Here is a 288358-nt window from a genome sequence, read left to right as displayed (position 1 = left end):
AAATTATACAGAACTGTTGAGAAGGAAACTGCAATACAGTGCTTCTGCTCTGCAAACTAATAACATCTGAGAGGCAGCATGATCAGTTGGACAGCATGATCCTCTTCTTGCTTCCTCCTTTTTCTTCTGATTTCAGTGGTTAAGTCACAGCCTTCAGAAGTGACTTTTACAGAAACAGTCACTGATAAGATCAGCTTTAGCAGGAGGAAGATGATAAACTTTATTATATTTGTGCTGTCAACTTCCAGGAGAATGAAGAACTATTTAAATAGATGCTCTGACTCCATGTAAGGAATCACTGGCCCTGGGATGTGAATACCAGAATGACAGCAATGATGTATTCCAGGATGGAGACTAATCAGGAGATGAATATGTGTTTGTCCAGTTCCATGTTAGTCTTGTTAGTTAAGCTGTCTAGTGAGAGATACAGATGGGAGCAGAGGGAGGATTTGTTATCTGCTATAACAAATCAGTCTATAAATAAAAATGCTATGGAATGAGCACCATAAAATGGGGAAACTGGTTTTTTGTTTGTTTGGTTGTTTTTTTTTTTTATTTATTATTATTATTTTTAGAGAGATGAGGATGTTCTTTTATTCCACCCAAAACCGGAGGCACTCAAGCTAATGAGTGGGAGATGATTGTGAGAGATCAGAAGCAGGAATCACAGTCAGTAATAATCTTTTTTGCTCTGCTTCTTGCTTGCAAGTAGGATGGTTTTTCATAGAACTCACTGATAAAATGTGAGTTGGCCCTGGTAAGGGATGTTAAGGGTAGATCTGGCAGCATCATGGGATGAGCCTTAAACATAATTTGGGGGTGGAAGGGAGCTGTAAGTGAAATATAATTATGGCTTGCCTGGCTGATAATGCTGCCTTGAAGTTGCTCTCCTTCCTGTATTGTGAAGACAGTTTCAGTGCAGCTAGTAATGCTGTTGCTAACCAACACATGAATGTGAACAGTAAGAATATAAAACCACTGGCATTTTTAAAGAGAAAATGTGAAGGGTCTTCATCTGGAATATATTTGTACTTGGTAATAGCCTCTAACAGTGATAAATTTATGCGTAATATCATTTCACAAATGAGAGGTTGAAAATTCAAAAAGATTCCTCCGTGTACCCTACGTGTTTTTAGGGTTCCTGACATTGAGGAGGTCTAGCCCAGGCTGCCATCTAAAGATGGACTTGTTCATTTCCATGCAGATCTTTCTCTTCAACCTGGTTAGTAGTGAGCAAAATAATAACAAATATGGGAAGTGCTTATATTTCAGGAGACTAGATCTTGCTTATAAACAGAGGAATTGCAGCACTAGTCATAATGATGCATCCAGTCAATCATCTTTAATAAGCTCCTGATGCTCTGCTCCATTTGTGCCAGACAGCAGCCCAGCACAAGCATGGGAGATGAAAGTTGCCCTTCAAAGCTGGGTCCGTGACAACTTGCATTTCACCTGCATGCTCTGCCAAGCTGTAGTGCTGCACAGGGCCTGTCTCCACAGCAGAACCAAATTTGTGCTACCCTGCTAGTTCTGGGCACCGCCTCTCCCCTTGTGACTTAGGAAAACTCATTCTGTGTTACCAAAAGAGGAACACAGACAGAGATTATTGCAGTATATGAATGCCTAAAGAGCAACTGCAGAGGGATGTGTTCCATATTTAAGTGTTGTTTTCAAATCCACGTTCTTTTAAGAAGAGTCAGAAAATCTTGACGTTTCCCCAAATCATCCTTGAAATCATTCAAACATGTTTTTCTGAGACTGAGAATTAACTAGGATTGAACTATGTTTGACGTGAAGTAAATTCTTCACATCAGTAAATACTAACTTGTTCCTAGTCATTCAGAATAACTTCTTTTTGAATATGTTCCCTTGCATGAGGCACAGCAATGTACATGTAAAAGCAACCAGAACCTAGATAAATGTATTCCTATAACAGCAATACAATCCTGTTTCCTGTTAGGTGCATTTCTGATGTACATTTTATGTTTAATCTCCAATCGTTATACTTGGAGCCAAGTCCAAGCTAGACATGAGAGACTTCCGAGGAAGTGCAGCCTCCCCTGGAGTCACCACTTCCCTCCAAATGCCAACTCCATCACCACGAGTTGTCTACAGGACCAGGTAACATCCAATTAGCCACGGGGAAAGGGTCTGTGGATGGCTGACCCCTTTTCTGCCTTTTCTCTTCCTTTGGCCCTTTGGCTTTACTGGCAGTCATGTGTTGAGGCCAATGGCCAACCCCATGTCAAGTCGATGCAGCTTGTACCACCCTTCTGCTTCCATGCTCACTCTGCTCATCTCTGCTATATGTTCTTCTCTCAGCTGGCAAAATTTAACATCCCCATCTCTGCTCATTAGGACTTCTTAATTCTCTGCCTTGTTTCTCTTAGGCTCTTACACCATTCAAGGGCATTTTAAAGCACCTGTCTCAAGCAGATCTGCCATCTGATGGTTTTAAAAACTTAGTATATATATATATTTTTTTTTTTCTTTTGGGGAGCAATCTCTTCTGTTTGGGGTGAAAACAAGCTGTGCTCAAGCATTACTTCATGTCTCTAAAAATAAAAGTTGGCTTTCAAAGTGCACACATGCTCCCTCTCCCTCTGCTTCTCTGCCCCCCCTCTCCTTCCCTCTCTCCACTTGCTTCTTTCTGCTGGAGAGACGGGGGGACTTGGCAGCTACTGAAGATGGATCCTAAGTGGTGCACAAGTGCACACATAGCAATTTGGCACACAGCAGGGGCTGGGGGCGGGAGGCATTTTGGATTTGTCAGCTCATCAGCACAGCTAGGTTCTTGTCAAACAGCAGAAGTTGCACAAGTCCCTGGTGGCTGAGATACAATTGGCAAAGCTGAATCAGTCTGGAAAAGCAAAGATGCGAGGCCATAGGATCATTTCTTCCCCCATGCTGCATCACAATTCACAAACAGGGTTGCAGCCTGGTGTTACCTCCTCAACACCCACCCTCTTTCTTGCGTAGTGGGCCCCAGATTTTATGTCATTTTTGATATCTGTTCTTTGTCTGTGTATCTTCATCTCCCTGCATTCATTTATCAGCAGTTGTATTAATTGTGATTCTGTGGTAATAACTGCTTAGGAAATGCCTCACAATTAAGGCATTCTGCCAAGTTAAAGTCCAATTGCCAAAATACGTGAATATATACATATTCACATACAGACATACATGTACATGTACATACAGACTAGCTGGAAACTTGAGTATTGATTTTGCGTTGTTCACAAGAATTTATTTTATATATTCTACCAAAATAGCAACAGTTTGCAAACATCTACCTCAGAGTGTGCTGTTGCTGTAGTGTGGTGTGCAGGGCTTTTTGTTGGGTTCAATTACCTTCAGACAGTGAAGGAAAATTAACCCCCCCACCAACCCCTTCCTTCCTCCCCCTCCCCCCGTGTACTAATCACCAGGTGGTTTGGCAAAAGAAAGAAGAGAGACATAAGATGTAGTGTAGATTGGCCTCATCTTCAATATAAATTATTTACTTACCTGTTTAGTGCTACTAGGATGAAGTGCAACTGAGTATACCAAATTACAGGTATTTGGACACTTGTAGCAAAAACCTGGGGTACCTCCACAATGAGACAGAAACCAAGTGTGGCTTATGAGTGCTGGGCTGACCACATCACAGGAGACCATACATGCCCTAGAGAAGTTGTGATACCATTAAAAATATATTAATAATAATAGTAAAATCAAAATATATGTGAGAAAACTCAATGATAGTGTAAAATATCTTGGGAGATTTACATGCAGGTACATCTACAGGAGCAGGTCCAACTTTAGCCTGATGCCAGAGCCCAAGTAGCTTGTTTCATAGTGTGAGTGCTTGCACGTTATTGAGTAATAATACCAGCTGTGCTCATGTTCTCAAATTGCAGTGAGATGGTGACTGTAAGGGGACAGACAGTGCCTGCAGGAATGTTTGGCTTGCTGCTAGACCCAAGAGCTGAGGGCTAGAAACAGAGTTGAAACAGGAAGTAGTTTCTTGAATCTATTATTTATTAGACCTCTCTTGGAGAATATGGCTTTATGTCATTTCTTTTGTTCTGACATGTTTACCTTCTTAGGACATGCATTGGCATATTGCCCCATATACACTACAAGCCCAAAGCAGACAGCTAAATCCCAGTGCACCCAGAGGTGCGATAGTGTCTTACCATCACTCAAGCTTTGCGACTAGATTCTGTCTTCACTTGGTCTTAAGCCGTTGGCAATGGGAAGCCTAGCTAAGGACATGCTAAAGTATTTCCTGAAATGGATATGCTACCCGTGCCTCAGCAAAAAACATCCTTCATTAAATTGATGTTTGATGCTTTTTTCTTTTAAGGAAAGCTATAATTTTCTTCCTCAGTCAGCTTAATGCCTTTGAAAGAAAGTGAACAAAACAAAATCAAAACAAAAATCACAACAAAAATCAAAACAAAATTAAAGATAATTGTTTATATAGGTGGCTGCCTGTGGTTACTTAACAGCTTTTGGCACATCACGACAAACCAGGCTTCCCATGTTCCAATTTGGTATGTACTATAAGGGTTGCAAGAAGTCATTTTGAATCCACATTCCTTAAGAGAAATGCTCATTCTCTAGAAAGTTGGGTTATGTAGCTCTCATCACTTGACATCTTTTCTCTAAAAGGCTGTAAAATGCAAAGAGAATTGTCAAACTTACCTAATGCTATTTGAAAGCTTTAAATGCTAATTATGTTGTGACGATTTAGTCTTTAGTCTAAAGATAGATATTCTGGCAAAATGATATATATCTTTTTAATGGAATGATTTGAATGTTTAGTCAGGGTAGAGACTATTTGGCTATTGTAGTCTGGTGAGAACATCTTGACTCAGTTGGGTAAACAAACAACAGCTTTAAAGGAAAAAGAGAACCCGCCCAAATCTTGGCCCGATCTCTATGCTGCTATCAAAGGAGATTTGGCTGTGAAAATTAATCAAGTTCTTTTTTCCCTAGGGATCAAAGGGGTTACTCAGAGGATGCAAGGGGAATGTAGGGATTCAGCTATGTCACATTTTCTAATTTAGCTGTCTAGGGAGCCTCCCACGTTTTACAGAAGTGGAAACATCCAGTTTAATTTCATCTTTCTCAGACTGTGGCAACACTCTTCTGAAGAAGATGAAGTTTCTCGGTGTTTACTTTTGGTGTTTGTCCCTTTAATTCTCCTACAGTTTCACAAGCGCTTCTGGTATATTTTTTAATTTTAGCTTGCAATCACATTTTTCGAAGAGGTACCATCTGTTTCCTGACATGGTTTAAAATAACAATCCAACCAACACGAACCCCACAGCAACACTTTGCACCTTTCCCAAACTAGTATGATGGTTTCCCCACCTATATTTCTCCACAAATACTGCCACCATTGGATCTCATCCCATCTGATAGGCCTCGCAGAAAGAGGGGGTCTTGCAGCTCTTTTATCCTGAACGGAGTCATTTTAGGCAAGCAAAATGGATGCATCAAGAAAAGCTCACAGCAAGGACTATGGAAGATCTGCTGTGAACTGCTCAGTGAATTTGGAGCTAGAGCTCACGTTCATATTTAAGCTGCCCTCTGGTGCTTATTGATGCAGCAGTACATGCTGTTATTGCTGCCCCCAGTGCTTGGAGCCCCCTGTGATGCCTGGGGAGCAGAGGAAATCAAGTGCTGCAAAAATTCCTTTAAAAAAGAGAAGTGACCCAACACTGTGGGTGTTTTATTTCAGGTAGGACATTAACATGCTATGTTAACACTGCAGGTTATGCCGTGTGAGAAAGTTTTCTTGATTTTGGCTTTTATGCTCCACTTAGAGCACTGGTTTGTTGTACCTTCTCACTGCATGCAACAGCACTGTGCGTCCCTGTACTTTCCCTGTAAGAGCCTGCCATCAGGTAGCGAGATGGTGTGGGGCCCAGGTTTGCCTGCAGGTCCTGAGGACCAGAGATCTCAGTGCTGAGGCAGGAGAGGCAGCAAAATGCAAATGCTCCCAAATCTATCTGTGGCTGGCAATTTTGAAAGGGGGAAAATTTGGCTGAGGTGATGAACTGGAAAGGACCACTCATGGTTCTTGGGCTTCCACCCAGATTCCCCAGCTGGTGGCACCACCCACACTTTACTTGTTTGTGTTTTCCCTTTAATTAAAGGCAGAGAGGGACAGTTATTTCCCCACGAGCTGCTTTGTGGTTGGATCACACTCCTGCCCTGGCTAATATTAGCTGCACAGCTGATTGTCATGGTTTGAGCACCACAACAGGTGCAGGAGGGCCACAGCGCTGGAATCCAGCCCGGCCCAGTGCCGACGCTGGCACTGGCCTTCCCATTATATCAGGAAGGGCCGCGTCCCCTTGCCACCATGCCACAGCCCACTCAGCTTGCCTCAGCTGTCCATGGGGCTTGGAGCGGGGTAGCAGGCACCCTGGAAGCAGCAGACCCGTCAGCCTTGCAGTGGGGAAAGCCCAGAGAGTCTGGATGCAACTGCTGCTGCTCAGTGGACAGGGTAAGGAGAAGGCCTTAACACAGTTCCAGCTGCTCTCAGAGGAGGGAGACAGGGAAAAAAAAGAAAAAAGAAAAACAAACAAACAAACAAAAAAACTATCAGTAGTGCTGATGAGCAGATATGGGCTGTGTTTGCTCATGTGTTGGCCCTGTTTTCTTTCCAGCGTGGCAAAACATGAGCACTTTGTTGGTGTTGGTGTTGTTTTTTGCATTAATTTTAATTGATGTTCTCTATGTTTAAAATGCTTCTGTGCAAAATTACTTTCAATTCCAATGGCGATTAGATAGCAGTGACGTGTTTTAATAATAAACATGGGAGAGATATAGAAAAAGAAATCAAATGTGCTGACTGTACTTGCGGGGAGGGAAGAAGCACTGCTGCTCTGCTCTGAAAGTATCCGATCTACCTGCTCAGGGATAGGGTCTCAAGTCTACTGTCTTCTGATGGTTTTCTTTTCTTTCTGAGAGAGTAACATTAGCTTCTTGTGGTAAAAACCGCACAATGTCAAGGTGGCGTTTACTTAGAGAAGAGGGGGGAGCTGAAAGGCTTGTAGTGCTTCACAGGACCATTTCTGGTACCTGTTGCTGCTATGTGACTCTCTCCTCTTGACTGCGTGATGTGAAGCAGGGCCAGCAGGCAGACCAGAAGAGATCAATGTGCTGCTGCATGGCTCCCCCCAAAGAGCCTGCACACATGCATGCACTTGCATGGCACCTAAATGCATGCTCATGTGTGGCATGATGCAGGTTTGCTTGTGGAGTTGAGCAGGCTCTGTGTGCAGTGTGATAGCCTGCTGCATGCTGGAAGTCAGATACTGCTGCTTCTTTTAAATTAAAACAAAAAACATTAAAAAAAGTCACCTCTGAAAACCAATGAGTTCTGCTCTGAGTAGGTGCATGGCCAACAACAGAAGGTCAACTCCAGCAGTGTTCCTAGAGAGCTAGATCGATGTAAGACCCACTGAAAACAGTGGCAATTTCTCCTTTGACTTGGAAGGCTTTGGTTCAGTGTTCTCCTCACCAGTTCCATACATGGGTAGTGGTGAAACAATTTGTTGGGAAGTTGTGGAAAAATAAGTAAGCGCTATCTGGGCCTAAGAAACAAAATGTGGAGCTGATGAGGAAGGTACTAACTCCACATGTGGCAGGTGCCTCTAGGCACAGTCTAGGAAATTTATTTCCATGAGAGGTTTCTGTCTGAAGTTGTTAAAATTTTAACATTGTCTTGACCAGACAAAGAGAAACTGCCTCAGTGCTGCTTGTGACAATTGTGTGGTGGGTCATGTCTGAAAGCCCACCTGAATCTCCCTGCTGCAGGAACCACAGGGTCTGTGGTATCCTTCCTGAGCTAGGACCTCTGACTGAGGACACTGTGCTACTGTAATAATATTACTGTCCTGCTGCTCATGACCTCTCCACAGCCAGCACTGTGCTGGGGACTTGACGTGGTGGTTTGGCAATGAGGACGCTATGTAAACTATGGTAATCCCATACATCTCTTACGCCTTGGCTCATGCTTCCAGCCAAGCCTTTCTCCAGCTCCCTCGCTGCTTCCCACTGCCCACCCACCCTGGTTTCTGTTGCCCATATTTTAATATGTGAAGAAGAACTTGCTGTACCCTAAACTAGTCTTCAGAAATGGCAGGAGCTGCTGGGCAGGATTGGGCCAGTGCTGAGTGCTGGTATATTGCTGATGGGAGGCTTGTCAATGGCAAAGAGAGAATACATGGCCATCTCCCTTTGAAAGTCATTTATTTGCAACTTTGAAAGCATCTCTCCAAGCAGCTCAAAGACAGGCCATTTGCAAATTTGATGCCATTTTTTAGATGCAAGTGTATTTCACTGCCAGTATACTCCCGCAGGATAGTAGCAGTCTGTGAGAGCCAGCTCTATTGCCTTACAAAGTATCTTCCATCCAGCTAGGAAAGAACAAGTAATGTGAATCTCCAGTGGTGCTGGGGACACAGTAGATCAGAAAATCCAGGATACAGAGCAGCACATTTAATTGTTTATGTTTTTACCATAATGATTAAAAACAAAATGAAACAACAAAAAAAAAATAATCAGAATTGCAGAAGTTTGAGAAGATTTAAAATGCTTCTCCTATTTTGCACAATCATTGCTTTTCTTGGATAGAAGCTAGAGGGCATATCCAAATAAGTTTTACAATTAACCTTTCATAACCAAGCAGGTCATGCAGTCATTGCTGTATCTGCACGATTCTTTTTTTTTATTATTTTATTAAAATTATGTATCAGTTTCATAGGAAACTGACATTATGGGTTTATGGGCTCCTGTATTACATGATGTAGTACATTACACTCATAATTTACCCTGCCATCATAATCTAGTAATTTCTTGGGTATTTAGCTTGTAATATCACCACAACATTATGAGAAAATCCAATTACATTTCTGAGCAGCATAGGAATCCCCTCTGGTACTGTAAACACATCACCTGGTCAAATTATTTTAACTCGGTGATAAGGAAATAGAAGAATATACTATAATAATATACACATTGAGGTACTGAGGAAGATGATCCCTTTTGCTTCATCAACTGTTAGAAACATCTATATATATATATTCTAGGGCATAAGAGTATGTACGTGTGTGCATTTAAGAGTGTGACTTGTATAACCTACAAAAGCATGGGCTAGCAACTCTTCAACCTTCTTAGGATCCTGATGAGGATCAACACCACTGTTGATGAGGCTGATGATAGCCAAGCATGCAAGCAAGGTATCCCTTGGTTATATGTTAACAGTCCTGCATTTCTGTGGATTTGTAAAGGAGCATTTCTTTCCCTTTCTGTCACAGAAAATCTGATGTCTGCTCCTCACCAAGGTCTAGAGATAAAAAGAAAAAGGCTGTTTGGCACAGAGACTGGGAAGAGAAGACTGGGACAGATTTTCCACCAGGTGCTCCCCAGAGTGAAGGCAATTTCCAGACAAGTTTATTTGCAGTTACAGTTGTGTTTTGTTTACAGACTCACACCTCCTAAAAAAACAGAAGAGGAAGGGGAAATTACTGGAAACAAGAATAAGAATGCATGAACGATCTTAATGGAAGCTGTAGAGGCACTCAAGTAGATTACATGACTCATCCTTTGGGGAGGTTTGAGGGGGATGAGCCCACCTGGAGGTGAATCTGTTTCTGTCTAGGTGCCTCCTGTTCTTGTCTCACTTGTTATGAGCAACCTTCACTAGCAAACTAGGACAATGATAGCATGCTCTCAGTATGACTGATTCCCTTTAAATAGCTTGTCTTGAATACAGTCAGATCTACCTATTGCTGGACTTTCCTTGTTATTTTCTTAGCAAATCCAGACATCTCTCCCTTGCTGCTACAGTAGCAACTGAACCTTTTCTTACACTCCCAACTCCTCCCCACAGCAGTTAAGAAAGGTTAGATAAAAATCTATGCAACCCACCCCTCAGGTCAAAGGTGTTAGTAGGTATGTGTGGAGGGGAGGTCATGAAGGTAGCATGGCTCTTACCAGAGAAGGAAAAATCCATCTGTTACATACATTTCTTTTTAAGGGAAGGAGAAAGTGATTTGTTTACAAAACAGGCAGGTTCATGCTTCCTACATTAAAGGGATGGTGGTGGCAAGGCTCATAAGGAAGGTGCCCCTTTGAACCTTTTAACCACACTCATGCACCTCCAGGCAGGCCAAGTGGTAATGGCAGAGTGACAAGATGGAAAATAGCAGCAGGCCCCCAGCATCCTCAACTGCATATCCCTGCGCAGTACAAACGCCTAGAGCAGGAGCACGGTAGGTGACTACCAGTAATGGATGAAGTTGAGACCTCACAAAGAAATGATATAATAAATGGTTGGTCTGACACAGTAGAAAATGTTTGGTTAGAAGTGATGGGTAATAAATAAGCTCATGTTGCTACAGATTCTCCAGGCAGTGCTGCAGCAAAAATGCTTTCTGATTTTCTTTCTCTGATGGTAAAGAGGTAGGGAGGCAGTGGCTCGTAATAACCAGGTATGAATAAAACTGTTTGCTGCATGCAGTTGGTGTAATCTAAGGCTGATCCAGACCCAAGTCAAGTATTCCTTCAGCTGTAGGTTCTCAGTTGTCATAGCTAAGGTTACAAAACAACTTCCCTTGCAGCTTGTTTAATGTCACTGTCTAGAGCTGAGGCCCTTCTGTTGTATTTGTGGTCATAACACCTTTTTTTCTTACACTTATTATCAGAGCTGCCAGAAAGATGGGGACAATCAGACAGTTTGCCCCAGGCATAGGCTCATTATATGTGATACATGTTAATAAATCGAGGGCCACAGACTCGACTTTTGCCCTTGAGTTTCCAAGTGTTCCTGTTTATCATTTTCTATAGTGTTTTTTTTTTTTTTCTTTTTCATTTTTGTATGATTTTTTCTCACCTGCTCATTTTTATCTGAATACAGGTAAACAGACCTCTATTGCTACTGCTTTAGCAGTTAGTTGGGTAGGCGTTCCAAGTTAGTTTTTGGTAGATAAATAAATATTATCTGGATGCATCATTACAAAATTAATAAAGACTTTGATTAAGAAATCTATTAATTGATTTAGCAATTTAAACGAGATTTCTCAAGAAATAAATGAGCACCTCTTGGTTAAAAAAAAAAAAAAAAAAGGAGTGGGGAGAATACACAGGCTATATTTCTAACATTTTGAGGTAGCTTCAAAGAAGCTAAGTCTTACCAACAGACCCCTGAAATAAGTGAAAAAATATCCACTTTGTATTTTCATTATAAGCACCTAAGCAATGCATAAGAAATTTCATAGTGATTAAAAAAAATACATCTGAGGGTTAGTGAGCAGTCAGGAAATGAGATTGCTAAAATTAACTGCATAGCTTGAATGTTTAAGTGCAATGTGTTTTAAAATATTTTCTGCAGGGTTTCTAACTCACTCCATGAAATGACAGCTATCCAGTATTAATGCATAAAGGAGGGGCCAGAGGAGTATTTCATGTCCGCTCCCAGATGGGGTGCTAGTGTCTGAAATGGGACTAATAGGACTGTCTGAGACAGTTAGCATTTATAAAATCACCACTGAAGTTAAATGAAATAGTTCATGTGCTATCATACATTTGTATCAGAGTTTTAGAAGCTAAGATTTTAGAAACTTTGTAATTTCACTGCTTTCTTGTGCACCTGATTTCATTTCTCCTATTTTCTTAGCCATGATAAGGGTTTCTGGGACTTGGTAGGCACAGAAGATTATTTTGGAATAGGCATGTAGTGACCTATGATTTGATTTATGATACTAGGCAAAGGCCCAGCAGTTGCTATACAGACCCACTAAGTTCTAGCATTTAGAAAGCGAGGGCTGCAAAACAACAACAAAAAACTATTTTTTTCCTGAATATGCCCCAAAACTATGGTAGCTCAGTGTGACTGGATAGATTCTTGGTATTTCCTGTGCTTCTGCAGTACGCTAAGCCTATGCTAACTGGATTTTAGGATTACTTGCTGTTCAGTGCAGTCTTGGTGTCATAGGATTATAATACAGGATTTTCCAACTACTGGTATATATGATGTTAAATCCTGCAATGTAGTTTCCATACATTATGTTCCCTCTTCATTAATCTGTTGGCTCCTAAGCTCCATATTTTTAATGATCAGTGAACTGCTTTGTTACAGATAACTCGAATAGGGTTAAGTCTGGTTGGTAAGCAAGCCTACCAACTGTTACTTAGGAGAATAAAAGGGGCTGGAAGAAGTGTGTGGTGGGGAAGTAGATGATTACATATGTAATATATTAGTTCCAACATCATGTTTATCTTAATTTGAGAATCTGTTAAGAGGTAAAGAAACTTTCCCTAGAAGACAGCTAACTAATAGCAGTGGTTTGATCTGTTTTGCCATTGTTCTTTTTATTTGTAGATTTTACATGCTTTACAAAGTGGTTGTGAATATGGTTATCCCTACTTTATAGGTGAGTAATCCTCAGTGAAGCATTTTGTTGGAGATCAGAGAAAAACTTAGAGGGGAGCTATAGATATGCTGTCACTCACACTGCGTCCTCTTTGACTTTTCAAAGAACTGTGTGTACAGCCACCCATCAGTGGCTGCGAAAGGGAGGTAATTATGGAGAGACTAGGAAAAAATTGCTCCCCACTGCAGGCTCCAAATGGCACGTACATATCTAGTGTAGAATTTCAACCCTACTGCTCTTCTTTTGCTGACAGTGCAGTAATGAGCTGAAACAACACCACACTATTCCCAGAGCTGCGTAGACATTGCTAAGGCCAGTGAATAAATAAAGCTTACTTGTTGTGACATGGTATACTTGTATGTTATTCATATACTTGTACATATACCAGGTCCAATGCTGTTAAATAAGAAAATCTCTCCCGATTCTCATTTCACTCAAGAAGAAATTATAAAGCAGGGAAAAAAGTCAATATTTTCAAACTGGGAATGTATGTTTATCAGATTTCTGAGAGAGATTGGCTAAATACAAAGCCTCGTTTAACAATTCAGCTTGAAGAATTTTGCCATGAAATTAAAATCTTTTTTTTCCATTTTCACACTTCTAGGCACCAGGGATATAAGAACAGTGTCAAGCCAAGTAGTTGGGGAAAGTTGGGATTGGGCAGAGCTGGTTATTACTCTCCCAGTGGTGTGTCAGGCCATCACCAACACCCTGAATTTAAGTCCCTGTCAGCTGTGTGAGGAGAAGAAGATGTGAGGGGGGGCAAGAGCAGTTGCTTTGGCTAGCACCAGTTGTTTGTGATGGTGGCATCAGCAGCACACAGCACTGAGAGCTTTGGGCCCCAGCTTGGTAAGGCAAATGAGCAGATGTGAAGAGTTTTGTTGTCTTCAGCACAGCTCGAGTGGTACAATCAGTGTCCCAATGTTCATTAAGCCTGACTGCCAAAAGCATGGAATTGTAGCGAAGGTAATTTGTTTAGAGTTTGTATCTGAAGAAGTCTGTCAGGAAGTAGTAGAAGTCTGTCAGGAAAGCTTGGGCTTACTCTGTGGGGGTTTGGGCAGGTTCCCTAGCTGTGTTTGGTTACAGGAGAGAGGAGCTCTTGACATGGGCCCTCCCTCTCTGACTTGCCCTGTCTCCTCATAAAATCTTCTGCATTACAAGGACACTTCACAGAATGTCACAGCAGAGATAGGGATGGTTGGATGGTTTTGGTGGCAAGTTACAAGACAAAATTTTCCAGCCAGAGCTTTCAATGAGCAACACTAGCCACAGTAAACATCCTCACATCTGGCCCCTGGAAAGGGAGAACAATCAGTCTTAAATAACCAATTTTATTGACAGATAACTCAGTCTGTGATGTGTGAAAGATCTGGTGCTTTTCACTGAGTCAAAACTGATCGGTACCATAGTAACCAGGTGGTTTACCAAGTGGCAAAAAACAGAAATCAGAAAATGCCTTGTGACAACTGGTCAAATGCAGCACAGGTCCTGTCTGTTTTGCTCCAGGTCATCAACTGAGGTCAGAAGAATCTCTGCACAGTTCAGATTCAGAGCCATCAGCTCCACTGTCCATCCCAAATTTTTGCGTTTTTTTTTTTCATGCAGAGTGAGGAGGTTCATCTAGCTTAGGTTCTTGACAAACAGTAGGGACTCAGGGAAAAAGATGGGGCACATACAAAAAAGTCCTCTCCATGCTACAGCTCCTCACCTTTGGGCATTGAGGGGCTTAGGAGCTTCCTGAGAGGTGTGGCATCCCAACCATCATGTTTGTTAGACGTGACCCTCTTGAATTTGCTTATGCTTTTAGGTTTATTTTACACTTTTGGCCTCTACAACACCCTGTGGCAGTGAGTCACAATTTAATCACACCTTGTACGAGTAGGTTCAATGCCTCACTGGAATCAACAATTAGTACTTGCAGTGGCAATGCAAAGAGACATTTTCAGTGTGAAAAGTACTTTTCATCAGCGCTACCCCATGAGGGGAGCTGCTTGTTGAAGCTTGTAGCAGATAACAATTTTGAGGGGGAAGGGGCCAGCACCAGCTATAAAGTTGCTGATGAGCAGCACTGCAGCAAGAGAAGATACTTAGGCACTGTCAGCGTGGTAGCACAAAGTGAGTGGCACCTGGCACTGGAACAATTAAAAAATCCATGTCGCTTGCTGAACCCCAGCTGCTTATTTGGTTCATTGTGGCCATGGAAACACCTGACCTATTTACACCTTAAGCGGAGTGAGTGGCAGTTGCTGGAAGCAGGGTGGGAAAGAAAAGAACACTTTGAATTTGGATTTTGGAAATGTTTAATTAAGACAATGTATGTGAATGTGTGCTCATGAGGGACAGTGAGAGGAAAATGGTCTGAGCAGGCCATGGGTTCCTGTCTCCATTCAGCTGCAGCTTCAGGCACTCCTTGAGCAAAAATGATTTGCCAGGAGCCTGTGTTCTGCATATGTAAAATAACATTTACCTTCTCGTCCACCATTTTGTTTCATGGTGACTTTCTCAGGTCTTATGGGAATTCATCCTTCTGTCACTTTGACACAGTGTACTACTTCATATTTGCCCTGCAGCATTCATCCCTAAAAAAGTTCCTAACGTAGAAATTAGATTGTTCTGTCCAGGAAGGAACTGAAAAGTCTCATCCTGCACATGCGTTGCCCACATACCTCATGACTCTCACATGCTCCTTGTTCATCTCTCAGAACAAGCAGGAAGATGGGAATGTGCAACATAAAGTCATTTGGTCACACTGCTTAGAGCAGGAGATTTCATTTAATTGCAGCTCGGGCATTACTTACAATGCAGGTTCCCATTGCAGGGTAACACTGTGTAAGTTATCAGAGCATGGGCAAAGCAGATGTCAGGCTGGGTTTTGAAATTCCTGGCCTTCCCCAGGCCAGTAGAGAACATAACTGATTTTCTGAGGGCAAGTATTAATATAAAGGAGTAAATTATGTAATGACAGTTACCTGAAAGGGAGCCCCAGCTGAAGGAAGAAGAGATCTGCTGGAGAGGAAGATATTAAAGTCTAGGTATAAAGAACTCTGCAGATACAAGATAATCAAGGTGCATATTAAGAATGAAAGGAGCTCTAAGACTTTAAAGATCTGTTGGGAAATCTTCAGGGAAAAAAAAAAAAAAAAAGGACGATTGCATTCAGTATTAGTGTGAGAGAGAGCCTTTAATATCCCCAAAGCATTTGATTAATAACCATACCATCAGACCTCAGGAATGCAAATTTGGTAGCTCTTTAAGATGAAAGCTCCCCCTTCTCCCCCCTCCTCCCCCCCTCCTTTTTTTTTTTTTTCTTCCCGTATTTCAGAACCATTCATATTCTGGCAGGTAAGAGTTTTATCCTGAAAGTAAGGGTTGACTGAGGAACAAACTGTGCAAATTCTGTTCTCAAACACCAAAATTAGAGAGAAAATACCATCTGTCTCCTCTCCAGCCTACTCTCCCTGGTCCCTGTAATGCCTTCTAGTGGAAAAACAGTTAAGTTAGTCATGAAGACACAAACATGGCCAAGAGCAATGCATCGTAATGTAGTGTGCGTGTGTGCGTGTGTGTGCGTGTGTGTGCGTGTGTGTGCGTGTGTGTATTCAGAGGGTCTGCTTTGCTTCTCCTCTCTCAAGGAGGCTGACGGAAGTCCTGATCCCAGCTGGATGGGGAGAATACTCCCACTGCAGTGCTGGGCTTCTGCCTGGGCTCAGTGGAACACCTCTGCCACAGCAAAGGCTTTCAGGTGACATTCCTGAGAGCTTTCCCCTTGCCCTGCTCTAGCAATCAAACTGATGGAGCTTTGACAGCAGCTGTGACTCATTTCAGGAAGAAATCCACTTGAGTGCTCATTATCACTTCAGCATCATTTACATTTTTCCCGGTCGGGGTGAATATTTTGTCGTGACAGTGCACAGGCTGTTTCTTTTGCCCTGGGAAGCCCATACAAATATAGTCTGTACCTGAAAGCTCATGCCAGAAGCTTTGCAGCTGGTTGACTTCTATTTCTTCTTTATTTCCTCCTCCTTGTCCTAAATGTCTGTCTGGGTTTTGGAGGCTGGTTACACAACACTGTTTTCTCCCTCCTCCAGAACTGCTGAGCAAATTTCAAGGTCATGGAAGAGGGGGAGGATGGACTGATGTGCTGAGCCACCTTTGCCCATCCTCTTTATGACTGGGGTGTAATAGGTACAGTTGATTTGACACTGCCAAGAATTTGCTGCCAAATTGAATTTTTCATAAACTGATTAATGCAAAGTGTTCTTGGCTGTGGAAAGTTTAACACCTTTCTAACAAGCTCAGCACAGCTAGTAAGAAGGTTACTGTAAGTAATCCTCCTCTGGATCCTTGGCCAGGATTTGGATTTACTGAGAAAGTGTTTCCACCCCCACCCCCTTGCCCCTGAGTAAGCCCACTTAAGGTTTTTAAGCAGTTATTATTGGTGTGTGCATAGGAAGACTTCTCTCTGGTGTAAAGCAGCCTACTTTCACTGATTTCGCTGCACCGAGTTGCTTTAGTACTGTGTGGATGATCATATGATTTGGACATGGTCGATTGGCACAGACACATTGGTGGCAATCTGCACCCAATAACTTACTCTTAGCATTTTCATTCAAAGATAGTTATGGAGCCAGGGAAAGGAGCTGGCTGAACTACTCAATTTATCACACAATTCCTGCTTTGTGTTTTGCTCTTGCAAAATAATCACCTCAAAAATTTTTGCATTTGTAATGTGCTCATTCTTAATTTCTTGACAGTGTGTTATCAGATAGGTAGGTAAACTTCGCTACTTAAGATATGATGTCTTTGTTACCTAACTGTACATGATGTACATAAATGTGCATAAATGACTGTAACCCTACAAGCAGGGACATTCCTCAAGACGTAGGACAAATTCCTGCCTGCAGGTGAGTACCTTTGTTGGACAGAGTCCTCAGACTATGCTTAAATTGCATGAGTGTCTGCAGAAGGATAAATAGAAAACAGATTGCAGTTGAATCAGAGCTGCTATTTGCAATTAGCCCAAATCATATTTAGAGCTCAAAAAATAACTCACCAAGAGCATTACCTTGGACAAAGCATTCAGTTTATCTACTCAAGACTGTGCCCATTCAGACACTGTGGAGAACCTGGTTCATGGTGGCGTCTTGATGGGAAATCCAGCTCGATGTCCCAGGGGTTGAACAGGGGTCGCATAGTGTAGGTGCATCTGCTTGGCAAACCTGGCAGAACAGATGCCAGTTCTGAGCGAAACTTAAAAAACAAACAAACAAAAAATGAACAGGATTTTATAACCTATGTCCCTTAGATCACCTTTCTAGCTCCTACTTTCAAGTAAATAGTACCTTAACAACAGCAACAGGGGGAGAGCATGTCCTTATTTATTATTCGATTTTCTTTGCCTTTTCTTAATATTTATATAATTTAAAATATGTCAGGGCTTCATGCGTGTCAGTGACATAGATGCAACAGAAAGCCCATGCTCCTCCAAAAGGGAGATGTTTAAGACAGCGCCAAGGAGCAGAACAAAGGCACAACGTGCCGCTCACTGCCAGCAAGCACTTGTATGGAATAATCAGTATGCTGTATGGGACACATGTGGACAACACGGACACAATTTAAAACTAAGCCATCTGTTTGGGAAAACTGAATGTTTTTGATCTGTCACCAAAATGAAAACAGAAGTAGGAGTATGCTGGGGCTTGGATGGTGCAAAAAAGCAAGACATTTCCAAATGTCCAAGCATACCCTTTTCTGCCAGGGAGAGGGCGGCAGTGCTGTTCTGTGGAGCAGGGAGTGGAACGGTTTCCATGCTTGCAAGAATTGTGAATTAGTTCAAGCAGTGTGGATATTTATAATTAAAATGTTTCCACTCTGATTTGTTACTGAGATTGAGCAATTAGAATGTTCTTGTGGGTGTAAAATCTAGAAAAGCTGGGAGGGGGGGAGGGGAAGAAGGCATGGGGTCAAGTCAGGAATTTTTCTTTTCATTTTACTCTAGGAACGTGCCTTTTTGCTGTCTTCTAGCATCCATTTTGAAATGAAAAACATTTTGATTTGAAAAATGAACCTTTGTAATTAAATGAGAATTTCTGTAAGACATTTTAATTCACTGAACATGACCTAAAACCAATGCCAAATCCTCTCAAGAAATGCTTCCATGAGTACTTTCAGACAGCTCTTCTCACTGCATAGACATTATCTACAGCAGTAGGAGTTCTGCCCTAAAAACACAAGGTGCAGATCATGAAAACCTGTTGTTTCATTCAGATAATTCATAAATATTAAGGATAGTTGTTTGACATGGTAAATGATACTGAAAAACACTATGTGGTAGGAGAATGAAAATGGCAGCTGTGAGTCTACTAAGTTTCCAAAGCCTTTGGCAGTAAGAATTCTTATAGTAATTGTTTTTAACAAAATAAATTATGTTTTGTTCTGTTTTTTATTTGTTTGTTTGTTTTCGTTTTTAACATTTTAGACATTGAATAATATGCCAGTAAAGATGGGTGAATTTAGGTTTTCTTTTCTGATAATAAAATAAAATAAATCAAAAGCAAGCACGGTAGGTTCCACCTGTAATGAAAAGTCTTTTCCCCAACTTTATTCAAATAAAATAGCTCCACACCAAGTTCTTGTTGGTTTATGTTTTTACAAAAACACGATTTTTTTTTTTCTTTTCCCAGAGAACAGTTTTGGATTTTCTTCCTGATTTTCCCTTTAATCAACTAAGAGAAGGAGGAGAGGGAAAAGTTGCCATTGCAAAGTTTGACCATTTCATTAAAAAAGAAATTAAAAAGCTCTTTCATTTCTTCAAAAAATGTAAACTACTCCTCAACAGCAGTATATGAAGGTGGCCAAAAATAACCAAGCCTTCTGTTGCTTCATTGCAACAAAAATGTGTATCTGCAGTGTAGCACTAGAGAGATGGATCTGTACATCCGCCTCTGTGAATTAGGAGTCTTCTCTTGGTGGGAGCTGGGCAAGGAAGATTATGGCATGTTTTACTGCATGCCATATGTCCCTCCCAACCACTACATCCATATATATAAAACACATTTTGAATTGACCTCTAGACGGCAGGCAGCCTTTAGGATGCCCATCTGCCCTCCCTTGTACCTCCACACCAAGTGGGTTTCACTCAGAAGGAGAGGGCAACATCAAAGACTGAGATGCTCTTTCTCTTCATCTGCAGAACTCCTTACAATGAGTTTATGGCTGGAGCAGATGTGAAGAAGATTGTGAAAGGGCGTGCAGCTGTAGTGGTCTCCATAACCAGTTGCTCATCCTCAGGGAATCGGGAGTGCAGCACCTGTGTGTCCAGCCCGCTGGTTCAGGGCATGCTTTGCAGGAGGCTCATTTCTCAAGCTTGAATTGAGCTCTGTTTGACAGCAGCTTTTGGGGAATAGCACCAGAAGTGTCTCCTTCCATTTCATTGTAGCTGAACGCCGCTTTCACGGAAAGTGAAGGCAGCTCTTGAGCTAACTAAACTGTCTGCAAATGCCACCTAGCTGAGGCAAGAGACAAGTTTAGCACCAGCATGTGCCAGCGGGGTGGTGGGAGGAAGCGCAGACAGCATGGGGACCAGCCAAACACTAGCAGAGCTTCTTCCCTTTCCCACCACTGGGAATTGACAGGACTGGGGATATGGTACCAGTCCGGAGTCACCCAGACACAGCTCAGATGAATCAGGAACCACAATGTTTCAGGTTTCCCCGCTCTGCCTCCACTGGCGGTGGGAGAGAAGAGAGACAGTGCTTTGGTTCTGCAGGTCCTTTCTGTTTTTCTCGCCTTTGTTAACACAGATATCAAATTTTGGGGGAAAAAAGCTCCACATTTATTTCAGAGAAAAAAGCTGAAGTGCTGTTTTCATTCTGAATTAGGAACAAAAATGCTCTTGACTTTCTCAAGGAACAGAATTCTAAAAATTCACTTAGCATCCTATTTTACTGGCTTTTCAGTTCTGAATTTATTTTCTGTATTCTTCTCTGGTATGTCAATAACACACAGTACTAGTTTTGGTCTTTTTTTTTTTTTTTTTTTTTTTCAATAGCTGAAATACTTATTTTAATCAATTCTTTTTTTAAACCTTAGGAGCAGCTGTTACTTGGTGTTGACTAGCACATTTTAACACTGCTTGCAGATCAGAGTTTCTTTTTTACATTATAGCTGAAAGTGTTTTCTACTTAGCTTAATCTTTTCTATAGGTGTCTATTTAGTTACCATTCATTATGATGTATGAAAAAAATGAAATAGGGCCTCTGTTTCAATTTGCGCGGCATTATTCTGTTAGACCATATAATCCAGCATCACACATTTCTTTAGCCATATGCCTTGTGTACTTTCATTCAAAGCATTCCTCTGCTTGGAGGCATCAGGCAGACCCTTTGGGCAATTTGTTTCCAGTCGAGAGATATTAATGTTCCTATGTGATAAAGTGCTGTTGTTTTCTTCAGTTTCATCTTTCTGTGGCACTGAGATTGTGAACGCAATAAGTGTTGATGAACGAGGCACTTGCAGAGCCAAGCAGCAAACCCACATCAGTGAAAACAGAGTGGCCTGATGTAGAAACAGGAGTCATCTTTTGATCCATTAATGCTTTGTGTGTACTTATAGGTTGCTCTAAAGTGCAGTCTTATTTACTAGATGGCTATATGATAAATGTAGTGCCTGTGTCATTTCTGACATTTGCCTATAGAAAATGAGCTTTTAAAGCCATGGCCTTTTATATATATTGTCCAGCTAGCAGCCAGAGGATGTCGCATATATGTATGGTATCATCAACTGATAAACAAATTGTTCTTGCAGTTTGTCCAGCATCATTAGTTAATTAGACCCTGGCTGTTTAGGCACCTGGAACAAGCAGTGCAAATATAAATTCTTCTGATAAAAGGATTTATTTATAACGAGTCTCACCACATAATGAGTTCCAACCGGGGGAGACTGACCATTAGTGGATGACTCACAGCATTGCCGTCAAGATCAGAGTCACATATTCAGTGTTACAAGACTTACATACACTGGGTGAGAGCACAAATTCTAGAAACAAATCTTTTGACTCTTTTTTTTTTTTTTTTTTTTTTTTTTTTCTGTGTTACATTTCATACAGTCCTCTTATGTCTGAGAGTAAACACATAGGACACAGCAGACTATTTATTTTATTTCACTCTTTTATTGCTCTTCCTCTCTCTGCAGTTTCAAGAGGAAAAGAAGCTGAGTATTTAATATTGTGAGAATGCTCAGCCCTTTTCAGCTGGGAGATGTCAGAAGCAGCTGCAGACCTAAATGAAAGGAGCTCATCTCTGGAAATTTGCTATGCTGTAATAAATTTAGGGTTCTGCTGGTGAGCTGCTGATGGTCCTTTAATGTCTTTATACTGCAGCAGTACTCAAAGGTACTGCATTTCCTCCCTCTCCCTCCCAGGCCCCAGCAGCTCCCTGCCCCCTCCTTTCTGACCCAGGCTTAGGATTTGATCATGTGAAGGTAAGAACTCACCACAAAATTCAATGACTAGGCTGAGTTTGAAGAAGTGGGCTGTGCCTGTTTTTGTCATGCAGCCAGCAGCTTCCCTTCTGCTCAGATTGATATTCTTGTTTACTGGCATATTTACTCTAAACATTTGGCTCCCTGAGTCACCATCCTATACCACGTGTCATTGTTGTGCAATATGGGGGTTGTTATCTATTTGTTTTATTTAGGTAGCACATGCTATGCAAGGCAGAATACATTTGCTCAATATCCTAGTGCAGTATTTCCCCAATTAGTGGGACTGCATGTCAAAATGAAAACTGAGGATTACCTTCCAGCCTCCAGGTCTCTGCTCTTTTTCTGCTAAGCTGGGAGCATCGGCATCTACCAGCCTGGAGACTGGCAAAGTGTTAAGAGCTTGACAGGTTTCCCAAAGACACATTTACAGCTGGGGAGGTGAGGACAGCATGTGCAGATCTTGGTAAAATGATCTCAGAGTCTGAAGGAGGCTCTGGGAAACCATCTGGATGAAGTGGTTTAGAAGCCTTAGAAAGCATTTTCTCCTTTAAGTAGTAGAGATGCTGAGTCCGGTCATGTTGGGATCCATCACGGGGTACGTGAGTATTGCGGGCTGGCAGGTGAGACCCCAAGGACAAAAGGGGAGTGAGAATGACAGGAACACAAGACACTGCCTGGAGCAGCACTAGGTAATGTAGAAGAGCTTGGGCTACAAAAATCTTGTAATGGGCAAAGGAATCATTCTGGGGTTAGCATGCATGTGCAGATGGATGGTAAAACTGCAGGATAGTTTGGATTATTTGGAGATTATCACAGCTGAAAGGCAAGAGTAGGGTTCACTGCTGGATAGCAATGGGAATAAACACAGCATAAAACTTAAAATCTCTCTGACAGAGGAGGAAAGAAACAGATAGTTGGGATCCTTCTCAGCATAACAGAACACAGGGATGTTTCTGTGCACTAATGAAAATATGGTTAGAAAAAAGAGCCATATGTGGTTTACGAGACTGTAACGAACACGACACTTAGAGCCCTGTGGGAGGCACTGAAACTGGCAGTGCTGTGGTTGTGAGCTGTCACCTCATTTGCTGAAGCGTGGCAGTAAGATGCAAGAGTCGCAGTTGTAGTGCAATACTGGTTGTTTGCAAATGTCCTGGTTTCAGGGACAGCAAAGGATATGTTACCAAAAGCTCTGCTTTTAACAGATTTACAGCAGTCTCCATCAGTTGACCTGACTCAGGAGGGCAGGTGCACAAGCAACATGGGAATCCAGCTGATGATGACCTTCAGGATGGAGGAGATGTGAAACCCATGTGAAAGGCCTGCAGGCCACAGTAAAAAGGAGACATCAGATGACCTGACAGTGATTAAAAACTACTTTCCTAAGGCATGTAACATTCTGGAAACCTCTATGGGTCAGCCAATGCCTTCATGTGAGACCAAGCACCCATCCCTGCAGAACAAGGTAGTCTCTGGAACTTGGAGGTAAGGATGTGTGTGGTGGGATAGGAGAGGAGAACGGCCTGCATGCCCATGGTCAGCAGATATAAGGCAGTTACTACCTCATGGAAAAAGTTTTCTTGGTAAAAAGCTCATTTTGTTTCATAAGCACAGAGCCCTCACCTGAGCTTATCCAGCACTCAGTTGGCAGGTGTAGTGTAATAAAGAAAAAAATTGGCAATCATCATTGTAATGAAACTTCAGTTTTTTCATAGTTTGGAATATTGCAGTAAAATACCACCAAAAAGTGACTTGCTCCGACTGACATGATAAGTATTAACATCGGGAAATAATTTTCTGTCTTAAATCTCCCTCCTTTTTATTTATTTATTTATTTTTGTTAATTTTGGATGCTGTTTTTACATGTTTGATTTTTTTTTCAGACATAAATAGTCCCTTACATACAACTTTAGCTGCCCATTTTCTTCTGAAGTTGCTCATTTGTACTTCTATTGTAGAAAACCTGTTGGTAGCGAGAATGTGCCAAGAAAATACAACAGACCTTTTGCTCCTTTTTCCCAGCATGCTACCCATCTGTCCCAAAGTCTCATTGCTCTTTAATATCGAAGACTTTGCAGCAGAGAAAGAGAAATAGAAAGAGACTAAAAGTACCTTTATATGGGGCAATTTGCCATTTGGCACAAGCCTCTGACTGAGTCAATGTTTAATTGTATTTGCTGATCATAGTTCTGGCCTGACTATTTTTAAATAGATGCTATCTATTAAAAAAGAAAATAGGAAAAGCACAGCAAATTCACACTGCTAGGTGCCTGAATGCTTTTAAAATTTTATTTTTCCTTTTAAAATCAAGAGCCTGGGAAATTGAAAACATCCACATTATACCATATGGAAGTAGAGACTTTGAAGCACCAATTTACTAAATATGTGCAAAATCCGTGTGTAATTCATCCCTGATGTTGCAGCCGAGATGTATTTATTCCAAGATCTATACAAAATCCTTTAATTCCCTGGTCTGACAAAGGCCAGCAAAAAGACAGGTTGTACTGCCAGGCATCATAGGCTGTGTTTCCTTTTTGCCTAAAATGTCCTCAGTGACCTCATTGTTGTGAAGTATTTTCTACGGTATTGTATGCATGATCAGTCAATGTGGTTCATTCATCTATAATATCATTGCAATCAGCTAATGGTGACATGTTTTCAGATATACATATATATATTTTAACTTTCTTTGCCTGTGATTCTGCACCATGAAATTCCTCTGCTAACCATGCTATGAGAATGGGGTATTGCTCTGCAAATAGGAAGCTGAGCTACAAAACCAGAAATCATTCTTTCTATGGCTTAGTGAAGGAATGTTGCAGTGTCACTCAACCTGTATGCAAAGCAGCCTGCAAATGAAGAAGAAGCGCAGTGAAGCCGGAGTAGAGGCGGGATTTAAGGTTGATGCTCCCACCTTCTAGCTGCCTAGAGAGCAGGCACAAATCTCCTGAAAATCTGGTAGGAGAAGCATGTCTCCCAGCAGCCTGAAGTTTCTTGCTGGAACAGTTTATCCGCTCCACCATCAGGGTCCCATGCAGGTGTGCCTTGCATGAGATCTCTCTTGAAGAACAAGAATCCATTTCTTTTTGGCAAAACTGTTTCCAGGTGCAGGCGTCGAGCTCTGCACTTGGCTCCTAAAGTTCCACGTTCCCAAAAGCAGCATGCCGCAGCTGTGACAACACTGCCAAAAAATAACATTAAAAAAAAAAAAAAAAAAAAAGTAAAAGCTGTCCATTTCCCATAGCTCATTTTCTCTTAGAGTTAATGGCAGTTGTAAAAAAGCCAAAATAAAATCTGACCACCCCTGGGAATTTGATGTGGGGTTTGGCATGGCTGAGGGCAAGGAGAGGAGCAGAGTATCGGGCTGCATGTCACGTGCATGGAGGTGATAGGACAGCTTTTCCCCATGAGAGTGATTCCTGGCCAAGTTTTCTAATTTTCTGACTTGGTCTCCAAAGGAAGTACGAGAAATAAGAACAGATCACGTATAAAATACCCAGGTGGAGTATCGCTGCTTTAGGTCTTTCATCCTTAAATTGACAAGGGTGTTGGGAGTTTCATAAAACCTGAAGGATGCATCTCTTTTTCTCTGGCAGCACAATAATAAAATCAGCAAAGGCCAATGTTACTGCATGGATACATTGCTCACAATAAACATTTGAAAGGCATCACATCTCCCCAGTAAATGAGGCAGTCAAAAAAGGCCACTTTCAACAAATCATACTAAATTATGGCATGTGAAAAGTATTGCAGATTAGCTACTCTTATTTCATTCTGCACTTCTGTGAATAGCAGGCAAGAAGAGGGAAGCTGGTAGTATTCAGCCTTGTATTAGCTATGTAAATACAGGGGAGGTGTCATGAACCCCATTCATGAATCCAGCACCTTTGAGATGTAAGGGGGCTTCACTGCGTCTCCAAGGAGATTGGCAGCCAGTGCCGGAGCAGACTGACTGTGGCTGTGGCACGTTGTGCCCTCTTTGTGGAGACATGTTGAGTATTTTTCATGTCCCTGATCTCATTGAAGCCATTCAGGCTGAAAATGTGTTTTGCTCTTTGTGTATCGGTGTGACAACCAGTATAAATGTCTTGTCACTCTCGGCATTAGCAGCTGACTAGCAACCACCCAGCCGTCCGTTCTTGCCTGTATTCCCTGCCAGATCTGCCACCAGCTCTCTGCAGCCTTGGTCAAGTCATCTCCCCCTGTACAAGTTAGAATCATAGAATATCATAGAACATCCCGAGTTGGAAGGGACCCATAAGGATCATCAAGTCCAACTCCTGGCACCACACAGGTCTACCCAAAAGTTTAGACCATGTGACTAAGTGCACAGTCCAATCGCTTCTTAAATTCAGACAGGCTTGGTGCAGTGACTACCTCACTGGGGAGCCTGTTCCAGTGTGCAACCACCCTCTCGGTGAAGAACCTCTTCCTGATGTCCAGCCTAAACTTCCCCTGCCTCAGCTTAACACTGTTCCCACAGGTCCTATCACTGGTGTTTACAGAGAATAGTTCACCTGCCTCTCCACTCCCCCTCATGAGGAAGTTGTAGACCGTGATGAGGTCCCCCCTCAGCCTCCTCTTCTCCAGGCTGAACAGGCCCAGTGCCCTCAGCTGCTCCTCATATGTCTTCCCCTCTAGGCCCTTCACCATCTTCGTCGCCCTCCTCTGGACACTCTCCAACAGTTTAATGTCCTTTCTGTACTGTGGTGCCCAGATCTGAACACAGTACTCGAGGTGAGGGAGCACCAGCACAGAGTAGAGCAGGACAATCCCTTCCCTCGACTGACTAGCAATGCCATGCTTGATGCATCCCAGGATACGTTTGACCCTCCTGGCTGCCAGGACACACTGCTGGCTCATATTCAACTTGCTGTCAACCACAACCCCCAGATCCCTCTCTGCAGGGCTGCTCTCCAGTGTCTCGTTGCCCAGTCTTTACCAATAGCCAGGGTTGCCCCATCCCAGGTGTAGGACCCAGCATTTGCTTTTGTTAAACTTCATGCAGTTGGTGATTGCCCAGCTCTTCAATATGTCTAGATATGTCTGCGATTTTGCATGAATCTAGGAGAAATGAAACATCATTTGATCTCTGGAGTAAGCACTTAACTGTACACATGTGCATTTACCATTTAGATAAAGCTTGGGTGCAACATAACTGAAATTCTGCTCTCTTCTTGACTTGGGCACCTTTTCTCCAACCACTCATAAGTCCTACTATGCACATATCCTCCAAGTAAGGTCCCAGACAAGTGGTGATCTCACAGGAAATAGAGAAACACAGCTGATACATATAACGTCTTCCCTGCATGTTATATGGAGACTTAAATGGGGAATCCTCAAAGCATGTCATCAGGATCAAGCTCATAAGAGACCTGGAAGGATAAGGCACCAGACTGGTCAGCTCTAGAGAACCCAAGTGCACGTGAGGAGATGCACGTCTAGGCATACAGGCACCTGTCAAGTTACTCTGAATGCTCCTGAGAGAAAGTAAATTTCAGTTGTTGGGCTTTGTTTGTTGAATGCTTTGCTTCTTCTGTGGTGTAAGTCACCTGCTGAATGTTAAGCATATGAGCTATATAGAAACTTATCTTATTTCTCCATTTCTCCACTAATAGGTGGCTGTTTCTATTAATTAGCTGGCTGTTTAGACACTGTCATGCGATAAGCTGATCAAAAGAGTTTACATGCAATTGATTACTGAACAAAATATTTTTTAGTTGTTCTTTTTATTTCATTTCTGAGAAAAAGTTTCACCTAAAATTTAATTTTGTAAGCCTGATGAACTAAGACACTTTTTGCAAGGACAGTATATCCCAAACACACAGTTTGAATGTGAAGCATATTTTATTTTAGCAAGTATTTTTTCTTCACATGTTTTTTGTTAGGCTGGATACCTGAAATTGGTACTAAAACCTAGTAAGGACCCAGTGATGACAACAGGGCAATTTTCAAAGAGCCTATATTTTTCTGTATTGTCCCGTAGAGATGTATGTTTGCAAGAATCTAGCTGAAGATGACCATGGACATTAATTTCCTATGAGATGTGAATGACCATTCTTCTGTTTCTGTATACTTCTAAAGACAGCAAGAGCCAGTCTTGAGGATCGTATCCTCCTTAAATAGGTTGTATTGCTGCAAAAGCTGGCAGAAGAATTCCTGAACAGCTTCGCACTGTTGGCGTTAGCAGTTAACACCCATCTTGTATGTGACAGCGCATGTGAAAAAGGCACATGGACACCTAAGCTCACTGCAAAAATCAGAGGAAAATAGTACAGAGCTGTCAGTACTACAAGAATTATATTTGTTCCTTTCTGTTATGTCCTGCACATACTCCGCAAACTCTTAGCTGTTGGCACCCGGATTTTAATTTTCAGGCTAAGTCCCTTGATGCTTTCAGTGCCCTCATGTCAATGGTAGAACTGTTCCTGCAAAGCATAGCTTAATGGAGAGTCTGTAGCTGCAGAGTTAGTCTGAATGTTAATGGGACATGGAATTGGTATAGATGGGAAGGGGGAGGAGATTTTTCTTTCCAACCAGACATGCCTCTAGCCAGTGAAATTGGTGTGAGCCCACCAGTCTTCTGCTTGTTGAAAGGCTTCTGCTGGGGCTGGTAGAAACAGTGACGTGGCCTCTGTCTTGGAGCAAGGGGCACACACGTGCATGCTGTGTATCCAGCCAGACTTTGCTGCGGAGGCCAGAAAGCCTTTAGCCTTTTTCTCCTACCTCTCCCTGTTCTACTTCCTTGCCTCCCACCTACAAGTCTACATCTGGATGTAACTGCTATTGTTTATTTTGAAGTCATTTGGGAAACAATAAAGCAATAAAGAGGCTAACATATCACTATTTTGTATCACTCTCGATTTCTCCATTTATCTGTAAAGATACCGTTTAAAAGAGTAGCCAAGTTTTAGGATGCGCCCCTCAGACTATAAGCAAAACCTTCTCAGATATCCTCATCACCTTCCCTCCTACCTCCCCTCCTACCCAGTGATTCAAAAAAAAAAAAAAAAAAAAAAAAGAGAGAGAGAGGCTTCTTTGAGGGGAGTGCTTACCTGTGCTTAATTAGACATTAAATGATAGCCTTAAATGCTTTTACAAATAGGAACCATCCAGTGAATCACAGCTTTGTGAAAATCCCTGGCAAGGAAACATGGGTTCTGGGACTTCCAGATGGTTAACCATGCCCTTGTTTAGAGCTTTACTGAAGATTGCATGGAAAGATTCACAGCTAGAAATACTAGTTCTTGCCTTTATGTATTTATTTATTTTATTTTGGCAATCCTCCTGTGCCTGCAGGTTTGTCATACTCTCAAAATGAGGTTAGTGAATAGTGAAATAATTGTTGCTTCAATGTGTTTATAAGGTAATACAGTTTTCTAAGGTGTGGAATGGAAGTCCTGGAGGTCCCTCTCACTTATTGTTGCTGAAGGGAAGAGTGGAAAGGCAGAAAGAAGAGAGTGAAAGATAGGAAGGAAAAAAAATAAAAAAAAATTAAGAAGCTAATAACAGAGAAAGCTCACTGCCCAGGCTATGTCTCTTGCTGCGTTCAAATGATTTTTCTTTGTAGACAGCTTTGCACAGCCCTATTTTTAGAATCTCTTTAATAATTGAATTGTAGCGATTGTGCTCAGCAGTTAGAACAGGCAGGGCGAATAACATCTCAAAGGAACTGTGCACCAGGGTAATAATTTAAATCAAACTGCATTATACTGTGTTGCCTTTTCCCCCCTCCCCTGGAAAGGTGAAATGTTGCAGAACCCTGAACACGGGGGAAAAATGAAAATTGGGCAAGTTTACAGCATGTAGTAAAATCCATCAAGAGAGTTTATGTTTTAAAGGTGGAGCACAGGAAGAGGAGATCTGGTCAGCTGTTAACAAATTACTATTACTAGGTGCTTTATAATGGTGGTACCTTGACTTCCCACCATCAGCAGTGAATTGGGAGAGAGCAGCCTGGCTCTACATTGCAGTGAGACTATTGCCACTGAGAAAAACATTTGTCAAACCATGCTGAAATGAACACAAAGTCTAGTGAGATCCATACTTTAGGTGTTAGCTGTGTTTGGCTATTGCCTGACTGTACAATAAAGTCAACACAGTCCAGCATGGAGCTCCTACCGACTGTATTGTGCAGCTGGGACAAGCAAAATTCAGCTTGCCCATATTGATTGCAATGTCTTGACCCTAGCGTCTCCTTGTGAGCAGCAAACCTGGGGCTGTCACAGGGAAGTGTCTGAGGTTTGGGAAGTAAATCCAGGATAAATGGATCAATGTCTAACAGCAAATGCAGGACAACAGCTACAGTGGTAATTTATAGATTATTACACCCTGTTTTCATTTTTAGTGAATTCTATCCAGCCAACCACTTAGCAGCATTTGAAAAGGTTAGCAATTGAAATTTTCGCATCTTAGTGCTACTACCATATAATACTGTTATTTCGAAAATAATTTGATAATATTTTTTTCATTATTCTATGATATTATTTTTGTTACTGATATGCCTAAGCCTGGTGGCGTGATTAAATCCACTTTAAGATTTTTAAGCGATTTGCTTTGCAGTTCCAAATTGGTTGCCTTGTCTTATGTTAATATGCTTCATTACTATACAGAAAGAAAATACTCTGAAACAGAAGAATTGTATAAAGTATTATGATTAGCACTAAGTAGTGGTGGGCTTTAAAAATATAAACATTGGAAATTTTCTGTTATCATCACATAATGTAATATTACAGCACGGTAATAATTAGAATTCATCTCTGCACAAAACCATGGGAACTTGTAAAAAATCAGAATTTCAAAAAGGAGAATCATTGAGCTCCCATTCCCTAGAATTTTCTTTTAACATAAAACTCTCTTAAGCAAAGAGATAGAGTATTTCTTATCAGTAAAAGAATCCAGGTGTTGAAGTGTCTGCTTGGGATGTTTGAAAACTGGGTGTAAGCTTGAAAAAACGCAACAATCCACTGGATTTTCAGAGTAGGACCTTTCTAGGTGATGACCATAAAGAAGCTGTCTATTGTCTATTAGAAAGTTTGATCATCCAGCCACCATACTGAAGATCTGCTTCAGCATTCCTTTATTCAAACTTTTTACTATTACTAGAGTTTATTCATCAGTATTTAAACTCAGATTCTTGTCTTATAACACCTTTTCCTTCCAATTGTATGACAGTTTGCATAAAATAATAATATTGACATTGTGATATGAGATATATTCCTATGATAAGAAGCTGATGTCAGAGTCTGGGAAGCTTATGGCTTCCCTTCAGACTTCAACAACTTGACTGTCAGGTGAAAAGGCTTTTTTTGAAAAACTATTATGTTAGTCTAGGTCACAAATGTCCACAAAAAGTACTGGAACTGTAATTATATAGCATCAGACTTATCTTCTGTTCTGACCTAATTTGAAAAGGAGTCCCTTCTTTAAAATTTAAGAAGAATATTAAAGTGAATTCATTTCTATATTTTGTCTTAGTTGTTTGGAATTAAAAAACAAACAATCAAACAAACAAAAAAAACAACTTTAAAGGAAAGTGTTTGTTTGTTTTTCTTTTGTTTTTAATTGTGGGCACTGTTTTTGTATCTACTCAGACTAATTTTAACAGATATTGGCATTGTAACTAAATTTTAAGCTCCCATTTTTTTCAACCAATTTGGAGTTTTTGTATCCTAGCTCATGAATTGTATGTTGACCTGGTTCCTAGAATATTTAGTTTAATTTTGGAACTGTCAAGCAAAACAAAATGTACGGTAGAATATGTCGCAGGATAAGTAGTTCCTCAGTAAACATGGAGATAGCATCCAAATTGTTATCCCTGAAGTGTCTACTGCCTGTCTGCAGGTGAACTAGTTTGAAAATTAAAATAAGACTGCCACATTCATAAATAATAAAGCAATCCTAGCAGGTTTATGTCATGGATTGTCTCAAGAACTGGTATTTTTGAGACCAGGCTAGAACTGTGATCTTGATACAACTCCTATAGGTTTGCCTGGGCTATCACAAAGCAGTAGGAGCTGCTGAGGTGAGACCAATGCATACTTTAAGGCAGCTTGCTTATTTTTCAGAAATCTTTGAGGTTGCTTTGAGACCGAGATGTAGCCAAGACACTCTTTACTAAGCCTGACAACCATATCACAGAATCACAGAATCACAGAATCACAGAATTTCTAGGTTGGAAGAGACCTCAAGATCATCGAGTCCAACCTCTGACCTAACGCTAACAGTCCCCACTAAACCATATCCCTAAGATACTTTCCTGACATGTTATCATGGGTGGATTAGATTGAGAAACCCTAATTCCTGCAGCTTGGTGGCTTCTGGAGACAGGATGTTAACAAGACCTGGTGCAGAAAGCATCAAAGATGTGTCTGTTACAGTATAGAGAATCCACAAAGAAAAAGGGCATGAAGGGTGTGGGCTGTACACAATACATATCGCAAAGACCTAGGCTCTGGGCCAAGACCCATGGTCACTGACTGTGCAGCCATGGTTTTATGGTATCAGGGAAAGGTACAAGTGCATTGGGCCTGCAGTCTGATCTCCATACCAGAAAGAGATTGGGATTAGACTATACCACGTCCTGCTCTAGCAAAATGTGGAGTCATTTCTGATATATACATGTATATATATAGATATATATAAAATTTAAAAGTACTCAATGCTTTTCAACAGCACCTGTGCTTACTCAGAAATAGGAAGTTTGAGCCTAAAGTCTTCAGTATTAGAGTAAATTTATTAGGTCCTGAAGAGCTGAACAGCTTTGCTCTGTATTTCTTCTTTTATCCTCTGTCCATTCACCTCATCCTCACTTTGCCCTCCCTGTCTTCTCTGGTCTTCCCACCAGCTAAGGAAGAGACATGTCTGGGGCTAGGCAGAGGCACTGCATGCATGGTGCAGCTGCTTGGCCACTACTTGAAAAAACAGGTAACAGTTGAATTTTACCTGTGTTGTCATCAATGGGAGCAGTGGCTTGAGTTCCACCTACCTGCCATTGTCTCTGAAACTTATAGGATCCTCAGGGTTGGGGAGCTTTGTCCCACTGGCTAGGAGGAATCTATAATTTCCATGGGGAGCTGATGAAGGAAAGGCAATGACATGAAGCAGCACACAGGCACTGCGATCTGATCACATGATCAATTTGGTCTCAAAAGTACACTGAAAGAAAATTTGGCCTTCAGTTGTAAAAGAAAAACTTTTATGACTTGTTAATGTCATATACAGCAGACTATTTATAGCTCTCTCTAAATGTTAAGCAGAGGGAAATATCACTGCTAGACAGTGGGCTTTTATATGAATGAAAATATGTTTCACGTTTCTTTAGTTGATAAGAAAAAGTTATTAGATGTAGTAACTGAGGGCTAGAGAGGTATGAATAGGTAATAAAAAAATTAATTGTATTGTTTTTATTTCAGCATCATATTTGATTTTATGCTTACTGAATATTGGCTTCTATTTATTGTGGTGCCTAAGTGCTAGAGTTATATTTAAATATAAAATATGTATTTAAAAAAAAAACAGTAGTGTGAATTCCTTGGCACAAAAATTCATTGTTTATGGTTTACGGGTTGGCTGATATGCAAAGAATATGTGTGAGTAACATCTCTCTGCAGAAAGATAGAAATATACATATATCATTATACTTGCAGGCATTCAGCAGAATGGCAATTTTCAACTTCACAGGCTTTCCTAAAGCTCAGCTGCATGAGCCAATTGGACCCATGAAACTGAAAAAGAGCTCAGATCAGTTTAGAGGGATTAGGGCTACAAAGAGCATGCCAGAATGGCAAACTTGGCCTCTCTGAATAACTAGAATCCAACCTTAGAAATTATAGTTGGAAACTTCATTTGATGGAATTTATGGTGTGCTGGAGAGTCAGCAGACCTGTGGTCTCAGAGACAGCTTTGTGGCTTAAATGTTGTGAGCTCTCAGCTCAAGTCTGACTCTCCAAAGCTTGAACAGATCTGTTTAGTATTTGGGGCATTTAGGTGGATTATATGTCAGCCAGAAAGCCTACAAGTCCTAGCTGCTTGTGTAAGCTTGTTCATCTTGTGTAAGCTACTTCTGTTCATCTCAACCTTCCTTTTCTGAATTATGAGTGATGGGAATTGGCATTTAATTTATTAATTTTGTTTTCTTTTTCAGTGGAGGGAGAAAAGGAGGAACCTAACATTTAATTTATCCTTTTTTTTTTTCATTTTTCTTTTTTTTTTTTTCTTTAGAAAGAAAGAAAGAAAGAAACTGAGCCTACAGTCAAAAATCTGGATAATCTTTCAGGTGTGACCTCGTTAGCATCTCCAGTGTTCTCTGTGTAAATACGAAGTCTCCATCCACCACAGATCCCTAAACTGATACCAGTAATTCCTGTTTTTGCTACATCCCAGTGTCCCAGCTTCATAGGAATGTGAAAAAATATCTTTAGTAAGACATAGGGTGGCTGAAATACCTACATCTTGGTGACAAATAAAAGCATCCTGCTGTTGGGAAGGTGCCTCTTGCCTTTTACAGCATATGCTATTCTCTTCAAAGTTCAGCCATTAAGGGTTAATTAATGTCTTAATACCCATTTGTTTACAGAGTTGGCTGTAATCATTTAATCTGGTTTTCAGTGTATGTTTCAGACACAGTAGTTTTCAAAAGTGAAATCCTACCGTTCTTCCTCCTGAGATCTTTTCTTGTTGCAACCTGTAGAGAGAGGAAAAAAAAAAAAAAAAAAAAAAAGTTTTACTGATTTTAGGATCACTTGATACATCACTTTTTTAATCGTGACTGTAAGCAATTGTATCAAAGCAGAACTCTAGTCATGCCCTTGTTGCACTATCTGTGCATACGGTCAAAGACATTCATTTAAGGATATGCTAAAAGGGAGATAGGTAAGAAATTCAAGTCTCCTATTAGTGTCCTAATTCATGGACACTAAACTGCTGTGCAGTGCTCTAATGGCTTTGTAACTAAATTCTAAATAAAATCTTGTTGTAAATAAGTTTTATTTTTAGGACAAATATTAAGAATGAAAAACAAAATATACAATAACCATTTGAATATATGGTTGAGTATCTACCCACAGAGGCCAAAGTTCTTCACACACACACACACACACACACACCCCGGGAAGCTTGAGAGAAGCTGTTGTTCTCATAAGAGCATCTTTTACATTTTTCACATCTTTTCACATTTTTAGGTGAACATGCAGTTATTATCCTCACTTAAGACACACATTGTAAAATGACCTGCTTTCTGTGTCAATGTAGAGAGAGAGAAATTACTATTACTCTGGTGTTTAGTAGTCTCATACTGAAAAATAAACCTTCAGAAATGAAGAGTAACTGAAAGAAAATGATCATTTCATCCTAGCCAGGTAGACATAGCAAAAGGTATCTGAATATTAATTATATAGGAAGTATGAAGTTGATTCATTGTTATGTTATCAAAATCACTTGGGATGAGGCAGCAGGCTATTGTAACATGCTAAGATTACTGAAGGGTCCATTTTAAATTATATCCTGATTTAAAAACTAATTAAGCAATTTGCTTGTAAACACATGGAAATATTGATTCCGTTCTGAAACTGTAAGTGTTAGTGCAGTGTTCTTCCTACATGGCAATGTAGTTAAATCCAGCTTGAAGTGCAAAAACTACTTCAGACTTCTCACAGGGAGATGTATGTATATATTTGAAGAATATATACAAATGGGTATTCTGGTGCTGTATTTGTAGTCATTCCTCTATTCAAAAATGTTTCTTTGAAATAAGAGGGTTTTACCAGCTTTGGAAGTAATTTAAGACTTTGTATTATATTTAGGCTAATATGTACTGCTTGCTAATTTATTGCCATTAGATACTCTAATGTAGAAATACACTTACAGAAAACCTGCATGGCTCTCAGGAAGCAAAAATTGCCTCATGTTGAAGAAATCGTATAGCGATTTTATGGTACCATTAAGGCTGACCCTAGATAACTGGTTGGGGAAATTTTATGTCATCACTGCACCATTCATTCTAAAGTGTTAACCCAGCATTGTTACAGCTTCTTAAGTGAAATGGAGCTCCTGATAGGTCTTAGCAGTTATTTTTCATTAATATGAAAGCAGTTGTTATTCATTAATATGTAATGGTCAGATCTTGTATGCTTTACTATTGTTTCTTCAAGCAGGAACAAAAATAAGGGATTTAAGAGCACCATAGTTATCCAGTTCTGACATATTACGGAGCTAATTCATTGTGAGCCAAATTTTCAAAAGGTGACATTCAGGCTAAGTTCTCAAATGAATCAGAACCCAGTTCTGCATTTCAGTTAGCAAAGCTGCAGGAGAATATCTAGCTTCAGTGATTATTTTGGGGAGGAACCTAGTTTGACTGGAGCCAGCATCCTGCCCTGGTGCAGTGACCACTGATGCAGAAGCCACCAAGCCTGAGGAGGCAGGGGAAACGAATGGTTGTGGAGGTTGCATCTATTCCTTCATTCTGCTGAAATTAAAAGTACCTGCTTACACCTTCAAGGTTTAAGAGCAAGACTAGATTATTAGGTATTAAATATAGTATTAAGGATCAATTACTTGCTAATTCAGCAAATTCAGGAAGTTTGCAGAGACATGAGGCTTCAGACCTAACTGACTTTGGTGACAAATCTATCTTTAGACAGTGGTTGATGTGGATCTGTATATAGATGCAGGTCATGAACACAGCAGGGTGGAAACAAGGTTTGTACTCCTGGGCCCCAACACTAGATTGTCTACACATGTATTCATGGAATAGGAAGGATGCATGTGCTTGTATCTCCATCAGCTTTCTCTGTTGGCTAGCAGACAAAGAAAGCAGAGAGCAAACTTGTGACATCTGCAACACTTTCTCTAGTACAACTCTCAAAACTTGCCTAAAACTGTCAGCATTTCTCCAGAAACTGTATTTCTTGTAGCAGGAGGAAGACAACCCTGAAAGCTGATGAGAAAACCACTGCCATATCCACTCAGGTGCTGCTGTTGGTGGAGCAGGTAGCACAGCCAGACACTTCCATTTTAAAGAACAAACAAACAAACAAAACCTTCTCTTTGTTTATTTATCAGTAGTTATGTCTAATTCCACTCTCTGGATAGGTACTTTGCAAAGTGTATGCTTTGTGCTAAATTTCATTGTAATTTCATGCATTGCCATCCAGCTGCTTCTAAGAGCAAAGCTATGCAAAACACTGGATGTTTTTCCATTACTAAAACCAAGCAAATGGAAGAACCATTCTGATAAAATTTCCTGAAAAGCCCTATTTCCCGAAAGACCCGAATCAGATTTTTGAAAAGACCAGTTATTTTGGAGATGTGCATTTTTGCTCTTCCCATGAGCATCCACTAAAATTACAACTTTTATAACTAGTGCTCAGACATGTGCAGTAGAGATTTAAAAACAAATAAACAAAAACAAAAACTAGTAGCTAATTTTCCTCATGCTTCTGCAACATTTTATAAGCTAAATTCTCTAAATAATTTAACTGCCCAAGGCTGCAGCTATAGAGTGAGTTTAAGCAGCCAGTCTTGACACTGCTGGGGATATCTTAAAGAAATAACAGTGGACTATTGATTTTCTGCCCCTTTCAGTCTTTGGGTCATATTACACCGCACAGAGGTTTTGGCTGACATGGTTAATATTTGAAACTGTTTGACATGCACAGATCAGATACGCCACATTTCTCATAAAGGTTTTTCACAAGTTCTGGCTTTCTCAAGAATGTATGATACGTGTGTTTTATCAGCTCTATAGCATGTGTTGCTGCCTATAACATGTTTAATTAGGTGCACAGATTTTCTGTTGGTCTTCAGTTACTTGAAATGGTTGATCAGTCAAGGCACTGACAACTGAACAGCTGTGTTTACTTCTGTTGGTACTTTGTTTGACCAATATGTTTTGATCCCACTAACAAAGAAAAAGCCATTTTGATTCTCTTTTTGGCTCAGAAAAAGTGACTTTGGTGTACACAGGCCCATGTCCTAACTAGAGCTCAGCCCTGCATGCATTTTTCAGATGAGGAAGGTGGAGCTCAGTCCCTATCCCACTAAAAAGGGTATTAGGGGAGTTGAATGGGACTTGCTGGATTGCCAGCAGTGAAAGAAGGGGAGTGAATGGGGTAGACTTTGGGTGCTAGAAAGCAGGCTGCAGGAAAAGCTGAAAATGAAATCTGGAGAGAAACAGAAAAGACTAGGATTAACTATACAAATAACACTCGTCTGTGTACTATGAGGAGTTTCAGGATAAACTCCCTACATTTGGTATTGATGAAGAGTAGGTTATTAGGGAAGAGGAATGGATCTGTGCTAAAAGTCCTCGGTTTAGAGGCTGTGATTGCTATGGAGGGAGAATGGTTGTGGGACAAGGAGTCAGGCTGGAGGAGAAGCAAGTCAAGGTCACAATCAGGGGTTTTGAACAAAGCATCACACTAGAATCCATGCAGATGCACTATTTCTAGAACCTGAATTGGTTCTTCAAGGACCTTGAAGAGAAGCTTTGCTTGTAGAAATTTCTGTGAAGCCCATTCCCTGGCAAAGCATGTGCTACTTTTTAGTGTTGTTACACCTGAATAACACTAACCTACTAGACTCCACTAGGAAATGACAGAATTAGCTTTGCCTGTGTCACTTTAATTCGCCCCTCCCAGCACTTCACATAAATAATTTACTCTGTGCAAAACAGACTTTAACTGTATGATCAATTTTTTCCCTCTGGACTCATGCCTCATTCATTTCAAATAACAGATCTGATACAGCAACAAATACAAACTGTGCAGCAAAGGGTGCTCTTTATCTAAAGAGCTCCTGTCCTATCTGCTGTAGAAATTAGGGATTGTATAGTGAAAATGGAGAAAGAAAATTATCATAGTGAAATGATTTCCTGAAGGCTTTTTTTTTTCTTGCTTCCACCATGTTGTTCTGATGCAATTTTAATTAAAATAAGACAAAGGCAAAGAAGCTTTTACAAGTCCCATCGTAGTAGTTGCACTTTGAACAGAAAATGTCCCCTTAACTGAGATTCAGTCACTGACCCTGTGATAGTTATGCTTTCACTGGCTGGTAAATTGATCCAGCTAGTCTTTTTTTACAAGACACTGAATAGGGGCTACAGTGCCCCTGTAGCCACCCACTCTTTCTCAGATGAACCCATAGTAACTTCCATGTAAACTGCTGTAACTGGGAGTTAAGAGGCACATCAGAAAGACTTTCAAATTCAACAGCAACAGCAGTTCACTGAAACGCAACTGTTGGCAGTGAAATGTCTTCATTTTTACAGAAACATGAGGGGCTTATCTCTATGAGCATTCGAGGACTCACAGCATCAAGTGAAATCGGTGGGAGATGTACTTTGGATATAAAAGATGCCATTGAATACTAAGTACACATCAACTCTCTAAGAAAGTTGAATGCCTCTTTGGAATCTTTTTCTTTTAAATAACAAAACAAAAAAGTTGAGCTTCTGAGGCTCAATTCCCATTATTTAAAATTGTTAGTACCACCTTCTAATCCCACAGACATTGAAAAGAAATACAAGTGTTTCCAAAATTGCTTGAATGCTATAGCAGTACATGCCAAAGAAAAGTTTGTAAGAAAATGATTTTATTCAGAGCAAGGAGTTTAAGTATGAAGCCAAACCATTAACACTCATTGATGAGAAACAAAATATTGAATAGGTTCACACAAGGTGAGCACCATCTATCCAGCGTGTTGTATGGTGCAAGGAATCTGCAGAGCAGTAGTATGCGGCCATTTGACTAACAACTCTAGTGCATTCTCACAAAGGGAGTTACACAGGTTTTTGAAGCTGCTTAAGAAAACAGGAGGTTAGGAGGAGTCTTGAGAGTGACAACATCAGTAAGGTGCAGGTGAGTATGCTATTAATAATAATTCTCTGAAGTTTATCACGTGATTGTCATCATTGCACATGCAGTCTTGTGTGTAATTGTAGAAAACTTATCTGTAAGATCAAGTTTCTTTCTAAGAACGGTCATGAGCTGTCATTTACTGTTTGTTGCTAATTGCAACTTTCTATGAAAAGCTTTTAATATGTGCCTCCTCTCAACATCACTCAAAATATGAAAAAAAATGCTAAATGAAATTCACTTTTTTTTTTTTTTTTTTTTTTTTGTGTCTTGTAAATAGTAGTCCAAATTTACCCTTTATTCTAAGGACCTGCTCCATCTCTGCCATAGGCTTATTTGTAATAAACCGTTTTTAATTACAAGTAGTGATGGCCAGGAGACAATTTCATACTCATGCTGCGTTGCAAGCTGCAATTGATACCCCAATCTTTTTGTTTCCCTGACTTTTTCATTCCCTGAACCACACTTTTGGCAAACACCATATACTTACATTTAGTCACATAGATGTGCTGAGCAGCTGGCGCTAATCATTAGAAATAGTTAAGTGTTTTGTCCAGGTTTGCTCATGTGATTTCAGAGTTCAGTTTGTGGGGTAACAAAAAGAAACCTGAGTTACCTTAGGGGAAAGAAAATCTCATGACATCAAGTAAAAGTATAAAAAGGAGCAGATATGCAAATGTGGATCTTTTCCCTTACCTCCTGTGTCAAGTCAGAGTTAAGGAGAAAGTCTTGAATGGTTTGTTACTGGTTGGAACACAGCAGAAAAGATTAATAAATTTATGAAGGCTTGCTTCCCAATCTAAGTTCAAAACTTGTTTAGCTCCTTTGAACTACGAAGAACCTTCTACTTTTATTAAGCAACAGAAAACATAGTGGTACTCAGAATGTTGGGTTCTTATAACCACGTGTCAAGATTACTCAATTTACTGAGTAATCTAAAGCTTTTGGTTTTCAAGGAGACAATTCAAATACAATATAAAACAGCAAACAGAAATATTCAGCATTTTTCATAGCTTCTGAAATGTCACTTTCTTTAATGCAGCTCTGATTTATTTTGTGAGCTTGTGTGATAACTTAAAAAAAAGGCTAAGAGCACCACAGTGGTATCTGTGACTTAGGGAAATGAGCAAAGCAGTTGATAATGTCAGGAATAATAATGTTATATGCCTTTTAGTCAAAAAAATTAGCCTTGAGTAATGCTGTAAGTGAGATATGCATTGGTGTTAATGTCCAGTCAGAATCACCTGGGTATTTTCTTCCACTGTGTCTCATGATGACAGGGAGAAATAAATTAAGCAACAAGAGAGAGCGGGTGGTATATGGTTATCATTGCTACACCAAAGTTTCCTCTAGATGTTTGTTTGTTTTTCCCTAATAACTGTCTTTTGTACTGATGCAGAAAGTCATCTTTGGTCCTGTGAAGAATATTTGAGAAGCAAAGTTGAAGAAACAGGGAGCTGGGGTTTTATAATGAAATTTGGTGACAAACAGAAACATCTAGGAGGCAAAAAAGGTCTGACATGGAATGTAAAACAAAAAGTACCTTTATTTTTCTGAAAAAAGTTGGTTTATATTCCGTTCGTACCTATTCCGTCAAACTATTATCTTGCATAAGACCTCATGAAAGGTCATTTATTATCTGATGTGCTCTCTAAAGGTCTAGTATTTCCTACCGTACAATTGTTCATTAATATGGTTGCATTTAATTTTGTTTTAGGAATTAACTGTACTATGCAATTACCTTAAGACCAAAGAAGAACACACAGAGAAAAGTAGAAGTGACCAGTTTACAAGATATACTGTGATACATGTTATTGAGTTTCTGTATGGCTTCCTTTGACGTTCCAGATTTTATTTATTTAGTCAGTGATGGTCCACAATGATTGGGTCCATTTTAGATCCCGAATGTATGCAAAATCACCTTTCATCCTTTATTTTGTCACATTTTAGGTAATCTGTAAATCTCCTGGGCACCCTCTGACATTTGGCAATGAAATTCATGCCTAGTGGACCTTTTTTTCCTCTTTTCTTCTGGAACAACATTCAAGGAGGCAGTTCTGTCAGAGAGCATCACTAGGGCTTCCTGTCATCAGGTATCAATGCTCCTTTCCAATAGAGCTTACTTCTGTTGGCAAGAATCATGAGCCACATCAAGTAACCTTCAGATCACCATTCAAGGCACATCATTTGCTGTTCCTGTCTTTTACTTTGGGGTTTTGCAAACAGCATACATAATTCATGTAGCAGGTGCAATTTCCTGTTGTCATTGTACTACAGTATGCTGTGTAGTAGTAATCAGTAAATTATTATTATTATTATTATTATTATTATTATTATGATTATTATTATTATTATTATTAATAATAATAATAATAATAAAAGGAAGTGAAGAGACCATGGTGGGAAATCAAGATATTTGGATATTCTTAGAAGGTAAGCTGGAAGTGAAATGCTGCAGTTGTATACTACTACTGCTGTTCACAGTATTCTCTCTACTTTATTTATCCTGCATGTCATGCATTAAGGTCCACCTCCATCAGTTAGGAGTTTAATTGGAATTGGAAGGATCATGTAATAGAGCAGCAGGTTTAAGTTAACCACAAATGTAGAGACACATGCTCAAAAGTAAAAACAAACAAAAAAAAAGTAAAAATGGAGCACAGCTTAAGATGCTTTTCAGTTGTTCAGGGAGGCAAAACATTTTTGCATTATTAATTAACATTTTAGGGCATGCTATATCTAAATAGCAGGAGACTGTGTTTTGTGTGTGTATGTGTGCATGGGAGGCATCATTTCACAGTAGAAATAAATAAATAAATAAAAAGCGATCATTTTCTGAAAAGTCAGAATTTACTCATGGTACAACAAAAAGGTGAAAAGCATGTTTTTACTATCAGATGAAGAATGTGGATATTTTGGCAAATGGCATTAGGAAAGTGAGTCAGTAAAATAGTTTGAGGAAGAACAATAGTATACATGCATGTCACTCCCTGTTTCTGCTTTAATTGCCTGTCCTTGTCTCTGGCAACCAAGCTGTCCCTCCTCCATTTCACATGTAATGCAGACACCAAGAAAAGTGGCCCAGTCCTTTCCTCCTCACTCCACAGGTACAAACACTGAAGCCCACAGAGGGGTTCCTCTTTTGGTACAGCAACCTTAGGATATGCCCGGAAGTCTTCCTGACCATGCAGGTCTTTATTGTCCCATTCACAGCATTTCACCCCATTCTTCATGCATTGCTCCCTCCCATCCCATCTGCGTGGCCTAGGATGCCAACCTCAGCTCCTTCATGCTGAACATTGTCTTTCCAGTTTTGCCCCCGTCACATAGCATCTACCAAAAAGCAGGGTTCATGGGACTGCTCCCCTCTCTGCTCCTACCTCTTCCTTGTATCTTGCTTCATAGTCTCTGCCAGATGCAACATCTTTTTTCTAGAAAGGTGGCAGGTAGATGAATGTGCATATCAGTGACTGAAAAATGCCATGAAATCTTCAAAATACTTGACTACTGTCTCGTGTACAGTTACTGTCTTGTTGCTCATGTTTGCGTGTATCTCTGTGTGCGTGTGTGTGTGTGTGTGTGCACGTGTGCACTTTTGGGCCCTGAACCTGTGTTTCACTATGCCAGTATAGTGATTTACAAAAACTGTATATTTTTTGAGGAGTTCACAATGGAGGGTGTTGATATTTTAGCATCTGTCCATTGTAATGATCCTGCTTAGGCATATAAAAGGGATTTGGAAAGCAGTTGATTGTAAACACCAGGAAAGAAATCTGCCTTGCTGGAAAAAGAAAAAAAACAACTAACTTTTCAAGGGGACTTAGGTAAATAGTAGAGCTAAATAGTGGACAGAATCAACACTAAATAAAATGCCTGAAGAGAAATCTTGTTATCAACAGCAATTACACATTCTAATATATCATTTATAAGATAATGAGATTGGGGCAGGTGTCCAATTAAATATTCTATTTATAATTAAGCCGTTATCTGATATCATTTTAAAACCAGTCAATACCAGAAACTGAAGAATAAAGCAGCAGGTTTTTGTAAAGTCTATCCTTCATGAATCTCTGTGGCCAGCTGTGTATTGATGTCTACAGTTCTGTTGTTAAAGAAATCATCTATCAGTCATTATGGTACGATGCTGGATGTACTTTGGCTTTACATTCTAAGTACTGCAGGCCAAATCATTGATATGATTTATTTTCTAAGGTTGTGTGTTATAAAAGTTAACCAACAATTCAATAACTCAGCAGCCTCCTTGAATATAGCTTCTTTATATTGTTTTGCTCTCATGAAGCAAAATGGAAGGCAAAAAGCCCAGCTGAGATACACAGTTCCAGCTTCTCTGGATTTTTCAGGAAATATCCCAGTGAAGCATGTTAGAAAGTTAAATGATAGAAAATCTCATCAACTCACACGCTTAGCTCTACCATTGTTTCTGGCAGATTTAGGTAGAAAGTGAATTTTACAGCTTCTCGCAGTTTTGATAAAGAAGAAAAATATACTTTTAATTTAATGGAAAACATATGCATACACCTATCTATTTTGCATCGCAGATTACATGAAACACAGAAGTTTCAAGTCAGATTGCATGTTTTGAATTCAGATCCCGGAGCACGTTTTATTTCTGAAAAGTACAAGAAATGTATTTCAGCAAGGGTTGTTTAAAGACAAAACAGTAAAAGCTGTGAAATTTTGTTATAATTATCTTTAAAATTTCTGATATGTTGAAGTTCTTGAGACTGATGAGAGATAAAACTCTTGTAAAGCTTTGACAAATGGCGATTTTTTTCTTTTAAATATAATAATAATAAAAGAGGTGGCTATTTAAAATCAGGTCGAGGCATGCATCCCAACAGTGACTCATGCTTGTAATGCTTTCTTTCTGTTGAAAGAGGAAATAAGAATTTTACAGCAGGAGCCGGGAGAGCAGACTTCTGCGATGTGTATGGTGAGACCTCCAGCTGATAGCATTAGCAAAGATTTACCAAGAGTTTAGGAGGACTGCTGCAGGCCCGCTAGCCCCACTAGGCACGGTGCGTTTCTTGCCTTTGAGCCCACGTTGCACAGCCATGCACGAGGAGCACTGGGCATGAACAGTAACCCCTGTTCCGTGCTTCCTGTGCTGAGGGACCCACAGAACTGGGGCTTCTTTCTGGGTGGAAAAGATAACTTAGTGAGGCAGTGGTGCCACAATGCCAAACAATCTAATTAGGCCTGAAATTATATGATTAAGAAAAGTGTGTGTGTGTGTGTGGGGGGGGAGGGGGGGGGGGAGGATGGGACACACATTTCTAGCTTGTACGTGTTTGTGTATATATATTCACATGTGAATGTATACGCAAGCCTTTAAATGCTCCCCTGTGCCAAAAGGTTTGACAATCCCAAAGTAAACAAGATGCCTTCTTTATCTAAAACATCTTGAGGTTGTTTGAAATACTCTCTGCACATCTCTTTAGGGGGTACTGCAACCTTCAGATATATCCATAAGCATTCCACTGAGTTGCTACTAGTATTACTAACTGCATTTGGTGAAGAAAATGTTTTATTAAATCATAAAAATGATAAAATAAAAGAGTGTAAATTCATGTCATTTTTTTTCCAAAACTATTTCACATGTTCCTCCTACCTTAAATGAAGGTTGCATAATACATGTACCATGATTATACACACAAGATTTTAAAATATCATTCAGCAATAATCAGTTTTCATGAAACAAATGAAAGCTAGCAGAGTTTTCTCAATAACTCTCTCAGGAGCCAATCAACTGCTTCACTAGAGCTCAGTCTTTACTGTGAGTTCATTTTGCTTTCATCTTTTGTCTCACAGAATTAAACAAAAAAAAAAAAAAAAAAGGAAAAATATAGGAAATTGTAATGTGAAAAAGTAACAAAGTGAAGAACACTTAGCATACAATCAGATTATACAAAAGGGTATTTGTTTTATGTTGTTAAGAATTTCACTGATTTCTAATTGCCCCAAATAAACTGTCTCAACAAAAGGCCATTTTGAATGTTTCTCTTAAAACTCTTTTGTATGAAGGTTAAATTTAAATCCTACTGCATTATCAACTTAACTATGTTCGGTATTAACACATATATATGGATATATGGACAAATAAAGCATTGGCTCCAAATATTTGGGCTGAAATTATAATATAAGCCACATAATGAAGTAGTAGAAAGTCTGAGGTTCTTAAAACTGTTCTTGAGAAAAGAAAATTGCATCTCAACTATCTATTAGTCTTTATCACAGAAGAGAGAGAAGGAAGTACGATGGCTTGCCTTCTTTCAGGCTGAGCTGCTGGTGGCTTCACAGCCACTGGGAGACTGGGAAGAGCGTAGAGAGAGCATTCAAGCTTTTGTTTGTGTGTGGCTTATGCACCCTTTCTCCCATAGTTCTTCCTGCAATATTTCAGAGCCTTGTTTTGAAGTGGACTGTTGAAATCTTGGCTATCTTTTAAAAAAGGTATTTTGTTTACTAGGCAGCCCTTACGGGATTTTTGTATTACCAGTATTAAGATGGGAAAATGGACATCTAACTTCAGGCGTATTGGCAATGTGCATTTGTGGTTATCAATTAGGAAAGTGATTAATTAGGGTTCATTAGGAGTGTGACTGAGAACAGTAAATGTAAATGTTGACATGACATTATAGGCTCAGAAATACACTTTAACCTGGAATAACCTGTATAGAACAGGTCACTGTTTTAGAGAGGATTCTGTGGGATTAGCAGATGTATTGGGAAGGAATGACAACAATGAATAAAGGCATAGGAAAGCTCTAGTAGGAAGTGAAAAATCTCTTTACCTTAGAAATAACAAGGCTCAGAGGAGATATAGAAGTATATAAAGCAATTAAAAGTTGTAAACGGTAGAAGAACTTCTGTATAGCAGTGCTGGTGGAATATATAATTGAGGATGTTTAGAATTAGAAAAGAAATGCTATGGACTATTAGCAAAATTCATGCACATGGATCCTTTTCATTCATATGGATAAGGAAAAATATTGTAAGTTAGTGCTAGAAAAGAGCTTGGGAAGAGTTATTTGAGTATTTAGTTCACTTCAAAATCAGAGGTAAGATTCTGGTAGGGACAGATCAACTATGGCAATTTCTACATCTGTGTGTGTGTGTGTGTGTGTGCATCTCACAAATGTCCCTTCCTTTACAGTAAATATAACTGCAGTAAAAACAAGAAAGGAAAATCCCTAACCCTGGCACAGTACACCCCAGGAGACACTTTAATATTTGTAAGATTTACCTAAAGGGAGAAGAAATTTCTCACTTGGAATTTTTCATGAAACTAGGAGATAGTTAGGCTATGCTATAGGAACTAGGAGATAGATAGTCATGCTGTAGGAACTGAAGTTATTTGCTGGCCATAGAAGAGGCTGAACAAGAAGACCAGTATAACTTCTTCCACTTATGCAGTCCTTTAATCTTCTTGAGCTGGTAGACCTTGTGAGCATAACTGATGGCATCTATATAACCCAGAACTTGGTTCAAATCCTAACAGACTTTCTATGGCACCTCTGTAGCAGAATGTACTACTATTTTATTTTATTTTATTTTAGGTAGAAGGGATCACTTCAAATATCTAAAATAATGATTTGGCTAAATTACAACTAACCAGAGAGCTGATTTTATGGCTTGATTCTGTGTACGTGAAGTGAGCCCTGGCATGTGGCATGATGGCACAATGAGTCTAGAGCACAATAACTGCTGAGATAGTTGTGGAGCCTTTCACCACCTAGATTCAGTGCACTATGGGTTCATATACTGTGGAGCAGGCATGGGTCCTGTCAAAGACAACAGCAAACACCAGGTGCACTTACTCTGAAAACAGGGTCAGGAAAATTATGGGAAGTGCAGTGGTTACAGCAAATGGATAGTGAGCCTTCCCTCCGATAATGTGTTAATTCTGTCCCTGTGACTTGGCTCGTGTGATAGAGTCATAGGTAAAAAATGGACTTAGCTTCATATACTGAGCTGTCATTACAAGGTGAGTAATGACTTACAATGCTTTTGTCTGGGCAACTCTTTCTTCTTCTCTGCTGCTGTTCAGCCTGTAGGAAAAGGCAACTCATTCCAGAATTGCTTCAGCCAGGCAAGGCTTGCTTTTGCTTCTCTCATTCCAGAATGGCCAGGAGAGGTTTCCTTTCTTCCAGCCCAGCAGAGAAGGCTCTCCTAGTTTAGTGGTAGAAATAGAGTATTTCCTTTTTTAGAAATAGAATATTTCCTTTTTTACTGGTAGAAATATTCTATTTCTACCAGGAAAAGAAAAGAAAAGAAAAGAAAAGAAAAGAAAAGAAAAGAAAAGAAAAGAAAAGAAAAGAAAAGAAAAGAAAAGAAAAGAAAAGAAAAGAAAAGAAAAGAAAAGAAAAGAAAAGAAAAAAAAGAAAAAAGAGAGATGAAAGCTCACAGCAGACAGTTTGCAAAAATGAACATATGAAAGGTCAGGGAACTTTTATATGGCAACAGATTATCAAATAATAGCAACAAACACATACAGAAAGGCCTGAGATGGATGAGGAAAATAAACCCATTTGCTGTCTCAGTGATAAGTTACAGTCTGTATTATATCTCATGAATATTATGATCCTCTTAGAATAAGAGAAGGGGAGACCTGGGACAAAAGTAACTAAATGTCTCTTTTTATAAGGAATTACATAGAAAACCTTAGAAATTCCCACAAACTGCAACAAAAGAAAAAATATCAATTTGTTTTCTTCTTTGGTGTATTAATTGCGGTGATTGCATTTATACTGTATGCATGACATTCCAGTATGTTGTTGTTCTTCTTTATTATCAGATAAATTGGTTTGTTTTCTCAGCAAAACTTGGCTAGCTAACAGTGACTTGTCATTCATTTGAAAGTCCTTTCTAATGTCATGACTGATCTTGTCTGCCTTTGATTAAATTATGTTTTAAAGCATACTTTCACTTGGACTTCTGTAATTTTTCCAGCTGCTGTTTCTCATTTCACCAGCTTGCTGAGCTGATTTCAAATGTTTTTACTGGAAAATAATTCTCTTGAGACATATCACATAACTAAAAAAGCAAAACAAAAGAGAATCTAATTTACCTGAGGGAATAATCCTAGAAAAACACCTACTGCTGAGTATCAAATAACAGTTTAGTTATTAACAGAACAACAAATAAATCTATTCTTGAAGTCTTGGGACTTCAATCTGCTGGACGTCACTGGGAGATCTGGAAACTGAAGTTTTTGATTCCATCAGTAATTGTTTTGTTTGTTTGTTTGTTTGTTTTTAAACATATAGTTCCTCCATTGCTCAAAACAACATCACTTTCTGTTCCAGCTGCAATAAAAGCAGCCGAGTACTGAACTGAAAAAATGGTTATTGCGCCCCAGCAGTGTGCTGCTATAAACATAGTTTTTACCTCATAGCCCACCTTCATACACACAGTGTTTTACTGTTGGAATCAAACAATTGTTTTGGCCTGTAATCCATTGCTTTCTTTCTTTTATTTTTCCTTCCAGTTCTCAAAGAGGCCAGCAGTAACATCTATTAAAGTTACGATACACTGCAATGACTTTTCTGATGCTGGAGCCCTGTAGCACATTGGCTATGCAGTAGGAAGGAGATAGGCTTTTCTGTCTACATGATCTATAACACTGTGCTTCTAATTCAAGATGAGTGAACTATTTTTAGAGGTTACCAAATGACTCAGAATAAAGAAGCAATTGTATAACAGATGTGAAACTGAACATTCAGATTATCTGGCTGCTAAAAACCTGGAAGAAATCAACTGGAAGAATTTCAGTTCAGCTGGAGGGAGTAGGCTTCTTTAACAGCAAGTTAATTTACAGCATGTTCCTAAATGTAGAACCTTTGCTATCATGAGCTATGGATGTTTTAAAGACAAACAAACAACCCTTTCCCCTCTTCTGATGGCAAATAGGAATTTTACTGTGAGAGATTTATGCCCATGTTTGATGTTGATTGCATTGCACCTCGAGTTCTAAATCCCATTAGAAACTGCTTATCTTATTGAGGAGTTGAATAATATGCTTGAATAGTCCACAGTCAAACCAAGATGAGTTGTGCTTTCACATAGTAGGAAAAATGATAAATAAGATGATGTCTGAGTACGTGCTGAATGTCAGGATCATGGGCTTGAGATTTATGCTTTAATATAATATTTCTCAACCCTTATTGATTGCTGCTACTTAAAATTTGCAGGTTCTTCTCATAATGTTTTGGGAATATTGGAAATTTCACTACAAACTCAACACCTGGAAAGTTTTGCATTTGAGTTAAGAGAAAAATAATATAAAATGACTATAGTGTTTACTCTTCAAAATGGAGACGACTTAATAACCTTAATATTTCAGCAGTTTCCTACAGCAGTTTATTAGGTGCACTGCATGAGGCTAAGATAGAAGTTTTTCATTACATACCATGAAATGAGCAATTTTTAAACCTTAACCATTGTTGTATAACACTCTTGTAAGGATGGACAGTAAAAATTAAGTCTCAGCTGAAATCAGTGGCATAAATTCACCAGTGCTCTGATTTCACCCCCAGCTGCTAAAATTCTGCCTTCTTCTACAAGTTGCTGGCTTTGGAGCAAATACTGGTGATGAAGTGACTTCTACTTTATTGTAAGATAAGGCAAGCTGATGAGAACATGCTAGGATGGAACAACAGGATGGAGTCAGGATGGTAACCTTTGCGTACCCAGCTTTGGGGAAAAAACAAACAAACAAACAAAAACAACATACAAAATGAACAAGAAAAACTGGCAGATGGAAGGAGGCAATACCCTATTGTGGCTGAGATAAGGGCTGACAGCAAATTCTCACTGGTTCAGTAGACAGGTGAAAATTTTCCTGCTGTGTTGGATTTTTCAGTTTAATATGGTGGAGCTCCTTACTGCTCCTGTACTGGGGGCTAGGTACTAGAGAAGCTAAAGCCTGCAGGGCTGTGGGGAAGCAGCAGACCTGTGGCAGTTACTAGCACTACATGTAGTTTTGGTATGTGTTCCATCTATTTGTGATACCCAAATACAGAGAAAACTCTGCTAGTCAAAGGGAAACAAATCCAGTTTCACTGCTTTTTTTTTTTTTTTTTTGCTAGTTGCATTTCCAAATCCAATGAATGAAAACTCATCTGGAGAAATACTAATTGGGTTTGACACCACAAACACAGCAGTAATGGAAGCAGATTTCTCAGCTGGGCAATCTGATGATCTAACAAGCTGTCTCAATAAGATTAGCAAGCTGAAGGTCTTGTGACATTATTCATTAGTTTTTTAACACACTAATCTTTACAGTACACTTCCCAATTTGATGTTATACCTCCTTCTCTAGCTATATGCTCTGTTCTTTTATACACAAGATAACGCTGCTTGTTAATTCATTGATACTCAGCAGTAAAAAACCTGACACTCCCTAGCACTTCACCCCTCTCACAACAGCTCTGAGGATGTTTGTTTCACATTGATGTCATTTTTTCTTCAGTGGCAAGGGGATGAGTTGATCAAGAGGGCAAGTAGTTATAAATTGATACCTGGGAAATTTGTCAGTGCCAGAATTAGTTTTGTGCAAGAGAACTTGTAGAATTTTGTCTTCAGGAATGGTCAAAGTGCAGGAATGTAACAGTTGATTACCAGAGGAAGTATCAGCAGTCTCTGATTAGCAAGTTCTTTGTTCATGACAGTGCAGGAATTTGAAAAAGGCAAGAGTCAGAATGTCTGCAGTTCCATACAATATGAATGAGTATGTGTAGTAGGTTTATGTGGCAAAGTTTTGGTGGCAGAGGGCCATAGGGGTGGCTTCTCCAAGAAGAATCCTGAAGCTTCCCCATATTAGACAAGGGCCGTGTTGCTGACCAGAGCCGAGCCAACAAGCGATGTTTGCACCTCTGTGAGAGCATATTTAAGAGAGGGGAAAAACAAAACAAAACAAACAAAAAACCACATACAAACAAACAAACACAGCAATGCTACCACACAACAACTGGGAGAGAGAGAGGAGTGAGAAACAGCTTTGCAGGCACTAAGGTCAATGATGAAGGAGGGGGAGAGGTGCTCCTGGCACTGGAGCAGAAGTCCCCTGTGGCCTGTGGTGAGGACCATGGTGAAGCAGGCTGTCCCCCTGCAGCCAGTGGAGTACCATGGTAGAGCAGGGTTCCACGCTGCAGCCTGTGGAGGAGACCACAGTGGAGCAGGTGGACCTGCACTGAAGGAGGCTGTGGCCTGTGGAGGACCCCTGCTGGAGCAGATTCTGAGCCAGATCTGTAGCCTGTGGAGAGGAGACCACAAAGAAGCAGGTGACCTGGCAGGAGCTGCTGCCCATGGGGGACCCATGCTGGAGCAGTCTGCTCGTGAGGGATGGACCCCATGGTATGGACCCATATCTGGAGCAGTTCTTGAAGAGCTGCTGCCTATGGAAAGCCCACGCTGGATCAGTTTGGGAAGGACTGTGTCCTGTAGGAGGGACCCCACAGCACAGGGGAAAACAATGACCGAGAAGGAGCAGTGGAGATGAAGCACTATAGACTGACCACAAACTCCATTCCCCTGTTCCCCTGTGCCACTTGGGTGGAGGAGGTAGAAGAAGGCAGGATGGGGGGAAGGCATTTTTGGTTTCTTTCCTTTGTTCCTCACTTCTCTAGCTTGTTAGTAATGGGCAATAAATCGTACTGTCTCCCTACTCTGAGTCTGTTTTGCACATCATTATAATTGTTGAGCCATCTCCCTGTTCTTATCTCAGCCCTTGAGCCCTTTTCAAGGTATTTTCTCCCCCTTTCCCTTTGAGGAGGGGGAGTGAGACAGTAGCCATGGTGGAACTCAGCTGTGCACCCAAATAAAACCACCACAGTGTGGCAAGAAAACAATAACAGTACTCATGTAGCTGTCTGTCAATAACGCTGGCCATATTTAGACATCATTAGGATTACAGCAAAGCATTGTCTGTACACTGTCAGATTTTAAAATCATCTACAGGTCTCTTTGCGATCACTGGTAGTGATTACTTTTTGTAATAATTCCTTATCATTGTCAAAACAAATGTTAGCATTCAAAATCTGTATGTCGTTTTCAGGTCAGCCTAAGAGAAAACTAGGTTGTTATCATAGAATAACTGCATGTAACCAAAAGGACAAATATTAGGTTCAGTTACAGGGACAGAGGATTTGCAGAGGAAATATGCTGTGTTACTCCTTTTGTCAACAAAAAATTGTAATGTGGAATCAAAAAATGTTTAGTATGCATAAACAAAAATCCACAAACAAAATATATCTAACAGTATTTGTTTGTCTTGGCAGTTTCACACATTTCTTTATAATGAATCATAGTATGAATGTAAATATCAATTGCCATCTCTCAAGAATTAGGAAGGTTCATCCACTTTTTTTTTGTTTATTTGTTATTCATTGTGCAGATGAACATTTTGAGTATTATAAGGAAAAGCTGCTCACAAATGGAGCATTTTTCAGTTCAGAAATATGATGGCCTATATCATTTTATTTAGCCTATACCTATAAACAGAAATCAGCTGCCTGAAATGAATTTACTATGATAAACTAAACTGTTTTATTTTGCTACCCTGCTAATCCTGGTAAGGCTAAAAAATAGTTAATAGGCAATCTGTAAGATCTGATAGGATGACATTTGGAAATCCTGCAGTCATATTAGTCATTAGCCATGGCAATATTCTGCCATAAGGCAATGAGTCAGGCAATTGATGAGAGAACCTCATCATGATATATCCTCCGGCATGAATATGGAGAAAGGAAGGAAAAGGAATCACAGAATCACAGAATCGTCTAGGTTGGAAGAGACCTCCAAGATCACCTAGTCCAGCCTCTGACCTAACACTAACCAGTCCTCCACTAAACCATGAGAGAGAAAAGAGTGCATAAGGAGAAAGAGTGCATGGGACATAGGACAGGAACATGGAGGAACAGAAGGGTAAACATAATCTGAAAGACCTGCTTTTAAAAATTTCTTTCCTTCTTTTTTTTTTTTTTTTTTTTTTTTTGGTAAGATATAAAGTGTAATGGGAGTGATGATGGAGAAGAAACAGACAGTATAAAACATGAATCTTGAGGACCTACAATGTATGCTGCCCTCATCCATGATGAGTCAAGTCCAACATCACTAGAAAATCTAACTTTTCTTGCTTTTTAAGCAGGTCATCTTCTAGAGAAGTGTAATTGTGGCAGCTGTTGGCTGCCTTCCTTACAGGTGTTATATAAAAGTCACAGAGAAGACTTGAATTGAAACACTGTTTAATTCTGCTCATTTTCTCAAATGGCTATGTGGATATGTATGGTTTTAACAGCTATTGTCATGTTTGCAGAGGAGCATCACCAAAAGGACTGGGAGGGCACAGAAGGCCTACAGGGGACACTGGAGAAATGCTCATCTTTGAAAAATATTGCTGGGCACAGCAGTTAAAAGGAAAGAGCTCAGTTATTTAGGGGTTTGTGATGCTTTTACTGGTGGGCATGTTATGACTCCCCTGCTGATGTTTTGGAAATGAGCACACTGATTTTGGCTGTGATGCTCAGGTATGCAAAGCTGGGTTCCTGCCCCATCCCTGCAGTCGATCTTAAAAGCTGCCAGCTCCTGGTAGGAGAAAGGCAGGACATGGAAAATGTAAGTATTGTACTAGTAGTAAGAATGGTACACACAAGAAGAAATTACTTGTACAGCTAAGATTTTAGTGCAGCACCTTTGTTGTTTGTTTTTTTGTTTGTTTTCAAAATTCATCTCTTTAATGCGCGCTTTTCTCTATAGCAGGGTATAGTGACTTAAGCACCTTATTTGCAGTATTTCCAAGTGTCCCTGTCTATCTTGATTGGTCCTGAATCAAATTCAGCAAGGTCCTCAAGTGATGCACAGTTCTATCAAAAATTGGTGAGCTTTGTAATTTTACTCCTGCGGATTTAGTACCACTTGTCCAATTTACTTGTATTAGAAACAGTCAGGGGCACTACTGCCTTTATTGCAAGGAAGCTATTAGTAAGATGCTTTCCTTGAAGGTATTTTCTTTAATGGGATTCACTGGCTTTCTTAGTCTGCAAGGCTCATCTCTTTTCTTAGGCATTTCAGGAAAGAGATTCCCAGTTTGGTTTATGTGTGTAGGAAAGCGATTACAGTTATAATGCAGGGAAAATCTGATCTGGTTTATTTTGGCTTATTTTCTGAAGTATTCTGATTTGTGTAGAAGTGCTCCACCTGTGATAAACACTATAACTAGTTTATAAATCAAAATGAATAATTTATTGTTTGTGCTTTTAAAAACTGTGTTAATCAATACCAACATTTCAGAAGAATACATACAGATGATATTATTGGCAAACAAGATTGCTGCTGAGATCAATGTAAAAATCTCATCATCTTCAATGAGACTGTTTTCAGAGTAGGATGTAGGATGTCACATTTTTGCAGACTGCCATTATGTAAACTCACATTGATGGATAGTCCTTTACCTGGAATTACAATAGCCATAGGAAAGATCAGAAGAAACAGGTGTGAAAGATAAACAGTGGCAGATCAGAAGAAACAGGTGTGAAAGTTAAACAGTGGCATCAGGTGATGGACTGAATAGCTCAAAATCAGACATTAAATAAAAAGTAGAAACAGGACCAGAGCCTTGATGCTTGAAGTCAAGACCTGACTCCTGCTTAATGATATTGCTTCACATGCAGCTTTCTCAGGTGATGCATAGCTCATCTTTCTTGGGCTGTGGAGATCTCGTAGTGTGTAACACCAAAATCAATTGTAAGAACAAGCTTCAGCAGATTACTCCCCACCGCCACTAATTGCTTGCATAATGGTATCTCACCTTTCTCTCTGCCCTATCCTCATGGCCCTGTAATACAGTCACAGATACGAACCAAGGCTGGTGTTCACCATGCCTATCTTACTTTCAAATAGTTTAATATATTTCTTCTTCTTCACGAGGAATCTCAGAGGACTTGTGCTGAGTTTATTTTCAGGAGAATGTTGTGATATAAACACAATTATCTTAAACAACTAGAATTTTCAATCACAAATATTACAATAAACAAAATTATTATTGAAAGCTACATAGCATTAGGATAATGTCATGTAGGATTCTTTTTTCTTTCTTTTTTTTTTTTTAAGTTGTCATTTTATATGGACATTTCACAAGGTTTCTCTGCATTAGGAATAAGCCATAGAATTATGAATTAGAATAACCTCAAACCCTTGTACCACTTGCTAATCTGTGACTAACTTTCCCTATTCTGACATTATTATCAGCCTTCTCTAGTCGTTTTGATATCTTTGTATAAAGATCAGCTCAACTGTTTTAGTACATTTGTATCTTGCTCTATGATGTCTCATTTCTTCTGTGTAAGTGCCGTTACTAATAGTCAAGTACATGAAGAAGTCCAAGGACTCTATAGTTTTCTTTAGACTACAGTTATTCCTAGATAATATCAGAAAATGCATGGGCTTTCCAGATTAATGTGTCTAAGCATAAAAATGATTTTACATGAAGACAATCAAGATTAACAGCAACTGATCTTCCTGTTTCTAGGTATTTCCATGCATGGTTTCAGTGATATGCTGCTCATACCTGGCTAGACAGATTCAGTTGTGACAGTATGTGCTTCAGTCCCTTTTGGAACAATATCCCTATTTGGATTATGTGTATATTTGCATAGATATTGGCTTCCTGCTTTACTAACAGGGAGAGGCATAAAAGGCAACTCCCCCTGGGTTGACAAGAAATAACTTTTTTATGTGGTTCCCCATAATCTTAACATCAAAGTTACTAGCTAGCAAATGGAGTAAGAGAAGCCACACTTTACTTAACCCATTCTTTCCCCCATGGTTGTCAATAAATTTAAATTTGGCTGCAAGAATCCAATTGCTGTTGTCAGTGGAGGCGCTGAGACATGCAGATCTTCTGCAGCCTCTGGTACAAGCTTCAGTCTAAATACTGAGTTCTGAATTTCATTGCTAGCCTGCTCAGTGCACTCACAGTGTCTTCTGTAGGCTCTGGCTTATTGTATTACTTTTGTCAGTCCAAAGTGCAGTAATTTATATTTGTCACAACTGCCCTTCATCTGGTGTGGAGCAACCTTCTTGTTTTTTGTTGTTGTTGTTGTTTGTTTGTTTGTCTTGTCTTTTTTATCAGTGAAGGAGTCCGGTATTTTAGTATTTTGAATAATTAAAAACACGTAAGTAGTTGATCTTGGTGACACAGCATATAACGCTGAGATGTCTTATATAAAAGCCATATGTTTTTACTTCTACCGTCTCATTTGCTTGAAGTAGATTAAAAAACTGTTTTCATGAAAAATTAAAGGTGATAATAATAGGTATTATTATCCTGTTTACTACACATTGTTAATATAGAGAGATTTAGATTTCTCCTGAGGAATGGTTTGATGTGTATTTGTTTTCAATTAAATTTGCATATGCTACTTTAAAGAGAAAGCAACTCTATTTATCTCTCTATTTTCTTTCACTGAGGAGAGAATAAAAGTTCCCTACTTCTCCCACTTTACTACATCGCTGCAGGAGAGGCCTGTATTGTACATCATAAAAAGATCGGGAAGCTGGGTAATTAATCATGAGCTTTTATGCAATAGAAAGTTTAAAATTCATTAGCTTTATATCAGGGTGAGTGTTATGAGGGAGAACATGTTGTGAATGAGAGGGAGAGCCTTATAATTAAGGAAGTGTGTAAATAATAATGAAAGTCATTAGTGCCATTCAGTTTGTAAGAATGTCATAATGTAATTGGAGCATTAAAGTGAAATTTGTGATGACAAACATTAACGATACAAAAGAGAGAAAATGTGGTTATCTTTAGTTTGACAGATAATGTCAGCTTTCTTGCAAGGCCCAGATGGTACACAGGAAAATGTTATGAACGGCTTTATTTTAATATTTTTTTATGATGTGATATTTGAGAATACAATGTCACAAACACATGAGGAGGTTTGTATTTGTGAACCAGTAGTGCCTTGCAGAGTACAGAGCCCAACGCTGAGTGACTGAAGCAATAGACAGGGAGTTCTGTCATTGATGCAATATTGTTGTTGCAATAAATGTAAGGTGCGATGTAGTGTGGTATTATGACACTGTTAAGTTTTCTGTCCATCTCCCTCTCTCCCTCTGTATGTGCACTTTGAATCTTTCTTTCCTTTTGGTTAAGAAAAAAAAAAAAAAAAAAAAAAAAGAGGGGAGGGAGAAAAGAAATAAAATGATTTAACATTACAAGGGAAATTATATGATGCTAAAATTTTACCATGTTCTGCTCTTTCAATGAAGGGACTTTATACAGTATTGCACATTGCAAAAGCTATAATTACAGGGTATAAAAAAATGTAGATTCCAAACAATGGAAAATTTAAATATGTCTAGTGGATAAGGCAAGGCGAAACAAAGAGAAGGCAGCTGGAGAAAATCTGGGGGAACTGTATTAATTTAAGGGCAATGACTGAGAAATAACTATACCTAAGACTCCAGTCCAAGACCTCAAAGTAGTGGAAACTTAAGTGTCTGTCTTAGCATTCAGTCTGTGACCTGCATCATGATGGGATTTCATAATGCCCCTGCTCACTTTGTACTGAATGAACCTAATTTTTGTATCAGCAGCCATCCATTCCTTACTGTCTCTTTTCTGCAGCAGACTTTCTGATGTAAAAGTTGATTCCAAAGTGTTCAAGAGAAACACTGCAAATTGCTAAATTGATGATAATCAAACTCATTCTATAAGATTCTTTGGAAATGAGCAGTGGTCCCGGATGAGCAAAGCTGGAGAGGTGAGGGTGTGCTGGAAAGCAATATACTCTGCTCCCAGGGACAGGACTCATGCTAAGGCTGCAACGGCAGTCAGATAGAGGAATAAAGAGCCCACTGGGGAATGTAGCAATTCCCAAACCTTATCAAACAGATTCAAAAAATCCTCAGTACAGTTTTAACCCAAAGCTCCTTGAAAAGCCTCTGAGAGTCCCCAGTTGTGTGACAAAGGCCCCATTTTTGCTGGTTTTATCACCACTGACAGAACTCGAGAGGGTGTTAAAATGACACAGAGCAGGAATTCTTCTGTTTACTGTAGGGCTGCTGCTTCTGTTGGAGATTGTAGATATGACAATCCAAAGTAGAGTCATGCCGACTATGAACATTATAGTTTCATCTGAGCCTTTCTTGGTAATTTTTATCAAGCATAAACAAAACTAATATGGCGGTATACATGAGGTATTAAAAAAAAAAAAAAAAAAAGAAAAAGAAAAGAAACTGTCTTACATTGTTTCCAATACTTTGTGAAGTGCTAATTTTGGAATGAATGATTTAGAACAGAGTGGGCTTTTTACTTGTTTGCTTGTTGTTTTCTAAATGTCAGGTCGTTTCTGTTCTTTGGCACATACTCTTAACTTCCTCTGTTGTGGAGAGTCTCTTCGTCTCCTCTTGTGCAGAGTTCATGACCAAAATTTGAACTCCCCTGCCTGTTGTTTGCTGCTCCTCTAACAGAGCAGGTTAATAAAGCTGTGATAGGGAGGGGTAAGTGTAGACAGTCATAATTTTGCAGAACTAGCCCTTTTCCCCCTTATGCTATGTGCAATTCCAACCTTTATATTAATTTGTGTACAGATTCTGAGATATAGTTTGTGATCTAGCAGGTTCATCCCTGTTTATGTAAGATGTATTACTAGGAGACTTCTCTTTTAATTATTACTGGTACAATAATGTTTAAGATGTGACTACCCACAATACCAGTGGCTGTGATGGGAGAAGTTAAACATTATTCTTAGAATAAAACATTGTAAAGGAAATCCCCCAAATGGTATTTAGTTGCAGAATATCAACGTGCCAGTTTGGTATTAAGTCATGTGTGAAAATCTCTGCAAGATAGGCCTGGGCCTAGTGTCAGTGGGAGCCTTTTCTTAAGTTGTTGCATTTCAGAGAAGCCTAGATGTTTCTAGAAGCAGAAGTTAAGAGGACAACATGTTCAGGGGGATTTCAAATGGAGAAATTGGTAGTTATTAAGTACTCTGGGATCCAGGGGCCAATCAGCACAGCAATTCATCTTTTCTTCACCTCCAGATAATTTGCTAGCTTTAGTCTCCAAGTTTTCCCGTTGTATCTGATCTACACTATCTACTACTGCTTATATAACAGACAGTACATTGGGTTGCATTTGTGTGCCCTGACCAAAACACAGAACAGAGAACTGGTAAATGTTACCAAAACCCACACTCCTCACAGCATGAAATAAATAGCTGAAAAGAAATACCTCACAGTCTGTATGATTGTTCTTTGTCTACTTAGGGCCGTTAAGTTTATCTCTAAAACATACTGATGTTGCTTTTGAGTGTTAAACCAGACCTACAATCCCATAACCATGGTTTACTGCTATACTTAATATTGCTGTGGCAGGATTTCTAGAGGGTAAATGGGTATTCTTTTCGAAATTGCTTTTTTCCTCCTCTTTATTGTTTCTGTATCCACTTTCTCACCCAGGAAGCCCCCTAGTCCCTCAGCTTCTGCCAGGATAGTTTAAGGACAGATGATGTAGGTTTAATGATGATTCAGCAGAGAGAGAGATAGACCATGTAGATAGACCATGTAGTTTTGAATGTTTGTATTGTCCATGTGTTATTATAGTAGCTGAAAATTGTTCAGGGGAAAAATAAATAAATAAATAAAAGTGTCTGCTTTCTAGGTGTGCTGGAAGGAAAGCTTTCCTTTTACACTTAGCTTTAGACAAAGGGCTGCAATAACAACTTTTCTTAGTGAAATCTTGAAGGGAAACTGCTTTGTGCTAGAGAAGTTGCAATACTTATGGCTCTTATGCTGAGGACTGTAAGTACTCCCCTGGAGATGCTGTATTTGTCGTGTCTCCTTTGATCCACTCATATTTGTGATCCAAACTATTCCTGGGCTCTTAGGTGACCCTGAGCCATTATTAAAGCTCATAAATTGTGTCAAAAGACTTAGGAATTTCCTCAGCTTGATTTCTCCCCTACAATACTCTAATGTACGTGGGTAGTGTGCATTCCCTGCAGTGAGTCACAGATCTCAAGATAACCAGCTCACTGCATTCCCTGCCTGGGTCTCTCCTCCTCCTCTTCTTTTTCTCACCATTATCTCTCTGGCCCATCCTAACACCAAAGCATTCATTGGCTGACTCTCTCCTCTTACTTCTTTTGCTCACTCACCACTGCACATCTCATCTCTTTGCTCTAACATCCATGTTGCATATACATATAATAAAACAAACCCCCAAAAATACTGTGATGCTAAGTTATCAGAGACGGGCTTCTGCTCAGAGCAACTGAGAACTACCCACCGCCTGAATTGTTTAACCTGCCAAAGATCTTTGAATGTATGGAGGATACCAGGCTGAGCCCTTTCACTTAAAGTGTGGCCTTTGACTTACTGTTGAATATCCTTTGTAAGATGCCAGCCCCCCTTTAATCCATAAAATCCATTTAACCCACTGTCCCTCCAACACTGTGACTTGAAAGTCCTCAGTCCTTGTGCCTATAAGCATAAATTAAGCAAGAAGCTTATACAGGAGAGACCATTTGCACGAATGCTAGCTCTCAAGGCTAGAGTTCAAATTCCTGCTCATTTTCTTTTGCGAGTCACAGCTGAACAGGGACTGCAGTTTCTGGTCTTAGAAGGGATCAGAAGACCAGAGTTTGTTTGTTTATTTATTTATTTATTTTGGTGGGATGAGGAACTCCACATTGGAATATCATTTTCAAGATACATAGATACTGTACATCAAACACTTTGCAATTTCTAAAAGAAACTAAGAGAGGATTTGAAATGTCAAACACAAAGAAATGGTGTGTTCCTTTTAGTGGGAGAAAAAATATCTTCCTCAGCCCCTGTAGCAACAGATTATATTTTTAAAGGGTTGTTCATTGATCTTCCTCCAAAGAGAGTCTTAGATTTAGGTACCTGTTCTTAATCCTAATGAAGTCCATTGCAAAATTCTCAGTGACTTCAGTGAGCATAATGCTTCCTTCTTCTTCCTTCTTCTTCCTTCTTCTTCAATCTGGACTGTTATACAAGCTGTACACAAATCACTTGGTTAATTTTCCTTTACTTGTGATGTTGTAGCTGAAATAAATATTTCAGCTCTTCCTGAAAAGTGTCTGAGACTAGAGCAGTTTAGCTATATTTACATAGTGTAAAGAGCCATTTTAAATATAAGTGCAGTATTTTTAAGTCCATCTGCAAATTATGCGTGATTAATTTTTTTGTAACACGTAGTACAAAAATGGGAAAAAAATACACTTTAAAATAAACTACTAACACTGATCTCTTTTGCAGAGGATAATGATAAAATACATCAACAGGTTATTATACTGCAATGCCTTAATCTGAATCATTCCGTAACTCCAAAACAGACTAGCTTTGTTTCACTGAAAAATAACTAGAGGCAGAAGAAATGTGCAACCAGTCATGCAAGCTTTTATTAAGAAACACTGCATGCCTTCTATTACAGGAATCTCCTGTGGTTGTAGAACTGCACGAATCTCTGTATGTTTGTCCAACATCATATCCTTCCAATCTGATTCTGTTTCCATAAGCTTACTAATGTTTTCTTGATTTCTTAGTGAAATTGAGTGAGCATAGTTGCAAAGCATGCCCACAGTGAAAAAGTAATACAATCTGACGTCATGCTTCAAAAACACCTCAAGTTGATGCTGCCTGTTGGAATTTTGTGCATGTATGGTGCATGTATGCCTCACTGTCATATGGGGGTCCTGTTGCACAAAGGCACTTGACAAGACCAGAGTTTTTGAAAGCATGTGCTGCAAGTTAACTGGCTGCTTTATTCCAAAAAGTACTTGGAGAACCAAGTCTCATGTCTCTCTCTCTCTTTTTTTTTTTTTTTTTTTTTTTTTTCCAAGTCTGGCTACACAACAGACAGGAGAAGTTATCAGGGACCTTAGGAGTTTATCACATTCTGCCCTGCTTAAACACACAGCTCCTGCTGACTTCCATGAAGCTTAAATGAACAATTATCCCTGTGCATGCCTACAGATCAGTACAGACAACAGCAAACCATTGCCATGGTTTCCCACCTCTCAGATGCTGTGATTGTGACTGTGCAGTGATTGTGATTTTATGTCTGTTTTATTTTTTTCTGCAAAGAAAAGTCCAGAAAAAGCAAGGTGCATACTCCATTAGATTCATATCTAACTCTTGGATGATCTGACATGATTTCTCCACAAAAGGAGAAATTTCTCCACCTCCTTGCCCATGCTGTTTTTGATGCTGTTCACCATTCTGAGCTGAGACAGTAGCTAGGATGATGATTTTTATTTATTTTGCGTATTTTCTTTGTTGTTACTGTAGCTGGCAACTTTTAGCATTTGGTAACTTGCCCCAAACACATTCTGCCACACAGGAGAGTGGACTGAACTGTGAGGACTACAGCTTGGATGAATTTTTATCTACTTCCAGATCTGATGTACAGCTTCAGCGCTTCCCATTCTGAGGACACCCCAGTATCCAAACTGTGAGAAAGAAGCTGTTGACACGTGGCTGTTTTACACGTTCATTGTATCTAGTGACTGGGGCAAGGTTTTGAAGGAGCCCCCTCACACCTACTCACCTACTTTACAAGCAGGTGAGTTATGAGCCATCTAGTGAAGTCACTGAGTGAGTACCCCTTTCACGTCTTGATGCAGCCTGAGGTCCCTCCCTCCCCTTAGCTGGGTAGCCTGCTTAGGAGGTAAGGGATGATGTGCAGAAGCCAGGCAAAGTCTTCTGCATTTCAATGCATGCTCAAAGCATATTTTTTTGCATATATTTGCTCAAGGCATATATTTTGATATCCATAAACCTTGGTCTGCAATGGAGATGGCTGGAAAACAAAACAAAACAAAACAAAAAAGAAAAAGAAAAAACATCAACAAAAAACAAACAAACAAACAAAAAACAACCCACTTCAAAAGCAAAGAATGGACTTTACCCCAGTCACCAGCTCTTGCACACTTCAGTGTAGTGCCATATATAGCCTTTCTGCCACTCTTCTTACTTTCAGGAGCAACTTGTAGTGGATACCGTGGGGATATGTTAAATAACAAAATCAAAAGTAGATGGAGCCACACTCAACTATCATAGGAGGAAGCCACACCAGGAGGTGCATTAGCAGCACCGGTTTTGGTGTGCATGGCTGAATGCGTCTGATCACTTGAGGCATGCACCAGGACTCTGCTAATGCTCACCCTGGTGTGGTTCATTGCTTGCTGTATTCTTCAAGTCTGGCTCCATTCAGCAGTCCCCAGTAAAAGCAGGTGTTCACTGCTAAGGGGAAAAGAGGGATTCCAGGGGTGCCAGGATAATGCCTAATAAAGCAATCATTTTCCTCCCTCCATCGTCTGTATATTTGTCTGCATTCAACTGGTACATGAGTTCTTCTACAGTCACTAATTGCGGAAAACTCTATTTTGAAACAAGGACTTTTTGAAATTACATAATGAAAAGAGTGCATTTTTCACTGTATATTTTAAATAAGAATTGCCTGTCTGTGGGAGTTGGGCTCTTTGTATCACTGTAGACAGAAACAATCACTATGTTTCGTAGTATCTTGCTACTTTATATTTATTGACTGTTTATTTTTCATCTATAGGATTACTAATTGCAGCTAGTACCAGACGCTTCTGTCTCCTTTCAGGTTATTGTAGTAGAGGGCTTTGTACCAGATGCATGACTATTCACAGAGCATGTGTTTCCAGCAGCTGAATTGCTGGATCTGCTCTAAATGATCTATGGCAATTACATTTGGCGTTGTACAGCTATAATTTTACTGCATATTAATAGCCACCTAGCAAAAAGGTAAATGCCCTTTTCTCTGCTGGAAGTAGGATGAATGCCTGGATGTATTCAATTGGGTAAAACGAGGCTTCCCCCCCCCCCCCCCCCCCCCCAACGGATAGCAGAGGTTTTATGTGTTGGAAATGTGTGTGCTGGTGAAATGTCTGTTTCCCTCTGCCTCGATGGTGTGCAGCGAGGCTCTTGGAGAAATATCAAATAAGGTCCTAGATGGAAACAACGCTGGGAAGGGAGGAAGAGGGGGATCATGTGCCCCATTTTAAGTGGCTTATCTGCTCCCACCCAAAATCTGCTGCAGTCTTCACCCCCTCCCCTCCCTCTCCCTCCCGCCGCCCCCTTTCAGCAGCTTGGCTCAGCAGTGCGGACGCTGTCAGCTTTCACCAGCAAAAATAATAATTAAAACCACCCTCCCCACACCTTCACCAAAGCTGTTCTCAGGGGGTCGGAGATCGCTTTTTTCCCCCGTGATTTTGGGTCGGGGGGAGATGGGGAGCGCGTAACGAGGAGTCGGAGGGTTATGAACGAGCCTCCTCCTCATTAGTGCCGGCCGGCTGCTTTGTCTCTCTGCTCCTGGTTGGGGACGGGGGGTGGGTAGAGGCGGTGGTGCGATGGAGGAACATGATGCCGCACAGCCCGACAGGCAGGGACAAACAGACAGCCGCGGTACCTCTGAGGAGAGGGACGGGCAGGGAGGAGAGGGGACGAGGCAGGGCGAGTGGGCGCAATGGCGGTGGGGTGCGGGGCCGCTCCGAGGTGGCCGCTTGCGCGGCCGAGGCAGGGCGAGCCGGAGCGGCGGTGGTGGCGCTGAGAGGAGCCGGCGAGAAGCGACACGAGAGGCGCCGCCGTCTGCGGGCCGGGGCGCACCACACTGCGTGGGCGGGGAGAGAGAGAAAGAGAGAGAGAGAAAGAGAGAGGGAGAGACTCGCAGGCAGGCAGTACGGCGGGGCAGCGCGGCGCATAAAGGACGGGGGACAGGCAGAGCAGCGGGCGACCGGTAGGGACTCCAGTCAGGCACGAAGGGACCGGGACAGGGATAGGCAGGGCGAGGCAAGCCGGCCCGGCCCGGCTCCGGTCGGACAGCAGCAGCAGCAGCAGTAGTACCAGCAGGAGCATCGCGGCGGATCTCCTCCCGCGGCGGAGGCGGAGGCAGAGACCATGTCTTGCAGGAAGACAGGCGCTGCGCTGTAGCAGCAGCGTGCCCTCCGCCACATAAACAAACCGGCCAGCAGCCGCCCCATATAAAAAACAAACAAACAAATAACCCGACCCGCCAAGACGCTGGGGGCACAGCCCGTTTTCAGGCAAGGTAACAAAAGGAAAAAAAAAAAAAAAAAAAGGAGAAAAAAGCGCAAAGCAATCTGTAGACATTTGTGTGGCGTGCTGTTCTTTGTTGTTGCGATTTTATATTATATTTTTATTATTATTTTTCCTTGTAGCATGTGTTTCGTGTCATTTCGTCGTCCGTTCTCTTCCTCCCCTCCCCCCCCGTGCTCTGTTTTAATTGTGGAGGTCAGGGAAGTTGGGGGGGAGGGCTGTGCATGGGGGGCAGCATCCCAGCTCCGAGCTGTGGCGTCTGGAGGAGGAGGAGGAGGGAGGGGAAAAACCCCGCTAATTAAAAAAATAAACCCTGCATCTCAGTGATACAGCGGGGGAAGATGAGCTCGGGGCCGAAGCTGGAGCCAGATTTCTCAGCGGCGGGGTAGGTGGTGCGGGTGCCCGGGGAACTGAGGGGGGTCAAGGGGAGCCAGGGGGACCCCTGTTGCCCCCAGGTTTTGGGCACCCAGGGCTCGGCCGGTGCCATCGCCCCCCGGCTGGAGACGGGTGGTGGTGAAAGGGGGGGGACACGGCCGCAGGAGGGGGATCGCTGCCTTCCAGAGGGGTATTTTGGTCGAAACGATTCCAAGTGTCAAAGGGAACGTAACAAAAGGCAAACTTTTCCTCGCCGGTTTGTGAACGACGTCGAGGAATCGGCTCCGAGACCTTTGCGAGAGGGGCAGAGGGAGACTGGCATGTTCTGCTTGCATTGTTCTTGTGGGTGGTGATTTGAGGGTAAAGGGTTTACTTAGTGCTTCGGTGGCATCTATCTTCTTGTTCTCACATGCAGTGAAGGAGAGGTACAGTCACGTTGTTAGACAGCCCAGTAGTCTGTATTAATTAAATATAACGCTACTCTGTCTAGTGTGATTTTACGTCCTTGTATGTGCATTTCAGCCGTATCGCTTGTGGAGCTAATGACATGTTCATCCAGCACAGCCATTGTGCAGTCCAGTTTAATTATTGTTATTTTCCTGCATTCATTTACCACCTCAGCCAGCGGGGGGAACATACTCACATTCAGGGATCGTTTTTGTGTGCTAGGTGTGTCTTAGCACCACTGCTCATCCTCCCATCTTTGCGCTTCCAGGTGTGTGCAGTTCTGTTTCAGTTCATTCCACTATTGTTGTGTCATATTCAGGTAAATGTGCTGAGAAATGAAACAAAGGAATTAGCGAGCAGCACAGGTGTTCATGGCTCACCTGTTTGAATTCTCCACCACAGCAATTAGCTAGATATGTGTATGTCTGGTGTGTTTTCTTCTTAACCTTCCCCAAAATGGCATATCTAAGTTTTAGGCAAGTACAGAGCATTGAAACTGAAAGTTACAGGGAGGGGAAAATTCCTGTAAAGTGACCTGTAACTTTTCAGTCACATAATCTTAACTGCACGCTGGCTTCTTGCTTTAGCAGTCTTCATCATGAATTGAGGCAAGTCTGTGTGCACAATTAGGCTTGTAAATTGCTAATCTCGCACGGGCTTTGCCTCTCAGTTCCCAGCTGGGCATGGTTACCTTGAGATTTGAGGTATCAGCACTGTTGGAGCATGCTCTGGCAGGGAGATTGTGTGTGTTCTATTTTTAATACTATTTAATGAAGGTGCTTCTCACTGCAATATACCAAGCATAATGGAATGGCAGAGCGATGATTGGTTATGGATACTGGAAAGGGAAAAATGCAAAGGTAAAAATGGAAATTTAATGGAAGAAAATGTTGTGTGGAAAGCTAAGTGGTTAGCTCTTTTTAAGTCAAACTGTTTTGGGGTGTCTGAAATTATCTTAATTTCTCTAAGAAGCTGTATGGAACAAACTGTAGGTAGAAAATGACTGCTGTTTTTTGTTGTTGATGAATCTGATTGTATTAGGATAAATGTAAGTTGAATTCTGTTTTACTTCCATTTTGATGTTGAAATGTCTTACAATAGAGTAGCATTAAGGAACATTTTCAAAAAATTTTTTTTCCTTTTCTTATGATGATAGTGCTAACCCATTTTAATGTTTACTATGTATATTCTTATTGGTAACTTTCTGAAGCAGGTGTTCAGAGTTTTCATTCTTGTATGTAATACTCACAGAATGCAAGCAGCTGTAAACCACTTGTGATAGATGTGTAAGAGCAAATACCTCTAGATAACTACAGTGTATACCATTACACAAGATGTGTGTAGACAGCTCTCAAAAACTGCCTTGTTTAGTTTCACAAATCTGTAGTCAGAAATATGTTTACTAGCCGTTAGCAATAATCCTTGCATGCAGAATCATATACCGAAACTTGCCATGATTAAAGATACTGTCTACGAAAGAACGGTATTTTCTCTCTACTGCCTATATTTTTGCAGGATGGTGGTCTAAGAAATGTTTCAGTACCCCTCCTGCAAAATCCTTCTTTGGGCAATTGTTTCTTCTTACTGTTTGTTAGCCCTTCTGACTGTCTTTGGGACTAAGTGTGCAAGTGAAGGTTGCTCAATTGAGTGTTTACTACACCATATTTTTGGAGGAAAAATTGCATGAGAGGGATACAAGAAACAGTTAGAATTTTAATGTGGGTGTAATGATAGCTCATGGAGAGATGTAAGGACAGCCACTTTGAAACTTTATCTAGCTGGGGTAACACTGTGGGCCAAATAATGTTTTCTTGATGGTGCCGCTTTTCCTGTGTGCTTTATTGGAGTTTTTTCAATTATTACAGCAAACTGGGCTTGGCGTAATAAATCACTGTTACCAAGTAGAATTTCTGGGAGTAGGTAAAAGAAATCAAAGAAATTTCAAAATCGATTGTGCCCTTGATTTCCTCACAGGTTATGATTTTAAAAACTAACTTAAAACTTAGAATAAACATAGGGTGGGAAGTATGCTATTTCTAGGACTTGTTTACAGTCTTTCCTTCCTCCTTTAGGCATCACTCTTGCTATAGTTGGTGGGAGCTTTAAATTTGGAAGTGTGTCCAGAGTTTGGTTCAATGGTTTTTATCAGTGCTAAAGAAAGACCTAGGAATAAATCTTCAGCAGCTGTAAATTGATGTAGTTCCATTGGATTTAAGAACAGTATAGATTTACACCAGCTGATGATATGTCTCTCTACTTATAACATACAGGATCCATAACGGGCATTGAGTAGTATCATCAATTTTGATGGCATTAATTTCAGAGTAGGAAAATGATTTTGACAGACTGGTGAAACCCTGTTTACAGGGACTACTCAGAAATGAATGTCTTGATCCATTGAGTGCTTCCAGCTCAATTTATTTGCTCAGTTGTAAAGAGAAATGGTAACCTACACAATTATTTAAAGGGAATGCTATTTTTGTTAAGTAATCTCTTTTTCAAAAACATCATTAAGGATTGGTCAGTTGAGAAGTAATGTAACTACAGCACAATAAACTTGCAAAACCCGTTTGTCCCCTGCTCGTTCATTTATAAGATTTGAAGGTCTATTAATGTTCTCAGCAGGTAGTAAGTCACGCAAATTGACACTTTTTCTTCTAGAAGACTGAAATCTTCATTAAATGAGTAGTTAAGGAATACGTGGCAAAAACTGTGTACATTTCAGTGGAAAAGATTTGCTTCTGAAGACTTAAAAGTGCTGTGTATGAACGTCTTTGTATCTATATGGAAACATGTGTTTTTAGGGCACGTGCTGTTTTGATGACAAACTGCAATCCAGGTAAGTAGAATTTTCCCCATTTTAAGGCTGGGTAAATGGAATTGCAGAGAGATTATGCAGACCATGTGAGGTCACTCATCTAGCTTTTTACAGTGCATGTAAATGAGACCCTTTCCAGTCCCTAGTCTTATGCCAGTCTTATCTCTGGAGAATAAGACTTCTGTTTAGTTGTTGGGTTTACTTGGGAATTTTTGGGTCTTATACATGAAATGGTGACTTTCAGGAAACATTAAGCATTTAAATTTATTTATATCTAATGTTTAATACAAATACTACACTTTAACATAATTCAGTGATAAGCCCTTTTAGCAAGGAAATACCTTTAGGACAAGTGAAAGGACTGTCTCATGCTTTGTCATGATTTCTTTTTGAATTACTGAGCATGCCTATAAACTCAGGTGGACATACTGCTTACTGTTAATGGACCAGATACGTTTTCTGGGGGATACTTATTTAAGGGGACTTAGAATCCACCGTAATAATAGCCACTGTAGCTTGTGTGAGTATGCCAGTGTGTTTACACACAATTCATTAGAGAAAAAAAAAAAGAGTATTATCAAATTACAAAACTTGTTATTCATCAAGAAACAAATAATAAAATCTGTGATGGGTTCATGCCAAGTAAGTTCTTGTTCATCAATGAAGTCCCAAACCACATGGTTACAGGACTTCAGAGCTAAACTGCTCATCATTTTCTTGCATTTCTGAAGTAACGTCAGTTTAAGACTCTGTTACCACATATGGTGGTTATACAATAGGTAAACTAGGTTTCAGGTAATTCATTATTTTATTTTTAAGTTTCCTTGGGTAAAGGACTTGCTGAATAAGTGTCCTTGCATTAAAATGCATAAGTTCTTCAGTTGTGGTAAAACTTTTAAACCACCATGGTTTAAAATGGTTTTTTTTTTTTTTTTTTTTTTTTTTTTTTTTTTTTAACCATTCTGGATAACTAAGTAAAAAGCATATACTTATGCAAACATTGCATGATATTTCCACCCCTCCCCCCCTACTCCTAAATTCCATTTTACCGAGGGGAGGAAACATACTAAATATGGAGAGAAACATAGGGAAACCAGGAGTAGACAAAATAATCTATTTTACAGGAGTGAGTTCATAAGGGTTATTTAGATTTAATTGCAGTTGTGGTAAATGTGAAAAATTCTAGACAATCCAGTAGCTGTGGGTTTTTCCGTTAGTGCTGAAGAAGCTACAAAGTGTGAGAGAGTGATAATGTCATACAGTATGACATAACTATGCCTTCTGGATTTCAGCTAGGCAGTGACAGCTGGGAATTCGAAATTTATGATTTGGATATCCAATGACTTTCTGAAGCAGGGGGTGTAGAGTATTTTCTGGTCACTGGTATTATGTGGAGGCAGCCAGCTTGTTCACATAGCATATGTTGAAGTATGTAAGGTAAGAAGTGCATTTCTATAACTGAAAGAATATGTTATCCACAGAGAAACTAGGATACTTTTCTGCTATTTTTCTCCAAATCTGATGTCTGCTTTTGGTATTTTCAGGCCAGGAGCCTTAGTTAACAAGAAGGGTACCATACAAAAAGTCATATGAAAAGTATTCATGTATTTTAATGCTTTCTAGTGTATTTCCCGCTTACTCTTAGGCAATAGTATGATTTATTTATGAGCTGTTTACACAGCACCTGTGTTAAAATTATAGAAGCTTAGGAACATCTTCCAGTTGAGCAAGCTGTCTGTTCCTAAATAGATATCTTAAAGCTTTTGAGTCAAAAGTTGGCATAAATGGTCATCAGAAGAAAGTTCAAGGATGATTGGCAATAAAAAAACAAAACCTATTCCCCCACTGCTAAATACAGGTTTTATTTTTCAGTCTGTCTTCTGTTTGCAGTCTATAGTAAAACATGAATATATACTGATCAGATGCTTTCAGGCTTCTGTTTCATCCCAATTTTTATGGCTGCACAGCAGTGATTTTTAGAGTTCATAAAATCATCTGAGCCAGTTCTATATTCTAGGGATTGAATTTAGTTATTAGCTGTTCAGGAATGCTTTTGATAATTTTGTCATTAATTAATCCTGTTGCAGTATTTTTATTGCCTTGTGACTGGAAGTCTCCCTGTGCCTCCAGTCCAGAAAGCATTTTGTAAATTTTCTTTATGCTCTTGAATGAGAGAATCAGTTTGTGGTGCTTTTCTTTGCAGGAAGTACAAGCGTCTCAGTTTTGGTGACTTGCAGTGCCTGCAGCGCCTCTTTGGATATAGCACTTTATTGACTCCGAAGAAAGTTATCACAGTCTTCCCAAGCAAAGAGGGATGGGATGGCAAGGCTTTGCAGTTTATCTACATTAGCTTAATTCAACTGAACTGATTAGAAGCATATTATAAATACAATTTAATTGTTGTATAGTTTCATGTTCCATGCTAATTAAGATTGAATTCAGCAGGAAGTTTTACTGGGGAGCAGCCTTCAGTGTTGATGCTGTGATGTGGGAGGTACAGCACGATGAACTTCTGGAGAATATGCCTGCTTTGTGCTTTTTGGGCTTTTATGCCATTGAACGTGATCTGAATGCCTTCAGTTTCATGAACATAAATCGTGGTGGTCAAAGCTAAACTTTAAGGTTTCTCTGTGTGCAAGCAAGTGTTCCACTTCTGAGTACATTGCCATAGGCATAACATTTAGAATCATTTGAACGAGCTTGTTTAATGTATTATAAAGTATTTGTCATGGAGTCAGAAATGTTTATGATGTCATAAAATCTTTAGGAGAAAGGCATCAAATATATTGGTCCGCTCTAGAGGCTTACTGCAGATTTTAATGTAAGCCAAGGAAATGTCTGATAGCTCTATAATTTGTGTGCTTTATAAGCCATGGAATCGGAATTGAGGAGGTCTGACTTCTGTGATTTTGGGTTTTGTTCTGTTAAGGAAAATTCAGAACTTTCCCCTACTAATGAAAAAGGAAATTGTGAGCACAGATCTGAAAGAAAAGCATAACAAGTGACTTAGGGGGTCTTTAAGTACCTTATTTCATAACACACTAACGCGAGGAAAGTGATAACCATTTCTGATTTGGGTATGATTATAGGGAAGCTTTAATTCATGTAAGATGAGTTTAACTAAATTGGAAAGTGCTCTTTATCTACCAGCTTTATGTATCTGAATATGCTTTTCTACTACTATACAGCAATTGCTTCTGCATGTAAGCAGCAAAATGGAGCAGTCTCTAGTGACAAGAACTGTAGCAAGCAGCACAAGAATCCTGTTAGATACTGAAAAGACAATGAATTATTGCTGACGGATAATGTAGTTTTTATTTAACCTGTGCACTGATGAAAATGACAGCACTGGAAAGAAGTCCTTGAATGACCTGCTTCTTGAAGTAACCACCTCAGAACTGAAGGCTGAGATAGGGGTGTAATGGGGTAAGAGACCTAACAGAGGATTAGCAGCAGCAGTATTGTTTGAAATGTGAAAGTGGGTAATGGGACATTAGAAATAGAAGAACAGCAAAGGACAGGAGAATTTTCAGGAGATATTCCCTGAAGATTAAGTGCCTGAAAATTTGGAGAGGAAAAATACATACAGCTGTAGCCTGTTTTCAGTATGACTTTCTTCTTGATTTTGTGCGTGTATATACATAAAAGATAAATCTCTCTCCTTATGCATGTGATGTGCGCGCCCTGTCTTTGCGTGGGGTGTCAGGACACAGTGGGTACTCCACTGCGATCCCATTTGATCTCTTCAAATCTGAGATTGCAGAACTGTAAATTCTATGATTCTGTGTGTAGTTTGCTGCTGCTGAATTGCTCCTCTCTGCCACCTGGCAGAAGAGAAAGGAAGATCTCTAAATTGTTACCAAGGAGGAGGCAGGGCAGCTACACAACGTGTGCTAGGACAATGCTTCTTGGCCTGGCTTAATGTCAGTGCACACAGCTGGTGGGCAAGTTCTGGCAGTGCCGGGGAGGTGGGCTCTCTGACAGTAGCCAAGCAGCCTGCGAAAACAAATTGGTGTATATCATTAAAAGTGCTTGCCCCTACATGCCAGTAGCCTCATAAATTAGTATTTACTGAAATAGCATAAAGGCCCTGTGACTACTTTTTTTTTTTTTTTTTTTTTTTTTGCAAAGGGCTTTTACATTCATGGCAGCAGGACTGGTAGCAAAGAGTGGATTGTGAGATGCAGATGGTAATGCAGCATTTTGGCCGTATGTGGTTTTGCTACCAGTAACCGTACAGCTGTAGTCACTGGGCTGCAGTTTCTGCAGATACCTTGTCCACTCATTTGTTTGTCGTGATCATTTCCGCAATGCGGAAGAAGATGCGGCAAGCACCTACCTCTTTCAAAGCCTATGCATTTCTTTGTTTTTGTTATTCCTGACGGTGTTTTTTTTCTTTTTTCCATGAAGGAGAACAGAGAACATAATTTGTACTCACTAAGGCTAATTATGATTTTTCCTCTACAGATGATTTCTTAGAGAGCTGTATGTTCAAAGAATTGCTGCTAATTCTTTTCTTTATTGCATTAATATTGCAGTAATGTCCAGATCATGAAAGTCAAAATGTAAACTTCTTTGGCATCTCTTTCAGTTTGTTTAATAGCTTATACCTCTGTCATGTCTTTTATGAAAGTTGTTAGGTACTTTTAAATCCTTGTATAATGAAACTGCTTCAACATAAGAGTTTCACAAAACAAGAAGAGGAAAATATCAGTGGTACCTTAAAAAAATTTTTACTGATTAAATAGCAGAATTTCAAACTATGGAAAATGAAATCAGTGCCAGTTACTTCAGTCCTTTGAGAGAAATTGCAGTAACACCTGATCGATTTGCACATAAGATCACAACAGACTACACATTTCAAATTGCATGGTGTGGCATTTTTTTTTTGTGGCATGGGAGTATTTTTTTTTTTTTTTTAGATTCACACTGGCTGAAAATCATAACCAAGGAAGAGCACAACTAATCCAGGTACTTCTGATTGCAGTTAAGTGTTCCCTTGCAATGTAGCCTTTACTATCTACATACAGTAGTTGGAATGAGGCTGGCATGTGATGGCCTAACACACAAGTGCTCTTTAGAATATCAGCTGTGTTATGCAAGTGGTTTCAATGTCTATCCAGACAGGTGACTTCAATAAAAGGAATTAGCACAGGTCCTCACATGCAGATGTGTGATGGACAGGTGATTTCGATAAAAGGAATTCCAGTGTTCTGTTTTTGACCTCTGCTGGTTTATTGCTGGGCCAGTAATTTAAGGCACTATAGTTAAATGTTGTAAAATTGAGATAATTTCAAGTAGCCTTACAACCCAAGTGGAGGAGGAAAGAAATACGGAGGGCATCTAATGTTATATTCGTCTGGCAACAGCAGAGTAGGAAATAAAGCATGCTGAAGTTATATGACTTTCTGCATCCTTAAGTATAACACATAAACATGGGATCTGCATTAAAACCAGCCTGCAGCCCGGACTTAAAAATTACTGAAAGGGAAGTTAAATGTTAGAGGAAGTTGCTGCTATCCTAATATAAACTTCTTTTTCTTTGCATTCCTATTTCAAGCTAGCATTTATGTCTGCCTTTTTCCTGGTCCCTTTCATGTGTGAGACAACTGTTCTGTTCCTTATATCGTCTGACCATTCTTTCTACCGGGCCTTCACTTTTGTAAGTGCCCTGTGTGTGCTTTCCATTGTTAAACTGCCCAGACATTCCTTGTTTTGCCATGTTAGCTTACATGTCTTAGCTTTTGTTTCTTACCTCTGCCCACATCAATTGTACACCTGTATTTGAAATGACTGAAAACTTTGATTTATTCAGCATAGATGTGTGCTTTTAAAAATAATTCTGTAGGTATTTGGACAGTTTATACTCAAACCCATTCTTTAAAGTATGTTGCAATTATTCAAGCTATGGTGGTTTCCAGATCTCTTGGACTTTGTTCTGTGTATCTCCTAAGGAAAGAGTACCAAAACAGTCCTGACTGCATCTGTAAAACAAGGTTTTGTTATGAGTTCTAGAAGACCTTATGCTTTTGAACCTCTTCATGTATTAGCTCGTATCAGTGTATCTAGGACCCTTTGGGTCTGTGTTCATATTCCACAGCTCTGTAGAAACATATGTTTGCTGCTGGAAAATGTTGTGTTCTGAGTTTACCATCTATTTATGTAGAGATCATTTTTTGTATTAATAATATTACAATAAATGTCATGGTTTTTCAGTTGCTCAGAAAATAAAATGTAATGGAAAAGCCACAGAACTAAATGTTTCTGACTGTGTTTATTGTCAAAGACTTCTTACGTGTTGGCTCTCTGACTTTTCAGATAGACTGCTGTCTGGGGTGCGGGCAGAAGACCCAACACGTAGCACAGCACCTCGTGTTGCATTGGATGCAGTTTACTGTATTAGCATCTTATGCAATGAAAAGAGAAAAATGGATGTAGATTTATTTGTATGTAACCTGTACACTTGTTGAATCAGCTTGGAAACTGCACCAAAACCTGAAGGCTCTATATTCTTGTAATTTTAATTATAATTGTGTAGCCATGTATCACATTTAAAGTAGAGGAGACTGATTATAAAGATATAGTAAGATATCTAACTGTCTGCATTTGAGGACCTGTGCTAAATACCTAATGCATTTATAGACTCTCCTTGTAAAGACAGGGAAATAAAAATGATATAACTTGCTACTGGTATCTGAATGTTGAGGATTATTTTTCCTGGAAACAGTCTTTTTTTTTTTTTTTTTTTTTTTTTTTTTTTTAATACATTTTGTTTCTCATTTTAACCTCTCTATGTTGTTGGTCAGATATATGAGGAGAAATGCCTGCATTCAGTTGCTAATTACGGATTTAATTATTTTTTTTCAGTAACTGACATTAGTGTCTAGTTCACTAATTGCCCACTTTACTCTGTGAGTTTATTATGAAAGCAACAGTTGTAGTATTCCAAAATGTAATCAAGTAATATGCAAAGATAATGTATAGTATTTATGAACAGATTTTCTTTTATGGGTTAATCTTCAGACTGGTGGCCAGTCAGTTCAGTCATCCCTCCAGTACCATTGAATTGAAGAACTTTCTCACTAGTTAAACCTGAAATTTTGTGCTGTGGAGTCACTCTGTGTTTTAGTGGGATGTCATACTAACAAAACATTTATTCCATAGATAATGGTGCCAAAGTACTGAATGACAACTGAACTATTGACTTTAGCTGTTTCCTGAAGAGATAATTTGCGATATTTTTTTAAAGCACATGTGTAAACGTCTATTGTTGCATGGAACAGAAGACATGGAACACAGTGAGGGTTTTTTTTAACATAGCCTAGAGTTAAGTTGGCTGAAGAAAAGCTCTCAATTTCGCTGATGTAATTCTCTAGCTTTAATGCTTGCAAATAAAGGTGTGCAAATGCTAGTCCATATAACCCTGTTGCTACAACTAGGAGAAATACGCAACTTAAACGTATTTCTGCAGGAGGGAGCAGTATGGCTATAAGTTTCTTCCAAAATGTGCATCCATGTATTTTGTGGTCTCTAAAGAATGCAACACTTATATTTCTGAGTGAAACTCAAGTCAGGATGTTTCCCAAATGACTGCATTACCAGTCTGCTGCTAAATTGCCTTTCCAAGACAGTGTATTGGAGTGTGTTATTTACATAGAACAACTAGGCTATATTTAGAAAGAGACAGGTGAAACGCTTGTTTTCAGCTTTGTGGAAAATTTGGAAAATGGAATAGGTGCACCCCTATCTTGTGATAAGGGAAGCTGCTATAAAAATAAGATTTCCTGGTGGGCTGCAATACACAAAGCAGACTGCAGATGCAAAATGTAGTCTTCATGATCCCCATTCTGTTGCTTATTAGTGTTCCCTGAATGAAAATTGTTGAGAAGATGGCTGACAAGATGCAAACAACTTCACATGAGAAGGATGATGCTGGGCTAATACTGATACTGTGAATAAGGATGTAGCTCTCTAGGAAAGCTGCTTCCGATGATGCGTGGCTGTAAAGTGCAGGGGGAAGGCTGCCAGTGGTAATGGGTCAGTGGAGGCCTGTTCTTTGCCCTGCACGAGCTACAGTCATAAAATGCATGTTTGCTTCAAGAAACAGAAGGAGACCCTTTTATAAATTGGCTAACTATTCTACTGAGTGTCTGTTCCCTGAGTCCATAGGAGTAAAAGAGGACAGCTGCCTTTTAAAGAGTATCCTGTGGTACAGACAATGATATACCATGACATTTTTATCCTGGAAGGGGACAGATCTTCAGTGCTTCCAAATGCCTGTCTGAGGTTGTTGTTTGGATCATGTAGGGTTATTCTTCTCCTGTGGAAGCTTTTTAAATACTTACGTCTTAACAAGGCGCTCGGCAAAAGGTGAGGATAACTACAACTAGTGCCAGTTGGAGACCTGTATGTATACCGTACCAATATCGTCACATACACACACAAAAAAAAAAAAAAAAAAAGAAAAAAGCTTTTCCAGAAAAAGCATTTTTCCAAAAAGCAGAGCCTGTTTCTTGGGTGTATTGTGAGTGAGCAACATGAAACAGTTTCAAGAGGGGAATGGTCTACCATGAGACAGTAACTTGGAGAAAGATACCCTAGCAATAGCAATCCCTAATCAATTTTTTTATGTTATGTTTTTCCTCTTAACATTCTCCTACACAGAATTTCCCTTTCTCACACTCAGCTTCAAAAAGTGTGGTGTCTTCATGGAAGGAAGATAGGCAACCAACCAAATTTGATCACTGACATTTTTTAAACAAGGATACAAGGATTAAATTGGGGAGTGAGGAGCGGAAGGGGGGGGAAAAAAAAAAGAATTGTTTTCAAACAAAAATGCACTTCCACCATCATTTGTGCTCTACAATGAAAAGGATGCCATATGTATGTCCGTATGTTACGTAGGTGTTTGTGCTATGTGGTAGGCAGTGAGGATAAAACCTATGCTATTTATACCTATGGTACAAATTAATATTCTCAGACTTAGGAACATGCTGGGAGTGAATTCTAACTCAGGTAATGAAAGCAGTCATAGACTGAAATTGAACTGATTATCCTTACTGATTGATTGCCTTGTTTGGTTTGCACTGGTGCTCTACAGCTTCCTTTAATAAAGTGTGCAGCTGCTGTGCCCATGCCTCTTCAGGATACCCCAGAGAAGTAATACTCCTGTGAAACTGAAAGATAAGAGGCTACTTTCAGAAGTGTAGGTGCTGCTAATCAGGGGTGTAGAAATATGAAGGATAGCATTCTGCTTTCAATATTGCATTTGTTGTAAATAACTAAAATACCATCACAGTACTACTTAGATGCTGACATGACTACCTGTTTTTCCCTGTATTTATTGTCAGTGCTGTAGTGTGGTCTTGCATGATGCCTTTTTCTCAGTTCATTTCTCTTCTTCAGGAAATAAATCTGAGCCGTTATTATAAATTGCTTGTAAGCGTTCTTTCAGTCTAATTAGATTTATAATGAAACAGATCTTGTAGACAGAATTTTACATGAATAAATGTCTTTATTGGTCTTTCACTTTCTTACCTATGATCTTGTACTAGTTGTTGTTTCTAAAATGGTTTGATACAGAGGCTACAGTTAATTGCAGTATGCTTCAGAGGGTCATACAAAAGAAGCATGTAAATTTGTTTTCTGATTCTTATCACTAATGGTAAAACTGCTGAACTTTTGGATTTCATACATGCCTTATGTTCTGATGAATAGTCATAAAAATATTTCTAAGTTTACTTAGCTTTGTCAGTGGCTGCTTTTCAGTTTTATGCACATGTTCGTGTTCTTCCACCAATATTTCTGTGTGTAAAGAGGGCACTGGAGAGTGGAAAGTACTGGAGAATTAAGGCTGTGTACCTGGGGAAGGGGATTTTTCTAACCTTTCAATTTTTGTTTTGACCAACTTCACTGCTTGTTTAACCTCTGTATTCTTCAGTGTCCTCATCCTGAAGGAAATGCCCATTTTCGGTACTTGTTCCCTGAATGTATTTTCCCCTCTTAATCAGAGATTATGGCATTTTTGAGTGTTTTATAATAAAGAGGCACTACGGGAATATAAGTATGACCACTCGTGTGTTAATTTTAGGTACAATCAAGTTAACAGTATTTTTCACAAGTTAGCTTGGTCGTAGTTACTATTTGTGTGTAGTCCTTTAATCAAATGTGAAGATGTTCGCTAAATAGATGCAGCTGTTATCTTTGCTGTCAGTGTCAGGTATTATTGCCTTTGTTTAGTCACTTTTTTTTTCCCCCATAGTGCAAGCTATAATGTGTTTCTGGTAGTTTTAAAGGAGGATAATGCTAGAGAACTTGAACAAGATGTACAGAATTTGAAAAACAAAGTTTACATATGTTTAAAAATACAGTCATAGCCATGTTAAAACTTAAGAATTCTAGCACCTGAAGCAAAGCTTAAAAGTGATAGTTTTTTTTCAACTGGATTATTTTATACTTTATATATAGATATATGCGGTTACGTATAACAGGAGTTCAGGGTTAGACCTGATCAGGATAGTGGATAGTTTTTTTTTAAACAATGTGTTTTAATCTGATGATTCATGCAATTAAATAGAACACATTCACAAATGCCAATTTTAAGTGTTGTGCAGCTTTCACTGAAGTAGGTAGATTTTTTGTTTCGTAGGACAGCATTTAATGGACTAAATGGTTCAAGGGGGAAGTTTTTGATAAGGTTGCTAAGTAGATATCACCAGTTTTATTATAGGTTTGAGTTATATGCCTTTAATCTTCAGTTTTTGTAGAGAGTTTATGCAAGGACATTCCCCCTTTAATTTAAAACAACAAAAAATAATTGTTTTTAATTCCCTATGCTAGTTCCCATTCAGTGTCTCAAAAATACTATTTTTCCATACAAAGCTGTGGTTCTAAAATAATTATGTTATTTAAAATGTCTCCATTGTTTGTTTATTCTTCTGACTATCAGAGTGTAAATATTTTCCCAAACAGCTTTTCAATCTGTATCATGAAAATGTATGATATTACAGTGATTGTGCAGGTATACATAAGAAATTAGTTGCCTCTTTCATCTCTGCTTGGGTTTTGTAATTTATATATCAAGTCTCTTACTTTGAGTGAGAAACAAAGTTCTAATTCAATGGGGTTTTCTTAGTGGTTGACAAATAGAGACAACTTAAAACATTTTAACATTGTCTGGTTTCCTGGGCTTGGCATATGCGTGAAGTTCTGGCTTTTGCCTTTAAAGCTTCCACCGATTTTTGTGGCATCACAGTTTCGTCCTTGGACATGGTCTTGCACCTTTCTGCAGCTTCCCTAATGAGTTAAGTGCTTTGTTGTGTTACTGACTTGCTGCTGATTTCAGCAGCTTCTGAAATAGCTATAAGTGGTTCTGGATAAAAATGTATTTCTGCTTTGTCCTAATTAAAGTTCTTAGAAGTTTTCATATTACCGTTCTATGCCAGTAGACTGGAAGCTAGCAAATGTTGTGCCAATTTTCAAGAAAGGTAAGAAAGAAGGCCCTGGTAATTACAGGCCTGTCAGTCTCACGTCAGTGCCTGGTACGATTATGGAGAAGTTGATTCTTGAAGTTATTGAAGCTATTGTCTCTAGGAGACAATGCAGTTATTGGTCCCAGCCAATGTGGTTTCACAAGGGGGTTGGTCCTGCCTAACAAATTTGATTTCCTTTTATGATAAGATCACCCATCTAGTTGATCAAGGGAAACCAGCTGATGTGGTCTTTTTGGACTTCAGCAAGACTTTTGACAGTTTCCCATAGGATCCTACTAGACAAAATGTCCAGCATACAACTTAACAAAAACATCATACGATGGGTGAGCAATTGGCTGATGGGCAGGGCTCAAAGGGTTGTGGAAAATGGGGCCACATCAGGCTGGCAGATGGTCACCAGTGGGGTCCCTCAAGGCTCCATTTTAGGGCCAGTCCTCTTCAATGTTTTTATAAATGATTTGCATGTAGAACTAGAAGGTGTTTTGAGCAAATTTGCTGACGACACCATACTTGGAGGAGTTGTGGACTCGGATGAGGGTGGAAAGGCCTTGCAGAGAGATCTGGACGAATTTGAGAGCTGGGCAATCACCAACTGCATGAAGTTTAACAAAAGCAAATGCTGGGTCCCCTGCCTGGGATGGGGCAACCCTGGCTGTACGTACAGACTGGGCAATGAGACGCTGGAGAGCAGCCCTGCACAGAGGGATCTGGGGGTTGTGGTTGACAGCAAGTTGAATATGAGCCAGCAGTGTGCCCTGGCAGCCAGGAGGGCCAACTGTATCCTGGGATACATCAAGCATGGCATCGCTAGTCAGTCGAGGGAAGGGATTGTCCTGCTCTACTCTGTGCTGGTGCTCCCTCACCTTGAGTACTGTGTTCAGATCTGGGCACCACAGTACAAGAAGGACATTAAACTGTTGGAGAGTGTCCAGAGGAGGGCAATGAAGATGGTGAAGGGCCTATAGAAGGGAAGACATATGAGGAGCAGCTGAGGTCACTTGGCCTGTTCAGCCTGGAGAAGAGGAGGCTGAAGGGGGACCTCATTGCAGTCTACAACTTCCTCATGAGGGGGAGTGGAGAGGCAGGTGAACTATTCTCTGTAAACACCAGTGATAGGACCTGTGGGAACAGTGTTAAGCTGAGGCAGGGGAAGTTTAGGCTGGACATCAGGAAGAGGTTCTTCACTGAGAGGGTGGTTGCACACTGGAACAGGCTCCCCAGTGAGGTAGTCACTGCACCAAGCCTGTCTGAATTTAAGAAGCGATTGGACTGTGCACTTAGTCACATGGTCTAAACTTTTGGGTAGACCTGTGTGGTGCCAGGAGTTGGACTTGATGATCCTTATGGGTCCCTTCCAACTCGGGATATTCTATGATTCTAATTTTAAGCATTTTTTTTTTTTAAAGTCTTTGAATTACTGCTGTAAGTTCATCTTGGGTAGTTGTTCTGACAGTTGTGCAGCAACAGGTACCCTCCATTGTTTCTGTTTGCACGTTCCCTGTTTTCTTGTTTATGCAAGGTTGTACCAGTCATGGATGTGGGAGAATTGTTCTGATTGCTTTTCCCATCTTGTTTTTCACATAAAAGCAGAGTTTAATTTAAAACAGGAGTAATCTTTTTTCTTTTCCTGCTGCTCTGGTGCTTTTCCTGGTCACCAAGTTTTCTGTTATGATTGGAAATGTTACTGTTTCCCACTTGCTAGAGCTAGCTCCAGCCAGTCTCCTCTTCTTTTCAGTAACATCCTGTTTCTCTGAATTCTTTGAATTTGATGATATTTTTGATACCTTACATTACCCATGTGCTGCACCGCTGTGAATCAGGCAGTAGCACCCCAGTGCCTATGTGTCTTCCCTCTGCACACAAGAGTGGCTTTCCTGGTGCAAAGTCCTTGGTTTGGTTTTGTAATGGCTTCTTATATGGTTGAAAATGTGTAATGTATTTAAAATGTTGCACAAAACAGATCGCTAGTGGCATGAAGTCCAGATTTAGTAATAAAATAAGCCTGGGGCAGCAGTAAAACATTAACGTATTTAGCATTAACTAAGTTTTTGAAAGGTCAGATGGAAACTTTTTATATCAGGCAGTAGAGCCAAAAGACGGTGTTTCCCTACTGTGAAGAGGCATGGATTGAGTTGTGGACTGTTGCCTTGTGTTTTTGAATGTCTGATGAGAATGTATATCTGCTGTATGAACAAGTAGGACACTTGCATTTGGTAACTTTGTATGTAGAGTGAGGCAGAAGCCTAAATTGTCTCTCATGTATGTCGCTATTTAGTCTGCATGTATGTTTTGTTAGGACTTAATGTTGCAGAAAACTTACCTATGGTCTGCTAAAGCAGCTGTGAATCTTATAGTGTTGATTATGGGAGTGCGTCAGTTACAGCGTGTCACTACTCATTTGTCCGCAGTAGGTTGACACTCAGCTGACTGTGGCTTCTCCAGAACCCTTTAATTGCAGATATCTCTGCAGTCCTTGTTTGGTGATACTATTGCTTTGTTTCACTCATGCCCAGGTTTTATTTTCATATAAACGCACATCATAGACTACAACTAAATTTTTGCATTCATTGTGGCTGTGAGCTGTAAAATAGAGCTAAGGTAGAGTGAAGACATAAAACAGATTAGGCTAAATTTAAGCAAGTAAACTAATGGCCTCTGGGGTTCTTAAAAACCACATGCATCAACCAATTACGTATATGTATAATATCGTGTCTGGGGGAAAAATGTTTAGTTATTCTAATATCTCCATTCTTAAAAACAAAACAAAACCATTTGGCTTATTTTTATTTATTTATTTATTTTTTAAAGATGGCCAGTCAAAGGCTCTGAAGTATCACATAAATATTCAGTGATTTAACCAAGTACAGACACTAAGAAGTGAATGAAATCTTTAAAGAAAGCGTTTCAGGGGAGAGTCTTACTGCTCTTACAAGAGCAAGTCTTATGGTATATCCTTGGGATCAGACTTTTTCAAAAAGATGTTTCCCGAGAGACAGTCTACGGATGAAAAGACAGCTGATTCCTCCAGGGGATTCTATAGGAACTGAATGTACCAAGAAAACAAAACTGTAGCCGTTGTAAAGCTTTTTACCATCTCTGATTGACATCTGGAACCAATAATCTATAGTATAGGAGCAAGCCCAGAATCAATGCAAAAAAAGCTCCAATCTGAGGTATTCTCCTGGGAGGTAATTTTTAGTTTGGACCGTTCTCAAAGAAGTGTTTGGCAGAGGAACTAAAGACCATTGAAATAAGTTTTATGTTGTGTCTCTTGAAACAGAAATAAATTTAACATACTTAAATTACCCCTTCAGACCTCAGGCTCTATAGTAGTATGTAATTCTTGTTTTTTGCTTTTTCCTTTGTTCTCCCACCACCCTGAGTTGCCAGAGATTCCAGCTAGGTATGCGAAGGTCTTTCTTGTATGATACTGGTTCACATACCTGGATTAATACAAATATTTAACAAATTATGTCAACAAACCTTTTTCATAAGAGATTATAAAAAGTGAAGAAGTGATTTTAAAAGAAAATTATATGGATGTTTTCACTTCTGGAGAATTTGAAAAAGTCATTTAAATGCTTTGCCATGTTTTTAGTTAGATTATATCCACAGTATTGTCAGGTTGCTTACACAGACTGCGTGAGCTTTGAGTGCTGTAGAAGAAAGTGTATTTTCAGTATAGAAGAAGGTAAGCTGATTTAGAGGCCCCTAATAGGGAGTATAGTACTTGGATGGAATTACAGCTAGAAGCCACATGTGGTTATGGTGTGGAAGGTTGGAGCAGTAGCATTGCCAATCCCAACTTCAGTTCAGTTGCAATACTGCTAATTCTGCTGTGGCAAGGAGTCAGTGCAGTCTGATATCTGAATCAATTGTTACAAGATATTAAATGTTCACATACTGAGAAAATTACTTCCACTGAAATTGAAAAAGTTTGCTCCAATCCTATTGCATTTGAACTTTTGGCAACCCAAAGAAAATGACTATCCAGAAGTTAAAGGCTTGAGAGACCTTTCGTATAGCACAGAGGATAACAATAAGGCATCTGATGATGAGAGAAAAGGAAGGGATAGCCTGTAGAGGAGGTCTTTTAGAGCAGTGGTACGTGCGCTGCCAGTGGTTTGCAACCTATCTCTCAATGCTGCATGAGTGATGCTTGGACAGCCAAGTGTTTTGTCCTTCTGTAGCCTATTAGTTGTTATATTGCCAGTAGTGGTTTTCACCAAAAATATAAAAACTGCCTGCTTTCATTATGTCTGTTCAGTCTGAGGCTTTATTCTTCAGTAGTTTTTGTAGACAAGTCCTTTGAGGAGTGGGAAAGCCTTAAATTGTTTTAGAAGACTGATTCTAGCCTCTCTAATTGACTATGTGGAAGAGTCATTTTTTACAGTTGTGCCTAGACTTTGCAGCCAAGATCAAAGGTTTATTAAACTCTTCCTTTTACAGTCCCATACACTGGAAAAAAGGGTCCATTGCATTGAACAAACATAGGTGGGAGGCAGATGAAGAAAGAGCAGCAGAAATTCATATTCATGCAGCCAAACAGCATGGGAGGCAGATGCATTTGTAGCATTTTATTTTTATTAAGGTAAGTCACATTCTTTTGAACAATGAGCAGGAAAGCATTTCTCACTGATTGCATGTCTTCAAACTGATGCCTTTATTATAACAGCGTTGAACTTAAAGTAGTTAGTGATTTGGGGAAAGTTACAGGAATAAGGACACCTTTGAAAATTATTTTACTTTTTCTTTCCTTTTGTACTTTTCCCCTCTGAAGCAAAGGATAATATGAAAAAAAATACAGCTTATAGTGTAATCAGTCTGAAATAATTATTTAAGTTTTGCGTAGTATACTTGCTGCCCAGTATTGCTGATAATCTTAGCTCTATCTATCCTAGAACATGATAATATTTAGGCAGCTGTTTAAGCTGTAAACAAACTTGTCCTATTTAAACATATGTAAGGTACTGAAATGCTGTATGCTTCTTTTTTAGGATGTGCCAAGTATGAAAGATTAACAGAGCCTCCGGAATACTTATGTTTCTGTCATGCTCTGATCATAATACATGAGAGATGCATTATTTTGCTAGAGGATGAAATAGTTGAGAACCAGGCAGTAGTTGGTGATATGAATTGTAAGTGCACAGAATCACAGAATCACAGAATTTCTAGGTTGGAAGAGACCTCAAGATCATTGAGTCCAACCTCTGACCTAACGCTAACAGTTCCCACTAAACCATAGCCCTAAGCTCTACATCTAAACGTCTTTTGAAGACTTCCAGGGATGGTGACTCCACCACTTCCCTGGGCAGCCTGTTCCAATGCCTCACAACCCTTTCAGTAAAGAAGTTCTTCCTAACATCTAACCTAAAACTCCCCTGGCTCAACTTAAGCCCATTCCCCCTCGTCCTGTCACCAGGCACGTGGGAGAACAGGCCAACCCCCACCTCGCTACAGCCTCCCTTGAGGTACCTATAGAGAGCGATAAGGTCGCCCCTGAGCCTCCTCTTCTCCAGGCTGAACAAGCCCAGCTCCCTCAGCCGCTCCTCGTAGGACTTGTTCTCCAGGCCCCTCACCAGCTTTGTCGCCCTTCTCTGCACCTGCTCAAGCACCTCCATGTCCTTCTTGTAGCGAGGGGCCCAAAACTGAACACAGTACTCGAGGTGCGGCCTCACCAGAGCTGAGTACAGGGGGACGATCACCTCCCTAGCCCTGCTGGCCACACTGTTCCTGATACAAGCCAGGATGCTGTTGGCCTTCTTGGCCACCTGAGCACACTGCTGGCTCATATTCAGCCGACTATCCACCATCACTCCCAGGTCCTTCTCTGCCTGGCAGCTCTCCAACCATTCCTCTCCCAGCCTGTAGCTCTGCTTGGGGTTATTGCGCCCCAGGTGCAGGACCCGGCACTTGGCCTTATTGAACTTCATGCAGTTGACCTCAGCCCATCGGTGCAGCCTATCCAGATCCTCCTGCAGAGCTTTCCTACCCTCAAGCAGATCGACACACGCACCTAACTTGGTGTCATCTGCAAACTTACTGAGGGTGCATTCGATGCCCTCGTCCAGATCATCGATGAAGATATTAAAGAGGACCGGCCCCAGCACCGAGCCCTGGGAGACGCCACTAGTGACTGGCCTCCAACTGGACTTGGCTCCATTCACCATGACTCTTTGGGCCAGGCTATCCAGCCAGTTTCTAACCCAAATATGCAATATGGACTGAATCAGGATTGCTGTGTAGACAGGCAATCTTCAGGTTTTCTCCTCCTGATAAGCTTGACATTTTTTCATTTTGACCCACTGGTCTCACCAGCTTCAAACTGCATGGACTAGGATCATGTGCGGTAGACAGCGTGCTTGCAAGTGCTGGGCTTTCCTTCGCTGTTGCTTCTAAAACCACAGTTGGAAGGAAACAGATGCCCAGCTTCTGCCATGGTTATCATTTCTGTGTTGCTTTTTTGTTTGGTTGGTTTTGTTTTTTGTTTGTTTTTCCTTAAATTGGTGACATGCTCTTTTCAGTGAAAGAAACTTGATTCTGTAAATGTTTGTGAATGGGTATGTAAACATTCTGGGTTTATGTTGGTTTTCTGACAGTAGAAGTTTCATTGGTCAAAGCAAGTATATTTGAGAGATGCTGTTTTTAGTAGACTGTTATGGTGAGAAGAGGTTTCATTCAGTTGGCACTCCCATGTCCAGCCTTGTTTTATTCTGAGATGCCAAGCCAGTAGTATGGACTCTGGAGGCAGGTTAGTTAGTTGTTGGTTGGTTGTTGGTTTTTTTTTTTTCTCTGTCGGTGTGTTGATATTTTGATTTTGTGAGGTCTGTAAATGTTTCCCAGAATGAAGGTTTACAAGACAGTCAAAAGACCCATTGTTGAACCTGACAGTTCTATCAGATGATACTTTTTAGGAGGCCATTAGCCTTTCAAATTCCAACCTTTGATTGAGCAACAGAAAACATAATATTAGGCATAACTGAACATGCCAGTGGTTGTTTGCCAGCCTTTGCACCTGTCATTAGGCACAGTCATATACAAATGTAACAAGTCTCACACCCTTTACTTTTAAATCTTCTATTTAAATATATTTAAAGATATTTAAAGACTAGAGATACCATAAAACTTGTCTGGATTTAAGATGGGAATAATGTGGATAAGGATTAGGAAAAGTAAGATGAAGAAAAGACATGAAAAAGTGCAGTGAACTGCTTATCCCTTGTTCTTCAAAGATACTTCTTGGCGATAATCAGGTGTTTCCTAGCTTTTGAGGTTTTGAAATGCAAAGATTCAGAAAGCAATAGTGTGTCTGGATTTTTATTTTTTTTTATTTTTTTGGAGGAGAAAACAGTCAAAGGAAGGCTAGAATTTTCCTCTTTCACAATTTCTATATGTGAAAATGTGTTAGAAACAAGGGGGGGGGAAATCTGTGAAAAGTAAATTCTTTGAGTGAGAGATGGTCTTTTATTCCTCCCTCACCTCTCTTTCTCTCCCCAACCCACAGAATAATCTCCAAATCATAATAATTCATGTTCACATTTGTCATGGTACTTAAACAGTTGGTCAGGTCCCACTGATTTAACTGATTGTGCAGTCTCACAGGCTTTGTCTATATTGTGAAGATGAAAAGGTGCTAGGAAAGTAATATTCATACACACTGAATAAACAACATATAGCAGCAAATGCTGTAAGACTTGTATGATAATGCCTTTTCATGTGGTTTGTGAGAATGGGTTAGGATATAGACCTCATGCCTGTCTCCTGGGGATAAGCAAAGAGGGAATGTTTTTTCTCTGTAGCTTGAATTTGTCCTTCTTCAAAACTAATTGGCCCTTAGTGTTATTTCTGGAATCATATTACTGCACACTGAAAAGTTTATCTTCTGCCACAGAAGATCTTATGACCTGTTAGTGGAAAATGGAAGGCCTTTAAGTTGATTTAAATTCAGGTCTGTTCTTGGCTGGCTGCATTCATACTGAGAACACAAAGGGGATACAACTGAGAAGGTGTAGCACATTAAACTTGCGGTAGCAAAGTAGTGTATAAAAGGGATAGTAGATTTACCTGCAAGGTATGTTAAAAGTGTATTAGTAAAGTACTGGTATTCCTAATACTTGGTGCTTTTAGCTTTTTTCTTTTTCTCTCTTTTTTTTTTTTTTTTTTTTAAATATCAAGAGTACTGTACACCTAGGTAATTAGAACATATAGAAGTGACCTAGATAATTAGAACATATAGATAATAGTATTTCTTCCTTTTCTTGCCCTATTTCCTGTAAGTTTTCCTTTCTTCTCTTCCCTTATTTTTGAAACAAACAAGGAGATTATGTACCAAAACTCCATTAGTACTAGTTGAGAATGAAATTGTTGGGATGGCTGCTTATGGTTCCTCCAACAATCATAACTAAGCTAAATTGCACATATGTATTAAGACATAAAACATAGAATATACCAGTGCATAGTATTTCTTATAGCACATTGTTTATGCTGTGGGAATCATCACTTTGAAAATCTTGACTTCTGTGTGCTTAAAATCTCTCTTGAAATCCAACATTAATGTATTTTTTCTTCTGCATATAGATTTATTTGTGCCTGATGGTGATAAAAATCAAGTCATGAATGCCATCTTAGTATCCCTGTGAACTCTGCATTGCAACCAGTTCTTCTCCTTCACTTACCGTTTTTGCAATAGAAACTGATACAAGAAGAAATAGTTATTTATGCATACAATGAGATGAAAACTCTAAGCTCCCATTATGACCCTGTTATGTCTCAGTAAATTCCAAATGATCTCTGATAATTATTTATTTATTTTTTGAAAACCAGATTGAAATACTGCTTGCTTGTCTTACAGATACAAGCAAAGGAATGCTTAAATTATATTTTTATTTTGTTAACCAGAAATTATGGGACCATTTTGCAATCTAGGCAGCTTTTGGTCCTTGTCCCGCAGTACAGTTCCTGTGTCAAGATTACACCATGTAGATGTCAGGAGATTATTAAAACTTAGAAGAGTGAGGAAGTAAACCCACAATGTCTACTGAAGCTAACATCACCAACTTGCCCTGGCGGCACAGCAAGCCTTGGTCCCTCCAGTCCAGTGGTGGGATTCCTAGGCTGTCAGCTTTTAGCTTGCTTCCAGTCTCATCTTGACTTTATCCTGTTCAGTTTGGCTCTCCAATGTTTGAGTGTTTTAGTTAGTCATATGAAGTAGCTTACACACTCTGGAAGATTGACCTGAAACTGGTCCTGTGAGGGTCTGATTATTTCTGCTCAGTTGAAGAAGATAGCTACGCAGTCAGTGTTACTTTGTTCATCATGCTTTCTGCTGTCATCATCTTTCTAGGACTCCTGTTGAAATTGGGAAAAATTTGCATGGAGCAACATGGCAATTTGTAATCATCAGCAGGGTATTCTATTTGAAATGATTTTGTTCAGTTTGCTGTTATTGAAACTGAGGTGTAGAAATCTTGTTTTGCTGTATCTTTGACTAGAAGCTGGGATTTCCATAAGGGTCTAAAGTACTTAAGTGTCCATATTTCCTTGGACATTAATGAGTGCTTAAGAGTCTTTGTTATCCTACATTTTGAGAAAATGCAGTTCAGCATTGATAACAGGATGTTGATATAACTGTTACAGTTTTAAGAGATTTGGTTTTGTCCCTAAATGTACGTATTGCATTATTGTCTCATACTGGCTGGTGGATTTGTTCACTGTATTATGGTAGTTCTAAGCAGCTCCTTTCAAAATTTGCTGTGGAGGATGCTGGGTAAACACGGATTAAAAATATTCCCCTCATCAGAAAAGATGCAATCCATTTAATTTTGTAATGTTAAAATCACAAATTAGACTTCAAGATCATGCCTGGAATACTTGAAAAGCAGCTGCAGCCTTTCATTTCAGAGGTGCTGTATTTGCAACTGCTGATAATCTTGGATTGGTGTTGGAAGAATGTATCATGATATATTAACTATGACAGCCACAACTTCAAGACTCCTTGCTTATAGTCCAAGGTGAAGTTGTCAATAAAAGCAAATGCTTTTGTGATCATATACTTTCAGGGAGATCTCAGGTTGCATGCTTATTTTCTATGAGCTGCTTGTGCAAGTCAACAGCTCTCTTCATGAGAACCAAAATTCAAAAGGGGGGTAGAAAGAAGAGAAATGGCTGGTCCTTGGTATGTTGTCTCTTTAGTTGTCCACTGATGTAAAAAACAAACAACAACAACAACAAAATGTTCCTTAGGCATAACACTTGCCGAGATCATAAGTGTGAGGTGGCTTCATATCTCCATTCATGGATGACTTTCTGAGGATCAGGGCTTTTCTGGCATGATTTTTAACTTGAAATAAATTTCACTTGTGGTGTTTGGTTGAGCCTGTGGTACATTGGCCTGTGTGGTGCAGTTACATGAGTTGTTGGTGGGCTTGTTCTTGGTCCTTTGTAAATCATGGATGTTTCCTAAATACAAGTCAGTTAACTATATATTTTTTTTTAGAGTCCATCTTAGACTGTGCCTTCAGGTGTTCTGACTCATGGCGGCTATCGTCCTACCTGAAAGTAAATTAAAGCATTGAGCTTGCTGCTACATTCCTTTTTTTTTTTTTTTTTTTTTTTTTTTTTTTTTTTTTTTAATTCAATGGTTTTATTAAGTAACTTTTTTTTTCTCTTGCAGTTTAAGGGAAGAATAAGACACTTGTCTGGTCGTTCTGTATATATTGCACATGTGTTTAAAAGTCAATGCTGATTTGTAAAGCCTGTGACTGATCAGGTACACAACATAGAATACTAGGTAATAGCAAAAGGAAAAAAATATGCAGCTTTGCCATTCCTTTTCAGCAAAAAAGAATTCTTGAAATGTCAGCTTGATTTTTTTTTTTTTCTATTTTAAGGAGAATTTAGAGAACATTGCTTAATAATGAAACCTCTTTCTATTGGAAATATTTTGGAAAATAAGTAACTTCTAGAGGAAGCTGAAGCTAATTTCAAATGTATTCATTGTTAAATTATTTTTTCAAGTCCTCCCTTAGGTTTTCAGATATTGCCATAATTTTCATACTGTTGGGTAGTTGCTCATTTTATTGAAATATTTCTTACAGTAAGAAAATGCTTGGTATTTTATACTGCAATTTTTTTCATTTCTATAATAGGGTGAAAAGTTTCATTCTATCATACAGATTTATCTGAAAGTCATGCATTATTGTAAGTCCAGTGAATCTTCAGAACACTTGCTTCTTTGTGATTATTTACACTTGCTCCTGTAGATATCTGCTTAAAGTGGAATATCTGTAAGCATGCTTATAGTCAGCACCTGTCTTTAACAGTTCCCTGGGTGTTTTAACCAAATACTGGAATGGAACCTATTTACTATTTGTTTGTTTTTGTTTAATAATTATAAACCAAATTTCATTTTGTGAATTTGGAGATATTGTGACACTTATCACGCTGTATTTGAAATAGTTGCTTGTTTTATTCTGTTGTAAGAAACTGCGATTTTTTCCTCTTTCCCTTTTCAGTTTGAACTAGTACAGTAAATACATGTTTTAAAGCAATATTTGATCAGAAGATTGGTTTTGCTACAAACTATAAATAAAGCAAAACATGTAGGATGATAGTTTTACCTCTTTTGTCTTTTGCAGAAAGTTCTCAAGCAGATAATTTTTAATGCCAGAAGAAAAGACAAGGGCATAAATTCCGGCCATTGCACTTAGATGAGTTATGATAAAACATGCTTAGGGTAAGGCCTTTTTTATTAAGGAGGCTGATTTGCAAGAAGGCTCACAGTTCCTCAGAACCAGGCTTACAGTAGCAGAGTGATTATTGACTTGCCCTTTCTCATAATTGTGTCATGTTTCATCAGTCTTTGGATATCTTGAAGATATCAGAATAAATCCTGAGGCTCAAAAGCATAGCATTATATATTAAGAAAAATTGGCCAAACAGATTTTGTCTTCTGCAAAAGTTCTTGTCTTCTGGCTTCAGTTCTTGCAAGGGGGAGGTCATGCTAGACTCAAAATACACTTAAATTGGCGAACAGTATTCCATTCACAGATGTTTTGTTTTTTTAACGTTGAGAGGAAAAAAAAAAATTACTGGATTATGTGGTTGAGTGCTTCAGCAAATTTTTAATCCCTATCCCATCCAGCAAATTGACGTAGTTTGTGGAACATTCTCTTTGGCATTTTCTTTTTTGAAAAAGAAAACACAAATACTACTAATTGCATTGGTCTATGAAGGATGCGTGTAATGCATTTTGATTTCTATCTGGCATTGGGTGCTGTACTAATTAAATTTATAAAGCATCACCTGATTGTTACATATTGAAATTGAAACTGTTCATAAAATGAGTTAAAATTTCAGTGAGAGTACCTCTGGTTTTGTTCTTTAACCTTTACTAATATATATTCCATTCTCTCATTTCAGTGTTCTGCTTTATAATCAGATTGCTGTTCTTCTCTGATACATAGCACAGCAATGGGCTGGGGGGCTGTAGGGGGAGTGGAGAGAGACGATGCAGCCATTCTGCCATGGAAATAGAATATATTATGGACTGTAGAATTTCTGTCCTGTACTTCTATTCTGTAATTTAAACCTCAGTATTTTTAGATTATTGATGTAGTTACTGGTTTCTAGTGCCAAGTAAGACAGATTGTCTCACAGCAGGTAAATACAATTTTGGATATTATAGAGGTTTTTTTTTATTATTGTATTCAAACTTGTGGAGACTTCAATCTGTATAACAAGATTTAAAGTACTCAAAAAATGTTACTTTTTCTGATTTTTGTTTTGAATGTACTTTTTGATAAAATATGTACTTTTCTACTTGGAATTTAATAGGACATATTCTTTGGAGACATTGGCTTGAAAGTTTGATTTCTGCTGTGTATTCATTGCTCTTTTATTAGTTTATGTGTCATGAAGCTTTCTGGATGGGTATATTTGGGGTGGCCAGATACATTTTCAACAAAACTACTTAGCTCTCTTTCTCATAAGTATGTTGTAATTTCTTCCCAGAAAAACACAAATAGACATCCAAATGCTTTTTCTGCCTTTTCTTTTGTTCACAGTATCACATGGAGTTTGGAATTACCTACTGGAAAAGTCAAACATAATGCAGAAACCACAGGATTTCTGGCAAGATGTTGTCAGCAGCAAAAGCTACAAATCCACTCTAGGAACTGGCACTGCTGCTTTTGTAAACCAGGGCTTTTGCCTTTTCTCTTGTTACAATTGTAACTGCTTTTGGAGAGGATTTTTTCCTCTTGCTAACCCTTACCATGCCAGTAAAGCATACCTGAACCTGCTTCATTTTTGTAGCTTTGCTTGATTTTTTTAATTGTACTTGCGTTGCTAAAAACATAATGTGATATCAGTACCTGTCTTAAGATGTGTGCTAACATAGATTGGGGATCTCAGAGAACATTTGTTTTTAGGCTTTAGGGAGAATTGAATAAAGGAATAAGTAAAGCTAAGCTTTTAGTTTACTGTGTGTAAGGCAAACTGGATTTAATGCATGGATTAAAAAAATAAATAGAGAAAGTATTGAAGGTACAAGAAGCACAGCTTGACTTGCAGAACCAAAACAGGTTTTAAGAACTTCTGCATTAAATTAAAATGTATATATTTTTTAAAATAAATAAAACTAAGCTGTATATTCTTTCAGATCTTGTTATAACAGCAATCCCAGTTTACCACAAACAGCTTGAATTTTCTCCCCTAGAACATGCCGGATACCTGTAGTCTCTCTGTTACAGCTCCTGGACTCTGCAGTAGCTCTGACTGAAGTCAGTAACTTCTGCTGTGCTGTTGATCAGCATTTCATATTGAAACCATAAGTATTCATTCCTTGTCTGCAATTGCTTATGATAATCGCTGTCTGAAACTGTTTTTAGTATTTGTGGAAAAGGAGCTCCTCTAGTGTGTTCAGTGCTATGCTGCAGGGCGTGAAGGAGTTCTGCCTGCACAAAGCAGAATGCAGTCCTGGTGGAGGAAGAGTAGGAGAGAGGTGTAAGGAATGGCTGAAGTAGACTGTCAATTGGTAGAAGTCACAGTAGATGTAGGTAATAATGGAAATGGTGTATACCTGTTTATATGCCAATTAAAAGGAGTTGGCTTTTTTAAGCCCAACAGCAGTGAATGAGGTGATTTACAGTTATTTCCCACAGCACAAGAAAAATACCAAGAAATCAGAAAAGCAATTTTAAATAAAGAACCTGTATTGGTACAAGAAGAAAAACGTACAAAAGATTTGTATACAGCTGGGGAGTGGAGAAGGGTGTCCTGCTAAGGCAGCGAGGTTCTTGAACATCCTGACAGATTACTACAGTGTCCTCTGTAGTCCCCCTCTTAACCTTGAAATAAAGTTCATCAGTCTATAAAGAGGACTTTTGTGTTATGATTGCCTTTGATAGGCAAGAAAAAGACCTGATAATTGTGGAGTTTTGGTCCCCTTTTCCATTTGAATTGTGTATTTTCCTATATGGGTTATTGGACTCATAGAATTTGAGAAAGAGAGCTTTTGTGCAGTGACAGGTGACTTGGTTGGGAACCATGTTGTCTGTGTTTGGAGTCACGAGAGCTGTATTGCTTTCTGCCAACTGAGAACCTGACCAGTTAGTTGAATGATTTTGGTTTTAGGGAAATTTGTCAGGATTATGTCTGGGAATGAGATACAAATTGGCATGTGTTTGACATGCATGACTCTATGTTGAATGCTGGACTAAAGCGTACAACTCATTCCAGGGGTGCTGACTGGTACATTTGGTTATCTTGTTAAAAGTTTGTGTTACTCAGCTTCTGACAAACTTATATGATTGACATTTATGAGCCAGTTCAATCAAAGCATCTTTTCATGCTGATCCTGGAAAACTTCAAATGGTCATCATGACAGAAAAATGTGTGGGTATTTTTTTTTTCTTTTTTGAAGTCTTTTATTATGCATGAAAACAGGTTTTTCCTGTAGGCTGTGTGTATTTATTTTCCTGGTCAGACTTTCTAGCTTTGTAGAAATATAACAAGCTAGGGGGAACATGGTCATTATTACTTGACTGAAGATGGTGAGATTGACGTGAGGTCTTCTGACAGGGGATTAAAGTGGAAAATATTGGTGACATTAGGAGCAAGAGGATCTTTGAAATACAGAATCAGGTAGAAATCACAAAAAATCACTTCTTTTTTTGATTATTAGACTGTTCTCATCCCTGCTGTAACTTGTAAATACTGGATTTCATGTGCAGGTTGGGAGGAAAGTTAATGCTAGCCTTTATGCATCCGAAGACAGAAGCTTCACCTGGGATGCTGTTCCTCGTATCTGCTATTCTCCTGTTTTCTTTCTAAAAGAGAATTGGGTGTCTCAGGATCCGAAGTCTGATCCAAAATAGCTCAGTTCATCCCATTTACATTAACTTTGACCATTGTTACCACTGAGGGCTGTTTGCTGAACTTCTTAGTGTGGGTCAGCGGCCTCAGCACTGTTACAGAGATGCTCGTTTTTTCTGCCAATCCTGGTGGGGTGTGTGTGTGTGTATAAAGCCTGTACTATCTGACAGTCTGTGTTAAAATGCCAACAATAAATAAGTTTAAATCACCTTTTATCCACAAAGGTCTGTAGCATGTGGGAACAGAAAATGTAGGCAGTCACTGCATCAGTTTTTGTGGTGATGATGGAGTTGAGACAAAGTGAAAATGAGGAGGTGGGAAATCAGGCTTCAAACATTTCTACTATAAATACTCTTTGTCCTTGTGTTTGTTTTTTTTTTTTTTTTGTTGTTGTTTGTTTGTTTTTTGTTCGTTTGTTTTTAAGGTTAAATGGATAGCTCACAAATACATACATCTGAGAAAACAGGAAGGAGCACTCTGTACTGCAGGTCAAATGATGTAGATTCAGAGGACTAGGACCGATAACTGAGTAGTAGTGTGTACAAAACTAAAAACTATAGGATTTTGTTTTATTTGCTTTTTTTTTTTTTTTTTAATAGGGTTTATATTCTAAAGCTTTTCTTTGAAGCTACCACAAAGACTTGAAGCTTTTGTTTTCAGTTTTAAACCTGAGATTGCCTTAGAATTGCTTGATGCTGGAAACTGAAACTTTTAAGTATAGGTCAAATAGCAGCAAGTTTATGCTTTAAACCACAAAAGTTTGGCAACATCGAGGGCTGTGTGTACAGATGATTTTAAGGTAATGTTGTAGTCAGTTTGTAGTCACTAAGTTGTGTGGTGGAAATCATCTGACATCTGTTTCCAGTGGCAAAGAGGATTCTCTGTGTAGATTCAGAGATCAGAAGTGCACTCTGAATTCTCCCACTGCAATAATTTCAGTGTATTGGCTTGTACCTCTGAGCCATACATGTGAATGGAGAACCACCACGAGGAGGGATGAGGAGAATCCTGACATGTAGGTGCTGCCTACCTCAGCCATGGCAGCTTTATTTGGAGAAGAAACTTGGCTGTCGCTCAGGCAGTGTGCAGCTGCTGCCTGCTCCTAGGTAAACTCAGGCTAGTAAACTAGGCTTAAAACCTGCTCATCTTCTCTTCTGAACTAGGACATGACGATATTTATTCATATTATGTATATGTATATATACATAAGAATCTCAAAATTCCTCTTTTAGTAACAGAAGCATGCAATACCTTTGAGACCATGAAAATATTTCCTGGTACTTAATACAGGAATGGCTTCCTTTCCTATGGTGGGCTTTTAGGGTTTTGTTAGAAGCCTCTGTTTAATTTCAGTTGATAATCAGTGATCAGATGTTCATTGAGAAGGGCTTTCTAATGCTTTTGCTTGTTGTTCTATTCTGTGCTTTTTTTTTTTTTTTTTTTTTTTTTGACAGCTCACCTTCTGGGTATAGTTTCTAAACTCCTGCATTGAATTTAGTGGGTTGTTTTTTTTTTTGTTTGTTTTGTTTTGTTTTGTTTTTGGAATCCACATGGCATGTGTTGTATGAATGTATGCTCCTTCTTTGTCCTTTTGCCTCTGAGCCTTGGCAGTATCTGCTCCAGCTTGGTAGCATCCTCAGCTTCTGAAATGAAAATCCTATTGATAAAGAAAACCGTTTAAGAAGAAATAGCATTTTCATCCTGCAACATATTCTGATCAGCTGGCATTCATAAATTCTTTGCTAACTGAAGATATCATTTGTGTTCAAGAGGGTCTACAAAAAAGCTTCGTGTGCACCTGTGTTTTGTTCCAGTGCTGTGTGTAGTGCTCAGATTGCTTTAAGGAATTAGAGGCTCAAATTTTGTCACAAGCTTCTGTAGACCACTTCAAAGATCCAAGACCTCTATAACATTTGTCTCACTTGCAAACGAGGAACGTGCTTTTTGCCTAGCAACAAGCTTTGCTGTTTCTACCTGAGGATCAAAACCCCAAGTGCATGTGCTCAGCCTCTTGTGTCACTTTGGTGCTGAAGGTTTGACAGTCAAATCAGCACTGACATTTCTGTTGATGTGCAAGAAAGAGAATAATCCAGTATGTTTCTCCATGGCAGTGCTGTCGCTGCAGGACTGACAATAGCAAAAAGTGCATTCATCGCTGAATAACTAGATATCCTGGAAACATGCAAAAAATAGAAATGTATTTTCCATTAAAATCTCTCACTTAATGCCTATTTTGCCTTTTGATGGCTATGATGCCTTTTTGCTATTTATATACTCCCTGAAGCATTTTGTAGAAATCTGAGTCTCTTTGGAAAATCACCCAAACAACCAGAAATGTAGTTTTACGTATTGTAGTATGTAAAGGGTTAGTCATCACTTGTAAGTTGCCTAATGAAGGAGGAGGAAATTTATATTAAGAGAAGGCAAAGGCTTGACTCTGACAGGTATATGTCTTAATTCTTCCTGCCTTTTTTTCTCACCCTCAGAAGATAATTCTGAAGGAATTTCTAAAATCATCCGAACAAACCTGCATTGCAGGTTTGAAAAATGGTAGCTGCACGCTGTAAGCTTATTTTCCCACTTTTTGTTGGGAAAATATACAGGATTTGTTGTTCTTGTTTTAACTTAAGATTCTGTGGTTTTCTCATAGATTGACAATGAAAAATTATGTTGGCATCAGAGATTTTAAGTGTAACAATATGGGGAATTCAGCTTATGAAGAAATATGTCTTTGGTAACGCATGATAAGATTATGTTGAGCATTTGTAGCACAGGACAAGAAATGCTGTTTATTGAAGCCTTGGCAGATCACTTGCTGGATCTAATACCCTTTGTTTGTTCGGTTTGTAGCCTATTTTTGTTTTGCTCTGTTTGTTTGCTTTATGAACAGTTAATTTGTAATGCTGAAGGATCCTGAAATAATCTTTTGTTTTCTGATTTTGGTACAGATTACCTATTTCTAGGGTTAGTTTTGAAAGCTTTTGATTGCATGTTATCTCCTCTGGTTGGCTGTTTTACAGGTGAAACTGTAACACACTGTATTTCCTTGGGTTTCTTTGTGTGTGTGTGTGTGTGTGTTTTTTTCTTCTTCCCTGTTTTTGTTTGTTTGTTTGTGTGTCTGTTTTGATTTGGGTGGATATTGGCTCCATGAAGTCTGTTTTTACATGCACTTGATTGCTTAGGCATGATTTTCCATGTTGTTACTTTGGCACTCTCATAGTGATCAATAAAGTGTATTTCTCAGATAAATTTACTGAAAATATCCTGTTGGAAATACCAGAAAGAAAGTGGGAAGACATACTCTGTATTACTCTGCACAAATTAAGCATGTTGAGGGAAGGAAAGACTTCTGTGTATGTTAGTTTGTAGGCTTATAGAAGTGTACAGAGCTGTGTGCTCTTTTTCTGGGTGCACCTGAGATTCTGGAGGCAGCAGGACTTGGTTTTTGTGCTAAATTCTGTTTCTGTCTCATGAAATTCAGCTACATTAATGTTGTGAGCCCCTGTGCATGGTAACATACTGCAAGGCAATTGCAACAAGGTGCAATTTCAAGTGTGTCTCAGAAACAAGGCGTCTAATATTAGACTTGAAACAGTCTTCAGTTTTTTCTTCTTTCCAAGCAGAATGCTGTGGGTTTCTTCCTATCTGTAGTTTTTGTGCATGTAGCCATGGCTTGTAAATCTGATTTGTCCCGAAGTGCTCCTTTTCTGTCAGACCAGTTCTTCAGCTGGCCAACATGGTCCTGATGCGCAGCATATATTACATTGCTGAGGCAACTCTTTCTTCAGGTTTATTTCCCTGATGATAACCTGGAGATCTCCTATGTACTCTACACGTAGCCTGAAAAGGAAGTTATTTTTGGCAGTGTTTGGGGGGATGGGGTTTTTCTTCTCCTCATATTCTCGACCATTTCAACTTTTATTCAGCTTATTAAACAAGCACCTCAACTTACCGCCCTGGCAGAGGGAGTCACTTTCTAAAAGCATCTAGCTGCTTTTTCAATCCTGTTTGAATATTGAGATTTTAATTGTAGCACAAGCTGTAGTTAAAAACATTCAAGTCTTTCTTGCTCATTCCCACATTGATTTCTGTTGAAGCAAACAGATGAGCTTATATATAAATATGTATATATGATTTTTATAATGAAAAGTGCTGGAATTCACTAAAAAAGGTTAAAATTGAAGTGAGTAATCTTCAGTGCATAATGCAATTGTTAATTTTAGCTCTTTGCGTAGGAGCTGTTATGACTTGAACAGCCGGCTCTAGCCTTCATTAGAGAAGAAGCAGGCAGTTTTGAGACAGGTGGAGCTGGATCAAGCTGTGAAAGTGATTTGCTTGAAGCTGGTCATTAGCGTTAGAAAACTGGTCCTATCTATTGCATCCGTAGCCGTACAATGATCATTACCACTATTACTTTTTAATTTTCATCTTTTCCAGGTTGATGATGATCTGTCAAACTCTTTGAAGAACCAGCATGGAGATTGGCATGCTGAACTGTTAATGGGGACATGGGACTCAAGTTGTCATTGATCATTTGTGTGGACATAACTAGCAAAGAGCAACAGAAGACGCTAGAAAGACAGTGGGAATTATAGCAGTTTTTCAGGTAAATGGTTTCTTCAGTGTGGCTGATAAACTATGACTGTAATTTTTGTTGTTGTTTGTTTTTTTTTTTTGAATGTTATGCAAGTATGTAGATGAGCTACCAGGATAATGTGCCCACAAAGAACTTGTTTGTACGTGATTTTTGATTGTAAATCCTTAACAAATCAAAGATCTTTTAACAGACCAATTCCTGGTCTCGAAATTCATCCTGGTTTGAAATGCTATCAAAGTGCTTCAGGTTTCAGCTGTTGTAGCAGAATAGCCAATGCCATTACACTTCCTGGGTAGGAGGGTGGGGAGAATGAGACCAACTCAAGTCTTGAATTGGCTTACTGTGATCGAATTTATAAGCTTAGTATTCCAGTTGCCTTGTTTATGAACCAGTAGTTTCCTATCTTGCAAAATCCATATTTCTTCTCGAAATAAAATAGTGTTTTAATGTATCGTGTAGGAAGGATTTTATTTGCTTACCATGTCAAAAGATAAGCATAAACTTGAACTAGTAAGGTTTTAAATGCTAGCATGTTTGATTTTTTCACTTTAAAGAAGCCTAAAAAATTGGAGGTACGTGATGATGGATCTGTTGAGTGTTGATTACAAGCAATAAAAAGAAACTTGGCAAAGTGTGTTTTTGTTTAATTGCCACTGTATCATTGTTGCGAAGTGGCAAGATATTGCAGAAGACTTTCTATTCTTCTCTACTGCAGTTTTTTTTCTTAAAATGCATCTTAAGCCACATGGATGGGGGGGGGTGTGGGGAAATTAATTTATTCATGAGTCTCATTTGACAGTTGATAAGTGGGGGAGGCTTGGAGAGGGAGCTAGAGAGAGAATAATAACAGGCTTTAACTTTAAAAAGCCTTTAAAGCTTCTGTACAACAACCTATTGTGAGCTGAGCATAAATGCAGTTCAGCTGAGATATCTTCGTTAGAAATAACCAGACAAGGGCTTCCTGTAGGATTTTCACAGTGCTTAAGAGTGACATGGTGCTTGAGAAGTGGCTTATGACTTTTAATAATGGAGCTGTCAGTTTGATGCCTGAAAATTCTGACCATGAGAGCTTTATTGCCAAATTTAGATTTCTTATTTATGTTGTTATTACCTCTCCAACTGACTTCATCTTTTTTTTTTTTTTTTTTTTTTTTTTTTTTTTTACCAATTGTGAGTGCTATAGGCTTCTGCCATATGCAAAAGCTATGGTTGAAGGTTGAAAAGCTGTGGTATCGTTGGTGCTTACTTTTTGTTTTATTTTTGACTGTTTTCTTTTTCTTAAAAGAAAGAAAGGTCTAGAGGAGGGGAGCACTAGCATGCCAGTGACCTGGGAGGCAGAATGGGTCCTTCCCTGCCTGGTGTCACTGAACTCCATTGTAGAGGGTCCCTCACCATCCCTGCCTGCACCTCTGCAGTGGGCTGGGCAGGGAGTCCCAGTGACATACCTTATATCTGTTTTCTACCAAGACTGTTTAGGTTGGAGCTCTGCTTGTTTATCCCAACTTAATTATGCTGTTACCCAAAATTGTTGATTAACTATATCACTTCACCGGGGGCATATGTAGCTTTCAGATCCTGAGCTGCTTGGTTGGGCTTGTGTATTGAGCGGGATTAAATAACTTGCTTGGGAGGAGGGAAAAAAAAAAAAAAAAAGTACAATAAAAATTCACTCTTGGTGTTTTGTTTTATGTGTTTTTGTGTTGTGGTATCTTGACCTTTCAGGTCACCAAATCTTGTTATTTTAATTTCTGTCTGGAAGAATGTCTGAACAAGGTAAATTGAACCAGGAGACAGCAGAGGAAGCTGTGAAAGAACAGGAGTCTGCCCTCTCTGAAGCGACCCCAGACAACTGTATTCTTAATAAATCTGAAAGCTCAGAAGTAGAGGAAAAGGAGGAAAAACTGAGTGATGCCAAGACAGAGCTGCAGGTAAGACACGAAAAGTGAATGTGTGTATTACGTATTAATGTGTTTTGCTTGCCTTTCCATTTCTATGATCTCTTCCGTTGCCTATGCTTCTATTTTTCTCTCATAATTTTAGACTGTCTCTTTTTTATTTTTAATTTTTGTCCTTTTTATCTCCCTATAAAATAAGTATTTTTGTTACCCCTTTCAAGCTCTTTAGGCTGCTGTCCATGTTACTGATTTTTCTGAGAAGTTAATTCCTACACATCTGTGCTAAAGCTTGGTGAAATATTTGACTGTTTTCCCTCTTTGGGGATTTAGAAAACTACCTTGATCTCATGAATTTAGAGGTAATACTAATAAATAATTACTTAATGTGTGGTTTGGTTTGTAGGTGTTACTGCCTACAAAAACTTGTTATGCAAAGCCTAAAAAGGTAATTTAATAAGACTATCAAATGAGGGGGGTCTAAATCCTTTTTCTCTGTGGAATATAAAATAAAGGGAGACTACAATTTAAGAGGAATTTGGAGAGGGGGAGCATTTACTTAAGTATGCCTTTTCTTGTACCTTTTATTATATGCAAAAATTGCAAATCACTATGCAACATTTTTGCTATTATACATGTTTTTAAATGAATAAAGTGAGCAGAGATGATTCTCTGTTCTCCCTGTTTTCCAGACTGGGTTTGGGGAAGTTGTTTTTGCAATCAGCACCTCATTAAAATAGAATTCTAGGAGTGGTTTTATCTCTTTATTTGTTGGTAATGCTCTTGTCATGCACATTTTCCCCCTGAAATGATAACTACTGCGCTTTTTTTTTTTTTTTTTTTTTTTTTTTTTCCTATGACCAGAAACGAGGTGCAAACCAGAACCAGCAGAAAAAGAGATCCAAGGTAATGGTCCATCTCTGTTTGGAATTGCATGCTGAGGTGTAATGGTAGGATAAAGAATTTCAATCAAATGTCTGTCTACAGTTGAAATGTTGGACTTTCATCAAGTGGTTGTATTTTTTTCCTTGCCTTTCTCATTTTGTCTTTCCTTTTACCCCATAATCTTGCTGCACAAAGGCAGAAGAGTTCCTCTAGATTAAGCTATGACAGTCTCTCCCCTTTATCCATCATGCCTTCGTGCTGCTGAGCTTGTGTGTGCTTTTGTTAGACAGCATGTGTGTTTGAGTGCACCAGTGGAGAAGAAAAAAATCACTGGTTTTGCTTTAGAAGTTAACGTTTTTGTTTGAATTTGATTTTAATGGTGTAATCTCATTGTAAAGGAGCAGAGACTGACTAGCTCTCTGGGGAAATGTGGGGTGGGGAAAGAATCTTCTTGGAGCGTGGGGGGGAAGTTTCTTTCAATTTTTCAAGTGCCGAGTCTGTAAAACTTGCAGGTTTTACTGTCTGTATTCCTTTGGTATAATGTTACTGGAAGCAAAAAAAAAAATAGAGAACCTTTGAGTTATACTTTATGTTGAATTAGCTTTGAATTGGAATAACTATTCCAATTATTTCATGGACTTAGATGAAGTAAGCGAACTGCAACAGAAATTATTAAAAGCAAAAAGAAAGCTACCACCTTCCGTATGTGGCAATTGGCTCATTGCTTACAATGTCACATCTAAGACAGATAAGGTTTTTCTGGGTGGGTATATACCAGTTATTTGGGATGTTTAGGAATAGCTGATGTGTGCAGCTTATGCGAATTGAGGTCGGCAGGAGTTTTCTCTGTCTTGCATTCTTTCTCTTTTATGCAGTCAGGAGCTAAAGGAAAACTTGTCCGGAGTCTTGCTGTTTGCGAAGAGACATCCCCTCGCCCGGGAGCAGAAAGTCTTCATGATAATCAGGTACATTTACCGTCATTGCTATTAGCTGCACGGTTAAACTCCATGTGCTGTTGCATGGTTATGTTACTTAATTGGGCATTTACCAATGTCTTTCTTGGGGGAAAGATTACATCCAACAACAAACACATTTGTATGAAGTTACCTGGTTTAGCGTGAACTTTATTTCAAAACACTAGTTTTACATTTTGTCACAGGGATTTGTTTGCTTTTTTTTTCCAGACCCCCTGAAAATTTCAGCAAATGGAAAAGAATTCAAAAGAATTTAGATTTAAAAAAAAATAGTAACAATCAAAAAAAATTAATGTTCTTTTCTCTAAGGCTATCTCTTTCAAGACTGCAATGGTTACAATTATGATTATGCTCTGGTTTCTGGTTCCTCTGAGACCCCAGTTCATATTAGTCACATCAAATTTACAGGTCCTTCACTCTCCGAAATACTTTGATAGAGTCAAAGGTGCCTCCTACTGAGTGGCATTTGCTCACTAAACTCTTGGTGTAGAGTTTCCAGTATCAAAAAGCTTGTATTTGAGTTTATCTGTACTGGTAGCGTGGTATTCCCAGTGGCTGGTAGAGTTCTGTCCCTTCACCTTGGAGTCTAATGCAGGTGGCAGTCTTTGTAGACTCGCTTCAAACCACCCCCCTCCACCCCCAAAAGCAAAAGCAAAAAAAATCAAATATTTGTTTGCTTGTTAATAATAAGACTTAAGAAGGGAAAAAAAAAATAAAACCACAAGCTCTGCATATAGTTTGTATGTGCAAATGAGATCAGCCATAGAGAGAGTTTGAGGAAATAACTTCTTGTGAGCTTAGCACAAAAACAAAAATCACTTTAAGTGTACTTTATCACAGTTTCCTCTATTGACTTGAAATAAAACAAATTCAGCTTTCCTCTTAGCTCATAAGTATGAAAAGGTTTTTCTTTTTATTTTTTATTTTTTTTTCCTTGAAAGACCAAAAACCAGGTTGTTTAGCAGGGGGACTGACTACTACATGTTCTACTGCTCTACAATGACGCTTATGCAGTTGATAGGTTATTTTATCAGTTGTTCTGTTGTAGGTATATGCTTCTAGCTTAACATGTGTTGCTCAAGATGTGTGGCTTTTGTTCTGCTTTCATTTGTATTTTCTATTGTTTAATGGAGAATGAAAAGGAGAGTAATATAAAGAATTTGTACCAAGTATGGCACGGTAGCAGCTAATGTACTGCACAGGTCCTGTACCACACCTCCAAGAGACTGGCAGGTGTTGAGGTAAAACTCCTGTCCAGGTCATGCCCCAACACCAGGCAGAGGAGGAGTTCCACACAGCCTCTGGTCTTAACTGATCTGACCAGGTACGTATGGCAAGGATTTCCTTGACCATAATGACACAATAACGGAAGATAAGGTGCCTCCCAGGACCCTGGCATACATTTTGTAAAGATGCAGTTGGCCGGGTCTAATTAATGAGAGAGGAATTACATTTTTGCTCTTGCTGACCTCTTGCTAATGAAAGCAGCTCAGCTTTGCCGTGGAAAGTTGGACCTACAGTCTCCTCCTTGGACTGCCTGAAGGGTACAGAAGTTTTTGTGCCAACCTAACTGCTTTGCTTTCACTTTAGAGGAGAAAAAGCTTATTTTCAGTTTGAATATTTTTTTTAAATTATTTTATCTTAATGGTTTACAAAGCACAAGAAATTAATTACCAGAGAATGTATGGTACGTTGCCGGAACTACAGAGTATGGATTGTACTGCAGACTTGATGTTTGTATTTATATTTGAAAACTTGCCTTCATTCCCCTGTGTAGGGAAAAAAAACTTGTTTACCTGTATTACTTGATCTTGAACTCTTACCTGATGGTTCACTATGTCCTTACTTACAAGGAATGTTGCCTTTAATGTTATACTATTGACCAATAAGTGTGTTATTGCAATTTGAACATTTATTTTGTTGTTCAGTATACTTACCTTGTATTAATGTATTTATTAACGTTGTATTTTATTATTGAGAAAAATCAATAAAACTGTAACAAAATATACAGTAGTTTGCTTTCACGACTCTACAGCCCTTTTGTGTATTTCTTCTAATGCAATCAAATATATAAGTATTATGTTACATGTAAGACAGTATTTATTGTATGTTCATATGTGTGCTTATGTGTAAAGTCTGTCCTTTTTCTTTTCAATGAAATAAGTGCATTTTAACAGCCACTGTGAAGCTTAAGATTAATGTCCTGAGAATGGCACAGCCAGTTACATTTTTCTCCTCTGTTTGGAAAAGCTAATGGCACACTCACTTTACTCTAGACAGTTCAGGGAATCAGAACTGTCCTTCAGGGTCTTTTGGCAGTGTTTGATCCAAACATGTGATTTGAATGAGAAACTGAACTGCCATTTGAAGTGAAAGAAAGCAGGCATAACATTAGCCCCCTGAGAGCAACTGAGCAGGTTAGCAAACATTTTCCTATCTATCCTTATCTCAGAAGGCCAGGAGTTCCCCTTTGTTCCCTTTGTACACTCAGATTTTGGCTAATATTGTCATCCAGAACTAAGAGAAGCAGGGATTAAAGATGGTATTTAAGGTTAAATTTGGGCTCTAAGTCTTTGTTTCTCTTTTACGGTACCTTACATTTTGAGTCATCCATGCCACATTTGATTAAGCTGAGAAACTATCCAATTCCTGTCTTACCATGGCATGTTTATGCTGATATCTTGTTCTGTAAGGATTTTGTCTTACATGTGTTGTGGTGACTGATTTGTAGTTCTTATTTAAAAACTAACAAACAAAATACACACACACACACACACACACAATCTCAAACACATCCAGAAACCTAAGGTTTATTTTTAAAAAATATATTGAAAGTATCACTTGGATTCATAATGATCTGGTTACTTTAGAATTAAATAAATAAAAATAAAACCCACCCAAAAAAGCCCTTACTTTAAAGTTTCATATTTATATTTTTGGAATGCTGGTATTCTTTGAAAAATTGTGACATAAGGGAGTTTACTAGCATTCAAGAATTTCAGATTTTCTCTGTTAAGGATAAATTTGGATTTCATTAATGTGATACCAGAAATTTATTGGGCATGCAGGATTCTCATGTATTAAATACTGCATTATCAGGGAGTTTTGTCACAGCTTAATACAAGTGTGCGTTTTTACACCAAAGCATATAGTTGACCATTTATTTCTTCAAAAAATGTGAACACAGAAGTATGATCACTTAAGTTTTGTACAATCAGCTTGTTTTCTTTGGAGGTTATCATGGCATTATTTATATTTTTCAATATGTATCGATTTGTGTTTTGTCCAAACAAAGTAATGTTGTTAAATGGGGAATAGTAAGTTCCTTAAAGCAAATCAGAAAAGATGAAACAGCTTGAATTTTTGGTTTTAATTAATTTTTAAAGCTGAGATATGCTTTCAAAAGGATTCAGACTCTGAAATACTGAAGTTTGAGGATAAAATTTGTGATGCCTTGGAAAATTTCACTTACCACAACTTGTTAGGAAGTAGTGGTGCACAATTCACCCCTTAAGCTAAAGGCCTGTTTGCATAAGTCTTTAAATATAAAGTACCCAAAAACTTAGTAAGCCCTCTTAATACAACTGATTTCATCACTTGCTGGCATGCTTCTTCTGTCAGAGCTCAAAAGCTCAGCCTGGCTGATACTGCATTTTCTTGTACAAAGCAGTTCACGTGAACTTTTTTTTTTTTTTTTTTTTTTTTGGGGGGGGGAGTTGCATCTATCTATAAATCATTATGTCACATATTTAACAGATGTTAAATTTTAGAATTACTTAAAGCCCATATGAAATGCATTTTACTGTTCTAGCAATTCTTGGAGGAGAGTTATTGAAGTGGAGAATAATGTACCTCTAACATAAGTAGAATAAAAGCTTATAGATTGCAAACAATAGGAAATAAATTCACCTACTATAAGAACTTGGCCTCTAAGATGTCATTATTCTCCTGGAGGGGGAAAAAAGAAAAAAAGGAAAGAAATGTATCTGGCTTTAGATTTTCTAGCCATGCACAGTTTAATGCAAATCTACACAGGTTAAAAGTCATGGGAACTGTACTGAATCTGGCCATGAATTATCTTTTTCTTCCTCCCAACAGGAATCAATACAACTACAACTTTCAAGTTTTCCTAGTTTGCAAGAAGACAAAACTAGTAAGGATGACAATGAGAAAGAAAAAGAAAAGGATAAAAATAAAGAAAAAGATAAAAACAGTGAAAAAAACAAGATCAGAATGTTATCAAAAGGTGAAATTGAAATATTTAAATTGTTATAATTACTTTAACAAGCATGCATTTCTTTATGTGCATAAATACACAATATTAATGTATTCATGAATTGAGACAATTCAGAACATGAAATGTGTATGCATGAGTGTTTTTCATACAAATGCTGGGCTTTGAAAGTGAGAAACCGTCCGAACTATTTTAATGTAGATGTTATATATACATATTTTCGTGTAAAAATAATTCTTCTGAACCCTTAATCATGATAGCGTGAACATATATGCGTAAAGGTGTGATTATATAAGTGTAAGACTAATACTTTTCCCTGTTGATGATAATACACTGACAAGTCATTTGTGCAATATAGACAGCAGAGTAATTCTCTTCAGTATTGCTCCTCTATCTTGGAGAATTTCTCTTAAATGATGTAAGGAAATCCACCTGTGACCTTTAATCTGTACTGCCATTTACTATTAGTTATCTGTTATCTATTACCACCTTCTATGACTTGTTTGATTTTTGTATCTAAATACAGTGTTAAAAAAATGTATTTTTATTTGTCAGTGGTACCGGGTTGCAACGTAATGTCTAAAAATAATCATTGCCTACCTGGCTGCGGATCTGTGGCTGGTGTGAATTGTCAGTTGGCTTCAATGGAGCGCTCACGGTTCACGCCAGCTTGAGGATCTGCGCACGCCTTTGAGTCAGGCAGTACGACAGTACTGAAAAATTAATTCTAACTGCTGTCATGCATCACCATTACCTGCCCACTCTTAGGCATTACTGGGTTTTCAGTCTGTTTATGCTAATAAAATTCCCGCTGGCATAATGCTTCACTTTCTGCGTGTATAGCGTGTATTAAGTGATGCAAAGATGTATCAATGGATAAAATTATTTTTAAACTTCAAAGTTTAAAAGAAAAGCATGGAAGGGTCTTGATTGGCATTGAAGATAACTCATGATTTTCAAATAACCAACACTTTCCTTCAGTGTCCAGTTTTGGTTCTGCGTTCTCATTGAAACACTATAGAGGAATCACACACATCCACCCAATGCTTCCAAGAGTAGTTTTTTTTTCACCTGAACTCCAAATGAATATGTAAACTCCACATATGCTCACAGATTGTCACTGGAAGATGAAATTTGGTTTACAGTGTAGCTTAATCATAACCGTTGAAATAAAATAAATGAGTGGGGGGTGTTTGTTTTTATTTTTCAGATTTCAGTCAAGAGTATACAGACTCAACAGGCATAGATCTGCATGAGTTTCTCATTAATACGTTAAAGAATAACCCCAGGTAGGTATTTTCTGCATTAGAGCTGGTACTCTTGAAATTGTAGCTGACATTCTCAGAAATCCTATAAACTGAATCCCATAAACTGTACACCATGTTTTTTTAGTTCTGGAGATGGTTATGAGGGAAAATACAAATGAGGTAGGTTTTCAGCTGAGCAAAAAGCTATAAGAAGTCACTGGTTCCTACTCCCCTTCTAATTTATCTTCTAATTTCACTTTTTGTCATCTGGTCTTTGTCCTTAACTTCTTGCATAAAGCCCCTACATGATTTTAGCAGTAGTATAGTCATTACAATTGAACAATTGAAGACTTGTATGTGAGTATAAAGTAGCTTTCTTCTGGCAATGCTGTACACAATTAATACTGTGTGCATAGTGCTGAATTCTGCTTTTGGTATTTCCAATTTTCATTTGGAACAGTTAGTTCATATCAAAATTAAATTTACCTCTAAATGTCTAAGGAAGAATCTGTTACATTTTTATACTTTGTGCTTTAAATGTTCAATCAATTGAATCTGTTAAGTAGATACCATATAATACTGCAATTAAGGAAAGCTATGAATAATTAGTTACCTAATAGGTTGTGTAACCTTTTGTATAGATAATAAAGTCCTTGAATTGTTTTATCTGCACAACATTAAAAACTTCAAAAGCGCTAAGGAGTGTTGGACTCTGTCAAGCTGAATTGTAGGTGTGGGACTATGCAGGGGAAAATTTTGCATGCCTTCTTCAGGAGAAGGAGGAAAAGAAGGAACATCTGAGAACTTCCAGTTGAAAACAGAATTTGGAATGAGAGCGACATTGCCTCCTGGGAGTCACAGTTCAAAGGTGTTGTTCTCCATTGTGTCCTCTAACTAGATTAGCTTGCCCACTCTTCTCACTTAATGGTCCATGCCTAGGAAAAGATGTGTGTCTGACAAAATGCTGAAAATTTCTGTGGACAGCATCTCTTTTCTTTCAAGAACTAGGTTAGTCAATGGTGATAAAGCACCAGAGCTATCCATAGCAGTCAGGGTTATTCTTTGCAGGGACTGCAACCCACTGATCACAGCCCTGTGTGGCTAGAAGCACTCTCAGACCATGCTAAGGAAGGAAGGGCTAAATCTGTTGCTTATGTCAGGGAAGTTCCAGCAATGCAGAGTGGAATCTTCTCAAGATGTGCCAAGGGCAAAGCACATTTCATTTTTAATCATGGTGGCTGACCATGCTTGTAGAATTGCCTTACAAATATTGATATACTCATATTTTAATCTAAAATGGCTATTGGTAGTTGATGCTACAGTTCTTTGCATTTCTTTTTTGACAGGGACAGAATGATACTCTTGAAAATGGAACAGGAAATTATTGATTTTATTAGTGACAACAAGTAAGTAGAGCTCCACACTCAGTTACAAAGTCATGTGTGTGTGTGTAGAAGTGCAAACTGAGTGAGTGATATGCTCATACGGACCCCAGCACTCTTGAGCCCTGTTACGTTGCAAGATCAGGCTTTTATTTCCTGACACATTTGGTCTACTTAAAATACGGTGGATGTAAATGAGAACCTTTTGTTTTTCCTCGTGTCATAATTTTTCAGTGGCTTCTACTGGCACTCCACTCTTTTGGGTCCAAAAATACTAGTCAAGCTCTGAGTGCAGAGGATACCACTCAGGTATTTCTAAGTAGACATACTCAATCAAATATGCTATCATGCAGGTTTCCCTGTGTGCTATGTTATTCTAGCATGTTGGAAAACAGAACTAAACATTGGGGAGGGAGGGAGGGTTACTACCATATGCTGTTTTTTATAAACTGTTTCTACAGGTTTAAAAAGTAGAGAGTCAGAATAGAAGAGGAGGAGGAAATTACACTCTTGGGAAATAAACATTTTGACAGAAAGAGAGGAAAAATGAGTATGTGCCCTCCAGCATTGCTCTGTGCCTGATCTTTGGGACAAGGGCAGAAAGCTGTTGACGGATTGTTTGTGCAGGGTGTGTGTGTATGTGGGGAGCGAGTTCTTCCCCATGTACAACATGTCTAGTCAATAGCATAATGTGTGAGCTTTGTAGTGCGTGGAAATGTGCTTTTTAGAAACTGTAAATGCAATTGCTTTCTCTTGTCTGCCTTCTTGTAGCAAATACCTATGTGTGAACACACAAAGGAGAAAGGTTATTGTCCACTGAATTATGAAATGCATTGCTATTGTCATTTAATTATAGCTCAGAGGGAAATGTAATTATCAGTGTAATTTGCTTTCTTTTTACCAGTAATCACTATAAAAAGTTCCCTCAGATGTCATCATATCAGAGGATGCTCGTACACAGAGTGGCAGCTTACTTTGGAATGGATCACAATGTGGATCAAACTGGAAAATCTGTAATCATCAACAAGACCAGCAATACCAGAATGTAAGTAGCGTCTCTTGTGTTTTCCTTGTTCCCTTTCACAAGAGCTGGTTGGTACCATGACTATGTGTAATTTTTTCCATTTTTATATGTAAGAAATACACATTTTGTATTGAGTGAATACTGTTTATCACTTTCTAGGGTGGGAGAGGAGGACAGGGATGCCTCCACAGCTAGCATTGTCAGCTTGTTTAAGGATTTAAAGGTAGTTAAGGAGAAATCAACCCAATCTGTTCTTTGCAAGAATTGTGTCCAGTACCTTGGAATGTTATGTTCCCTGACACCTTAGTGCCACCAATTACTGCAGAAATGAGTTTATTACTTCACATGTATACTCCTAAGTAATCTAAATTTACTTGGAATGTTGCCTCTTCCTTCGTTCTGGCTCTCCTTGCTTCAAGATTGTCTGCCCAACCTGATTATTTAGCATTTGGTTCCTCTCCACCACCTGCCACTGTTCATTCCCTTCTTCTCCTCCTGTTTCTAGTTCATTTTATTTTCAGATCTCATAGAGACCGTGGAGTTCTTATGGGTTATAAACTCAATCTGGTGGTTCAAATGCATTCTGGTTCAAATTTCTGGCAGGTTAAATGTGTGCTGACATACTTTATGCTCTCCTTTGTGAACTTCTATAAAGCTAGTAAAAGCTCAATACACAGTTTTTTGGCTAATTCAACAAAGATGCAGTCATGTCTGTGCCTATCAGCATCACTTCTTCTGCCGAATGTCCTTATTCTTTAACTATCATGGAAACAATGGTCTTACTCTCCCTCTTTACCTATAAACTACATAATGAAGAGGAAGTAATTACAACTGCATAATGCAGTTTTGATATCTGGTATTGGAACAGGAAAGCCCGATTTGAAAATTACGTACTTCCTGTATTCAATTAGTAGGAGAAATAAAAACCTTTATTTCTTTTACATATCATAGAATCATAGAATATCCCAAGTTGGAAGGGACTCATAAGGATCATCAAGTACAACTCCCGGTACTGCACAGGTCTGCCCAAAAGTTTAGATCATGTGACTAAGTGCATCAGGCAAAGGTGTATTTACCCACAGCAAGGCAGCTTTTCCTTGCTTGTATCACTTCCAGTAGCTAGATGATTTACTTTGACTCAAACTGCTGAGGATGTATGTATGTGTGTATATTTTTAAATGCTATTATTTTCTATTGTAGAAGGCTCAGATTTTGATCTTGCAGAAGCAAGTAGTCCCTCTAGCCTAGCACGATAGTATTATTTCTCTGAACTCTAAAAACCTTCGATATTTGTGAAGTAAATTTAAGATCATGGAAAATTTCTTGTATATTCTTTTCATGGGCTATCCCTGAGATACTCAGGCACCTGAAAAATAACACTTACACATCAATGTTTTTAAAGGTTTAAATAAATCATGCTCCAAGGGTCTGATTTTGCAAGCTGAGAGAACTACAGCAACTCGATAAATGTGACGCTCAAACTGCTAACGCTTAGGATCTGATAATACCTGCCACCCTGTGCAAGAGCTATGTCTGGTATGAATATGAAAAAGCTGTGTATGCACCAAACTAGTGTTCATTTCTAAGCTGTAAATGAGGAAAAAAAAAAGCTTTTCTCTTAAAACGCAATCACATTTGAAAGCTTTTTAGGCATTCCTCTCTTTACAGTTGCCCCTTTTCCATTTGTGTTTATCACCTCTGTAGTGCAACAACTGCTACAGACCTTCCCTTGCAGCATTGCCTTCTCCTGGCTGACTTGGTAATGTGATATCATCACATTAGTATCTGGTAACACCTTGCGTGGCTGCGCATCTTGTATTGATAGCATTGGAAGCACTGATGGAAATGCTTGCACAGCACTTCTGGAGAGGACACCAGAGTCCTAGACCTCTTCAACAGCTGAAACTGAGTACTCTGGTGAAGCTGTGGCTTCTTGCGTGGTGGGAATGAGAAAGCAAGTCTGGTTACCAGGCATTAACTGATATCTCTATGAGCAAGTTCTGAGGACAGGATGCTGCAGGGGCGTGCTGGCTCCGATGACCCTTTCAGCTTTCAAGGTGGTGACGCAGGCTGGAGGCGAGTCATACAGCCAGACAAATTGGTTCTGACAACATTCATGTGCAGATCTTCCAGAAATAAACACAGGGTTTGGCCCTCATTTTTACTGTGAGTACAACCATTCTGTAAGCACCATATAAACTGCAGATTTTTATTCCTTCTGCAGTGTTTGACGGTAGATAACTGAATAGAGAGCTCATATTGCATCATGGTGCTTCCAGTGTGTTATCTACAATACTTTGGTACTGCTCTAAAGTAAAGCTTTGTTAAAAGTCCTTTCTTTTTTCATAATTGGAGAAGACAGCATGCTTTTTAAATGTTCCTGGCTCTGACAGAAAATAGGTGTTGTTATCCAGTATGAATAAGGGTTGATGAGATTTTATTATCCATACCAAATAGTCTACAATTTCCACATCTGAAAGTGTGCAGTGTGATTTCATGTGTGCTTCATTTCAGTATTCTCAGGAGAAACAATTTTATGTAGTTCAGAGCCAACACCAAATACTGGGAATGTGTTGCCTCTATTAATTACTACTTGGAAAATATCCAGCATACTGGAGTATCTGGAGAGCAATCAAAGGGCAGTTCAGTGTAGTTATGCTGTGCTGTAAGCCTGAGTCTTGATATTATGAGGGACCCCATAGATATTTTTGAAGATTTGTGTTCTGTCAATAAATTATTTCCTTATGCCATATAGTTTCCAAAATACGTAAGCTGCATACTCTGATAAGGCTTGAGTTCTTTGATTTAGAAATTATGTGCTGCCTGTTACTTCTGTGAGTGCGCGCCTGTTGGAGAAGAGCATATGACTGTGGAGTCACTGTGTGGGCTTGAATAAGCACCACGTGGCTTATTTCTGCAGTTGGGCGAGGGCTCATGTCACATTTTGGCTCCCACTTGCAGGCGATGAGTTGTTTCCTCACTCCAGGAAAAGAGGTGGATTCGCTTTGCTCAGCAGAGACTTCGTGTTTTCACTGCCCACAGGTGCCTGGAAGCACAAGTGTCAGAAGAGTTAATGGCTTTGAGATGAATGGGCTGGGTGGGAAGATTGGGTGAATAGGACTATATTAGATGCACCACAGTATGGAAAAGGGTCTGTCAAATGGAGGATATGGATGGAGTGGTTGAGGGCATTTAATTTCTTTCTTCAGTTGGCAATCTGATAGAGCAACATATGAACACTTTTGGGTACCTGTGCCAGTTAAAAAGTACCTCCTTTTAGGGGGCTTGGAATTGGAGAATGTGCTCATTGAGGAGGCTGTGGCTGGAAGGAGGGCTGTGACTTTGGTCAACCAGGCTGTTTTATAGAGAGGGGAAATTGATAGTAAAAATGCATTATGATTGGATTTTCTCCAGGATTGCAATCTTGGAGCTTTAGTCACCTCTCAATGGAACCTCTAAAGAATGCAGTCAGACCTTAATGACCACATTTTCAGTCTGAGGACTACTTATAATGAGGGGTTTAGTCTGAGGTGTTTTTTTTTTTTTTAATTGAAATATGAACAAATCATATTGTTTAACTTTTTTATATGAATTTAAACTCTAAAGCACACAGGTGATCTCAACTAGCCAAATGCTTGTTAACCTGCAAAAGATAAGCCCGTACTCCCGCTCTCATTATGGAATAGTGGGTCTTAAAAACAAATTATATTTCAGTATGTCTTCTGAAATTCAGACAACATATCTTTTTTTCCCGGTGTAACATCTTACAAAGTTCTGCCTAAACAAAACTGTCAAACATTAAAAAAAAATCTCATTCTCAGCCATATAAGTGATAAACATTGCACAGAAAATGGAGGACTTTTAGTATTGTTTTTAGACCTAGACAGCTCCAAGTACTAATCAAAATGAGATGTCTACTTTATTCAGTATGAAATGTCTCTTGTGTCGTCTGTGTCTGCCTGTCACCTATCTAAAGATATACTAAAATGTGTAGGGAACTTAAGACAGTGAAATACGATCTAAACAGGGGTTTGGAATAGAGGCAATATGTTAGGGCATCCCAAATTGGAGACAAAAAATGTGTGTCACCTTCTGTGTATTTCTCGTAATTCCTATCAGACAACTGGAAGTACCTCAGAGCATTTTGCAAAAAATGTTCATATTGTAATATGTATCAGTGCAACCAAATTCATTCATTATGTTATCTGTGATAGGTGGAGAAGCATGGGGGAAGTATGTTTCACGTGCCTGGTAAAGGGAAAGGCTTTTCATTTGGTTGAGATCATCACACATGTGACAAATATGTCTGTACCACAGCCCCCATATGTTCATGTACATTTTTATATATGCATGAGTGGCAAGCTTAATTAGAATTCAGAAGGTGGAGTGCTTATGATATAAAATGGTTGTATTTAGACACTTCATGCATTCTGAGGTGAACACACCTATTATGAACTTTATATCAATACTCACATTTTCGGTTATGACTAATTTTTTTTTTTCCAAGATCATCATGAGTTATAATCCTTGTAATATCTGGTTCTTTTTTGCCTTGCTCTGTTACTATGTACATGTTTATATAACACTAGCCCAGTCAGAAGGTTTTTTCTGCCTTATAGATGCATTTAAAAGCTCTGGACAGTACTAAGATGTTTTAAGCAGTTCGTTACAGTTCAGAGCTGAACTGTATCAGCAGGAGACACACATAAAATATGTACTTTGTATGTCAGAACTACAAGTCTTGCACATTTTTCAATCTGCACTATTCTGTCTTCTCTGTGTAAGAGTGATTTGAATCACCAGTGCAGAAAAAAAAAGTTCTCATAAGCTTTCTTTTGTATATACACAGTTATCTTTTTGTCGCTAACTTCTGTGCTAGTGGAGATGCACTGTGCTAATTTCACCATTTTACGATAAGAATCTGACTTTTGTACAGTATCCTGCAGACATATCAGTCAAATGGCATTTGCTGAATATTGACAATTTCAGTGAGGACTAGTTTCTAGGAGATTTTTTTCCCCCTAGGCTGATGTTACAAGATCACTTCCTTGAGAAGCCAAATGTAACAGCCTACAGAGCATTCAACAAAGTATGCCTTTCCCCTTGAGTGAATAAGGTATTCATAGTTGCTCAGTGTAAATGACTAATTCATTTAAATAGTTGTTTGCTGATGAGAAATATAGAACATTTTCTACACGCATTTGGTAATAGTTTGTTTTTAGTCAGGTATATGACAGTAGTTACAGCTGTGTATCTGAATGCATACATATATTGTTAAGTCTTAGTCAAAGCTATCAATATTTGCTAGAGTTTGAGGCATAGTTTTGTTTTCTAATGTTTTTAGTTTTGTCTCCCCACACACATTCAGATAATACAGAGTAGTTCTCTGGCAAATGGCCTGCTGAATGGTGTTGCATCTCCACTGAAGTGCCTTATGGTGCCCTTGATTATCATATATGCGCACAGGGTAATTGTCTTATGAGAACAGAATCACTTCTATGAGCCATATGATACAGAAAAGCATGTCAACACCATTATATTTATTTATTTGTTTTTTCTGTTGAGGTTACCTTCTTTCAGGGGAGTATTAATCCGGCTCTGTTACTTAGCTTTCTGTTGTAGTTACCTCTTTCCCATGCTCACTACAGCATAGGTCTTCCTTGACTACTAAGAAATAAGTGAGAATTGGGGATAGCTGCACTTTCCCTCTGGCTTATAATTGGTGTTGCCTAATCAGTATACAAGTGTCGTGTTTTATGAATGAACAGAGGAATGTAAGGATGTGTAGGAGATGCGTGCAACTTATATGGAAAAGCTATACAAATGAGAAACAACACTTTAATTGGCCGACATTTTGTTCCAGTTTAAGACAAACATTAAGCAACCAAGAATTCAGTAAAATTTTAAAAACAATAAGAACACACATTAGTAACTATGAAGATTCTGTAGCTACATAATAAAATCTGCAGGTTTGAAGTAACAAATTGTTGGTTTTCAGAGATTTTATCTCTTGGACAACTTTTCATACAATGTTTTTTTTTAACTGGGATCAGATTAAGAATGTATTAGGGATAAAAAAAAAAATAAAAATCAATGCAATGTTAATTGTGTTTAGGATGCAAGAGCTCAGTTTCCCCTCAGTCATTGCTGTGATGTTTAGGTTTTAGTTTTCAGCTTATTGCTGGCCTTTCACACTGCAGCCTGGAGCTGGGCATTGTATCTTTACACACCAAGCAGGGGAAAGCTTTCACATCGCAAAACAAGTGGGGAACTTCCTGAGAAAGAATTCAGAAGAACATTAAGGGGGGTTACACATTCCACACTGAGATTCGGGATATGTTCACCTCCAGCAGTGGTCTGAACTACCTATGTATGTTACTAAGTGTCAGGGGTTTAGCAATATGTTAATATTATGCTACAGGCATTTGTTTCTGGCATAAAGTTGCAGTGTTGCTCTAAATGCTTTATCTGAGATTGTGCTTTCATCGTGTCAGTACTTGATGCTCATCTGGAAGAGAGTGAGCTTTTTTAATACCTCTTATTTCTTTTTGAATTTTGTTTGTTTTCTTTAGCTTGGCAATACTTGAATTTACACAGCCTTTTTTTTTTTTTTTTTTTTTTTTTTGCTCAACAGATAGTCTCTCCTTTTAGTCACATGCCTATCTTACGTGTAAGAAAAGAAAAGTTGGTATACTTGAGGTTGAGCTGAATTTGACTCTTAAATATTGTCTTCATTTATATGTCCGTCTTTGCAAGCTGTATACCAGACCCCATGCAAATGACTTGCTCTGTAAATGAGATGTTATGGTAAATGAGCCAGTTCTAATAGCTCCAATATTAAATTTTCATCTAATGTAATTTATCAAAACTAAATTGTTTATAATTAAGGTGGACATGTACTTTACAGCTGTTGTATAGTGTAATGAAATATTAGTTAGGCATTAATTGGAGGGCATCTGTGGTATTTTCTTGTTTTTTAATTCTTGCACTTACAAGATTGCAGTTTTAAGTTTTCATTAATGCAGAAGGGTATGGTCACCTGGATTGCATTGGGGAAAGAGGAGGTTACCTAGAAAAAGAGTGCTATAGAACAGCAAGGAGGTAATTCAATTGAAAGCTCTTCCATGCATATTTTATCACTATTAATCAGTATCTTTATATGCTCATCCAAGCTGTAGCAGAAAAGTGCCTGTTAATCAAGCTGCTGTTTGTCCAGTTTTTAAACTTTCAAATTACAAGAGGTGGGTCTGGAGATCTGAAATAGCATCTGTGATTTACTCAGAGTTAATTCCATAAGTAGTGGAAATCATGTTTTAAAATCTGGCCTGTAGTTTTCAGAAATGAGCTGTTGATGTGCAAGTAAGTATTTTATTTTATTTTTTTAATGTAGTGAACATTGTTCTTTGTAACTGCCTTTTATAATTCTGTTGCATTCCTCTTGTTTAATGTAGGAAGCATGACAAGATCAGTAGAAATGAAAAAATATCTAATTTTTGAGAATTTTTTTGACTTTACAAGCAAAGTCAGTTGCTTCTGCTCTCCAAAGATAGACTTGCTAGGCTGTCTCTGACATGTTATTAAAAAACATGCTTTTCTTCAGGCCACTGATCATTCATGGTGTAATAAATGAAGATACACCTCAATCTGAATTTAGTAATATTTATAAAAGGCAAGTAAACAGTGCTGGCTGCGCAGGGAGTCTACGCTCTACCAACGCGCACACACTAACTTCGAACTTTCTAAATATACAGAACATTGCTTTTACATACTAAACCCGAGTATGCCTATATGTATGTACAATCAGAAAAGGTATCAATTGAAACATAAACATGGCAAAGTTTTAAAAGGCAAGTGTTTAACAAACAATCCTTTAAGTCTATTACTACTAATGCCCATGACTGGGGGAGCCCAGTTGGAGTTGCTAGTCCTGGTTGAAGTGCTCCCACATCTTCCATAACTTCATTAATTTTTCTCAAATCATATAACAGTCTCCATTTTCCATTCCTTCTCTTGATTACAAACACCGGAGAATTCCAGGGCTAGTTGTGGGAACAATATGTCTCGCTTTAGATTGTTAAGCAACTCGGCCTTTGGGCCTTATGTACCCTATTTTTCCCGGATCGAAGGGAAACGTATCCATCTCCTTTTCAAGGCTAATAGGGCCTGGGTCAAAAGGCACATCCAGGTCACCAGGGGGCATCTCTAGCAGCGGAGGGGCCGATGGTGTAGCAGTCGGATTAGTAAAAGAACCCACAGCTCCCTCACTGTCTGGCAAACCCCACGTTTCTGACTGTGGCCCCCCATGGCTCTTTAAGGCCTCAGAGACTGCTCGTCAGTTGCCGAGCAATCCCACCGCAACCTTGTCATTTTTAGTAGCAGAGTCCCACACCTTGACTTCAATTTTCGACCCCCATGGCCATGCTCCCACATCTCTCCCTTCTTTATTAACATCAACCATCTTCTTGACATGAAGTATTACTCCATGTATCACGATGGGATGACTTCTGATTCTTGAGTCTGCCTGCTCAAGAAGGAGAAAATGCCTATGGCTTGAAGTGGAAGTAAGCAGAAAAATTTATTATGTAGCAGAGCATTACTTGTATACATTGTGTATTTGAAGAGGACTAGCAATTTCTTAATTAGCTTGTCAGCTTTTGGGGAACCACCTTGCCTTCACTGGAAGTCTTCAAATCTTATACTCGCTTTCCTTTTGTTTCTCTCTTCCTTGTTAATTTTTGAACTTCTGAGATGTAAAAATGTAATTTGAAAGAGATCGCTGCAGCTATGCAACACTAGTTTTCCGCTACTTGGAGAGTATGCCACATCCTTAAAAGCAAACATTAATGAATTCTGCAATATGCTATTCTACCATTCCAGAGCCTCTACTAGCTGGAAATAAATTGACACTATGCAAAATGTTCAGTCTAGCTAGAAATCTTGAATATCAAGAACTAAATCCAATCCAGGGGATTGAGAAGCAGGTTCCTGAGGTACAGAAATAATCCTAATTTGATCACAGGAGGACAAGAGAGTATTTTGAAGCTCTCAGTCCCTGGCTGAGAGAAGGCTTTACATTTCAGCCCCGTGCAGCAGAAGAGCTGGTATTTCAGTGCACCCTTGGCTTGCTGTGTTCTTCCGGAGCAGGTTTTCATATTCTGGTCACAAAATACTGGGCAGAATATTGAAGTATGTACTCAGGCAAACTCAGTACTCAGGGAGTCAAGATGTACTGTGTTTTTCCATCTCTAGGTTAAAACAGAAATTAAGTGTTGGGAAGTTTTGTGACGGTCATGAGCTGTGTTATGATAAATTGGATTAAATTCTTTAAATACTATATGGTCTGAAAGAGTCCAGTATCTGGCCCTCTGCTTGGTCCTCATGCAGAATAACTTGGTATAGAGGAGATTCAGTGTACATAGTCTCTCTCTCTCATGTAGCTTTCAGTTTCACCATTATCTTCATAATGATAAATGATAAATGCTACCAGCGACAGCCCCACAGAAATCATGCTGCTAGGGTACTAGGACAGAAAATTTTGAAGCGGTGAGGGTTTTTTTTTGTTTGTTTGTTTGTTTGCTTGTTTTTTAATACATGGCAATCTACTTGCCTTCTCAAAGGAGTGGGAGAAGGTGACAGACTCCTCACCTCTGTGGGAGTGTTGCCATGGAGGTCAACAAGCCCCATGGTTGGTGATAACATTTGACTCAATTCAGGAGACACCTTGCTGTCTCGGACTGCTTGTTCTCTGGCCGTTAAGAGATTAAAGTTGTTGGGTGTTTGCTGTTGATGGGCAAAGTTGTTTGACCAATGAATAGTTAGTGGAAACGTACTGCTGTTGAGCGAATGGTATAAGAAGGGAGCCTGTCCTCAGTAAAGGAGTTGAAGTAAGAGTTGAAATTATATTATCAATAAAGAAGTAGCAGTCACTGATCCTAAAAGAACCCTGGTGTCTGTGTGGTCCTTATGCCACACACCTCTGAACAACAGCAAGAAGAAAACAAAGTCTTAGCTTCCATGTAGTGTTACAAGCCCTGGTCTTTTCAATCCTGTAAAATTTATGAACTCTGATCATTTCTAATAGAGAAGGAGAATGCCTATCGGAATTTTTGTGACTTTTAATATCCTTGTTGTTTGGTAATAAATACAGAACGTGTTTAGTGTGCAGATACTGTTCTGAAAACTGCTAGAATGTACAGTCTGTAACCATAAAAAATGTAGCATTTGGTATTTGATTTTTTTTTCAAGTGCTACAGCACTTTGTGCAGGATAGATTTTTTTGATGTCTTTCAATGTGCTTTTATCATCATAACAGAAGTTCTTAGTGACTCATACTATAAAAGCAGCAATCTGTTAATGAGGCATTTACCTTCAAATGCTTGAAATGCCATCTTGAGTGGTTTTAAGTATTAAGTTATGATAATATAACTGCACTATACTTTAACAATTATCTGTATTTAAATTCCCACTCTGACTTTTAGTAAGTGTGTTTGAGCATCCATCAGCCCCTGAATACAGGGTCCACCTTTCTCAAAACTATTTTTCTGAGAGAATTTAATCAAATAATTTAAGCACTGGGGCTGTAATTCTGCTGCCTTACATCATGTAGTTGGTGCCTTTTGACAATGATGGTATTTGTTTCCAACTTACATTCTGCAAGTTCAAGAATTTACAAATCCACATACCTTCAAGATCAAAGCAGTCAATTTTACTGCAGATAATAGACTTTGGGCCCAAAAGGTAACGCAAAGAGTAAAGCAAAGAAACAGTAATGCTTACATAGTTTTATTGTGGCTGTAATGCAGAGCCATAGGAGAGCCTCTGGCATAAAACCAAAAAAAAACAAAAACAAAACAAAACAAAACAAAACAAAAAAAAAAAAAAAAAAAAAAACACAGCCAAGTGCAAATAACAAGAGAACATGGTTAAACCATCAGAACACCTGTGTAACAGTGCCCTAAATCTTCACAACTTCTCCGCATCCTGTCAGAAGATGCACTTCTTGCTTGCTCTTGCGGTCCCATTACTCTCCTGATGGTCTGCTTATGGAAGAACACAGAGTCAGTTCTTCATTTTGTTTGCCAGATGATGATCCTGAGAGTAGAGTACCCAGGGATGCTGTTTTGCCCGTTCTTAGCCCCGTTACCCTACTTGTCTCCCTATGTGTTGTCACTTATTCAGGAGAGAATTATTAGCATCCTGTCCCCCATTAAGTGCATTAAATGAGCATTGCATTCAAATGCAAAGCTGCACTTTTTTTTTTTTTTTTTTTAAGACTTGTGCATACCACAGCGATCTTCATTTTTGAACTTGCTTTCCAATATTCCGTTTCTTCAGACAGCTGCCTCACTGTTACCTGTGAGGTTTTTGCAGATGATAAATGCTACATTTGCTAGATTTTAAACTTTATCAGGCGCTGTACTGGTAAACTGTCTTTTCCACACATGGTAAGGTTGTTGCTTCTTTTGAAAGACATCATGCAACAGCCTGTGCACTGTGGTGCTGTCAGAAACATATGCCACATAATAAAGATGTATGCACTGTGTAAGTCAGCCCTGACAATCCCAGACTGCTTCTGTGCTCTGCTATTACAGTGACTAAGTCTTGAGAGGCATAACATTCAAAGCTTGTGCTTGTTTTTTTTTTTTGGTTGTCCTTTTGGTGTGGTATCTGTGTTTCCTGTTTCCTGGCCAGTTATTTCAGAACTAATTAACTTATTTTAAATGAGTGCAGATTTTTTTTTCCAGTTCCATTTCTTATCTTCCATATAAACATTTATGAAAGTTCATTAGGATGTTTCTGAACATAATGCATGCAAGAAAAACCCCATGACTTACTTAGTGTGTGTATCCTGATGGCTGTTACCACTTGGCAAAATGATTTTAGAATCTGTTGTTTGATTAAATACTGAATACCTGGTTAAGACACTTACGTAGTAGGGTTTTGTTTGTGTGTATTTTTTGCCCTTTTTTTTTTTTTTTTTTTTTTTAACATCTTATAATTGCTGACTTGGAATGAAAAGCATTAAATGAGCGCATAATGGGGAATTCTCCTTAAATATTCCATTAACAAGTATGCCTGAGAACTCTGTTCTGTCATACTGAAATAAATTGAGAGGAACGCTGAAGTGAATGGAAGAATGAGACTACGTCACATTAAAATCACCATGATGATAATAGAAAAGTCATATAACGGATGTTGCTATCAAATCTTGACCTCTTTTTTTGTTTGTTTTTAATTTGATACACAGAAATGTTGTTACTTATTCCAGCTCTGACCTTTCCAAAGTACAGGCTTCATTGTAAGGAATGAATCCAGAAAAATTGTTGGGACCTTGTTTAAGTAGGGACTGCAGATGTGTTTTAAGTGACTATAAAATGCCAATAGGAAATTACAATAGCAAACTTGCTAGACAAAAAGCAAACAAAAAGGTAGTGATGGAGGTTGTTTTTGCTAAGGATTTGGTACTGAATATAAGACTTGTGTTTTACAGCATAGCTGAGGTTGGAAGAGACCTCCGGAGGTCATTTGGTGCAACTCTCCTGCTCAAGCAGGGTTGTCTGGAGCTGGTTGTTTGTCCAGATGGCTTTTTAAGATCTTCACAGAGGTTGGCTCCACAACCTCTCTGGGTAAACTATGCCAGTGCTTGGTCATCCACACAGTGAAATTATTCTGGGCACAAAAATATGAAACTTGACCCTTACCTTGAAATGACCATTGTAATGCTCTCCCAACACAAAAATGAGCCTGAAAGATTTGAAATGATTGCATGAGAAAAGGAGCACAGCAACTAGAAATGGGGAGCAATATTGCTCTGAGATTTTACCTGAATGTTTTCCCCAAGGTTGGACCTGGCAGTTCAGTAAAATATATAGAAGTGCTTCTGAACCAGAAGAGAAATGCAAATGCACTTGATCCAAGGTGTAGCAAGACCTTTTCCATACTGTGTCTGGGAATTGGGTAAGCTGATCATTCACCAAAAAGTTATTTTGTAATCAATTCTCTTTTTTCATTGTGAAAGGAAATGGAACATAAAAGGTTTCCTGAGATTTTGAGCAACATGAGGAGACTTTGCAGAGGATTGCAGATGCTTGGGAAATTTAGGGAATCTTTGCATGGCAAAGGGTTTGGGTGCTGCAGAGCCTACCGAAGTTGTGTCTCTGTAGGTATCCTGCTGATACCAACCTGAATAATTTGCTAGGCAGGATAGAAGAGAGGTGGTCTTGCCTGCTGAAAAGACCTACCTTTTTTTTTTTAATTTTACTTTTGGAAGATCTGAGGGGAGTGATAAAGGGATTTTGCATCTGTCTGAGGATGCAAGGCAAAGAGAAGTGATTTTTTCTGAGAACCAATTTCTCTGAGTGAAAACTTTACTGGGAAGGAAGAAATACACAGTGTTCTGCTCTGAAACTTGTTCCCAGGAAAACAAGCATCTAACTGATATTGAGGGTTAGCTGACAACTTCTAGGAAATGCTAAATGAACTCTTAACGTGATTTGTGTTTTTGTGAAGTTGTGCTTTAGGGCACAGATGGTTTATTCCACCAATAATGTCAAGCAATAATAAATTTGGGTGATCAAAAGGTTGTATCAAATAAAAACTACATTCCCCGTTCATTTTTCTCCTCCCCTGTGTGTTGGTTTCTGAGCCTGTAAGGTATAATTGGTCATACATTCAGATTTTCTCAGTACACTTTCATACCACAAAAATCCCATTGATATTGTTATAAATGAAGATACACCTCAATCTGAATTTAGTAATATTTATAAAAGGCAAGTAAACAGTGCTGGCTGCGCAGGGAGTCTACGCTCTACCAACGCGCACACACTAACTTCGAACTTTCTAAATATACAGAACATTGCTTTTACATACTAAACCCGAGTATGCCTATACGTATGTACAATCAGAAAAGGTATCAATTGAAACATAAACATGGCAAAGTTTTAAAAGGCAAGTGTTTAACAAACAATCCTTTAAGTCTATTACTACTAATGCCCATGACTGGGGGAGCCCAGTTGGAGTTGCTAGTCCTGGTTGAAGTGCTCCCACATCTTCCATAACTTCATTAATTTTTCTCAAATCATATAACAGTCTCCATTTTCCATTCCTTCTCTTGATTACAAACACCGGAGAATTCCAGGGCTAGTTGTGGGAACAATATGTCTCGCTTTAGATTGTTAAGCAACTCGGCCTTTGGGCCTTATGTACCCTATTTTTCCCGGATCGAAGGGAAACGTATCCATCTCCTTTTCAAGGCTAATAGGGCCTGGGTCAAAAGGCACATCCAGGTCACCAGGGGGCATCTCTAGCAGCGGAGGGGCCGATGGTGTAGCAGTCGGATTAGTAAAAGAACCCACAGCTCCCTCACTGTCTGGCAAACCCCACGTTTCTGACTGTGGCCCCCCATGGCTCTTTAAGGCCTCAGAGACTGCTCGTCAGTTGCCGAGCAATCCCACTGCAACCTTGTCACTTTTAGTAGCAGAGTCCCACACCTTGACCTCAATTTGGTCCCATATTTCAGGGTTATAAACTGTCTGATTGTTAATAAAGGGAATAAGCTGTAAGGTTGCCAGGATAGTCTTTGTTTCTAAGGACATATGATTTGCCAAAATGCGCAACTGCTTACCAGTGAGAGGCAGTTGTGTGCGTGGGTCCGCTTCTCTCAGCTTGAGCTTCTTTCCAGCTCCATTGTGCCTGCTTCCAGTGACTTTCTGTACAAGCTTCTTTGAGTAGTTTGCTGAGTTTGGCCGAACCTATCTTCATGAGGCAATCGGTGTCCCTGTTCTTGTTCTGGTCCCTGTTCTGCTAGCCTGTCCCTATTCATTCCTTCTTTCTACTTCTTTATTGATGACATAACTTCATTATATCATGTTGCCTTTTCATCTTGAGGACAGGCTCCCCTCTTATACCCTTTGCCCCATAGCAGTCCTTTTCAAACAACTTTTCACTGGTCAAACAACTTTGTCTGGTAACCAGCAAACACACAGCAACTTCCATGCCTTAAGGGCTGGAGAACAAGCAACCCAATGGCATGGCATCTCCCGAATCACCCTTTTTTGTTCCCTCTAAACTCTTTACATTCTTGATGGCCTCATCGTTAAGAGTCTGATGTTATCACCAACCACTGGGCTTGTCAACCCCCATGGCCACACTCCCACATCTCCCCCTTCTTTATTAATATCAACCATCTTCTTGACATGAATTATTACTCCGTATATCACATACTTGTCTCAACTGATTGTTGAATTTTCTGAAATTGAGCACTTAGTTGGTGAGGTCTGCAGGTTGGTTTGCCCTAAGATGCTTGTTGCTGTGGTGTCCCAGTTCTCACTTGACAGCCTTCCCTCAGCTTTTGCATCCCTGTTCATCGAGCTAGTTATGCTGTTTGCTGCCTAATTGGTAACCATGGACTTGCAGTGATGACTGAGAGGGGTGGATCATCTTATGGGGCTCACGTAGCCCTGCTGTGTTCCCTAATGCTCTGCACGTACACAGGTTCTCTCTGCCCAAACAAATGTCTTTTCGCAACTGGGGATCAATCACATACTGGGCTCATAGATCAATTTTACTAACAGAAACATTACCAGATCATTAGATTAGACTTGATCACGGCTTGATCTCATGCTTCTAATCATCTTCTGACAGGTGGAAAGATTTTATAAACAGTTAATGAAATTGAAAATTGGATTAAAACATGAAAGTAATATATGAGATATGAAAACTTGTTATTTAGATGCTAGTAGTCAGAGGGGACACTCAATTTGTTTTCTCATGCTTTTTTTCTAATTTTGGTAAGTTTGAAACTTTTTTTCTGCATTTTAAAATCCCAAGTATTTATTATGCTCAATTTATAATGGGTTAGATGTGTAGCAGATAGTTTGCAACTATATGTTTTACATTGATAGTACAGTTGCAGAATTTTTGTTTATGTTCTAAGCAACAAAACCAGAAAAATAGCAGTCTTCTGCTGGTGATCTCAGAGCAGAATATCTGAGGTAACACATCTTTTCTGGTTGTGCAGGTACAGTGCTTATTCATGGGAATAAAGGCAGGAAAGCTACCAAGCAGTCCAATAATTGGGATTTGTAGTATTTCTGGTATGAGCAATCACCACTGCCTGTAATGATATAATGACTATGCAGTCTAACGACTAAGGAGTGCCAAGCCTCTCTGGGTTTGCCAAAAAAGTGTCTCAGTAGGTCAGGTTGATGGTTGGACCTGGTAATCTTGAAGGTCCTTTCCAACCTAGATGGTTCTGTGATTCTAAGGCCAGTAAGGCATTCAGAGAGCCTGCTAACTTTCATGCTTGGACTGATATCTTAAAGTGCTAACACCTTCAGCTGATAGATGAAGGTGTTAGCACTGGATGGGTTGAATTCTCAAAATATGTGGAAATGAGGCCATTATGTTTTGTCACTTTGTCACCAAAATGCTAATTGTGAAAAGATGTTGGAGTCCTTCAAATTCTTACAGGAAACAAGGCAGGAGAGCTGCTGTCTCTTAATATTAAATTTTTAACAGTACATTATAAATGCTTCCTGTGCATCTGAGAGTGAATTGTAATGGACTGTAATTATGGCATGAATACATGCTGTTTTTGGATTAGAAATACATTGCTAATTAGTTAAGTGCAAATCTGACTGATAGAACAACAAAATGATGGCTGACTTACACATCAGATTTAATTTTTCATTCTGGAATAAAACAAAGCAGAGATTTTTATTTTAAAGTTGCAGAGGAGTTTTAGAAGTTATTTATGAAGTCACTGAATTCTGTAAATTTTACATTTGATTTCTTCAGGATTGTTAATGTCAGTAACAGTTGTGTCTGCTTTATGAAGGTCTCTCAGGCACAAGCATCTCCTTTGAGTGCTGCTGCTAGAAGCAGAAGTGCTCCTTCAGCAGAGTGCAAGGTTTGTGTTCCCTGATAGAAGCCTTCTGACACAACACACTGTACTGCTGCTTTTTAAAAACAGTTAGTGATTTATCTGTGGGTGATAGTGTATGAATTCCAGCTCTTCATTTCTTGAGGCTGCTGGTTGTCCTATTGAAATCAGTTGGACTTCACAGGTCGAGGGTTTGGGTCCAGGAATGGCACAGCCTTGAGCACTGTTAGCAGCTACAAGGGGTGGCAGTGATCAGCTCGGTGACATTTGATGCTTCTTAATATTTGCTTTTTATGTAAGGTGTGAACATGGGAGAACGTGAAACAGCTCCTCCTGGCTTTTGAACCTGAAAACTCAAAGCTTTAAATGTGTATTGTTTGGTGGCTCTTAAAAAATAAATGTCTGGATGGGTTTAAATCAGTGAACTAATTGATCCCTGACTCTTCTGGAGAATTTTCCCCGCTTAACAATGATGAGATAATTATTTCTTTAAGCAAAATACCATCAGTCCCTCCAGTTAATGTTTTTGTTTGCTAGGAGTGAGAAAGCAGGCTTTACTCTTAAGATTTACATCAAGTTTTTCCTTACTTGTAAAGGTGGGCACTCTTCATGAAGCTCTCATTGCCAGAGATCGTAGCTACTGAAGGAGTGAATTAACATGCAGTATACTAATTTATTTTCCTGTCCTTCAGTTGCAGAGAGGGGAGTCTAAATATTTCAGCGACCGAGACTTTGAAATTCCTGCTCCTTACTAAGTAACAACAGCAACAAAAGCTATTCATAGCAATAACACTAAACAGTGAGGCAACAGCCCCAGACAGCTTATAGGCAGCATCTCACCATGAGCATGAATGTTAACTGGTTTTGCACTGAATGCCTCTGTGAAAACAAAGAGCACTGAGAAAATAAAGATCAAACCAAAACCAAAAGAAAGATTTTTTTATTGCTATGTTTTACTTTGCTGGCAGACCAGAGCAAAGGTTTTCTGAACATTTAAAAGATGAAAAAGGTGAAGAATCCCAGAAGCGATTTATCTTGAAGCGAGCTAACTCTAGTATTGATAAAGAAGACAATCAGGTTGGTTCTCGGTTCGAGAGTTGCTGAAATTTTTTTTTTGTTTGTTTGTTTTTTTTGAAGGTGGGCTGACTGATGTTATTGTTGTTCTTTTGTTGTTGCTCTCTTCCTCCTCCTCTTCCTTCTTCTTCTCTTCCTCTGCCTCCTCCTCCTCCTTTTGCCCTCCCATCCCGTCCCCCCAGCCTCCTCTGGTGTACGTACTGTGGGTAGCATCGAGCCCTGGTGTGGCTGCTTCAGCCGTGGCAGTATGTGGGTCTGCATGGGTGGTTTGCTTGGCGCAGGACTTGCTGCATGCCTACAGGGGGGAGAATGCCGAAGCTCCGGGCTGTGTGGAAAGGCTGTGTCAGTTGCATTTCTAAATGTCTTGCGTAACTATGGCAGTTGTTCCACTCCCTACAGCTTTCTCCTTCAGTTGTACCCATTCAGAGTTGGATTTCAGTATGGACCGATGATAAACTGGTGTAGCCCAAAAAGGAGAAAAAAAAAAGCCCCAAACAAACATGTGATGGTGAGGCCAGGTTGCTTTTTAAACCATCCTAAAATAAGCTTTCACCAAAGAAGAAACTGTTTCATCTTTTAGTTCCCTCCCTTCTCCTTTGCCCTCACCATGTTTTACTTGTCTGTATGACTTACTTGCTTGTTGTGCATGTACTGTGGCAGAAGTGTCTCCCTGTGTTGCTTGTCCTATAACACTACATTGCCATAGGTGAGTCAGATGCCTAGGGGAGTGCCAGGGATACCCGTGCATTTGTGCTGCCTTCACAAGCGAGTGTTGTGCTGTTTTGATCTCATGCAACCTGTGTATGTGGAATATATTAACAAACCAGAAAAATAAAAATCAAAACGGGTTCTGACGTGAATTGCTGTTCTGAGAAAATTCTCACAGGTAAGTAGACTGTGTGTGTTTTCTTTGCTTAGGCTGTATTTGTTGGAGGTACTTGCCAATGAGTCTCTGAATTGGCACTCTCCTTCGTGTTTTCAGTAAACGACTGATTTTCCTTTTTTGGTTTGTCTGTTTTGTTTTGTTTTACTTTTTGTTCTGTTTTGTTTTGTTTTTCCCCTTGTCTTTACATTGTATATAGCAGCCTTGCCAGTTATGCTGCATCTCAGTTGGCTTCAAAAACAAAACCCAGACATTTTCAGGGTGTGGTGAATGTGGGGATCAACCTAAGGAAAGCAGCATGACCAATTTCACAAGGTGCTGGTTGGGTGGAGAAAGAGCAATGCTTGAAACCTAATTGCAAATGAAGCCTTTCTTGCTGGGGATCCTCCTCTGTTCCCTCCCTCCCTCCCTCCCTCAGGATACAGCCATTTCCTGCACTGTGGTTTATTTAGGGGCTAAAGGGACCACAATTTTCCCAGTGAAACTGAAGTTAAATGTTCCTTGTGGTGTGGAAATGGCTAAAAGTCTTATGCCAAACATTTGGGACTTCTCCTTGTCAAGACAGCTTTTGGTGGGTTTCTTTTAGGGCTTGTAGCTTAGTTCTTATTGCCTGGTTTCCCTCTTTTCTTCCTTGAGAAAGCCATAGGTAGCACGGTACTGCCTTCCCCCCTGCTCCTCATGCCCCTAGGAGAGATGAGAAATGGTAGCAGTCAAAAGCAATGGCACTTAGGCTTGGGGTGAGAACATCTGAATTTAGGACTGCAGGTTCACAGGCGTTGAGCAGAAAGCCTCCTTTCAGCCCCTTGACTCTGCGGGCAGCATCTACCTGGAAAGCTTTGGGTGCCCGGCCCAAGACACGGTGCTTTGTGCACCACTGTAGGAATGAAAGCTATCGTTTTCATGCTTCATTTGTTTGAGTGAAAATTGATTATTCTCAGCTGACAGTTTCTTAATGGCAGTTTTTAACAGCTCAACTTATATAACCCTCCTGGTTTTTTTTCTGCTCAGCAAAACAGAATTCTTCCATTTAGAGATGACAGACGAAGTAAATCAATTGAAGAGAGAGAAGAGGAGTATCAGAGAGTGAGGGAGAGAATATTTGCACAAGATGTGAGTAGTTGTTTTCATTGTCCCTTTAGTGCCATACCTTTCCTGGTAGTCAGACAGTATTCTCCCCCTCCGATGTGAATGCTGCAACTGGATTTGCACTGTGGAGCTGGAGATGACAGGGACAGGCACCTGGAGAAGAGGCTCTTAGAGGAGCTTGAGAAGTGCTGAGCTTGCTTTCTGGAGGAGGAGGAGATGATGATGATAAGAGTTGCAGAGAGATGGATAGAGAGAAGAGATGAGACCCAGCATGTTGTCCAAGGAGTGCTTATCCTGTTTCTTTGAATGTTTGTGTTTGTGTGGTCAAGGTTTTCTTTTTCCTTCTCTTTTGCCAACCAAAGAGCAGTGATTTAAATGGACACTTTCAATGATTTGAAGTAGTAGGATCACATATGCCTCTAGCTAGATCAATTTTTTTCAAGCAGTATTCTGCAGAGCCTCCTGATGGTTATGTGCTTTAGACCACTGCTGTAGGACTGAGGACATTAAGAACAAAGAAAAAACAGAGGTTAAATGTTAAGTTGCACTTTTTTTAAAAAAATGACCAATTATTTCTGCCACCAGAAAGAGTTGTTGTTGATGATTTTACTGTGAAAGAAATAAAAAGGAAATGGCATTGTAATTCCTGTGTTACCAAAAAAATGAGAACTTTCACAACAAAGCTACACGAAAACATTTAAATTAGAAACATCTGTGAGCTCTACCTCATGTTTCTGAAAAAAAGAAAAACGTAATTTGCTGTACTACTGTAATGAAAGGATCCTAAAAGGGGAGAGAAGAAAGAAGTGGAGGAAGTTAACATTTTATTGTTTTATCTCACATCTCAGTGGAAGCTCTTTCACTTAGAGGAAGGTGGGAACAAAACCAATTAAAACTTACTGAATCATATTTGGCAGTGTCCTTTTAAATTAAATCTGTTCATAAGTTGCAGGACTAATACCTCTTTAAGGTGTCCTTATATATTGCTCTGGTTTTGGAGTTTCACACATCTGAATTATTTGTGCTGTAGCAGAATGCATTCTATAGTTTTAAGGTGTGTTGTCTCATTTGTGATAAGTAATTTTGCTTGTTTATAAGTAGTTTGCTGAATGTTTGTAGGCTGGCTTTTTCTTTCTTAACTGTGAAAGTCCCAGTAAAAGCAGAAGTCCTTCAGTTTGCATTGTGCTTTCAGCATGTGGGTCTGATGTAACTATTGTCACAATATATACAATAGAGTTGCTGAGTCATTCTTGATCCTCTTTTTGCAACCTGTCTCCTATATGAAAGTTGCAGTTTATGGCTTATAACAAAGGAGCTTTTGCAAAACCAAAAATATTAAAAAAAAAAAAAAAAAAAAAAAAAAAAAAAAAAAAAAAGGAAGGGGGGAGGGTTGAAGCAGACTGCAAATGAGGCAAAACATCATTAAAAATACCACATGGAAAGTTGTGGCCAAAAAAAGTCATTTATATCATGAGCAGCAGCTAGAAATGCCAGGCTGGGAAACTGAAATGGCTGGAGAAGTGTGCTGAAACTCATTCCCCAATGTGCTGCTGTTTTTATCTTTAGACTTGTGAACTTTGAGGGCAGGCAAGTGGTGAGCTTGTAGTTGCCCACAGCTGGAGGTTGGTGTGATCTTTTGGGTTAGCATCTCCAAGTAGCAAGTGACAGTGTGGTTTGTGGTAGGCATCTTAAGTGGATTGGGAGTGAGCTTTTTTAAAGATCAGCAATGTAGATATCTCTCCCTCTCTCTCTCATATCCATTCATTCTCTCTCTCTCTCTCTGCTGTTGCAGGTGCTAGTGAGCCAGGAATACATCATGTTGCAGTGAATTTCAGCACTAATTCAGTACTAATAATATGAATAGGAATTTGTTTCTTAGCTGAGTTTTTTTTGTGTGGAGCACTCCTCGCAGATGAGGTGTTTCTAGGGTGATGTCAAAGTGTTGTAGTAGTGAACAATGTAATTTTTTGGTCAATTTTAAGAGGGGCTTCATATCATAGGTAGCCACTTGCTGCATGTAGGACTTCATAGTTTTAGAGGATTTTGTGATTGTTTGTTATTTCCCCACGTTTCTCTGAGGTAGGTACCTAAGCATGTAAGTCTTGTCATCTTGCAAATTACAGACACAGAAAGAGAGACAGGGAACGATTAATCATACAGTATTCTTATTATCTCTATGCTATTCACACTCCTGTAGTCAAGCTTTTATTAGTGCCTTGCTTATGAACCTTAGAAAGTGGATTACAGATATTTCACTTCTAATTAGAGTATGCATGAAGAAGGTTTGCATGAGAAGTCTCCAAAGGGCAGCAATGAAGGTCAAGAATACTGCCATAACTTCTTTCATCTAGCATTACTCTAAATATGCCTCAAGTATCCCAAACTCTGGGCAACCTATCAGCCCAAGAATCAGAATTTAGAACAAAATTTAGGAGGAAAAGGCAGCCCAGTTACAGGGGAAAAAAATTCTGTGCATGTTACTAGTGCTGTGAAAAATGTCTTAACGTGGCCCTCACATGTTGGTTAACAGAAAGCTTGCTTGCCCTTCTTTTGATTATTTTATTTTTGCAGCACTCTAGTGCACCAGATATCTTCATCTCCAAGTGGAAGTTTTAACGAAATAAATATGTTCATGAATAATGCCATCATTATGACAGCCCTTATGATGATTAGTCTGATATTAGTCAGTTTAAATTACACTCTCTGTCAAGTTTTCCATCTGCTGTGTTGGCTATCATTAATTTTGATAAGGGGAGCTGGAGGTTTTAATGACTCCTGTCGTGTAGAGTCATAGCAGGTGGCAGGGACTGAGAGAAAAGCATGTTAATGAATTATTTTAATGAAAGGATTGGTGAATAAAGGATTAATGAAGATCAAAATATAAGGGTCGATGAACAAATATTTAATGCATTTGATCACTTAAGCTCACTGAAATAAGAACTGCAAAGCATGTACCTCCTAAACTTTTCAGGCTGCTAACAATAAAGCAGCACTGTGTGAGCTCTGTCATTCTATTGTAAAGCCTACAATCATCCTTTCGTAAAACTTACTTTATTGGAAACCTAGCTTTACAACACCTTGTGAATTTTACAAAAAAGTACACTGGAACAGAGAACCTGGAGCATCTGGGACTTGAAAAGAAGTTTCTCATCTGAACTGCTTCAGTTGTTTTTAGTACATTGAAAAACTAATTGCCTCTCCCACCCTTGAACAATCTAAAAGAATAAAAAAAGTATATGTTGTTCTTTCTGTATGCATCAATCCAAATATTACATTGAAATGAGAATCTCAAATGTGTGTGTAAATGGTATAGTGCTTTTGGCTTTTAAGCATGCAGAAAATTGATTCTAAAGACTAGCAATCAAATTACTTAAGGGAAATTTCATTCTTTGAGGTTAATGCGATGTATAACCTCATGAGCCAGAATCACATAAATCACATCCATTGTTCATAAATGCATTCTCTAGTAATTATTGTTTATTCACTGAAAAATGTAGATGCTTTATTAATTACACAAATGCTAGAATTGCCCATGGTACACATGGAACTTATTAAATGAAATACATCACACTTTTTATTTTTGTTTGTTTGTTGTAATGGCTGTTTTTGACTAAGTAGCGTATTATGAAGAGACAGATCCTTTAGATAAATCAAGTCATGATTCTTTTGCTTAAGAAAACATTGAGGATATTTTTGCTCTCTGATTCAAGAGTCACAGAATAAAGTATGAAAAGCTGGCTACACCCTGTCCTATCATTATAATAGGAAGAAGAGCTTTTAAAATAAAGCCAAAACAAAGACATACCTTGTGTTGGCTACCATAAGCCAATAGGTATTAAGACTGCTGTACAGAGCCTGCCTTTGTTGTTGCAGATCAGGCAATAAACATTAGTTGGAAGCCTGAGATCTATCACGTCTTGTTAACTGACATGCAGATGGTTATCTGATGGTATCCAATGCAGGATATTGCTGCATGTTAATAGTTATCTTGGCTAATGCAATTAAAAACAAGAACAGCAACCCCCAGTAGACCTAGTGCACTGGCAAGGCTGATGCATGTTGAGACTTGAAAAGGTTCTGGAAATTGAAGAGTAAAAGACTAGTTTCATAAATGACAATTAGTCGTACAAAGAACCCCAATAGAAATCTGGCATGTAGAGGCCCTCGAGGAGGTGAATTTGTAGATAATCTTGCATATCTTTTTTTCCTTTTGTAGATTTGTTGTCAGTATCTTTGATCAGTGTATGAGAACCAAGTGTTAAAAATATTTTTGACAATAGCTGTGCTGTGTACTTAATGTTCAGTTTAAAGCACTAGGAAGGTTACTGTTGCTGTATATCAGGAAAGCCAGTCGTGATCTTGTAGTAGCTAAATTGCTATCCAGAGCTGCTTAACCATGTGATTTTTTAACACTAAGAATAACATAATAATAATAATAATAAACAAACAAACAAACAACAACAACAACAACAACAAGAAGCAAACAACAACAACAAAAAAACACCCTGCCTGTCTTCTTAGCCTCATGCCCATACTGCAAAATAGTTTCCAAGGATTGGTGACCCTGTGCCAGCATCTTCAGCCAGAAAGACAAATGAAGTAATTACAGAATCTGTCCATAGGTCTATAATGCAATTTGTAATGGTTCCCATCAAGACACTGTAAAGGGAGAAAACCTCTCTGCTTGCTTAATAAATTATAAAAATCTCATATGAATTCTGCTTTATGCCCATGTATTAGAAAACCTAAAAGATAAAATGATAATAATAATAAAAAAATACTACTTTTGCAGGCAGGTACATGCCCCTTTGCTTCTGTAACTTGGTGGGGATGCTGACCTGTACTCTGGTTGAAGCTGAGGTTTTAGGTTTTTACTCACTTGATCTGGAAGAGCAGCTGTAAGGCTACTTTGGGTGTGTGACTGCACTGAAGTTACTGCACAAGTGCCCATCATGAACCTCAAAGAGAAGACAGTCCCACAGCTGAGGTTATACAAGCCCATAGGGTAATTTCAGTAGGCTTGTATGTAGTTTGTGCAGAAGTCTGCATAGTCACATTGTTGGTGAATAAGGTACACAAAATGGGAGAAGATGCTGTGTTATAGCTGTGCAAAAACATACTAGGTGGAACAGTTTGTGTCTTCTCTCATCTTGGGGTGAAACCATAGGTCTGCTGTAGCCAGTTGGAAGTTGGTCCCTGGCAATGGAGACTGTGACCCTGATGTTCTGAGGCTTTGTGCTAATGAGGCACGCATTTGCCACCAATATAGCCTAGAGACCTGTGTGTTGATGCTTCCTCTGGAATTCCTCACTTTTAGCTGGAGTGAGTGGTAGGAGCTTACCTGGGAAGCCCCTACACCATGGAGCTGTCTCCTGCAGATAGCATTCCCCACATGGGTGATGGGTGGACAACTTACAGTGCTAACAAGAAACTGTGCTGCTTTCTCAGGGCTGAATTCTTTCCTTGGGTGTATTGATGCAATGGCACTGGCTGTGGTGCTGGCTTATACCAAGGGAAAACTTTGCCAATCTGTTTGCTGAGGCCTTGGGAGCAAGTATGGTGTTGGTTCTGGTGTTAGCCAGGGCTCTTTGAGTAGGTAATTAGCTGACCAGTCTCGAAACAGGAACATCCCAAATCCATGCATTTCCTATAGAATTAAAATTTGAGATGTCTAATGATGCCATTCCGTTATTCTTTGAGCTGAGTTCCACTGTTTTGGAAGGGATGGGTGTCATCTGTGTTGCCCTCCACCCTTTGCTTTCCGTTTAAATTCTTTGCATGTACTGACTGTCCTTTCTTCTGTACCTCATGGATATATAATCCATGTGACAGCTATGAGGCACGTTGTGTAGAGAACATGAAGTGGGGGGGAAATGAAAAAATCAAAGAGGGAGAATTATTCAAGCAAATTTGAGCACAGCTTCATTTCTCTGCAGAAAAAAAATAATAAATAAGTAACCCCAAAAGAATTACACACTTGCCAATAGCATTTATTTCTTCTGAGCCCTTCACCTTTCTTGGGATCTAAGTCCTCCATCAGATAACCTTTTAAAATAGATTTTGTTATTGATGTTAATATTATTGTGAATATCATTATCATCGTTTTATATCTCAATGTGGGTATGGCTGTTTCCTCTCCAAGTGAAACACTTAGTATTTCTAGGTACTGCAGCATATTCTCTCTCTTTGAAGAACTTTGTCAATTTTGCATGCTCTCCTCCTGTTTGTCCTCCCTACCTGCAGCTCTGTGCTATTCTGTAACCTTATGTCTGGTAGGGCAGACTAGTGGAACCTTATGTTAGGAAAAATGTGTTTTCCCTTTGAATCACCAGTATTTTGCACATACTGCCTCCTTCTGACCCCAGGACTGAGAAGTTTCAGTTTGTTTCCAAACTGAGACCCCTTATTGGCAATGTGTTGTAATGCATGAAATTTATTTTACTGGCCTGACCTTATTTTTGACCTTTTTTCCCCCTCTTGTCTTCTGCAAATGCAAATGATGCATGAATTGAAATCCCCTTAAGCCTGAACAGGGGAGAAAATTCTAAAATCAAGGAAGGAATTGGAACAGCAGAGCATATCTAGAACGTCTGATACAATGCCTTTTTTATTTTTCAGTCAGTTTGCTCCCAGGAAAACCTTTTTGTGGAAAACAGGTAAAAAAAAAAAAAAAAAAAAAAAAAAAAAAAAAGCTTGCTTTTTAAAAAACAAAATAATGCTTAGCTGTTGCTCTCTATTATTTTGTGTATCCTTAGCTGCTTATCTTAATGCAAAGAGCATTGCGCAGATTCATAATCTATATTATCTGAAGTGTTTTTCTGCTTAAAGAGGGGTGTGGGGCACGGGGATATGGGTAAGGAAGAGTTTGCCTTTCAAAGCTATATTTGAGCAGATAAGTAAGGTATTAGTGCTGCTTTTCCAACACTTTGCCTTTCAATTTAAAAAGTAGTTGTGGTGGTGGTGTAGGAAAAAGCCCATCTAATGTTTTATTTCAGGTGACTAATCTCTCTCTGGAATGCCTTCAGAATTTAATTTATCTTTAAACACCACTCTAGCAGCAGCAGCTGGATGATTGTATTTATGCACCACATTTCTGTTTCTGGTGTTTAACCTGCTTTCCTGTGGGGCTGAGTGGCAGCATTGACTTTACTTGTTGCTTGTGATGGCTGAGGAGCCCCCCAGATTCCACCTGCTTTACTCCTGCAGCGTAATAATGAAATGATAGTATCTGAGCCAAATGTTACTTTGTCATTACTGTGTGATGGTTCTTATGGATGTTCGTTATAATAAATCCACTTAAAGCGCAGGGAAGAAGAAACTGTGTTAATTATGAAGATGTACAGAATACTAAGTGTTAGCTTTGTAGCAGCCATAAATAAGCATAACTGTGTTGAAGATTGTAGAAACTGTGTGCCTTTATGGCAAAAAAGGCTTTCAGTCAAAATATTGGGGATTCCACTGGCTAGTGCTGGAGCAGTGCTAGCCCAACTCTGTCCTATGCAGGTGTTAAAACTGATCATCACTGGCATGAGGAAGGGAAGATCATTTTTTACAGTATTTCTATTTTTGTCCATCCTTATTTTTGTCATTTGTGGGTAAGGCTGTTCCCATGGTAAATGACTGCACAGTAACAGTAGAAAACAGCCTTTCTGATGGAATAGTCCTTAAAGTGGAAGGAGGGGTGTCCCTTAAAGAATGGCCACAGCTACCTAACCACTTTGTCTTCTGAAAGCCAAGGATATTACCTCAGCTGCTGCTTCTTTATCATGACTGTGGAGATAATGTTTTGTTAAAATAAATCAAAATTGTAACAAAGGAACCCTGAAAAAAACAAAAGATGTTCCCAAGTCAGTAAGCTTAGCTACTGTGCTGCTAAGTGTAAGATGGGAACCACTGAGGAATAAATGACGAACTTCATAGCCAGGCCTCAGTTTCGTGTGCACCAAGTCACACACTTGTGTGCAGGTGAACGTGACCAGTTCTGATGTCTGCATGTGGTTCACTTCATTTGAACCTGTGAGCTGGATTACCAGCTTTTCCAGTGTGAGGATACACACTCGGGTGGAGATCAGTAAAAGGCCAGGGTGAAATTTGGACTTGTGTTACCATCAGCACTATTATCCAGAGAGAGACCTCTGCTGCATCCATCAGAACACTGCTTTTTCTTGCTGCATGCCTTACAGCCTGTGGCCAGGTGAAACACTTAAACTCATACTTAGCTCTCTGCATATGAGCAATCTTGTTGATTTACTGTGGTGAAAGTACGTATAGGTTTAAGTGTTTTGCCTCTTTTCATCAGAGAACTTGAGCATTTATCTGAGCTGCAGAGACTTCCAAGGGACTTTGCAAGTACATACAAGTATATGTGGTATTTTGCTGGCTTGTATTTTTATCTTATTAGGTGATATTTTTATTCATTTTCTTTTGGAGGTAGAAATATAGTTCTTTGGCTTCTGAGAACTACCTTGCTTGGTAATGGGAAATAAATGGCCTTCAGCTTCCCTGGTTGACATTTCTTATGTTCTGTTGACTGCGTGTGGGTGGGGTGGGGGGGCAATTTTAGCTTTGGTTCTTTAACTTTTAATCTGGCAAATGGGAAGATGCTCGAAACTAAATGTGACTTTACAGATATGAGAAATTCGTATTACTGTATGTGCTACCATAATCTTTCTTTTCATTTTTCAGTAGGCTCTTGGAAGACAGTAGTATATGCAATGATACCCATAAGAAAAGACAGCTGTTTAGGTTTGTATGGCTTACTATATTTAATGTTTCCCAGTAACTCTCACTTCTGATTCTACCTGTGTCCTCATCAAGGGATACCTTGACGGGTCTGGGTGTGTCATTTTTCTGTCTGAAAGGGAGCACAGAGATCAAAGTTGTTATTCTGCCGATCCTGTGCTCTCTGAGTGGGGAGGTCACAACAAAACTTCCTTTGGCTTTACTGATCATTGGTTCAGTCATCTGCTTGGACTGACACAATTTGGTGGTGACTGTGACTGGTGGAAGTTCATTCTGCTTTGGTTCAGGCATGTTTCACAGACTAGTGCCTAGCCTGACCTTTTTTTCTTTTCATTGTTTTATTAAAAGCTCAAATAAAAATATACTGACTTAAAACTCGTTGAAGTTTTAAATTTAGAGCAGAAGTGTTTTGAAAAGTTTTGTGTCCTTTCCCATCCAAACCCTTGTTCCCTCTGCCTAGAGAACACTCAGATGTATCCCATATCCCAAATGACATCCCGTGACCCAAGGAATCAGTCCAAATTTTCATGGAGAATGCTGGAGCAGTGGAAGACCCAACCTGAGTTCCTCTGAGGGGCTTAGGCAGACTCTCTTCCCACACCAGAAGCACCCACAGGTTTAAATCAACCAGAGTTCACTATAATCAACCAATAAACCAGGACAAATCTTAATCAGAGCAGGCAGAAGTAACAAATGCTTTCAGAAGCATGTTCTTCACCAAGCATGGGGATAGCTAGGTAGAAGTAGGGTGATCACTATGCTCATCTATGCATTGTTGTTTGCATATATAGCAGTGGTAGTCTGTCGCTCTAAGTGTGAATCATTTGTATCACATAATTTCTCACTATGAGGTGCAAGGAGGCAGGTTTATTTGATGTGTACTTGTGTTTGTCAACTGTGCATGTCTGCACAGCAGCCGCAGAGGTGAGAAGACCACTGAAGGAGGAAAAGAGCTGGAGCTGCGTCCCATGGCCACAGGCAGAAAAATTCTCCGTGCTTTAGGCTAGTCTTGATGATCTGAGGGTTTTGGACTAGGCATGCAGGAGTAAGGAGGCATTGAAAATGTCCATGCACGGGCTTTTAATAACTAATATGTATTCAGGTTTGGGGAGCAAATAGGAAATAGAGAACTGGGATATAGAAGCATTAATTTTATCTCCCTGTTTTTTCACTAGAATACAAATATAAGATTTTTTTTTTATATATATACTAAGTTTTAAGCACAAGAATGCAAAAGAATTTGTAAATACCATACCTCTTTTTATTTCCAATTAAATCTGCAAGATAGTTTCTTTTTAAAATCTTTTTCTTTTTTTTTATTTTTTTATTTTTTTTTAATGTTGTTGCTTCTGTGCTGTTTCTCTTTGTGCTTTCCCATTGTCTGGGTATAGCAAAGGTGAACAGGTAAACACTGTCAAATCACATTGGTGTGAGGCTCTGATCACAGGCAAGGAATGTGTCAGCCTGATCTTGTCTTTGACACCCTGCTCCTTCATGTCCTCAAGGACACAGCTTGGCAGGTTCTCCAAGTAGAGAGCAAGAGCTACGTTTGCAAGGAGAAGGGGACTGGGGAGGTGGAGAATAGAAGCAGTCTCATCCTTTTGATTTGTAGAAAGTGCCTTGAGCCTGCAAGGTATTAGAGTGTGAAATAAGACAGAGGATTGGGAAATGTCTTCTAAAAGCCTTCCAAAAGTCAGTGTTATTAGCCTCACTTGGGATAATGGCTGTAGTAGGCATGCTGATTTTGTCATTTTAGCAGCACAATATAAGCTATTCATCACAAGTAAGTCAAATTCTCCTCTGGTTTCTGCTCTCTGCTCCTTTTGCTGTGTTGCCATGCATGGTGCACTGGCTGCTTTACAGCTGTTCAAGGACAGGTAGTCCTTACCTAGGGCTTTTTGCAATTTAAAGTTGGGACACAGAGGAGGAATGTGATCCCAAAACTGATGGGATCTCTAAATGGAGCATTAGCATTGGGGTCATGCTAGGGGCTAAAAGGACACATTTAGGGAAGGGGATTGGATCACTTTGCAGAGCAGATGAAGAGGCAGATGAGTGGCGACAAGCTGCAAAAGAATTGAAGAGGGTGAATGTGAAGACAAGGCCAGAGGGCAGGTGAATTTATAAAGGAAAACTGTACAGTTGATGGACAGCAAAGAGAGAAGGGGTGAGGGAATTTCTGCAGGAGGAGATAATCAACAGGCAATAGAAGTGCTATGTCAGACCTATGTAATATTGCTTCATCAGTCCTGTCTAGTGAAATGCTCTTAGGATATATGCAAGAGGGAAGCAGCAGTAAGTGCTGCTTATACCGCTACAACAGTGTTAAGTTGCTGAAGGTGGATGAGTATTGGGGTCAAATTCCCCCTTCTATGCATGCTTCTATAAGTACAGAGTATTTCTTTTTCTTCAGTAGGCTCACTGCAGAGTACCCAGAGATAGGCTCTGCCCTGTTGTCTTTTTTTTTTTTTTTTTTTTTTTTTTTTTGTGTGTGTGTGTGCATAAATCTATTTTCTGATGTCTGCAGGGGTAACAGAGATAGCTCGGGGAAGGCATCTGGCAGTCGGCAGAGCAGTACGGAGAATGAATTGAAGTGGACAGACCACCAGAGGCCATGGAGCAGCACAGACTCAGACAGTTCAAATCGAAATTTGAAGCCAGCCATAACAAAGACAGCAAGTTTTGGTGGCATAACCGTCCTGACAAGAGGAGATAGCTCATCAAGTAACAAAAGTACCGGCAAACTGTCTAAAACAGGTAGCTAGTACTGTATTGGGTTCACAGTACACTTTGTCATGGGTGATAAGTGACTGTACTGAGCATACCAGATATGTGTGTCTATCTATATATATTCTAGTAGCAATAGTAGGTGTACAAACCCTAGGTGAAGTAGGATTTTCCTGGATTAGAGCATTTGCACAACCTATTCAAACACTATCTGCAATTGTTGTAGCCTCAAAAGGTAGTAGTCCTTTTGAACAAAACAAATTAACAGCACAGATATTACTTTTTTATTAATCTTACTCTTTGTGAATAGGGAAGAATGTTGTATATCTGATGAGAAATCCAATAAATTTTTGTTGTCAGTGCTAAAATACAGACCATCTGTACCACGGAGTAAAGCCTCTTCCAATCTGTTGGCCAATGAGCCAATGTGCTATAGTGGAAGCTGTTGATTCATAGAGGTCCTGTAGCCTCTCCATTTTCTCGTTTGTTTCCAATTAAATGAAAGCCCTATTTAAGGGGACTATGAACCTGGTGGGAATTCTGCATTTATTTGCATTTACTTCATGGGTGCATTAACATATGAGTGAGTCACAGGGTCTGGATCTAAATAATTTTAAGCTATGCCATTAAGCCACTTTATTATATATATTTTTTGTGTGTAAAAGTGCATAATAAATAATGAGTCCATCAGATAATTCTATCAATTTGGTTCACTTGATAAATATTATACAGGGAAAGTGGTAATCAATACTTAGCACTTAGTGTTTTTTCGTCTTGAGAGTGTTTTATGGATGGTACTTAATTTAAGCCCAGTTTATCAAACATAGATTAGTCAGATTTCACTCCTATTCTCCAAATGGTATGATACGTTTTCTCTGCTTTAGGATGCCCAGGAATGGTGTTTTCAGAATAAACTGAGCAAACCTTTGACTTGGTAACTACATTCTGGACCTTAAGATCTCAAACATAGTCACGGATTTTGGTGCATTTCACAGATGGAAAGTCACCAACTAGTCAGGAACCTTCTCTTTCAAACCCTGATGTTCATAAAGATGCTGGGAGCTTTCAGAATAGCCTGCTTGTTTCTTAATGCTTTTATTTTACCTTTCTTTTTGAGACCTTAGACAATGTTGTTGTTTTTTTTGTTGGTTGGTTGGTTAGTTGGTTGTTGGTTTGTGTTTTTTTTTTTATTTAATCTTAAGATTCTCCTTTAGTTTTACTTCACTTCTATATATGTGTAATTCTGTGGAATTAAGACATGAATTTGTCTTTGAATATGTTACAGTATAGGGTTTTGTTTTGTTTTGTTTTACACCTCCAGATTGTTTTTGAGCAGAAGCATACGTAACATAGCACAACCAGTGTGTATGTAGCATTGAAAATGTGCTCCTGTATTTTTGTTTTAAGTCATATAAAGGATGAATAGGCTACACAGTGTAGTCCGAAGTATGCAGTAGACCATGTTTATACTTCCAGGTTTCTTTGCCTCCCATGAAACTTTCATTGCATCAGAATTCAATTTGCTATACATGAATTAGGGAGGAGGCAGAGGTTGCTAATATGCTTTTTTATGTAGTTCACCTTCAGCAGAGAGCAGTTAAAAGTACTTCTCTGCAGCATTATATTGCAGAAGTGCAGGGCATTTACCACCATGTCAGGGAAATCCAGTTTGAATTGTTGAGAAATCTAGTTGCAAAAGACTAATACTTTTAAATAACCATCTTAGTGTTAAACATATTAAAAGGTGCACTTAAGAAGATATATTAAGGAGACATCTCTGAAGCATTCCAACAATTTTAAATGCATCTGCACTCTACAGGCACCAAATCCAAAATTGCTTCCAAATGAAAGCTCTTACAATAATTTTTTATAACGTGAGTGATATTAAAATTCCATGTTTTTTGCAGAGCAATTGTAAGTGGTTTGACTTTTTAAAAGCAAAGATCAGTGTGAAAGCTAGATGAGGCATAGAAAGAGTAAAAAAGAAATTAAATAAAAGGGCCTGGGGGAGAGCAAGGCTGGATATCAAAACAAAGACACATCTTTGAAGCCAGGACACAAAGTGAAACTGTCAGTCAGCCTGTGGAAAGTCAGAGGAAATAATATCTGAACTGCTATTTCTATCCTCTCTGAAATGTTTTTAAATGACATTAAAACAGAAGCAAATGACCTTTCAAAAACTAATGGAAATATGTCTTGTAAGGGTTCTCTCTCCACTTAAAAAGAAAAAAAAAAAGATGCTGAGCGCATTCATACTGCTGTCAGAGCCTCCATGTGTTTTTGCATATGTTTTCCAAGAGGTACTTGAGGTACTAAGCAACATTTCATTTTGCACGTTTCTGTACTAGATCTTCATTACTCTGTAATCCAGTCATAGGCAACAGTAGACATTCTGTAGTCCATAATTACACAGTTAAAGGTCTATCATGGTTTGGGGGTTTTGTTTATTTACAATAGTGATTGAAATGGAATTTCCCAGGTATCATTACAAACACAAGGTATGCTGCTGTGGTAAGACAGAGCTAAATAGACGCTAATTCTGTCCTAGTTTTCATCTACAGAAAGTACTGGTATATTCTTTGAAGTGCTTTATGATTCATAGTAATGAATTTAAAGCTTTTCTGTCTTAAGCATAGTAAAAACAAAATCTGTCTGAAGTCTGCAGTGGCTCAGAATGTTCTTCATTGGCCAAATGATGGAAAATGACAATTTTGAATGTGAAAGTTATTCTACATCAATTACGGTCATCCAGTCTCAATTATGTTTCTCAAGCACGGACTTTAAGGATTTTCATTGATGGCTAACAGCAGCCTTTGAGAATATACATTGTGATGCAATATTAGCAGTGTAGTCTTTCCAGATCATTTCTAATATTGTCATCAGAATTAAATGTTCTGCCCTTAACCTTAACTTTGATAAATCAATAATTGATTTTACATAGCAGAAATAGAGAAACTGAGCACAGAAGGATGTTTGCCTCCTCTTGGGCAAAGACAGATCAGAGAACATGCTGTATAGCAGTGTCTATTAGTCTTATATTTTAATTGCATTCAACTGTATGGTAATAAACGTGTCTAACAAAGGAAATATGCTACTTCATTCTTGCAAACTTCACAAAAGGGTCTGTTTGAAATCCATTGTGTGGCTATTATACCGGTTCTGAGTACTATTTTCATGCACCTGTTGATTGTTTAGAAGGCACTGTTCCACTTAAAAACACAGTTCTTATATTTGAAATAAAGTTTTCTACTTCCATATTTTGCAGCTTAGTTGAGACATAGTTGTATCATTTAAGTCACAATTCAGTACTGAAACGGGGACTTAATAACTTAACAAATCACTACTGGATCGTGTTCCTACAGTGTAGGGACATCCTACAAAACCTTGATTAGTTTAGATTTCCTGTAGGAATAATGGACTTCCCAGGGTTGACTAAATGATGTCCCTATGGCTAACAAAGATGTATCTCTGCAGTCTCTAACCATATCCATGAAGGGAAAATCTAGTTCATAAACCACCATGCTATTTTCTGGCACATTACAATAGCTTTTAGTACATGTTATTAGGAGGTAAGACAAGATGTGTTCAAAAGAAACACGTGCATCTTTATATCTACTTAATTATTGGAAGATATACTGCAATCTTTACTTTCAATAGTGCATTATTTAGCTTCTCTTACTGCATTATTTTCCATTAAATGGAATGCACGTCTGTTGGAGTATATTTCTTTACCTCCCTTTATGAAAAGCTGTCTGTCTTGGGATATTAGCTGTGTTACAGATTCCTACAGATATCTGTAGGAATCATTAACTTTCTTGGAGTGGCTCCAAATAATTGTAGCACTATCCAAACCTCTCCTGTTAGGTGTTGCTACTCCTGTCAGGCGAAGGTGATTATACTGTAGGCATTTCATTACAATAACTTTTTTTTTTTAATGAGATATCCTATAAATTATAACTTTGTATATGGGTTTTGGGGAACTGTATTTCTGCTTCTTTATGATTTTCTTTAATCAGGTATTAGCCTGATAGATCTCGTAACTCCAAGAGAAGTTGAAGGAGTGCTGATGTGTGGGCAATAAATCTTGAACCAACTGTTTCCAGTCATACACTTCGCACCAACTGACTGTACTAAAACATCAATCTTAATTTTAGAAACACAGCTTGCAGAAAGTTGTGTTCACGTGAGCACATACGATTATCATTTAAATAAATAAATAAATAAATTGTAATATACAGAAATGCAAGTGATTTATGAAAGTAGCAAGGAAATATTTCTAAACAGCACTGTACTGTTCCTGAAAATTTGACCAACTAGAGCAAATATTGGGTAGAACTTGTGTCCAGTTGATAAGAAAGGAAAAACTCATCATGGACTCACAAGATGGGCTGAGCAAAGAGGCTGAATACTGAATACTAACCAAAACAAAATAGAGCAAGCCACATCACATTGCTCACTAGAGCTCGAGTACTGGAAAATGAATGGAACCTTCCTTCTTTCCCCCTAAAAATTAAGCTATTAAGACTCTGTGGTGATTCTTCTGTTTCATTCTCTTTCAATGTTCTTTGAACTGCTATATCTGTCAGAACAATTAAATATATTTATATAAATTGGAAATGATGAGAATATGAAGGTGGTTATGTCAGCTGTGAAGCAGTAAGAAAATTATAGGAGAATCTAGAAGTAGCCATCATTGCATACTGGAAAAAGAGGTTGCGTTGTGTAATGGGGGCAAAACTCTAAATTACTCAAAACTTCTTTCAGAAGTATTTAGTAAGACCTTTCGTAATGTGAATCTGAATAAAGTCAGATAGTTCACTTTTTCATTTGCTAAAGTACTGAATGCATTATGTGGTGATTTCTTATTCCAAATTCAGAAACTATGAAAACAGCTAATCAGAGCTACAAAGACAAGATTAATTGGTGGTAATTTCCAAACATCAGTGTTGGAATTTATTTGGCTTAATATGTCTAGACTTAAAACGATAAGAAGTAAGTTGTAGTGTTGGGAAAAGTTAACATAGATTGTAATAATGCTGGATAAATGGTGGCAAGAGTGGTGAAGTAATAACATCTGGGATTATTTTTTTTAAATATTCAGTTAATTGCTGAAATAGTTTTGCACCTTGTTTTCATTCTTTCAAAACTGATCTTCTGCTGCAGGATAGAGCAGTTCTTTGATCTTTTAGGCACACATTTCAAAGCTATCATCTTAGGCAACATGTGATTGTTTTACTGTTCCTGGCTGCCATTTGATGAGTACATCTGAATTCATTACAGTCCTTTGGCTTCTAACATTCAGAAGTTGGTAAAGATCAGTGTGTGATTCTGCCATAAAAACAGCTGAAAGGAAGGGAAAAATTTGAATGTCAGAGCTTCATTTTGTTGTTGTTGTTGTTGTTTTTTGTTTTTAATATTATTATTTTTTATCTTTTAACCTAACAGCATTTCTTCAAATAGCACAAAATGGGGAGAGAAGAGTGAACTTAGGTTTGATACTACTTATAGATGTAGAAATAATAACAGGGATGTGGTAGTGATGGGGGCTATGGAATCTCATCCTGAATTTCCAGGTGGCTTTGTAGCCCATAGAATTCAATAGATGACAGAGAAAAGGAGAAAGTAAAGCAAAACATCAAGCAACATGAAATGCACGTACAATTGCCAGATGAGTCCAGGAAGGGACCTGGTAACTGCCGTAGAAGGAAAATAAAACTCCAGCAAGTGCATTTACATCTGGGAGAAAGATGCCAAATATCACTTGTAGCTTGCTGAGGAGATGACCTCCATGAATATCTCTGCAATTAGTACAAATGCTGAAATCTTTAATCATCCAATAAATAGGACTGTCCCTGGAGGAATAATCTCTCTATTTCCAGCCTCATTCTACACAGAGAACAAAAATTAACTAAAACAGTAAACCAACTTCTTTTGCAAAGACATTTTTTGAAAAAATTGTATTTGTAGAAATAAATATATATATATATATATAGGAAATCACTATGACTTTCTTGATTAGATATTGGAGAAACAGATTTAGTGTCCTACCAATGGCAAGTAGTGCACAGCTCATGAAGAGGATTATCTCTGTCATAGCTACAATACAGAAGTGAAGTTTGAAATGTACATTAGCTTTTAAACAACATTCAATAATGATCTGCAGAAAGACACTGTATGTTTTAGATAATGGGATACTGGTGTGATTTCTTCAGAGGAAACCTGTTTTGCTCTAATTATGAGGAAAGAAATTAATTCCAATATGGATTTGATTAAGAATTGAATCCAAGTAGTTGACTGCTGGATCCTTCTGTAGCATCCCCATTATAAATGCTGTATTTTGGCCTTGAAGTAAGAAGTTTGATGAAACTGAAGTCTGAATTCTGCCTTTCCTTTTAGTTTATACCTGCAGGAAGACCCTAAGAAGGTTATAAAAAATATAAGTTACACAGAAGTAAAATACAAAAAAAGTTGCATTTTTTTCATCTGGAAGGAATCATCTGTATAAGACATTTACTTTCATACCTCTTATGTATTTGCCTTAACATCCTGCTATTAAGGAGCCATTCATCTGAGCCTTACGTTCTCAGAGATTCTTATCATTTTTACAGGACAGAAATTGCAATCTGATCAAGTAAAATCTCTGAAATTTGGAAATTACATTAAGTTTTAAAAGAATGCAGCTCCCTATCCTTCCAGGCACAAATATATTTTAGCACATTTGATTTAGCTTCATTGATCAGCTTAAATAATCTAGGTGCTGAAAAATCAAAGTTGCAGAAATGTTAGGTAGCTGTGAGTTAATGCCACATGTAGCACGGCTACCATGTTATCTGACTGAGAAAGCAGTTGCTGTTTTTTTTTTCCTTGCAGAAAACATTTTTAGTTTCTAACCCTGTGTTTAGCTTTTATACTTTATGAACCAGTACCTTTGCATTCTAAATACATTCTGAGCGATCTGTGTTCTGCTTGATAAAACTGTTTTCTTAGATGCGGAGGAACAGGTTTTGCTGGAGGAAAAAGGGATCTTTTGAATTGTTTAAGTTCATCTGAATACTGAGCTCAGTGGGGAGGGAAAACTCCACTTCTACCAGCTGGGCATAGACTAGTGCTTGCCTTTGCAATATGTGTATGCGATGTGTTTGATGGAGACTTGGGAACTTCATAACTGTGGTTGTGTCTCTCTGTTAGGCTCAGAGTCTTCCAGCAGCGCTGGCTCCTCAGGATCCCTGTCACGAATACATCAGCCTCTCCAAAGTGCACCTCTTGTCCCCGGGGTGACGGCCAGCTCTTCAGGCACCGTGTCCTACCCTGAGAATGGGATGAGTGGCCAGGTGGCACCCAACAACACCAGCTATATCATTCTTCCACTTGAAGCTGCGGGGATACCACCTGGCAGTATCCTGCTCAACCCACACACAGGTCAGTCCGATGCTCTCCTGCCTTGTACTGCCCTTCAGTGTTTCTGATGGCATCTGGGAACTCAGCAAATTCCGTGTTTCTAGAAAGATTTTCTGGTGGAAAATGATAGAAACATAATACGGCCTGGGTCTGCATGAGTATTTTCATCTTGTAAAGTCCTGGCACTCCTTGGCTATGAATTCTCTGAGATCCCATTACCTTTAGTAAATGTTGATGCTCTTCCATATCAAGCATGCTGAAATATGGTGCAACTGAATGAAGTCTGATGCTCAAAGTTTTACAAATTGTGCTTAGCATTAGAAGAATTTCAAAAGGCTTAGATGCTGCTTTTGAATTAGCACTTCAGAGTTGATTTACTTATGTAAGCTATGTGATTAGCAATTGTATTTAAACTGGAAGGTTTGTGATAAGAGAAAGTTTTAATCTCCTCAGTTCTGCATTGTTCTGGTAGTTAACAGAACTGCAGAGCACAAGCAAGACACTCACTGTCATCTAAACGCTTTAGAAACCACTCAGCTTGAACCCGAGTGCTTGTTGAAAGTTTAAGGCAATTTGTTACCTCCTTGGTCCAGATGAACCTTAAAAAGGTTCACAGAGGTTGAGACTGTGATGCCTCTTCAGTGTTTTTGCAGTATTTCCGTGACCATGACTAGCTGTGCTGTCATCCTTAGATGAGTTATGCTGGGTTTAAAATAACAAAGCATACAGAGCACTGAATTTTCCCTTCTGCTGGGAATTGAGAGTTCAACTCCAAAATATTTTTTTTTCAAAATCTTTAATAGAGCATTCAAGAGCTTTTTATTTGAGGATTATTACTTAAAACCAGTATTTCATATATATTACACCTCTCTGTTATGAGATCTTGATGCAGATGTGTAAAGCTGATCTGTGAGTCCACTACTAAAAATATTCTTTTAGTTAGAGTGGAGTCAAGAAAAACTGAAAGTTGCAGTATTTAAGAAAAACATGCTCTCAAAAAACTGTTAAACCAAGCTTTCCTTAGGCATATACAGATAGAAGCATCTGGTGTTGTATAATACCCATTAGTATTGTCACTAGTCCAGAGTACCTGGTCTTTCCTCTTAGCTTGCCTCGTTGTCTGCAGAGGCATAACCAAGAGCTCCATGTGTGTTGTATGTTTAATATTCAGAGAGTAAGTGGGTTTTGTGCACACGAAATAGTGTGCTGTTGTGTATTTTTTGATTATTTTTTTTCCAAACCGTAAGTTTTGTTTCTGTAGTCCATTTGTAAATATATGCATACCGAAGAAAATGGAGGGAACAAATCCATCTAAGGACTGAAATTCTCAACTTCAATGTATAGCTTTCATGCTGTTACATGTGCTGAAAGTCAGTCTATAATGTAGTATCTATTGTGTTTTTAAAATGCAGCAAAGTACATGCCTCAAATTTGCCACTCCTTGGGCTCAAAATCTTTGCATCTTATTACAGTAACATTACAAAAGAAACTCTGTGGGGAGGAGACATAGAGATTGCCGGATGCTGTGCTTGACTATCAAAGTGATGGATGCTGTCAGAAACATAGATGAAAAGAAGACAGTTTAAAGAAAATGAAAAAAAAGAGCTTTGTTTCCTGTAATGAATAGATTTTCTTTCTTTATGTAATATTATTCTTTAGTTCTTTATTCTCCTCTTGGAGTAGTAGTTACTTCCTATCTTCTCTTTTGATCCTAACGTTGTGTCTTTAAAGATCTTTGCTTCCTTTCACACTACATAGACACTGACTGTGTAAGCCCCTAATGGCACCCAGAAATGTTGTCAGACTCCCTTCTCTCATACTGCTTAGCTCCTTCTCAGGTGTTAGTATGCTTTCTTTTCCATATCCAGTTTCCTTCAACTCCTCTCCTTGAGTTTAGCCCTCTTCTTCCCAAGATAGAGAAGGTTCTGGCTTGCTTTGGAAAGAGACCATTAATGCAGCTATGTTCTTTTACTTTGCATTTCACTCACCTCACCAGTCTGTTTTACTCTTTAAAGGATTCCTCTTGACATGTTATCTGACTTGACCTCTTTGACAGTCTAAGAGCATGTGTGTTTCATTCTCCTTCAAATTGACATCACAGTCTTTGTCCTATCAGGGCCACTTAAGTTCATAACTTAAATATGCCTTCCCTGTTACAATCTGATCTCTCCTTTTCATTTTCTATTTAAAAAAATTCTTTTTAAAAGGTCTTTTTCTCATCTGTAAAAGCATTGCTGGACTTTTTCTCTTCAGTCCTGTCATTATTTGCTGATCCACGTGAAACGTTCTTTATGGTTTCCCTTCAGCATCCCTTCAGGAGCCTGTTACCCTGCTCACCCAGTCTGGCTTCCAGCAGGGCACTTAGTGCTTTTTGGAATCATTTTCTCCATGAGCCTCTGCCATGGTGTTTTTCCCTTTAGACAGCAGTCAGTGACATTTTGGTTACAAGTATTTATTCTTTGCAGCTTTGCACCATGTTATTTGCCAGCAGGGTCACAGCTGATTCTTGAGGAGAAGATAACCTTTAACTAAATTTCCACGATCTCATTTTGTGGCACTTGAATATCCCAAACCCATGAGGAAACACCAATTGGAAGTAAATATGTGTTTTTACAGAATCACAGAATCATCTAGGTTGGAAGAGACCTCCAAGATCACCGAGTCCAACCTCTGACCTAACATTAACAAGTCCTCCACTAAACCATATCACTAAGCTCTATATCTAAACATCTTTTAAAGACCTCCAGGGATGGTAACTCAACCACTTCCCTGGGCAGCCCATTCTAATGCCTAACAACCCTTTTGGTAAAGAAGTTCTTCCTAATATCCAACCTAAACCTCCCCTGGTGCAACTTTAGCCCATTCCCCCTTATCCTGTCACCAGGCACGTGGGAAAATAGACCAACCCCCACCTCACTACAGTCTCCTTTAAGGTATCTGTGCTCTTAGTAAGTATCATTGCAGCCTTCCCCAGTCTCCTAAAGTACTTCTGTGACCTGAGACTTCCAAGCTGAGAGGGAGGAAAACAGGACAGGACATTTCTCTCCATGCTATTTCACCCAGGGTCTTCATAGCAACAAGCAAGAAACCATCTAATGCACAAAACTGACCTCTGCTTGCCTTCTACTTGCTTTGATTGTTACCTTTCTCATTGTGAGTGTGACTTAATCCAGCAAATGTGGAGAGAGAAGGCAAGGTTTCTTTAGCTTGTTCTTCTCATATGGTTCTGACCACAATAAGAGGAAGGAACCAAAAGACAGGGGCTGATGAATAGACAGAATAGGCAGAGACACTACTTCTACCAGAGGTGGTATAAAAACCAGAAATTTGTCATTTTACTATTACTGAGTCACCAGATTCCTCCAGACCTCTCATTTTATCTGAAATATTCCTACTTCAGATGCCTACATTGTTATCACTTTGTGGTTTAAATTTATCATTTCTCATGTAAACATATAATTCCTTTGATTTATGAATTTATAATTTATGTATTTGTCTTCACTTCTATAAAATGAATACAAACTAAGGTCACAAATACATGTTGCCTACAGAGGAAAACCAAAAAGAATTTTTTTTCCTCTGTAAGGCAATGACTTTGGTAAAAATATTTTTTTATAGATGTTAATTTTGCAGGACTGCTTTCCCCAGTTAAAATATCTGAAGCAGAGTTCAGCAACTTATACATTATGTACGTACCAACTTCTGCCAGTAGTGGAAATGTATGTAAAAGATTTTCACAGACATCTTAAGTATTTCTTCCCTGATAACTTCCAGGGCTGCCTCCTGTAATTACTTAGGATACCAGTCTCAAGAGAATAACGCTGTTATTACAGTGTGTAAATAAATTAGTAACAAGGTCTTTTTTTTACTTCTATGTATATGAAGTACAGTGTGTCAAGAGCAGCTATGTACATTTAGCTACTGTTGTGCAGCAATAAAATGTATATGAATATCCTCTGGTTCCAGAGTTCAGTTTTAATATTAACTGATTCATCGCTGAATGACTTCAAGTAATCATGGCACCTGAATCATCTTATAGTCATGGCAACCTTTTATTCACTCTTTGGAAATTAGTACTGCCAAAACAATAATCTGTTATCTGAACAAAAATCTGTTATCTGTTATCCGTGCCTGAAATAAATGAATAAAAACATGGCCAATACTGTAATGAGGCATTGAGAGTAACTAGAACTTTACTGTTGTAGTAGGTCAGTTAGTAATCACTTAGACAAGCTTCTGGGCTTTCACACAGAAAATAGAACATTTTAAAAAGTGTTCATCACTTTTTGATGTTGTTTTGTTTCAGGTCAACCGTTTGTAAATCCTGATGGGACGCCTGCAATATACAATCCTCCCAGCAGCCAGCAGACAATGAGGAGCCAGATGGTGGGACAGTCTCAGCAGCAGCCTTCATCCCAGCAGCCTCAGCAGGTTCAACAGCCACAGCAGCAAATGGCAAGTCACCTTGTCACACAGGTAGGTGTGGAGGCCATTGGAAAAAGAAGTGAAGCTCTCAAGGATATGAAGAACGACAGAAAGATTAGGGTAGGGAAGGAAGCAGCTAGACAAAATATCTTTGAGACAATGGGGCCCATGATATATTTATTCGACGTGGATGAAACAGCTGGAGTAGAAGAATTCTTCTTAAAATTCCATCTAAAGGATGGTTTCATTTTGAAAAAGACCATTAAACTAATTGAAATATGTCTACATAGTCTTTAAATTTATTTTGGAAAAATTGCCATGTACGTGAAAGTTGAAGCATTCAATTTCAGACTAGTTCAATCTGTAGTTCTGTACATATTGTGAAGTTGAGTGAAGTTATGGGAGCTCAGATCTATATTGACTCTTTGCCAGACAACTTTCCATGGCTTGGAAAATAAAAGCATGTATTAATGGTTTCTCCTTTGTAATGTTTAATTACTCTCCCCATTTCCTCTATTTTTATTGGTGTAGGTTTATACTAGTTTTTACTATGAATAGTAAATAGGTTTTTTTTACTATTTTTACTAGTAAATAGGTCTTTACTATTAATAATAAAGCTCTCGGTAAATTTGCTCCCTAATGCTAGTAGACCATTAGCAATACTGCGTAAAATTTTACAGTACTGTTCTCTTTATACATTTCTGCTCTCTCGATAAGAGTTGCGGCATGCAACATAGGTAGAGGTTACAAGAATATTTACACAGACCAAACAGGCATGGAGATTTTCATCACCACCATGCCTGAGGTAGGGTATTGACCACTGTTTCTTAGCTGCAATGTCTGTCAAGCTGAGGGCAGAACTAGAATCCATTAGTGATAGTGTGAGAAGGGAAGGAGGAGAATTTGAACAGCAACTTTTCAAAGTTTACCACTTTGTGGACCTTTAAGGATCCTTGAGAGCTCTGTGTGTGCTTGGCGGCTCTGGCCATTCATACTTCTACAGATTTCTCCTGATGTGGTGTGAACTGCCACAAACTTTTCCCTGTCACTTTCAATAGCAGTGGGGTTGTGTTAAAAAATTCAGGTACAACTTGGGACCCTGCAAACTCCTTTTCAAGTTATATCAGGGCTGGGCTGTAGGTAACCTTCTCTCCAAGCACCCTTTCCCCAACAGAAAGACACATGGTCTTCTGTCTGTGCACCATGCTCTGGCTACAACCCCACTCCTAGCTGGAGCTCTGGAGCTACAGCAGTAGTGGGGAACAGCAGCATAGTTTAGGCACAGTGCCATGGTGCTTCAACTCCTTGGCCCCTGGATGTCTATGGCACATGGCCAGACATAGCCAAGCATGGGCAGCAGCCTTTCAGTCTGACTCAAACTTAATTTTGTGGATTGCATGCCTACTCCCTCAGCATGAACTGCAAAGCAAGCAGAGGGAACTACTCCAGCAAGAATCCTATATTCTACTTGCTCCCAGAGCAACCAAAATCTACAGGGCTTTTTGTGTTATAATTTGGCACAGTTTCATCCCAGCTTATCCTGTGAGACAATGTTTAAATTTAGTGAAATGCTCCGATTTTACTGGGTTTGGACTAATGCTTGTGGTTTTTGTCTTGATTTGGTCTCAGCAGTTTTAGAAGAAGAATGTGGTAGCAAACCTGTATAAGATTCAAGGTAAATGATAGATTAAAATAAAAGGAGTAGTAAAGCTATTCCAAGGCAATAATGCTGTAGAGAATTGTTCTTTTGCTTGGATGAAATGTGCTTTGAGCTGACAGACCTCTCTCTTGTTAATTTACAACCTGTTTTTCTCTTTCTAGCTACTGTGTTCTGCCAGAGCAGCTTTCCAATCAGTATTCCTTTGCCTATAGCACACTCAAATGACTTAAATCAGTCATTATCGGCAAAATCCACATACTTACACTGTGTTGCTCTTCTATTTTATCTCAGAAAATTAAATGTAGAATCTTAATTTTGGTTTTGCTTCACATCAGTAATAAGAGGGTGTAGCTGTGGCTTCATTTACTCTAACAGCCATCAAATATAAGAAAATAAGCAGAAATTCGTAATAAAGAATTGTTTGTGAAAAGATGAATCAAGGACTAAAATCACAGTACCTGATCTCTTGTACTGTACTGGTGATTAGTCACCTGTATTTTCAGAGCTGTGTTTGAGAAAGACCTTTGTTCTCAGTAATAGAGTTTGTTGTTGCTGTTCTCTCTCTCTAAGTGGGTTGTACTTATTGCCTTTTGCTGTGTTTATTTTGCAGCCTGTTCAGGCCATGCAGCCATCTTCTCAGTCAGTCCAATATCCAGCAGTTTCTTATCCTCCCCAGCATCTCCTGCCAGTCTCTCCAACACAGCAGTTTTCTGTGGTACTAAAGACTTTTGTATTTTCCTTTACTTGAAGTTGTGCTTGTGGGTGCATGAGTGTGCTTGAGAGCCTCAAGGGCTTGAGACCACAAGGGACTTCCCAAAATGAGACCCCCATCTCAATCCCTTTTTGCCTTAACACTTTTGATACTGACAAGCATTTTGTAAGAGTGTATCCACTGATTCTAGTTATCCAGCCTGGGCAATGAAGTTAGGAGAAGGGTTCTCTACCTGGTTACAGGAACCTCCAGAAAATACTCTGTTGCGCCTGTGTTAGGAACATGTCTCTCCCCACTTCGTCAAGGGAGCTTAGATAGTTAACTTGAGTATTTGAGATTTAGACATTTTATGTCCACAAATACAGGAGAAGAGAACTCTAGGACATCAATATACTAAAACTGCTGCCTGGATTTATTCCCTGATCATACCAGAGCACTTGGAATTGGGTATTGATGAGCCGGCTGCAAAAGGTGTGATATTATCATGTATCATGATAAAGCAGTAATGGCTCATATATAATAAAAATAGAGTACACTTTTGGAGTTTCAGTCTGGCTTAGTGCTTATAGGACTAAGTTTACACAGTTGTAAAATGAAGCTGATATTTTAAGAGGTGCTACAAGTTTTTGTTTTGTTTTTCTTGTTATTCTCTCTCATGCTGGTAATATTGTTTAAGGCTGATTTTTTCCAAGGTAGAGTTGTCACCTAGTTATAATAAAAGATGGAAACAAAGCCGAACAGATCCCTGCAGCTGGAATAGTATTATTAATTCCTGGTAGATGAACAGTAAAAGACAAGAAAAAAAGACCGCTGCTGAATGGAAGATGGATATCTCAGTGCTAGTTCCCATGAAAAGTATCCTGCAGGCATCTCAGGTTGTTCTAAGTGGTAGTAATACCTCGGCTGATAGTTTTAGCAGCTAACTTAATAGTGAAGCTTCACCTTCTTTCTGAAATTGTTTTCATAAATGCTGAACTAGTGTCCTTATCCATTATATTATACATACAGTGTGTTAAATTGTAGAGTTTTGAAGTTCTTGGTCTCTATTGTGTAAATCCAGAGGCATTCCAGGTGCAGTAAAGTTTCTCATTGAATTTATTTGCAATCATTTGCCATCCAGGTAGTCCATGTACTAAGTTTTTAAAGAAACAACTTCAAATAGATGACTTATGTGCCTGAATATAAACGTAGGGTGATGCTAAATTTAATAGCGATCCTTTCTTTTGTCACCTGAAGTTCTGGCTAAGAGTGTTTAAAAATTAGTTTGCACATTATCTTTTTGCAGACTGGAAGGGTGAGTCTCTGTGTAACAAGTGCTTGTTGCAGTGCTCTCTGCAGAAACCCTTTTTTCTATTTTGAAGTTTCCTGTCATAAGTATATTGTGTGGAATGGTTTTGGAGAGCGAAGCACCACAGGGATGTCAACACAATCAAAGAGGCTTCACTTAAAAATAGATTGGGTGTTTTAAGTAAAAGTAATTTTTGTATTGCCTATTCCTTGTCCCTGAGGAGGAAATAAAGAAGGGACTGTAGTCTGCATATTAGCACGCACTGTAGTTTTATGATGAATTTATTACTATACAGAATACATTTTAATGTTGGATATTTAAGTCTTGCAGTATGGGCACAAATGAAGATGCATAGAACCACATTTGTAAGTCTTTGACCTCCATAAAATAAACTTGAGGGTTAATTTTGTATGGATATTTTTGCAAGACTGAACAGATACTGTCTAGAATCCTCGTGTCATTACCAGGATGTAATGAGACTTAGGTCCATTGGCTTAGTTTGGTATGTTCATCCTACCATAGATTTTTCCTCCTCTCCAGTCAAATAAAATACTTGTTTCTTTTCAACGCTGAATAAAAAGTCTTGAAATAGTAACTGAAGGCTTAGCTTTTTTTTTTTTTTTTTTTTTTTTTTTAACCTTCTCTGTGTTTGCAACCTTGGATTTTTTCAAAACAGTCCAAAAAGGAAAAGGTCTGCACCTGAATCCTACTGAATTCCTCTTGGGATCATTTTGAAACACAGGTGAAATTGCCAGCATGTCTTTGGCTGAGGAATTCTGTGGGGAAGAGGTATTCATCATAAAGTTATTCTTGTGCCCTTTATACTGAAAATGTCATCTTCTGAATGCTGTAAAGTTCACTGTCATTTAGGGTGAAAAAAAAGGGAGTGGGGAGGGTAAAAGCCAAAATAATTGGCTTTTGTGCTAATCATCTTGCAGCCCAGAAGTCTTGTCAAAGCTTTTATAGTCATTTTCATTTTAATTGCCTTCATTTTTGGTAGATATTCATGCAAAGTTTAGCACTTACTAGAGCTGAGCAATTCGTTTTCCCCTCATGCTCTGTTTGAATCTATTTTGTTTTGCTAATTTGCATAAGTGTCTACCACAGATATCATGTCTACACCATTTTCTACTGGCTTTTGCCCTGCAGCGAGATGACATGACAACACAGTTTAACCAGATGAGCTTGAGTCGTCAATCATCAGGAGACAACCCTGAATCACCTTCTGGCCCTGTCTACCCGTCACCTATCTTACAGCAGCCTGCCCAGCAGACGGGTTACATTATGGCTTCCCCAACTCAACAGCTTCCCCCAGGAAGCTTTACAGGTTCAGGTCCACCAGTGTCTCAGCAAGTGCTGCAGCCACCACCGCCGCCCCAAGGCTTTGTGCAACAGCCACCACCACCTGCTCAGGTAGGCAAAACCTTTGCTTCCCTCTATTGCCAGTTTGGCATGATGCTCGTTCTTGATTATTGTTTTTTTGTTTTTGTTTTTGTTTTTTTTTTTTTTTTCCTGGTAAAAACTTAGCAGATTTTTAGGCAACAGGAAACTTGCAAAGCTTCTATCATTTCCCGGGTTTCAGCAATTCATTGCCTATCCCCAAACGAGTTTCTGAACATATGTTTATACTCCAGGACACATCTGTACATGAATATGGAGGAGAAGAGTGAGTAAATATCTGTAGTCCCTTTTCCCTGTATATATACTAAAAGAGCAACATACACATCAGCCCAGGTAGTCATTAATCATATTTAATTGACTTGAGCATGTGAGATGTCACAGATCAGTAATTTTTACTGTCTTCCTGAAGACTGATTATGTTTTACTGTTCACTACCAAACATCTCTACTCGTCTCCTGGGTACCTTTACAGAATATTGAAAGTGATTACTGTCAAGTAAAATGCACAGATGAATTTCTGGCCCGTTTTCAGGGCATACACTTCATGTTATCACTTTATCTTAGCCAATTATGGATAACTTCATTTAAACTTTACTTAAAAATGCCACAAATACTATGTATCCTATTTTAATTTTTATCCCTTTGAAGAAAGTATTTAAAAAATAAAGTAAAAAAGCTCAACATTTCTTTTAATGTCAAAGTAATGAAGAATTCGTGCTGTTATAATGCTTTAAGTGGGCTGGAGATCTAGCGCCTTGCTAATTAACAATAGAAGAAATCAGAGGAATACTGGATGCTTGCATCCCATAGAGGATTGTTGTATCCATTGTTTCTGAAGTTAGAAATTATATACCCCTTCTTCTGAGAGAAGAATTATGGAAAAATAATATTAAGGAGCTGAAATTCAAAATAATGTTATGATTTTTAAAATGGAAAATAATGCTAGTAAGGTTTCAGTGTTGACCAAATGTAGGGGTTTTATATTTGTTTTCATTTTGGGAGGAAAAAAAAATGACTTGAAGAGCAGAATCACATGATGCATCCCTCTCCCTGTCCAGATTGTGTTTTCTAAGTGACTGAGTAGTGGCTGTCCAGCATTCTCTCCCCACATCTAACCCCTGCTGCCATCAGTGTTTTCAAGTGTCATTTAAGCAAGCCTCACAACACTTCGAGTGAACCAGATCAATGTGAGTGCCTCCATTTTACAAGCTACCACTGCAACAGGGGCAAAGCGGTACATTTCATAGCCCTGCAAGCTGGGGGCTTTGCTGTAGGAACTGAGGGGATGGCAACCATCACACTGCCTGGTGTGCTGAGGACCATGCTATGGGGCTGCATGTCTCCACCTCTTCCATCTCAGGGGAGACCAAATACGTAGGACACTCTGGGATGTCTACCTAGACCCCTTTCTTTTGACTTTGGTGCTTTTCTGAGCTTACGTCACAGAGTTGCTTGCTGTGCAGTGTTCATCTGGGGCTGGAGTGGTGGGGCTTTCCCTTTGTGATCTGTAGCTCAGAGCAGGGGTTTTTTACTCCAAATAGCTTAGCGTCACTTTGTGAAGCTGTTTTCTGTTATTAAACTTGTTCTGTTGTTCCTGGTAAAACAGTGGAACTTCTTTAGAGGACAAGTGATGAGGAGGTGACTTCTCATATATAGGTTGCTGTAGGACCAGTAATATACTACTGGTGTGTCTTAATTGCTGCTGTGTCTCTGTCCATATCACTAATGTGCTACATACAGGGGCTTTCCTCCTACATCATAATAAACTGGAGAGTTACTGAAGGGTGGAAAAAAAGAATCTTCTGTGTTTGCGGCAACTTTAGTTACTTCCTCAGGGAACAGTTTGTCTTTGGGGAGGGGTAGAAAGGTGCAAAATTCAGAGCTGTCAGTTTCCTCTGCGTTTGTTGCATGTGCACACTTTTCATTTCTAAGTTGTCACTGTCCCAAAAATCCCATCTTGTCCTTGTCTTGTTCAAAAATGTTTGTGGAAGAGAGTGTGTGGGGGCCAGTCCCTGCTGGCCATGTTCACATACTGTGTAAGTACAGTGGCCTTGGTCTGCTGAAGAAGGAGATGGGGCAGCAGCTTTTTGGCATCAGCATACACAGATGGGAAATTATGATCTAGAATATGGGATGGTTGTTTAGGTGCTACTCATAGCACAAATAGGGGATCTCTCTTACAGGAAGCTAACTGAAGACTTGGGAAATAGTAATTCCTCTGTTCCGACTGCCTGTACAAGCTTTACCAGTTCAACTTACTGGGCAAGGCAGCTAGACCGTAATGCCCTCCCCTGCCCATGGCAAAACTTCTCTGTGGCACTGGTTACTGCCAGTCTGAATCCCCTGTTACTCTTCTGGATTTAGATATGATACTAGGCTGGTTTCAGATGCCAAAGCAGATAGTCTGAGGAAGGCTTAAAACCAGAAAAGCAATAAAAATAGCAATGCCCGCAAAACATCGTGATGCATTAAACAGTGCAAAGTAATCAATGTAAAACAACTTTTATATCTTAAATGTTCCTATTGAATTTATACCAGTGAAAGAGAGGCTAGACGCTAATGGCTAATTAGTTCCCGTAAATGCATTGCTGATAAGGTTCTAGTAGATTGGCTGTGGGGCCATCTATGCTGTTGGAAGATAGGAGAGCCATGAACATTTGTATAGAAGTCCTGTATACAGTATGAACTTTTCCTTTGGGAGCTGAAAAATGGAGTAAGAAAAGCTCTCCAAGCCTTCAAACCCAGAGGTACTACATTAAAGTATTAGCTTTTGTATTAAAGTTCAATTAAATATGTCTCTACAACTGCTCTCCAAGTTGATGTATCAAAGTAGCAACACACGGAGTTTGGAAGGGCATGCCTAAGAAGTGGTGAGAGGACCTCTTACACTTCTTTTGCCACTTTAGCTGTTCTACAGCTTAACAACAGTCATGATGTAATAACCCGAAAATAGTGTTCTCTTTGTTCAGCTAATTGGGAAGAAAAACAAAAAAACAAAAACAAACAAACAAACAAAACCTTTTCCTGGGTTTTCTGAAAGGGACTTTGAGCAGCAAATTCCTGTTTCCTTTCTGTATCACAGGTAGGGAACATCTTCACTTTCTCAGTTTTCTTCTCTTTTTTATATTTCTTCAGTAGCACTTACGGACTCAAGCACTTCAATAAAGGTCCAGAACAGTTTCTGACAGCATTCTCTCATTGGTGCTTGTCATTGCTCAGCATTTGGTGCTTCTAGTTTCTGCCTCTGCAAATGAAGAAATGAGAAAATGGCAAGTACATATGACAACGAGAAGGCAGCATATTCTAATTTAAAACTTATCTCCACCTCTGACTCACTCTTTATGAAAGTTTGTGAAAGTGCAAAATGATATCCAGAAATGAGATGGCATGAATTCTTGGAGAGGCTGGGAGAAGTAATGCATGTTGAGGGATTTTTCACCTGAGTTAACTATGTGTCATTACTTTGAGATGGCTCTTTGCAGAACTCCCCTCCTAGAGAATCCATAGGTATTGTAAGACAAAATCTTTATTCATAACATGTCTCCCGTAGAAGACATGAAAAAAGGTTGGGGTGTTAATTTGGAGGCAGAAGTCCTGCATGTCTTTTCTTGATGATCTGATGCAAGGGTATTGGAAGATATACCTGCAGGTGTTGTACACAGGCTGATGTTGTTTTGTTACTTCTATTATAATTGTCATGGAGGATAAGGGGAAGAAAGAAATCCTTGATGAAAGACTCAGTACAGTCAGTAATGATATCGGGAAGAAATGTACCTTCATGTTTCAGTACATTATTGTGGTTTCTGTTGTCTTCGCTCCCATTTTATGTAACTGTAGTTGCCATTAGCAATAGAGGCAGAATCATTAATAATCTGGATGAAGGTGTTAATTCAAACATAACTAGATGTCAGCAATATTAAGAGAAGGTAGAATACCTGTGTGATGACAGAATCAAGTTGTGAGTCAGTAGAGAGATAAGCTAGGAAAATAAAAATGATTCTGAAGGATGTGTAGAATTGTATTCCTACAATGAAGACATAAACAATGTAAATTTAATGAAGGCTGTTAGAGAGCATCTGAGAGAAACCTGGGATGATGATGCATTTTCACTGTATGTGGACAGAAAAAAGTAGAAAGACAGTGCAAAATTGACTCTTTGCCCATCACTTAGAGACTAAGCATGGTAAAAGGAAGAAAAAGTAATAGCAGTTCATGCAATAAGTGTCTTTAAAGTGAAAGTGATGTACCCAATCCTGTTGCAGTTTAACTTAATTTTTTTTTTTAAATATAGATAAAATAGAGATATGTTAGAATGGTCAGCCTCCAAACAAAGAGGAGATTCACCTTCAAAATAAGAATATCCCAGACAGAAAGGATCATCTGTCAAATATTTTCAGGGTAATTAGTGCAGAGGGGGGATTTTTTTATCATGTCAGTGATTAAAATCATAAAGTAATGTCTTTAGGCTAAAGAAGGTGGCATCTAGGTTATGGTCTCAGATGGGCAGGTTTTTTTAGGATAATCAAATAATTGTCTTGGCATACTTGTTAGCGTAGTGAAAACTTGTTAGTTCTGTAAATTTTATACTATCTAAAGGTCCAGGATTAGACTGTGCATTCACATAGGAAAGCAATTCAAATGTAATTTGGCATTTCTGTAGGCTTCAACAGAAACAGTGTTTTTTGTTAGAGAGCATGTAAGCGAGATATTAGTAATGCTGATGTAATGAGAAGCTGAAAAATTCAGGAGGGTCAGAGGGGACAATGTGAGCAGTACTTGTTACTTGCAGTCCCTCTAATTTCACTGTTCACTAAGTAATATCAAAAAGGACAAATAATATTTCGCCTATTGAAATACAGATGTACTCAAGATAAATGAAAATGAAGCCTTCCAGACCCCAATCACCAAAGACCTATTTTATCCATGTCTATATTTTACACCAAGTCATTCTTTTAACATCTGATCTCTTATTTGCAAGATGTGTGTGTGTGATTAGTAGCAAGTTCATCCATTAATCTTTTGAAATTGAATGATTTTTTACCCAATATTCCTACCACTAAGATTTTTCATGGTGATAGATTGCACTCTAATAAGGTTTTAAATGGGGTGTATAACAAATGTATTACATTACAATGAATTCAGAAGATGAGAGAAAACCTTTTGACTAATTCTGAAAAGTTAATATGTGATGAAAAAAATAGTAAAATCCAAATACACCTGGAATGTTTCAGTACAAGTGCATGTTCAACTACTAAACCTCAAAACTATACTTCAAAATTTCTGCTCTTTAGGCTATGTTTTAAAGTTTATAGTTACACACTCCTCCCACAAGAGAGAATTCACACATACTTGTGTGTTTTCAAATATCTAGAGTCTTGTCTGCACAAGGAAAATGAGGAAGTGGAGGGTAAATCAAATAAATTTAAATTCTTTAAGGGAGATTAAGATGATGATGATGATGATAATAACAACAACAACATAGATTATATCTAATCTGTTCCTCTGCTCCCAGACAGGATCAGCTATATTTCTTGACTTAGCTTGAGTCCTCTCACCTCCTTCAAGTCTGTTATTGTAGAGTCTTGCTGAGAGCAGTCAGGTTTCCACATGAGTTTATGACACTAAACTGTCCTGATCCATTATTTATACTGCTATGATGTTTAAAGAGTAGATTTGCACCCTAAATGTCTGTGTCTACTTTCCTGGGTTTTCTTTGCACAGACACAAACTCATTGTGGTTTTTTTATTTTTGTCCACTTTACAAGGCATTTTGATTTTGTTACTATAGTCTCTAAGAAAACAAATGACTCAAGGACAGGTTACAGCCATTAGGTCTGTCCTGGTTTCAGTTAGCACAGAATTAATTTTCTTCCTAGTAGCTGGTGGAATGCTGTGTTTTGGCTTAGAATGAGAAGAGTGCTGATAACACCCCGATGCTTTAATTGTTGCAGAGCAGTGCTTATACTAAGCCAAGGACATCTCAACCTTTGCTCTGTCCTGCCAACGGGCAGGCTGGGGGGGTGCAGTAAGAGCTGGGAGGGGACAGACCCAGGACAGGTGACCCAAACTAGCCAAAGGGGTATTCCATACCATCTGACGTCATGCTAAACAATATATAGGGGTGGCTAGCCGGGGGGAGGGGGCCGGACTGCTCGGGGTTAAGCTGGGCATCGGTCAGCGGGTGGTGAGCAATTGCATTGTGCATCACTTGTTTGTACATATTATTAGTAGTAGTACTATTATCATCATTGTATTATTATTATTATTATTATTATTATTATTATTATTATTATTTTCCTGTCTTATTAAACTGTCTTCATCTCAACTCACGAGCTTCACTTTCCATTTCTCTCCCCCGTCCCAGAGAGGGAGGGGGGAGGGTGAGCGAACGGCTGTGTGGTGTTTAGCTGCCAGCCGGGTGTCGTGGTTCCGCTCGAGTGGGCAGCCGAGCTCCACCACAGCCGCTCTCTCACTCCCCCTCCTCAAAGAGGAATGGGGAGAAAATATGTGAAAAGGGCTCAAGGATTGAGATAAGGACGAGAAAATCACGCAATAATTATTGTAACGGGCAAAACAGACTCGGCATAAGGAGATAGTAAGATTTATTGCCTACAACTAACAAGCGAGAGAAGTGAGAAAACAAAGGAAAAAAAAACCAAAAGCACCTTCCCCCCCCATCCACCCTCTTCCACCTCCTCCCCCCGAGCGGCGCAGGGGAACGGGGAATGGGGGTTATGGTCAGTCTACAGCACTTCTTCTCTGCCGCTCCTTCTCGGTCACTCTTGTCCCCTGTGCTGTGGGGTCCCACCCACGGGATGCAGTCCCTGATGAACTGATCCGGCGTGGGCTTCCCACAGGCAGCAGCTCTTCCAGAACTGCTCCAGATATGGGTCCGTACCACGGGGTCCATTCCTCAGGAGAAAACTGCTCCAACCTGGCTCCCCTACGGGCAGCAGCTCCTGCCAGGTCACCTGCTCCTGCGTGGGCTCCTCTCCACGGGCTACAGGTCCAGCCCGGAATCTGCTCCGGCAGGGGTCTTCCACAGGCGGCAGCCTCCGTCGGTGCAGGGCCACCTGCTCCACCGTGGTCTCCTCCACGGGCTGCAGCGTGGAACCCTGCTCCACCGTGGTACTCCATGGGCTGCAGGGGGACATCCTGCTTCACCATGGTCCTCACCACAGGCCGCAGGGGACTTCTGCTCCGGCGCCTGGAGCACCTCTCCCCCTCCTTCTACACTGACCTTGGTGCAAGGCTGTTCTCTCACTCCCTTGACTCTCCCGGCTGCTGTGTCGCGCAGCGTTTTTTCCCTGTCTTAAATATGCTCTCACAGAGGCGCAAAACAACATCGCTTATTGGCTCGGATCTGGAAAACAATGGGGCCCTTCCCAAACATGGGGCAGCTTCTAGATCTTTCTCACAGAAACCACCCCTATGGCTCCCTGCTACCAAAACCTTGCCACGTAAACCCACTACATTCCACCCCTCGCCTCTGTTAAAAGCATATTTAAGACTACTCACAACATACTCTCACTTTACAATTATCACAACAACCTTCACAAAATTCACTTAAATCAAAACGAAAAAGAATTCACCACACCAAAATAAACATAACATCATCACAGCACCAACAATGTGGACATTTTACACACACACCACCCCTCGTCCCTTCACCACACTAACATCTCACAGTTACTGCTTTCTTAAATTCTTCACAACTTGTACATTCCTAACAATCATCCTGCACATATTTTTGCCCGTTACTTCTACTAACTATCATCCTTATCTCAATTCCTCGAGCCCCACGTTGGGCGCCAAAAAAGACTGTCGTGGTTCCGCTCGAGTGGGCAGCCGAGCTCCACCACAGCCGCTCTCTCACTCCCCCTCCTCAAAGAGGAATGGGGAGAAAATATGTGAAAAGGGCTCAAGGATTGAGATAAGGACGAGAAAATCACGCAATAATTATTGTAACGGGCAAAACAGACTCGGCATAAGGAGATAGTAAGATTTATTGCCTACAACTAACAAGCGAGAGAAGTGAGAAAACAAAGGAAAAAAAAACCAAAAGCACCTTCCCCCCCCATCCACCCTCTTCCACCTCCTCCCCCCGAGCGGCGCAGGGGAACGGGGAATGGGGGTTATGGTCAGTCTACAGCACTTCTTCTCTGCCGCTCCTTCTCGGTCACTCTTGTCCCCTGTGCTGTGGGGTCCCACCCACGGGATGCAGTCCCTGATGAACTGATCCGGCGTGGGCTTCCCACAGGCAGCAGCTCTTCCAGAACTGCTCCAGATATGGGTCCGTACCACGGGGTCCATTCCTCAGGAGAAAACTGCTCCAACCTGGCTCCCCTACGGGCAGCAGCTCCTGCCAGGTCACCTGCTCCTGCGTGGGCTCCTCTCCACGGGCTACAGGTCCGGCCCGGAATCTGCTCCGGCAGGGGTCTTCCACAGGCGGCAGCCTCCGTCGGTGCAGGGCCACCTGCTCCACCGTGGTCTCCTCCACGGGCTGCAGCGTGGAACCCTGCTCCACCGTGGTACTCCATGGGCTGCAGGGGGACATCCTGCTTCACCATGGTCCTCACCACAGGCCGCAGGGGACTTCTGCTCCGGCGCCTGGAGCACCTCTCCCCCTCCTTCTACACTGACCTTGGTGCAAGGCTGTTCTCTCACTCCCTTGACTCTCCCGGCTGCTGTGTCGCGCAGCGTTTTTTCCCTGTCTTAAATATGCTCTCACAGAGGCGCAAAACAACATCGCTTATTGGCTCGGATCTGGAAAACAATGGGGCCCTTCCCAAACATGGGGCAGCTTCTAGATCTTTCTCACAGAAACCACCCCTATGGCTCCCTGCTACCAAAACCTTGCCACGTAAACCCACTACACCGGGTTAAACCACGACAAGGTCTCACCTGGTGTCCTCATGAGGAAGGATAGCTAACAGCATTTTCCAATCAAAACATTCTTGTCTTTTTTATATTGGTTTGAACCTATCTGATACTATTGGGTATGGGGGGGAATGAAGGAGGGGGCGTTATGTGAGCTATGTGATTTCCATTGATTCAGGAGAAAATTAATAAGCCTTGCAAAATGAATGGGTATTCAACCTCTTGACTGACAGGTGATATTGATTGTCAGCCTGTTTGGGGGTGTTCTCTTCGCCAATATCAACTGGTCCAATTATGTTGATTCTGATACCTTTTCTACCACGCTTATTCATTAGTCATTTGCTTGCCCAATTAGCCATGCATGCCCTTTTCTCCTCTTTTTTTTTTTTAATCTGTACTTTTTCTCTTTCATCTGACAAAGTATCTAGGAAAATTTCTGATCTCTTTTACAATGTTCTCTCTGTATACAAAATAATACAGTTACCTTTACTCAATTAATTCTTTCCTTGATGGATAATCAGAACAAATGAACTCTTCTAGGAACATTCTCTACGTATACATAAAAGTAGCAAAAATAGTTCTACGTTTTGTAAGAAAAAAACAAAAGCATTTGTATAGCTTCATGGATGTGTCTGAGTAGGATAAATGACATGTGCAAGGAAAGTTATTTAATGATTTTTAAAGAAATGTTGACAGACTTGGCAGAAGTCATGAGAAATATCATTAAAGCCCATGTTCCTCTGCAGTTTGTTGGTACCATAAGCTTCTGAACTTTATAAATTAGCTGAAGAATCAACTGTGGATGAAAATGAAAAATTTTGAGTGTTCTGAACTTGCTAAGGGTCAGTTGAAAACTGTTTAGCACAGATTTCTCAGTAACGGTGATAGAGCATGTACAGGAAAAATCCTTAGCTTCATTTGCCCTCAAACTTCACATTCAGCTACACCATAAGGTGATGTAGAATGAATTGTTCTATAGTAATAATAACAGAATAAAAAGAAGCCCACCTTGCAGAACTTGCTGAATCAATGCCTTCCTTTAGCTCCTGCAAGAAAAAAACTATGATTGTTTTTGCACACTAAATGCAAAACGAGCTTTATGGGGAAACGTTCATGTAAGGAAGAATGTAGCTATTAAAAGTGGGAATTTAATAATAGTTTCATACAAGGATTACAGGCATATGGATTCTATCTTTCCCCCTCTCTCTCACCTATCTATATTTTTTAGTCCAGGCCATTCTTTGCTTCATACTAATCATTTCCTCCAGAGTTCACTTGGTGGTTCAGTTCACTGTCTATGCATATTATGTTGATAATGGAAGGTGTTGTTTGCATCCATTTTTCTGCAGAATTTGATACTTGCTATGATTTCTTTAGTATACATGTGTATGTTTTTTTTTATGCATTCTGTATGTTTCTCTTCTAATTAAAACTTTTTTCTATCTGTTTCTGAAAGCATCTGCGAGTGAATTTGGTAACAACCCTTTTCCTAGCAAAGCTGAATACAAGTATCAGAGCTTGAAGAGCCATGAAGCAAGTCTCTCCTCTTGATAACTGTTACCAATATGCTTTACTTTAACTCTTGCTCCTTTTCCGTTTTGGTTTTGTAAGTCTTTGAGTTTCTGATTATGTAGTTAGCTGCTGTTCTCTCTCTCTCTTTGCAGATGTCAGTGTATTATTACCCATCTGGTCAGTACCCTACCTCAACAACTCAGCAGTACAGACCCATTGCCTCAATTCAGTACAATGCACAGAGGAGTCAACAAATCCCACAGGCTGCACAGCAAGCAGGTATTTATATCTGCTACTCATTTCTTCAGCTACTCGCAGTGCATTTTACTGGTGAAACCTATTGGTTGTGTTTTATTTTTGAATTTGAACAGTATAGGAGAAAGCTGATGAGTTTTCTTTGAAAATATGATTAAAATTAAAGATTGGGAAACTGTTGGAGGTACCAAGCAGTGGAAGAATGGAGATTGCATTCTCCACCACTGCTATCCTGCATGCAGTGCCATGTCCTCAGTGTCAGTGCGCCACATAACAGGCACAGAGAGAACATGAGCAGTCAAGCCATCTACATGCAATTTTGTCCTTCATCATGCAAACTCTCAAATCATTTGTAAAACAAGACATGTTTCGGTTCTGTGCCAGAGGTTTGCAGCACTGCAGACCGGGCCAGTTCTGTGTTTTGTCATGGTTGTGCTCCACCACCTTCTGCTTTACCTGAGCCTGGGGAGCCGTGCGGTGGCCCATGTGGTTGGCAGCCGGAGGGACCAGTACCTGCAGGGATGTGCGGCTGGAAGGGGGGCCGTTACACTGTAAGAGAGTGAGTAGCAGGTCTCACAGTGAACCGGTCTCTTTTCCTGCTGTGGCATGCTACTCCTGATGATACCAGAGTAAGAGGGACATAGAGTTGGGTGGCTGCATGTTGGGGAGGACAAGGGCTGTGCTTGTGAAAGGATCCTTGCATTTCTGGTGAATAAACAGCTCATTTGGTTTTGGAGGGTTTTGTTTAAGTCGTTGGTTGTCTATTCCTTTAGAGCACACCTTCCATCATAGAGTGTCTCAAACAGTAACCCCGAGGAGGGGGTTTTGTTTCCCAGTAGGGCCTGCAATTACAGACATGCAGGGTAGGATAAAGCATTCATCTTTCTGTCTGGGTTTAAAAGAAATTCTTCAGAATAGCAAAGCATGTTCCTGCAAAGGCATTGATACGAAAACCTTTTAAGATGCAAGTCAAGAGCCCAGACAGAAGAAGCAAACAAGACTTATGGGGTCATCCAGCCTGTTACCCTGTCTTTGTAATGTAACTGCTGGCAATTTTGTTCATGTTCTCTCAGGCAGGCAGGAAAGCAAAGACACAACAAACAGCTATAACTAAGCAATTGATTACTTAAAAATAAATAAATAAATAAAAATGCTGATCTATGCTTTAATAAAATTGGTGTTGGTCTGGTCAGTGTCAGTGGTGGCTAACAGCGTCTGCTTTCATAACTTTGTATTTCTACATTCCTGAGAGAGAAGGAGGTGAGATATTGTACAAAGGTCATCTGTCTCTTCTAGCTTCTCCTGCCTTGCAGTCTGGCACCATATTTATTACCTCAATATACTGGATCTTTGAACCTAAGTGTAAATCAATTTATAAGACATCTGGTTCTGCTGTGTTATTATAAAAGCATATTTATCAGTTTAATGCTACATCGATAGCATAGTGGGGATTATGGTAAATGAAGTGCAAAAAAGATGATCTGAAATACTTAAGTGATGTTCTGGAGACAATTCAGCTATTTAATCTTGAGGAAGTCATAATTTTAAAGATACATAGTAGCATGGTAGCCATTACATTTGAGTGCAGACAGTGCAAAGATGCAAATACTAATTTTGTTTCTGTGTTTACTGCATCATTTTCCACATATGTTTGGAAAATATTAGTCAAGAAGACTGTAAAATCTTTAGAGCATTGGTGTTTTCCTGCAATTCGTTCTTTCAGCTGCCTGCTTAATTTGAAACATTATTCTTATCTAGTTTTAAAATGAAAACATTGTGACTATGATTTAGACTCCCTGGTGTGGCCTTTGTAAGCATTTAGCTATTCTCAGATCTTGAGACTTGACTGGGAACAAATTCCTCAAGCTGCTTCATTCCTTTGGACTCAGATAAATCCTTTCAAATAACCCTTGTCTGAGCATGTGATAGGCATGCCAGGAAGCAGTTTGGAGGTTCCTATAGGTTGTCTTTCTTGAGGTATGGTGCAAGGGTGAAGTCATGAGGATAGGCTCCTTAGTTGGGTCACCTTATAGTAGGTGCACCAGAATGGAGAAGTTATTCTCCATGTCCCATCAGGTTGTGGCTGCTGATGGGGTTCTACACAGCCCCATACCTCCAAGAAGAGGAACTACACCTTTTACAGCAAAGTGAATTTCACCCTTCATTTCTGGTGTTTTGTTCAGTACCATTCCCCATCCTCCCTCCTCCCTCTGTTTGCAAGCACTTGACTTGCAATTTTGACCAGAGTCAATGAAGTTATTGAGTATCTGCATAAATAATGTTTTAGCTGAACCAATACAACTTTGCAATGTCAAAAACTGTTCCTGGGACAGGAATTGGAGAGTGTCAGGAGCACCTTGGGTCTGTGGACTGTTTAGGTTGTAATGTTGATGGTCATAGTCAGTCACTTGGAAGAATGTGGAATGATCATTTTGAATTTTTGTACCACTGCATACCTTGGTGTTTGGAAAATAATTAGCTTTCCAAAACATTGTATAATTTATATCAAAATAATATATATATATATATATGAAAGCATATTATTTATGCAACAGACTTGCTGCAGGATGTTTGCTGTGAGCACTGAGACACCAAAGGAGTGATTTGGTGATGATTTCAGGTAGTTTTCCACCCAGTGTCACAGAATCTGCTTTTCTTCCCATCACACATCCTGTCAGCCTCCCCACACATTTTGCTCCATGTGCCTTGTGGCCTCAGTACAACCTGCAATAATCCTCATCTCTTTCAGTACCCCTTTGATGCCACACTCTCAGCTCCCTCTCACACCCACTTCTTGCTGGGCAGGAGATGGTGTTTTGGCACTGCAGCAGGGGGAGTGGTGGCACCTGCATAGAGCAATAACTGCTAGCTCATGCTGCAACCTTGTGTCAGTAGCGGAAAGGAGCTTGGACATGCCTCTTCTCCATCAAGTTACTGATTTTTATTAAGCATCAGAAACACCATATCTTTGCAGTTTCAATCTCTCTATCAAGCCTGATAGAGTTATTGAGTATCTGCATAAATAATCACACAGAATCACACAGAATTTCTAGGTTGGAAGAGACCTCAAGATCATCGAGTCCAACCTCTGACCTAACGCTAGCAGTCCCCACTAAACCATAGCCCTAAGCTCTACATCTAAACCTCTTTTGAAGACTTCCAGGGATGGTGACTCCACCACTTCCCTGGGCAGCTTGTTCCAATGCCTCACAACCCTTTCAGTAAAGAAGTTCTTCCTAACATCTAACCTAAAACTCCCCTGGCTCAACTTAAGCCCATTCCCCCTCGTCCTGTCACCAGGCACGTGGGAGAACAGACCAACCCCCACCTCGCTACAGCCTCCCTTGAGGTACCTATAGAGAGCGATAAGGTCGCCCCTGAGCCTCCTCTTCTCCAGGCTGAACAAGCCCAGCTCCCTCAGCCGCTCCTCGTAGGACTTGTTCTCCAGGCCCCTCACCAGCTTCGTCGCCCTTCTCTGCACCCGCTCAAGCACCTCCATGTCCTTCTTGTAGCGAGGGGCCCAAAACTGAACACAGTACTCGAGGTGCGGCCTCACCAGAGCCGAGTACAGGGGGACGATCACCTCCCTAGCCCTGCTGGTCACACTGTTCCTGATACAAGCCAGGATGCCGTTGGCCTTCTTGGCCACCTGAGCACACTGCTGGCTCATATTCAGCCGACTATCCACCATCACTCCCAGGTCCTTCTCTGCCTGGCAGCTCTCCAACCATTCCTCTCCCAGCCTGTAGCTCAGCTTGGGGTTATTGCGCCCCAGGTGCAGGACCCGGCACTTGGCCTTGTTGAACTTCATGCAGTTGACCTCAGCCTATCGGTGCAGCCTATCCAGATCCTCCTGCAGAGCTTTCCTACCCTCAAGCAGATCGACACATGCACCTAACTTGGTGTCATCTGCAAACTTACTGAGGGTGCACTCAATGCCCTCGTCTAGATCATCGATGAAGATATTAAAGAGGACCGGCCCCAGCACCGAGCCCTGGGGGACGCGACTAGTGACTGGCCTCCAACTGGACTTGGCTCCATTCACCATGACTCTTTGGGCCCGGCTATCCAGCCAGTTTCTAACCCAATGAAGCGTGCGCCAGTCCAAGCCAAGAGCAGCCAGTTTCTTGAGGAGAATGCTGTGGGAGATGGTGTCAAAAGCCTTGCTGAAGTCAAGGTAGACCACATCCACAGCCTTTCCCTCGTCCACCCAGCGCATCACTTTGTCATAGAAGGAGATCTGGTTCGTCAAGCAGGATCTGCCTTTCATAAACCCATGCTGACTAGGCCTGATCGCCTGCTTGCCCTGCAAGTGCTGCGTGATGACTCTCAGGAGGATCTGCTCCATGAGCTTCCCTGGCACTGAGGTCAAACTGACAGGCCTGTAGTTTCCCGGGTCTGCCCTCCGGCCCTTCTTGTAGATGGGCGTCACATTTGCTAGCCGCCAGTCTACTGGGACCTCCCCCGATCGCCAGGACTGCTGATAAATGATGGACAGTGGCTTGGCCAGCTCCTCTGCCAGTTCTCTCAGTACCCTTGGGTGGATCCCATCCGGCCCCATCGACTTGTGCACATCCAAGTGCCGTAGCAGGTCACCAACCAGTTCTTCATGGATAGTGAGGGCCACATCCTGCTCCCCATCCCCTTCCACCAGCTCAGGGTACTGAGTATCCAGAGAACAACTGGTATTGCCGCTAAAGACTGAGGCAAAGAAGGCATTGAGCACCTCCGCCTTTTCCTCATCTCTTGTAACTAAGTTTCCCCCCGCATCCAGTAAAGGCTGGAGATTCTCCTTAGTCCTCCTTTTTGTGTTGATGTATTTATAGAAACGTTTTTTGTTATCTTTAACGGCAGTAGCCAGATTGAGCTCCAGATGAGCTTTGGCCTTCCTAATTTTGTCCCTGCACAGCCTCGCTACATCCTTAAAGTCCTCCCTAGTGGCCTGCCCACTTTTCCAAAGATTATAAACCCTCTTTTTTCTCCTAAGATCAAGCCACAATTCTCTGTTGAGCCAGGCTGGTCTTCTTCCCCACCAGATCGTCTTTGGGCACATGGGGACAGACCGTTCCTGCGCCATTAAGATTTCCCTCTTGAAGAACGCCCAGCCTTCCTGGATCCCTCTGCCCTTCAGAACCGCCTCCCAAGGGACTCCACCAACCAGTGTCCTGAGCAGCTCAAAGTCAGCCCTCCGAAAGTCTAATACAGCGGTTTTACTGGTCCCCTTCCTGGCCTCGCCAAGAATAGTGAACTCCACCATTTCATGGTCGCTCTGCCCAAGACAGCTCCCAACAATCACATCCTCCACCAGTCCTTCTCTGTTTGTGAAGAGAAGGTCTAGCGGGCCACCACCCCTGGTAGGTTCACTAACCAGCTGCGATAGGAAGCTATCTTCCACGCTCTCCAGAAACCTCCTAGACTGCTTTCTCAGGGCTGTGTTGTGCTTCCAGGATATGTCAGAGAAGTTGAAGTCCCCCACGAGTACAAGAGCTGACGATTTCGCAGCTTCTGTCAGCTGCCTGTAGAATTCCTCATCCATCTCCTCATCCTGGTTCGGCGGTCTATAGCAGACCCCGACCAGGACACTAGCCTTGTTGTCCCTGCCGATCCTAACCCAAAGGGACTCGACCTTGTCATTCCCAACCTCGAGTTCTACAACCTCGAAAGACTCTCTAATATAGAGAGCCACACCACCACCCCTTCTGTGCTGCCTGTCCCTTCTAAAGAGCTTATAGCCAGGCATTGCAGTACTCCAGTCATGAGACTGGTCCCACCACATCTCCGTGATGGCAACCAAGTCGCAGCTTGCCTGCTGCACGATGGCTTCCAGCTCCTCCTGTTTGTTACCCATGCTGCGTGCATTGGTGTAGATGCACTTCAGCTGGGCCATTGCCTTATCCCCTGGCCTTGCCATTGTTCCCCCTGGTATAGCCCCAACAATCCTTGCTTCAGCCCCATCCCCCTTCCTACCTAGTTTAAAGCCCTCTCAATGAGCCCTGCCAGCTCCTGGCCCAGGATCCTTTTTCCCCTAAAAGATAGGGACCCGTCTGCGGCCATCAGGCCAGGTGCTGAGTAAAGTGCCCCACGATCGAAAAACCCAAGATTTCTGCGTTGGCACCAGCCCCGGAGCCACGTGTTTAACAGGTGGGCTTTCCGTGTCCTCTCTGTACCCCTCCCTGCCACCGTAGGGATGGACGAAAACACCACCTGCAGTCCCGCTCCATCCACTAACCGACCCAGCCCCCTAAAGTCTCATTTGATAGCCTTCAGGCTTCTCTCTTCAATGTTGTCACTGCCTGCCTGGACTATCAAAAGAGGATAATAGTCAGAGGGGCGTACCAGGTTGGGAAGCTTCCTGGCAACGTCCCTGACCCTGGCCCCAGGGAGGCAGCAGACTTCCCTACGGGTAGGGTCAGGCCAAAAAATAGGGCCCTCTGTTCCCCTAAGAATAGAGTCTCCAACGACAATAACCCTCCTGTCTTTCTTGATGGAGGCAGTCCTTAGGCGTGGAGTTGAACTTCTTGCCCTAGGCATCCTCCTGGGAACACTTGCTACCTCTTCCTCAGCTACTGGTCTGTCAAGCTCTAGGGCCTCAAACCTGTTGTGTAAGGGCACCTGGGAAGGTGGGGCCGGAAGGGGAGGGCATCGCCTGCGATGTCGAGCAGGGACCTGTTTCCATTCCTTCTGAACTCCCAGATTCCCTCCCTCTGCCCGACGGCTACAGGGCAGGGGGTCCACCCCCATTTGAGGAGTCTCACCTCGGTACCTCCCCTTGAGGCCCTGCAGGGAGTTACTCCTACAGTCTATCTCTCGCTCACACTCCCTGATGGCCCTCAACCTCTCCACCTCCTCCTTGAGCTCTGCCACCATGCGGACCAGGTCATCCACCTGCTCGCACCTCACGCACGCAGTTTCTCTGCCTCCCGCCGATGGCAGCAACAGGCTCAGACACTCCCTGCATCCGGTGACCTGAACGGCTGCATTTTTTAACGGGTAGTCGGTCTGGGTTTGTACTGACTTCCTGGAGAGCGCACTGTGCCTGGTGGAGACCATTATCGCCTAGCTAACGGCTGTCGTTAAGGAGGTGTTCGTGTGGGCAGGGGGAGCGCTCTGCCCTTCCTGCTCGCCCTGCCTGCGCGAACTGCTGCACCACTCCCTTCTGATGCGCCACGCCCTGTTTGCCCGCCCTGGTCGCCGCGCTCCCTAGGGGCAGCTTTTGAACGGCTGGGGAGGGGGCGCTGCTGGCTCCGCCTTCGCCTCGTCAGCCTCCCTCACGAGGGCTGCCGGGCCCTGGCGGCTCCCTCAAGTAGGCAAAATATTTTAGCTGAATCAATTTAGATTTTCATTGTGCTACCAACTTTGAGCTCAGAAAGTTACTATGAGGGTTCAAGGAAAAGTGGCAGGGTAAGCACTTTTTTTTTTCCCTTCAGAAACCAGGACAGGAAAATACAGGAGGATAAGAGGGAAGGAAGCAGGGAAGGAAGAAGGGAGGGAGGAAGGAAAGGAGGAAGGGAAGAAGGAAGACACTTCTAAACCTTCCTAGAAATTTGTACTTGAGTGGAAAACAGGAATCACAGAGTGTTTGAGACTGCTTTTTCCCTACCATGCTCCAGGATGGCATAAAGCAGCCTGTGCTTGTGCCAGAGATAACTAGGGGCAGGAGAATGGAGATGTTAAGGAGAATAGAGCCTGTGAAAGAGAGTGAAGGTCAAGAATATTCAGGATGGAAAGGGGCAACAGCTGGGAATGAGGCAGATGGAAAAGATGAGTGGAGAAATGGTTTCCCTGAAGACCTGGTGCTGCTCGCTGCTGCTGTGGAAAGGACAGCTGCAGCACAGGCAAGCCCACAGGAGCCCATGCTGGCTGCCCGTACCTGCTCAGTGGCTCCTGTGGAGGTGTGAACAGGGAGGCAGCATCATCCTGGAAAAGCTTAGACAATGATTTTATTAAAATAAAATTTGCCTGCTCAGAGGAGCTCTTGCAAGCTTTCAACTCTGTGCATCAGCAAGGAGTTCAGATTTTGGTTTTCCCACTTCGGGCTGCAGAGGTCAAAGTTTGATGTAAAGCCAAGCAATTTGTTTTCATTTTTCTTAGAAAAGGTCTCTGCAGGAGCAGAGTGATACTGATGACTTTTACAGCAAGCAGAAGAAGTAAAATGTCAGTACAGCATCTGTAGTAGCTAAGGGTGTCTGTATTCTCTCATGGTTCTGGAAGGAGAGTAATATTAAGTTAAAATGGCTCCAGGGCAGAAAAAAAAGATGAGCTCACCTAAAATTAGATTAGAGCTCTGACAGCAATAAATCATTTGGAGAGAAGAATGAGAACTTTTCTCTGTATTTACTTTTTTTTTTTTTTTTTTTTTAAGCAGGGGTTTGTATAAGAACATAGCTGACACATTTCTGGCAGAAGCTTGGTACATCTGTTGTACATGAAGATTTTATAGAAACCTTTTCCATTTGAATTACATTTGTTTCTTTTCAGGACCCAGACAAAAATGGTGTGTTTGTGTTTGTGTTTGATGTGGTAGCATAGCCTGTAAACAGAAATGCTTTTCACAGAATCACAGAACTGTAGGGGTTGTAAAGGACCTCGAAAGATCATTGGGTCCAACCCCCCTGCCAAAGCAGGTTCCTCAGAGTATGCTGCCCAGGTAGGCGTCCAGACTGGCCTTGAATATCTCCAGAGAAGGAGACTCCACAACCTCCCTGGGCAGCCTGTTCCAATGCTCCGTCACCCTCACCGTGAAGAAGTACTTTCGCATGTCAGTGCGGAACTTCCTGTGCTCTATCTTGTGGCCATTGCCCCTTGTCCTATCCCCACAAACCACTGAGAAGAGGTTGGCTACATCCTTCTGTCCCCCACCCCTCAGATATTTATATACATTGAGGAGATCCCCTCTCAGTCTTCTTTTCTCCAGGCTGAACAGACCCAGGTCTCTCAGCCTTTCTTCATAGGGAAGATGTACCAGGCCCCGTATCATCTTTGTGGCCCTCCGCTGGACTCTTTCCAGGAGATTCCTGTCTTTCTTGTACCAGCCCAGAACTGAGCCCAGAACTGGACACAGTACTCCAGGTGAGGCCTGACCAGGGCAGAGTAGAGGGGGAGGGTCACCTCCCTTGACCTGCTGGCCATGCTCCTTTTAATGCACGCCAGGATCCCATTAGCCCTCTTGGCCATGAGTGCACAGTGCTGGCTCATGGTCAACCTTTCATCCACCAGGACCCCCAGGTCCTTCTTCTCAGAGCTCCTCTCCAGCAGGTTGTCCCCCAGCCTGTACTGATACATGTGGTTGTTCCTTCCCAGGTGCAGGACTCTACACTTGCTCTTATTAAATCTCATTTGGTTTCTTCCTGCCCATCTTTCCAGCCTGTCCAGGTCTCGCTGAATGGCAGCACAACCTTCTGGCGTGTCAGCCACTCCTCCCAGCTTTGTGTCATTGGCGTACTTGCTGAGAGCAGACACTATTCCCTCATCAAGGTCATTGATGAAGATGTTGAACAAAACCAGACCCAGCACCGACCCCCGGGGAACACCACTAGTCACACGCCTCCAGCCAGACTCTACTCCACCGATCACCACCCTCTAAGCTCGGCCAGTCACTATTTCACTTTTATTTCACTTGGTGACATAGATAGCATCATAGCTCTTCTTCATTGTACTGCTTCTTTACAATTCTTGTGTCCAGTCTTGTGCACTGCACAGTTTTTCCAGGTGTTGTTACTGAGCTGGGGTTGGGTTCTAGACAGTATCTGTCACACCGTGACATGCATAGGACACATTAGGTGGATTCTTAGGCTTTTCTCAGATGACTGTTCTCAAAAGCATTGTGGTCCTTTCTCAGAGTATTTGGGTATGTTGCTGTTACTCATTTCTGCATGTTATAACAGATGATACTTAATATAGTGAGCAATGCACGATACTATAACCACTCAGAATTATATAGTATCTCTGTATTCTCATCTCACTGTACTCTATAAATCACATCTCTAACATCATCAGTATTTCCATTTTCAGCAGTTATTTCTATGTTGGTAGTTCTGAAAGCTTTCAATCCTAGTTTTCGTGGCTGATTTTTTTTTTTTTTAAAGAGATATTGATAAGTCAGTAATGATTTGCATTTTACTATGGTAGAAGAAATCAGCAACGGGCTATTTTATGTCTGTGTGTCTGTATTTACTTTCATTATAGTAAGTGCTCTGCACTTACAGGATTTTTAAGTGCTTCATAAAGATGAGCTGGGTAAGTACATGAGTATTACTTTGGGATATATAACTGTTATTGCTGTTCACAAATGAGCAAGCTGCAACAAATTACATGATCTTTCCCACTCTACTTCGTTATTGTATGCCTGTCTCATGTGTTGCAGATTATTTCTGAGTGCAATAGAAATTTTGTGGAAAAATCATGTTTAGATTCTTGTTTGGGCTGTAGTTCTAAAAGGCAGTGTCCTTGATGCACAGTTGTAAAGTAAAAATATGTGGCATGTGTTTTCCATCAGTAGTGAAGATCATCTTCTGAGTAAATTAAAGCTAAGATCTGTAGTATTTGGTTGAAATATCATCTAGTCAAAAGTTTACACTGTCATATATCCAGAGAAAATTAGTTTCTTTTCACCATAATTGGCTCGTCTATAATTCCTGCAATCAATATAGTGGTTTTAGGATTTCTCATATGTTTGAGAATCAACAAATGTTTACGTTATAACTTGTTTCATTGTCCAGATAGCACCAGCATGTTCAGATTGCTTAGGAAATCTCTGCTCTTTCCTAAAGGCAGAGTAGTTCATTGTGTATAATTTCACCTTTGACAGAAGGAAGATATTGTGTGAGGAAAGTATGTGTCTGAATACTGCCCAGATACAGAGTCCCTTCTTAGTAAGTGCCATGAATATTGTGTAAACAGCAAACGTTTGTCATGGGGGAAAAGTAGGATTTCTGATGGAAGATTCTATTACTAGCTTTTACAGCTTCCAGTAAGGAAAAAGAGGTAATTGTCTCTCTAATGCATCTCCAAAACAAGTTTTAAGCAAAGACAAAATGTACCTTAACAGAATATGTAAATTTGCTTAACTACAAATCAGAGTCAAATTGACAATGAAATACTGAATTTTTGCTTAATTTAATAATTTAGGTGTCAGTGTAATTGAAGAGTGCTATCTTCAAGTCTCTTTCATCCTCTTTGTCTTCTGAAAGCATATGTCACTCTAAACAGATAATGAAAAGGAAAAAAAAAAGGGGGGGGGGGAGGGTAATATGCAGCACTAAAGGAAAGATTAGTTTGTATCGTGGTCATTACAGAACCTTATAAAGAAGGATTGTAGCTTTCTACCTTCATTAGCAGCCTGATAGGAGCTCATGGTCCACAATAAATTTGTTTGCATAATTCCATCTATAATTTCTGTGCTTATATAAACATAAACAACTTCAAATTTAAGTATCTAATTATCTAAAGAAATTGTTTTTCCAATAGTAATAGTTTATTGCATTATTGAAACAAATTTGTACTGAAGGTGTCCATCTGTGTTTAATAACCAGAAATGCAAATGCTCTGTTTTTCAGCAGATACTGCTTATCTGGAAAAGCATTGCAGGGGTTCTCTCTCTCTCTCATATTAAGAGTCATGACAGGAACAGGATGCAGGATGGACGTAGCCCTACAGTTTTAGACACTCAAGTGTTGTACCAGTAACATTGGTGTAATGCTTTGGAATTGCACATCATTTTATTAAATGGTAGGGCCAGATCAAGGGAGAGTTTGTAGCAATTGCTCTAGGAGGTGAAGGCTCAAGCTTGTGATCTTGAAGTGATCCATACAGACAGTTTTTGTCTAAGTATTTTATGGTTAAATTAGAGTTTCCTTTCTGCCTGTACCTACAAGTGACTCCATGTTGACACCAGTGAGCATCTCAGACTATGACCATCTGTGATATAGACCTAAGCACTCCTCCTGCCAGCTGCCACAAGGACTTATTTCAGGCAGGTGTGTTGTGCAAAGTGTCTGTAGCAAACCTTGGGGATCAGGCTTGTATTGTGTTTTTTGTTGTTATTGGCTGTTGTTGTGTGTGTGTTTTTGTTTGTTTGTTTGTTTTTTTGGGGGGCAGGGGGAAGAGGGAAGGAGAGCGCATAAATCACATCTTAAGAAGGAGACCTTCTCCTTTAACTTAAACTGGAACCAAACACTAAAATGTAGGCATTCCCTTGGTATGAGAAACCTACATGCTTTGGTTGGCCCTAGAGGGTCTTAACCCACATTGTTCACTGATGGGGAAATTATCACCAGGATCTGTGCTGTTCAGGGGCATTTTCTGTCTTTCTTACAGTACTTTCCTTAGGTAGGTGGAGGAGACTGTGAAGAAATATTTCATTTTTTTTTTTTTCATAAAGTGGCTGGCTTAACCAGGGTTGAAGCTTACAAATTTTTAAATTTCTAGTCTTAGAAACACAAAGTCATGTTGTCCTTCTGACATTAAGCAATAATGCTGGTCCAATAATCAACAAACATTTAGCCTTGCAGAATAATTGTAATTGAAATTAGTAGCAGAATTAATACTACTACACTCCCTCTAGCGTATGAGATTTTTGAAATTAAAAGGCAAAATCATTTTTGTTGAAAAGCTTTGTTTCTTTTCAAATGACTCATTTATTCAGCATTCACACCAAAAGAGGGCAAATATTGAGGGAAGAGAACTCTGTTAGACTTGAGCCATAAAAATCTTAAGACAAACATTTTGGAGGTTTTCTTTCAAAGTTTCTCAGATTTTGTTCAACTTCTGTAGCTCTAATTAAAATCCAAGTAATTTCTGACAACATTGCTAGGATTTCAGACTAAGGTATACATAGTTTTTAGTGAATTAATATGTATTAATGTCATACTTGTTAAAGTACAGGAGCAATCAGAGAGAAGAGATTTCTGGCAGCATTGTGCAGTGGATAGGACATTGAAATATCCCTTGTAAAAATTGTAGACGCCATGTTAAGATGTAGGGAATGCTCTGAGATATTCAACAATACCTACAAAGAATCTTTGTATTTTTGTCTTTCCTTCGCTAGAAAGTCATCTCTATTTCTAATTCTGTTTTTGATCAGTGCACAGTGCTTCCACTTCTTGCAATGGAATTTTCCAGCAGCGAGTAGTTGAGAGGCTTATATTGTAGCTCTGTAGTGCAAAAAAAAATAATTTTTTCATATGTTTTTTTCTTTTCTGAAACTATCTTGCCATTGCTAGAACAAGTGGAGTCCCACCGTTGACAGAAATGCTAGAAGGGCTTTATGGGGTGGCAGAGGATATTTCTAGCTCTGCTTCAAGCATGCTGCCCATGGTAGGTCTCTAGGCAGTGGGGCTCAAATTTTCTGTAATTTTCCCAGAGATGAAAGCATGCAACAGGATGGAGAAATGTAGCAGGGCTTTGGGGTCTAAGGTAATGACTGAAGGAATACTCCAACTGTACAGCAGAGGTCTGCACTGCAAAGGAGAGGGGAGACTTTTGCCTTATGGTTGCTATTGATTGAGGATGTAAAAAAATTGAAACACATTTTATAGCTGTAAAATTTAACAGAACAGGATACTTTTTTAGATGGAAGAACTGAGGAAGGAGGTGTGTGTGTGTGTGTGTGTGTGTGAGATTGAGAGAGAGAGAGAGAGAGAGAGAGCTGGTCATGGACCAGAGGAACTCAAGAATTATATCCCAGAAACTGAAAGAACATTGGCCCCCTACAATAGCAAGGACTTGTTCATTTTGATTTGCCACCATTAGATACATAGATTACATGCATTGTTATGTGATTGTGGTAATTGCGAGTGATGGGAAATAACGCTCATAATGTGGCTGTGTTAATGAGGCAGCCCTCCAGAGTATTCCCAAAGACAGGAGCCAGTTTCCTTAGCAACAGGCGAGGATATGTACTGCCTCTCCCAGCAGTTCTTCACCTCTTCCCCAGGTCCTGCTCTCCTTTGCAGTTTGCTCATTACACACCAGACCAGAGAGCATTCCTGCAGCATGAGCTAATTGTAATGCATGATGGCTGGTAGCTGTCATTGTTATTGGACACAAAATAAAAAAATTGAATTTGCTGTCTGAGTGTCTGGTTCTAACAACAGCTTGATTATTTCTATTATTACTAGTGATACATGGTCCCTGCTGAGGTTTCATTTCCAGTGGGTATCTCTGGCATTTATCATTATGAACGATAAGGATAAACTCATGTTTTCTTGCTGCAGACTCTGTTGAGGACTCCCTCTTGGCTAATAGGATGTAGATTGAGAAGGGGAAGTGGTGATTCTTTACTCAGCCTTTGTTGCCAGTCTTGAGACCTAGCTATGAATACAAGTAATTTTACGTTAATTCACTCCAGAACTAACACAGCCTTTATGAAGTAGAAGTTGGTTGATACTTCTCAGACCTTCTGTCTGTTTCTGCTTATGTGCTGGTAGTGAGACGTGACTAAATCCTCATCAGAAATGTTATTTTCAGGATGGAGAGACAAATAGTACATTACTTAATGTGCGGAAACTAAATTCATTTTTACAAAATGCTCTTTTTAACCTAGAAATTTCTATAGTGTAGAAGTTTGAATCTCCAAACCAACCCTACCTGAATAATGAGAAGTTAAATGAGCTTTTATCCTGGTTTATCTGAAGGGGCTAAGATTATAAATATTTTATCACTGATTTTCCTTCTCCGTTTTTGTGTTTAATTTAAATTCCATTTTCAATGCAGTGCCAAGGATCCTACTGTCTCCATAAAATATAATCTTTTGTGTACCATCACACTAGTGCTTAAGGAAAGGAAAAGAGGCCAATCTGTGCAATAACAATTATCATACTCAAGGCTACAGCTAGTGCTGAGAGCCTTTTGTGCACAAAACCATGTGTATCAATGTGAAGAGATTTTTTTTTGCAAGTCTTTGAATTTTTTCATCATCTTTAGTCATGGCCTTCTATGTATGTGGAAAACCCACAACCATAGTAAGTGAGTGAACTTGCCCTGCATATAACAGCGGTCTTCTGTGTGTTGCTGGTCATTTCTGTATCAGTGTGCTGTGACTATTTAGTGAAAAGAAAAAAAAAAAAAGGGAGCTGAGCTTTCACATCAGTGTGGCAGGACTGAGTGTTAATGGTTCATATGTCTGGACAACACAAACATGATAGAAATCTAAGTAAAGAAAGCACAAGAATATAATATTATTTACTGTTGGTCCCACCCCATTTTACATGACTTAGGCAACACACATTATGTTAAAATTAAGTCCATCACTGAAACATCTTAGCTTGAAGAAGTTACTTTAAAAATGCAGCCATTTCTGAGCAAGCAATTATTTAGGCTATATATATATTTATCTTCAGCCCTGTCCAGTTATAAATGACTCAGACAACACAAATTATGTTAACATAAAGCATCTCTGAAAGATCTCGGTCCTGTGGCATTACTTCAAAACAAACAAACAAACAAAAAAAGGTAAAAAAAAAAAAGTGCAGCCTTTTCTGAGCAAGCAGTTATTTAGGCTATATATATGTATCCTTGCTCTTTTTGTCAGTCTGTGTTATCAAAACAATTTATATGCTTCAGCACTGTCCTTGGGGCTTCCAAGTAGCTTGCTGGTAAAAGCAGAACATCTTCAATAACATATGCACAACATTGTTGAATTTCCAGTTTGTCTATTGTTGAGCACTACCTTTCATCAGGTTCTGAGTCTGTAGAAATGCAAAAGACTGGATTTTTTCAGATCCTACAAAGGAACCCCCCAAAATTCAATTTTTAAGATTGCCAAGTACAAAGCATACGTGAAAGAGGGGAAATATATTAAATTATAAAAAGCAATGTGCTACTTCAAAATGATAGTTGTGTTAATAGTTTGGATCAAATGGCAATTTTCATTCTGTCTTCATTGGAGAAATTCAAAGTAATTAATCTTTTGTAGCACACTGTGAAAAATAAGGGCTTAAACAGGATCACAGTTGAGACTGTTCCTTCACTTAACCTTAAGCTGGGCAATAAATAATTATAAAAGCAGCTACATTGCAAAGCAAAACTAATTTGGTGAAATAGAATTATATCATGTAATAGAGGAATTAGAATTCTGAATTACTTTTCCTGCTGTCCTTTGTTCTAGAAAATGTGAATTTGTCTCTGATTTGTGTGTAAAAGAGTGGAACTGGGTTTTACAAAGCACCTTCTCTACCCAACCTATCACTAAATGATGAGCGATGTTATTTGTATTGCAGTGCTGGCATAGGGAAATACTATTGTGCTCTCTCAACTATAGCTCATATAGAGTCTATGATGATTGGGTTTGTGTTATGGAGAGAGAAAGTGATGTCTAAGATGTATGCATGTCTAACGCCTAATCTTCTGCTCTTGACACAGGGCACCATATCATCTGTGCTGCCTTCCATGAGATTTTCAGTGATACCATGTTATATAAAGTTTTTACTCTGTTCTGATGAGCTGCTAAGGAGACTGAAGGTTTGTCATTACAAGTCAGAGATCCTTTTTTTTTGCAGCCTCTCTCCTGCCCGTGCAGCTACCACACTGCTGCTCCTTACAGCTCCCATGCATACCTTAGGCATCTCAAAGCAGCACTGCTAATCTTGCTTCACCTTGGGGCTTTTCTACCAACTCAATGAAAGTTGGGCAACGAAAGTATTGATGAAGCATATATGTCCTAGGTCACCAGTTCGTCATGGAGCTATGTCAAGGGTTCTTTGATAAGTAGAGTCAAAGGATGTGGGGGGAAAAAATGGAAAAGGAAGTAAAAGATCTCTTCTACATCTTCTCTACTCTCTTCTACTATGTTTCTACTTACTGGCATTCTGGAGCAATAGACAAGATCTGTTCAAGCTCTTGGCTAGCTCCATAAAAATGTGAAGCCACAAGCAACTTCCTAACACTTTCTTCCACAGGCTGTACTGTTTCTGTTTGATCGTTATCAAAAACAGTGCTTGTCTGTTGTCCTCGCTCAAGAAAAAAAACCCTGCAAAGTGCTTTGTTTACGAAAAATCCCTAAGCATCCTCCACCCTCAGCCCAAGCCCCCAAATCGCAGTCCTTAGTGTTCATTTCTGTCTTTCACTGATACTAGGGTAGTATTGGTAGACATCCCAGCATTGCACCCTTCAGCATCTTTAGCGTTGCACTCCTCAGTTAGATGCTTGTGTCTGTTGACTGACGCCCACGAGCTCCAAGCCAGGAACTGGATAACCTCAATACCAAGTGGAGGAGCACTTGTGCATGCTATTGGGAGGGCTCTGCTGCTAGCAGATACCGAGTGTGTCAATGTCATGGTGCCTCATGTAGCTTGTTAGTGGATGCCAGGTGTAGTTTTTGACTTGCTGTGACTACTTCCTAAATAATATGAAGGAAAGAAAAGCAACTGTTGTTGAACGGAAAATAAGAACAGCCATAACAGATGAAGGGAAAAGGCCTAATACTTTTTTCTTCGACAGTGACAGAAATAGCAGCAGTTTTGCAGAATAGCAGAACTATCAAGCACATGGTCACATCTCTTTAGAAACCTTCCCAGTTATGAGCAGTATGCTGCTGAAGTACTTCTTGTCTCCATACTTAGTAGCCCTCAGTAGATATTTTCCTGTGAATTTGCCAGCTGCTTTTTTGAGCCTTTGTACGTTTTCTAGTATCCACAGTACTTCATGGGAAGACATTTTATAGCTTAGCTGCATTTTGTCCAACGAATTCCATCCTTTGGGGTTACTTTCCTCGGAGTTACCCTCTGATAGACTTCATTTGCAGTCCCTTAATTCTTGTGTTGAAAAAGAACAACTGAACGCTCATGCTGTAGTTGCCATTTTTGTGCCTGCCATGATCTTACTGACCTTCAGTCAGCGGTAATAACAATATTTTTTGTTTCCATAGCACACAGATAAGGCTCCGTGTGAGACGCCTCAGGATATATATTTATTGTTGTTTAAAGAAAAGTGCTACCACAATAGGATTCTTCACATCTGCTTGGAGCCTAAACCAAAAGCCAAACCTCTTGGCTTACAGTTCTGGGAGAGCAGTGATGTTAACAGTGAGGTTTTTTTTTTTTGTTTGTTTGTTTTTTTGAGTTTATAAGGGTTACAGCAAGGAAGAAAACATTCCTAAGTGCAATAATACAAATATTCTGCTTTTCTTTGAATCACCCATCTCTGTCTCTATAAATATAGTCTTGCAATATAAAGAGCAACAAATATTCCTGGGAAACATAACTAGCTGTGGGTTTGTAGGGCACTGTCCAAACTCCTGTTGAGTCTGCATGCTGGTTCCACTAACTCCACAGAGACACTATACATGTATGTCTGCAGTAAATCATTTATACTTCCATGGTAGAAACTGCAGTGATAAAAGCTTAACTGCTTTTATGCATTATGTCCAGGTGCTCAGAGCAAGCTACATGTATAGATCGATTACAAACTAAACTGAGGAGATTTTTTAGTTTCATAAAATGTAAAATATAAATGTAATGCATAATTGCACATACACTCCTTGTTTCCTCTCTGCAAATTTGAGGCTAATCAAATAGCTAAAAACGCTGACAGAATATGCATCAATTTGACAGAACTTAATTAAACAAACTGTAGCTTGTACAAATGGTATTCTCGCCCCCACACCCCCTTTTTTCCCTCTTTTTGGAGTATTTACTTGCCATGTTATAAGGGAGAAAGTGGAAGTACAGAGCTATTTGTTTTTATTGAGTAGTAGTAGTCAGGTTAGCAGTGTGTGGTAGGGCTGAGTCTTTTCAGTCCTCAAAACAAAATCAGTCTTCTGTCCAATTTGAAGCCTGGAGGAGGGCACAATTAGTCTGATGATTTGTCTGCTCCTTCTACTCAGTCCTGATTAATGTTATATGAGTTTGCAGTGGCATTTTGAAATGCATTAGACAGCTCATTTGTGCAAGAATATGGCCTATTGTGTAAATGTAGAGTGATATGATTTATTGGAGAAACAGGTGTGGGCAGATGGAAATATGATTTGCCTTACAGGGTTGTTTCTAATTGACTAGCAAAATACCATTTTTGAGCAGGCCATAATTAATCAGCACAAACTCTTTTCCTGAGTTTTTTCCTGTAAATGAACAGACTCAGTACATCTATCAAATAGAAAATGAGAGGGAAAAGGTCTGAGTCTCCAGTGAGGCAAGTGGTTGTATTGCTTTGTAGCAATCCCATTGGGATGCTTAACTGAGTGAGGGTGTCATAGGCTTTGAAAAGAAATCCCATATTTCACATTTTTTGTAGGATTGTTAAATTTTTAATACACCAGTGGTAGCTATTGAGTGCCAAAAAAGAAGGCTGAGATGAAGGAAGAAGAAAAAATTACACAAAAAATGGACTGGAAAACCAAAACAGTTCACCTTAAATGGTCTTGCATATTCTCTCTCTTTTCTTCCTTTCACTAATATTGTGGTGTTAGTTTATTAAGCACAAAAATGAAAGTCAGAAGAACCTCATGTTGGATATCCATTTTACAGGAGCGTTAACTTTTTTGTTATTGTTTTCAAAATCTTTAGATCTGGAGATGTTTGGTCTGGAGATATTTAATCTGGAGGTAAAAGAAGTGATAACACGTTTTTTATAACACTGTAGTAATTTGAAAATCTCAGTAAGGTTTTGTCATTAGAAATGTGATCTAGCCTGGTTTTCATATGTTATTGTGTTGGTGACAGACCAGTTGCACTGAGAGGTAGGACTTCACTGTACAAACTATGCTGATGGTGGAACAGGAGGGATGCTGGAAGATATGCTAGCAGTTAATTTCTGACTGAACTTCAGTAAATTCAATAGTACCTCGTTCATCTTTGCATTCAGCAATTTGGATCTGGGATTTTTATTTAGTTATTTATGGAAATTAAAGGAGGACTCCCAGCTACCCATTGTTTAGTCCAAAGTCCATACAGCTTGCAGGTTAGAGTGGGTAGTACGTCCTGGATGCTGAAAAGAGAAACAAGTCAAGTAAACGTGTGAGATACCTTAAGGAGTCAGGTTTCACTCATTAGGTGTGAGTGCACCTTAAGGAACTGCCTTAGTCTTCCTGCAAATGAAGATATTAAAAGCATTTGGGGGGACTTTACGTCAGCTGAATTTTTACCCTTGCTCAACAGGTTTGTTTAACATCCTTCTAAAGAAGGATGGTACGAGAAAGAAGATACTGAATCTGTTCTTTTTTAAACCTTTTTTTGCTAAATACTGGTGCCTTATACAACTCACTGTATCTGTCATACTAGAAATGCAGCCCATGGGCTGCTGCCATCTGTGAGAAGAATCATGTTGGCCCCAAGAGTTGCCCCTGGTTGCAAGAAAATGGGGAACTTCTAATTTCCAGCAGCTCAAAAGTTCTTCAGATATTTTTTTCCTGAAAACAGCTTCGTGAGGTTTAAAACAGTCACTGTATAATAGAAAAAAGGTGGACTAGGCAAGGTTTGTTGCAATAGTCCTCTTAGTACAGCTGCTTTCACATGAAAGCCAGTTGTCTCCATTGACTTGTCCCTTTTTTATCTTCAGTGAAGTGCATACTTATATCCATTCTTCCATTCCTGTTCAGATAAGCATTTCAGGAATATTAGCCCCATCTTGCTCAGTAGGACTTGCTTACATGTTTTTAAAAATGCTTGCCTGTATACGGTTTGTTTGTTTGTTTTTTTTTTTTCCTTATCTGATGCAGGAGCATGAACAGAGAGGAGCAACAGCTGCTTCATAAGAGACAGCAGAATATATTCTGATCCCAACTAATCAGTGGCTAATTTCTTAAAATCTCCAACATCTGTTCTCTGGGATGACCCCATGACCAATATAAATTTGATATCCACACAGATAAATTTGTGTGGAGCTTTTTTGTTCAATTGTTTTTCAGTGTGATTTGTGTCAACATACTTATTTCTAAAGATGAGCATCCTTTATAAAATTGATAAAAGACCCACATGTGTGACTTCTGAGTATGAGAACATGTTGGCAGGTATGTTCTTCCTTGTATAATTAAAAAAGGAGGAAAGAAAGATTGCGGCTTCAAGTGCCAGCACTCCTCGAAGCAGGCTAACATTTGACAAGAAGACAGCTCTCTGAAGACTACTATTTTGAGTGTTCCAGCTAAAGGAGATGCAGATTTTATTGAGTCTTAATCTTTCGAAATTCACACTTTGCCTACTCAGTGTACTTCTCATGGGATTTTCCCCCCAGCTCACAAAGGATCCATCTGGAGAAAATTGCCAGCAAAGTATACCAATTTATCTATGCATGTGAATGTCTAGCATTATGTAAGGGCCGAGGTGAAGTCTGTGTAAGCTGTCATGTTCAAATTCATTTTGACGTCCTCCTGCTTTTCATAATGTAGGAAATATGAAGATGAGAAGTTCTGCTGGAGAGCACTTCAGCAATTTGCAGGGCAAATTCTGTTGCAGTATATATGGTGATTATGTAATTAAATACTACATCTAATTCATGTATTCCTAAATTGATGGAATTAAGATTACAGAGGCTACTTTTGCATTGCCATTTCTGATTTCTGCATATTGAACTGTGCCACCCTGATGCTCTCTGAGGCCATATGGACATGCATGTATTGGTCTGTGCTCAGTTTTAAAAAGCTGAAAGTATGACCCCCTAAGACAGTGAAGCTAGCAATAGCTATGCAATGACACATTTTTCACACTTTTCAGGGCTTGACTTTAATTTAGGGACCTGCACATCTCTGTACAGATGTACAGATGTGTATGTGGTTTGTTCCAGATATATTTAATCTTTTCTTACAATTTAGGTGTCTCTGCCTTTAGGAACAACTCCAGCTACTACCCTGTAGCATAGAAGGTCCTTTGGTATTGAAAGTCCTGTGATCACACTGTGGGAGAGTGAGGCTAGCATAAAATAAGGACTGAGGAGTATGGGATTTCTGTTTACTTCAGACCTTAAATTTCTGCTGACATGAGCTGACATTTGGGACAGGTGTATACGCAGAGACCATCCTGCCCCATCAGACTTCTCATTTGTGTGCAGAGCTTGGGCAAGAACAGTGTTGTGTGTCCAAGGGTATGTAGGGTTTTAGTATTTTCACCTAGGCAACCTCAGCCTTTGGTCTGAAAATCAATTTTTTATCTGCTGAGTTAGAATTATATTTGTATTTTGGCAGTACATGAAAACAAAGTCTTGACAAACAGATATCAGTTATCCTTGCTTGAGCAATAACATTTATTGCACGAAGATGGAGAAGCTTTTGTCTTCTTGTTGCAAAAGATTGCTATATTGACATGACATAAACTGGAAAATTGAATGCAATATGGGAGGAATTTTGCTTTCGTTTGAAGGACAACACAGCCAAAAGCCAAGTTACAGTTATGAGGCTTTAAAAGCAGGTGGTAAAATACTCTTGGCTTTTTTATATGGTACTCTATTTACTATTTATGGCAACTATCCAGAATTACTGTCTTAGGCCTGGGAATCCTGCTATTTATTTTTTTTTTTGTTAACTTGTATTGTCACAGTTTATGAAGCCCCCACATAAAGCTTTGGTACAACTGAATTCATTTAAAAAAAAATGGGGAGGAGGGGAGGAATCTGTGCTCTAACAAGTTTCTGAGCAGTATAGAAAAAATACAGATAAAGAGACAGTGAGGAGCAGATCATGCCCTCTGTTTATTAGCCTTTTCTTTGCAAAGAGTCATGAAATCATAAATCCAACTCCTTGTGTTGGAAGGTGGTGGGTTTTGTTCTGTAACTATGAAGTCTTTGAGGCCTCAGAAACCATCTCTGTTAGATGGTGTGGGAGGCATAAAAATAAACATTTTCTGGTCACTTTTGCCACCCAGATTACCACAATGCTTTGAGGGTTGTTTCATTGCTTCAGGATGGCAAGCACCTGTAAGTTGTGGGGTAGGGAAGTGTATTCTTGATTCTTCTGTAATTGACAACCAAGTCAGGGCTGTGGTGGTTACTGCTTCTTCCTGCCCAATTTACAGTAGAGATGGGAGAATCCTTCTACTGCTCAGAGGTAAAAGCTTGGCACAACATTTGTGGTCTGTTGGTAAGGGATGCTGCAAACTGGTTCCTTTATTAATTTAGCAAATGTAATTCTGAAGTATTTAGAAAAGAAAAAGAGGAGGAAGGACTTGTTACAACTTCTGATATTCAATCTGCTGTTACTGAAGAAACAGAAATGCTCCTCTTCTTTTCCCTTGCATGAAGAATTCTATTTCTGCCTTATATTTCTATAAACTGGTGTAAAAAAATCATAATTACAGTGTACTAAACTCTTTTACACCATGTTGAGCTTAAAATAATATTGAATCCATATTTTTTTTTAGCTAGCAATGAAAAAACTATTAAGAATAACACTTAACATACAATCAATTCAATTCCTACAAATGTTTCTAAAGAATAATGGTGTTTCAGAGCCATAAATAAATGGAAACAATAACCTGCACTGTGCTGTAATTTCTGTACTGCCAAGAATTTAAATTCAAGGAAAAAATGTTAATTTTCTTTCCTCTAATCATTAAATCAGAGCTACAAAAATAGGTAAGGGGACAGGTTCAAAAATGTTTTGAGATCTTCTTTCCCATATAATATAGGAAAAATAGGAAAATAACTACTGAGTTCTGCCACTTTTGCATCTTCTTTCATTCTCCGTCTTTAGAGAAAGTGTTTTCCCAGCTTACTTTTAAAGTATCTATCTGTATATAGACATTTTATACCATTTCAGTAACAGGGTCACTGGAGCATTTTTCATACGGAGACTACATGCAGAAACACAATTTTCTCAAGCATTTACTGGCATAAATTCAAGCAATGACCAACTTTCTAAGAAGTTACATAGTTACATGAACTGATTCTATAAATATGCAGTATGTCTGAGGTCCTCAGGTTATACAGTAATGGGTATTATAGAAATAAATATCGATTATCATTCACCAAGGGAATGTTTTAGATTAAATAGATTTAAAAAAGAAAGAAGAAAAAAAAAAAAAAAACTCCAGCAGAAACTAATTTTGTTAAATGGGTTTTATCTTTTGGAGAAAAGCCAGTTTACTGTATAATTGCTGATAAACTTCTTTTTGATCTACAGCAAGACGTAACTACTTTGAGCAAGTCATTATTTTCTCTTGTTGCTGTTAATTTAGGAGCTGCAAATACACAGAGGTCTGTTTCCTAGTGTTTCAGAATAGGGGTACTGTACCAACTGGATGCAGCCATAAGTAATTAAACCTTTCCTGTTATTACAAGAAGAGTCTGCCATGTGGCTATGTATGGCATGATCTAGGGACATAATACTTTTGAAAGGATAACTTCTGAAGTCCAGGTTGACTGCGAAGTCAGTCTCAGTCTGGCCTATGCTAATGAACTCTAAAGCAGAATTTAGCACAGAATGTCTCACACTAAAATATTTTTTGACATTTTTACAGTAGTAAGACCTTGCTGTGGGAGGACACCTTGGCATTGTGCTGTCTCCGTGCTCCTTTTTCAGTGCTACTATGAGCCATAGGGAGAGCCTGGCTCTTGCTGCAGGTTTGAACTTATGTGAGCAGGGAACATATATGCCCTTTATTCCTTCACAGAAGTGGTGATGCATGTGCCAGCATTTATGTGGTGAGCACAATCTTGTATGTTCCCCATTCTGTTCTGGATATCAGCACAGCTAAATCATGGCAGCAGTTGGGACACTTTACCAATCTGGTTAAAGCCTTGCAGCAGGTATGGTAACTGCAGCCTGTGGGCCTGGAGCTGGTGGCTTGTTTCAGTGTCTACAGCCTGTAAGCAAAAGACATTTTCCAGCTTCTGTGTAAAAGCTAGCATCTAAACTGTGACTTACTGCGCCAACTGTTTTTCCAGAGCCAATTCGTAAATGCTTTATATGTCAACTTTAGCTGGGAAGCCATAGCCCTTCTCACTGTTGTAATGTTATCTTCCAAAAAGCCAACAAAAATACAGCTTTGATATGTTTCTCTAGATGCCTAGATGCCACTGCATGTGAGGTATTATCATGAAAACTACATTATCACAGTAATTCAGGGGCCTTTGGGCATCTGATGTTGCCAATTGCCTTCACTTCTTGCTATGTAATTTATCACTGATGTGGCCTACCCTGCTAAAACGCGCCCTTTGTGGGCAGAGGCAAAGCTAATATACTTTCAAAGTGTATTTGAATTGCTTCAATAAATCACAGCTGTCACTATGAGCAGTTCTATCACTTGCCAGCACAATATGGTATCTGCATACTTCATAGTCTTGATACTGTGGTGGGCTTTTATTTGTGTAAATTGTAATGCATCATAACTTATTTTATCAAATGAATTTGAGTGGCCCTGAATTCTTTCCTTTTTTTTTTTTTTTAATGGAAACTTTGCATTACCTTATAAAGAAAACAGAATTTTTATGGGAAGTTTTATAATTACAACCATTATCTCTTTATTATTAATTTGCCTTAAGAACACTTGTAGACTGTTTTTAATTCAGTTAATTTTCATTCTTGTATAGAGTTCAGTGCAGCAGGGAGAGCTTTGTTTTGTGGCTTGTGTACATTTCTCCTCCCACTTGGCCACGTAGCAGGAAGAACATTCACACAGAGATCCAGGGATGTGGTCTCTGCAGTGAGTAGAACAGTGGGGAAGTGCAGGAACCTTCCTGCTTCATGGAGCTTATTTGCTATCTGTGTAGAATACCCACCATGCTAATCAATTGTCTGAGATTTAAAAAATTACAATAAAAGAGCTTCCTCAAATCCAGAAAGTGGTTGCAGATAAGCTTTCCTACCTGAACACTGTAGAATAGTGAAATGGGGAAGTTGCAGGTAGTTAATTATGCCCAAAGCAGCATTAATTCCTTCATCTGGGAATCTTTTTGAATCAGAAAGGATCAGGGAGTGTGAGCGGCAGAAGGATTGCTGGAGCTGCGATGTGGTGCCCTAGCTCGGGCATGGTCTGGAGAGAGGGAACATTGTGCCTCAGCATCCAGACATGCTCTCCTGGGCAAGACCAGGTGTGTTTGTGCCATCTGCCTGCTCTCCCTGTCCCAGGCTGATAGGTGGGATGCTCCGATCCAGCTGCTTGGCCTCCCTACCACACAGGTTCCGGTAATGTCAGTGTAAGCTCTGGACATACACAAGCTCATCTAGCATTTTCTTCTCCTGCCAAAGTGGTAGGTGTGAGTGTCACTTATATCTGGTGCAGGACCTTGTTGCTCTTCGGAAGCTCCTTGCAACAAGATCTCCATAGCTCTTTTTGTCTCAGGGATGTTCTAGCATTAAATATGATGTTTCCAGGACAGGTAATCAAACATCTTCTCTTCATGGACATGCCTAAAATGCCAGTGAAGCTTTATGAAACAATTTGCCATGGCAGCTCCTATGGATGGGGGGGAGGGGAAGGGGTTGCTTTCTGCTTTCTCATAATTGATGTGGTAGCTCATTTCAGAATATGAAAAAAAGGTCTATAAAGTAGTCAGTGTTTATAGTTTAAAAAGTTATTTATTGGCTGCAGATATATTTGTGAAAATGTGAATATTAATTTGCTTTTTAGTGTGAATAAGTTATGCGCATTGTTTGAAATTGAACAGTGGTGCTACTGTAAAGAAACTCTGTAGCTGTAGATTGAATAGCTGGTAAGGAGTAGTCTGAAAATGAGTTACATTTGTCCTTTTCCAATTACAGACATTAGTGTTTATTCTCCAGGTTTATACACAGAATGAGAGCAAGTTACTTAAGAACATTCTGCAGATGTGTTTACAGATTCTGTGATTTTCTCTTTTCAAAAATTTTTGCTACACAGACATTTTCTGCAGATTGGATAGGCACATCAGCTATCACTTCAGAAATACATACTGTAAATCTAAGGTGCAGAAACATTTCTGTCAGCTACTTTGTCTGCTTTGTGGTTTGACTTTGAGCAGCCATGTGAGAAGTATATGAAACCAGTTAGCCCATTCACATCACATAAGGAGGAGACAAATATTTTAGCCTAAAGTAGACTTCAGTGATGGTGCTGCATTAATTTTGGTCATTGCTTGTACGGGAATGTATATATATCTCTACCCATATTTATAGATCATTTCATAGGATCAGGGCAACTGATGATGGAGTACAACAATAATTCTGGTTAGAAAGTACTAATATACCTGCTATTCCCATAGAAGACCTCTCTCCCATGTCAGCTAAATCTCAGGAGCTGGCAGTTGCCTCTTGGTAAACATTGGAAAGCTTTTGCAAAAACCTTTCCAGGTTAATTTCAAAATGCACATTTTTATAATTTTGCTGCCCCCAACATTTTGCAGAAGCCTTTTTTCTAAGACTAGTGCTCAGACAGATGAATCTTACTGCAGACTCTTCCTTGCCTTCTTGCCAATATTGGCAGTCTTTGGGCTCTGGGAATTCAGCCCTGTCCTTGCAGGTGCTCCTGGGGGACACACACCTGTTTTGGACCAAAGTAGGGTTCCTCAGCCAAATAAAAATTTTGCAAAGTTCTGCATGCATCTCCTAGCAAATTCAGTACTCAAAGGTCTTTTCATATTATATGTTATATCGGAGATCAGTTATTTTTCCACTGACTTTATCTAATATCTATATAGCACTTTTCAGAACTGTTGGACATCAGAATGTCTCATGAAGAATTCTTCCCTTAAAACCTTATTCTACAGACAATACACAGAAAGAAGTAATGCACTTAAGTTGTATTGTAACCTAAACAAGCAAAAAACTATCAATATTTATGATATATGCAAGAAAAAGTGCTGTTACTGCCTCATAAGCCCACCTTGACCACACAGCTAGGTTATCTTCAGTATTTATGCTGAGCTGAAGGCTCTGTATGTTTATAGTCTTTGTGTTTTTTCCATAGCTCTGAACATTTAGCATCGATTGCAATTACAGACCTTGCAAACAAGTCACCGATGCTCCATGGCAGCTTTGCCCCAGTGATTTTTGACAGCAGACGTCTCCCCAGAGAGGTCTACAGCAGACGAAGGAGAAATATTCCAGAGACTTTTCTACATCTAAATTCTGTTATGCTTGCTTTCTTTTGGTAATGAAAGTAAATTTTGCATACTTTAAAATTGCACAATTGGAGATATCTTGAGGGGAGATATGGGGCTCAGAGCTGATCCTATGGGTTTCACAACATTTTTGCTTGGTGGATTGGCCTTCTCAAGCAGTTGCATTTGTTGGGTTAACCAAAATACTCTTTTGCAATGGTACTGCTGGACCATTTATAGCAGGAGTTATCCAACTGTCTAATGAGCTCTGCAGTAAAAGGTGGAGACAAGGGTCATATCTATTAATTTCCTTGTTATTCAGAGAAGTTGTCCTCAGGTGTTGATCCTTACATTTTCAGAAGTGCCACTAAACCTATTTTAGAGAAGAAAAAAGTAGGAGTCTACATACACCATGCATTCTCTCCTTTTTTTCTATTAACATTGTTCATGTTGTTCTGACCACCCAACACAAAAATTGACAGTATGTTTTCCTGTGATATGGCGATAGGCATGCTCTGCAGATTTAACTGCCTGACCAGCTTTAAATTGCTTGTGGACTTCTGGACAATTAAACTGTTTTGTTTCTTTTCCTTATTTAAAAAAAAAAAAAAAAAAGTTTTTGAAGTCTTGGAAATTGTTAATGTTGTATTAGGAATGTCAAAAAACAGCCCGGTTTTAGTGCAGATGTCCAATGTATTGCTTTCATACATATGGCAGAACTGGAATAGGTGTTTACATTTATACAGTGATACAGAATGGACTTCATGCATAGAAGAGTGATAGAAGACATGCACGTGTACTTTATCTTGTACTTCAAGGGGTAAAGAGAACAATGAAAATAGAGAGTCTTAATGATAACATTTGCTTTATTAGAAAATCCCTGACCCAGTCTGCTTATAAGCTCTTCTGAATTAAGCAGGAAAAACAGGAAAAATGGACTGGGATCTACTAGTAAACTAGAGGAGTTTGCTTGCAAGGTATGGATGACTGGGATCACTGTGCATGTGCCTATATGCCAGGTAGGTTGGATTCCTTCCTAGCTGCAATTTATTATTTGCCAATATCTCTTAGTACATAGGTAATGCTTATTCCAATGGCACTTTCATATATGTGCATATATGTTCATAGGGCCACATGGATACAGGCTCAGTCTCATCTTCCCCTGCCTTTCAGTTTCTGGATTAAGCAGTGGCTCTGCAAAAGGAGAGTTGAGAAATTATTTGATTTCTTGTCTTGTAGAACTAGATTTTATTGGAATGGGGCTTCTTTTTCCTTCGATTGTTACCCACCTGGTCAAGTTTCTCATCAGCCTTTTAAAAGATGCTAATACACTGTTAATAAACATTTTGGTATCTCTCTCATTGGAGGTTTCCTCCTTCAAGGAGCTGAGTTCCCTGGCCTCAGTCCAGAAGCGTTCTTAAGCTCTGAAATCAAGAAATCCGCTCACATGCTTACAAGTTAAGCAAATGCTTAAGGGCTCTGCTGTACAGGGGCCAGTGTAATCACCATATTACATGTGAGTGCTCCTAATATGGTGCAAAGCCAGTTATAGTTCATTGCTAACCTCAGTAGTCTTTGGATTATGTTCTGCATGAGAGCACTTGGAAGAGATGAGAATTTTGCAGTTGAATCCATATGGGTAAGCATATGTTCCATCGAAGCTGTGTTGGCTTCAGTATCATCGATGGATCCGTTTGCATCTAGCTGGAGGATGTAGTCCATAATTTCCTGTGCCCTTATGTTATAGGTAAACAAACACAGTGATTTGATGCATTAACCTGTATGAGTATGTCGAAGCAGAGGGGAGCAAGAGATGTACCTTTGTTACAGAAAATATTTCTAGTTAGAGGCAGGTTTATGAAAGCTCCCCTTGACGTTGAGCTGAAATGCCCAGCTTATGAGGATGAAAGCATAGAATCTTAGGGAGCATTTAGGGTGTTAGCAGTGCCTCATCCAGTTCAGCCCTCAATAAAACACAGCACAGTATAGTAGGCTGTGCATCACCAGTATGCTGCAGACTTTCTCCAGCACACAGGCTGTAGGCTGAAGCTATGTGGAAGCAAAGTGGCAGAACCAACACGATGAAATGGACATTTATCTCCATGACCACTGGTGAGCGGCATCTTGCCTGCGCTTGGGATGTGGCTTTAAGCACCTGTGCTTTCTAATGCAGTGCACACAGATATTTTTATTTTTTGTGCATTTTCCAGGACAGCTTTATGAAGTTCTGCCCAGAGTTTTTCTCTGGGCAAATTTATTCTCCTGGGCATTCATTTTTAGGTCTCCAGCTGTCTTTTCTATGTAGAAACACACAATCTTCAGTGCAGGGACTAGAGTTATACCTTGAAGTTTCACCATGGCTGGCATGGTGGAGGTTCACCCTGGGCTTATAGTTGTAGATATTCCAGCAATACTGAGAGCTAAGCTATAGATCATGGAAAATCAACAGTTTGCTTAGGCCAACTCATACTTATCTGGGGGCAATCCAGAAAATCAAACTGATGTAATGCAGGGATAAACCTGCTGAAATTCAGTGAATCTGTGGGCTCACAGCTTGCATGGATGCATTAGACCTTTTTTCAAATCTGATCCTGCTGCTTTTGTATTTGGGAAATCACCTCACATTGCTTGGGTGGCTAGATGTCCCATTGCACAAAGTTCTCAATGATTTACTAACAAAAGCAATGGGTGGGCATTTGCAAATAGTAGTTAGAATATGGCCAGGAACTGCTTTATATACCAGAAGGCAAAGACAGACACATATATAAAGGGTTTGCTACACAGGGTACTGTTAATCTCATGAGCTACACTGACTGTATATAGTGCCTGCAGCCCTGCTGTATATGCAGAGGCTTAAACACCTCCTGCTTTGCTTTGCAACAGCACAAAGAGCAGCTGTGCCAGTCAATTCCCCTCACCCAGCTGATGGTTTGTGGCTCGGGTGTTTATTGTTATCTTCCTATATCCTGAGCGCTGTCAATCACATCTGTAGATGGTTTTGGCTGGAAATAGAGCTGCAGGTGTCCTTGGAAAGACCAGGTGAAGAAATCATTCAGATGTGATCAGACAACGAAAAATGTCTCCAGTAGATGTTGAATTCAACTGTTTTCATCATTTATAAAAAGGCTCCTGGGCAGCCTTGTGCTGGGCAGCTGCATCAAGCAATCTGGAGCTATCACCAGCCTTGCATCCCACCAGTAAAGCAGGTTAGGTTTAGTTAGTTATCAGAGCTTTGAGCAAATAGACTGTTAATATTCATTCTGTTTGTTTCTGCTGATACAGATACATAATATATATATAATAAGTAGATATGTGTATGTATATACCAAGAGTAAAGTTGGTGCTAGTGTGTTGTTTGTTTTTATAAGGGCTTGAATGCTTTTATAAGGGCCAAGTGTAAGGTCATATCAGATACAGTGTTTATATTCCTGCCCTGAACTAAAGGAAGTTACCATTTCACATGAAAAATACCCACATGTGAAAATCGTAATTGAAAACTTTATAACAAAGGTTACATTTTGCAAGTCTGCAGGATACAGTTTTCCGGGTAGACAGATGAGTAAAGATCAGTTTTTTCTTGCAGTTTTCAGTCACAGCTATTGTATTGGTTCTTTTTCAGAAAATAATAATGGTAAAATAGATAATTTTATATGTAATTTCCTCCTAGTTCACTTTAAATCTTAGCTTCAAAGTAAGTTTAGTTTTTCTGCAAGAGCATATGAACACATATTAATAATGTTATGATCAGTGTCTCTGAATTCAGCAAAGTCCTGAATACAGTGTTCTGTAGTCATTTTACATGAAGACCCTCTTTAATGCATTGCTGGCAAGGGCATCTCTCTAGGTGGCACTTTTTAGTGTGAGTTAAGACTTACAGCATGTCATATATTAAAGAAATGCGGCTATTAAATGTTAATGGGCTTTTACATTGGTGTTAGTTATATATTAGCTCTTAATTGTGCTTATGTTATAAATTAGTTATTGAAAAATCGTGTAAGGAGGAAGTGCAACAGACTGCATCTGTATAGCAACTCATGGCCACAGTAAGGGCTGTGACTAAACTTGCATGTTTTTTAAGCAGCAAAGCTCTTAAGAGAAACCCAGAAAGTCTCTACAAAGATGTATTGGCCTGCCTGTGTGTCTGTTAGCTCTCGTTAATGTCAGCAGGATTGGTTAAGGCCAGAGGAATTGAACCTGGCTCTTCCATAGAGCTCTCCAGGACCTTCTTGATGTCACTAGCACTGCGTAGCAGCCCATAGCACATTCCTTCAATGGCTGGGCTTCACACATCTCAAAATGATGTTTTCCTGGTCCTACAGTAACTTCCCTCCCTGCAGGCTTTGGGCATCTACGCTCTTCCAGGGTAAACCCTTGCTCATTGTGCTGGCCAAAGGAAAGCTCTTTCCAAAGCCCATTTCCCAAAGGCTGTTGAGTCTGTTCATGCAACTCAGTGGATTAATTTGGTTAAACAGCATAAAATGTTTTCCTCCTCTCTATATGTCACCTGTGTCGTTTGCTGGATAAGTGACTTTTTTTTTTTTTTTTTTTTTTTTTTGGTGTCCAATAAAATTCAGAAGCCTCAGATTACCAAAACAGCTGCACATGCTTTGTCTGAGTTAATGCATTTAGCTTAGGCTCCAGGCTCTGGGTAAGCGCCAAGATCCTGGATCAGCTGCTTAACCAGAATTATGCTGCTGTAATGGAGCCCTGCATTATTGTGTTGCAATTATTTTGGCTTGCAGCTGGCTGTTCCCTCTATATTTTTACTGGAGTAAGATAAAAGGATTTTGTCTTAAAATAGGTTTTTCTTTTCTGAGTCTTACAGAAGCTTTGAGTTTCATACCATGTCCAAGAGAGGTGCACATCCATTTATCTTCAGATTTATCTTCAAGGAGAAGAAAAAATATTTTTTGTAATAATTTTTGAAAAAACAGAAACAGTGCTAAAGGGCTTCAAACATGAAAGAAAAGTACATTGAAAAGAGAATAAAAGAAGTGATTAAAGGGCCATGTAATAACATGGTATTAGGTTCTCAGCAAGAACAGGTTTATTTTCAGCATCAAGCCACTTAGCAGTAGCATGTTGTGCTTAAAGATCTATAATTTAGAAATCCTTTGTGTAGAGAAGCAAAAGAATAGATCCAGATTTTAAACAGAACTAACATGTTTCTGCAACCTTAAATCTATATTTGTATCTATTCAAGCTCCTTTTGATGGCTATTAATATGTATTTCTAGTCAAAATACAGCTCTCCCAGGTTCTTCAGTTGATCATGAAAAGTAAACTGAATACAGCCATTTATCTTTGAACTGTTCAACTGTGCCCTTCTTGATGTTCTTGTTAATAATGCCAGATCTCCTAGGAGTGCTCTCAAGCAATTTTATCACATAAGCTTTTTGTTTGACCTTACCTGCTGTTCCCCTGGAAAAATGATTGGGGGTGTTTTGGGGGGAAGTGCCAGCCTGCCTTAATTAAAATTTTGGTCTCAGAAGATGTTACAGTTTGTGATTGCATTAGGTATATAATGACAGTATTTAATCATCTCTCTTATTTGTCTGGGCTTTCTGACATAGTAGCGAGGTCACAGGGTTTTAAATTTTTTAGACGTGGAAAAGTAACTGATGGGCAAGTGTGCATCTCCAAGTGATTCATAAAACGTCTTTCATTATATCCATGATTTGCATGTTAGCCCTGAAGGTAGTTGCTTGGATGATGAGTGGAGAAGGGTCTAAATAACAGTTCAGTGATCTCTTTGAAAACATTTTTTCCTCCATGGGACAGTAAGCATGCATATAAATGGGTTTTAAAAGTTGATGTCTTCCCTTGTCTCCAGCAATTAGAATTTGGTTTCACAGAAAAAGGGTAAAAGAAAATGTTGTGGACGTTTCTTTTGTGCTGACGTATAAGAAGCTCTAAATATCATGTGATGTGCAGTGCTAACTTTTATCATCTCACATGGATAGAATCTGGAAGGCCATAACAGGAGGCCTTCTACCACTAAGATGGGCCTAATGGTTTTATACAGTTACTATTCTTGAAGAAAAATCTCTGCACAAAGCAATCTCTCCTAGTTTTGGTATAAATGTACTGCATTCCAGTTTACATGGGACAAGCAGAGTTAAAAATAGACTTGTGAGACCCTGATCTTGCAAATCGCTTGAACTGGGAGTGTTTGCTTAACTATGGGATGCATTATTCGCCTGATGTTGGGGTTTTGTTAGCTGCTGGGAAGTTCCCCTGTTTGGCTGTGGTATCTGGAGTAGCACATGAAACCATACTTCGGATGCTCTGTGCTTTGGGTTTCTTAGAGGTTCTGAGGTTCCAAAGCAAGTAAAACCAGGATTTCAAATAGACTTTGAAGAAGAATACATGAAGAGTATCCTCTTCAAGGATGGACAATTCAGCTAAATAAGGCAGTCCCTGCTCTAGCAGTGAGATGTGGCTAGCCATAGGGGGGATTTTCAGAGCCATTACACACCAAATATTTTCTTTTGTGTCTGGGTATTTTCATCTGCAGTTTTAAACAAGTCCAACAAATGGGTTATTCTGAAATAATGTAAAATTGCAGCCAATTTCTAAATTTGGTTTATTCTTCTGAAGATGGAACAGTTTAAATATCATGTTTTGCACTGTTGATTTTGTAGAACAGAGAACTTTGTAAGCCAGAGAGAGGAAGAGCAGGGGGAATGAGCTGTCTTAGCACCGGTGTTTTTCTTCCTTCTTTTGTGATAATAAAGACTTGCTGTCTTATATCTCTGATGCATACATCTTTCTAATCTCCCTAATGCAGCCAGATATGGTCCTTTCTCTGTGGGTCTGCCAGCAATGTGGGTGTTAATCTGGTACCAGTTTCAGGAAGCATGAATGTACTCTTAGCAAAGCTACGGCTAATTTAGGAACCAGGGAGCTACAATTCTGGCAGCAATTATGTACTAAGAAAATAAATTCAAAATCCTGCAGTTTTATAACCCTAGCTCTGTAGAGAATTATACAAGTCACTGTCAATCTAATCAGATTAGAAATATTTATCCTGTTGCGTTTTTGATGAATGTAACTGGAGTGCCATTAGCTAAAAATTGTTTTTGATCTTGCACAACTTGAAAGAATCAATGTGATTAGTTTTCTTTTTTGAAAACAAAACTAGCATAATACCATGTGCTTTCCCCTGCAAACTATGCTGCTGGAATGGGATGTGCTTTTGCCTTAAACAAGAGCAACCAAAACTGTAAGTCACTCACTTGAGAAGGCTTCTGCTGGGACAGAAGCTCTGTGCCCGCAGAGTGCAGCGGGTGGTGTGAGGAGAGGAGCATGTGCTGCTGTAGTTATTGGTATGTGTGCTTTTTTGTGTGTTTTAAGCCACCTTGCACCTCCAAGTTAGCTTAAGACTCCTTTATTTCAGGCATAGGTGTTCTTGTTTTTCCTTTGTGTATGCGTGAAAATGAAATAATTGCATGGTCTTAAGTTTTCAGGGGAAGAGGACAGATTTTTATCATTAAGCTACTATGTATTTGTTCTTCCAGCTCATGTGGTATCCAGTTTATGCCCATAAAGTATCTGAGATGCCTTCAAGGGGAACACGAAGCCTAAATATCTTACTAAGTCAAGACATTTTTATGTGTAGTGCAGAAAGAAAGCAGACACAGTAGGGGTGGATTGATCAACTGCAGCAGATTTGGTTTACAGCATGTCTTAGGTTTCAGATGCAAGCTTTAGCGACAAAATCGTTTACAAAATTTTTTGGATTCCATCTGCACAAGAAGCAGTTTAAATCATCAGACTTGTATAGAAAATAACACACCGGCAGGGAGAAATTAATTAACGTGTCTTCTGTGGGAGTCTTCCAAACTGCAGACACCTAGGGGTTGTGAGGCTGAAAACAAATTCAGCTTAATTTTATAGCAGTGTTTTCAGTGAGACTTCCAGTCTACTGTGTGTGTGAAACTGGTCAACTGATGAAAAACTACATAATTGGGGTAGGGGGAAGAATTCCTCAGCAGCCACCCAGATCTAATGCATAACGTGCAGACATGAGAAGCCAGCCAGAGCTCAATGCTTCTCTAGAGCCAGTGGCATATGGGGAGATTGTGTAGCTGGTTCATGTGGGAGGTGAAACATCTGGTTGCAATGCAGATGTGAGGCCAAGAGTGTCAGCAGGAGATACTGACAGACCCCCCATAGTACAGGGGGCTTTGTTCTGACTGATAGAAATCCCTTGCCTCAAATTCCAGCTTTCAGTTGTGCTGGGAAAGGATTTCAACATCCACCTCCCACGGCTTGGCCAACAGGCCTGAATGTAAGTCTGTGCAGAACTGAGCCTGCTTCCCCAGCCTGACCTTCTTCCCTTGTATTTTACAGATAACTTTTAGGGACTGTTTGAGAATCAAAGGGTTCTTTGTGCCAAGACAGTGTTTGATCTTGCCGAACTGCTTGCTTCATTTTTTTTCTTCCTTTCAGCTTTGCAAGTACTTTGGGATGGACCAACTCAGAACTTTTGGCAAATAAGTGAGTTGCCAAAAACTTTACCAAATTTACTGATGTGTGCATGACGGCATTGTAGTTTTATGAAGACATTTTTTCTTTGACAGGTATTCTATTCTCACAGGTATTCTAAGTTTCTATGATTATAGGACAAAAACTACATCCCACCCATACCTTATTTTAAAAAGTAAGGGAAAACAGACTGGCAAAATTGTGGAAATTGATATCAATCAGATTCTGCAGCTTGTAAAACTTAGTGATTGTTTCTCCAGTGGGGTGAAACAACCTAAAATATTCCACAAATAACCCTTAGGTAGCCACCAGGTGAGTTCTCTGCATATGGAGTCAACCTGGTGTCAGTGCCAGTACTTGATCAAAGGAAAAGAGACTGGGAAGAGGAACCCCTCTCACACATGGATGCTTAGTGCTTTTCAGCAGAAGACTAGGAAATTATTAAGAGCTAACTGTCTAACGTTTTTCAGAAGTATTTCAAGCCTGGATCATGTAATTCACTGTTCTGAATAATACTGGACTAAGAGCACACTCTAATCACACCTTTATTCCCAGAAGTTCTTATTAAGCTGATGAATATCTTCTAGCAAGCTGTCTATCCTCATTTTGGAGATTTCAGGTGACAGCAAGTGTGCTTCATCTCTAGGTAAAATGCCCCCTTGCTAATTATAGACTCTGGTGAAACTTTGCACTTTATTTCTAATCTGGATGTTTCTAAGTTTATCTTCCAACGATGTAACTTTTTCTTCACTCTGTTCAAGAACCATCTACTAGTAGCTACGTTTTTATCTTTTGAATTAATGGAGTGGAATGAGTTCATCAGGTGTCACAGGAAGAGGTGCACTTTCTGACCTCAGATCAGTTTTCTCACTCTCTTCTCCCAGTTTTGGGGAGTCTTGTGTGAATGTGAGCACCTGTGGCAAGTGCAGCCCTTGGGACTGGGTCACCCTTCTGCAGGAGGAGACATAGGGCAGAGGTGCTGGATTGAGAAAGGCACTGCAGTACTTGTGGAGTGGGCACGAGCACGGCCAGATTTGTGCAGCATTGCATCCAGCCCATTAGCCCTGCTGAGATCTGTCTTTTGAATTTCTTTTGGTCTCGGGTTGCCATGCTGCTGCAGTGTGTTGTGAAAATGTGCATTTTGGTTGTGTCCCAAGTTTGCAGGTGACCACTGTTTGGCTTCTCAGAGAACTACACTAAAGGGAGAATATTAGCCTTCAAATCACTTCACAGTAAAACCTCTGTAAATTTATGTGATTGCATCGGATGAGCTTAGATGCAAAGAACCTGTTAGATGCAAGTGGTGAGGGCAGAGTAATATTTGTGGTTCAGGAAGTTGTGCCAGACCAAATTCTTATCATCCCAAGTGCTGATTGAGTGTCAGCACTCCAGGTAAAAAGCCTACTACAAAGCTATCTTGTTAATATATGCTTCAAACCTAAAATGAGCAATGAAACAATCCCTGCAAGCATGGATGTGCTGTTCATGAAGGGCATGTGCTGAAGCCAGCAGATCAACATGCCTGCCTTAATTACAGCTCTGAGTGACACTACTAGACCCAGTAACATCGAGACCACTGCGTTTTATCTTTTAAGCTCCACAGCCTCATTAAGAAATTAAAACATTTGTGGGTGTTTCATGTAGTGTTTCTCCCTCTGGGATGTTTAAGGTAGCTGACTGTCAACATGGTGATGCAAGCTATAAAGGTTCAGAGAATTACCTTGATGTTATGACAGCCTCTTCCATTTAGATTGTGATCCAAGGTTCATTTTTCCTCTGAGGCATTCATTGAAATTCTGTGCACAATTTGTTTCTCTGGTTGTTTAACAATGTCTCTTATGTTTTCCCCGATTTAAAAAAAATAATAAAAAAATCCTTCTTTGTAGCAGAGATAACAGAGCAGGATGGTATAATTGCAGTAAAGAGGCCCTGGAGCTTGCAGTAATAGGATGGTTCATCTGATGTGTTACTGCCATTAGAAAATATATATGTTCTCAGGGGACAACAAAGAAACTTTTAAGGATTACACTTCATGTAGTATGAAAGCTAATGAGCAAAAGAGCAACTATGAAGAAATTTATTGCTGCAGAATGGTGCCACTTCCTGTTTTCACTTATTTCCTGATACCTGTGTAGCTCCAAAATATCCATCTCTGCCCAGTGATGCATGGCTTTGCATGCACTGCAGTCAATTCCCAAGCTTTTTGAGAACACTATTATTTTCATTTCATTGAAAAATAAATAGCATGTCAAAAGCATGGCAGAGCTGAGTTCAGGATTGAAACTGCTGTGTGTACAAAATAGTGTTGGGAAAATAGCACTCTCTGATGGTCTGTGCCCTTGGGAAAAAAAAAAAATAAATTGCTAGAATGATACAGTTTCATAAGCATTGCTGAAAGCTTGATATATCAAGCCTATCAGTTATGAGGAGTTTCAGTTTGCCCATCTTCATTCTTTCCCTGGACAGTGTGCAAAAACATGAAGACATCAACACACAGTAAACACTGAAGGATCTGTTTTAAACATTATGTGGCATGCAGAGTCAAAGTTGCACAGTTTTGGCTGTGGAAGTGGAAAATTCAAAGCAGATGGTTTCTGATATTAACAACTTCTTGTACAAATGGATTGCCACATAGACTGCAAGTTCTTGCTGCTTGCTTTTGTGCTGGAACAGAAGCCATCTAGCATAAAAGACTTGTCAACTTTTTTGTTGTTGTTTTTTCTACAGCATTTTCCTCATGCTTCTTGTAGAGCTTGTTGCAGATAAAGGAATTTGTTCACTTCTTCTTATTCTGTACCACTCTGCACTATTGGAGTGTATCTTTGTACATTATTGGGTTATGGTCAGTACATGAACTTGCATCTTCCTTCATACATTTAACATCATAAAGGGTCAGACTTTGCTGTCAGAGAAGTGGCTTCATTTGAGTTGTAGAGCCTTGAAGGGAAAAGTGGATTTTGAGCAACCACATCTGAAGTTCTCCAGCAAGGTCTGACATCCATAAATTCTTTATATTAGGCTACTAATAGGGTACTAATCATAAAAAAATGTCCGAGAGTATTAAATGAGGGACAGATGACAGCCACCATCTTTGCAAGGATGCAGGAGAGCAGTAACCTTAAACTCACCTGTTTCCACCCACAGTTCAAGGGAGCTATTGGTCAACAGACTACAGTAGCTTCTTCTGAATCATAGAAATGACAACTTCCCCTAAAGGCAAAGAAGAGTCAGGAGACAATGCAGTCAGATTCTTACACTAATATCTCTCTGCTACTATCTACTCATATTGGAAGTGCGTCAGAATACATCTGAAGCACTTTCTCTGCTTGTATTGAGGTCCCACTGTGTGGTCAAAGCATTGCAAAGTGCTTGGAAAGGGAATGGGAAAGAGGTCTTCAGATTGCCCAGGGAGTAAGCAGGACTCTGCATGTTAGGACAGGGGTGAGGCATGCACATGCCTTATGGACAGAAGAAAGTCCTTGAAGAGTAGTGGGATTGTTAAAATAATATTACATATCCTAGTGAACCTCAGCACTTAAACCTTTTTAACACTTTTTTCTGTCCTGCACCTGAAATGCAGTATGATTGTACTATCTGTGTTTGCCTGATTTCACCCATTCGTTTTGACAGGGCAGAGGTGCAAGTCAATGTAATGCCCCAATGAGGTGATGCTTACGTGTTCAGCATAAGGGTAGACACCCAGTCATTTTCACAACATGTTTCTGTTTGATAGTTATGTCTGCCCTGAGCAATAAATATATCATATTGGTGAATATGAACACAAAGCTGAGGCGAAGACACAGCTGTATGTTTGAACATACAGCAGAGTATCAGCAGTAGCCTGATTAAAATAATGGTAATGCAATTACATTGAGCAATGACAGCTGGGCTTCTCTCTTGTTTACCCTGATGGTGTCTACTGTCTGCTTCTGCATAGCACCAGTTGCTGCCCTGTGCCAGTGCATCACAGTCTAGCACAGTGAGCACAGATCCAAAATTTGGTAGCATTCCCCAGCTTCACATCACTGAAGATTCCACAGTCCGCCATCAATCCCTCATTCATTGCTATACCTGGACTTACGTTGACAAACATAAGTGATATGAAATTAATTATCTTCTGCAGCTTCCACTGTCAGTTGACTCTTTTCTGCTTAAATTTCCAGTCTTGTGAATACCAGAATAGTAGCGTTACATTTCTTTACCTCTTCCTTTCTCCCCCATTCTCCCTATAACTTGTATACAGGAGCAGAAGAGGACTTGCAATTTTACTATTGCTGTATAAGCCTTCTGTAAACTCAGTTACAGCACTTCTGATGTTGGTAATTTTTGTGACTAAAAAATATGCTGACTCTGTGTTTGTGCATAGGAAAAGAACAAATTTGAATGTATGGTAATCTGGTGCATTTGGGAGATGTTTGTTGCTATATTCCAGCCAAGTTAATCACTCATGGATTTTTTATTATTTTTTATTTATTTATTTTGCTCAGTTGACAGGAGACATTAATCTCATATCTGTGGAAATGGCATCTTTAGTGTCAAAAGTGTTCAGATATACTCAAATATTCTCTGGCATCAGAAAAGATTTTGAAGGAGAGCTATCAGTTCAGGATAGACTGGCAGGAACAGAGACATTGGTAACTTTTTCTTATACAATGAAGAAATACACAGGTGATGTTTTCCAATTTGTGAAGTATATTGAACTGTGTACTGTATTCATGAATATAAATTGAGCAGACGTGACATACATTTTTCATATAAAAATAACACAGCATTGTTGCTTCTGATAATTCTCCTTTGCCTGAAATATGCTTATTCTGAGAACATCACTACAAAGTTAATAGTGCACTGCATAACTACATATGAAATATACGAGTGCTAGAGGACAGAGAATGTCTTAAGGAGGAATTATTCACGTATTTGCAGTGATTGTGACTGGATGCATTTTTCAAGGACAGGATCTTTCTACATCTTCCTTTCCTTTTCAATTTTTTTTCTGCAAAATCCTTCATCTCTAAATATTAGCTTCACCCAGCCAACCCACGTCCATCTTGTAAGGCTGTTTCTTAGGCCAGATCGCATTGCTGCTGAGCAACAATTTGTTTCCCATCTACTTTTCTGCTTCATTAGCGGCTTTGCCCTCCAGATCATACAGACTTTGCCCAGTTAGTCCTAGAGGAGTCAGAAAACCAGCAATGTTGTGGTGACTGAACACAGAGCCAACAACAAGCTGAAGCCAAAGCATCAGCTTTTCATCCCTGTGCAGCCACTTGCAAGTTCCTCTTGTACCAAATGTGAAACAGTAGGGTAGAATGCGACCCTTAATATGTTCTAATCATATATATATAAATAAAAACTGGCAAGGAGGAGCCAGTGTGTATATAGATACTGTTCTTGATTAAATCAAGCCATCTTTGTTTACATCATGATAGGGGGGTGCGTTGCAAGAAAGGTAAGAGAGATGGAGGTGCTTTGTGAGGCACAACTCTGAAGATCAGAAAAGTGATGGGTTAGATTGTGAATACTGGTGTCCTTGAAATTGGCAGGGTTTTTGCCTCTGGAAATACCTCGAAGCCAGTGGCACTTTGTGTTTGTTCAGGGCCTTAAACCATGGACTGAAGTCAAATGTCCCTCAAGGTGGTATCTTCTGCAGGGTTGAAGAACACAAGGAAGGTGTGCTGCCTGCTCATATCAGCCTGCCAGGGCTGCCAGCCAACATGTTTATTCCCTTTAGATTTTTATTTCTATCAGTGCTTCCGTAGAAATAGAACTCCTTTTTGACTGATGTGGGGAGAAATACTGGGATCATTTGCCATTAGTGAGAACAGTTTTAATTTTGTCTGTAAAAGCGACAGTGTACTTGAAGGTGGCTTTCTTCTTGCAGGTTACCAGCCTGTCCTGGCAAACCAGCAGCAAGGGTTCCAGGGTCTTGTGGGAATGCAGCAGCCTCCCCAAAGCCAGAGCCTGATGAATAATCAACAGGGAAATCAGGTGCAAGGCATGATGGTGCAGTATCCAGCCATGTCGTCTTATCAGGTACTTAGAAGCTGTAAAGACTGCTTTTCTTCTTTGTAAAGTGCTTAATTGAATTAAGTTTTCATGTCACAGAATGGTCTTTATTACTTCATTAGGGCAGTATGTGACAGGAGGCCTCTTGATAAATACCATTCTCAGTCAAATTGGTTTCTCTGCTTCCTGTTTATGTATTCTTACTACTCCCGATTTTCATTCTGAATTGGGAATACATTAAATGAACTACTAGTTGCAGCCTACAGTTCAAGAGAAAGTTCAGAAAGCATGAAGGCATTATACTTCATGTGAAGAAAATGAATTAAATAAATAAATAAGATACTTTTTTTTTCCTTACCAGTTCGATGTTGTTTTCTGTAATTAAGTTAAAGGCTTTACCTGGTCCAGTTAAAAATTAGTCATGCATGAAGGTTTATGCCGGTGCCCTCTGAGAGAGGATCTCACCACGTCTTCTAAAACAAACTGTAGCCAGAGGGATACTTGTTTTACTGGACTTAGGGGAGAGGGAAGGAAGTGGCTTGTGTTTTACCAGGTCTGTAACCTACCCAAAAGTCTGTATTTTCCCAACTTGATACCTGGATTCTGTGAAATATGACAAAAGCTTGAGGCCACCTATGAGGTGGTCTGTGCTTATGTTTCCTGTTGTGGTCCCTCTGGAAATTTAAGAAACAGTGATATTAGCTCCTTTCAATAGTTTACACTGATTGAGCAGCCATCCTTTGATTCATCCTTTCCATCGCCTTCTTTGAAAACACCACAGTAACCTGGATGGAAATGGGTGGGCTCGTGGGCATAATTTTCTCCTTAAGTCTTCAGATTTACTATATGGAAAATGTGTTTTAAAGTTAATGATCAAGTTAAAGGCCTAGACCTTTTAGATGGCCTTAAATATACCAGGGTTGAGTCTTCTGTATTATAAGAATATTTGTTTTGCATTATTATTAATGTAAGAATATGATCTTGGAAATTCACATTCAGCTAGATCATGACAGAACCACTTACTAGTCCCTGGAGCACAGTGACTTATTTTTAACAAATCTCTAGTCAAAAAAAGATCCTCAGCCATTAAAATAGTTTTGAGCAGCAGAAAATAACAAATTTTGTCTAGGCATGTCATATTACTGAATTCAGTAGAAGGAAAATAGGAATACTTGGGACTTATTTTAATTTATTTACTAATTATTTTTTCTACATATTTCTCTACATCTGTCTAGGTGCCAATGACCCAGGGTTCTCAAGGATTGCCACAGCAATCATATCAACAACCAATCATGCTACCTAATCAATCAGGTCAAGGAACACTTACAGCCACTGGAATGCCTGTTTACTGTAATGTCATACCTCCTGCCCCACAGAACAATCTACGGTTGATTGCCCCACACTGCCCCTCCAATAACGTTCCAGTTATTTCTGCCAGCTGCAGGACAAACTGTGCGAGCATTAACAATGCAGGGTGGCAGGTCAAGTACTGACACTGGCTTAGAGTGGATATACAAGGATAGTGGTGCATTATTTGACAAATAACTCATGGCCTTCAAATGAAGAGGAACACAACAGGATAATCAGTTGAGGACATAAGTACTGACTATGCCCAAGTGATTTGCTGCTGGAAAAAATCTGTAAAAAATAAAATAAATTTTGGAAAAAAAAATGTTTGCTGGTTAATGGTGCATATTCTTGTCATGTCTGCTAGGTATGCCTTTATAGCTTAGCTAGTGACATGAATTCATTGAGGTAAGATTTTTTCCTACCACTGAACACCACTGTGTAGATTGTAATATCCCTGATTCGGATTAGTTTTGTACTTTGTGTTGAGTTTGTGAAGCTAAAAGTATTTAAAAATATAATAAAATCACATTGTACCAAAGCTGTAATGGAAATGAAAACAAACAAACAAACAAAAAAGAAAACAAAATGAAAAAAAAAATACTGAATGGAAAGAATAATTTATACACGCTATAGAGTTTTTTATGGATATATACTGTATTGTAGTGCTTAATCACAATAAAGCTATTTGACCTCATGGAGAAAGGTCATGTTTCTACCAGCTGCTTGGCCTCCTCTTTGTTCCTGAGCAAACTTCCCTTTGGTTCTTGTCTGGTTTCAGATGAAGCTAAGGGAGAGATGATGTTCAATGAGCTTGTGGGTGTTTGGGGAAAAGGCTGGATGTCTAACACACAATACCATAATAGCTAAGGCCATTCAGAAATATTAGCATAGACACCCAGAAAGAGTTCAGTGAATGAGGTGCCAGATTATCTTAAACTAAGTTTGTGCGTTTCCAGTCCCCAAGACCACTAATGTCACAAACATCGTTTGCTACAGCTACTAACTTATATTTTTTCAAGAGGTCATACACCCCCTCATGTCCGGTAGAATCTCGTCTGTTGGCTGGAAGCTCAGTTCCTTCTGGTGTGGCAGCCACAGTGCCCAACAATTCTTTTGCTCTGTGGAGAGAGATGCTCTCCCCAGTTATTGCTACTGTAGCTATAAAGACATTTTGAAACAAAAGGGTGACAGCTCAAGAAAATGGTCCAGCAAGTTCAAGTGTGGATGAATTAGGGTTTATTTGCTCTTAAAACATGCGGAACAGTGGTTTGTCTAAAAGTTTTAGAACCCACCCCCTTTTTTTCCTGTGGTGTTTCTCATTATTACATCCATGTTCACTCAAATTCCAAGTTCGTTTTGATAAATTATTCTTCATTTATAAATGCTGTATGAAGTTCCTCATTCTGCATCAGTGCTGACAACATTTGAGTTGCAAATGTTTACCAGACAAAAATTTGTTCTTTCACTTAAACTGCTTTTTGATCAGTTATGAATACCTTTAAGACAGGCGCTGAGTACCCCAGAATCATGAGGAAAGCCTGAGATCCTTTTGTGTGTGAAATCTGCATGTGTTTTAGTATGATTTTAGGTATACTTAGGTATAGTCAACGATGCCCTTGGCCATTGCTAGTTTGCATGTGAAATGGCTTTGGTTTTCCCTTTAAAGTTAGCATTTCTTTTACATGCCTCAGCTGCAGAAGCAGGAATCACACATGCTACAATCTGTATTTCAAACAAATATTTTCTATACAGTAAACATACTTTTAGATGTTCAATATGTTTTCACATGTGTCTTAACGTGTGGAATTTCTTCTGAATCCAGTCCTATGAGATAGATGAAAGCCAAACACTGACATTTTATGTAATGTAATCACAATTCATTTGCTGAGAGACAGTCAAGAACATGAGCAGGTAAGTAAATATAATTCACTCTTCAATTAGAGGTGAAATGCCTAGGGAGAACATGCTGATTGACTTATTTTTTTCCTTCTTTAAATCTAGATACAACATGTGGATTTTGCCTGTGACCCTGAGCTCTCATTTCAGACACCCTGCATCATATGGCATACTTGCTTTTTATTGTTTTATATACTACTGAGGGTTCTCACTTAGCATTAATATAGTTATACTTAATTGGATTTTCTTCTGCTGAATGAGTGACCCGGAATGAATGGCTGTCCTTCCCAGTCAGGGCTCCAGGGTCCAGCAGAGGGACCCACTTGTGCTTTGGGCAGGACAGCTGAAGTAGCAGGGAGGGTGGGCAAACTGAGGTGTACGTGGTGTCTGGAGCAAAGAGACCCTTTAGTAATCACTGCATTAAATCTTGTTTCTTCTTTCCTCTGAAGCATTACTCTTACCCGATCAATCTTCATTCTTATCAAGAGAACTGTGAATGAATTTCCTGGTTAAAAATAAAAAAAAAATCCCTCCCTCAGCATCACAGATCAATGGGTTGTAGATGCTCTCAGTAGCAATAGGCAAGGGAGTCAAAAAGCAAAGTCTGGGAATCTTACTTCCCTTAAAATACAGTTTCCTCATGCTCTTATGCCACTCTGTTAGTCTTGTCCCCTTAGCAAACATCATGTCCCGTGATTGAATGTGGCTGTGAATTCCCATTGTTTATCTGTCTCTGCTCATTCAATGAGCAGCTCACATAAAACCTGTGAATAGCTGTGAATAGCAAGGTTCCTATTGTTTGAATTCTCCCAGCCTTGTGGTAGGAGCACCTACCTGCAGGGTTATGAACATTTCTGCTGAAATGAGTCTTGCTATGAAAAATCGAGCAGTTTCAGGAGGAGGTCACAGCCACCCGTTCCATCATGGCCTACATCATCTGATTGTCTCACTCTCTAAAGAGTTTGAATCTCCTCAGGCATATAAGAAAACCAAATTTAATCTCCCTCAGCTATAAAGAATGCCCTAATTATGAAGGCATCATGTACATGGGTGAGACATCTCATGTGGTGGTGCACACAATTGCTCTACTCTGAAAGAATTCACATCTGAAGAAAATGAAGTAATTCTGTTTCCATATCAATGTAACCACAAAATTTAATCTCTATTTTTACGTCATAATATTCCGTTTTAAGTCCTTCTCTTGCTCTCTCTCTCTCTCTTTTTTTTTTTTTTTTTTTAATTATTACTGACAATATTCTGCGTGGGATTGCTTAGTACCCTTCTTTTATTAAACTAGAGACATTTCAGTATTCAGAAGGTGAGGAGAAAGAAAAAAAGAAAAAGAAGAAACAGAAAAAGAAAAAGAAAGCAACCTTCAAATAAATGGAACCAAAATGGGTAGGTAAAGCCTAGTATTTTTCTCTGATCTTTAAAATATTTTGTAGGAACAGTCCATAAGAGGATTGCTGTTTGACTCAGCTGGCCAAACTAAGTTCAACCAACTCAGCAATTGGTCAAGTTGCATTCAGAGTCCAGCTCATAGCAGTGACATGATTTATACAGCGTACTCCTCTCCTGCAGGGTTGCTCTGCCACAGTGAGCTTGTTTTAATATTTTCTTCCCTTTGAATTCAGGCTCAGGCAGATGCTCTGTGGCAGCCCTATTGTGGTGCTAAGAGCTGTTTGTTGCATTTTCCCTTTATTTTCTGCTTGCTTGCTTTGGTAGCTGCGTTTTACTTTCTCCAACTTGTTTAGACTCTGGAGCTGATGGAAAGTTCTCCTAAGGCCCAGTACATATTTTATTTGCCATTTATTTATTTATTTGTCCTGAAAAAACAAAGGAGCATATTGTGAAATAAGCTGACTATATCAGAGGACACTGAACAGTCTTTTGGATGGGCCTAACCCATTTGGGCTGTAATTTGCTGAATCTGTACATTTTAACAGAAGCCAGATGCTATTTGCTATTGTTTTGCCCTTAGTACTGCCCAACAATTTCCTTCTGAAACTGTATTCCCTTATGTTTCCTTTTAACTTCATTTGAGCATCTTGTACTGACAGAAGAGTGCATAAATTACCCTGGCAGCAAGGAATGGAAATGCACTGGGAGGTTGTGGTATGTCACGAGCATCTTGCTCTGCCCCATTAGCCACTCTGTAGTGTGGCAACCCATCTTGGCATGACCACTAAGTGCTTGAACGCATTTCTTCCACTGGTGTTCCTGAAAGCAATGCAAAATGCTTGCTGATCAGTATCATTTCAGCCCTCCTGTTCATGAGGCTGTTGAGCATGTGTTTCCCCCTGGAGTTAAAAAAGAGAAACAAGTATCCTCCCTTGATACTCACTGGAAAGCCCCTGGCGAAGGGTAATGTCCCGACAGGGCTGGAAGCTTTCAGCTGCTGTCTACCAGGGCTCCCCTATGGGCTGGCAAGGAGGAGGGAGACTCATTGCCTCAGTCCTCAAGAGTACTCTGCTCATGCTTAGCTCAGAGACTACGCTTTATAAATGCTCCCAGCTTCAACGTCTGTTTGGCTCATATCAAAACCCATGTCTCTGGTATGGGATGTCACCATGTAGTATCAGGCAGTGGCGACCTCAGGGCAGAGGATCCCCATTTCTCATTGAATTTCTGCCCCTGGCTTGGCTGGAGAACTGACTCTCTTCCCTGCTGTTTCGTTTCATTCCTCTGAAAAGTGGATATAATGAGCTTTTGTAGCAGTGGACTGGTAGTTAAATAATTAATGCCACACAGAGTTCCCAAGGACAGTTAGCCCAGCATTCAGTAAGTGGCATGAAGAACTGCAAAATTATATGTTTTGTAGTGGTACGATTTTGATGGAATACTGCTAAAAATACTGCTTTCCAGCACATGGCAATACAGGGAAATCAAACCTCTCCTCTCTGGCTCTTTTTACAATATCCCACTGACTGTGGGAGGGGGTGACTCCTCATTACCTCTCCTGATAGAATGACAAGGGAACAAATAGTATGCTTATTAAAACAGCAATTTCCTAAACAAAAGCAAACAAAAGCACTTTTCCCCCCCCCCTCCCTCATAGGGTATATAGACAACCTGTGGCATTGCTGGCTGCAGGATGTTAGATGTATTTTCAAATGCAGTTGGACAAGGTCAGAGAAGAAAGCTGTACTGAAGACTAATAAATACAGAGAACCAGTGTCCAGCTCACAGAGGCAGAGAACAGCCTAAAGAAGTGTTGCCATATATGTGCCCTATTCTCAAACCCTTCTCCAGGCTCCATTAAAGATGTCTGGCAATGAGCCTCTGGCTTAGATACAGCAGTTCTCTAAAGCGATATTCATCACTCATTGTTTAATAAACAAATTAAAGAACATTGGTATCCTCTGACTGAGCGCATCCCAAAGCAAAAGCTGTAAGAATGAGAAGGAGGAGGTAAGTCTAAGCTCAGGTTAATTTTCTTCAGTGTGCTTAGTGTCGGATGCCCCTGACTGTATGAATAACTACTCCCAGCCTTACACAGCTGCTTGTTCTGCTGCTCAGAGTCAGATGTAGTGCTATGCTGAGGATGTAGTAAACCTTCATGTGGGAAGTGCCTCATGATAGCTTTTCATCATATTTCCCTTCTTTGTAGCATATAATTGTTCATTAGCATTGTAAAGAGTAATTATGTTTGAGCAATGCCTTTGTGCTAAGAATTTTTAATTCTTCAGCTGATAATAATTGAAATACTTTTGGGGGGTGACTTTTTTATATATGTAATCTGTTATTTTATGTCAAAAGTCTTGGCTTTTCTGAGAATCAGCTGTAGTTACCATTACGGGTGTGTTTTTTTTTTTTTTTTACATTATTTTGTAATTGACTTAACAGAGCTTAATTGATGTAGGCATTACATGAATAAATGGCAAGGGAGCACCTGAGATTAGCTTTCAAGCTGAAGAATAGCAGGTACTCTGGGTAAATTTATGGAGGCTTGCTGAAAATCAGTACTGAATTCTTCTTCCTTGGTTTTCATTGGAAGAGATCAGATGCAAACCTACCTGTGTTTAATGAAGCACTCCACCTCAGCTCATCGTTGTGTTTCTGAGGAATAGTTTTGTGGGCTGCAGATTTAGGAAAGAAAGTCAAAAAACTTTGCCTTTCATGTTATGGGCACAGTTTTATAGAAGAGAGTTACAAAACAGAAACATAAGTGGAGGACAATGCTATAGCAAAGATAAATGCCACCCAGTGGATAAATTATCTCCATTGAACTCTACTAAACAAATCTCTAGAGGAATGCTTTAAAAGGATGCCCTCAAAGAGCACTGTGTATTTTGAGATAAAAAGCAGACTTCACAGTTCCCAAGCCTATATAGTGTTCTGTTGTTGTTGTTTGTTAGGTTGGTTGGTTTGGTTTGTGGTTGTTTTTATTATTTTTTTTGAACTGTAAGGGTGAATCATATGGTTATGAATCAAGGCACTTCTAGTAGCCAGGTTTAGCTTGCAAATCTACACTAGATAACCTCCACCATCATGAAAAACTACTTTTATCTGCATGGAAAACAGAAGGATGTGAAATCTTTGGCAGTTTTCCTGTAGGTAGTGGCCACAGAGCCAGTCAAGTATGATAGCAAGACCAAGTGTATTGATAGTAGAGGAGACTGGAAATTTTGTACTTCGATCCCACTGGGATCAAAGCTGGTGGGAGAAAAGAGCTTCCATGTGTGTGTTTGTGAGTAAAAATTTTCACTAAGGAGAAAAAGGACTTTTTTTTCTTTCCCTAACACCTTTCAAATAAAAGCCAAGGCTTTTCCAAAACAAAACAAAACAAAACAAAACAACAACAAAAAAAAAAACTTGTGACTTGTGAACTCTTGTGAGCTGGCTGTGCTTCTGTTGTCTAAGCTCAACACTGCTGATTCACTGAGGGTGTGATTTAATAATGGGACATGGTGTCAGGAGATCTGTGGTCACAGTATAACCTTGTGATTTGCAAAATTCCATGCAGTTACTTGGACACCAAATTATCTCATCTAAGAATCAGGGAGGGGAAAAAATTGACATTGAGATCAAATCTTAATTGGTAAATTTTGACATTGATATTGAGATCGAATATTAATTTGTAAATTTTGACAAATTCCACTTTTGCAATAAAAAATTCTCAGATACTTTAGTGAAAATTTCTACATGAATCAAAAATAAATTTCAGCACTGCAGACTATGCCACACATTGCAAAGACCAGGAGATCAGACCTTAAAGCAAGGTACTGGATATCTATAAACTTAAAAATAACAGAGTTTAGAGCAATTCACACATACCAGCTCAGTTAACTGCAGTAACAATAAATTAAGTGGAGCTCAGATAGCACCCCAAATCTGGAGTCCAGTACATCCTTGCCCCAAACCTCCATTCAGGTTCAGCTCCTGCCTGCACTTAAGCTCGTGCTGAGGTTTCTCTTCTGCAGAGCAAGCAGGAATGTGTTTGCACAAAGCTCACATGTGGCACGTGAACAAAGCTCCCATGCATGCTAATGGTCACTCTTTCATTTTGTTTCATCTGCACAGATGAAAACTGGAGCCACACAGTGTGCTGTAACTCAGCACTGCCTCAGGTGTCCACTGTCCTTCTTCCTGCCAGTCACGTAAGCCTGTTGGGCAACACATCCCTGTGGCTACAGGCTATGTACAGCTTGATGCCTCCTTTATTGGCATGGATATCGGAAAACCACATGCTGCAGGGCTTGTTGGTCTATTCTGCTAGGCTGAAATTACCAGTGCAGGCTTCCGAAACCACGAAGTGGTCCAAATTATATGGAAGACACTGGGATATATCTGGACATTTGGATAAATCTGGAGGCTTCTTTGTGTCTGGGGATGGGGAGAAGGGAAAAAAAAATAGTCTGTTTTAAGTATTTCTTGAAAACATTTTTATCTCCCTAGTCCTCTGGGACTGGAAGATTATATGTAGCTGGCATGTGGTGGAAGGAGTTACTGACAATGTGCAAATAAAGATGTTGCAAACATCAGAGCTATCACACAACAGTAGAATGAACCCTGGACATGAAATGCAGCATTGGAAAAATCTTGATCTAAGAGTTGTGCTATCATTTATTCATGTGCTTCTGTGCTCCCCTGGACAGGGGCTGTATTTATTAGAAGGCTGCTTTGCGCTACAGCAAATGTTTTGTGCTACGGATAAGCATTGACTCTCCTTGCTTAAGAAATAATTGGTTTTTCAATCAAATTATAATATTTATTTATTTATTTATTTATGGAGTGGAAAGCTAATTGCCTGAACAGATCTGTTTAGAATAAATGTGTGAGAGTAACTAACAGTGCCCAAGGACAAGTACATAAAAGGAAGCTGCAATTTTTTCAGACCATTCACCCAGCACAGGACACCTCTGGTGTAACTGTAATTTATGACCACCCTCGTCATCAATAAAGCATGAGTTTAAAAAAAAACAACAAACAGCATGTGGGATTTAACTAAGAATATTTCAGTGGCTGTTTTAAACCATATGTAAGGATGTAAGGGAATATATGAATACATCTTTTTTTTTTTTTTTTTTTTTTTTTTGAGAAACTGAGAATTTCTACAGCATTCAAAGTAGTAGAAATATTTGAGAGCAAGCTGCAGTGGCAAGGTCTTTCAGCTCAGCTCTGCTTTGATGATGTCTATATGCTGTGAGACAGGTATGAGTAGCTAAAAGAGAAATGTCTCTGTTTTCCTCTTTGTGTTGCCCAGATTTGTTCCATGAAAGTAACCTGGCAGCTACAGTTAAAAGGGCTCAGAGAGGTCACACACACAAAATTAATGGCTTGCAGACTCAGCGAGAAGGATGTGATGGTGCCTGTTTTTTCGAAGCATGTGAGGCAGTCTAGAGAAGGCAACATGCTGCGCTGTGCTTGGGGAAGGTATGCTGAGCCCCCAGAGATGAGTGTGGCAAAGTCTCTGCATCCACTGGATAAGCCTGTGTACATGCGTGCAGTGAGGGACCTGAGAGCAATGTGTCTTGCAAGCAGAGTCATAGCCCTGCCGCCTGTCTTCTGTGCCTATTATGGACAGCAGAAAACCAAAGATTGGGCCCATTCTGCTTTGCAGCCTGCTGTATTTCTCCTCAGCAGGCATTTGTCCATGCCTGGCATCTCAGCGGGCCTGAGTGAAACAGTGGCTGGCAGCTTCCAAGAGAATCTGGGTCCCATGCCAGCCTACACAGGAGCTGAGACCCTGACGTCAGACCCCACATCGTCAGTGGCTTTCCATGAATGGCCATAAATGTCATCTGCAGGCCCAGCTACCTCGACAGATGCACATTCCTGTCAGTCATCTTTGGTTCACATCTACGCTTCACAGCACCTCATGCCGATGGCCCTGTACACACAGTGATGTGACCTTCTGGTCTCTCATGCAGACCAAGCCATTCTGGCATCTGTGAAGATCCCGGTCCCAACAAAGCAGGTGTCCTGCTGCAATCTACTGTGACACTTAATCCTGCATTTGTGCCTTGCTTACTGACAGCAGCCAAGCAGAGCATTGAGATCCCTGTGCTTGCAGTGCTGCAATTGGAGCTGAGCTGTGCAGGCAGCAGCTCTCTTCCCAGCCAGTGCCCATGGCGGCTTGGCACAGCGCAGGGCAGAAGTAAGCTGATATGACCCCTATAGGCATCGCACATGTTTGGCTTGTAGACAAGCAGGTCCCTCTAGGGAATGGTCAAAACAACTTTGCAAGTGTTATTTTTCCGGTCTCGGTAAGGCTAGATGCCTTCTCCCCAAAGATGTGTACTCTGCTGGCAACCGGAGTGGAGTCTAGATCAGTGGTGGCAGGGAAGCCTGAGAGGCTCCTCACAGGCACGGAGCTGGGCTCCTGTCACACCTCGCCTTGCTATAAAACATCAGCTTGCTCCCCTGCTTGCAGCACCGGCTTTAACTTCCCTCAGAAATATTAGATTGCAAGCTAGGAGGATGAGCAGCCTTGGGTCATACTTGTGCATCATGCATTGGATGCTGCTGTCTAGGGAAGCAGCGTTCTTTTCATTTCCATCATGCTGCTATAGAAATAGGAAGGTCACATATGGAAGTTGCATTTGACTGACATCAAGTCCTGAAAACCTAGCTAGTTAAAATCATGTTATGTTCCAGTTTTCTAATGTCTCTTCTATCCATGCATTTAAGATAGAGACAAGTGGAAATGATTAGCTAACTGAGTTTTGCTTGAGAATGCTTTTTATTTATTCATTCATTTTTACTTATTTTCTTCTTCTCAGATATGCTTTCTCAGCTGTGCATTTTTCTTAAAATGCCATTGCCCATGGAACACCACCCAAAATAGGAGAAAGGGGAAGTTATTCTTCAAACACTGTCACCATCTCTGTATTTTCCCCTGTATTTTGTAGACTTTATATTCAAAATTTCCTAAACTTTTTTTTTGTTGTTGTTCTTTAAAACAATCTTCACAGCTATAAAATGTTCTTGGAATTGGAATGTGGTATTAAAAGTATAAAAATAGCCAATACATTGGAAAATATATTTTCCTCTTAAGTCATATTACATGTTTTGGACACTTGGGTTAGCTAATATTCTTTTGGTTAAAATACACTACATACCAAATGTGATTTTAATTGGCATGTCCCTTTGAAAGAGTGTTCTGGTTGAGTGTGTGCAGTAGAGCAGTCCATTATAAAACATGGGTGAGCAGCAGTGCTGCCATCTCAGGGATCAGATCAACAAAGTCCTTGCAATTTCTTGTTTCACGGAATGTAATACAAGTGAACCAGAGCTGTGAACGTGAGGCATCAATGCTTTGCAAACCTGTGGCCATCTACATGCACAGATTAAGCTTCTAGTGTGTGCTGGTATCTAGAAATAGCAGTAGTGGCATTGATATACAAGAAAATGAGGATAGTTTGGGGAGCTGATTACGTGGAGATTCATGACTAAAATCTTTTTCCAGCTAATTCCTCTTTTCTGCATCTGATAGTATTAACATTTCCACCTTCTTTCTGGGGAACTGAACATCATGTAGGAAAATGCTCTTCACCAGCATCAAATTCTTGCTAATAATTTTCCCCAGGTATTTCATAGTATACTTCTTGTGTAAGGAGGTCAGCTTCATCATCCTTTAGGATGGCAGATGGAACGACTTGGGTGAAAGAGTTTGACCAAGATCATACAGCAAGTTAGTAGGCAGCAAAAAGAAATCAACCAACCAATTTAAAAAAAAAAAAAAAAAAAAAAAAAAAAAAAAAGGAAAAAAAGAGAGAGAGAGAACAGAAAGATGGAGGGAAAGAGAAATACAAAGTTTCTCCGTGTAGCTGATGTTAAAACCAGGAGACATAAGTGTGGTAGTACTCAAGGCTGGACTGAATTGTGCATCCCCAGTGTTGCAAAGGAAGGCGCAGGATGAATCCCAGAGGTAGGATTCATGCCTTGTTCATTCAGAGCAGCTTAACTTCAAAGGAAAGGAGCAAGATTTATGTGGTTCCACCTCTGCCTTTCCTTACTGTACTTTCTAGTTCAATTCATTTTTATTTCTAGTTCAATTCATTTTTCTTTTTCTTAACAGGTCATTAAAAGGGCTGTTGGTATATTGGCAACAAGAGAAGTCCAACTCAGACAGCTTACAGAACCTCACTTTTCAAGATGTCATGGGTTTATTTATATATATATATATACACCTGTTCTTTTTGTTATCACTGAAATAAAGTTGTCCAAAGTCAGGAGTTCAGTAGGGCCTAAGAGAGCTGATAAAGCTCAAAAAGAGATGGACATTTTTTTTTATTATTTTTTTATTTTTACATTTTAACTACAACAGCTCTGGTGAAACAAATCAAATACAGCTTTAAAACTTCCCTGCTTGAACTTCTCCTCTTCCCCTTCCCTCTCCCTGGGGTTTCTGTTTTAGAGCTCTTGAACTGATTTGTTGAGACAGATCAAAGTATAAAGTATTTCTCATCTGGTCTTATTTCTCTCACTGGATTGTAGTAGCAGGAGACAGGCAGCTCATTACAACTGGGAGAGTGCTCCTGTGAAACCAACTTCGTTACATCTGGTGAGAAAAATAAGATTCTGCTGGAGCCATAATTCAGTCTTGCCATCACAGAAGTAAATTATTTTAGAATGAATAAATAATGTCACACTGCTTCTCATTAGGGTGTGAGTCTGAGTATTAACATGATGTTAAATACATATGAACAGTGCAGTACTGTGAAGCCTTTGAGGTACATCCTGGGTTTGTCCAATTTTAAGCAAGTTTCCCCTCTACTTGTTCCTTTTCTTCCCTCTTCAACAGTGCTTTAGTGAACAGAGAGGGTGAGGTGGGTGTTATGCTCTTCACCAGCTTATGAGCCTTCTCCAGATGCTGACTGTATTTTGTAAACCACCAAAGTACCAGGTCCAGGTGTGTTTGGAGTGTGCTAGTGAACATGGCTCTTTGAACCCAGCTTTGTCTCCTTGCTCTTATTCTTTCAAGAGTACATCATGGAGGCATCTATGACAACACTTACTTCCTGGATGTCCAGATTTTTAGCTTTTTCTTTCAGGCAATATAGTGTCTGTTTTGGGAATATTTCTGGCTAATTCTCAGAGGGTTAGCATAAAGCAGAAAACTCAAAGCCCAGCAGAGTTAAAGTGTGTTAGCAGTATGCTCCATCTTGAGAGCAGCTCAGAGAAGGAGGTTGATTCTCACTGCAAACCACTTGTAAGATAGAGCAGTCATTTCACAAGCTGCTGCTGGGCAAGGAGCAGGACAAGCTTTCTGCCTTTGCCCCTTGCCCTCATCCTTCCTCCCAAAGGCTTTTGCCTATGCAAGCCTTTAGCAGACCTAAAACACTACAAGCTCCCCCCCACACACACACCCTGAACAAAACAAAACAAAATCAGCAGCAGAGTTGGTGTGTATATAAACTGAAAGGATTTTAATCTTATTAAAAAAAAAAAAAAAAAAAAAAAAGATTATAGGAAAGAAGGGAAGTGACTTAACCAAGGTTACAGCTTGATGGTAGAGATTTCAGGTCTCCTGACTCCCATGAAATCATGCCTAATTCCAAATACATTAGGGTTGCATATGGTTTAATAAGTTAATTGAGACACAGAATGCAGGAAGCAGAACAGAAATGTCTTTAATTGGAAAGGGACTCTCCTCCTGAGAACTTGTGCTTCTGCTTAAATGCTGTATGATATATACTGTGGTCTCATTTCCTCTCCTTCACATAAAACATAAGAGAGCCAGAGAAAGATATGCTCCTGTAGGGAAATGTAACTATGTAACAAATCAGTTGGTGATAATTTCTTTGGAGTGGCAAGACTAGGCGTTTTGGCCAGGTATGGCAAGAGCACAGCAGATGTTGGGCGGTGAGGCAGTAGATACTGATGCTGGCAGAGGAGCAAACCCTGCCTAGATGGATGTGTGGCTGCATTTTAAGCAAGTGCAGCTGCCTCATCTACTTAAAAGCTAAACTTTGTTCAGGCTCTGAGAAAACCTCCTTTGCAGAGTAAGCCAAGATGTGGGATGGAAGCAAGGTCAGATCCAGCCTTCACCTGGCAAATGAAAAGGGTGGAGAAAAGGCAGACGGCTGATGGATTTCCAAAGCTGGACTTGCTGCCCCTTGCATTGCTGCAGGGGAATGAGAGGAGAAAGGCTGGTGGAACTAAGGCCATCACGCAATAAACTTCTCACTGTGTGCCCCAGTGCTTATCTCAGCACCAGCAACCTGGTTTCCTAGAGTTGTGTCAAAAAAACAGACAGTCACAAGATGAAAACTGAGTTGTGGATTTTTGCTTTACATATGCCATCCTATAATTTGAGAGTGCAATAAGTATACTATAAAATGGAGCATGTTCTGGATTAGTTCTTGCAAGATAGAGCAAAATAAGGCTCTGTGTTGTGAGCCCAGCTAGAACGTCCTCTGGAAAGACCTTGGCACTGTGTTAGCACTGCTCAGCAACAACTAAAACATCAGTGAGTTACCAGCACTGTTTTGGTCACAGACCAATGCATTGCACCATACAGGCTGCTATTAAGGAAATTAACTCCATCCCAGCCAAAACTAGTACAAGATCAACAAAGCTGTGATATGAACATAAACACTTGAAGAAGGGCTGAAAACAATCAGGTTCCCTCCCCACAGTGGGTCCAGGAGACCCACTGTGAAATTAAATTTCCCTGATGAAGCAAGGTTTGAATAACATAAAGCACATGAAGTCTCCTCCTGGGGAGGCTGTATTTGAAAATTGCGTCCTCAGTTTGTTGTAGTTCAACAGCATAAGTGTGGCCTTATCAGGATTTCCTGTATGCTAACAGCACCCGTTGATAGCTCATTCATCTCACCTTTCCAGGATGATCCCGCATAGGCATGCACATCACGGGTTGCTATGGGGCTTGTGACCAAAGCCAACACCTTTGTGGGCACCTTTTAAGCACATGGAGCAGTGAAGCAGAAACAAAAGCATCATGGAGGTTATTGTTTTTAATGTAAATACGAGCCTAAGCATGAGAACAGAGAAACATCTTCAAAGAGACCTTCTGTGTCACTGAAGCCCATCCAAGGCACTGTGTCACCCTGCTATGCTTAACCATGGATGACTATAAAACTATATAGACATTTTGTCCCTCTGCCCCTGTGTACATGGTTTGGAGACATGCCCATCCAGTGCTTGGAGACCTCCTGATAGCAAACCATCTGGCAAGACTTTCTGAAGTTGCTGTAACACAGAGAGATTTGAGCTGGTATTAAACATGGATGGTGAGGCCTCTTCAGCAACAGGGGTTAATCCAAATCTCCCTTTTCCTGACTGTGTTTCATAGCTGATGTTCAGACATCTCCAGGACACCATTTAAGCAACAGAGCTGAGGATTTTCAGGCTAGAAAAGCTAAGCCAAGGTTCTGTACTTACGCTATGGATTTTTGCTTGTCCACAAACACTTTGCTAAGCTGAGGATCAATCTGTGAGCAGCACCCTGCTGTTCCCTGAGCATTTTCTGCTCCACAGGCATTTCTGCTAGGGGTTGAGGAAGGGAACAAAGACTCATCTAGTGGCAAACAACTAGCAGCAAATGTATCAGTATCCCTATGCACTCCTGCTGCAGTCTTACAGGAATGTTCTAAAACAAGAAAGAGCTTGGCAGATGTCTTATTCTACTGTCATGCTTTTGCTCATGAACTAAATCTTGGATCAGACATACCTCCTAGATGAACTCTAGGCACAAAGCCTCTATTCTACCAAGATCCTGAAGAATTTTGCCATTATTTCAGGGGGATTGGACTTGATCCTCTCTGATTAAGTTCTGCTTACATTATTGTACTAGTTTTGGCTGGGATGGAGTTAATTTCCTTAATAGCAGCCTTTATGGTGCAATGCATTGGTCTGTGACCAAAACAGTGCTGGTAACTCACTGATGTTTTAGTTGTTGCTGAGCAGTGCTAACACAGTGCCAAGGTCTTTTCCATTTCTCACATTGCCCCACAAGCAAGAATCTGTGAGGGGACACAACAGGACCCCAACTGACCAAAGGGACATCCCATCCCATATAATGTCAAGCTCAGCAATAAAAGCCAAGGTAAAGAGAAAAGGGGAGGTTGTTCAGAGATTTGGTATTTGTCTTCCGAAGTAACAATTATATGTGATGAAGCCCTGCTTTCCTGGAAATGACTGACAGTCTGCCCACTGATGGGAGGCAGTGAATGGATTCTTTGCTTTGCTTGTGCATGCAGCTTTTGGAATACCTATTAAACTGCCTTTATCTCAACCCAAGATCTTTTACCCCTCTTTTTTTTTTTTTTTTTTTTTTTTTACCCCTCTTTTTATCCCTTTTTTCCCCCATTGCACTGTGGGGGAGGGGTGAGCAAGTGGCTCAGTGGGACTCAGCTGGTAGTTGGGGTTAATTTGCATCAGTTTGGCAGCACCTGTGGATGAATTACAACCACAGGTGGTGGGGATAGGGCAGTTGTGTAATTAATCTTCCTAAGGGCTTAAGGCCCTTTCTAAGGAAGGAAGAAAAAGGGGGAGCAGAGCAGACTAGAGTAGAGTACTGGTGTCAGCTCCTGGTGAGTGCCAACTCCAGTTGCTGTTGTTTTATATAAATCTGGTGTCTGAGAGATTGTGATTGTTTTGAGCTAGTTTCTGTGTTGGTATGACAGAGCTAGGCTTTTCCTACCATAGTAAGCAGGGGTATAGCATTGATGTGGTTAATTCTGTGAAAGGGGTAATGTGCATGCTGGAGAGATCAAACTGTGAGCAGTATTAAAGTTCTTGTATAACCCAGAGCTGTTTCTGCATTTATGCAAAGTTGTAGATGCCCTGCCTTTGCTTCCTTGTTCCTTAGTCCTCTTATTACTGCTATGGAAAACTTTAGTTATTATTACTTTAAAACCTTCTGAATGCTGGGTATTTCAAGCTTTTGACTGTAAGGAATGGCTAAAGTAGAAGCACAGTTTTTACTTTCACACATACATAATTTTGACTCCACCTGTAATTTTTACTTGCTGCTAGCAGAGAGGAGGTAAGCAAAGGACATACAAAAAACTGTAAATCTGGCTTTTCTTTTTTAAACCAGTAATAGTACATATGACCATGCTTTACTAAAGCTTCATGACTTTTGTTCTTCATTAGGCTGCGTTGACTTGCAGAAAATAGACTCCACAATCAGCAAGATTGTAGAGTAGGTATGTTTATTCAGTGCTGGGCAGCACAGGGGGTAGTCCCACCAAAGTTGTGTGCACCTGACGCAGCAACTTGCTTTGGTTTTACGCAGTAAAGAGTTACATATGCATGAAGTTTCACAATATGCCTATATGTATTCATAACTTGTCCCTGCTTTGTATTAAAATTAGTTCCAAGGAGTAATTTCCGTAAACTCCTCCCATCTGTGCTTGTGCAGTGTATTCTGGTGGTGGTAATCAGGGGTTGTGGGGATGAAGATTGATGACTCTTCCTCGTCACTGATAGTTGATCTCTTGTTTCTGTGTAGACTCAGTTGTTTATTGGCTCTTGTCCATCCATAGGACCAGTTTCTTGAGATAGTTTCCTAATAAGAGTGTGAGCCTGACCTTGGTAAGGGACCCAAGGCTTCTTGCTTTAATTAATTTGCACAACACATCATAGTTAGCAAAGACACTAAGTAGCATCCTAGTTTAATGCTGTCAATGTTCTATCGCTACATGATGAGATTCTAACTCCCTCTATGTGTCATGCTACTGAAAACAAAAGAGGCTCAGAAGTGCTGCTATCTAGTAGCAGAACTGTCCTCTAGGTTCTAACATTAAGGTGGTATTTTCCAAACTTGCTCCTTTCATAGATTGAAGAAAGTGCAGTATCCCATGTCTATATCATACAAGTATTGGTAGGATCCCAACTATTGTATCAAAAAAGAACAAGTTCCATGGTTCAGGATGACTAGAGCTAATTGATGTGTTGGAGCCAAAGGTGGATGGTGTGAATATTGTAGCTTGCGTGTTTTTTAGAAATGAAAAAGTGCATGTGAGACTTCTAAGAAGTTGCATTGCTTCCCTTGAGAACAGTGTGGAAATGAAGCCTTCAAATGTGGGAAAATGCTGCTGTGGTGTTTTGTGTGTGTGTGTTTTTTTTTGTGTGTGTGTGTGGCTTTTGCTCTTTTGCTGGAGATGCACAACTGGGCTTGCTAGAATGGTGAACGTTTGCCTTGAAGAGTTGTGATAATTATGGGATATGTGTTGTGCTTAATGTGCTTTATGGGTGCCACAGTGTCTGTCAGAGTAGTCTGACCTATGTGTGACAGAAAGTCTGACAGGAGAATGTTGGAAAGTATATCAGGGTCAAATTAGTCTTATCTTTTTGTTTTGTCTTTGGTCTTGAGTTTTTAATTGCCCATGACCAAACACATCGCTTTCACTAGAAAGTAGAACCTTTCTCACCAGTCCCATTTTCTTCTGTCACTGTTAAGTACCCTGCAAGATTTGTACTCTTTGGTGTATTGAGTATGATCCTGCCACCTAAACCCTGCTAGCTCATGTGCCCTTGCTTGTTGGAGAATTTCTGATTTTTCTGATAGGTAAAAACATCTTTACTGCAGCTGTGCAAAGCTAATTTCAGAGATGACAACTCATCCAGAAACAGCAGAAATAATGCTGCTTGGGGCAACTGGTTGCTATCCCGTGTACGCTGGATAGCAAAAACTTCTAGTGTTGAGACTGCAAATCTATATTCACTTATTTCTTGCACATGTACTGTCATGGCATGGGCTTGTACCATTCTGCTGTCATGCATTTATGGATCATGAAAGTTCTGCATGCTCCAAGCTATATCTTGCAGGCAACCTGAACTATCAAGAACCATATACAGGAGGTATTCTGGCAATGTTTCAGTTAGTATTATCTGTTCTTTCTAATGTTGCAGCTAATAATTTCTTTATATAGCAGGAACTTCTGTAGCTCCAGGGAGAAGCTAATAGTGTATAGTATGCCATTTCATGCCTTCAAAAAATTCTTGAAAGCTCCTTCTTTATTTCTGTTGTAGTTCAGAAAGCTTTTAAAAACCATAGAGTGAAACAGAATTGTGACATTCTTTGCCACATGCTGCTGTTAATGACAAGAATTTATAAACAAATTTCTGGAAGAAAAATCCATTTGGGAATATTTAGACAAAGACATTGTGTCTGGTGTGAGAAGTACCCTGAGCCTTAGCTGAGAGGTTGGAAGAGTACCCTTGGGAAGGAAGAGGATATATTTTCCCAGTCCTGTGTTCGTCTTAAAGCTTTTCTTGTTGGGGACAGTCAGAGACACAGTTAAGTGCTGGATTGACTTTGCTCTGATTCAGTGCAGTCTTTTTTTTTCCCTCATTAGGTGTCTGCAGGTAACAGGTTGTTGCTTCACTGGCGGTAGGGTCTTTGTCGTAGGTGAGATAATGAAATGTGAATCTTGATGTGTACCTCTTCTTGCTAATACATAATTTCAAGACTTCATTTGTGTTTGCTTCTGTGGGTAAGGCATGTAGTGATAAAACCCTACTTCTGACTAGGCACTTTCAAAAATGATTATTTATGAGTTCATGACTAAAAAAGATTCTCCCAATATTATAGAATATCTTGTTTAGATGAAACAGCTGTATGAATGGTTAATAGCTTCATGCATCCAGACTGATTAATGTGACAGCTGATAAAACAGGACTTGACCTATTTCAGATTTCATTGCATTTTTGCCCTGGGTAGCAAGCAAAAACAATGTATTTTAAATCATATTGCTTTTTCTTTTTTTCCTATCTCACTTCTAGCCCTTGTGTTCTAACCAAATCAATAAAAGGGAGAGTGTCTAAACAAGATCCTGTTAAAACAGTGACCTTACACTTCAGTGTTATTCAGGTGGGTTTAATAATTCAAACAATTGTTTCTCTGAGGTGTTCTGCCCCTGTGCAGAGAACAGGCAGATGCAGTTAACAATGGGTTCAAAGACTTTTTTCATGGTGTGAAATCATCTGATTCGTGTCAATATGGAATGATGCTAGGGCCACATGGTATGATGAATGTGACCTTCTGTCTTACATACCCTTGTATAAGCACAAGTCTAAGAAAAACAGAGTGGTTAATGTATATAGTTCTTGTATCTTGCAAAGGAATGTTTTAGCAATTCGTGTCAATAGAGAGCTTGAAGGGAAATGTATTTGTAGGCTTTTCCTTGAAGTCTCTGATATCTCGGGGGGTGTGTCAGAATAACTGCTAACTGTTATTACTATTGCATGGGACACTATGCAAGTCTCTGATATCTGGCCAGGTGATTAAGGAGAAGGGGAAACCTGAGGGACGACTAAAAGACAAAGCTTGCAGGGGATGCTGCACAAGTCTCTGACATATAGCCAAGTAGGATAAAGGAGAAGGACAAGAGGGAGGAAGACTATGAGCCTTCAGCACAAGAGACCCCCAGAGGGACCACTGGAGACTGATAGGCATGCTCCAGTAGGAGGGTTTGGATTACGGAAACTAATTATAATAACCCTGTTTGTTTTTAGAAGTAGTAATAAATATGTATTAGCCTAGGAGCATAAAAATCAGATGCTTGATGTAACTGGTGTGTGTCTTGGTGGAGCAGAGACTCCTGGCGCACCCAGAGCTGTTTGCTTACCTCTATTCGTTTAATAAATTGTAAGCTTTGATTGTAACCCTATTTGGGACTTAGCCATTTATTACAATGGTTACCAGTAGCAATCTGAGGAGTTACCTTTATGCAAATTTGTACTGGATGAAACTAATATGTGGGAACTTTGTCATTTTGCAGACTTTAAAGTCTGCAAACTTTAAAAAGAGAACATTAAAGTTCTCTGTGTTTTTGTCAGATTATCTGAAGTAATATTGAACTTCTACCATGTGAGGGCCTGCAGTACAGCTAGTTGGAGATTTCCCAACAGACTGTTTTCTCATTTAAAAGTACCAATTTGTCAGAGGATTAACAAAGTTTTAGATTGAAAAGAAACAAAACTTAAAAAATCTCAAAACAAAACACAAGTGAATAAACTCTGAAAAGCTCCCAAAACCTGAACAGAACCCTGTGAAAACAGGAGAGTAAAGAACTCAGTTTCAATTTAGTCTTCAGGTATATTCATCCCAGGATTTTCAAGTTCTGAGTTATAGTGGAGGAAGTTAAAATCACAAACAAATACTTTGCTATTTTAAACTGAATAGCAAACCATTGTTTGGTCTGGACCATTTATGAGGGAGAGGTGTTGTTCCTGTTCCCCTCCTTCCCTTATGTGGGGCTTTTTTATCTTTTATAATTCAAATCAGAGGAGATATGTGGCATAGAAGCAATATGGAGATACTGGAGATAACTTGTGTCAAGTAGAGTTATATTTCTGCCCTGTTAAAAGAGGGATAGCCATCTAAAACATACAAAAGAGGAAGTCACCAAAATGAAGGACAGTTGGCCTTCACCTGGCCCTTCTCTAAGGGGACACATCCCTTGTACAAGAGAAGCAGTGAAGGTGAAGCAGTGACAGACATCGCAGGAAGGAATAGAGAATGGAGAAGAGGCAATGTGTAGCTGCGTAGGACATGATTGTACCCTAACCTCCCTTCATGGCCTGGAAAACTGCATCTGGGTGGTACAATTCAAGGACAAACTCTTCCGGTTGTGATAATTCCTAAAACAAGACTCATCTTTCATGCCTTTCATAAGAAAGGCTACATGCACACAGGGTTACAAAACCAGTATTCCCAGGTGAAAAACAAGGCTCCTTGTCATGTGTTTATCCTATGACTACTATTGTTCTCTTTAAATCTTCCATGCTATAACATTAGGTATTCTCTACAATACTCATAAAGCAGAAAATGATAATCTATTTCTTACCCAACTGCCTGCCTTACAGAAAATGAGTGTGCTTGTAACTGGACATGAAGTATTTTAAATTGGGTCATCAAACAGACTGCATCTGTTGTTCTTATTGTTATTTGTTACTCGTCATAGTCAGTGATGTTGTCTTCATTAATTTTTCTATTAACTTTCCCCCTCAATGTGATTAAAGATTAATTAATCTGAAGCAAGGAGTAAAACAACCTGCTGCCACTCTGCAAGCTGGAGATCAGATCAAAACCATCCTGTGTATAATATTAGGCAAAAACTGATTCAGCCTTATAAAAAATGAGATCCCTGAAAATAGATCATCTTAGCAGAGGATAAGCTGTTTAAATGGTCATGTCAAACAAGACATAATCAGGGCTAACTTTACACCTCCTCCTCATTTCACTTTTGCCATCTGCAATTTCATAGTTCTTTAGATGGCAGTTTAGCTTAGTTCCAATTATCCATGTATTTAATTTGGCCATGTAATTGGCAGACATTTCCAACTTTGGTAATTTTTATATGCTGTATATTTAATGTAGGTGAAGGGTTGTTCTCTTATTCCTTTTTACAATCTTTTAAGAATATGTGAATATTCCTGCCTTGTATCTATTTCTGGTTGTTTTAATCAATGTTGCCTTTAAAAGTTTGGAAAACACAGTTTTTAGCAACTTAAAAAGAATAGGAAAACGATGGAAACTGGAACCAGAATGTTTCTAGACAATGTGTTCGTGTATTAATAAATCTAAGTATTAGAAAGTCGTCAAACTGTAGCTTCATCAGTATTACTTCTTATGTATAAAAAGCAGAGGCATAATGTTATAAACTCAATATAAACCTTTTTTCATAAACTGCTGGTGACCATCCTGTTAAGCTAGTCTGACACAAGGGAATACAGCATTATTGGACAATATTATATATGTAATTTAAAAAACAAAACAAAAAACACTTCTGATCTTGCCATTTTATTTTTTGGTTCAGCTCACATTTAAACTCACCTTTCACAAAGTCTTCCAAGCTTTCTGCCAAGAAAACTTCAATTCTGAATTTTGAGGGGAATTGGTTAAGGGTTCAGATGTGCTTGTGTGCTTTGGCTGAGAGCATTCTGGTGCTTGCTGAGTTCCACAGAGGAATTTGGGCAAGGATGCTAAAGACTGCTAGCAATGTCCTTCCTATTTTGTCTTTTTGCCAAAATATGAATGGGCTAATTATTTATTTCACCCTGTACAGAGCAAAGGATGTGTTATGTGGGCTGTATTTGTCTGAGACCTGTGAATGTGCAATACTTATCATCACTCACTTCTCCTCAGAAGCATCTCAGAAATGAAGCCATACACATGACATTATCACCCTGAAATCCCAATGGGAGGGATAATAAATTCTTATTTGGGGCCACAGATGCATAAGAAAGCCCAAAGGAAAGGTGTCAAGGTTGGAGTGAATGAGTCCATCTAAGTGTTGTGTAGCACCTGTGCCGTAGATTTGATCTTTGCTCCACTCAAATACTGTATATACATAAAGGTAACTGACAAACTTCCAGGAAAAAAAATAAAGTAGTGCTAGCCAGATCACATTCCAGGTATGCCTCCCTTTAGAGCTTCCTGACTTTGCAGAGCCCATGTCTGAAGCCAAGGTTTTCAACAGTCCTAAACTCAGTGTAGCTGCTTAAAGGACTCTTTCCATAGCCTGCAGCTACTAACAGTGACATGGCTAACAACATTCTCACACATAAATTTACAGACAGCTTAAAGCACAGATTTATGCTACATGGTCAGAAACTGATCAGTGAGTGACTCATGGGGTGCCCTGGATTTCTCTGGGGATTCTACCACACGAGAATGGTGATCTCAGTCTCTGTATGGGCTACTGTTCCTAAAAACAGGGATGTCTAGGTCCTGTGGTTGGTAGAGCCCATTTGAAAGACTATAATAGACTGTGATTCTAATGAAAACTAGATTTATTTTAAGGCAAAATCAACAAAACTGCTAGGTTTACAAGCAGGGAAAAAAAAGTGAGACAAAAGTAAGCTTTATAGCCACGTTCTTCAAGTTATCTTTAGCTTCACCCATCTAAAAACTTGTCTCCTGCAAAGATACATGTCTCTTGTAAAACTTCAATTACGGTTTTAGATGTTTTCATCAACCAGGTTTGGGGAAAAGTGTCTACCTTCTCCTTAGAGAGGCCTTCAGAGTCAGTAATTCATGAAGACTGCATTTAATTAAAGCACTGAGAAAGATAAGTGTGGGAACTTGCTTTGTATTGCACTCTATGTCCCCAGGAATGCTTATTGTCCCTTTTTTAATTTTGAGAAAAGAATGCTGATATCCTCCAGGCATGGCTGGATAGAGCAATCTTCTTGTCAGGCAATAAAAAAATAAAACCTCTTTACTGATTGTTAATGTAGCCTTATGACCGGCTGGGCAGTAACATGGCAGTAAACAGAATGTATGGTAAAGATAAAATGAGAGAAGGGCATGCTCCTTGTTGCTCTCTTGATAGAAGGTAGTTAGGTATGATGGTGGTCCAACAACTTTGAGGTAGCTGGTTCTGCATAACCAGACCTTTAGGGGGTCTGGTATTTAGGCATGCAGGAGTTCTGGCATTTTGGAGGCATATCTGTCTGGAAATCAAACCAAGCTTTATAAAATAACCTCAGCACTAGCAAAAACTTATTTTCATGCTGTATGAGTCTCAGATACTTGATAGGCTGTTAGAACAAGTAGTTTTAAACCAGTATTGTCTGAGGCTGTATTCTGTTCAGTTTGTTTTGTGCGTGTATATACATATTTTAAGCGTTACTCTTTTCTTAAGATCCTCTTATACAATTTAAGCAAGATCCAAGGTTGCATTTCTATACATGCATTTTCATTCCAACTTTCTGAGAAACACATATTGTGTATACTGGGAGCGATCAGCTACGATTTATTCAGCCTACTTGATATTCTGGCTTGCATAAGAAGCAGTGTGGCCAGCAGGGCTAGGGAAGTGATTGTTGCCCTGTACTCAGCTCTGGTGAGGCCACACCTTGAGTACTGTGTTCAATTTTGGGTCCCTCACTACAAGAAGGACATGGAGGTGCTTGAGAGAGTCCAGAGAAGGGTGATGAAGCTGGTGAGGGGTCTGGAGAACAAGTCTTACAAGGAGTGGCTGAGGGAGCTGGGCTTGTTCAGCCTGGAGAAGAGGAGGCTCGGGGGTGACCTTATCGCTCTCTATAGGTACCTTAAAGGAGGCTGTAGCAAGGTGGGGATTGCACTATTCTCCCATGTGCCTGGCAACAGGATGAGGGGGAATGGGCTAAAGGTGCGCCAGGGGAGGCTTAGGTTGGATATTAGGAAGAACTTCTTTACTGAAGGGGTTGTTAGGCATTGGAATGGGCTGCCCAGGGAGCACAATTCTCTAGAAATATTCTGTTTAAACCCTGTTGGACCATTCAGGTCTGGCTTCTTGTTTTAATTTCATTTATTCTAACACCAGAAAAGGTATGTGGTGTAAGACAGCTGCATGGGAATTTAATATACAGCCGTGCAGGGAAGGAGTTCACCTTGTGGAGCAGAGGCAGGAAGGGCAGCCCATGGCAGCCCACTGCTGGAGGCATGTCAATGCAGGGTGTGGTATAGGGGGAACCTTCGAAGCTAATGATGACTAGAAGCGATTTTTTCTTCAGATTGAAGAGCTTTGAAGTTCGTATCCAATTGTTGGCATACATAACCTTGCTTGGATTAATTGCTTTTCTATATGAAGCTGCAAGTGGAAAAAAAAATATATATATATTGTCTCCTGACTTACTGCTGTATTTTAACATACAGTGAAAGACCTGAAAAATGTTGTTTCATGTCCATAAACTCACCTCTGTTCCTCCATGCTTATTTTAGGGTTTTAGCAATCAGATACCTAAACAAGTTTGTAATTTGTAAGTGCAGCATAAATTACCTATTTCACACGAGGAGCACAGAAGGACTCATGAATTCATGAAGAGATTATTTTTGTAATTTCATCAATTGGAAGTAAATTGATGAAATGGTTTACACAACTCATTAATTGAACTGACCTCTGAAGGTTAATGTAGAATTTCTGAAAGTGTCAGAGCAATGAAAAAGGGAAGGCAATATCAGAGCAGCTATGGCATGTGCAGCAGCTTGCTGCCTCAGTGCAGAGACAGCTTTGGGGTGGGATTCAGTGGAATGACTTCTGTTTTTCCAGCACTTCCTGAATTCTAAAATAGCTTGTGCACCACAGTATACCTCTGGTGATAGTAAGCAGTTTCTCTCACATATTCTCAAAAGAGCTGCAAACCTGAAACCTGAGGAGTGATGTGAATTACAAGGAAATACATCATTCAGTGGACATGGAAGAGAAAAGCACACCACATGTAAAATAGTTGCTGTTAACTACATGTAGTTAGCAAATACTGCAGCCTATAATGAATCTTTCTTCTCTCAGCTGGATCTTTTTTTTTTTTTTTTTTACAGTAGTGCAATTCCACTATTTGTGGATACTTGAATGGTTTCCTTGAATAAGTGTAGCATGCCATGCCATTAGTGGCATGTGCCATATGGTGGATATTTAATGACATACCTAACAAAATAAGTCTTTCTTGCTGTATATATTTCATGCAACTTGAAGTTGTCTGACTCATTTGGTGTAAAGATAATGATCATCTGCTATTCACCTGGGAAGCATTTCAGCGGAGAAGACACACTATCCAATTGTTCCTTTAGCCCTGGTATCCCTAAAAATATTTCTGGATCTTCCATATTGCAGAAAGAAAGAGGTAGAGAAAGTGTTAACTGCTCAGAAACAGCACCTGCTTAAATAGTTACTGCCTCAATCCAGTTTCCAGAGGAGTGGTGTGGGAGCTGGGATGACCAGCTGGGAACAGGAAGGTGGCAAAACCTCCAGCTGTCTGAAGCTGAATATGCCATCAAGCATATAACCAAAGTTAGGCTTTGTAAAGCACAGTTCACGTTGATCTCTGTTTCACTTACACTGATGTTCAATGCTGGCAACAAGCTGTTCTGTAGTAGCTCTTGTTATTTTCCCAGACAGCACCCTTAGGACTGTGTAAATGGCAGAAACAGGAAAAAAAATATGAAGAACATCGTTATTCTTTAAGTGTGTTCTGTTGTTATAAAACTTGGAGAGTCTGGAGCACTGGGACTCAAAAGTATCTTTGATTATTAGTTCTTATGACTTCATCTTTTTTGTTATGTTGGGAATGAAGTGGGAGCCTGAATGAAACATGCGCTTAAGATGATGGTATTTCCTGGAGTTTATGGAACATGTCACAACATGATGAATTGATATGTTTACCTTGAGTGTTCATAAGATAGAAATCCTCGCTTATTCCACACTTACGTAAATAAAATTAGAGGTAGTTTACAACAAAGTCTAATTCTTAGACAAAAATCTCTTAAGGTTCGTCATAAGAATGTTGAAGGAAGGGATTTTTTCCTTGAAAGCATTGAAAGATACACCACCCTGTTTCTTTTACCCTCTGAGATTTAGAAATATACTAGCATGCTCTTCCATACAAAATCCAAATGTATAAGCACCTTTTTAATGAATCAACATGCTTAAGTATCTGAATACAGCTATACTTTAAGCTGGTTTGTGATGTACTTGGTGGCCAATATTACTGTTAGCATGAATGTAACTGGCTTAAAAAATTTATTTCCTGCTTGCAAAGGATTGTGCAGAGAAGGGTGACTCTCCTGCTTGTGCAGAGAAGGGCGACGAAGCTGGTGAGGGGCCTGGAGAACAAGTCCTACGAGGAGCGGCTGAGGGAGCTGGGCTTGTTCAGCCTGGAGAAGAGGAGGCTCAGGGGCGACCTTATCGCTCTCTATAGGTACCTCAAGGGAGGCTGTAGCGAGGTGGGGGTTGGCCTGTTCTCCCACATGCCTGGTGACAGGACGAGGGGGAATGGGCTTAAGTTGAGCCAGGGGAGTTTTAGGTTAGATGTTAGGAAGAACTTCTTTACTGAAAGGGTTGTGAGGCATTGGAACAGGCTGCCCAGGGAAGTGGTGGAGTCACCATCCCTGGAAGTCTTCAAAAGACGTTTAGATGTAGAGCTTAGGGAAATGGTTTAGTGGGAACTGTTAGCGTTAGGTCAGAGGTTGGACTCGATGATCTTGAGGTCTCTTCCAACCTAGAAATTCTGTGATTCTGTGATTTAGCTGTGAAGGGCTATAATGCTGAACAATACATCAGATTTGTTCTTGTGAACAGAAAGCTAGTTGATTGGTTTTCTTAAGCTTAATTGCATGAGGATAGATTAAGTTATAAGGGGCAAAGGAGCCACCCTCTGTGAGGTGGGACTGGCCTTGCTCAAGGGTACCCCTGCACTGTCCATAACACCAGCACTGCAAGATGCTGGACTAAAGATTCAGTGAGTACAGCATGAGCCAGAACTGGGCTGCAGCTTTCATATTTGCTGCACTTCTGATCAGCAGCAAATAGGAGGTAATTCACTGTTGTTTAACCTACAGTGGAAAAGTATATAGATGAGTTGTATCACCTCGTCTGTTCAATTTCCAAGGCTCATAGAGTTAAGGTAACCTCAGAGTTGCCAGTAAGAAACTGTTTGTTTTCGTGTTTTTTCATAAGAACTATCCAGGAATTTCTTAATGCACAGAATGGAAAAATGAATCTTGAGATTGTCCTTCACCCCTCACAGGTCTTAGAGCATCTTGTATCTGATTGACATCAGTGAACCTGAAAAAGCACACATGTATGGATGTAGTTAAATAACTACACAAACTTTCTGAGGCAAAAGAAGAGGCTTATTGGGTCTGATGGATGTTCTTAGACCCTATCTCCAGAAGGAGTTTTGGGCAGGAGAACTTTCACCGTGACATTCGTATGTCAAATGAAGCTCTGTATGTGTAGCTCTGCACAGAAAGGGACTAGAGGCATGCTACTGCAGTAGATAGAGGCATCTACTGTAGTCTAGTAATATGAACTACTAGCTCACTTTATAAAAGTGGGTATGTGTGAAAAGTCTTTGCAGCTTATTTAAAGTATAGTGAATAATTCTTAAAAGAAAAGCTACAAATCTCCATTTGAAGATGAACTGAACGATAGCTGGATTCTGTGAAGAGACTTTTCTCCACTCCTTATTGGTGTTTTTTTTTTCTGATGTTTTCTTCAAACCAGGTGTAGCTACCAAAAAAAAGTCTACAGTGTAGATTACCTCATGTCTGTTTACTTTCCCCCCCCCCCCCCTTATTAGAAAGATGGTAGCTGTCATCTTTATCTCATTATCAGCACTTTTGTTTTGCGTTGACTATAATTACAAGGTTAGGATTTCCTACTGCACTCCAGATCTGGGAGGGGGAAAAAAAGAGTTCTGCTGCAAGCTTGTGGTATCTGAGTTGTATCTGAGTTCTTTCTTTCAGTACTGACTGGAGCCTGAGATCTTCTTGTGACTAACTCACTATTATCAAGGAAGTCTGCAGTTGTCTGCTTAGTTCATTGTTCTGCTTTGAAATGTAAGATGGTTGACTGTTTCCTGTTTAAAGGGGTAACATCCTTAAAACATTGTTTGCTTTTCAAAGGCTGTCTCTCCTTTGTCTTCACCAGATACATCAAGATAGTAACCAGAGGTCAGCAAATTACCGACTTCTGGGGGGAAAAGGATTGTGCCTTTCTTGGCCATGACTGTCTGCAAAGTGGTAGATGTCATTTTCAATTTTACACCAGCTGAAATTCTCTGGTGTTTTGTCACACAGTTCCTCCCAGGGAGGGAATCCTTGTTCCCACATGTTTATATCTTGATTGGCAGTGGGAGAGGCTGGCTTTCTTTGCTGGTCAGCAAGCAAGGGTAAGAATTCAATCATTACTAAACAAGAACACTTTCCTTTACAGGTGTTTTGATGGTGTTTCTTCTGTCCCCACTGCAGAATTCCTATACTTAAGCATATTAACTGTTATTTTAACCTGGTGACTTATTTACTGATGTTCCAATCAAATAATTACCAGGAGAACCAACCTAGTGTACTTCAGCAGAAGCAGTATTTAATATGTCCATTTTTTAAAAAAAAGACTTATTGTGTTGTTAAATATAAGAATAAAGCCTTTCATGTAGGACTGAGGCCAATGTGCTTTCATAGCAAGTTCTCCAGTGCCTCGGTGAATAGACTTAAAAGGTTTAAGTGAATGTGAAAAAATTGAAACAGCTTCATGCTGTTGAAGAGGAAGAGAACAATTCAACTTGAGAGGTAGAGAGGGCTTCCTGCAAGCAAGTCTCCTTGTGCCCATAAAGCAAAACTCCTGCCACACATGGGCTGGGTTCTGGCTCTGTACACAGGCTGGAATTTCATGACCTGTGATAAATTCGTACCAACAGTAGTGCCCAAGGAGGCATATAAAGCATGTGGGAGTGAGCAACGACCACATTCTTGAAAATAAAAGGTTTAATGGGATCCCATCCAACAAAACTAACAAAATTAGGCACCATAGTTTAGCTAAACTAGGCTCCAACTCTGAATAAACATTTTTGGGGAGCCTCTCTCTTTCCATGTCTGATTTTTTTTTTTTTTTTTTTTCTCCCTTCTTCACAATGGAAAGAGTTACAGGAAGGTGAAACTGGGATTACCCCAGAGCAATTAAAAGGATATCTGAAGGATATTGCCAATTGGAGCACAGTAAAAGAAAACACTTTTAATGTGTCTGGACACAAGTATGGACTCAAATTATCCTGTTCTTTATGGCAAGCTCCATGCTTGCCAGATTTCTTTATCTCCATGGAATCACACTGAGCTTGATACATTTGTCATAATTCAGGGCTCCTTTACTCTACCTCACTTTGTTTGCTATGGAATAAACACTACCAAAAGACTGACCTACTGTCACTTAGGGGTCAGGAGCTTTGGAAAGCCAGGTCCAGAAGATCCAAGCCACTGAACTCCTCAAGCCACTGGATCATACTCTGTGCCAAAGCAAAGCTGTCTTCCAATTTCCAGCACAATAGTATTGTACTGTTGTATTTAGAACACTGAAGAAAAACTTAAAACATGCAAGTTTTGTACCATCACTGAGTTCATGTTTTTGGACAATCATTTTTGAATCAAGATGGAAGAAGTCTTTATCCTTTTTCCTTCTATTAAAGCAAACTATTCTCCTTGAAGACAGGATTCAGCATCTCACATTTTACTAAAAATAGAAGTAGGAATGCTGATCATTGTTCTGAGATCTCCTTGGCTATAAAATCAGGCACCAATTTGTGGGAGGGATGATGGAATACAGCATTTCTGTGTACAGTAATCAATGCTGAACTGGTGTTCTTTACAGCACCATTTCTGGGAATCCCATGGCTGCTACTACAAAAAAACTCCAGCTACTGAGCCAGTCTCTTAGGTAATCAGCCACTCGCTTATATCATGTGCTGGGTTTCTTTTTAATTAGAAAAACATGCTGTTTCTTACAAGCAAGAGGCTTCTGTCATTAGCACCATGTATCTGTCTTTGGGCATTTGGTCCCAGATTAATTTAGAAACTAAAGCAGGAACAGTCTCATGAGCAAATTTAGTTTTTTTCCCACCATCATGGAAGGTCAGTGCTGCTCTGAAGCACTTTCAGGAAGGTCCCACTTTGAAATGGCCTTTAATACCAGTGATTTCTATTGGGATGTTGAAGTATGACAGCCTGAATGTATGCAACGAATTCCAAAAGTCTAATGTTTATCTTTTGTGCTGCTAATCCATTCTGCTACCAGCAGATTAGTTTTCAATATGTTGAAATAAAAGTTTGTTCACCCTTTTGGGTCCCAACACTGTAGAATTGGATTACAGGTTCTGCTTGCTCTTTTCCTTCCGTGGATACCTTAAGATGAACCTTTCTGGGTCTTTTGCTTTCAGTGTTGTTCTTCTTCCACTTTTGGTCCCCTGATATATTTTTCTTGTGGTAAATTGCTGTGGATCCACCTCAGTTTACCTGCTCTCAGTTTCCAGCTTGTTTTAGTATCTCCTTATATCTGCTCAAATTTCTATATGGTCCTATTTTTCTATGGCAAAATCTAGACCCCTGCTCTCCCACCCTGCTGCCCTCTAAGTTCCCATTCATGCTTGCCACCAGCTGACACCAGCAGTACATTTTGCTCACAACCCACTGTAGCTCCAAATATTGAATCAGTATATCTGAGAGGTGGTCTTTTCTTCCCAGTCATCTGACCATTGTTGTACCTTCTGGCCTTGCAGGGAATTCAAGTGGAAAGAAGTTAAGCTACAGCAGGAAATTGCCTGACTTGCTAAAATGGGCTCCAGAAACCTACAATACGCTATGATTAAAACCATGATACTACCTATTTGAGACAAACAACAGTGCTCTTCACAAGCAGCTCAGATTCCTTGACATGTTCTCAATTTAGTTTTTTCCTGCAATATTGTCTTCAGACATTCTGTTTCATTTGTGTCACTTGGCATAGATTAATGATTCTGCAGCTCTGAATAATTTTATTACCTACTACTGTGTATTGGCACTAATGAATTATGTTATTTCTGCCCCATTATTTATTTTCAGTCTTCAGTACAATTGAGACACAATCTATTGGTATTTGAAAAATGTTCTGCCACTTCTTACAACTTGAACTGTGTTTTATTACCATGGTTTTAGACCTTAAACTTTCCTTGATTTATATGGTTCATCTGATGGTACATTTCTACATCCCTGAGAGACTGCTGAAGAACTCTTTCATTTGGAAAATTTACAGATTATGAAATGTTTAAGAGGCTGTCCAGATTTCCCCAATGTGTTTTCATCAACTCCAGTGGTGAAGAAATGCACTCATTCCCAGAAATGTTTTTTGGAGTAATTCTCTCTCTATATATTCAGAGATGTATACTAGAGCTGGTGTGCACGCATATGTCTTGTAGGTACCTTGAAGCCAACTGAATTATTAAATAGGATGATTTTATAGGATCCATCTGGATATTTAAAAACCTGATAATTAACCAAGTTCTTTCTCCTCAAGATTGACCTTTCTTGTTCTATTCAGATGTCCTGTACTTGTACTTGCTGCATATCATTGTTTACGGTAACAGCTTTTTGCTTGTTCAGAAAACTGGAACTTCACTCGAACATCAGTTATCTAGCATTTCTTGTCACATATGACCCTTCTTATGCCATAAACATGTTTTGTTTGCAGTCTGAATTTAAAGCAAAAAGCCTTTATTCTGCATTTATTTTGGTGTGAAGAAAGGGAATTAATGTGTATATATATAATGACTTCACATCTGCAGTTAAATTGGTCTGAAAAAATAAGGATCTGTTATTTTTACTGGAGCGGGTGGAAATAAATAAATTCCACTGCCACTGTAAAACAAAGCAAGACAGTTATTGTCATTGCTTATTGTCCTTCAGAACTGTATCATTTGAACAATATTACTGGTATGAAATTAATGTGCTCAGACAGTAACCAAAACAGTGCTGTCCCATTAGGTTTGTTGTGTTGGTAGTCAGAATTAGAATGAAACATTATCTATAAAGGCAATAAAACACTGCCATGAAAAGCCTGGCTAATTGTTTCCCTGCACTTTCAGTTGATAATACTACCTCAATAGATATCAGACTTCATCTCCCGTGCCAAAATTACTTTACTGAAGTCAGTGGAAATTACTAGGTTATGAGGTCATGTAGGGCTCACATTATTTGTTTGGTAGGTCTGCTGTCACATGGAGTATAATCCGATATAGAAGCGGTTCCCTTAGGTGAATGTAAATGATCTTGTTCAACTTGACAAACTTTTTGTTTAAGAAGGTGAATCACTAGTTCTACTGTCAGGCCTCCATAATGCATCACTACCTGTGATGTTAGACATCATATGAGTAATAAGGTTTGGTTTGAGGACGGATGATCTTTTATCCTAAATATTTGCAGCATAACTTGAACTGGTGGGTTTCTTTCCACACCCAGAGCAATATGATAGCATTAGGTACTGGGGTAGTTATGAATTGTCTCTAAGCTGCCTGTTCCCTTCCAGCTTGGGTCTGCAAAGGACTTTTCCTCAGAACTTGGTATCTGCAGCATAAAATGTCCCTACAGATCTGCAGCTTAGCAAGATATATGTCCTAATTCCTGACCTTTTCCAACTCACCTTTAACTTGCACTGTACCTCCATATTGTTTCTACATGTTTCTTATCTCTGGAGAAGTATTGGGCAGTTTCAACTAAACTGTGGTTCTTGAGAACTGTACTTGTTTTTTTCTATTAAAAAAAAAAAAGTGAATGTACTCCCGAGTAGAGAGCTGTTGTCCAAGTTATGAAAGAACTACTATATATTTTTTTAATATTCTATAACAGTAGCTAACAGATTTTCTCTTGGTGTTGCCAGCAACTTAATTTTTTCACTTGGGATCCTGAAGAAATAATTAACCTGTTAAGCTAATCTACTCTTAGCCGCCATCTGGCTAATACTTCCCAGGAGTCAACTCAAAAACAAGGAGACATCTAGCACTCCTGGCTAATGAGAGCAGAAACCTTCTGAATTCCACACTTCTTTTTTTCAAGACAACTTTGTTTTCTTTGTTTGCTAATTTATCTGCATTCCTGTACTTTCATCCAGTGGTGGTATTGTTGTATTGACTTCATAGAGTGATTATGATGACTTTCCTCTTCTCTTCTTCTTGGAAGTAGAACTTCTTCTTTTTCCTTGCTTTGGTGCCAGTCTGTTGCTGGATATGTTGCTACAATATACACTCTTAAATGATCACATGCTTTAAATAATTGGTGAAATTTTTCAATAGGATTATAAGCTTAGGAAATGAGCTGATGCAGCTGGAATACACATCACAGGGAGAAAAATAACTCATAGTATATAGCTATTTGTCCTTGAACATGTAACTCCAATTGTGATACATCTCCCCAACATTTAGATATGCCTAACCTAGTCTTCAGTGAGAACTGCTCTCCTTTCCAAGGACAAAGACCCTTGAAAGCCTGAAGGAGGTGTAAAGTGAAACAAAATGTTTTAAGAAGTTATTTGAAACCTGGTGCTTTAAACTGAAGCTGGACTTCCAATGGTTAAAGCTGGACAGTGCAATGATTAAAAGGTTTGTCAGCACTTGACAAGGTGTACTGCTTCAACCATTTGATCATATCTACTTATTCATCTATCTGTGCTTCTACTGGTTTCCAGGAAGTTGCACTGGCTTCACAGAGCAGCAGGACTCTTTTAAAACCTATATTACATTCCTGCGTGGCCTGCTGTGAAATGGAGGAGATGGAAGAGGGATGAGGTATGCACATCAACGTATACCCCCTTGGCCTTTTGGGTGCTTCTATTGTATATGATGATCACAACATATTATAGCAATCTCTTAATCACTTTACTGAAAGCCCATCTTGTTAAAATGGGGGCTGAACTTAGAGCTGTGAAGCTTGTGGTGTGTTTGTGTGTTTTTTTTTTAATTCTCCTAAAGCATGAAGCAAGCTGTATTCTAGAACTGTAAGTTACTTTTTCAGATTTAGTTAACTATTTCCAACACAAAATTAGAAGTTATTACATAGTTTAATCCTAAATGCAGGTTTAAGGCAATCTGCAGTGAATTACTTAGTGTCAGGACTACATAAATCAATAGAATACTGCAGCAATTAAATACCTGCATTTGGCTGTTCTCTTATGTTCATCTCCTAACTACATTCTGCTTTTTTTTTTTCCATATGGTGTATACAAATACGAATGGAGTACACTGAATTTCCTTTCTGTTCCAGAGGAATCAGTTTCTCATTTTAGTTGTTCATCATTAAGCACACCTTCATTTTTTTGTCTTATCTTTGTCTTATCTTCTAAGCACAATAGCAATGAAGGCAATATTTTAATTTAAATAGGAAAAATATCTTACCCTTTTTCCAATATCTCAAGTTTCATGCCATTGAAGTTTCATGCCTTCAAATGCGTTTGAAGGTTCTGCTCTTACATGCACCTTTCAGCTAGGGACAAGTTTTGCTGACAGTGTGGTATCTCTGCTCTTTTGTTCATTGGCTACTCACATTTAGTTTCAGCAGGAAAAAAAAAAAAGAACAGATGTGATTTTAAACCTACGAAGGAATGAGAAAGCAAGTAATGTGCATTAATTACAAACACAGGGGGATGCTATTAAGAGAACTTCTAGACTGTACATTAGAAATAGCTTTCTGTCAGAAAGAGATATGATTATAAAATAGATGTGGTTTAAAAACATGACAATGTCTAGATAAAACTTGGCTTTGATAACGTGTTTGTAATTTCCTTATCTGGGATAATGCTGTATTGGTCTGGCTGTCAGGAATGTTGAGGCTGATAGGTTACACATTCCTAGTCTTTATTTAAAAGGTTTTGTACTCTGTTTATACTAAAAATAACACATGTATTACGGCCTGCAGTAAGGTGTCTTCCACATGAATAAGGGGGCCAGACTGAAAGATTTAGTGGGGAGGGTGGGGAAAGTGTTGCAAAACTCAGAGTGTGGCATAACGTGGGCTATTACAAAATCTAAGCCTTTAAATGATGGCTCCCTGCCCTCTTCTCTGCACTGGTACTGTTATTTGAGGGGTCTTATTGTAAATACAGCTACAAAACTGGAGTATCTGGGGAGAGGGAAGGAAAGAATGAAAATCTTCATCTTTTCCACATCACTCTAGCTGTCCAGCTCTTAGAGCAGTGATACAGTGAGACATGATGCTAGGGCAAAATATGGCAACAAGAGAGATAGAAAATGTCAAAATCCTCTTCATCTGACACTGTAATTGGTATAGACTTTTGATTTTAATTTTTTCTTTTAATTTCGAGCTATTTTAAAAATTTTGTTCTTCCTATATATCAAATCTATCAACTTTCCTAGGAAACTCTGAAAAGTCTGATTATATACTGGTGGAAAAAGTACTCTCCATAACCTTCCTCTTCGTTTATTTGATTTCTGTTTCTCCATAGTGAATTTTGTCATCAGTAATGTCTGTGGATTAAGTATCACAACCGTCTAGGCAAATGGGACATGATATTGAAGCAGCAGTATTATGCTGGCCCTGTTGGCTTGACTGCTTTAATCTGGAAATTGAATCAGTACTATGCAACCTTTTGACCTCTTTAGCAATGAAAATATCATCACAAATGCAGTGGCAGAAACACCTAACAGGCTGAAATATGCTCACATAATTAATTTAATAACCTTGAATACTAATATCTTCAAATTGGAAGTATGTGCATCATCCAGACATAAAAGGTTACTGAAGCAAAGGTTCTATGAATTTATCACTTAAGTAATAAATGTGCCAGCTGTGGCTTCAGCACTAACATTGCTGCTGTCATTAGGGGGTCTTGTATGCTTTAGTGATTGTTAGATTCTGGAGGCTTCCTTAAGCTGCAGCATTTACAGGCTTACAGAACATTCTAGGATCTAGAAAGGTGTCAAAACATCAAGTAATGTCTGGTTCCCCCTCTGTTCAAAAATAAAATAAAAGATGCGTAGGACAAACTTGGAAATCTTGTTGCAGCATGCTAATTACAAAAAAAAAAAAAAGGGTAACTCCAGAAGGTTGTGTGATGAAAAGGTATGGGCTGAATCAGGAAATCTTGACTTCTCTGAATGCCTTCCTACTCTCCAAGGCCACACATAATCAACATAAGAAAGCCTGAATAAGCATCCCACCAAGTAATGTAGATTTTCACAGAATCATACTTTGCTTCATAGTGAACAATGTTAGAAAGGACTTCAAGGTCCTTCCTATATCTTATTTGAGAGTAAGAAGGATGGTGCACTGTTTTTTAGAAGCTTTCCTCTTTCAAGTTGTACCTGCTTTTCTCTATATAAGACTTCCTTATTTTCCCTCTCTTTTTCTTGCAGAAAAAATATCTTCAGTATCTTTATGTTCTTATGACTTTATTTCCCTGTGTACATCCCAGTTTTTAGTCATAGCAACTTCTAGTGAGCTTTCTAGGTTTCAAAGGTTCTTATTTTGGGATAGTATCTGCTTTTTTGAGAGTACCAAGATGTTCACGTACCTCAGGTGTGCTGGTTTTCCTTTTATTTACTATATTATTTATTTATTTGAGGTTGCAATATCAGTGAATCCATCTGACTTTGGTAGATAATGATGATGAAAGTAAAGATGCTGTCCAAATACTTAGCACCACAAATTAGTGACTATCTCTGAAAACTGATGAACTTTTAAAACAATAATATTAATGATGATGATTATGCACACTTGATTAAGAATTTTGTCATGGACTAGGCCACAACTATTTTGCATGCCCTTTATCTTCAGGTACACATTGCAGTCTCTGGAGACTTCTTGTGACTTCTGTGTGTTCAAGCCTGTATTGGCTGTAACAGGTAACAAGTCATCAGAAGGCTCTTTAGAGAACCACAGCAAGCCAGTGTCAGATAAAAACAAACTTGAAAACCAAATAACAGCCCAACTCATTCCTTTCTCCTCTGGTATATGTTTTGGGCCTTTTTAATTTTTTTTTCATATGGCCCATGCTAAATGGGTGGGGCTGTGGACAGTCCCTAACAGCTAGTCTCTGCTATTCCTTCATCCTCACACCTTTCCCCTGCTCCAGCATGGGCCTTTCCACAGGCTTGCAGTCCTTCAGCATAAACCTGCTCCACCCTGGGCCCTCCATGGATTCCTGTCAGGAACCTACCATGGCCTGGTCTGGCCACAAGCTGCAGGGGACTCTGCTGGGGTACCTGAAGCACCCCACTTCCTGACCCTGGTGCTCACAGGGATGTTTCCCATCCACTTTTCCTCAACTCTACCATACAGCATTTTGTCATTTCTCAGTTAAGTTTCCCTTAGGTGCCCTCATCTTAGCTACTAGGCCCAGCTGCGCTCTGTGGTGGGGCCACTGGAGCTGGCTGGGGACAGGCTGTGGCTGGCATGGGGCAACCCTGGCCTCATCTCACAGAGGCTTCCTCTGCAGCCCCCTGCCAGCACCTGAGCATTATCACACCAAAAAGGACTCAGTACTAATCCTGTAATGATTTCCATGTTCTGATACGCTGTCCTGTATCAGCTGCAACCTGTGTAATGCCATGAGAGCCTGAAAAAAAAAGTCAAAAGCTATCCAGGTTTCCCAGCCCAGTTACAAAGCCTTTCTTTCCCTTTCCTCGGTTCTCCTTGTTTGTCCATCTTTTCTCTTCTTCATGCTCTGACAATGCTGTCAAATGATAAAGACAAAGCTGGCCAGATAGAAGACATACATGTGCCTCATACTCATATTTTTGGGGATGTTTTTTCTGTCCCATCTCAAGAGTTTCATGGCCTTCCACTCTTTAATATATCATTACTGTGATACTGGCTATAGGTTACTTGCAACTCAGTTGTTTGCTGTTGTTGAATATTTTTAATCTTCACAGAAGTTGCCCTAAGTATTTAGAAGAGTTCCTCTGGTATGTAGCACAGAAAATCAACATAAATATAGGCTCGTAATGCTCAGTGATAAGGCAACTTAGTTTCTATAAAATGGGTTTCTTGAATGCATATATAATTCCATAGTTAATGTTAAACTGAAATAATTTAAAATACAAATTAAAAAAACAGCCTAATGCACTTCAAATAAAACAGGACCAGAAGGCTATTTGACCTAAGGAGACAATCTGTATTTAACAACAAGGCTGACCTGGGCCTTTTAGCTGTCTGCTTACCCATGGCAGCTGAGAAGAGCAGGTTGAGCATCCCCTAATTAGTGTGACTGCACCACCTGGATATTGTACCATGATATGGCTGTGATTTGTAGCTTGTCAGCTGAAACTGCTTCTCAAAACTGTTGCTCTTTATCTGGGCTGAGCAATCAACTTGACAGGTGAACTGAATGTTGTTAATTTCTTTTGTCATCACTGTTATGATAGAGAGTTGTAGAGTAAATTTTATGCGTGGCCTGATACATTTTCATGATGGTTTTGCAAGGTTAATTTAGGCCTGTAGCTTGAATAAATGAAGCAGTGCTGGAAATGAGCCTTCTCTTGCTGAAGCTTCTCTTCCTCTGCAGTGTCATTATTTCCACCAGCAGGCCGTCATCTCTGATGTAACACAGATTTGTCAGCTGAGTCCTTGACCACAGAATTCTTCCCCAAAACATCAGTGGTTTGCCTAGAAAAGGATTTAAGAACATGGTAGAATGGATAACTTCTTTTGAACAAAATATAAGCATAAAAGAGCTGTAATAGCACTTGCTTCTTCAGTAGGCTGAATTCCAGTTTTCTATTTAAGAAACAGTAAATATTCAGCCAATGTCAAATATTATAGGTGTAGAATCTAGACTGTTGCCTTCAGGGGGCAGTGGCGACCTGGTTCAGGAACGGCACGGCGACCAACCCCAGGCCGCTCGGTCCATCAGCTCACAGACACCAATGTGGTGGATGGCAAATGGCGTTTATTGTCGAGTCACATGGCATTATATACCTGAGGCCCATAGCATCACTTCCGCTTGCTTACATCACAGACCACACGCTACTGTCCATCAAGGGAGGGGCTCCACCTTTCCGTACAGTGCGACATCTTCCGGCCGCTAGACCCTAACTACCCACATAGACATAATTGTGATATTGCAGAACATACCCATAGTTAAAGATCTCTTTTACTATGCTTCTGAGATGAAATACATTGTTTGCATCTCAGAAGACCCTTTACTTCCTGCCTCAGGAGTCATCTTAGATTAATCTAATCTGAATAAAGTACCTTGAATACCCTCACATTTTATCTAGAGTGAATAGTGCAGAACCAGCTCTCAGCTACTTTGTGTCTATACAGTTATAGGCTGTTTCCAATCAGTGACAGAGGGCTTGGTTTGCCTGCTTTTACTATAACCACATTGTGTTTCTCTTGTTGATGGGAGCGCAGGCGAGAAAGAAGAGGCTCAACCAAGAAAGGAGATTGTGTAGCACACCAGGCAGTGCCCTCTCCTTTTCCAAGCTCTGAATGTACAAGGTCAACTCAGTGTCAGGTCTTCTGTGGATTGGGGTAAATATAGTAGTTTTAACAAGCACTATGTACAGGGCTGAGAATAGGGATATTTGTATGCTGGACTTCACAAAAATAAGGCCAGCAAATATCACTCAGGCCATTTTCTTGTCCATAGCTGCAGGAATAAATCTACAGAGGCAGACACTGCTACAGCTCTTGTTCTGACAGTGGAATAGAGATAAATTGACTATCTGGGCACAGCAGCATTATGCTGTCTTTCACAGGCATCTTTCTAAGGTGTACATAATTTTGCTCTGTGCAGCAATATATACATTGAAATAGTCAGTGGGCAGATGCTTACCAGGTATAAACTTATTAACCTCAGTGAGACCATGCTGATTTAGAGCTGCAGAGGAGCTGGCTCTGTGAAGCAGTCAAATTTATAAATGACTGCATAATCTACTAGAAAGTCAAGTCAGGCCAACCTCTGTGTTGTGACATTTCCTCTGAAACTTACTTTAATAAGGTAATATTTTTTTCAGTTCCATAAATGCATATCAACTGAACTGCACTTCCCATACTTTCTTGTTTAATTAGAAACTCTTGGTTCAACTATACTGCAACTGCAGGTGAATGTGAATTATTCTAACAATTTTTCATTTTAATTATCTTGATTAGCTTTTCCTTCTTTGCAATTTTATTATATCTCATTTCAGAAACGTCCTTTAATTTAAGACAATAAATAAACTTTTATTTAGCAAGCTGTGGAAACTAGAGGATATGCAAAGAATATTCAACTCATTAAGCATTAATGTTATAATACTCTTATACTAATTATTCATTAAGTTGATTGTCTTAGCAGAAAGTAGGCTTGACTTTGTGAGAAGAATCTCAATTTTCTTCAGACAAGACCTTCTATGAAGTTAGTTATTTTATTTGCGATTGCAGTGGCAGGCATCCTGCTAACTAGGAGCACATTATAGTAAACGAATCATAACCTTTTATTCCCTATTACCCAACACCTGATCACCTCCCCTGTTTCATCATTGGCTGAGTACTACAGCCAATTCTCCCTCTGCCCTTTTTTTCCCCCTCTTTTTCTTATGTTTTGAGAACCTGTGATCTTTGTTTTACTGTTCCCACACTGTTCATCCTGCTTTTCTCAAGCTTCCACCTTATTCTGGAACAGTGAGGCCTTCTACTGTCCACTTATCTACTTAGCATTTCTCCTTATTATGACTACACAATTACCTTGGCATACAGAAAATTAGTTCTCTACTGCAAAAACACAACTTAGTTTTTCACAATTCCCCCCCCCCCCCCCCCCCTTATTTTCTTACTTCTATTGTTGTTTTTGTACTTCCTCATATTCTTAGCATTTGAATCTCTTTAGCACTAGGGTGCAATACTTCTCTTCAAATGTATTGGGGGATAATTGTTTCCATTCAAAGCTCCAATTAGCAAAAGATGCTATGCAGGAATAAGCAAAAAAAATTAAACAATACCACTACTATTATTATACAAACAAGCAGTTGCTTAAGCCAATTCCAGTTAGGTAACCACGAAGTTACTTTCTCCCAAATATCTCTTAACTCCCCAGGAAGTATCTTCTTCAGAAATCTTATGTAGGATTCTAGGTTTTTTTTCCCAATATTTTTGAGATCAGTTTCAATTTGGTCTACATACATGCAGCAACTAGTGTTAATTACAGTGCACACTCCTTGTGAAGTTAGTAAAAAATCTAATGCCATTCAATTTTAGAGTACTACCTTTGAAAAGCTTGTTATCTCTTCTTGTAACTCTTGGACAGCATCCAGAGTGTGGTTTTCTAGTTTTTCAATTATAGCTGAAATATTTACAATAGCTTTTTCTATGTCACTCACCCCTAACTATGGTAGAAACCACCTCACAAAATGGTGAAATCCCTTGTTTCTTTTTACTAGAGGATTTTCTGGAGTTCTTTTAACTCTGTGTGGGATGTCAGGAGGGCTTTGGTTCAGTGGAACTTCAACAATAGTTACATTTGGAATTATTGCTTCCTTCAATTCCAGGGACACCACCTTCCTAGCTCAGGACTGAGTATAATTAACTGTGTTTGGAAAACTGGAGAATCCAGAGACAGTTGTTGCTGGTAATGGAATAGCAATTAGGGACAAGGCCTTCTCAGTGTTTTTAGGCATTTAGAAGCAAATCCAACAATTATTCCAATAGAGAACTCAAGAGATATTCTGAATTAATTGGAAATGTTGATTTCCCCCCCCCCCCCCCCCCCCATCCTATCACTAATCTACTAGGAACAGGTATTACTAGAATAAACTTAAAATACATATTTTCTACATATGTCCCTATTAAAAGGAAAAATAATTAAGAAAGATAATAAAAGATCACACACTAAAGTTTCTAAAGAGGATTAAAATACCTCCCCCCCCTTTTCTTTTTTTCTTTCATGTTCCCCAGACAACTTTTAATTCTACGTAACTTAATACATTTCACTTATTAATTCTAAGGAGAAATTAAAGGTTTGCAACAGTGTGGCTTTTTGTTTTTTTGCACAGTCTAGATCTTAAAAGTCTTTGTTAAAGCAGTCTGTCATGTATCAGGGTTAACTGATGCTTTTACCCAGATATGAGTCCACCCTTTCTCAGCTGTTCTTACTGCTGTCTCAGTAGTCAGGAGCACTTGGAACAGTCTGTCCCATTCATGTTGCTATTTCAATTCTCTCCGTGTTCACATCAAAACACAATCTCCTGCTTGAAATGGATGGATCAGGTCTTCCAAGGGTGGGGTTTGAGCTAATGATCCCCAGGTCCTGAGAGATGACAAAGAGGATGGCAGCCTGAGTATATAGTTCTTAAGAAAAACATCTTTTGTCTGAAGTTGAGGTAATTCATTCCCTTTGTCCATGTACAGCAATCCAAATAGTATTTCATATGGTGAAACTTCCCCATCTTTTCTTGGTGCAGTTTGAATTCAGAGAAGTGCCAAAGGTAAGCACTTTGTTTGGTGAAGCTGAGTTTCCAGAACTTAGTAAATTGCTTCTTTACTGCCTGATCAGCTCCACCCTTCCAGAAGAGGAAGGATGCCAATTTCCCTTGATTTCTAGAGTCCACATTAGCCCTTGCAATATTTCTGAAATAAAATTATTTCCTTGATCAGAGTCAATGTTTTCAACAATTCCATATCTGGGAGTTATTTGTTCTAGAACTACTTTTACTACTATGTTTGCTGTAGCTTCCACCCACCCTGACAAATGATCTACCAAGACTAATAAGTATTTAAATCTACCTACTCTAAGGAGTTCTGTAAAATCTGCCTGTACATTTTGGAAGCATTGAATTCCTGGTTCTCACCACCACCACCACCACCACCCCCCCCCCCACCACCTTTGGGCTGACTGTGGATAATTTTCCTATTTACCTTTAGACATACTACAGAACTCCTGCATACCTGTTCAGCCTGAGTATATCTATTCTAATACGTATATATATGCATCACACATTGCTTGAATTCCCCAATTACCCTCTTGATGCAAAACATTTAATATTTGTCTCATTAGCACTTCATTCAGCATTTCTTTCCCATCAGGGAGTATCTATTTTCCCTTGGACTTTGTGACTCGTAATTCCTTAAAAACCTCTTTCTCTTAAAACTTTTTACTTCTTTTTAGTTTTGGGTAGGAGTAGCTCAACCCAGGTAGTCCTGAATCCTCCCTGGATTTATGCTTCATTCCCCCTCAGCCACTAGATACTTGACTTCTCTTTCTATGAATTTTACTTTATCTTCCAATGCGTTCAAGCCCTGTTTTCCCAGAAAGTTTAATAGCTTGTTAATGGCTTCTTTCATAACTGTTTTCTTCTGTCCTGACAATAAAAGATCATTCACATATTGCAACAGTAACACCTCCTCAGGAGGTTGGAACTGATCCAAAATTTCTTCTAGAACTTGCCCAAATGAATTAGTGGCTCTGTAGAATGCTGAGGTAAAATTGCACATCTGTATTGCTGCTTCTCCTCCATTTCAAGGTATTTCCACTCAAAGGCAATCTTGATCTTTGCTCTCAGGGTCTGAGAGCATCCCATTAATAACACTGTTATTCTAGCCTGACAGTTTACTATTTGAATGCCTAATTTCATTATCAAATCCTTTCCCAACAGGTTAGTCCCTGCCTTGGGTACATACAATAATTGCCCAGTGATCATTCTATCCCTAGTCTCAGCTTGGTGTCCCCAAAAAGTGGCACTGTTATCGCAGTCCCTTCTACCCCCATCACATTTAGGGTTTCATTAGTTAATTTAAGCCCTGATACTTTAAAGGCCAGTAATGACCTAGCTGCCTCAGTGTATTGGGTTCACATGGCAAGGTTCTGGTAGTGGCAGGAAAGGGGGAGGCTGCAGTGGTAGCCCCTGTAAGAAGAATCAAGCAGCTACCCCGTGGCAGTTAAGAGCCAGTTTCAGCTGACTCCAAAGGTGTCCACCACTGCCCAGAGTTAAGCCATGAGCAATGCAGTTTGTGCCTCTGTGAGAGCACGTCCAAGAAAAAGAAGAAGAAAGGAAAAGGAAGAAAAAAGCAACCAAAAATGCATAAAATCTCCCCTTCCAGCCTTCCGAAAACTATCATTAAAAAAATATATATATATATGGTATCTCAATATAAAAAAAAGTTGCAGGGCACTGCTCTGTCCACTAAGGATGTGGTTGCTATGTGTTTTACAGGGCACATAGTGCCTGTTTTCAAAAATAAATAAATCTGTATATTTAAATATTTTCAGACAGCTGCAAGAACGAAACACAGGAAAGCAGATTTAACCTGATTGGTCTATATAAGTTTTCCAGGAGGAAAGTTAAGTAATGACTTTATCATGCAGCTTATGAAGTATCCAGTTACTAAAATGTCTGATATGCGATACGTGTAGAATTCAGATTGCTCAATCTGAAATTGCAATCTCATATTAAAACCAAAAAGCAAGTAAAAAACAAATAACAAAACAAACAACCAACAACAACAATAAACAAACAAGCAAAAAAAAAAATAAACACCACCCCCTTCTTTAGCTGGTGCAGTGTCTGGTATAGATTATTTTCCTGTTGAGCTTCAGAGCTCCCCACAGGACTGCAGACTAGAATTGCCTCACTCTTGGCAGGAGGAGAGTGCTTGGCCTATATCTTGGTGTGACTAACATCTACAGCATGTGATCATCTCTGTATCTGTGTCCTGAGGATGTCACTGGTGAAACCTATAAGAGTATTTGGTGGAAGTCCCTAGCTTTGTGCTTTGTGTTAATCACAGGGAGGCTTGTGTTGGTGTCGTGTGCAACTAGGTTGTACATTTCTAGGGAAGTGCAGGACTAAGGTTCAGTGTGATCATTGTTTCCTATGACAATGCCATAACTGCATTGCTCCTTTGAGAGGTTGCTGGTGATGCATAGCATACTTTACCCAGCTCCTGAAGTTGCGCCATGGTGCAGGAAATGATTCGAGAGTTGAGAGGCCAGTCAGTGAGAAAAGAAAACAGAATATAGGTTTCCCAACCAACTATTGTCCAAGTTTTTGGAGAAAAAAAAATCATGATGCATGTTAACTTTATCAATCCTCTGCAATCTAGGGATGGATTTAAACTAGAGTTTTCAGCTTTCCTTGTGAGCACTCTGACAATAAGCTGATTTCACAGAATCATAGAATCATCTAGGTTGGAAGAGACCTCCAAGATCACCAAGTCCAACTTCCGACCTAACACTAACCAGTCCTCCACTAAACCATATCACTAAGCTCTACATCTAAATATCTTTTAAAGACCTCCAGGGATGGTAACTTCCTGGAGTCACCGCTTCCCCCACTTCCCTGGGCAGCTCACTCCAATGCCTAACAACCCTTTCAGTAAAGAAGTTTTTCCTCATATCCAACCTAAACCTTCCCTGGTGTAACTTTAGCCTATTTCCCCTTGTCCTGTCACCAGGCACATGGGAGAATAGACCAACCCTCACCTCGCCACAGCCTCCTTTAAGGTACCTATAGAGTGTGGTAAGGTCACCCCTGAGCCTCCTTTTCTCCAGGCTGAACAATCCCAGCTCCCTCAGCTGCTCTTCATAAGACTTGTTCTCCAGACCCCTCACCTGCTTCGTTGCCCTTCTCTGGACTCACTTGAGCACCTCCACGTCCTTCTTCTAGCAAGAGGCCCAAATCTGAACACAGTACCCAAGGTGCAGCCTCACCAGAGCCAAGCACAGGGCAACAATCACTTCCCTAGACCTGCTGGCCACATTGTTTCTTATGCAAGCCAGGATGCCGTTGGCCTTCTTGGCCACCTGAGCACACTGCTGGCTCATATTCAGCCGACTATCCACCATCACTCCCAGGTCCTTCTCTGCCTGGCAGCTCTCCAACCATTCCTCTCCCAGCCTGTAGCTCTGCTTGGGGTTATTGCGCCCCAGGTGCAGGACCCGGCACTTGGCCTTGTTGAACTTCATGCAGTTGACCTCAGCCCATCGGTGCAGCCTATCCAGATCCTCCTGCAGAGCTTTCCTACCCTTGAGCAGATCGACACACACACCTAACTTGGTGTCATCTGCGAACTTACTGAGGGTGCACTCGATCCCCTCATCCAGATCATCGATAAAGATATCAAAGAGAACTGTCCCAGTACTGAGCCCTGGAGGACTCCACTAGTGACCAGCCTCCAACTGGATTTGATTCCATTCACCATGACTCTTTGGGCCTGGCTACCCAGACAGTTTCTAACCCAACAAAGCATATGACAGTCCAAGCCAAGAGCAGCTAGTTTCTTGAGGAGAATGCTGTGGGAAACAGTGTCAAAAGCCGTACTGAAATCAAGGTAGACCGCATCCACAGCCTTTCCCTCGTCCATCCAGCATGTCACTTTGTCATGGAAGGAGATCAGGTTAGTCAAGCAGAAAGGTGCTGATGTTCATTTAAGAAAAGTTTCTGCTCAGTAGCTGATGTCTGAGTCACTTTTAGCTTTCACTCAGCATGGATTTATGCATGATGCCAAAGTTCCCATACATATATGAAACCCACATTTTGAAAAATCTCTTTCATTCATTTTCTGTTTTTATAAAGTGCAAATTGAAAATTAACAAAAACCAAACCAACCAGCCAAACAAAACAAAGAAAACCCTGACATTGATTCAAATCTGAATTAAATTTGCTTTCCATACTAAATCTTCCACCCCTTTTGAGCTTTATAGCCTCAAGAAATCCTACCACAAAATGCATAAACAGAGCTGATTTGAGAAAGAAGCATGGTAGTCTTGTAACCTTTCTCCCAGCCTCTGGTAACTTGCCATGGCCGGAAACAGAAGAACAGTCTACAAGCTAAACTTCTCTTTGGTCCCTCTGAGACCATTTGTTTTCTGAGCTGTTGTTGGAACCAATGCATGCCAGGCTTCTCAGTGTTTCAAATGCCTGACCTGTGTCGTTGATACAAAGATAACACTAGGACCGAACTAGCGCCTAACCTCTGTTCTTTGAATAATGAATTACTGAGTAAAACAAGTTTCCAGTGACATTTTTTTGTGCTTAGTGTCCTTCAACCTGAAGCTCATCAGAAAAGTTTGAGTTGAGCTGCTAAGGATTCATGGCGACAGGCAGTCTTTTCTTTTTTGTTTGTTTGTTTGTTTTTCTTTCTTCTTGGTTGTTTTCCCCACAAAACTTCACATCTTGTGCTGGGTCTGGAGGGGATGTTAACTTTCCCTGCAGCAGCCCATACAGTGCTGTGCTCTGCACTTGTAGCTAGAACAGCAGTGGTATCACACCAGCGTTGTGTCTGCTGGTGAACAGTGCTGGCACAGCATCAGGACTCTCTCTAACCCTCCTAGGGGGTGGACAAAAAGTGAGAAATGAACATCACCGGGGCAGCTGACCTAAATCAACCAAAGGGATATTCCATACCATATGATGTTACACTCATCAATAAAAGGTAGAAAAAGGAAGAAAGTGGAGGGGTGGGCTCTCATTGTAGAAAAAATCTGTCCTCCCGAACACCGGCTACATGCGTTGAGGCCCTACTTCAAGGATGTGGTCAAGCATCGCTCATTTGTGGGAAGTAGAGAGTAATTTCTTTTGTCTGTACTTTCACACAGCCTTCACTTGTTCTGTGGTGTTTGTTTTTGTTTGTTTGTTTGTTTTTCCCTTTCCCCCTACCTTTTCCCCTCTCCCTTTTTCCCTTTAGTTAAATTAATTAATAATAATATTTCCTTCATAATTATTTCTTTCCTTTCCCTTTAATTAAATTATCTTTATCTCAACCCATGAGTTGTTCTTTCCTTTACTTCTTCCCCTCCTCTTCTAAGGAGAGGGAGTGAGAGAGCGGATGTGGTGGAGTTCAGCTGCCTAGCACAGTAAAACTACCACAAATCTTCAAACAGAAGAGACTCAAGACCACACAGTACAAACAGAGCTGAAGAGAAGAGAAGATCTCAGAGGGATAGCAATACAAGAAATGGTGAATATGAGAGAAACTAATATACATTAATGTGATCAGAAAATCATCTCTATTGCAATTCATTTTTTTTTTCCTTTCTTGGGAATAAGCTTGCAGAAATGAACTCATCTACAGAGAAGTTGATTTCCAGTATCACAGAAGGCAATAGAATTTTCTAGGAAGTTCCTGAAGCAAAAAGCACCAACCCGCTTAGGAGCTCTGGGGAGGTGACTGGCCCTGCCCTCTGAGGAGGTGGCCTAAAGGCATTCACTGTAGAGATGGGTTAAATCAAGGCCTTAGTAGGAGACAGTTTCCCTGAAAGCAGCTTTCTGTGCAGAGGCGACTCTCCCCTGGATAGTGGAAGGTTATTTCCTTGGTCCTCAGGTGTTTGAAGAGCACTGATGCCTTACCTGTATTAGATTACTGGCTTCTTGCATCAGATGGCCTGGGTCACATGTTGCTTTTGTCTTTGAATGTAGATAATACAGGTCTGAGAGAGCCTTTAAAAGCCAAGATGGCCTCAATTTCTGTGGAGAGAGCAATTGGGAGTCCTATTTAAAAATGTTAATTGCTATTTTGAATAGTCTCACCTACTCATCTTTGTTTCTTACTCCTCTCCCCCCTTTCTTTGCTGCTGATCTCTATTCTTCTACTTCTGTCCCTTCTTTCACCCTTCATGACTGTACTGAGAAGGTAGCTGAAAGGAACAGGTCTGGACCGTTTTTGCTCCATGGAGCTGTTGATAGAAGTTGATTGGCAGCTCTGTCTTCTCACCTATCATAGAATATCCTGAGTTGGAAGGGACCCATAAGGATCATCGAGTCCAACTCCTGGCACTGCACAGGTCTATCCAAAAGTTTAGACCATGTGACTAAGTGCACACTCCAAATGCTTCTTAAACTCCAACAGACTTGGTGCAGTAACTGCTACCCTGGAGAGCCTGTTCCAGCATGCAACCACCCTCTCAGTGAAGAACCTCTTCCTTATGTCCAGCCTAAACTTCCCCTGCCTCAGCTTAACACCATTTCCACGGGTCCTATCACTGGTGTTTACAGAGAATAGGTCACCTGCCTCTCCACTCCCCCTCGCGAGGAAGTTGTAGACCACAATGAGGTCCCCCCTCAGCCTCCTCTTCTCCAGGCTGAACAGGCCCAGTGCCCTCAGCCGCTCCTCATACATCTTCCCCTCTAGGCCCTTCACCATTTTTGTTGCCCTACTCTGGACACTCTCCAACAGTGTAATGTCCTTCTTGTACTGTGGTGCCAGACCTGCATGCAGTACTCGAGGTAAGGCCGCAACAGAACAGAGTGGAGCAGGACAATCACCTCCCTCAACCAACTAGCGATGCCATGCTTGATGCACTCCAGGATACAGTTGGCCCTCCTGGCTGCCTGGGCACACTGCTGGCTCATATTCAACTTGCTATCAACCATGACCCCCATATCCCTCTCTGCGGGGCTGCTCTCCAGCGTCTCATTGCCCAGTCTGTACGTATAGCCATGGTTCCCCCATCCCAGGTACAGGACATAGCACTTGCTCTTTTTAAACCTCATGCAGTTAGTGATTGCCCAGCTTTCCAATTTGTCCAGATCTCTCTGCAAGGCCTTTCCACCCTCATCCGAGTCCACAACTCCTCCAAGTATGGTGTCGTCAGCAAATTTGCTCAAAACACCTTCTAGTCCTACATACAAATTATTTGTACAAAAATATTGAAGAGGACTGGCCCTAAAACGGAGCCTTGGGGGACCCCACTAGTGACCATCTGCCGGCCTGATGTGGCCCCATTTTCCACAACCCTTTGAGCCCTGCCTGCCAGCCAATTGCTCACCCATCGTATGATGTTTTTGTTAAGTTGTATGCTGGACATTTTGTCCAGTAGGATCCTATGGGAAACTGTGTCAAAAGCCTTGCTGAAGTCCAAAAAGACCACATCAGCTGGTTTCCTTTGATCAACTAGATGGGTAATCTTATCATAAAACGAAATCAAATTTGTTAGGCAGGACCTTCCCCTCATGAACCCATGTTGGTTGGGACCAATGACAGCATTGTTCCCCAGGTGCACTTCAATAACTTCAGGAATCAACTTCTCCATAATTGTACCAGGCACTGACATGAGACTGACAGGCCTGTAATTACCAGGGTCTTCTTTCTTACCCTTCTTGAAAATTGGGACAACATTTGCCAGCTTCCAGGCTACTGGGACCTCTCCAGATTCCCAAGATCATTGAAAAATAATTGAGAGAGGTACCACGATGACATCAGCCAGCTCTTTAAGCACCCTGGGATGAATCCCATCTGGACCCATGGCCTTGTATGGATCCAGGTGGAGCAGCAAATCCTGCATGTGTTCAGGGTGGTTTGGGAGTTTGTCATTCCCACCGTCATGGTCCTCCAGCTCAGGGCACTCTGGGTCCTGAAGCCCATCATCAGTGTTGAAGACAAAGGCAAAGAAGGTATTAAATGTCTCTGCCTTGCTTATGTCCTTGTCTGTGAGGAGACCTTCCCCATCAAGTAGCGGACATATGTTTTCTTTGGTCCTCTATTTTCTTTTCACATATCTAAAAAAAATTTTTTTATCATCTCCTACAGACATGGCGAGCTTCAACTCTAGTTGGGCTTTGGCCACATGAATTTTCTCCCTACAAACACAAACAGCATCCCTGTATTCCTTCCTTGTCGCCTGACCCTCCTTCCAGCAGCTGTCCACTTTCTTTTTTTGCCTAAGCTCCAGAAGAAGATCCCTGGTCAGCCAGGCCTGCTTTCTGCCCCGCCTGCTTGACTTCCAATATTTTGGAATTGCCTGATCTTGTGCTTTCAGTAGGCACTGTTTAAAGATTGACCAGCACTGATGGACGCCAATGCCTTCAAAAGCAGTTTCCCAGAGCACCTTGCTGACTAGTTCCCTGAGCAGCCTGAAGTCTGCTTTCCCCATATCCAGGGCTGAAATTTTGGTGGCAGTTTTCCTTCTGTTGCCATAAATTCTAAACTCAATCACTTCATGGTCACTATGACCGAGACGGCCGCCAATTGCCATGTCCCCCACAAGACCCTCTCTGTTCTCCAGCAACAGATCTAGGAGGGCACCTTTCCTATTTGGCTCCCTTAGCACCTGCACCTAGTTATCATCTAGGTGCTTTACGAACCTCCTGGACTTGCTCATGTCAGCCATGTGGTGGTCCCAGTTGATGTCTGGCAAGATGAAATCCCCCGTAAGGACAAGGGGAGTTGATCTCAAGGCTTCTCATAGATCTGCAAAGAATAATTAATCAGTGTTGTCATCCTGGCCGGGTGGTCTGTAATAGACTCCCACAACAACATCCCCTTTATTTGTTCATCCCTTAATTCTTACCCAGAGGCTCTCAACTTTGCCGTCGCTAACTTGAAGTTCCACACAGTCCAGCCCATGCTTCACATACATCACCACCCCACCTACCCTATCTGTCCCTTCTGAAGAGCCTGTAACCATCTATTGCAGCACACCAGCCCCAGGACTCATCCCACCATGTTTCGCTTATGCCGATGATGTCGTAGCTGTGGGACTGGGCCAAGACTTCTAGTTCATCCATTTTATTCCTCATACTGTGTGTGTTTGTGTAGAAGCACTTCAAATGTGCCTTGCGCTCTCCAGGAAGTCAGTACACACCCAGACCGACTACCCGTTAAAAAATGCTGCAGTTCAGGTCACCGGATGCAGGGAGTGTCTGAGCCTGTTGCTGCCATCGGCGGGAGGCAGAGAAACTGCGTGCGTGAGGTGCGAGCAGGTGGATGACCTGGTCCGCATGGTGGCGGAGCTCAAGGAGGAGGTGGAGAGGTTGAGGGCCATCAGGGAGTGTGAGCGAGAGATAGACTGTAGGAGTAACTCCCTGCAGGGCCTCAAGGGGAGGTACCGAGGTGAGACTCCTCAAATGGGGGTGGACCCCCTGCCCTGTAGCTGTCGGGCAGAGGGAGGGGATCTGGGAGTTCAGGAGGAATGGAAACAGGTCCCTGCTCGACATCGCAGGCGACGCCCTCCCCTTCTGGCCCCGCATTCCCAGGTGCCCTGACACAACAGGTTTGCGGCCCTGGAGCTCGACAGACCAGTAGCTGAGGAAGAGGTAGCAAGTGTTCCCAGGAGGATGCCTAGGGCGAGGAGGTCAACTCCACGCCACAGGACTGCCTCCACCAAGAAAGACAGGAGGGTTATTGTCGTTGGAGACTCTATTCTTAGGGGAACAGAGGGCCCAAGTTGTCGGCCTGACCCTACCCGTAGGGAAGTCTGCTGCCACCCTGGGCCAAGGTTAGGGACGTTGCCAGGAAGCTTCCCAACCTGTTACGCCCCTCTGACTATTATCCTCTTTTGATAGTCCAGGCGGGCAGTGACAACATTGAAGAGAGAAGCCTGAAGGCTATCAAATGAGACTTTAGGGGGCTGGGTCGGTTAGTGGATGGAGCGGGACTGCAGGTGGTGTTTTCGTCCATCCCTACGGTGGCAGGGAGGGGTACAGAGAGGACACGGAAAGCCCACCTGTTAAACACGTGGCTCCGGGGCTGGTGCCAACGCAGAAATCTTGGGTTTTTTGATCATGGGGCACTTTACTCAGCACCTGGCCTGATGGCCGCAGACGGGTCCCTATCTTTTAGGGAAAAAAGGATCCTGGGCCAGGAGCTGGCAGGGCTCATTGAGAGGGCTTTAAACTAGGTAGGAAGGGGGATGGGGCTGAAGCTAGGATTGTTGGGGCTGTGCCAGGGGGAATAATGGCAAGGCCGGAGAATAAGGCAATGGCCCAGCTGAAATGCATCTACACCAATGCACGCAGCATGGGTAACAAACAGGAGGAGCTGGAAGCCATCGTGCAGCAGGCAAGCTACGACTTGGTTGCCATCACGGAGACGTGGTGGGACCAGTCTCATGACTGGAGTACTGCAATGACTGGCTATAAGCTCTTCAGAAGAGACAGGCAGCACAGAAGGGGTGGTGGTGTGGCTCTCTATATTAGAGAGTCTTTCAAGGTTGTAGAACTCGAGGCTGGGAATGATAAGGTCGAGTCCCTTTGGGTTAGGATCGGCAGGGACAACAAGGCTAGTGTCCTGGTCAGGGTCTGCTATAGACTTCCGAACCAGGATGAGGAGACAGATGAGGAATTCTACAGGCAGCTGACAGAAGCTGCGAAATCGTCAGCTCTTATACTCGTGGGGGACTTCAACTTTCCTGACATATCCTGGAAGCACAACACAGCCCTGAGAAAGCAGTCTAGGAGGTTTCTGGAGAGCGTGGAAGATAGCTTCCTATCGCAGCTGGTTAGTGAACCTACCAGGGGTGGTGGCCCGCTAGACCTTCTCTTCACAAACAGAGAAGGACTGGTGGAGGATGTGATTGTTGGGAGCTGTCTTGGGCAGAGTGACCATGAAATGGTGGAGTTCACTATTCTTGGCGAGGCCAGGAAGGGGACCAGTAAAACCGCTGTATTGGACTTTTGGAGGGCTGACTTTGAGCTGCTCAGGACACTGGTTGGTAGAGTCCCTTGGGAGGCGGTTCTGAAGGGTAGAGGGGTCCAGGAAGGCTGGGCGTTCTTCAAGAGGGAAATCTTAATGGCGCAGGAACGGTCTGTCCCCATGTGCCCAAAGACGATCTGGTGGGGAAGAAGACCAGCCTGGCTCAACAGAGAATTGTGGCTTGATCTTAGGAGAAAAAAGAGGGTTTATAATCTTTGGAAAAGTGGGCAGGCCACTAGGGAGGACTTTAAGGATGTAGCGAGGCTGTGCAGGGACAAAATTAGGAAGGCCAAAGCTCATCTGGAGCTCAATCTGGCTACTGCCGTTAAAGATAACAAAAAACGTTTCTATAAATACATCAACACAAAACGGAGGACTAAGGAGAATCTCCAGCCTTTACTGGATGCGGGGGGAAACTTAGTTACAAGAGATGAGGAAAAGGCGGAGGTGCTCAATGCCTTCTTTGCCTCAGTCTTTAGCGGCAATACCGGTTGTTCTCTGGATACTCAGTACCCTGAGCTGGTGGAAGGGGATGGGGAGCAGGATGTGGCCCTCACTATCCATGAAGAACTGGTTGGTGACCTGCTACGGCACTTGGATGTGCACAAGTCGATGGGGCCGGATGGGATCCACCCAAGGGTACTGAGAGAACTGGCAGAGGAGCTGGCCAAGCCACTGTCCATCATTTATCAGCAGTCCTGGCGATCGGGGGAGGTCCCAGTAGACTGGCGGCTAGCAAACGTGACGCCCATCTACAAGAAGGGCCGGAGGGCAGACCCGGGAAACTACAGGCCTGTCAGTTTGACCTCAGTGCCAGGGAAGCTCATGGAGCAGATCCTCCTGAGAGTCATCACGCAGCACTTGCAGGGCAAGCAGGTGATCAGGCCTAGTCAGCATGGGTTTATGAAAGGCAGATCCTGCTTGACGAACCTGATCTCCTTCTATGACAAAGTGATGCGCTGGGTGGATGAGGGAAAGGCTGTGGATGTGGTCTACCTTGACTTCAGCAAGGCTTTTGACACCGTCTCCCACAGCATTCTCCTCAAGAAACTGGCTGCTCCTGGCTTGGACTGGCGCACGCTTCATTGGGTTAGAAACTGGCTGGATAGCCGGGCCCAAAGAGTCATGGTGAATGGAGCCAAGTCCAGTTGGAGGCCAGTCACTAGTCGCGTCCCCCAGGGCTCGGTGCTGGGGCCGGTCCTCTTTAATATCTTCATCGATGATCTAGACGAGGGCATTGAGTGCACCCTCAGTAAGTTTGCAGATGACACCAAGTTAGGTGTGTGTGTCGATCTGCTTGAGGGTAGGAAAGCTCTGCAGGAGGATCTGGATAGGCTGCACCGATAGGCTGAGGTCAACGGCATGAAGTTCAACAAGGCCAAGTGCCGGGTCCTGCACCTGGGGCGCAATAACCCCAAGCAGAACTACAGGCTGGGAGAGGAATGGTTGGAGAGCTGCCAGGCAGAGAAGGACCTGGGAGTGATGGTGGATAGTCGGCTGAATATGAGCCAGCAGTGTGCTCAGGTGGCCAAGAAGGCCAACGGCATCCTGGCTTGTATCAGGAACATTGTGACCAGCAGGGCTAGGGAGGTGATCGTCCCCCTGTACTCAGCTCTGGTGAGGCTGCACCTCGAGTACTGTGTTCAGTTTTGGGCCCCTCGCTACAAGAAGGACATGGAGGTGCTTGAGCGGGTGCAGAGAAGGGCGACAAAGCTGGTGAGGGGCCTGGAGAACAAGTCCTATGAGGAGCGGCTGAGGGAGCTGGGCTTGTTCAGCCTGGAGAAGAGGAGGCTCAGGGGCGACCTTATCGCTCTCTATAGGTACCTCAAGGGAGGCTGTAGCGAGGTGGGTGTTGGTCTGTTCTCCCACGTGCCTGGTGACAGGACGAGGGGGAATGGGCTTAAGTTGCGCCAGGGGAGTTTTAGGTTAGATGTTAGGAAGAACTTCTTTACTGAAAGGGTTGTGAGGCACTGGAACAGGCTGCCCAGGGAAGTGGTGGAGTCACCATCCCTGGAAGTCTTCAAAAGAGGTTTAGATGTAGAGCTTAGGGCTATGGTTTAGTGGGGACTGCTAGTGTTAGGTCAGAGGTTGGGCTCGATGATCTTGAGGCCTCTTCCAACCTAGAAATTCTGTGATTCTGTGATTCTGTGCTACATGCAGCACCTTGTGGAGCCGACCGAAGGACCTCACTGGCACAAAGTCCCTCTGATTCTAGGGCACCATCCCCTAGCTCATCACCAGCGTGTCTGGTTTTATCCTCTTCCCCCTTCGAGTCTAGTTTAAAGTCCTTTCTATCAGCCCTGCTAACTCCTGTCAAAAATATTTACCCCTTTCTGAGAGAGGCGCATCCCATCTGATGCCAGCAGGCCTTGTGTCGCGTAGACCTTCCTGTGATCAAAGAACCCAAAGTTCTGCCGGTTGCACCAGTGCTGAAGCCACATGTTAATGTGGTGAGCCTGCTTTTCAGCATCAATTCCCCCTATTGGAAGGACAGAGGCAAACACAACCTGTGCCCCTGACCCTTTAAGTAGTCACCCCAAAGCCCTAAAGTACCTTTTGATCTCTCTCGGACTTCTCATTGCTACCTTGTCATTACCAGCCTGAAAAACCAGTAGCAGGTAGTAGTCAGAAGGCCATACCAGGAGCTTGACTGTCTTAGCAAAGTCTCTCACCCGAGAAGACAACAGACCTCCCTGTGGGTTGGATCCAGATGGCATATTGGGCTCTCTGTCCCTCTCAAAAGGGAGTCCCCCATGACAATAACCCTTCTTTCTTTTTTTGACAGATGAGGTAGCAGCACGGGGAGTAGGCTGCCTTTCCTTAGACACGCTCTTCAAATAGGATGGGCTTTCGTCTACTTCATCGTTTTGACTGTTGTGTTCTAGAGCTTCATACCTCTTATATAAGGATAGATGGGAAGGTGAGGTGGGCAGGGACAGGGTTCACCTACCACCCTGAACAGGAACCTGCCTCCATTCCCCGCCTTGGGCTAGGTCTCCTCCTGCTGCCTGGCAGAATGCGGGAACTTTTGTCTTTTGTGTAGCAGGAGACACTTGTGTCGTGGCAGGCTCATGAGTCTGTCTCAGAGAGGGCAGAGTACACCTCCACCAGTCAGATTCCCTCTCTGACTCCCTGATGCTCCTGAGCCTGCTCACCTCCTCCCGAAGCTCAGCTACCTAGCAGAGCAGCTCTTCAACCTGGGCACACCTCCCACAGGCATACTGCTCGCTGCTGCTGTCGGATACTGACAGAAGACTCAGGCACACCCTGCAACCCAAGACCTGAATGGCAGTGTGTTTCCCCAAGCCCTCCGTCTGAGTAGCCACATCCGTGACTGTGGCTGGAGAGGCTGCAGAGATGCAGAGGCCATGTTTTTCTACCTGGTGGATACCATGGCTGGGCTCTTCGCGAGCAGGATTACAAGTATGGATTGGAAAGACTGCTACGAAGGAGCGGAGAGTTGCCCTCCTTGCTCACCCCACCTGTGTGAACTGCTGCGCCCCACCCTGTTTGCCCATCCTGGACGCCGCGCTCCCCAGGGGCGGCTTTTGAACGGCCGGGGAGGAGGCGCTGCTGGCTCCACCCACACGTCGTCAGCCTCCCTCGGCTGCCTCGAGTGGCCTCGATGCCGCAAAAAAGCCTTGCCCGCCTCGATCCCCCGCTCTGCTGCAGTACGCGTCTGCCCCGGAGCCGATCGCCTCAGCAAGGCCTGACTTAGTTTTGTTTGGAACCCGCTGCCCACGAGAAGGTGAGAGCAGGGATCAGGAGAGTTGTGTTTCTCGTACAAAGTTATTTATTGTGACGGAGCCCTCTTCTCATTTTCATATCTGACCTGTTTTTATATGATGAATTATTTTTGGTGCTGTGGGGCAGCTGTTCTATATGATTACAGTCATGAAGGTTCCCACTACACCAGGAGTCTGAACAGTGACTTATTGTCCTGGTTTCAGTTAGAACAGAATTAATTTTCTTCCTAGTAGCTGGTGGAATGCTGTGTTTTGGCTTAGGATGAGAAGAGTGCTGATAACACCCCGATGTTTTAATTGTTGCAGAGCAGTGCTTATACCAAGCCAAGGACATCTCAGCCTTTTGCTCTGTCCTGCCAACAGGCAGGCTGGGGGTGCAGTAAGAGCTGGGAGGGGACAGACCCAGGACAGGTGACCCGAACTAGCCAAAGCGGTATTCCATGCCATCTGACGTCATGCTAAACAATATATAGGGGTGGCTAGCCGGGGGAGGGGGCCGGACTGCTCGGGGTTAAGCTGGGCATCGGTCAGCGGGTGGTGAGCAATTGCATTGTGCATCATTTGTTTGTACATATTATTATTAGTAGTACTATTATCATCATTGTATTATTATTATTATTATTATTATTTTCCTGTCTTATTAAACTGTCTTTATCTCAACTCACGGGCTTCACTTTCCATTTCTCTCCCCCGTCCCAGAGAGGGAGGGGGGAGGGTGAGCGAACGGCTGTGTGGTGTTTAGCTGCCAGCCGGGTTAAACCACGACACTTATTCACCATTAAATTTCACTTAAATAACTCCTATATTAATTTCTCACAATTGCCTTAAGCATAGGTGTTACTGCCTTCTATTCCTTTTGGTTCCGTCATACTGACTGTAACGAAAAGTAGCTCCAGACATCCTCTTGCATTTGGGAAGTCTGTATCTGACAGGTTGGATCCATCCAGATATAAATACTAAGCGTTGCCAAATGTCAAGCTTAGTGTTGTGCTGTTGAGCTGGCCAAGGCAGCACTTACTTGTATTTTAGCTAGTGCTGCACATTGACTGTTAGCTTTAGTGGAGATTGTTTAGAGGTTCAGTAGCTTAAAAGCAGAAATCACATTCATAATGGATATTATTACAGATTCAGGAGAGTTAGCCATAAAAACACTTAGCTTCCTGTAACAAAAGGACTCCTAGCCAAGCAAGTAAAATGTTAATGAGACAGCAAGTACTCATGGTCGCATCTGTAGCCTTTCCCTCCAAGGTTTAGCTGCTTCATACTGAGGTTCATTACAGTGAAAATGGTTGACTTTAAGAAAGAAACACCAGATAAATTGCTAGGGTGTAGAATTTCCTTTCAGATTGTAATTATAGGTGATCAACAGAGTGTGTAATTAGTAAGTTGGGTGAAGGATATTTCCAGAACAGTCAGCAACAATTTCTTTCCTGCTGTTCTTTTCTCTGCTCTGAGAGACCTTTTGTCTGCTTTGGTAGGTGTGGCCTTTTTATGCCCAGAAACCAAAGCTATCAAAATTTACATTCAATAAGTGACAATAATAATAATAACAAAAAGAAATTGTGGTGGAGTATTCTGTCTTTGCTGTAATAGGCCTCTGTGATTTTCACCATGTTTCCAGCACTTGAGTAAAGATAGTTGTCCAGAGGAAATCAGACAGGCTCATTTCTGGCCCCCTTGACAAACCTGTGAGACTCCTGCTGGAGCCAAGATTTGCACTTGCACAGCAAAAACGTGAGTAGCCCTTATTGTTTTCAAATATCATAGCAATGCCTAGGCTGTTTCTTGGTGCTATGAATAATTCATGGTGTAATTCAATGAACCTGTCCAGCCTGGCTAAAAATAGCTGGGTAAACTGAATGTTTCTGACCTTAAGAAACAAAATCTGTTGCAAATTTAAAATGAATGAAAAACTGTAGAAAAACCCTGTGGAAGCAAAGATGTCAGTCTATAAAAATATGTTTGGTATCATATCCTGGAATGAAATAAGGTTCATCTTTTCCTTTTTTTTTTTTTTTTTTTTTTTTTTTTAAGACTTTCTTCTATCTTCATCACAGAGTTGTGTGGTTAGAAGAATGAGCATTTCTCATAATTAGGATCAGTCAATGCTTTTGGATGTGTCTCCATGTCCTTTTAGTTAGGCACACAGGCCTTGCTGTATCTCTGACTAGTGGCCATCTCCTCCTCCCTTGTTGATCTCCAACAGATAACAGCTGCAGGAATGGTGGCTGTGAAAACATTGAGGTTGGCAGCCAGCACAAAGACCCCAACCTGAGCTATTCCCCTGTACTGTCAGGACAGCAGCTGCATCCAGCTTGGGCCCCATCTTCTGACAGCAGCTGCTGTGTGTTGGATGCAGGACCATGCTGGTGATCTTTCTGCTGTTAAAGCTTTCCAGCCACTAATGCACTGAAGGTTTTTACTCATTTGCTTACTTTCACTGGTTGCATTTCAGAAGCCATGGGTGGATCCTCATAGATTCATTTTATCCCACCTGCCTGTCTTGGCATTCTCCATAGACTGTGACAAGGCCACAGCTTAATTTGGATTGTGGTCAGCTTTAAGTTTTTCTGTCTGGTAACTTCACTAGGTAGTCTTTCACAGTGCCTGCTATTGCATTGGTATTGTGGGAATATCTTCCCTTGACAGAAGGAGCTCAGTTACAGGAAAACCACCCGTACTTTTCTGCTCCTCTCTGTTCTCTTCCCATCATACATTGAATACGCAGTGTTCACATCAACCTCTGATTGTGAACAACCATAGTGATGGGTTTCTTCTAGTGTCATGAAATAGCAAGAAAGGAAGTGGTTTGGGCATGACTACCCTGCTGCACAACGGGACTGTCCAGCTGCATGCGATGTGAACCTGCCTTTCAGCTGGCAGAAATGGCCAGAATTTTTCTATTAAAACACTGCTTCAATAAAAATAAAAGTCCATAGAAAATGGCTACTCTTTCCTTACAAAGGCATTTACTGGGCTTTCATTGAAAACCTAGATCTGAAAGATGAGACTTGCCCAGGGTGATTATGCTTTGGGTGTAGATGCTCATTTTTGACATTGAAAGTTTTCAGCACACTTTAAATCTTCTGAAGAAAATATGAATAAATGATAATTTATTTTGGCAGGGGAAAGGTGGAGCAGGGAGGGAGTGGATATACTTTGGTCACTCACTTTATCTTTGAGGTTCTTTTGACGCAAGGATTTTTTCGTGTGTGTGTGAGGCAAACAGTAGAGCTTTGGGGCTTAAGTGACACTAATAAAAGACAAGTAGAGCTGTGGGGCTTCCCAAAAAGAGTTTTTAAATAAGTTTTTAAATAAATGGTACCTTCATTATTTATTCATCGCTAGCATGCCTTCTGAAAATAGGAACATTTACACCAGTTATTTCAACAAAACTTTGGTTGTTTTCAAATACAATTCCTGTCAATAGAAAAATAGGGCCTAATTAATAATTTTGACCACTTCAAAGCTTTGCCCAAATGACCTGTTTATTCAGTGAATGGTATTGTTTCTAGGGGATATGTGGGCTTTTTATTCTTTTTTTTTTTTTCTTTTCATTTGCTTTAATAGTTAAAACAGCAAATATGGGACATGTCTGACTCAGCAGCATAAATTATGTATGTAGCAGGTACTGATCTCTTTACGCAGCATGGGATCACAAGGCTGCATCTTCTTGTTTTGAATTTACCATAAGCCTTAGTCCCTTTGCCACTTTGAATCAAATTTTCTACATTTCTGAGAATGTTTTGCCTGTTTCCCTTGTGCTAGAACTTCAGTACCTGATAACCTGATAGAGCTTGGCTTGCATTTGTGGTTTTTCTGGAGCTCAGAGGGAAAATGTTTGTGTTCCTGAAGCTGAGACCTGAAATGTCACCTGACGTTTTCCTGAGTGTCAGCACTGGTGGGCTAACATGAGCTGGGGGACCAGCTGAGACAAATTTTGGAGGAATCTGCCACTCAGATCCAATCTCTCATGTCAGAAATGGCCATGTGGAGGCTTGGGTTACACATGGTCTTTGTTATACAGCCAGTGCTTTGAGCAGAAAACGTCCGATTATCTTGTCAGGGCATGGAGATGACGCTCTGGAAAGGAGCCCATGTGGATGTGGCATGATGACATTAGTGCCAGCTACTCTGGAGACATGGATTTTGTTTCTGATGTTTTCCTGGGCTTACTTTGCAGCCCTGGACAAGGCACATCCCCACAGCCCTGATGTCTGCTGTGCAATGAAAACAGTCCCCTTTCAGAAGGGGCCATTCCAATGTCCCAGCTTGTGTGCTGTGGGGCAGCAGATAGTGACAGTGACACCGGTGTCATGCCTCAGAGCAGAGGTGCTGCTACTGCTGGGCTCTGTCCCCTTTTATTGTGTTTATTTATATTGCACTAACACTAGATACAGTTTCTACCACATGACCTGATGCTGATTTTGTTTCCAGACCAAGACTTTAAATGCTTGAAAAGCTTTTAGAGGTGGACCTGTGCCAACAGCTACCGTGTGAGTGGCCAAGTCCTATCTCCTCCTTCATTCATTAGCCCTAAATACTTGCAGATTCTTTCCTTGAGTCCATCTTTAAAAATAAATAGATACTAGGAGTGTAATGCTTAGGTTCCCATGGGAGACCAACTGGATTTGGGTTGGGTCTGATAACTGAAGCAGTGAGGCTCTATCCTGGTATAAAGATGACAACCTGGAGGTGCTCTGGGTTGTGTGTCTGAGCCTGGCCAGCGTGCAGAGTCCTATCGTGGGACTGAGTACCATAGTGGGAGATCTGCAACTCTGGTAGAGTTCAAACTCTGCTTGGAGGGCTAATGTATTTTTAAATGGCTCTTGTGTGAATGCACGCCTAGTGTAAAAGCAGTTCTGTGTCTCAACCTGCAAACATCTTTCTCACTTAACAAAGGAGAAGTGGTGTCTATTTAACTGCCTGAAGCTAGCACTAGTGCTCTTGCCTCTTTTGTTTCTGCTAGCACACACAAAATATGTTGCTCCCTAAAAATAAAATTGCTGCCTGTCTCAGGGGATTGCTGAGAATCCAGAGCATCGTGCTGGGCTTGCAGCGGGCCAGGGCTATGGACAGAATGGGGGACTGACGCCCTCTATTGTTGGGGAAAAAAAAAAAAAAAAAAAGAAAAAGAAAAGGAAAAAAAATGCAGCACAGCTAATCGTTTTCTTTCTCTGCCCGTTCTTTGATTTTTTTTCTTTTGTTTTAATTTTTACCTTTTCATGCAGTGGTTGGATGCAGCCTCGCAGCTAACAGATGGCTGGTCTCATCTGGCCACCTGAGGGTCTCTGTTGCCAAGTAAATTCTTGTCACAAGTGGTCAGCAGGGCAAGGCTGCTTGTCTCTGCTGTCCTCACCAAAGCACAAAGCAGAAAATCAGCTATGCAAATTTTTGTGCATTATATTTCCAGCATCAGTGTGTGCTGATGGAGTTCCAGATGGCTGAGGCACAGGTCCTCTGGCTTGCCAGCACCTAAAGGGCAGCATTGCCACCTGCTCTGTGAAACGCAAGTTGGCCCATAAAGTCTGCTTTGCAGAGATTGCCCTGTATGTAGTATATAGTATGAAAATGACCTTGTATGTTCCTCTCTTAGCAAATGTTTTGTAGTTATTTACTAGTTTTGTATTAGTTGGTGGCAGGTGTTTTTTGTTTGTTTGTTTTGTTTTTCTTTTCCCCTTCTGCACCTTATTTGCAGAAAGCTCTCTAGTAGCTTCAAGTCATGAAGCCTCACTGCCCCTGCTTTTATTCTGAGCACAAAGCCTTGCAATTCGTCAGCATTAACTGATCCTGATGCATCCCAGACAATGAAATGATGGCTGTTGGGGCTTTTAGGAGAAGCCTCCCTGGGCTGCTAGATGCAGAATTTATAGTCTGTCTTTTACCTTTTGGAAAATGGAGAAATGTCTCATTATCTAAAATGATAGCATTGTACACTGGAGAATTTCATTATTTGAACTACTTAACCAACCCTACATCTAAGATTTTTATATATATAAACCTGAAGCTGCAAGAATTGTTATTCCTGTAGGTGAGAACACTTTCACCCACTTACAGGAGAGGGCTATACCCATATGGATTCCAGTCTGTCATTCAAAGTGATCTGCTCTCTGCTGTGCTGCATATACCTGCTGCTAATAGCAGCTCTTTTAAAAATTCCACCCTGCAGTAGAATAATTTTTAGATGTTATATATTTCACCTGGTGAACTCAAAAGGTCTGTCTTCTACCCAAAAAAAAGTGTAGACGATCATCAACAAAGTTATTAGATGAGCTTGTTGCAGGATTGATCCAGGTAGCAGGCCCTCCCTCTGAGGAAGTTTCTGGGGCTGTCGGTTTGGCGTAGTGCATGCTCTGAGGCAGCGGTAGTGACTGAGATCAGGTCTGGATGCTGCTTGGCCACCTTTGGGTCAGGGACAGAAAGCACCAGTAATTACAGCAGAGGATTAAACCAAAGCCACAGAGTGATTTAACCAAAATCTCACAAGGAGCATGTGAACTGGGAGTTATAGGTCAAACTGTTTAATTGTAATTCAGTGTCACAGACGAAAGCTCATCCTTCCCCTGAAAAGCTAGTTTGGCTTCGAGTGCAGGGATGTCAAAGCAAGATGCTCAGCTTGACATCTGTCTGCTCTGCCCTGAGTTAGGCTGTGCCATATAGGACACAGCCCTCCTCCTCCAGGAGATCACAGGTTAGGAGTGCAGCTCTGTGTACTGCTCTGGGAAATGCTAATGAGCAGCACAACTGCAGGCCTTTTCTTTCCCACCTCCTTGGATTTACCCCTGACTGGTCTCTGCACCATCTTACTGTCCTCAAATAGGGTCATAAAACTTGTGTGAAAACCCCGTGTCTCAGCAGAAGCGTCCAGACAGACTGTACTGCTATTTTAACTGGCTTAATTTCATACAGTGTTTTGCTTTATGTGTTGTAAGGATTTTTGCTTTGAGGGAATTCTCATACAGCTGTTTGCTTTATTGTAGTGCTAATTCTCAGAGGAAGCTGTAAGGAGCTGCAAGAATATTTCCCTTCTCCTTTAAACCACTATAAGGCCAGCCCTTGAAACTGATTTGCTCCCAGAGACCTCAGGAGTGGTATTTGGAATGAGATGAGCTCCCATTGCAAAACCATCCTTCTAGACCCATAACATCTGAGGGGCAAAGCAGAAGGCAGGTCCTCTTTCATAGGAATAAGAATAGGTAATTGCTCATAAATTGCTATGCTTGCTGAGGAGCTCTTAGCTGAGAAGACTCATGCTAAGAGTGAAAAGAAAGAGAAGTGATGTTACTTTGCAATGGAATAAAATCAGACAGTGTTGCAGTTTTGCAGGTGGGTGGTCAAACCTGCTGGTTTTGTTACATTTTCAGATGGCAACTACTTGACACTTGCTCCCTACAGACCAACCAGCCTTGTACTGCCACTGGGCATTTTAATGCAGATGATAAGTGTTCTTTACCTTCCCAGGCTATGAAATAAATAGCATAACTATTTTCAGTAACAGTCTGAAGGCATGATGTGACATATCGGACTACAAACCTTCCAGCTCTGCAGAGCTGAATTTTTATCATGCTAACTCCTCCAATGTGAAGTAATTGCTCAGCAACTGCACTCAACTCCACATGTTGCAACAAGCAGGTACAGAACAGGCTTGTGTTGCATCTAGTATATCCAGGAGCCCACACTCCTTACAGCACTACCATATGGGTGCTGTAAGGATATGAGGAGGATTTCAGCCCACATTACTCCTGGGAGAAGTTGGAAAAGCTGGCTCTTCTCCAGTGAGCACGTATACCTCCACAAGAGGGTATGATCTCCCAGTAGGGTGGCACTTAGTTTCCAGCATGCAAGTGCAAATAGTGCATTGCTTGAGCCTCTTCAAAGATTTAAGTTATCTTGCCTTTGCCAGCAAGCTGATGGAATGGTGTTGAATGACTGGCGTTCCTCCATCTCCAATGCAATTTATGGACAGATAAATTAAGCCTTTAGGATCCTTTTTCTTTCTGCCAGCCTCTGTAGTACTTAAGCATCTCCCATTCATGAGATGCCTTCTATTTGAATGCTGTGTGACATGTTATTCCAGTATAGGCTAAATGCTGATATAAAGGCATATGGGGAGACTGTTTAAAGGCAAATGATAAAGGCAGTTGGTACATAAGCAGTAAAGAGCGCTATTGGGTTGCTATGAAGCTCTTCTCTGTGATCTTGTAAGTACCTGCTGTGGTTCCCATTCCAGTGTGGATGGGTGTGAAATGAAGGAAACCCTAAGCCTGCACCCACACACTGAAGAAGCTGCATTTGCTCATGCATTTGTTCCAAAACCAGGCACAAAAGGGTTGAGTTACAGCCATATCATTTGAAAAGATTTTCACAAAGTCCTATTTGTGTACATTTACTTCTGTCAGTGCTTGAATTGTAGGTCTTGGTTGTCACCTAACGCCCTGGAAGTACAGCTCTTGTTTTACAGGCACTGGAGGAGTGCAGAGATTGTACTGAATGGGAATGGCAGACATGATTTCCATGCTGGCCTGTACATTACAAGGTACGAGGAATCTGGTGGCTTCGCAGCACAGATGGGATAATGGTGAAGCTGCTGGAGCTTTTGTCCTCCCTTTGCATTTGTATAGCAACCTCAGACCACCAAACTGCCCTGTTCAGGTGGAAGGGTGCAGCTTTAGAATTTCTCCATGGGTTTGAAAGTGATCACCCAAATGCCTGCTCTTACTGTTCTGGTGATATGCCATTCTGTAATGTGGTTGAACCCCTTTGTTCTCTCAGTACAACCTCACTTTCCTATCAGTGTCCTGAGTTCTGCATGTAACTTAGCTCTCACCTTCCCACTTGTGGAGGTATTCTGCCCTTTAGCCTTGCCCACAGATGTTTACTTATCTTCATTTTCAGAGTTGAGCATCAAAGCTCCTTTCCGCCATGCTGAATGGGCAGAAAAAAGGTCTTCTCCACTGCTCTCTCAGATAGGACAAGTCCTCTCATGTAGGTGAATTGGGAAAAGAGTGAAATGATGTTGTCTAGCATTAATTCTATACCTGTCTTGTCACTAACTGATATAACACAGGCTGTTTGTTGGGGCTGTCCCTTCTTTAAAAGGATGCTTTGTGCTTGGATCAAATCAGGTTATTTCTATTACCTTTCTCCTAATGCTATAGTATATTTAACCCTGCTTTTACCTCTTGCTGTATGTAGTCTCACAGGTGATTGCAGTCTTCCAAGTATTTTGGGAATGCTTCACAAGAACCAGTTGTGTAGTGTTTCCCTGCAGAATGTACACACTTTCACAGACACATCTCCCATACTGATTCCCGCCCCACCCCCTGTTTCAGTCATGATGTATTGCAGCAGAAGATGAAGAGTAGTCTGTCTCTGTGTTGGGAAGGGCAAGAGAAATGTACCACAGTTCTCCAATTTCTTTTGCTTAGCTAAAAGGGAAAACTTTATTGTAAAATTTATGTAAAATATCCTGTTGAATGTCACAGAGTATTCAGTGGGATTACTGTATCATTGGAGGTCTCTGGGAGAGAAAGGGAAAGCACCCAAGCATGGTCATATTATGGAGTAAAAGCTTTAAAGCATGCTATAAAATGGTGAACAGAGCCTGCAGCACTGGATATACGATGGATTTCCATTCCAACCATATGAAAGTTTTTTAGGGGGAGCCGAGCACAGCCCACACTGTCATTTCAGATGATGGCTTGACAAATAGCCATTTTTAGCACCTACTTGAATCTTTTTTTCTAATGCTTTATCCCAGCAGATAAAAGGGGTATTTAAATGTGTTCATAACAACATTTAATTTTGTAGACATAAGCTTGAATTTTATTTCCTCTTTGCAGAGACTCTAAAACAGCAGCTGTGGGATGGTGGTTGGTGTATTTTTTGTTGTGTTGTTTTTTTATGAGACTACTGTGAACTTCTGTGTGCAGAACAGGAGATGGAGCTGTTTCCTTGCACTAAGCCAATGTATTCTGCAGTTTAGTTAGGCACTAGAAATAGTTGCATGTTGTCCTTGATCCTGTTTTTGTGTTGCCATGATTACATTCCCTCTTTAATTCTTCTCTATCCCTGAAAATAGCCCTTCTCTCTCTCTCTCTCTCTCTTTTTTTTTTTTTTTTTTTTTTTTTTTTTTTTTTTTTTACTTTAAGCACAGTAGTAGATTTCAGCACATCAGCATGACATTTTATTCACTATCTGGGTTTGTGATTAAGGGAATCAATAACCAGCAATCCTTTGCTTATTTCACTGGAGTAAGCAGCCCTCAGAGATGACAGCTGCTTGTTTTAATGTGAAAGAAAGGTTATTCGTAGGCAGTTGTGTGTCCATGTCAGCCAACAGGTAAAAGATGAATTTGTCTTCTGTCTTCTATTTTATTTCTAGTCTTCTGTTCCATAAGGTCATGTATTCATTCTCAGGTATTGAAAATAAATGCAACTCTTTCTTTTCCTTGTTTTGGGCTTCCAAATGAAATGAGGCTTAAGGAGTGCTGTATGTGTATGTGCACATGTGTCTGTCAGACTATGGCAATTAACTTTTGAGCCACTGGTCAATTCTAGATGCACTTGGCAGAGGGGCAGAAGTCTTAAAACAAACAATGACACCAAAACCCACAACAATTATATTCCTGCAAATGGCATAGAAATTGACAGCTGGGTAATAGAGAAAAATCCCGTTAATGCTTTTAGAGGGGAAACCATCAGCATTCATCTCTTACCAAACATGCCAAAATCCACTTAGAAATATAAATCTCTTGGGGTACTGAGTTCATTTGTTTTGTTGCTCCTGGACTTCCTAGAATGCTTTTTGTTTGTGTACTTAAGGGGCATTTATTAAATAAATAGATATAAGCTGTAAGGCTCTTCTGGGAGAAAAAAAATGAATTTGATTCAGTGGAGAGTTTCTTTGTTTGCTTGGAAGATGTGTCAAATACAGAAATCATGCTCTCTGCTTCTTGGTTCTCGCAGGAAATAGAATAGGATAAAGAGGAAAATGTCATTCCTAGACCACCTAGAATCAGGAATAAGTGACAAGTAAGAGCAGCTCTTAAAATATAGCTATCCTGTTTCATCTCCATTATTTTGGGAACTGATGCAAACATTCTGAAAGGATTTGGTAGGTTTTCGCTATTCCTTATTTTAAACCACCTGTGGGCTACCTGATCTATGAACAAGACAGCAACTATATCTGGCATGGGTTTATTTTCCTTTTCTCTGTGTCTTTTGGGCTGTACTGTAGGGAACTCATTCCAGTCCCCAGTCATGAAGGTATCTTGTGGCATTTCTACTGTCATTGTAACTGCTGTCCCAAGTCATGTTGCAAATGGTGTCATGTATGCTGTTGCCTGCCCTGAGCCTGCTTTTGCTCAATAGTGGAAAGACCTGCAAGTTTTTTGGCATTTTTGATCTGGCCAAAGGAGTTGCTTCAGGTTGGCTGATCTCTCCTGCTAGGAGAGATTAGCCTTGTTATTAAAGGGAGAGTCCTGCCTCCCCTCCATGCACAGCTGAGCTAGGAGGTAAGAACAGAAGGGTTTAGTGTTTTTCAAAAGGTGTGTTGGAGAACGGAAAACAGAAAATGCCCAGCGGTTGAATGTATTAATCTTTCTGCATTGTGAAATGTATTGTCTTCTTGCTCTTTATTTCTCTTTCCATGTGGTCAGCTAATCTATAGGGACATAAAATGCTGTGCCATGTTGGATGTGTCTCCTCTTTGCCTCCTGTTGTGTCTGTTCAGCACCATCCTCAAATCTATTTTCTGCCATTAACTTATTCTAGCTACCATACTCCAAACATTTGACAAATGCAACAAAAGTTGTTTACACCTCATCTTGTTTAATAAGAAAGTCTTTTCATATCCTATAAACTTCTGTCTCATTACATTAAAGGCCAAGCTGCAAATATTACTAGACGCTTTCTTATTCAATTTGTAGCAGAGACAAATGTGATATTTTTTTATGGAGCTTGGCACTATGTAGTTTTTTTTTCCAAAATACTGACATAACTGGATGATTTTTTTTTTTTGTTAATCCTGAGCCTAAATAACTACCTTTTCGAATGTGTGGTTCATATCCACTTAAAACCAATTTAACCAAAAATGCAGTGCATGTATACAGAATAACTAAAGAGGAAGAGTAGCCCAGGAAACTTCTGGGCCAGAATGTTGGTTTGGGCTGTAGTTTAAAATCTCTGTCAGCTTTCACTGATTTCTTCTCTTTCTTGCATTGTATAGTAAATTTTATTGGGGAGGAACTGTCTAAATTGTTTTCACAGAATCACACAGAATCACAGAATTTCTAGGTTGGAAGAGACCTCAAGATCATCGAGTCCAACCTCTGACCTAACACTAACAAGTCCTCCATTAAACCATAGCCCTAAGCTCTACATCTAAACGTGTTTTAAAGACCTCCAGGGATGGTGACTCAACCACTTCCCTGGGCAGCCCGTTCCAATATCTAACAACCCCATCGGTAAAGAAGTTCTTCCTAACATCCAACCTAAACCTCATATGGCGCAACTTAAGCCCATTCCCCCTCCTCCAATCACCAGTCATGTGGAGAATAGACCAAACCCCACCTCACTACAGCCTCCTTTAAGGTATCCATAGACTGCAATAAGGTCGCCCCTGAGCCTCCTCTTCTCCAGGCTGAACAAGCCCAGCTCCCTCAGCCACTCCTCATAGGACTTGTTCTCCAGACCCCTCACCAGCTATGTTGCCCTTCTCTGGACTCACTTGAGCACCTCGATGTCGTTCTTGTAGCGAGGGGCCTAAAACTGAATACAGTACTCGAGGTGCGGCCTCACCAGAGCTGAGTACAGGGGGACAATCACTTCCCTAGCCCTGCTGGTCACACTGCTTCTTATGCAAGCCAGGATGCTGTTGGCCTTCTTCGCCACCTGAGCACACTGCTGGCTCATATTCAGCCGACTATCCACCATCACTCCCAGGTCCTTCTCTGCCTGGCAGCTTTCTAACCATTCCTCTCCCAGCCTGTAGCTCTGCTTGGGGTTATTGCGCCCCAGGTGAAGGACCCGGCACTTGGCCTCATTTAACTTCATAGAGTTGGCGTCAGCCCATCAGTCCAGCCTATCCAGATCCTCCTGCAGAGCCTTGCTACCCTCAAGCAGATCAACACACGCACCTAACTTGGTGTCATCTGAGAACTTGCTGGGGGTGCACTCAATGCCCTCATCTAGATCATCGATGAAGATATTAAAGAGGACTGGCCCCAGTACCGAGCCCTGGGGAACGCCACTAGTGACCGGCCTCTAACTGGATTTGACTCCATTCACCACGACTCTTTGGGCCCGGCTATCCAGCCAATTTCTAACCCAATGAAGCGTATGCCAGTCCAAGCCATGAGCAGTCAGTTTCTTGAGGAGAATGCTGTGGGAGACGGTGTCAAAAGCCTTGCTGAAGTCAAGATAGACCACATCCACAACCTTTCCCTCATCCACTAAGCACGTCACTTTGTCATAGAAGGAGGTCAGGTTCGTCAAGCAGGATCTGCCTTTCATAAACCCATGCTGACTGGGCCTGATCGCCTGCTTGCCCTGTAAGTGCTGTTTGATGACACTCAAGATAACCTGCTCCATGAGCTGCCCTGGTACTGAGGTCAAACTGACAGGCCTGTAGTTTCCCAGGTCTGCCCTCCGGCCCTTCTTGTAGATGGGCATCACGTTTGCTAGCTGCCAGTCTACTGGGACCTCCCCCGATCGCCAGGACTGTTGATAAATGATGGACAGTGGCTTGGCCAGCTCCTCTGCCAGTTCTCTCAGTATCCTTGGGTGGATCCCATCCGGCCCCATCGACTTGCGCACATCCAAGTGCCATAGCAGGTCGCCAACCATTTTCTCATGGATAGTGAGGGCCACATCCTGCTCCCCATCCCCTTCCACCAGCTCTGGGTACTGGGTATCCAGAGAACAACTGGTATTGCTGCTAAAGACTGAGGCAAAGAAGGCATTAAGCACCTCAGCCTTTTCCTCATCTTTTGTAACTAGGTTTCCCCCTGCATCCAGTAAAGGCTGGAGATTCTCCTTAGTCCTCCGTTTTGCATTGATATATTTGTAAAAACATTTTTTGTTATCTTTAATGGCAGTAGCCAGATTGAGCTCCAGATAAGCTTTGGCCTTTCTCGTTTTGTCCCTGCACATCCTTACAACATCCTTATAGTCCTCCCAAGTGGCCTGCCCACTTTTCCAAAGATTTTAAACCCTCTTTTTTCTCCTAAGCTCAAGCTGGAACTCTCTGTTGAGCCAGGCCAGTCTTCTTCCCCGCCGGTTCGTCTTTGGGCATGTGGGGACAGACCACTCCTGTGCCATTAAGATTTCCTTCTTGAAGAGCGCCCAGCCTTCCAGGACTCCTCTGCCCTTCAGAACCACCTCCCAAGGGACTCTATCAACCAGCGTCCTGATTATCTCAAAGTGAGCCATCTGGAAGTCCAATATAGCAGTTTTACTGGTCCCCTTCCTGGCCTCGCCAAAAATAGAGAACTCTACCATTTCGTGGTCACTCTGCCCAAGACAGCTTCCGACCACCACATCTCCCACCAGTCCTTCTCTGTTTGTGAAGAGAAGGTCTAACGGGGCACCTCCCCTTTTAGGCTCAGTAATCAGCTGCTTCAGAAAGCTATCTTCCACGCTCTCCAGAAACCTACTAGATTGCTTTCTCTGTGCTGTGTTGTGTTTCCAGGATTTGTCAGGGAATTTGAAGTCCCCCACGAGAACAAATGCTGGTGATTTCACAACTTCTGCCAGCTGCTTGTAGAACTCCTCATCTGCCTCCTCATCCTGGTTCGGCGGTCTATAACAGATCCCCACCAGGATGCTTGCCGTGTTGGCCTTCCCGCCGATCCTAACCCACAGGGACTCAACCTTGTCATTCCCAGCCTCGAGTTCCACTACAACGAGAGATTCTCTAATATAGAGAGCCACACCACCACCCCTTCTGTGCTGCCTGTCCCTTCTGAAGAGCCTATAGCCAGTCATTACAGCACTCCAGTCATGAGAGTGGTCCCACCACATCTCCGTGATGGCAACCAAGTCGTAGCCTGCCTGCTGCACGATGGCTTCCAGCTCCTCCTGTTTGTTACCCATGCTGCGTGCATTGGTGTAGATGCATTTCAGCTGGGCCATTGCCTTCTCTCCCAGCCTTGCCATTGTTGTCTCTCCCAGCCTGGCACAGCTCTAACAAGCCTTGTTTCAGCCCTGCCCCCCTCCTACCTAGTTTAAAGCCCTCTCAATGAGCCCTGCCAGCTCCTGGCCCAGGATCCGTTTTCCCCTTAGAGATAGGGACCCATCTGTGGCCATCAGGCCGG

At 40.3% G+C, this 288358-nt stretch overlaps 1 protein-coding gene and 2 long non-coding RNA genes across 22 annotated transcripts; all 3 read left to right on the top strand.

The window, feature by feature from the left end:
* The first annotated feature begins 63364 nt into the window (after positions 1 to 63364).
* Positions 63365 to 216073, top strand: ARPP21 (cAMP regulated phosphoprotein 21). Of its 20 annotated transcripts, XM_084511653.1 has the most exons (23): positions 65598 to 65903; positions 85493 to 85634; positions 100856 to 101024; positions 102738 to 102943; positions 103772 to 103813; positions 104668 to 104757; positions 108865 to 109012; positions 110211 to 110289; positions 111594 to 111653; positions 112534 to 112674; positions 130504 to 130612; positions 132501 to 132602; positions 139197 to 139234; positions 141264 to 141323; positions 143848 to 144080; positions 151236 to 151466; positions 155752 to 155921; positions 158141 to 158245; positions 160680 to 160943; positions 171475 to 171601; positions 207967 to 208014; positions 213884 to 214035; positions 215244 to 216073. In XM_084511653.1, exons 4-23 carry the CDS (start codon positions 102776 to 102778, stop codon positions 215499 to 215501), a joined length of 2625 nt encoding a protein of 874 aa, XP_084367779.1. In that variant the 5' UTR covers positions 65598 to 65903; positions 85493 to 85634; positions 100856 to 101024; positions 102738 to 102775; the 3' UTR covers positions 215502 to 216073. The 20 variants fall into 20 exon arrangements, with proteins under 20 accessions (XP_084367782.1, XP_084367780.1, XP_084367779.1 ...); XM_084511656.1 differs by lacking the exons at positions 65598 to 65903; positions 85493 to 85634 and adding an exon at positions 63365 to 63389; XM_084511654.1 differs by lacking the exons at positions 65598 to 65903; positions 85493 to 85634 and adding an exon at positions 65525 to 65591.
* A 15148-nt stretch (positions 216074 to 231221) lies between these two features.
* LOC311432579 lies at positions 231222 to 250866 on the top strand. The gene is made up of 3 exons (XR_014690145.1): positions 231222 to 231257; positions 249379 to 249555; positions 249642 to 250866. It is a non-coding gene; the product is annotated as an uncharacterized lncRNA (long non-coding RNA).
* On the top strand, positions 234456 to 248019 carry LOC311432580. The gene is made up of 2 exons (XR_014690146.1): positions 234456 to 234544; positions 246706 to 248019. It is a non-coding gene; the product is annotated as an uncharacterized lncRNA (long non-coding RNA).
* Positions 250867 to 288358: the final 37492 nt, after the last annotated feature.

Source organism: Aythya ferina (assembly GCF_964211825.1).
Source record: "Aythya ferina genome assembly, chromosome: 2".
Lineage (NCBI taxonomy): Eukaryota > Metazoa > Chordata > Aves > Anseriformes > Anatidae > Aythya > Aythya ferina.
This window is presented reverse-complemented; position numbering and strand designations above follow the sequence as displayed.

Excerpts from the sequence above, each read along its gene's own strand:
- ARPP21 (XM_084511656.1), top strand. The coding sequence starts at position 102,776 with ATGTCTGAACAAGGTAAATTGAACCAGGAGACAGCAGAGGAAGCTGTG. Across the intron at positions 102,944-103,771 it reads ATGCCAAGACAGAGCTGCAG|AAACGAGGTGCAAACCAGAA; the intron begins GTAAGACACGAA and ends TCCTATGACCAG. Across the intron at positions 112,675-130,503 it reads AAGACCAGCAATACCAGAAT|ACCAGAGCAAAGGTTTTCTG; the intron begins GTAAGTAGCGTC and ends CTTTGCTGGCAG.